Here is a 288,358-nt window from a genome sequence, read left to right as displayed (position 1 = left end):
AGGCAGAACAGAGGGAAACCGGACACAGTATGAACTTCAGTTAGTAATAAGTTATCAGTCTTGGTTCATTAACTGTGATGATTCTGGAAAAAATAGAAACAGAATAGAGATTCAAAGTCTAATAAGAGCAGGGCGCCTGGGTGAGTCAACAGGTTAAGCGTCCGACTCTTGATCTCAGCTAAGGTCTTGATTTGAGGGTCCTGAGTTTAAGCCCTGCATTGCCAATTTTACTTCAAATAACATTTTTAAAAATTCTAAAAATCAAATAAGAGAACACTGGAAGCCTAGAGGAAATGGGTAATTTCTAAATAAAAATGCACATAAATAAAATGGACCCTGATATAATGAAAATAGAAACAGACCAAGGAGCACGAAAAGGTCATGGTAAGGCTTAGGAATGTCCCATTGGAAAACTCCCCAGAAACAGATGGGTTCATAGTAAACACCTGAGTGTTCTGATTATCGTGTCAAAGCTTGCTATATTTATAGAGTTCATCTAATGGAGGATTCCAGTGAAATGTGCTGCCAATTCAACCGTGACTTTCTGAACAAAAGAAAAAAAATGGTTGATGAGTTTACTTCCATTAAAACCAGAAAAGTTAATTTTTAAACAATTCAGGTTTGGTGTAAATAATCTAATCAAACATAAATCACGTTGCCGTTTTAACACACCTACTTCTCCACGTGCATCGACCTGTCAACACAGAGCAGAGAGGACTTCTCATCGGGCCCAGGGTGGCCAGGCCACTGGCCCCACGCGCACCTGCTCCAGCCCCACGCACACTTACAGCCAGATGTTCTCGGTGCTTCTCCTCTTCGAGAAGCAGAATCTGTGAAAAGCACTATGGTGTGCCATGGTTGTGAAAGGCCAAAGCCCTGAGGAAGGGACACTTCTGTAAGATATGTCCTGCTGAAATGCTATAGGAGAAAGCAAAAATAAAGCTGTGAGAAAGTCGGACACCCAGGGTTCTGTGCTCGCCTCGGATGACACATCTCTGGGGAGCCTGCCATGGATCTCCCTCCTGCGGCCTGAGGACCATCTCTCTACTTTGTTCACACAACCCCAAATGGTCTGGAAGCCGCGGGCATCCCCGCCACCCACTCACAGTTTAGCTGTGGCCAGTTCACCTGCTCAGGAAAGGTCTGGGGAATCTCTGAAATTTAGAGTTCTGCATATCTAGTGTCATAATTTGGAAATTCCAACTGAAATGCAGCCCACCGCTCCTGTTCCTTGGTAGGAAAATGTAAAGAGGACAAAAAGCAAACTAGAAGGTAAATGTACACAAGTCAGTGGATATCAGGACGATGGTGTGAATGTTTGTGTTCCCCCCAATTCATGTGTTGGAATCCTCATGAAAAGTGGGATGGTGTTAGAACAGGTGATTGGGTCATGAGGGTGAGGTCTCCTTGTAAATGAGACCCCAGTGCCTTCCCTCCAAGTGAGGATAAAACAAGCAGTCTGCCACCAGAGACACCCTCATCTCAGACATGCACCCTCCAGAACTGTGAGAAATAGATTTCTACTGTTTATAAGCCACCTGGTCTGTGATATTTTGATAGCAGCCTCGGTGGACTGAGGTGATCAGCAATGATGTACAGGACAATCGGGATGTGAAATGAAAATAAAAACCACCGTACAAAAATGAAGGTTCTTAAGTATAAATCTAACAATACACATAAAATATTCACAAAACCTGAAAACACAGAGGAGAGAAATCAAACAACATATAGATAAATGTGCCTTTTGCCTCCGTGCATCCAAGAGAGCAGGGTGGGTCACCAGCAGCCTGGAGAAATGCGAGGAAATTTGGCCAGGGTTCCCTTCTTCTGCCTCTGCTCAAACCCACACAGTCTGATCTGGAAATACCTCAATAGGTGTTGCCCATGTTTCCGTCAGTCCTTGAAGGGTACTGACTTCAGTAAGTTGGATTAAGTGAACCTCCTTGAATAGGTCATCCAGGATACCTGCCTCAACTGCAGACGTCCAAGATGCCCACTTAATGCCAACTCACTGTACATAAAATAAAAATACTTCCATTAAGAAAAAAACCATAGATAAATGCAAAGACACTCCTTGTCCAGGAGCAATGCACTCAATATTGTTAAGATGGCAATTCTTTCTAACTTGATCTACATATTCAATGGAATCCCAGTCAAATTCCCATAAAAAATATTGACAAACTATTTCTAAACCAAGACTAGTTGACATAAAACTCAAGATCTCATATGTAGATCCAAAGACTTAGCATAGGGCACCTGGGTGGCTCTGTCGGTTCAGCAGCTGCCTTCAGCTCAGGTCATGATCCCACGGTCCTGGGATCGAGTCCCACATCAGGCTCCCTGCTCAAGGCGAGTCTGCTTCTCCCTCTGCCCCCTAACCCCACTCATGCTCTTTCGAGCTCTCTCTCTCCCTCTCTCACAAAAATAAATAAATAAAATCTTTGAAAAACACAAAGACAGCATAAAGTTGAGGTAATGAAGAGAATGTGGTCATGCTGAAGAGACAGATGAAAGGAACAGCACAGATGGCACAGAAATAGAGCCGCGCCAATAGAGTCACTTCATTCATCAAAGGGACAAGGCACCTTCATAATGAGAGGAAAGTCTGTTCCACAGAAGGTGATAGAACAATGAGAAAACATGTGGGGATAAAAGGGATGTGAACACAGACTTTACAACTTACACAAAAATTTACTCAAAATGGTCCACACACATAAATTTTTGAATGCAAAGCTGTGAACATTATAGCTCTACATGACCTTGGGAGGTGCACTTGGGCAGCTCATTCTGTTAAGTGCCCGACTCTTGATCTCAGCTCAGGTCTCGATCTCAGGCTTGCGAGTTCAAGCCCCTTGCTGGGCACAAAAAGAAAATAAGATAAAGAATAAAACATACCTGACCTTGGGTTTAGTGATGAGTTTTAAAATACCAAAGCCAGTCTGTGAAAGAAAAAGTTGCTGGTGTTTATTTTCGTACAAGGTAAAGTATCTACTCTGTGAAAGATCCACTAAGGAGAGCAGAAAGAAAAGCCATGGATGGGAAGAAAATGTTTGGAAAACACACCTGATAAAGGACTTGTATGCAAAACATACAAACAAACTCCAAAAGTGAAAAAGAGGACCAACAACCCCATTAAATATGAGGACAGACCTGCATACACACCTCACCAAACAAGATATACAGGTGACAAACAGGCATACAGAATAATGTTCCACATCACGGGTCACGAGGGAAAAGCAAAGTGAAACCAGGAGCGAGCACTGCATAGCTATACAGGTGCCTACGGTCTTCAGGAGAACAATCGCCAGAGCAGCAGGAGCTCGCACTCCTTGCTGGTGGCATGTAGAATGCTGTGGCCATTCTGTTAGACGCTTTAGCGATTCCTTCCAAGACTGCATGTGGTCTCACCATGTAAGCCAATAATAACATTCCCAGGAATTGAGACAACTGCTCTGAAAACGTGCATCCGAGCAAACACCAGCCCGCAGTTATGTACAGCATCTCCCTTCAAAATGGCCAAATACTGCTGAACAAATCGGGATATCCTTCCATAGGTGAGAGAATAACCAAGTGGGATGCACGCGTGCATGTGATGGAACACTACTCATCAACAGAGAGGAATGATCTATCGAGGCATGTCACCTGCTCTCCGACTCCTTCACTGCCCAGCGCTCTGCAACATCCTCATCCCAAGGTCTTCAAACCTGGCTCTGCTGCATAGCAGACCTCGACACACGGTTTCCAAGGGTCGTCTCATCTCAAAAGGGGGAAGCTGGCACTTCCTGGGCACGGAGCTGGGCAGGCGACTCGCTCGGGTGAACTCACAGCAGCACAAAGAGGCACTGTTGGTCCCACGGGCTAAAGGGGCAGGAGTGGCTCACCTGCCATCACACAGCTTCTGAGGGGCTGCACCCTCAAGCTCCAGCCCAAAGCCAGGTCTCTGGGTGCCACGAAGAGAAATCGTGTGACTCACAGGGACGGTGTCTCTGGCCACACAAAAGAGGCGTCCCAGCTGTGGGGGGTCACTGGTCACACACAGGTGGCCTCAGTTCCCCGTGAAGCCCCAGGAGCCACAGGATGCTGCTATAATACCCCAGCCCAGGGCTCCCTGGGGGGTGGGCTCCAGGAAGTGGACTCACACTATTTTTTTTAACCCTCGGTTAGCACTGAAGATGCCTGCACCTCAGCTCTGTCCATACCCCTCCCACGCTCTACATGCTAAAAATACATTCTGGGTCCTGCCTCACCCCTGCAGACCATGATCTGGCTCCACTGAGGCTCCCTACAAAACCCTGTGGAGAGGGGAGGGGGATGCCTGTCTGAGGCAGAGAGGGCCTTTGCCTTTGGGAGCCTGGGACACAAGTGCTTTTTTCTGTGCAGACCACAGGGGTCCCCAGAGCTCCACGGAGAGGCGCCCTTTCTGTCTGGGCACCCAGAGAGGGACCAGCCTCCATTTGATCCTCCCTTTCAAAATCAGCACCTTCCACTCCGAAAGCTCAAGAATAGACAGACCCCAGCCCCCTGCACCTGCTCTGGGCCCCTCTCCCAACCAGAAGCCAGTTCTTGTCACCTCCGTAGGAGAGGTAACCCCAGGAAGGCATGGAAAGAGGTCACAGCACCACCTCATCTGTGTCTGCTGGGAGCAAGCTGGCCCTTTAAGGGGGCGAGGGTAGAACAGGCTGTGGGGCTAACACCCCCTTCTCTGAGGGGCCCGGGATGGAGCCAGAGAGCAGGGAGGGAAGTGGTGGGCCAGGGAGTGGGGGCTGGGCAGTGGATTGCTGGGGGGAGGGGAGGGGAGGGGAGGCAGGAGGGGTCACCTGCCTGCCTGCCTCCATCCAGTCAGGATGTCTGTGCAGGGTCTCCATTCTCAGAGAACCTGCAGCTGGCCAAGTCAGGGTTCTAGATCCAACCCGGTGACAGCAAAGGGTAGGAGCGCAGGAAAGGCCCTGAGATCCTCACGGGATCCGTGCAGCGGTGTCCTGCCTCTCACTGTGACCGGCTCCCACAGGACTACTTCCTTGCCAGGCATCCAGGCTCTGCTGGTCCCAAGAAAGGTCACAGGCCAAAGCTGGGCTGGGCCCAGAGCTCCGTGTGTTTCCTGGGAAGGTGGAGGGGTCCACCCCCCGGGGCAGCCCAGGGCCCAGTAGTCACCACTGCTTCAATCTGAGCGTGGGGAAGCTGGCAGGTGGGGCTCACGGGGACCCAGACCTCCTGCGGCAGGTAGGCAGGTGGCTGCCCTCCCTGGACCACATGCCCCCCTAGCAGCACAGCCTCTGGGAGGCCGGCGCCAGGGCCCTCCAGCTCTTCCTCCAGGACCACTGACTGACAGGGATCCACTGGGTCCTAGGTCAGCCACGCAATTGCCTCCCGGACACTAGACTCCGAGGCTCCTCATGGGAAACCGGCGCAGTCCTGGCTCGGCAGCAGACCAGTTCTGTGGGCCCTTAGCCAGGTCTGGAACAGAGAGCATGGTGGGAGGGGGTGGGAAGGGCTCAGGCAGCATGTTCAAGACTCTCCCTGGAAGCAGCCTCCCTTCCTCCTCCAGGAAGCTCTCCTGACGTTCTCACCCAGAGTCCAAGCAACGACTGTGCTTGCAACCTTCTATCTTTCCCCCCATGTGCCAGCCCACCCTCAGCCCAGGACCCCGAGTCCCTTCAGGACCCTCAGCAATCCCCCACCTCCCTGCCCGGTGCTCACAGGAGCCTGAAACAGGGTATAGGTGCTGACAGGTGCCGAGGACAGAGAAAATCCCTGGTTGCTGCTCCACACACTCCCATCAGCTACAGAGACTGGGCAAACACACACACACACACACACACACACACACACGCACGCACGCACACACACACGCATGCATGCACGCACGCACCCTGGGAGATGCTGCTGGGAATGGCACTTTTGGGCTGAGGGCAGCAGACCTGGAACTCTCCGTGGAGCCACAGGAGGTCCCCACCTCCCAAAGGAAAGGATTTCCTAGGTGGGACCAGGAACCATGACCAAGTGGACAACACGTACCTCGTACCTCACCCCCTGTGTCTGCCCTGATCCCTGGAGAGCCAACCCATGGCTAACAGACCACCACCCAGGGGCTCTAAATAACCCGGCTGGTGATGTGGGTCTACAGAGGAGTGCTGGGTGCCTGAGGCCTCGATGACACACTCCAGGACAATCGCCTAGGGGTTCTGACAGTGACTGCCTGGGAGAAGGAGGTGGCCTCCACCAAGGACAAAATGCTCAGCTTTAAGCTTTGAGTTATACTTTTGGACAAAAATCTTGAAACCCAGGCTCCATTTTTCAATTTTTTTTTCTGGGCTCCCTTTTGAGACACCCAGGGGAGGCAGAGGGAAGCCCAGCAATGTTAGGGAGATCCGGGAAGGATCCCAGGAAGCATCCGGTCCCATCCTCCACCGGCAGTGGGGAACCCGAGACCGCCCGCTGGAGCTTCTCCCCACCCAGGGGGCAGGAGCCATCAGGCCAGTGGGAACGGGGGGCTCTGATGCAAAGACCCTCCAGGTGGTGCTCACCAGGGCACCACAAAGGCGGCAATGTGGACTGGGCTCAGAGGCCATAGGTGCCAGCATGCCACCCATGGGAACCAGGAGGGGCCAGACACTCCACAGTGGCCACCAGAACAGTAGCTCACAGACCATGGAGGGCCCTGAGGACAGCACAAGCACCAGACCCTCCCTACAGACACCCTCAGAGAAGAAGCTGGGACGCTGCAGACACCACTGTAGTTTGCACTATAACATGACCATTGACCTCACAGGGGCTGCTACCCCAAAACAAAAAGAAACCCGGCAGAGAGAATAAAGCTACTTGTTTTGATGCATTTGAGACACAGCGTGTCAAATTAAACCCACTACATACACCAAAAAAGCTCAAAGCACTGACAAAGGCCCCCATGATAGCCCCCAACTCTCACCCGAAGCCCACATCCTGGGCAGGCCAGACAGGTGGGAGACCCCAGCCCCGCCCCCAACCCCTGCCGCGGGCTGTGCATGCACCTGGCAGTCCCCATTGTGCACACTGTAGAGGGATGGGAAGAACGCCACTGGAGAGCGCACATTCTGGGAGAAGCTTCTCACCCTGAGGCCAGGAGAGGACAACTGGGGCCTCTGCACACCAAAGGAGGGGTCCTCAGAGGCCCAGCTCCAGGAAGCATGAGGTCCCTGTGGGAGCCTTATTTCCTTCCAGCCAGAGGCCACCCTGCCTCATCTGTGCTGCCTGCCTTCTTGCCTCTTGTTGGATCCAAACCTGTTCTCAGGGCAAAACCCAGCACCTGCCCCTGTGGCCTCCCGGGCTAATGATCCCATAGAACTCACTTACACTGAGACACGCGTCCTTTATGGGGTGAATTGCGATGGTAGGTTTAAGGCTACAGGGTGACCATTGTATCCTCATCGCACAGAGGGAGCTGGCGCCTCCGGGAACCACACCTGCACCACTGGCGGATGGGAGGCAGCTCCCCGCCCCACCTGACTCCTCCCTGAGCAACAGACCCACGGGCCCTCCCACGAGGATGTGGCCCAGGGCTCCAACACAATGGGTCCCAATCAGCTTCACCAGCTTCCCAAGGGGAGGAAGTGGCCCCTCCAGTTCCCCAGGTCCTACTTCATCTCCCCCTTGGCTTCTCTTCCTAAGGCCTGGCAGTTCCCTCCACTTGGCTCCCTCTCTGCTTCTACCGCCCACTCCAACCAAATCGCCACCCTCTGGACACCACCACTGGCCTCCTGGTGGGTCCTCCCCGTCCCCTCGTACCACCAAAATCTATCCTCCAAACACAAACCAGATCTTGTTGCACCCTGATTCACATGCTCTGTGTCAAGTGTGCCCACCATCTCCTCCCTCACCTCCCCACCCCTCCAAAATCCCCACCCACACCCTACCCCACTCTCTTGGTCCAACTTCCTCTCATCCTTTCTACTGCCAGTCCACACCTGGTCAGTATCCTCTGGGCCCCCTCCTACAACCTGACATGGGTAACGATTTACTCCAAATGGGCCCTGGGTCTGTTTTGTTCTCTGTGGCACTCACCGGGGTCCTGAGCACAGCAGAGACCCCAAACTATATTTTCACAGAAAGTGTTTAAAAATCAGCAAACCACAGAGCACCTCCAGAGGCAGGAGATGAGGATCTTGGGTGGCTTGGTCCCGGAGAATCTGGATCCCTCTGATCCTCTTTGGGGCCCTACTGCCCCCAACACACCTGACAACTGGGGAACTCTCCACAGGTCCAGGGAAGAGGCTTCAACCCCCCCCACCCCATCCAGGACCAGATGGTGGGGAGGGACGGCAGGTTTGGCCCAGGATACCGCACCTACCACACCCCCCCACACACACACACTAACACATTCACACAGAGGCACACTCACCCCTTGGCTACCGACCCGGGCGAAAGCTTGAACACGAGGTAGGTCAGGCTGGTCAGCAGCAGAAAGACAGGCACAGCCACAAGGTTGCTGCTGTCAGGCTGCCCCCGAGGTGAGAACAGGGATCCTGTGGGCAGGAAGGGCCCAGGGTTGTGAGCCTCCCTGGCACCAGGATGTTCTTCCAAATCCACATAGCGATGCCCCGCATTAGTGCCCTGGGCCACAGTGAAAATTTTCTCATAGGCCACAGGGATTGTGTCATGCCTGCTAAATGAGTCACCCACCCCTGGGCCTCACCTCCTCCATCCACAAGGTCATCAGGGTCAGTCACCCTTCCTAGCAGATCACAAGGGTCAGCCCAGCCCTCCCCAGGGAGGCGAGACCGTGTCCAGTCTCCAGAGATGGAAGCAGAGTCCCAGCATGCCACCCCGGGCCACACTCAATCCTAGTGACAAACAATTACTACAGGTTCCAAGAAGCCCAACGCTTGGCAAGTGTTTATTTCCTCCTCAAAAATCTCAGATCTCCAGGGGGAGGGAAAAGATGGTGGAGGAGTAGGGGTCCCCTTTTTCAGCCAGTCCCCTAAGTTGAGCTAGATATCTACCAGACCATCCTGAACACCCACAGAATCAGCCTGAGACACAGGAAGATACATCGGAATCTCTACAAACGAACATCTCCAGCGCTGAGTATTGAGGTACAAAGTGGGGAGCTGTGAATCCACGCACAGATATTGGAAGATAAACGGAAGGGGGAGGGAGCCTCTGCACTCGGGCGCCGGAAAGCAGTAGCCACCTGCACTGGGGAGCAGGCCGGACTCAAGGACCAGCACCCTCGAGAGAGCAGACTGAGACCGTGAGCCTGGGAACGCGCACGACCAGACTGAAAACCGGAGCACCAGAGCATACACTCGAACTAGACTGAAACCAGGAGCTCGGGAGCACTCATGCGACCAGACCGAAAACCAGAGCTCTGGAGTGCTCACTGGAACCGGACTGATACCAGGAACTCGGGAGCGCACATACGCAACCTGATTGGAAACCGGAGCTCCGGAGTGCGCGTGAACCACACTGAAACAGAGAGCTCAGGAGCGTGCGTGGGAACCGGGGGCAGTTTGCAGTGTTAGAAGCACAAAGGACAGAGACATGTGGGCCCTGGAAGTGAGGGCTGGACACTGGTTGTGGGGTGCACAACCCAGGACACTGTAGGGTTTTTGGCAGCACCGACAGAAACAGAGTTAAAGAGGCGAAGAAAGTTCAGTGGAGAGCGGACTACGATTTCTCTGTTCTGAGACAGAGGCTAGGATTCGGCCACTGCTGCTCTGATTCTCAGAAGAGTCACAGAAAACCACCAGGGAAAGCTGCCAGAGAACAAAAGCCCAGAAATACCAGCTCACAGTGTGCCCATCCCCATCCCCCCTTGCAGGGGACATGGAAATGCTACCCAAACAGGTTTGCCTGAGTATCAGCATGGCAGGCCCCTTCCCCAGAAGTTAGGCTGAAAAATCAAGAAGCCCACATCCCTAAGGTCCCTATAAAACAAGTGCACACTGCCTGGGTCCTGGTCAATAATTTGGGCTCTGGACAACCCCGCAACCTCTCCTCATCAGAATGACGAGAAGGAGAAATCCCCCCCCAGCAAAGAAAAGATAATGAATCTGTGGCCTCTGTCACAGAACTGATGGATATGGATATAACCAAGTTATCGGAAATGGAGTTCAGAGTAACAATGGTCAAGATGATGTGTGGACTTGAAAAAAACATTAACGAAAATATTAACGAGAATATAGAATCTCTAAGAGCGGAAATGAGAGCGAATCTGGCAGAAATTAAAAATGCTATGAATAGAATGCAGTCAAAACTAGATGCTCTGATGGCCAGGGTAAATTAGGGAGAAGAATGAATTAGTGAACTGGGGATGGGATGGTAGAAGAGAAAGTTAAAACAGAAACTTGGCTCAAAAAAATCCATTCTCAGGAATGTAGGTTATGGGAGATTACTGACTCAATGAAACGTTCCAATGTTAGAATCATCGGCATCCCCGAGGAGGTGGAGAAAGAGAGAGGTCTAGAAGAGATATTTGAACAAATTGTAGCTGAAAACCTCCCTAATCTAGCAAAGGAAATAAGCATTTGTGTCCAAGAGGCAGAGAGGACCCCTCCCAAGCTCAACCACAACAAACCTACGCCACATCACGTCATAGTGCATTTCGCAAATATTAGATCCAAGGACACAGTATTGAAAGCGGCAGGGTAGAGAAATTTCTCACATGCAGAGGCAAAAATATCAAAATTATGTCAGACCTGCCTACACAAACCTGGAATGAGAGGAAGGTTTGGCAGGATATTTTTAAAGCACTATCCGAGAAAAACATGCAGCCAAGTATCCTTTATCCAGCAAGGCTGTCATTCAGAATTGATGGAGAGATAAGGACCTTCCAGGATTGCCAGACACTGACCAATTATGTAACCATGAAACCAGCCCTACAGGAGATATTAAGGGGGGGTTCTATAAAAGTAAAAAGGCCCCAAGAGTGATACAGAACAGAAATTTACAATCTATAGAAACAAAGACTTTACAGGCAACATGACATCATTAAAATCATATCTCTCAATAATCACCCTCAGTGTGAAAGGCCTAAATGCTCCCATAAAACGCTACAGGGTTGCAGATTGGATAAAAAGACATGACCCATCCATTTGCTGTCTACAAGAGACTCATCTTGAACCTAAAGATACATCCAGACTGAAAGTAAAGGGATGAAAAACCATTTTTCACGCCAATGGACCTCAAAAGAAAGCTGGGGTAGCAATTCTCATATCAGACAGATTAGATTTTAAACTAAATACTGTAGTTAGAGATACAGAAGGACACTATATTAGTCTTAAAAGATGTATCCAAGAAGTGGATATGACAATTATAAATATCTATGCCCCCAACAGGGGAGCAGCAAGGTACACAAGCCAACTCTTTTTTTTTAATGATTTTATTTATTTATTTGACAGAGACAGCCAACGAGAGAGCAAACACAAGCAGGGGGAGTGGGAGAGGAAGAAGCAGGCTCCTAGCAGAGGAGCCTGATGTGGGGCTCGATCCCAGAACGCCGGGATCACGCCCTGAGCCAAAGGCAGATGCTTAATGACTGCGCCACCTAGGTGCCCCCACAAGCCAATTCATAACCAGAATAAAGAGACATATAGATAGTAGGAAGATCGGTAGGAGAAGAAAGGGATAAAGAAAGGTGGGATAATCAGAAGGGGTAATGAAGCATGAGAGACTATGGACTCTGAGAAATAAACTGAGTGCTTCAGAGGGGAGGGAGGTGGGGGAATGGGATAGGCTGGTGATGGGTAGTAAGGAGGGCACGTATTGCATGGTGCACTGGTTGTTATACGCAAGTAATGAATCATCAAACTTTACTTCAAAAACCAGGGATGTACTGTATGGTGACTAACATAACATAATAAAAAATATTATTATAAAAAAATACGTTAATAGTAGGGGACCTCAACACTCCACTATCAGCAATAGAGATCACCTAAGCAGAAAATCAAAAAAGAAACAAGAGCTTTGAATGACATACTAGACCAGATGGGCCTCATAGATATATACAGAACACTACACCCATTCTCATACTCATTCTTTTCGAATGCACATGGAACTTTCTCCAGAATAGACCATATACTGGGTCACAAAACAGGTCTCAACTCATACCAAAAGACTGAAATTATCCCATGCATATTCTCAGACCACAATGCTTTGAAATTGGAAATCAATCACAAGGAAAAATTTGGAAGAAACTCAAACACTTTGAAACTAAGAACCATCCTGCTCAAGAATGATTGGGTAAACCAGGAAATTAAAAATCAATTTAAACAATTTATGGAGACCAACGAGAATGAAAACACAATGGTCCAAAACCTATGGGACACTGCAAAGGCAGTCCTAAGGGGAAAATACATAGCCATCCAAGTGTCACTCAAAAGAATAGAAAAATCTAAAATGCAGTTTTTATATTCTCACCTCAAGAAGCTGGAGCTGGAATGGAAGAACAGGCCTAACCCACGCATGAGGAGGCAGTTGACCAAGATTAGAGCAGAAATCAATGAATTAGATACCAGGAGCACAGTAGAGCAGATCAACAGAACTAGAAGCTGGTTCACTGAAAGAATAAAAAAGATCAATAAGCCACTGGCAAGACTTATTCAGAAGAATAGAGAAAGGATCCAAATTCATAAAATTATGAATGAAAGGGGAGAAGTCACAACCAACACCAATGAAATAGGAAGGATCATTAGAAACTTTTATCAACAGGTTTATGCCAATAAACTAAGCAATCCGGAAGAGATGGAATCCTTCCTGGAAACCTATAAACTACCAAGATTGAAACAGGAAGAAATTGATTTTTTATTTATTTTTCTTTCTTTCTTTTTTCTTTCTTAATTTTTTAAATATTTTTTATTATATTATGTTAGTCACCATAGAGTACATCCCTAGTTTGTGATGTAAAGTTCCATGATTCATTACTTGCATATAACACCGAGTGCACCATGCAATACGTGCCTTCCTTACTACCCATCACCAGCCTATCCCATTCCCCCATCCCCCTCCCCTCTGAAGCCCTCAGTTTGTTTCCCACAGTCCATACTCTCTCATGGTTCATTCCCCCTTCTCTTTACCCCCCCTTTCTTCTTCCCTTTCGTCTCCTACTGATCTTCCAACTTCTTATGTTCTATAAATGAGTGAAACCATATGATAATTGTCTTTCTCTGCTTGACTTATTTCACTTAGCATTATCTCCTCCAGTGCCACCCATGTTGCAGCAAATGTTGAGAAATCGTTCTTTCTGATGGCTGAGTAATATTCCATTGTATATATGGACCACATCTTCTTAATCCAGTCATCTGTTGAAGGGCATCTCAGCTCCTTCCACGATTTAGCTATTGTGGACAGTGCTGCTATGAACATTGGGGTGCATATGGCCCTTCACTTCACTATGCCTGTATCTTTGGGGTAAATACCCAGTAGTGCAATTGCTGGATCATAGGGTAGCTCTATTTTTAACTTTTTAAGGGACCTCCACACTGTTTTCCAAAGTGGCTGTACCAACTTGCATTCCTACCAACAATATAGGAGGGATCCCTTTTCTCCACATCCTCTCCAGCATTTGTTGCTTCTTGTCTTGTCAATTTTTTCCATTCTAACTGGCGTGAGGTGGTATCTCAATGTGGTTTTCATTTGAATTTCCCTGATGGCTAATGATTTTGAACATTTTTTCATATGTCTGTTAGCCATTTGTATGTCTTCATTGGAAAAGTGTCTGTTCATATCTTCTGCCCATTTTTTGATTTGATTATTTGTTTCTCATGTACTGAGATTGAGAAGTTCTTTGTAGATCTTGGATACCAGTCTTTTACCTGTAGCGTCAATTGCAAATATCTTCTCCCATTTTGTGGGCTGCCTCTTAGTTTTTTTGACTGTTTCCTTGGCTGTGCAGAAGCTTTTGATCTTGATGAAGTCCCACAAGTTCATTTTTTCTTTTGTTTCTCTTGCCTTTGGAGATGTGTCATGAAAACAGTTGCTATGGTCGATGTCAAAGAGGTTGCTGCCTATGTTCTCCTCTAGGATTTTGATGGATTCCTGTCTCACATCGAGGTCTTTCATCCATTTGGAGTTTATCTTTGTGTATGGTGTGAGAGAGTGGTCAAGTTTCATTCTTTTGCATGTAGCTGTCCAATTGTCCCAGCACCATTTACTGAAGACACTGTCTTTTTTCCACTGGATGTTTTTTCCTGCTTTATCAAAGATTAGTTGCCCAAAGAGCCGAGGGTCCATTTCTGGGTTCTCTATTCTGTTCCATTGGTCTCTGTGTCTGTTTTTGTTCCAGTATCATGCTGTCTTTGTGATCACAGCTTTGTAGTAGAGCTTGAAATCCAGCAACGTGATGCCCCCAGCTTTGTTTTTCCTTTTCAAATATTCCTTGGCCTTTGGGGCCTTTTCTGGTTCCACACAAATTTAAGGGCTGTTTGTTCCAGTTCTTTGAAAAATGTCATTGGTATTTTGATCAGGATGGCATTGAAAGTTTAGACTGCTCTGGTTAGCATAGACATTTTAACTATGTTAATTCTTCCAATCCATGAGCATGGAATGTTTTCCCATCTTTTTGTGTCTTCTTAAATGTCTTTCAAGAGTGATTTGTAGTTTCTAGAATATAGAACCTTTACATCTCTGGTGAAGTTAGTTCTGAGATAATGTATGCTTTTTGGTGCTATTGTAAATGGAATGGATCCCCTAATTTCTCTTTCTTCAGTCAAAGAACTTCTCAAACTGAATACATGTGAAACAAATGATCAAATCAAAAAATGGGCAGAAGATATGAACAGACACTTTTCCAATGAAGACATACAAATGGCTAACAGATACATGAAAAAATGCTCAAAATCATTAGCCATCAGGGAAATTCAAATCAAAACCACGTTGAGATGCCACCTTACGCCAGTTAGAATGGCAAAAATTGACAAGGCAGGAAACAACAAATGTTGGAGAGGATGTGGAGAAAGGGAATCCCTTTTTATAGTGTTGGTGGGAATGCAAGTTGATACAGCCACTTTGAAAAACAGTGTGGAGGTCCCTTAAAAAGTTAAAAATTGAGCTACCCTATGACCCAGCCATTGCAATACTGGGTATTTACCCCAAAGATACAGGCGTAGTGAAGAGAATGGCCATATGCACCCCAGTGTTCATAGCAGCACTGTCCACAATAGCTAAATCGTGGAAGGAGCTGAGATGCCCTTCAACAGATGACTGGATTAAGAAGATGTGGTCCATATATACAATGGAATATTACTCAGCCATCAGAAAGAATGATTTCTCAATATTTGCTGCAACATGGACGGCACTGGAGGAGATAATGCTAAGTGAAATAAGTCAAGCAGAGAAAGACAATTATATGGTTTCACTCATTTATGGAACATAAGAAGTTGGAAGATCGGTAGGAGAAGCAAGGGGGGTAAACAGAAGGGGGAATGAACCATGAGAGAGTATGGACTGTGGGAAACAAACTGAGGGCTTCAGAGGGGAGGGAGGTGGGGGAATGGGATAGGCTCGTGATGGGTATTAAGGAGGGCACGTATTGCATGGTGCACTGGGTGTTATACACAAGTAATGAATCATTGAACTTTACATCGAGAACTGGGGATGTACTGTATGGTGACTAACATAATATAAGAAAAAAATATATTTAAAAAAATGAAATGAAAAGGAAGGGAAATAATATGAAAATTTTTAAGGAAAACTTTGAAAAACCACGGATAAGTAAAAAACCTATCTGAATAATACTATCAAACTATGTTAAAGATTTGGACAAATTAAAAGATATGCTCTGTTCCAAGAAAAACCTTTTAATATAACAAAAATACAAGTTCTCCAATGTTAACCTATAAATTTAATGTAAAATAAAATTTAAAAATTCCACATCTGGTACTAAAAATTGGACAAAATAAGACTAAAATTTATCTAGAGTATTCTTCTCATAATTCTAGAGAACGGTGTAAAAGGGAACGGGGGAGAGGAAAGCTTGACTTCACAGATCATAAGATAGACTATACGTTTACACAGTCCAGAAGAGACTCTGTTTAGATTGAAAGATGCCTCTAAGCTGAATGTGAAGAAACAAAAAAACATAGGTCACAAAAGTGGTCATCAGAAGAAACCAAATATGGCTACACTTACATCAGACAAAATAGACTTAAGTCAAAAACTGTCTCAATAGACAAAGAAGGCTGTTATATGACAGTGAAAGGGCCCATTCAATGGGAAAATGGAACTATTTTACATATATGTATATCCAACATCAGAGCACCTAAATATGTAAAGCAAATATTGACAGATCTGAAGGGAGAAATAGACAAAATACAATAATAGTAGGGGACTTCATGATCCCACTTTCAACAATGGATAAGCCACATAGACAGAAAATCAGTATGGAAAAACTGGACTTCAACTATACTTTAGATCGAATGGACTGACAGACACATGCAGAACATTCTCTCCAACAGAAAAAGAACACGCATTCTTCACCAATGTACATGGACTACTCCCCAGGATAGATTACATTTTAGTTCACAAAACCAGGGTTAACACATTTCAGAAGATTGAAATCATTTCAACTATGTTTCTCAAGACCTTGGAGTGAATTTAGAAATCAAAACAAACAAACCAGGAAGAAATAGAGAAAGAAAAAATTTGGACCATTATCTTAGAGAAAACAACTCAAAATGGATTAAAGACTTCTATGTAAGACCTGAAACCATAAAACTAGTAGAAGAAAACGGTGTGTGTGTGTGGGGGGGTGTTCCTTGACATTAGTCTTGGTAATGATTTCTTTGAATTTAACACCAACATCCCAGGTAACAAAAGCAAAAAATCACAAATGGGACTACATCAACTGAAGAAGCTTTTGCACACAAAATAATCCACAAAATGAAAAGGTTATCTATAGCATGGGAGAAAATATTTGCAAACCATTAACAGATAATGAGTTAATTTCCAAACTATATAAGGAACTCATACAACTTGATAACAATAAAACAAGCAACCTGATTTTAAAAGCAGGCATAGGATCTGAATAGACATTTTTCCCCCAGAGAGGACATACAAAGGCCAACAGGTGCATGAAAAGGTGCTAAACATCACAAACCATTAGGGAAATGCAAATCAAAAGCACATTGAGATGACACCTCACACCTGCTAGGATGGCTGTTATCCAAAAGACCAAAGGAACAAGTGTTGCTGAGGATGTGGAGCAAAGAAAACTTGTAGATCATTGGTGGGAATGTAAAGTTCTATGGCTATAATGGAAACTTTCTCAAAAATTAACAGAACTAACATGTAGAGAACTAGCCATCCCACTTCTGGATATATATCCCAACAAAATGAAAACAGGATCTCAAAGAGATATGTGCAGCCCCATGTTCATTGCAGCATTCTTCATAGTTGATAAGATATGGAAACAACCTACATGTCTTTGAACAGATGAATCTATACACATATATTTTTATATTGTATATAAGTGTATACTGTGTACGTACATATTATATATATTGTACCTATGTATGTGTGTTTATACAAAGGAATATTGTTCAGCCTTAAAAAAAAGGAAATCTTGCCATTTGTGACAAGATGGATGAACTTGGAGGACTTTATGCTAAGAAAAGTAAGTCAAATACAGAAAGACAAATACTGCATGATCTCATATATGAGGAGCCTAGAATAGTCTGAATCACAGAAGCAGAAAGTAGAACAGTGGTTGCCAGTGGCTGGGAGAAGGGAGAAATGGGGAGATGTTGGTCCACAGGAATGAAGTTTTAGTGATGCAAGCTGAATATATTCTGGAGGGCTAATGGACACCACTATAACTATAGCTAACCATATTGTATTGTATATTTGAAATTTACTAAGAGGGTAGAATTTAAGGACTCTTACCACAGGAAAGAAAAGATGCTAGTTATGGGCAGTAATGGATATGTGAACTAGCTTGATTTGGGGTGATTATTTCATAATTTGCATGTATATAAAATCATCAACCTAGACCCTTAAATATATACAATTTTGTGGTTTGATTATACTTCAAGATTCTAAAGGAAAAAAAACTATTTAAAAAAAGAAAACGTGAATTGTTACCCTTTTGGAAAAGGTACATATCTCTACTACAGCTAAAAATATATTCTTCAATTCCATTCCTGAGTATCAAATATAAAAATGAAAATATTTATACACAAAAATTTATATAGATATAGATAGATAGATAGATAGATAGATAGATAGATAGATAGATAGTTAGATATTTATGGAAGCATTATTTATAACAGGTAATAACTACTCATCGGTGACTAACCATCAATAGGGAAATGAAATCATTCCAAATAAAAAAATAAATATATATGTGCATACTTGTCCCAGTGACCCAGAAGGATTTCTATGCAGTGTCACTAAGGAAGAAAACCAAAACACAAAAAGTATATAAAACAACTTCATATTAGTGTTAAAAAAGAGCAACAAATTTGTGTGATGGGAGAGTGCACATAAAATGTATAAAAGAATACATGCAAGATTGTTCCCATGAATTGCTTCCATTGGAAAGAAAGTTGCTCTAGAGGGAGGTTGGGGAAGGGAAGTGCTATCAAAAAATAGATGGAAAAGAAACAACTTCATTTAAAATGTTTGTGGGGGGGGTGGTTGTCCCCATTTCTTTTTTTTTTTTTAATGTTTTTTTATTACATTATGTTAGTCACCATACAGTACGTCCCTGGTTTCTGATGCAAGGTTCGATGATTCATTAGCTGCATATACCACCCAGTGAACCATGCAATACGTGCCCTCCTTACTACCCATCACCAGCCTATCCCATTCCCCCACCCCCCTCCCCTCTGAAGCCCTCAGTTTGTTTCTCAGAGTCCATAGTCTCCCATGCTTCATTTCTGTATCAAAGATGTGCGTGTTCAGACTAATGTGTCAAAATAAAGAAAGAAAAGGTTCAAAAGGATTGTAGCATTTGAGCCTATAAAAGCAGAAACTGTAGCATAAAATAATTACACAACTAATATCAAATTTTTTATTCCATAAATAAACATAAATGGGCTGCACTCACCTACTGGAAGAAAGATTTCAGATGGGATCATCAACAAAACTCAGTTCTATGTTGAGAAGAGACAGACCTAAAACAAAGTGATTCATCAAGATCAGGAGATTTAAATGATCAAGTGTTCACTAGGCAAATAAAATAACCAAAATCATATATATATGTATATATATAATATGGAAGAACACTTCATCATGTTAGTGGATAAAATTTACAATGAATAGAGCAAATATAAATATCTATGTACCACATAAGAAGTACTGGCATTCATAAAGCCAAAAGCATAGGAGTTGCAGGGAGAAGTAAATACAGATTCATTAAGTAGCCATGTCTTTTAAGGCTATGAAAACGCAAAATAAAATCTACTTATGTAATTAATACTAGTAGTAGATCCAATGAGAAAATATATATGAGAAATGGAGGTCTGCTTTCTTCTGTGCGGGCTTTGCTGAAGCACTGGCCACCAAATGACAATAGTACCTCCAAAGAACAACTTTTGATTGGAAAGACATGGAGAGAGGGAGGAAGGAGATAAGGAAAGGAAGGCAGAAAAGAGTAAAGGGTAGAGTACTGCGTGGGATGACAAGTCAGCACAAGGAAGACAGCTATCCTAGTGGGTCATCTGTACCCACAGTGAATTCCCTGGGGCTAAAATGAAATTGTCCCATGCTAAGCTGCAAAGGTTAGGATTTGCTGCAATTGCAGCCCAGCCTAAACTGACTAAGATGCTCCAAACCTGAAATGGCAGGAAGAAGAGTGTGGAGTCTATGCAGCCCCCTCAGGCAACAGCAAGGAGGGCAACTCACAGGGACACATTTATCTCACATGTGCAGCAGAGTGTGGGGCCTCCAGAGACACACATTTTCTCCTGTTTGGATGAACCACTTAGAAAAAGTGTCAGGGGCGCCTGGGTGGCACAGCGGTTAAGCGTCTGCCTTCGGCTCAGGGCGTGATCCCAGCGTTCTGGGATCGAGCCCCACATCAGGCTTCTCCGCTATGAGCCTGCTTCTTCCTCTCCCACTCCCCCTGTTTGTGTTCCCTCTTTCGCTGGCTGTCTCTATCTCTGTCAAATAAATAAATAAAATCTTAAAAAAAAAAAAGAAAAAAAAAAAAAGAAAAAGTGTCAGCATGCATGACATTTTGCCCTTCAAGACTTCACTGTGATTCAGTGTCACATCAGAGGACTTTAACGTGGATACAATCCTATACAGACCGCATTCAACTTCTCAGGTGTTCCAAAAGTCTTTGAAAGCTGTTTTTTTTTTTCTTTGTTACCTAGGATCCATCAAGGATCTGGAATTCTGTATTATTGTCATGCTTTTTAGTCTTCTTCAATTTAGAACAGTATCCCCTCTGCCTTTGTCTTGTCCTTCAATACATTGGTAATTTCTTTTAAAGATTGATTGATTGATTGATTGCATAGCAGCAGGAACAGTGGTCAGCAGCAGCATGGGGCTGCTGTTCCTTGGGGGAATCCGACTACTGGACAGTGGCTTGTGGAGAACATGCTGCAAATCGGGAAAATCCCAGGTGTAGGATTGCTTGGGAATATGCCCGAGATGTAACAATATCTATCTGGATCTCTATAAGCAGAAAAGCCACTGCTTTTTGCAGGTGGTGGCTTCAGACCACTCTGGAATTTACTCCGGTGCATCTTGCTTGGGTTGTGGTTGATAGTTTGGACTCTGCTCATTCACTCAGCCATCCCTAGACAGAATAACTAGGAGGAGGAACTCTCAAGAAAGAAAAGAAACAGAGACAATGTCCTTCCTCTGCCACAGAACTAAGGGATATGGATCAAAGCAAGATGTCAGAGATACAATTCACAATAGCAATCTTAAAGTCAATAGCTAGGCCTGAAAAAAACATTACTGACAAGACAGAATCTCAAAGAACAGAAATGAGATCTAATCAGGCTGAACAGAAAATGCTATGAATGAGATGTAGTCTACACTGGATACTCTAACCGCCAGGGTAAATGAGGCAGAAGAGAGAATAAGTGATCTAGAAGATAAGATGATAAAAAGGAAGGAAGCTGAGGAAAACAAAGATAGGCTGCTAGTAGCACATGAAAAATGAATTGGAGAGATCCATGATACCATGAAACGTTCCAATGTCAGAATTATTGGGAGCCCCAAAGGGGTGGAGAGTGAGGGAGAGCTACAAGGTGTCTTTGAGCAAATCATAGTGAGAACTTGCCACATCTGTTGGAGGAAACAAGCATTCGAGTCCAAGAGGCAGGGAGGACTCCTAAAATCAATAGAAAGAGATCAACACCCTGACCTATACTAGTGAAGCTTGCAAAGTTTACAGCCAAGGAAAGAATCCTGAGAATAGCCAGGGAGAGGAGGTTCCTTCCATGTGGAGGGAGGAACATCAGAATCACATCAGACCTGTCCACAGAAACCTGGCAAGCCAGAAAGGGCTGGTAAGACATATTCAGGATACTAAATGAAAAGAACATGCAGCCAAGGATACTTTACCCTGGAAGGCCATCATTCAGAATGAAAGGAGAGATAAAAAGCTTCCAGGATAGGCAGAAACTGAGCAAGTATGTGACTACCAAGTCAACCCTGCAAGAAATATTCAGGCGGATGCTGTAAGCAAATAGTGACCCCAAGAGTCAGAAACCAAAAAATAAACAGAGAAAATCTCTAGAAACAGGGACTTTACAAGCAATACAATGGCACTAAATTCCTATGTTTCAATAATTACTCTGAATGTAAATGGGCTGAATGCGCTCATAAAAAGACACAGTGTTGCAGATTAGAGAAAATAGCAACACCCATCCATATTCTGTCTACAAGAGACTCATTCGGAGCATAAAGACACCTCCAGATGGAGAAGGTAGGGATGGAGAACCATCTACCACGCTCATGTGCCTCTCAAGAAAGCTGGGGTAGCAATCCTCATATCAAACAAATTAGATTTTCAAACAAAGACTGTAGTAAGGGACAAAAAGGGGCACAATATCATACCTACAGGGTCTATTCAGCAAGAAGATCTAACAATTGTAAATATCTATGACCCCAACTCGGGAGCAGCCAATAATAGAAAATAATTAATAACCAAAGCAAAGAAACCTATGGATAAGAATACATTAATAGTAGCAGACCTTAACTCTCCACTTATAGCAATGGACAGATCATCTAAGCAGAAGATCAACAAAGAAACAAGAGCCCTAGGTTGGGTTCTGAGAAGTCCATTCCCAGAGGCCTGGCTCCGAAGCAGCAGGGATTGGGCACATCTGAGGAATACCAGAGCACTCGGCCTGCCACCCAGAAGGAAACCATGCCATTTGGAACTCCTGAAAGGCTTCAGAGCAGGAGATATCTGAAAACCAACCTGAGCCAATCCCAGCAAACCCCCACATTCAGCAGCCCACTGGCTGCCAACCCTGATCTTCACACTCACCCTAACCCACACCCTCAATTCAGTCTTCTGGGAAGGTTGCCACACAGCAGGCAGATCAGACCTCCCATGCTCCTTGGCCCTAACCTTAACCCCAGGTTGGGTTCTGAGAGGTTCATTCCCATAGGCCTGGCTCCAAAGCCCCAGAGATTGGGGACACTTGAGAAATATCAGATACTCATTCTGCCCCACAGCAGGAAACCATGTGATTTCGGATTCCAGAAATGATTCAGAACAGGAGATACCTGAATGCCAACCTGAGACAATCCCAGTGAACCCCCACATTCAGCAGCCCTCTGGCCACAAACCCTGAGCCTGACAGTCAGCCTAACCCATGCCCTCAACTCATCCCTCCAGGAAGGTCGCCACACAGCCAGCAGATTGGACCTCGCATGCTCCTAGGTTATGACCATAATGCTACGTTTTGTTCTAAGAGGTCTATTTCCAGATGCCTGGATCCAAAGACCGAGTGTTTGGAGACACCTGAGCAACACCAGAGGACTCAGCCTGCCAAAGAAGAAAACTGTGCCATTTGGGACTCCAGAAAGGATTCATAAGAGGAGAAATCTGAATGCCTACCTGAGCCAATCACAGCCAAACCCCACATTCACTGACTCCCTGGCCAAAAACCCTGTGCCTGACACTGACTCCAACCCACACCCTCAACTCAGACCCACAGGAAGATTGCTATAAAGCTGGTATATCTGACATCCCATGCTCCTAGGCCCTAACCTTAACCCTGTGTTGGGTTCTGAGAGGTCCATTCCCAGAGGTCTGGCTCCATTGCCCCAGGGATTGGGAACACCTGAGTAATACCATATACTCAGCCTCACACACAAAAGGAAACCTTGATCTTTGGGACTCCAGAAAAGTTACAGAGCAGGAGAAATCTGAATGCCAACCTCATCCAATCTCAGCAAACTCCCACATTCAGCGGCATCCAAGCTGCAAACCCTGAGCCTGACATTCACCCTAACCCACGCTCTCAACTCAGTCATCCTGGGAGGTTGCCACATAGCTGCAGATCAGATGACCCATGCTCCTAGTGTGAACCCTAACCCTAGGTAGCGTTCTGAGTAGTCTGGGGCTCCAAAGCCCCAGAGATTCTGGACACCTGAGCATACCAGACAACTCAGCCTACCACACAGAAGGAAACCGTGCCTTTTGGGACTCCAGAAAGGATTCAGAGCAGGAAATCTGAATGCCAACCTGAGCCAATCCCAGCGAACACCCACTTTCACTGGGTCCCTGGTTGCAATCCCTGAGCCTGATACTCACCCTAATGCATGCCCTAAATTCAGCCCTCTTGGAATGTCAGCATACAGCCAGCAGATCAGACCTGCCACTCTTCTAGGCTCTAACCCTAATGCTAGGTTGTGTTCTGAGAGACGCATTTCCAGAGGCCTGGCTCTGAAACCCAGGGACTGGGGACACTTGAGCAATAGAAGAGGATTCAGCCTGCCATGCAGAAGGCTCCCATGCCACTTGGGACTCCAGAAAGGATTCAGACCAGGAGAAATCTGAATTCCAACCTGAAGGAATCCTGGCGGTCTGTCACATTTAGCAGCCCCCTAGCCAAAAACCCTGAGCCTGACACACTACCCCAAGCTCTAGACTTAGCCCTCTGGGAAGATTGCCAGACAGCCAGCTGATCGGTCCTCCCATTCTCTTAGGCCATAACCTTAATCCTAGGTTGGGTTCTGAGAGGTCCATTTCTGGAGGCCTGGCTCCAAAGCCCCAGTGATTGGGGACACAAGAGCAATACCAGAGGAATCAGCCTTCCATGCGGAAGGAAACCATGCCATTTGGGTATCCATAAAGGATTTAAAGCAGGAGAAATCTGAATGCCCACCTGAACCTGTCCCAGTGATCCCCCCCACTTTTAGTGGCCCCCTGGCCGCAAATCCTGAGCCTGACACTCACATTAACATACACCCTCAACTCATCCCTCTGGGAAGGTCACCCCAACCCTATCCATATGTTAGGTTCTGAGAGGTCCATTCCCAGAGGCCTGGCTCCAAAGCCCAAGTGACTGGGGACACCTGACCAATACCAGAGGACTCAGCCTGCCACCCAGAAGGTAACCGTGGCATTTGGGACTCCAGAGAGAATTCAGAACAGAAGTCAGACTGTCAACCTAAGCCAGTCCTAGTGAACCCCTACATTCAGTGGCTCCCACATCACAAACTCTGAGACTGACACTCACCTTAACCAACACCCTCAACTAAGGCTGCTGGGAAGGTGGACACAGAAGGCAGATTGGACCTGCCATACTACTAGGCCCTAACCCTCACCCTAGTTTTGGTCCTGAGAGGTCTATTTCCAGAGGCCTGGCTCCTAAACCCCTGGGATTGGGGGCACCTGAGCAACTCTAGAGGACTGACTACCACATGGAAGGAAACCCTTCCATTTGGGACTCCAGAAATGTTTCAGAGCAGGAGAAATGTGAATGCCAACCTGAGCCAATCCCATCAAAAATCCACATTCAGTGGCCCCCTAGCCAAAAACCCTGAGCCTGACACCATGACCCATGACCTCAACTTAGCCTTCTGGGAAAATTACCACACAGCTAGAAGATCATACTTGCCACATTCCCAGGCCCTAACCCTAACCTTAGGTTGGATTCTGAGAGGTCCCTTCCCAGAGAGTTGGCTCCAAAGGCCCGGGCTTTGGGGACGCCTGATCAATACCAGAGACTCAGGCTGCCACACGGAAGGAAACCATGCCATTTGAACTCCAGAAAGGATTCAGGGCAGGAGAAATCTGAATGCCAACCTGAACCAATCCCAATGAACCCCCATGTTCAGTGGCACCCTGGCAGCAAACCCTGAGCCTAACACTCACTCTACCCCACACTCTAGACTCAGCCCTCTGGGAAGGTCGCCACACAGCAGGCAGATCGGGCCTGCCATGCTCCTAGGCCCTATCCCTAAACCTAGGTTGGGTTCTGAGAGGTCCATTCCCAGAGGCCTGGCTCCAAAGCCCCAGGGGTTGGGGACACCTGAGCAAGACCAGAGGACTCAGCCTGCCACACAAAAGGAAAACGTGCCAGTTGAGAATCTAGAAAGGACTGAGAGCTTGAGAAATTTGAAGGCCATCCTGTGACAATCTCATTGAACCCCCACTTTTAGTGATCCTCTGGTCGCCAACCCTAAGCCTGACATTCAGCCTAACCCACACCCTCAACTTGCCCTCTGGGGAGGTCTCACACAGCAGGCAGATTGGACCTCCCATGCTCCTAGGCCCTAACCCTATTCCTAGTTGGGTCTGAGAGGTCCATTCCCAGAAGCTTGACCAGAACCCCATTGATTGGGGACACCTGAACAATACCAGAGGACTCATACTGCCACACAGAAGGAAACCATGCCATTTGGGGCTCCAAAAACTATTAAGAACAAGAGAAATCCATATGCCAACATGAATCAATCAGAGCGAACCCCCACTTTCAGCGGCACCCTGGCAGCAAACCCTGAGCCTCACATTCACCCTAAGACATGCCCTCAATTCAGCTCACCGGGTAGGTGGCCACATAGCCAGCAGATCGGATCTCCCATGCTCCTAGGCCCTAACACTACCCCTAGGCTGGGTTTTGAGATGTCCATTCCAAGAAGCCTGGCTCCAAAGCCCAAGCGAGTGGGGACACCTGAGTAATACCAGAGGACTCAGCTTGCCAAACAGAAGAGAACTGTGGCATTTGGGACACCAGAGAGGATTCAGAACAGGAGAATTCGGAATGCCAACCTGAGCCAATCCCAGTGAACTATTCAGAGGTCCCCTGGTCGCAAACCCTGAGCCTGACACTCACCTTAACTAATACCCTCAACTTGGCCCTCTGGGAATGTCGACACAGAGGACAGACTGGAGTGCCACGCTACTAGGCCCTAACCCTCACTCTAGTTTGGGGTCTGAAAGATCAAAGAGCCTGCAGATCAGATCTCCCATGCTCCTAGGCATTGACCCTAATGATAGGTTGTGTCCTAAAACGTCCATCCCTAGAGGCCTGGCTCCAAAGCCCCAGGGATGGAGGACACCTGAGCAAGACCAGAGGACTCAGCCTGCCACATGGAAGGAAAGCATGCCATTTGGGATTCCAGGAAGGATTCAGACCAGGAGAAATCTGAATGCCAACCTGAAGCAGTTCTAGTAAGCCCGCACATTCAGCTGATCTCTAGCCAAAAACCCTGAGCCTGACACCCTAATTCATGCCCTCAACTTAGTCCTCTGGGAAGGTCTGCCACAGCGGGTAGTTCAGACCTCCCATGCTCCTAGGCCCTAAATATAATCCTAGGATGGGTCTGAGAGGTCCATTCCCAGAGGCCTGGCTCCAAAGACAGAGTGTTTGGAGGCACCTGATCAATACCAGATACACAGACTGTAACACACAAAGAAACCATGCCATTTGGGACTCGGGAGAGGATTCAGAACAGGGAAATCTGAATGCCAACCCAAGCCAATCATAATGGACCCCCACATTCAACAGCCCCCCTAGCCACAAACACCGAGCCTGACACTCCTTCCAATGCACACCCTCAACTCAGTCCTCCAGAATGTCACCGAACAGCTGGCAGGTCAGACCTCTCATGCTCCTAGGCCATGACCCTAATGCTAGGTTGTGTTCTAAGATGTCCCTTCCAGAGGCCTGGCTCCAAAGGAGGAGTGTCTGGAAACACCAGAGTAACACAAGAGGACTCAGCCTGTGACACAGAAGGAAACTGTGCCATTTGGGACTCCAGAAAGAAATCAGAGCAGGAGAAATCCCAATGCCCACCTGAGCCAATCCCAGTGAACCCCCAAATTCAGCGGCCCCTTTGCCTCAAACCTTGAACCTGGCACCTTAACCCATGCCCTGAACTCAGCTCTCTGGGAAGGTGGCCACACAGCTGGAAGATGAGACCTCATAGGCTACTAGGCCCTACCCCTATGGCTTGGTTGGGTTATGAGAAGTTCATTTTCAGAGACCTGGTTCCATAACCCCAGAAACTGGGGACACCAGAACAATACCAGTGGACTCAGCCTGCCACATAGCAGGAAACCATGCCATTTGGTCTCCATAAAGGAGTCAAGGCAAGAGAAATCTGAATGCATACCTGAGCCATGCCAGGCAAACCCCCACTTTCAGCTGTCCCCTGCCCAAACACCCTGAACCTGACACTCACCCTACCCCATGCACTCAATTAGGCCCTCCGGGAAGGTGACCATACTGCTGGCAGATCGGACTTCCCATGCTCCTAGGCCCTAACCCTAATCCTAGTTTGGGTGTAAGAGGTCTATTCCCAGAGGACTGGCTCCAAAGCCCAAGTGAGTGGGGACACCTGAGCAATACCAGAGGACTCAGCTTGCCACATAGAAGGGAACCATGGCATTTGGGACTCCAGAGAGGATTCAGAACAGGAAAGATCTGAATACCAACCTGAGCATTAGTAGTGAACCCCCATATTCAGCAGCTCCCTAGCTGAGAACCCTGAGCCTGACACTCACCTTAACCCACGCCAACTCAGCCCTCCGGGAAGCTCAAAACACAGTTGACATGTTGGACCTGTCATGTTCCTAGGCCCTAACCCTAACCATATGTTAGGTTCTGAGAGGTCCATTCCCAGAAAGTTGGCTCCAAAGGCCAAGGTTTTTGGGACACCTAAGCAATACAAAGTGACTCAGCCTACCACAGAAGGAAACAATGCCATTCTGGACTCCAAAAAGGATTCAGACCAGGAGAAATCTAAAAGCCAACCTGAAGGAATCCCAGCAGTCTGCCACATTCTGCAGTCCCCTAGCCAAAAACCCTGAGCCTGACACTCACCCTACCCCACACTCTAGACTCAGCCCTCTGGGAAGACTGACACACAGCAGGCAGATCAGCCCTGCCATGCACCTAGGCCCTAACCCTAAACATAGCTTGGGTGTGAGAGGTCCATTCCCAAAGGCCTGGCTCCAAAGCCCCAGTGACTGGGGACACCAGAGCAACACCAGACGATTCAGCCTGACAATCAGAAGAGAACTGTGACATTTGGGACTCCAGAGGATTCAGAACTGGGAAATCTGAGGGGCGCCTGGGTGGCTCAGTCAGTTAAGTGTCTGTCTGCCTTTAGCTCAGGTCATGATCCCAGGGTCCTGGGATTGAGCCCCACGTCGGGCTCCCTGCTCAGTGGGAAACCTTCTTCTCCCTCTCCCTCTGCCTGCTTCTCCCCCTGCTTTGTGCTCTTTCTCTCTCTCTACCAAATTAAAAAAAAAAAGAACTGGGAAATCTGAATGCCCACCTGAGCCAATCGTAGCAGACCTCCACATTCAGCGGCCCCCTGGCCGCATACACTGAGCCTGACACTCAGCCTAACCCACGCCCTCAACTCATCCCTCCAGGAAAGTCGCCACATGGCTGGAAGATCAGACCTCCCATGCTACTAGGCCCAAACCCTATCCCTAAATTGGGTCCTGAGAAGTCCATTCCCAGAGGCCCAGGTCCAAAGCCCCAGGGATTCTGGACACTTGAGCAATACCAGAGAACTCAGTGTGCCACACAGAAGGAAACTGCCATTTGGGAACCCAAAAAGGATTCAGACATGAGATAGCTGAATGCCACCCAGAGCCAATCCCAATGAACTCACACTTTCAGTGGCCCTCTAGCAGCAAACCCTGAGCCTGACACTAACCCTAACACATGCTCTCAACCTCCCATTCTGCTAGGCCCTAGCTCAAATCTGAGTTTGGGTTTTGTGAGTTAAATTCCAAGAGGCCTGGATCCAAAGCCCAAGGGATTGTGGACACCTGAGCAAGATCAGAGGACTCAGCCTGCCACACAGAAGGAAACCGTGCCATTTGGGTCTCCAGAAAGGATTCATAAGAGGAGAAATCTGAATGCCCACTTGAGCTAATCACAGCCAAACCCCACATTCACTGGCTCCCTGGCCAAAAACCCTGAGTCCCATGCCCTCAACTTAGCCCTCTGGAAAGGTCAGCACAAACCAGTCAGATTGGACCTCCCATGCTCTTAAGCCCTAAACCTAATCCTAGGACAGATCTGAGAGGCCCATGCCCAGAGGCCTGGCTCCAAACCCCAGCGACTGGGGAAACCTGAGCAATACCAGAAACTCAGACTGCAACACAGAAGGAAACATGCCATTTGGGACTCCAGAAACAATTCAGAGCAGTAGAAATCTGAATGCCAACCTGAAGCAATCCCAGAGAACTGCACTTTCAGCAGCCTCCTGGCTGCAAACGCTGACTCTGACACTCACCCTATGCCAAACCCTCAACCAGCCCACCAGGAAAGTTGCCACATGGCCTGCAGATTGGACCTCCCCTGCTCATCAGCCCTAACCCTAATTCTAGGTTGTGTCTGAGAGGTCCATTCCCAGAGCCCTGGCGCTAAAACCCCTGGAATTGGGGGCACCTGAGCAAGTCTAGTGGACTCAGACTGCCACATGGAAGGAAACCCTTCCATTTGGGACTCCAGAAATGTTTCAGAGCAAGAGAAATGTGAATGCCAACCTGAGCCAATCCCAGCAAACCCCACAAAACTTGAACCTTATACTCACCCTAAAACTTGCCCTCAACTCAGACCTCATGAACTTCTCCACAATTCCAGCCAATCGCATTTTCCAGGCCTCAGGGCCTTAACCCAACTTAAGGGCTAGACATGGGTAAAAACATGAACAGACATTTCCCTGAAGATGACATACAAGTGACTAACAGACACATGTATAAATGCTCCATATACTTGGCTTTAGGGCCATACAAATCTAAACCACAATGAGATGCCCCATCACACCAGGCAGAATGGGAAAAATTAACAGACACGAAACAACAAATTTTGGTGAAGATGTGGAGAAAAGGGAACCCTCTTACACTCCTGGTGGGAAGGCAAACTGTTACAGCCAATCTGGAAAACAATACAGAGTTTCCTAAAGACATTTAAAATAAAGCTACCCTCTGACCCAGCAACTACACCGTTGGGTATTTACCACAAAGATACAGAGGTAGTGAAAAGAAGTGGTACCTGCACCCCAGTGTTCAGAGCAGCAATGTTCACAATAGCCAATCTGTGGAAAGAGCCCAGATGTCAATGGACAGATGAATGGATAAAGAAGATCTGTTTCATGATCCTTTTCTTCCCCTACCGATCTTCCTAGTTCTTATGTTCCATAGATGAGAGAAATCATATGATAATTGTCTTTCTCTGCTTGACTTATTTCACTTAGCATTATCTCCTCCAGTGCCGTCCATGTTGCAGCAAATGTTGAGAACTCGTTCTTTCTGATTGCTGAGTAATATTCCATTGTATATATGGACCACAGCTTCTTAATCCAGTCATCTGTTGGTTCCTTCCACGATTTAGCTATTGTGGACAATGCTGCTATGAACATTGGGGTGCATATGGCCCTTCTCTTCACTACGTCTGTATCTTTGGGGTAAATACCCAGTAGTGCAATGGCTGGGTCATAGGGTAGCTCAATTTTTAACTTTTTAAGGGACCTCCACACTGTTTCCAAGAGTGGCTGCACCAACCTGCATTCCCGCCAACAATGTAGGAAGGATCCCCTTTCTCCACATCCTCTCCAGCAAATGCTGTTTCCTGCCTTGTTAATTTTTGCCATTCTAACTGGCGTAAGGTGATATCTTAGTGTGGTTTTGATTTGAATTTCCTTGATGGCTAATGATTTTGAACATTTTTTTATGTGTCTGTTGGCCATTTGTATGTCCTCATTGGAAAAGTGTCTGTTCACATCTTCTGCCCATTTTATGATTTTTTTTTAAAGATTTTATTTATTTACGTGACAGAGAGACAGCCAGCGAGAGAGGGAAATCAGCAGGGGAGAGGGAGAGGAAGAAGCAGGCTCCCAGCCGAGGAACCCGATGTGGGACTCGATCCTGGAACGCCAGGATCATGCCCTGAGCTGAAGGCAGACGCTTAACAACTGCGCTACCCAGGCGCCCCGATTTTTTTATTTGTTTCTCGCATATTGAGTTTGAGAAGTTCTTTGTAGATCTTGGATACCAGTCTTTTATCTGTAGCATCATTTGCAAATATATTCTCCCATTCCGTGGGCTGCCTCTTAGTGTTTTTTTATGTTTTTTTTATTATATTATGTTAGTTACCATACAGTACATCCCTGGTTTCTGATGCAAAGTTAGATGATTCATTAGTTGTGTATAACACCCAGTGCACCATGCAATACGTGCCCTCCTTACTACCCATCTTCCTTGGCTGTGCAGAAGCTTTTGATCTTGATGTAGTCCCACATGTTCATTTTATCTTTTGTTTCTCTTGCCTTTGGAGATGTGTCATGAAAAAGGTTGCTGTGGCTGATGTCGTAGAGGTTGTTGCCTATGTTCTCCTCTAGGATTCTGATGGATTCCTGTCTCACATCGAGGTCTTTCATCCATTTGGAGTTTATCTTTGTGTACGGTGTGAGAGAGTGGTCAAGTTTCATTCTTTTGCATGTAGCTGTCCAATTTTCCCAGCACCATTTATTGAAGAGACTGTCTTTTTTCCACTGGATGTTTTTTCCTGCTTTATCAAATATTAGTTGCCCAAAGAGCTGAGGGTCCATTTCTGGGTTCTCTATTCTGTTCCATTGGTCTATGTGTCTGTGTTTGTGCTAGTACCATGCTGTCTTTGTGATCACAGCTTCGTAGTACAGCTCAAAATCCGGCATTGTGATGCCCCCAGCTTTGTTTTTCCTTTTCAACAGTTCCTTGGTGATTCGGGGCCTTTTCTGGTTCCATACAAAACATGAGAGACTATGGACTCTGGGAAACAAACTGAGGGCTTCAGAGGGGAGGGGGGTTGGGGAATGGGATAGACTGGTGATGGGTAGTAAGGAGGGCACGTATTGCATGGTGCACTGGGTGTTATACGCAACTAATGAATCATCAAACTTTGCATCAGAAACCGGGGATGGGGGCGCCTGGGTGGCACAGCGGTTAAAGCATCTGCCTTTGGCTCAGGGCGTGATCCTGGCGTTACGGGATCGAGCCCCACATCAGGCTCCTCCGCTATGAGCCTGTTTCTTCCTCTCCCACTCCCCCTGCTTGTGTTCCCTCTCTTGCTGGCTGTCTCTATCTCTGTCAAATAAATAAATAAAATCTTAAAAAAAAAAAAAAAGAAAGAAACCAGGGATGTACTGTATGGTGACTAACATAATATAATTAAAAAAACATTTAAAAAAAGATGTGCTTCATATATTCAATGGAATATTACTCAGCCATTAGAAAGGATGAATACTTATTATTACGTCGACCTGGATGGACCTGGAGGGCTTTATGCTGAGCGAAATATGTCAATGAGAGAAAGACAATTATCATATGGTTTCACTCACATGTGGGATATCAGAAACAGGACAGAGGACCATAGGGGAAGGGAGGGAAAACAGAATGGGAAGTCATCAGAGAGGGAGAAAAACCATGATGGACTCTTCACTATAGCAATAAACTGAGGGTTGCTGGAGAAGAGTTGGGTGGGGAGGGGTGGAGAGACTAGGTGAGGAGCATTAAGGAGGGCACATGATGCAATGAGCATGGGTGTTATACACAACTAATGATAATTTATTGAACACTACATCTGAAACTAATGATGCACTATAAGTTGGCTAATTGAATTTAAATTTAAAAAATTAACAAATTCAAACAATCCTAAAATTTCATATGGAACCACAAAAGATACTAAACATCCAATGCAATCTTGAGAAGAAAAACAAAGCTGGAGGAGTCACAGTTCCAGACTTCAAGTTATACTACAGAGTTGTAGTCATCCTAATAGTATGGTACTGGCACAAAAATAGACACAGCAACCAAGGGAATAGGATAGAAGCTCAGACATAAACCCACAATTATATGGCCAATTAACCTTCCACAAAGCAGGCACGAATATTGAAAGGGAAGAGGACAGTCTCTACAACAAATGGTATTGGGAAAAACTGGACAGCTACACACAAAAGAATGAAATTAGACCACTTTCGTTCACCACAGAGAGAAACTCAAAGGTGTTTCAAGACCTCAGTGTGAGACCTGAAACCATAAAAATCCTACAAGAGAGCTCAGATGGTAACTTTGCTGACATGGACCATACCAACATTTTTCTAGACTTGTCTCCTGAGGCAAAGGAAACAAAAGCAAAAAATTAACTACAGTGACTACATCAAAATAAAAGGATTCCACACAGCAGAAGAACAATGAAAATGTAATAATAGGAAGACAACTTACCAAATAAGAGAAGATATTTGCAAATTCCCTGTGCAATAAAGTGATAGTGTCCAAAATATATACAACTGTACAACTCAACACCCAAAAAACAAATAACCTGGTTAAAAAATAGGCAGAAGACATGAACAGACATTTCTCCAAAGAAGAAATACAAATGGCCAACAGTCACATGAAAAGTTGTTCACCACCACCCATCACCAGGAAAATGCAAATCAAAAGCACAATGAGATATTACCTCACGTCTGTCAGAATGGCTGTCATCAACAGCACAAGAAACAACTGGTGTTGGGAGGATGTGGATAAAGGGGAATCCTCGCAAACTATTGGTGGGAATGCAAACTGTTGTGGCCACCGTGGAAAACAGTATGAAGGTTCCTCAAAAAATTAAATATAGAACTACCCTAAGATCCAGCAATCACACTACTGGGTGTTTACCCAAAGAATATGAAAACAATAACTTAAAAGGATACATGAACTCCTATGTTTCTTACAACATTTACAATATCACAATATGGAAGCAACCCAAGTGTCTGTTAATAAATTGATAAATGAGATGATACATGTATACACACACACACACACACACACACACACACACACACACACAGTGGAATATTACTCAGCCATAAAAAAGAATGAAATCTTGCCATTTGCGGCCACATGGATGGAGCTAGAGCATATTATCCTAAGTGAAATCAGTCAGTCAGAGAAAGAAAATACCATATGATATCACTGTTAAGTGGAATTTAAGAAATAAACAAAAAAAGGAGAAAAAAGAGAAAAACCAAAATACAGACTCTTAATAATAGAGAACAAACTGATGGTTACCAGAGGAGAGGAGGATGGAGGGACAAGTGAAAGAGATGAAGGGCATTAAGGTTACACATTTTTTGATGAGCACTGAGTAGTATATTGAATCACTGAATCACTCTATTGTGCACCTGAAACTAATATAATACTGTAGGTTAACTCTACTGGAATTAAAATAAAAAAAATTTTAAAAAGACTTTTCATTCAGTAACTTATTTGAAAAACGTTTGCTATGCAATGTTCATAAGCCCTGCTTGGGAGTATTTACTCTACAATAATTACTCACTCTATGCCTCAAATTCAAATTTCACTGAGTTCTTATACTTTACCCGTTAATTGTAGCCCACAAGAGCCATGGTCCCTTTCTGTCCAGGCTCAGCACCTATGCATTCAAGATTGGAAGTAGAGATAGATGCCACTTCACAATCCAGAAAGCTATTATTGTTTCTCTTTTAGTGTGAGATAGTCACAGAGTGTGGGACAGGTTTCAGAGCACATTTGTTATGTATCCTGGATCTCTAATTCAATGGTCATTACCTGGATCCATTTGGCTAATAGGTTCTGTGTGGATGGGCTTGCTTCCAAGCACATACATGGAAGACTTAAAGGTGGATGGGCTCAGTGCAGGAGAGGAAGAGGACCAAGCACAGACAAGGGTATGACCCCTCCCCTGATCCAGGAACTGCTACGGGAACGGGTATGGGAGGTAGAATCCATGGGAAACTCCAAGGTTACTGCTGGACACAGGAGGCACAGGTCAAGGGATCTGGAGATGCAGGGCTTGGAGACTGCTCTGAGCTACCTCTGGGAGGGAGGAGGGTGAAGGAATAAGAAGGAGAAACTGCCTGCCCCTGGCCATGCCAGCCAGCCACCACTACTGGCACACATCCGTCTACACAGCTGACACAGAGCCTGGGCTCAGGATGGGCTGGCTCAGGTCCCTCAACCCTCAGTAGGACAGCTGGCTCCAGGGCTCAGGGACATGCTGAGGGAGGTGGGAGAAAAGGCTGCCCCTCCCAAGTCATTCCCTCTTTTGAGAAGACAGCCCTCCAGGACTGCTAAAAAGCCACTAATAGTTTTTGAAAGACATGCCATGGATGAACTAAGGCATTGAGAAATACATGACAATATTCATTTTTAAGTTCAGACCTGACAGCTCAGGAAGTGGGGAGAGCTTCCCTGAGGAAGACTGAGGGGACTGCAGGCCAGGCTTAAAAGGGAGGCCTGGCTCTCCTGATTGGGAATCTGCAGTCCCCCTCCGGGGCAGGGCATCATCCTTGCTTCACAGGGGATCCATGGAAGTGTTCCATCAGGGGACTGACAGGGGCCAGAGATGCCTCTCAAGAAGGCTACCCTGGCATCAGGTTGCACAGGGCCCTGGGGAGGAGGGCCAGGTGGAGGGAGGGCAATACCCTGGAGGCTGTGCGGCAAGAGCAGAGGCTCATGACCATGAAGATGATGAAAAGGAGGAGGTGGCAGCACAGGACCTGGCACGAAAGTGCCATGGGAACAGTGCCCACAGCTACACTGACTGGGTGCCTTCTGTGCCAGGTGTGGCTGACTTCAGTGGGCTCCAGACTAGTCCTGATCACAACCCTAGGAAGTGTGCACGACCACCTCCCTCCTCTCCCCATGCAGCTCGAGGGATCATGGTCACCAGACCCTGGTCAGTTTTCATGGAAACCAAGCAGTGGCTCCCACCACTCGCACACTGCCCCTCTGGTGGTGGTCCAGTGTGACTCTCATGCCTGGCCAGAGACTGCTGTCTACCTGTCTCCACACAATTCAACAGACAGGAGGGTGTCTCTGGAATTCCACAGGATCTGATGAGACAGTTCCACAGACCCCACTACCCTGCCAACAGCCAACACCCGGTGAGTCACTCGGTACCCTGGCTATTGTCATGAAGCTCACCATGCCCTATTTCTGTCACTTCCAACAGAAAGCCTGGTTCTGATCTCCCACAATACCATACATCCTGGTTGCTGACCTGGGGTCATGCCATGAACCCACATGGCACCTTTCTTTTAGAGAAGGTCAATCCTGCACCTCCTAGAAAATGTTTCTAATGAAGTACAAGTCCATCAGGACTATGCTGTGAACAGTGGTACACAGCCTGCATGGTAGTAGTCAGTAATTCTAACAAGGGTTGCCCCCCACCATCTCACAAAACCTTCCTCTGTCCCCATGGAACTCGTACTCTGCCCTCAGAAAAAAACCCAGGAAACAAAACTTTCACCTGATGCTCCCTTCACCTTCTGGTTCAAATCTTGCCCAAACACAATGATATGAAACTAGAAATCAGTCACAAGAAGAAAATGGGACAGCCAAAACTATGTGGAGATTTAACAACATGCTACTGAACAACCAACAGTTAAAGAAGAAATACAGAGAAACTTTAGAAGTACCTTGAGACAAATGAAAAAGAGAACCTACAAAAACATGGGATGCAGCAAAATAGCTCTAAGAGGGAAGTTCATAGAAATTTAGGTCCTCATCAATCCACATAATGCTCTCCAATAAACAACCTAATTTTATAAAGGAAAGAAGTAGGAAAAAAATAAAACAAGCAAATCCCCAAATTAGTAGAAATAAAGGAATAACAAAAAGGAATGACGAAGTAAATCCAATGGAGACTAAAAAGACAGAAGATCAATGAAAATAAGAGCTGCCTTTTCTGGAAGGATAAACAAAACTGACAAACTTTTAGCTAGACTCACCAAGAAAGAGAGAGGGCTCAAATACAAACAGGAAAGAAAGATGATTGATTCCTCTCTCACATCAAAATTATAGAGGAGAACACAGGCAGCAACCTCTTCAACCTTGCATACGACAACTTGCAAGTTAAGCCTCTGAAGGTAAGGGACCGATGTCAAAGAAGTTGCAGCCTATGTTCTCCTCTAGGATTTTGATGGATTCCTGTCTCACGTCGAGATCTTTCATCCATTTGGAGTTTATCTTTGTGTATGGTGTGAGAGAGTGGTCAAGTTTCATTCTTTTGCATGTAGGTGTCCAATTTTCCCAGCACCATTTATTGAAGAGACTGTCTTTTTTCCACGGGATGTTTTTTCCTTGCTTTGTCAAAGATTAGTTGCCCAAAGAGGCAACGGTCCATTTCTGGGTTCTCTATTCCTTTCCATTGGTCTATGTGTCTGTTTTTGTGCCAGTACTATGCTGTCTTGGTGATCACAGCTTTGAAGTATAGCTTAAAATCTGGCAATGTGATGCCCCAGCTTTGTTTTTCATTTTCAACAATTCCTTGGAGATTCGGGGCCTTTTCTGTTTTCATAAAAATTTAAGGGCTGTTTCTTCAATGTCATTGGTATTTTGATCGAGATGGTATTGAAAGTGTAGATTGCTCTGGGTAGCATGGACATTTTAACTATGTTAATTCTTCCAATCCATGAGCATGGAATATTCTTCCATCTTTTTGTGTCTTCTTCAATGTCTTTCAAGAGTGATCTGTAGTTTCTAGAATATAGATCCTTTACCTCTCTGATTAAGTTAATTCCGAGATAATGTATGATTTTTGGTGCTATTGTAAATGGAATCGATTCCCTAATTTCTCTTTCTTCAGTCTCATTGTTCGTGTATAGAAATGCAACTGATTTCTGAGCATTGATTTTTTATCCTGCCACATTACTGAATTGCTCTATAAGTTCTAGTAATTTGGGGGTGGAGTCTTTTGGGTATTCCATATAGAGTATCATGTCATCTGCGAAGAGAGACTGTTTGACTTCTTCCTTGCCAATTTGGATACCTTTTATCCATTTTTGTTGTCTGATTGCAGTTGCAAGGACTTCTAGTACTATGTTGAACAATAATGTTGAGAGTGGGCATCCTTGTCGTGTTCGTGATCTTAAGGGAAAGGCTGTCAGTTTTTCCCCATTGAGAATGATATTCACTGTAGGCTTTTCATAGATGGTTTTTACGAACTTGAGGAATGTACCCTCTATCCCTACACTCTGAAGGGTTTTAATCAGGAAAGGATGTTGTATTTTGTCAAATGCTTTTTCTGCATCAATTGAGAGGATCATATGGTTCTTGACTCTTTTCGTGTTGATATGATCTATCACACTGATCGATTTGCGAATGTTGAACCACCCTTGCATCCCAGGGATGAATTCCATTTGGTCTTGATGGATAATCCTTTTAATGTACTGTTGGATCCTATTAGCTAGGATCTTGTTGAGAATTTTGGCATCCATATTCATCAGGGATATCGGTCTGTGATTCTTTTTTTTTTATTTTTTATTTTTTTTAATATAATGATTTTTTATTATATTATGTTAGTCACCATACAGTACATCCCCGGTTTTCGATGTAAGGCTCGATAATTCATTAGTTGTGTATAACACCCAGTGCACCATGCAATATGGGCCCTCCTTACTACCCTTCACCGGTCTATCCCATTCCCCCACCCCCCTCCCCTCTGTAGCCCTCAGTTTGTTTCTCATAGTCCATAGTCTCTCATGTTTCATTCCCCCTTCTGATTACCCCCCCTTTCTTTATCCCTTTCTTCCCCTACTGATCATTCTAGTTCTTATGTTCCATAGATGAGAGAAATCATATGATAGTTGTCTTTCTCTGCTTGACTTATTTCACTTAACATTATCTCCTCCAGTGCCGTCCATGTTGTAGCAAATGTTGAGAACTCGTTCTTTCTGATTGCTGAGTAATATTCCATTGTATATATGGACCACAACTTCTTAATCCAGTCATCTGTTGAAGGGCATCTCGGCTCCTTCCATGATTTAGCTATTGTGGACAATGCTGCTATGAACATTGGGGTGCATATGGCCCTTCTCTTCACTACGTCTGTATCTTTGGGGTAAATACCCAGTAGTGCAATGGCTGGATCATAGGGTAGCTCAATTTTTAACTTTTTAAGGGACCTCCACACTGTTTTCCAGAGTGGCTGTACCAACTTGCATTCCCACCAACAATGTAGGAGGGATCCCCTTTCTCCACATCCTCTCCAACAATTGTTGTTTCTTGCCTTGTCTATTTTTGCCATTCTAACTGGCATAAGGTGGTATCTCAGTGTGGTTTTGATTTGAATTTCCTTGATGGCTAATGATTTTGAACATTTTTTCATGTGTCTGTTAGCCATTTGTATGTCTTCATTGGAAAAGTGTCTGTTCATATCTTCTGCCCATTTTTTGATTTGTTTATTTGTTTCTCGTGTATTGAGTTTGAGAAGTTCTTTGTAGATCTTGGATACCAGTCCTTTATCTGTAGTGTCATTTGCAAATATCTTCTCCCATTCCGTGGGCTGCCTCTTAGTTTTTCTGACTGTTTCCTTGGCTGTGCAGAAACTTTTAATCTTGATGAAGTCCCATAAATTCATTTTATCTTTTGTTTCTCTTGCCTTTGGGGATGTATCATGAAAAAGGTTGCTTTGGCCGATGTCGTAGAGGTTGCTGCCTATGTTCTCTTCTAGAATTTTGATGGATTCCTGTCTCACATCGAGGTCTTTCATCCATTTGGAGTTTATTTTTGTGTATGGTGTGAGATAGTGGTCAAGTTTCATTCTTTTGCATGTAGCTGTCCAATTTTCCCAGCTCCATTTATTGAAGAGACTGTCTTTTTCCCACCGGATGTTTTTTCCTGCTTTATCAAAGATTAGTTGCCCAAAGAGCTGAGGGTCCATTTCTGGGCTCTCTATTCTGTTCCATTGGTCTATGTGTCTGTTTTTGTGCCAGTACCATGCTGTCTTTGTGATCACAGCTTTGTAGTACAGCTCGAAATCCGGCATTGTGATGCCCCCAGCTTTGTTTTTCCTTTTCAACAGTTCCTTGGAGATTCGGGGCCTTTTCTGGTTCCATACAAATTTAAGGACTATTTGTTCCAGTTCTTTGAAAAACGTTCTCAGTATTTTGATCGGGATAGCATTGAAAGTGTAGATTCCTCTGGGTAGCATGGACATTTTAACTATGTTAATTCTTCCGATCCATGAGCATGGAATATCTTTCCATCTTTTTATGTCTTCCTCAATGTCTTTTAAGAGTGATTTATAGTTTCTAGAATAAAGGTCCTTTACGTCTCTGGTTAAGTTAATTCCAAGGTAACGTATGGTTTTTGGTGCTATTGTAAATGGGATGGATTCCCTAATTTCTCTTTCTTCATTCTCGTTATTCGTGTACAGAAATGCAACTGATTTCTGAGCATTGATTTTGTATCCCGCCATGTTACTGAATTGCTCTATAACTTCTAATAGTTTGGGAGTGGCTTCTTTTGGGTTTTCCATATAGAGTATCATGTCATCTGCGAAGAGAGACATTTTGACTTCTTCTTTGCCGATTTGAATACCTTTGATCCCTTTTTGTTGTCTGATTGCTGTTGCAAGGACTTCTAGTACTATGTTGAATAATAGTGGCGAGAGTGGGCATCCTTGTCGTGTTCCTGATCTTAAGGGAAAGGCTTCCAGCTTTTCCCCATTGAGAATAATATTTGCAGTAGGCTTTTCATAGATGGCTTTTATGAGATTGAGAAATATACCTTCTATTCCTACACTCTGAAGGGTTTTAATCAGGAAAGGATGCTGTATTTTGTCAAATGCTTTTTCGGCATCGATTGAGAGGATCATATGGTTCTTGAGTCTTTTCTTGTTGATATGATGTATCACGCTGATTGATTTGCGAATATTGAACCACGCTTGCATCCCAGGTATGAATCCCACTTGATCGTGGTGGATAATCCTTTTAATGAACTGTTGGATTCTATTAGCAAGTATCTTGTTGTGGATTTTGGCGTCCATATTCATTAGGGAAATCGGTCTGTAATTCTCCTTTTTGAGGGGGTCTTTGCCTGGTTTGGGGATCAAGGTAATATTGGCCTCATAGAATGAGTTTGGTAGCTTTCCTTCTGTTTCTATTTTTTGAAACAGCTTTAGGAGAATAGGTATTATTTCTTCTTTGAATGTTTGGTAGAATTGCCCAGGAAAACCATCCGGGCCTGGAGTTTTGTTATTTGGAAGGTTGTTTATCACTGACTCAATTTCTTCATAATTAATTGGCCTGTTTAAGAAATCAATTTCTTCCTGTTTCAATCTTGGTAGTTTATAGGTTTCCAGGAAGGATTCCATCTCTTCCAGATTGCTTAGTTTATTGGCATATAGCTGTTGATAAAAATTTCTAATAATCCTTCCAATTTCAATGGTGTTCGTCGTGACCTCTCCTTTTTCATTCATAATTTTAATAATCTGGGTCCTTTCTCTTTTCTTTTGGATAAGTCTTGCCAGTGGTCTGTCAATTTTATTGATTCTCTCCAAGAACCAGCTTCTAGTCCTGTTGATCTGCTCTACTGTACTTCTGGTTTCTGCTTGATTGATTTCAGCTTTAATTTTGGTCAACTGCTTCCTCGTGCGTGGATTAGGCCTGTCCCTCTGTTGCTGTTCCAGCTTCTTGAGGTGAGAATATAAAAACTGCATTTTAGATTTTTCTATTCTTTTGAGTGAGGCTTGGATGGCTATGTATTTCCCCCTTAGGACCGCCTTTGCAGTATCCCACAGGTTTTGGACTGTTGTATTTTCATTCTCATTGGTCTCCATAAATTGTTTAATTTGATTTTTGATTTCCTGGTTTATCGAGTCATTCCTGAGCAGGATGGTTCTTAGTCTCCAAGTGTTTGAGTTTCTTCCAAATTTTTCCTTGTGGTTGAGTTCCAATTTCAGAGCGTTGTGGTCTGAGAATATGCAGGGGATAATTTCAATCTTTTGGTATCGGCTGAGACCTGTTTTGTGTCCCAGAACATGGTCTATTCTTGAAAATGTTCCGTGGTCATTAGAATAGAATGAGTATTCTTTGGTTCTGGGGTGTAGTGTTCTATATATATCTAAGAGGTCCAACTCGTCGAGTATGGCATTCAAAGCCTTTGATTCTTTGCTTAGTTTTTGCCAGGGTGTCCTGTCTATTTCTGAGAGTGGAGTGTTGAGGTCCCCCACTATTAATGTATTTTTATTTATATGTCTCTTTATTCTGGTTAAGAGTTGGCTTGTGTATCTTGCTGCTCCCCTGTTGGGGGCATATATATTTATAATTGTCATATCCACTTGTTGAATGCTTCCTTTAAGAATAATATAGTGCCCTTCTGCGTCTCTAACTATAGTCTGTAGTTTAAAATCCAGTTTATCTGATATGAGAATTGCTACCCCAGCTTTCTTTTGAGGTCCATTTGCGTGAAAGATGGTACTCCATCCCCTTACTCTCAGTCTGAATGCATCTTTGGGATCGAAATGAGTCTCTTGTAGACAGCAAATGGATGGGTCATTTCTTTTTATCCAATCTGCAACCCTGTGGCGTTTTAAGCAAGAATTTAAACCATTAATGTTAAGACTGAGTACTGAGAGATATGCTTTTAATTCTGCCATGTTGTCAGTAAAGTCTTTGTTTGTATTGGCTGTGACTTTCTGTTTTGTATCACTCTTGGGGCCTTTTTACTTTTATAGAACCCCCCGTAATACCTCCTGTAGGGCTGGTTTCGTGGTTACGAAATTGGCTAGTGACTGTCGATTCTGAAATGTCTTTATTTCTCCATCAATTCTGAATGACAACCTTGCTGGATAAAGGATCCTTGGCTGCATGTCTTTCTCTGAAAGAGCTTTAAAAATGCTCCCCCAACCCTTTCTCTCATTCCAGGTCTGTGTAGACAGGTCTGACGTAATTCTGATGCCTTTGCCTTGGTACATGAGAAATTTCTTTGCCCTGGCCGCTTTCAATACTGTATCCTTGATTCTCATATTTGCGAATTGCACTATGACGTGACGTGGTGTAGGTCTGTCATGGTTGAGCTTGGGAGGGGTCCTCTCTGCCTCTTGGACACGAATTTTTGTTTCCCTTGCTAGATTAGGGAAGTTTTCAGCTACAATTTGTTCAAATATCTCTTCTAGACCTCTGTTTTTCTCCACCCCCTCGGGGATTCCGATGATTCTGACATTGGAACCTTTCATTGAGTCAGTAATCTCCCGTAGCCAACATTCATGGGCGTGGATTTTTTTAAGACCATCTTCTATTTTTATTTTTTCCTCTATTAACCCATCCTCCAATTCACTAACCCTTTCCTCTGCTTCCGTGACCCTGGCCGTCAGAGCCTCTAGTTTTGCCTGCATTTGGCTCATAGAATTTTTAATTTCTGTCAAATTCGCTCTCATTTCCGCCCTTAGGGATTCTATATTCTCAGTAACATTTTCCTTAATACTTTTTTCAAGTCTACTCATTATCTTGACCATTGTTACTCTGAATTCCATTTCTGATAATTTGGTTACATCCATATCCGTTACTTCTGTGGCAGAGGCCACAGACTCACTGTCTTTTCTTTGCTGGGGGGGGGCTTCTCCTTCTTGTCATTCTAATGAGGAGAGGTTGCGGGGTTGTCCAGAGCCCAAAATTATTGACTGGGTCCCAGGCCGTGCCCCTTGTTTTATAGGGATCTTAGAGATGTGGGCTTCTTCTTTAAAGATTTTATTTATTTACTTATCTGAGAGGGAGACAGACAGTCAGCAAGAACGGAACAGAAGCAGGGGAGTGAGAGAGGAAGAAGCAGGCTCCCAGCGAAGGAGCCCGATGAGGGACTCCTTTCCGGAACGCTGGGATCACGCCCTAAGCCAGAGACAGGTGCTCAATGACTGCGCCACCCAGGCACCTCGGGTTGTGGGCTTCTTGATTTTTCAGCCTGCCTTCTGTGTTCTGGGGGAGGGGCCTGCCGCGCCGATACTCAGGCAACCCTGTTTGGTTAGAGTCTCCGTGTCCCCTGCGAGGGGGGATGGGGATGGGCACTCTCTGAGCCGGTATTTCCAGGCTTTTGTTCTCTGGCGGCTTTCCCTGGCGGCCGGCTATGCCTCTTCTGAGGGTCAGAGCAGCAGAGGCTGCATTGTCACAGAACAGAGGGATTGCGGCCCGTTCTCCACTGATGTTCTGGCCACTTTAACTCTGTTACTGTTGGTGCTGCTCAACCCTGCAGCGTCCCGGGATGTGCGCACCAACTCGGCGTCCCTGCCCTCACTTCCAGGGCCGGCGCGTCTCTGTCCTTTGTGTTTCTAATGCCGCCAGCCACCGGCCGCCCCGCACACTCCCGGGTCTCCTGGTCTCAGTCTATGCCCGGTGAGCACACCTCGATTCCGGAGTTTCGTGAGAAGCCTGGTGGCGCGCGCACCCGGTTCAGGGTCTCAGTCTGCTGTTTCGCTGGTGCCGACCGCGAGTCCGCCCGCTCCCCCGTGCAGGTGGCCCGCCAGCCACCAGCCGCCCCGCGCGCGCTCCAGGAGCTCCCGGTCTCAGTCTGGATCCCATGAGCACACCGGGAATCCGGTGTTCCGGGAGATGCCTGGTGGCGTGTTCACGGCTCACCGGTCTCAGTCCGCTCTCTTGCCGGTGCCCTCTGTGAGTTCACCCGCTCCCCGGTGCAGGTGGCTGCCTCTTCCCGGCGCCCAAACGCGGCGGCTCCCTCCCCCTTCCGTTTATCTTCCAATATCTGTGCACGGTTTACAGCTCCCCTCTTCGTACCTCAATACTCAGCGCTGGAGATGTTCATTTGTAGAGATCCAGATGCATCATCCTGCGTCTCAGGCTGATTCCGTGGTTATTTAGGCTGGTCTGGTACCTATCCAGCTCCACTCAGGGGACCGGCTGAAAAAAGGGTCCCCTACTCCTCCGCCATCTTAACTCCCTCCACCTGTGATTCTCCTTTTTGATGGGTTTGGGGATCAAGGTAATACTGGCCTCATAGAGTGAGTTTGGTAGTTTTCCTTCTGTTTCTATTTTTTGAAACAGTTTCAGGAGAATAGGTATTATTTCTTCTTTTTTATATAATAATATTTTTATTATATTATGTTAGTCACCACACAGTACATCCCTGGTTTTTGATGTAAAGTTCCATGATTCATTATTTGTGTATAACACCCAGTGCACCATGCAATACGTGCCCTCCTTACTACCCATCACCAGCCTATCCCATTCCCCCAACCCCCTCCCCTCTGAAGCCCTCAGTTTGTTTCCCAGAGTCCACAGTCTCTCATGGTTCATTCCCCCTTCTGTTTACCCCCCTTTTCTTTATCCCTTTCTTCTACCAATCTTCCTACTTCTTATGTTCCATAGATGAGAGAAACCATATGATAATTGTCTTTCTCTGCTTGACTTATTTCACTTAGCATTATCTCCTCCAGTGCCGTCCATGTTGCAGCAAAGGTTGAGAAATCGTTCTTTCTGATAGCTGAGTAATATTCCATTGTACATATGGACCACAGCTTCTTAATCCAGTCATCTGTTGAAGGGCATCTCGGTTCCTTCCACGATTTAGCTATCGTGGACAATGCTGCTATGAACATTGGGGTGCATATGGCCCTTCTCTTCACTATGTCTGTATCTTTGGGGTAAATACCCAGTAGTGCAATGGCTGGGTCATAGGGTAGCTCAATTTTTAACTTTTTAAGGGACCTCCACCCTGTTTTCCAGAGTGGCTGTACCAACTTGCATTCCCACCAACAATGTAGGAGGGATCCACTTTCTCCACATCCTCTCCAGCAATTGTTGTTTCTTGCTTTGTCAATTTTTGCCATTCTAACTGGCGTAAGGTGATATCTTAGTGTGGTTTTGATTTGAAATTCCCTGATGGCTAATGATTTTGAACATTTATTTCTTCTTTGAATGCTTGGTAGAATTCCCTGGGGAATCCGTCAGGCCCTGGACTCTTGTTTTTGGGGAGGTTTTTGGTCACTGCTTCAATCTCTTTGTAATTAATCGGTCTGTTTAAATAATCAATTTCTTCCTGTTTCAGTCTTGGTAGTTTATAGGTTTCCAGGATGGCATCCATTTCTTCCAGGTTGTTTAATTTATTGGCATAAAGCTGTAGATAAAAGTTCCTAATGATCCTCCCTATTTCATTGGTGTTGATCATGATCTCTCCCCTTTCATTCGTAATTTTATTAATTTGGGTCCTTTCTCTATTCTTTTGAATAAGTCTTGCCAGTGGCTTATCGATCTTATTTATTCTTTCAAAGAACCAGCTTCTAGTTCTGTTGATCTGCTCTACTGTGCTCCTGGTTTCTAATTCATTGATCTCTGCTCTAATCTTGATCAACTGCCTTCTCGTGCGTGGGTTAGGCCTGCTCTTCTGTTCCAGCTCCAGCTTCTTGAGGTGAGAATATAAAAACTGCATTTTAGATTTTTTTTATTCTTTTGAGTGAGGCTTGGGTGGCTATGTATTTTCCCCTTAGGACTGCCTTTGCAGTGTCCCATAGGTTTTGGACTGATGTGTTTTCATTCTCAATCTGCCACAGCAAATTTTGTCATGACACATCTCCAAAGGCAAGAGAAACAAAAGAAAAAATGAACTTGTGGGACTTCATCAAGATCAAAAGCTTCTGCACAGCCAATGAAACAGTCAAAAAAACTAAAAGGCAGCCCACAGAATGGGAGAAGATATTTGCCAATGACACTACAGATAAAAGACTGATATCCAAGATCTACAGAGAACTTCTCAAACTCAATACATGAGAAACAAATAATCAAATAAAAAAATGGGCAGAAGATATGAACAGACACTTCTCCAAAGAAGACATACAAATGGCCAACAGACATGTGAAAAAATGTTCCACATCACTTGCCATCAGGAAAATACAAATCAAAACCACAATGAGATACTACCTCACACCAGTCAGAATAGCTAAAATCAACAAGACAGGGAACAACAAATATTGGCAAGGATGTGGAGAAAGGGGAACCCTCTTACACTATTGGTGGGAATGTAAGTTGGTACATCCACTCTGGAAAACAGTATGGAGGTTCCTCACGACATTAAAAATAGAGCTACCTTATGATCCAGCAATTGCACTACTTGGTATGTACCCCATAGACCCAGAGGTAGTGAAAAGAAGGGACACCTACATCCCAATGTTCACAGCAGTGATGTCCACAATAGCCAAACTGTGGAAGGAGCTGAGATGCCCTTCAACAGATGAATGGATAAAGAAGATGTGGTTCATACATACAATGGAATATTACTCAGTCATCAGAAAAGATGAATACCTACCATCTGCATCAACATGGGTGGAACTGGAGGGTGTTATGCTGGGTGAAATAAGTCAATCAGAGAAAGACAATTATCATATGGTTTCACACAAATGTGGACTATAAGGAATAGCACAGAGGATCATAGGGACAGGGAGGGGGAAACATGAATGGGAAGAAATCAGAGAGGGAGAGAAAACATATGAAACTCTTGACTCTGGGAAACAAACTGAGGGGTACAGAAAGGGAGGTGGGTGGGGAGATGAGGTAACTGGGTAATGGGCATTAAAGAGGGCACCTGTGGTGATGAGCACTGGGTATTATACTCAACTAATGAACTGTTGAACATTACATCAAAAACTAATGATGTACTATACCTTGACTAATTGAATTTAAATTTTAAAAATGTGAAAAAAAAATGGAAGGAAAGATGAGCCACGACAATGAATACCACAAAATACAAAGGATCGTAAGAGAGTACTATGAGCAAGTAGAGGCCAACACACTGGACAACCCAGAAGAAATGGATAAGTTCCTACCAACAACCTAGAAAGACTGAGTCGTGAAGGAAAAATATCTGAACAGACTGATCACTAGTAAAAAGATTGATCCGATAATCAAAAACCTCCCAAAAACCAAATGTTCAAGACCAGACAGTTTCACTATGGAGTTCAACCAGACAATAGAAGAAGAATTAATACCAACCCTTCTCAAACTCTTTAAAAAATAGGAGAGGAGGGCTTATGTCCAAAATAATTTCATGAAGCCAGCATTATGCTGCTACCAAAACAAGACAAGGACAGTACAAGAAAAGGAAAGGCCAATATCCCTCATGAACATAGATGCAAAGATCCTCAACAAATTATCAGCAAACTGAATTTAACAATACATCAGGAGAATCACAGAACACGATCAAGTGGGATCTATTTCAGGGATGCAAGGATGATTCTACATCTCGACATCAACCAATGGGATGCACAACCTTAACAAAATAAAAGATAAAAATCATATGATTGCTGCAATAGAGGCAGAAAGAGCACTTGACAAGATTCAATATGCATTTATGATAAAAACTCTAAACCATCTGGGTATAGAGGGAACCTTCCTCAACACAACAAAGGCCATATATAAAAAGCCCACAGCTGATATCATACTCAAGGGCGAAAAGCTGAAAACTTTTCCACTAAGATCCAGAACAAGACAAAGATGCCCATTTCATCACTTTCATTCACATAGTATTGAAAGGCCTAGCCAAAGCATTTAGACAAAAAAAAGGAAAGAAAGTTATGAAATCCAAATAGAAAAACTGTCACTGTTTGCCAATAACATGATACTACATATAGAAATCCCTAAAGATTCCACCAAAAAAAAAAAAAAAAAACCCTGTTAGAATAAACAAATTCAGTAAAGCTGTGGCAAACAAAGCCAATATACAAAGACCTATTGTAGGGGCGCCTGGGTGGCACAGCGGTTAAGCGTCTGCCTTCGGCTCGGCGTGATCCTGGCGTTATGGGATCCAGCCCCACATCAGGCTCCTCCACTATGAGCCTGCTTCTTCCTCTCCCACTCCCCCTGCTTGTGTTCCCTCTCTCGCTGGCTGTCTCTGTCTCTGTCGAATAAATAAATAAATAAATAAATAAATAAATAAATCTTTTAAAAAAAAAAGACCTGTTGTATTTCTCTTTTTTTTGAAGATTTTATTTATTTATTTATTTAACAGAGAAAGCACAAGCAGGGTGAGCAGCAGAGGGAGAGGGAGAAGCAGACTACCCACTGAACAGGGAGCCCAATGCAGGTCTTGATCCCAGGACCCTGGGATCCTGACCTGAGCCAAAGGCAGATGCTTAACTGACTGAGCCACCCAGGCACCCCAACTTGTTGCATTTCTGTATACTGATGACAAACTTTCACAAAGAGAAATTAAGAGAGCAATTCTATTTACAATTGCATCATGAAAAAACTCTAGGAATAAAAGTAACCAAGAATGAGAAAGACCTGCTACACTGAACACATGGTGGAAAAGAAAGGAAAAACATGTGTATGTTGGTGTGGGGGGGGGGTGTATGGGTCAAAGAAATGGAAGAAGACACAAATAAATGGAAGCATAAGCCACGTTCATTAACTGGAAGAGTTAATAATGTTAACATGTCCATAGTACACAAAGCAATCTACAGATGTGATGAAATGCCTATCTGAATCCAATGGCATTATTCAAAGAAATAGAAGACAGTCCTAAAATTCGTATGGAATCACAAAAGACCCAAAATACCCAAAGCAATTAGGACAAAGAAGAGAGCTGGAGTCACCACACTCCCAGATTTCAGGCTATATTACAAAAGGGTAGTCCTCAAAACAGTATGGTACTGACATAAAAACAGACACACAGGTCAATGGAATAGAATAGAAAGCTCAGAAACTGATAATCATAGCACTTTGGGCAAAGCTTATTCATTCGAGTCAGTACATTAGAGCTATATTTAAACTTAACTCTAATAGAATTATTGTTAACTCTGAATGGGAATTAATAATATTTATGTCCTGTTGCAACAGCTGATTACAATAAGTACATTTCTTTAAACATTTTTGTTTTATATAAATACATATTATAAAATAAGGATGATTTGGAATCCACACTTTAAAGAAAAATTAAATTACTTTCATAAGCCTATCATGTAAAAGGAAATAGAGGTATCAATCATCACAACTGAGAACATCACAAAAGAAGACAATCAGACATAATCTGGCATCTGATGGAAGGATATAATACTACTTAAGTAGTTCTGCCCAAATGTTAAACCTCTTGAAAGCTATAGATTCAGCTACTCATCTACAAAAACACAGATGTCAGAGAAATGCCCTAACAAAGAGTATAAACACATAAAGTCCACACTGCATATATTCCTACAAGAAAAAGATTTTCCTAACAAATAAACTGTAAGACAAAAAAGAAAAAAGAAAAAAAAAAGAAACTCAGAAACTAACCCACAGAAATATGGTCTTAACTTATGATATAGGAGCAGAGAATATACAATGGGGAAAGGACTGTCTTTTCAGTGAATGGGACTGGGAAAACTGGACACTAAAGGTAGAAGAATGTAATGGGATGACTTTCTTACACCACACACAAAATATTTCAGTGGATGAATGACTTGAACATAAGACCCAAATCCATATACTTCTGAGAAGAAAACACAGGTAATAAGTTTCTTGACATTTGTTTTGCTGAAGAGTCTTCAGATCGGACACCAAAAGCAAAGGCAACAAAAGCAAAAATAAACAAGTGGAACACCATCAAACTGAAATCTTCTGCATGGCAAAAGAAACCACCAAAAACTTAAAAGGCAACTGACCCAATGAGAAAAAATATCTGCAAATCATATGTGTGAGAAGAGGCTAATATCCAAAATACCCAAAACACTCATATAAAGCAAAACAACAACAACACCTGTTTTAAAAATGGGGAGAATATGTGAATAGATACTTTCCAAAGATGGTATACAGGTGGCCAACAGACAAAGAAAAAGTTGCTCAACATCACTAATCTTCGTCAGGGAAACATAAGTCAAAACCACAATCAGCTATCACCTCACAACTGTTGGAACAGCGATCATCCCAGAGACAGACACCAGGTGTGGTCAGGGGTGTGCAGACCAGAGGACCCTGAACACCGTTGGTGGGAATGAAAATTGGTGCAGCCACTGTAACAAATGGTATGGAGGTTCCTGAAAAAATAAATACAATTACCACATGACCCAGTAATGGCTCTACTGAGTATTGATTTGGAGAACACAAAACACTCCCTCAAAAAGATAGGTGCACTCCCATGTTCACTGCAGCATTATTCCCAATAAACAGACACAGAAACATAGACTTTGGGAGCATTATGCTGAGTAACTCAGACACAGAAAGACAATTACCAGATGCTCTGATAGACATTCCACAAGGAAAAAAAATACTGAACACATAGACACTGAGAACAGATTGGTGGTTGTCAGATTTGGGGATGGGGTGGTAGAAACGGGTGAAGGTGGTCAAATGTTTGAGTGATAAAATCTGTAAGTCAGGGAATGTTCTGTGCAGCATGGAGACTCAAGCTAACCCTGCAGGATGGGGTACAGGATTCTGCTCTATTTGAAAGTACAATGTTCCTAGGAAACCTTTCACAGCAGAAGTGGTGTAAACCAAACAAGGAATTACTAATAACTTATACAGAGAAATTACTGAGCATGCTCGGACTCCAAAAATTACTTCTCTTTGGCTTTAGGCCTTGGGACACAACCTCCTAATGGATGCCCAAAATAAATGGAGATGCTCACAGACACAATTCAAAGTGCTGGTGGCTGGACGCAGAGAGCGGTTTCCAGAAGGAGCTGTTTAGGGTGCACGCCACCTCTGTATTGTTTCCATGCAAAACAGATGCTGAATGAGACATTCACTTTTTGACTTTTTTCATGAGAGGGAAATCCTCTTCAGGTTCCTTCCTATTACTGAAGCCAGGTAATAAGGTAGATCTTTCCAAAAATTCAAGTGTCTTACCATGAACTTTTTAAAAAGTGGGGATACTCGTACTTGAAAGTTGCTGAGGGAGTAGATGTGAAATGTTCTCCTGGACACAAACATCAACAGAGGTACTGTGAAGGGCACCTTGCTCATCATGTGGAGCACTGACTAAACCCTACCCCCAGAAACCACCTCCTTCCCCTCACTCAGGACAACCCACAGCAGCTGGGAGTTATCCCAATTCCTCCTTTCTCCCATTCCCAATATCTAACCCATTGGCAAAGCCTGTGAGCTCCATCTTTAATACCTACCCAGAATCGGACTAACCACTCCATCCAAAGCCAAGTGTCTAGTCCACACTGGAGCCCGTCTCTTGCCTGAATTCCTGGAAAAGTTTCATAATTGACCTCCCTTGCCAATCCACAACCCTGTGTCATCTGTTCTCCACACTGTAGCCAGGATGGCCCAGTGAAATAGGGTCCCATGGGGTCACAGCCCTGCAATACCTTTCTGTCACACTCTGGCACCTCCCTGAGGTCATGTCCCAAGCTGTCTCCTGTGGCCACCGGCCCTTCTTGCTGCGCCTGGACATACTGGGTATGCTCCTGCCCTGGGGTGTTTGCCCATGCCTTCCCCTCCGTTTAGAATGCTCTTGATATGATATCACACACTTTCTTTCAATCTTGATTTAAGTATCACCTTCCTAGCAAAGTCCCACCTGGCCCCCATGTGAATAGCAAGCATCACCCTACGTCCCTTTTAACATCACAGCCCTGTCTCTTGCTGTACATTTCCATAGCAGTTATCACAGTCACCAGTCCACCTTGTCAGAAGAGAAACAGAGGCCTCCACTGATGGTTTCACCACTGACTCTCTCCAGTTTCCTGGTCCAAAGCCCCAGGGGAAAAGGTGCCCCAGGGCTCTTGCACAGCCAGCATGCCTGGGACAAGGGGGTCCACCTACTGCACCCTGAACACCATCAGGAAAATGAGCCATATGAGGAGTCCACCTGCACATGAAACCTGAAACCAGACACCTTCCTCGATGACAGGTGAGCACACACATTGCCTCCCCTTGCCGGAGGTGCCCATCTGAGAAAGCTGAACAGAGACGCATTCCTGGGTCCAAAGCTCTCTCTGGCCAAGGTCTTGGGAAACAGACCTCTCTCCTCCCTGCACCAACCACCTGTGATTGATGTCCAGAATCCTCCTGTGGTCAGGCAGAGCAGTGCACCTGTCCCTCTTTCCTGTGACATCCTCACAAACCAGGCTTTGCTGCACAGTTTTCAGGAAGGAGTCTGCAGCAGCGTCAACAGGCCACCCAGACTTGTCCTCAGTCTTGCACGACAGGCCCCATGAGGACTAGACCTTCATGGAGACTGGCATCCTGTGTGGCCTCAGAACCTAACGGCAGGAGTGGAGATTTCAGTTCCAAATGAAAAGTGACCTCTTCCACACAGCACAGGACCATGGAGAGAGGATTCTTGGGGGGAGGGGGGGTAGCTGTGGAGGAAGTGCTCCTGTTGGCTGAATTCACAGACACCAGGCAGAGGACATCTCTGTGCGTCCTCCGAGGAAGCAGGCGGCACACAGGACAAGAATTGATACTGTGGCCTGGGGGCTGCTTCCCACCAACCACCTTGCTGAGCCGAGGGCTGGAGAACCAAACAGGAAGCAACTGTGTTATCACATCTGCAGCTGTAGGACTGGCCAGGGAGCAGAGTCCAGACCCTGTCCCCATCCCTCTCCTTGGAACAAGCTGGCCTGCCCATCAAGAGTGACAGTCCATGACCATGACCTCACAACCTCCCAGCTATCTGATCTGACTACCCTGGCCAGGCTCAGACCTGCTCACATGGTAATTAAGAAGACCCAGTGACTTCTTTCCACTCCAGCTCAATCCTTCTCACAGAGAAGCAAACTCCAGCCTCACAAACATGTTCATCATTAGCTCTGGAATTCCCTGGGTTGTGTCTACACAGGGGTCCCATGCAGACCACCCCGCAAATGCCCTAGGGTTGCAAGCCACTTTCAAGCTGCCCTTAGAAAGGCAGAAACTGGCCCAATTAGGCAGACCAGCCAAGTGACTCGATGTGCTGCAAACTCGGACAACATCCTCCCTGAACACCAACACTTCCGAGTCCAAGCTTCCAACCTTCGCTCACTGGGCACTGAGCACCATGTCAGCATGAACACTGCTCTTTCCATTCACTGGCCTCCCAGGCCTTCCAATCAGAAGCGAAGCTCCAGTCACCACTCTATTTTCCCTTCAGAGAAAGAAGTCAAATGATGGAATAAAACACTCTCTGTGCACAGCACACCTCTATCCAAATAGAATTACTTGGTCTTTCTCATACGAGCAGCCCTACAAGACCCAGACTATGAGAGATACCACAAGTGCAATCATTATATGTATATTTGACCTTGTGGTTTTCCTTTTGATATTTGTATCTCGAAGTCAATGTCTATATTGCTTTCTTAAAATAGCAATAATAATAATGATGTGGTCACATAAGGGCCTGGATCTCCATAGCCAGGCAACATGGCTCGGGAGCACAATGAGCCACTCCCTGAGCTCCTAAGGAACCTATGGTACTTCTCCACTTGTCCTCCTCACAAAGTGCACTGCACCCTGTTACAGATTTGAGGCTGTGTTTTACTTTAAAAATAATTTCTAGGGGCGCTGGGTGCCTAAGTCGGTTAAGCCTCTGCCTTTGGCTCAGCTCATGATCCCAGGATCCTGGGATCGAGCCCCACGTTGGGCTCCCTGCTCAGCTGACAGCCTGCTTCTTCCTCTCTCTCCACCTTCCTTGCTCTCTCTCCACCACTCTTACTCTCTCTCACTTGCTCGCTCTCTCTCAAATAAATAAAATCTTTAAAAAATAATTTCAAAATGTGGTTCACAGAAGAGAAAAACAGGAACACCCACAAAGGATACTTTTAATATTTCAGAAGATTGTTTTCCCATTGTTTAATCAAAACAGGAAGTAAAAACACACAGATAACCCCTTCCACTAGCAGGACCGAGTCACTTCACTGATTGAAAGAAGAGCAGGATACAAAAGAGTAACAGTTGTTCTGATGACCCGTCATCACCATCATCTAAGTTTTCAAGCTTCACACAGATGCATAGAAAGAAGCACCAACAAATGTCTCAGCCTGGCAACTCTGAGAAGTCTGAATTGTAGTGACAGGGACAGACGATGAGGTTGTGTGTGTTGGGTAAGGCTGGTGACACAGAAGAGGGTGCTCTGCCAGCTCTCCACCTGTGCCTCTGTTTGTGCTCTAAGGTTGAGTCTGTTTCCTCATTTACCTCTCTCTTCCACCCTCCCCCACTACATTCATCTGTTTTCTTTCTTAAATTCCATAGGAGTGAAGTCATACGGTATTTGTCTGTCCTTACTGATTTTGCTTAGCTTAATACACTCTAGATCCATCCACATCCTTGCAAATAGTAAGACTTCATTCTTTTTGAAGCTGTGACATAGTCCATTGTATATATACTTCCCACATCTTCTTTATCCATTCATCAGTGCATGGATGTTGGGACTCTCCATAGTAGCTATTGTTGATAATGCTGCTATGAACATCATGATGCTTGTCCCCCTTTGAATCTGCATTTTGGTATCCTTTGGGTAAATACCTAGGAGTGCAATTGCTGGATCACATGGTTGTTTAATTTTTAGCTTTTGGAGGAACCTCCATACTATTTTCCAGAGTTGCTGCACCAGCCTGCATTCCCACCAACAGTGTGGGAAGGTTCTCCTTTAAGCAGAACATTACCTGCCAGCAATTTCATAAGAAGGAAACGGAAACTCGGTGGGATAACCTGACTCACCCAGTGTCAGGCAAGCAGTTCCAGAACTCAGCTCAGGGCTCCTGATGCCAAGCCCCTTGAAGCCACCAGCATGCCTCTCTGCAGGAGAACTCCCAAAGACTCTCCTTCTGACTCCACCACAAAAGAAAAATAGAGAGAATATGGCACGTCAAAATATCTAGAGGATAGTGCACCCCACAGCCGGTGTCCCAGCCCTCACTTCCAGGGCCAGCACTTCTCTGTCCTTCGTGTTTCTAACACTGCCAGCCGCCCCCGGTTCCCATGCACGCTCCTGAGTTCTCTGTTTCAGTGTGGTTTGCGCTCACTAAGGAGGACATGTATTGCATGGTGCACTGGGTGTTGTACACAAGTAATGAATCATGGAACTTTACATCAAAAACTAGGGATATACTGTATGGTGACAAATATAATATAATAAAAATATTAGAAAAAATCTAGAGCATACATTTAGTAAAACTAGAAAGTTAAGCTCAACTTTTAAATGGTAAAAGGCTACTTTGAATAATTTTGAATTTTCCCTCTGCCCTAATTGTACCTCTTTGGAGGAAAAGACTAATCAATGATGAAACGTCACCTTGGACAAATGACAAGACATCATCAAATTCTGTCTCTGATGACAAAAAGCCACCTAACTCTAGATGCTGGCCACTCAACCATACCCTAGGCCCAATTGAATAAACACTGTTAGATGAAGGACAAATTATATGTTAAAAATGCACACACAGAGTATATCTCATCTTCCCTTTCTAATAAAAGGGATTTCCTAGGAAACAGATGTGCAAAATACATTTGAAAGCAATAAATTAACAGAGAAAATGCGATCCCCTGCAATGTTCTACCTGCAGGGGAATTAAGTAACTCTTGCACCAAACCCAGAATGCTGACAACTACTTAAGTCTGACTTTACGGCTCAACTAGAGAAAAGAGAAAATCCCAGGAGGTTTTGGGTTAGTGAGAGGTTTTATCTCCAGTCCTGACATTGATATGACATTGTGCCAAATGTACCTGCCACTTTCTCTGAACGCTGATGTTCTGTGACAAGCTGCAGCACTGACTCAGATGTTTATGTTCAAACATCGGTTCTTGTGGAGCCAGAGCAGGGAAGTGTTGTCAGGTGCAGATAAGAAGGCACCTCTGACCTATAGCCTGCACACCTGCTTCAGTTTCTGGGAGAAAGGGAAACACATACTTTTTTCTTAAGTAGGAATTATCTTCATTCTAAAGTAGACCAATGACATCGCCTTTTTCGCAAAAGTGAAATTACTCTTCCAAATAAACGCTCAACTCTTCTGTTCCAAATGCAACTTGAGTGGGGTCAGGTTTACTCCAGCCTCTAGGCCCCTACCTGAAGGACATTCCAGCATGATTCTACAGCCCATTAGCACCAACCCTGGAGACATGGGGCACAATTCTGAGTTGGTGGACGGCTCTGTTGGTTGTTACCACCATACTTGTGCCTGGGGGAACAGAGACTACAGCTCAGCACTACCTCCTGTGGAAACAAGCTGCACTCGCACATCTTCCAGCATCTCTCACACCCCAGGGCACCACTGCCTCCGTGTGGCAGCAGGCTACGCTGTCATGACTTCCTGTTCTTCTGTGCAGTGCAGCTCACCACTGCCTCCAGTGGCAGCAAGCTGCACTGGCACATCTTCCAGCATCTCTCACACTGCAGCTAAACACTGCCTCTTGTTGTGGCAAGCTGCACTGTCTTGGCTTCCCATTTTATGGCTCCCTGGAGCTCACCACTGTCTCCAGTGGCAGCAAGCTGCACTGTTATGGCTTCCTGTTCTGTGGAGGACTGCAAGCTCACCATTGCCTGAGGTGGCAACAATTGCACGGCCACATCTCCCAGCGTCTCTCCCACTGCAGGTCACCACTGCATCCAGTGGTGGCAACTGCACTGTCATGCCATCCTGCGTCTTTCCAACTGGAGTGCAATCTCATTAGAACTCAGTACAAATCTTGTGAGATCTCTTCCAAATCTCATGAGTACTCAGCCCAAATGTCGTGAGAACTCAGTCCAAATCTCATACGATCTGTTCCAAATCTCACCAATCTCTGTCCAAATCTTGAGAGAACTCAACCAAATAATGTGAGATCTCATCCAAATCTCCTGAGATCTCACATACAACTGGTATGATTTATAGCCAAATCTCATGAGATCTCAGTCCATATATCATGAGAACTCAGTCCAAGTCTTGTGGGATCTCATTCGAAACTCGCCAGAACTCAGACCAAATCTCGTGAGATTTCACACACATCTGGTGGGATTTCTAGCCAAATCCCACGAGATCACAGTCCAAATCTGAGATCTCATCTACATCTCACCGGATCTCAGTTCAAGTCTTGAGTCATCACAGCATATTTTGTGAGATTTCAAATAAATCTCATGAGATCTTAGACCAAATCTTGTGAGATGTCATCCAAATCTCTCCAGATCTCAGTCCAAATCTCATGAGAACTCAGGTCCAATCTTATGAGATCTCAACCAAATCTTGATAAATCTCACCCAAATCTTGTGAGATCTCACAAAAGTTTCCCTAGATTTCTACCCAAATCTCGTGAGATCTTAGTCCAAACCTCGTGAGATCTTAAGCAAAGCTCTCCATATCTAAGTCCAAATCTCGTGAGAAATCAGCATATCTCATGAGATATCTAGCCAAGCCTCTTGAGATCGCAGTTAAAATCTCATAAGAACTCCTCTAAATCTCACCAGATCTCAGTCCAAATCTCGTGAGAACTCAGTTCGTATCTCGTGAGAACTCTGTCTAAACCTTGTAATAACTCAGGCCAAATCTTGTGAGATCTCAGCATATCTTGAAAGTTTTCTACCCAAATCTCATGATATCTCGGTGCAAATCTCCTGAGATCTCACCCAAATCTCGCCAGATCTCAGTCCAAATCTCGTGAGAGCTCACGTACATCTCACAAGATTAATAACCAAATCTCATGAGACCTCAGTCCATATATTGTGAGAACCTAGTCCAAATCTCATGACATCTTCCAAATCTCACCAAATTTCAGTCCAAATCTTGTGAGATCTCTGCATATCTCGTGGGATTTCTAGCCAAATTCCAGGAGATCACAGTCCAAATCTCCTGAGATCTCATCCAAATTTCACCAGATCTCAGTACAAATCTCATGAGATCTCAACATATCTCTTGAGAAATCTAGCCAAATCTCATGAGATCTCAGTACAAATCTCATGAGATATCATCCAAATCTTATGAGAACTCAGTCCAAATCTCATGTGATCTCTTTCAAATCTTGCCAATCTCTGTCCAAATCTCAAGAGAACTCATCCAAATCTCATGAGATCTCATCCAAATCTCCTGACATCTCTGTCCAAATCTTGCAAAAATGTATGCACATCTCATGAAATTTATAGCCAAATCTCATGAGATCTCATTCCAAATCTGGTGAGAACTCAGTCCAAATCTTGTGAGACCTTCTAAATCTCACCACATCTCAGTCCAAATCTTGTCAGAACTCAGGCACATCTCACGAGATTTCTACCCAAATCTCAGGAAATCTTAGTCCACATCTCATAAGATCTCATCCAAATCTCACCAGATCTCAGTCCATATCTCCAGCATATCTCTTGAGAAATCTAGCCAAATCTCATGAGATCTCATCCAAATCTTACCACATCTCAGTTCACATCTCAGGAGAACTCAGTCCAAATCTCATAAGAACTCAGTCCAAATCTTATATTATCTCTTTCATATCTCACCAATCTCTGTCCAAATCTCAAGAGAACTCATCCAAATCTCATGAGAGCTCAGTCCGAATCCCGTGAGATCTCACATACATCTCGCATGATTTCTACCCAAATCTCGTGAGATTTTAGAATAAATCTTGTGAGATCTCATCCAAATCTTGCCAGATCTCACATCTTCTTTCATGGAGTTAGAATTGTTTTCAAAAGTATGAGTGGCAGTATAAGGAAACTGCTTATAGACTTGACTCCTTCAAACAACACTGTGTGGGAAGCATCTTTCAACAGACATCAGGGTTCATGCAGATAGAAGTATTTTCACATGTATCTGTGGAAGCCTAAGGAAAGTGCAAAATACTCAACTCAATGAAACAGCACAGTGTAGAAAGCATCTTGCAAATGATATCTTCTTTCATGAAGATAATAGCATTTTCAAATATATGGGTTGACACATAAGGAAAGTGCCATATACTTGTATAGTATATGTGTATATACTACACAAGTATATTCTACAACATTATGTAGAAAGCATCTTTCAACTAACATCTTCTTTCATGAATGCTTCCAAATGTATGTGTGGAAACAGAAGGAAAGTGCTCTGTACTTACGTCAATGAAACAGCACCCTATGTACTATACCTTGGCTAATTGAATTTAAGTTTTAAAAAAAAAGGAAAGAAAGAGAAAGAGCACCCTGTCAAAAGCAACTTTCAACGAACATCCTCCTTCGTGAAGATGGAAGCATTTTTCAGTATATCTGTGGAAACAGAGAGAATGTGCCATTATTTCCCTCGTCCAAACATCACTGGGTAGAAAAGCATCTTACAACTAACACTTATCATGAAGATAGTAGTCTTATCAAATGTATGTGTGGTAGTGTAGCTAATGTGCCTTATACCTAACTCATTGAAACAACACTGTGTAGACAGCATCTTTCAAATAACATCTTTGTGCACAAAGGTTTAGGCCTATTGTAGCTCACAGCAGAAAGGGGTGGCTAGCTTTGGAAAACAGTGTGGCAGTCCTTCAAAAAGTTAAAAATAGAGCTACCCTATGATCCAGCAATTGCACTACTGGGTATTTACCCCAAAGATAGAGACGTAGTGAAGAGAAGGGCCATATACACCCCAATGCTCATAGCAGCATTGTCCACAATAGCTAAATTGTGGAAGGAGCCAAGATGCCCTTCAACAGATGAATGGATAAAGAAGATGTGGTCCATATACACAATGGAATATTACTCAGCCATCAGAAAGAATGATTACCCAGCATTTGCAGCAACATGGACAGGCCTGGAAGAGATTATGCTAAGTGAAATAAGTCAAGCAGAGAGACAATTATCATATGGTTTCACTCATTTATGGAACATAAGAAATGGCAGGGAGATTGGTAGGAGAAGGAAGGGAAGAATGAAGGGGGGTAAACAGAAGGGGGAATGAACCATGAGAGACTATGGACTCTGGGAAACAAACTGAGGGCTTCAGGGGGACATGGGGGATTGGGATAGGCCAGTGATGGGTATTAAGGAGGGCATGGATTTCATGGAGCTCTGGGTGTTCTATGCAAACAATGAATCATGGAACACTACATCAAAAACTAATGATGTACTGTATGGTGGCTAACATAACATAATAAAAAATTAGAAAAAAAAAAGGGGGTGGCCAGGTTATCCGCAATCTTCCCCAGTCTATGCATTCTGCTTAGTTCACCCCAGAGAAGTGGTCAAGGGGTGAGCACACAGAATTGTGAGCCCACTGTGGCTCACACTGAAAAGTGAAGAAGTTTCCTGCCCTCTAAGCACCCCTGCTTGACCCTACTGCTGAGCCCTGCTCAGTGACTCCCAGGCTGGCCTTTTGTCTTGGGTGAGGCTAAATACACACTTCCAGATGCCCTCCAGGAAGGGCAGCAATCTCTCCCTGAGTGACCCAAAGGATCTCCTCACCTCAGCTTATTGTGTGGTCACAACCCGCTGCACCCTTTCCAACTTGCTCCTTCTTCCTGACTGTTCTGTCAACCAGGCTTCCTCCCTGTCTGGGCTACATGGCTTCCCAATCCCCCAACTCAAGGCTCTGAACCTCACCTCTGCCTCCAACTATGCAGATTGTTTCCTTACTCCTCCAGGCCTCTTCCTAGTTGTTCAAAAGAGTTGAATGTTGATCTAGTTGTATTCAAAGGACATCGCAAGTTTTGGACCCCCCTACTACTCTGCCATCTTGGAAATGTAACATACACAAAATCTTGTGCCTTAATGAAATAAAGATATTACTTTAGGGACACTTTAAACAAATTGTGGTTTCAAGGAGTTTCCCTACTATGTATACAAGTAAGTTTAAAAACACTTACATCTTAGTGAAAAAGGCACATTACTTGATGGACGATTTAAGTAGTGTAGTTTCAAGTAGATAATCACATGCTTTTTCCTAATGCTTCCACACATAATTTTAAAAAAACCTATATATTCATGAAAGGAAGATGTTCCTTGATGAGTGGTTTAAACACTGTTTTTATGAGGAGTTCAACAAAAGGTTTTTAGTACTATTAGCCACATAAGATTAAAATGCTTATATTCTAAGGAAAAGAAGATGTTGCTTGGAGTATGGATAAAAAACAGTGTAGTGCTGAGAATGTATGCACAATGCCATTTCATTGTGTTAAAACTACAGGTGTGAAGGGGCGCCTGGGTGGCACAGCGGTTAAGCGTCTGCCTTCGGCTCAGGGCGTGATCCCGGCGTTATGGGATCGAGCCCCACATCAGGCTCCTATGCTATGAGCCTGCTTCTTCCTCTCCCACTCCCCCTGCTTGTGTTCCCTCTCTCGCTGGCTGTCTCTATCTCTGTCAAATAAATAAATAAATAAATAAATAAATAAATAAATAAATAAATAAATAAAAACTACAGGTGTGAAAACACTTCTTAACTTTGTGAAACTCTGGTGTTTCTTGAAGAGGTTTCAAAGACATCATAGTTTCAAGGAATGAAGTACAAGGCCAATTTCTAGGGCTTACACACATAAGTTCATGAACATATATGCGAAAAAGAAAATTGTTACCTAACCGATGCTTTAAGCACAGAGTAGTTTCAAGAAGCTAGGCACATTTTTTGTTGTTGTTTTTAATGTGTCTTCACATAAGGTTCAAATGAAAAGAAGATGTGAACTCAAGGACACTTTAAGCAGGAGTGCCTGGGTGGCTCAGTCATTAAGCGTCTGCCTTCGGCTCAGGGCATGATCCCAGAGTCCTGGGATCAAGCCCCACATCAGGCTCTCTGCTCCACTGGGAACCTGCTTCTTCCTCTCCCACTCCCCCTGCTTGTGTTCCCTCTCTCGCTGACTGTCTCTCTCTCTGTCAAATAAATAAATAAAATATATTTAAAAAAAAAAAAGGACACTTTAAGCAGAGTGTAGTTTCAAGGAGGTAAACACATGGATTTTTCCTAGTTGTTCTACACATGATATCACTTATATCACATTTCAACACTCATATCTTAATGAAGGGAATATGTTACTTGACACATAGTTTAAAGCAGAGTGCAGTTTCAACTAGATGCAAAGTCTAGGACTTCCAGTACTATGTTAAATAATATGCAAAGGAACGAAACTGGACTCTTTCTTACAACATACACAAAAAATGAACTGCAAATAGATGAACAACCTAAATGTGAGACAGAGATCCATCAAAATCCTAGAGGAGAACAGAGGCAGCAACTTCTTTGAGGCCACAGCAACCTCTTCCTAGACACAGCTCCAAGGCAAGCGAAACAAAAGCAGAAATGACCTACTGGGACTTCATCAGGATATGAAGCATTGGCACAGCAAAGGAAATAGTCAACCAAACTAAAGGGCAACATATGCAATGGAAGGAGATATTTGCAAATGACTTACCAGATAAAGGGCTAGTATCCAAAACCGGTAAAGAACTAATCAGACTCAACACCCAAAACCCAAAAACTCTGTTGAAGAAATGGGCAGAACACAGGAAAAGGCATTTCTCCAAAGAAGACATACAAATGGCCAACAGACACATGAAAAATGCTCAACATCACTTGGCATCAGGGAGCTGCAAATTAAAACCGCAATGAGATACCACCACACACCAGTCAGAATGGCTAAAATGAACAACTCAGGAACAACAGCTGTTGGCAAGGATGTGGAGAAAGGGGTATACTCCTACACTGTTGGTGGGAATGCAAACTGGTGCAGCCACTCTGGAAAACATCATAGACGTCCCTCAAAAACATAAAAATAAAACTAGTCTACAACAGAGTGATTGCACTACTAGGTATTTATCTGAAAGATACAAAAGTGCTGATTCAAAGAGCCACATATACCCTAGTGCTTAGATCAGGAATGTCTACAATAGCCAAACTATGGAAAGAGCCCAGATGTCCATCAACAGATGAATGGATAAAGAAATTGTGAGACACAAACACACACACACACACACACACACACACACACACACACACTGGAATACTACTCAGCCATAAAAAGGAATGACATCTTCCCATTTTATGCTAAGCAAAATAAGTCAGTTGGAGAAAGACAAATACATATGATTTCACTCATATGTGTAATTAAAGAAACAAAACAGATGAACATGGGGGAAGGGAATTAAAAATAAAATAAGATGAAAACAGTGAAGCAAACAGTAAGAGAACTGTACGAAACAAAGAGGGCTTGCCGGAAGGGAGGTGGGTGGGGGATGGGATAATTGGGTGATGGGTATTAAGGAGAGCACTTGATGTAGTGAGTTCTGGGTGTTATATGCAACTGAGGAATCACTAAATTCTACTCCTGAAACTAAATTGAACTAAACTAAACTAAACTAAACCAAACTAAAATCATAGAGGAGAACACAGGCAGTAACTTCTTTGTCTTTGGCTGTAGGAAAATCTTAATAAGTATGTCTCCTGAGGTAAGGGAAACAGATTAAAAATAAAGCATTTGGGCTTCATCACAAGGAAAATCTTCTGCACGTTGAAGGAAACAATCAATAAAACTAAAAGGTAACCTTTGGGATAGGAGAAGACATTTGCAAATGACCTATCCAGTAAAGGATAAGATCCAAAATATATATAAAGAACTTATAAAATGAACTCTCAAAAGACAAATAATCCAGTTTAAAAAATGGGCAAAAAAGCATGAATAGACTTCTTTCCAAAGAAGACATCCAGATGACCAACAGACCCATTGAAAGATGCTCAACACCACTCATCATCAGGAAAATACAAATCAAAAGTACAAGGGGATTTCACCTCTCTCCAGTCACAATGGCTAAAATTAACAACATAGGAAACCACAGGTGTTCGTGAGGATGCAGAGAAAGGGCAACTCACTTATATTGTTGGTGGGAATGAAAACTGGTGCAGTCACACTGGAAAACAGTGTGGAAATTTCTCAAACATTTAAAAATGGAACTACCCTACAACTCAGCAATTGCACCTCTAGGTACTTACCCAACGGATACAAAAATATAGACTCAAAGGGGCATATGCACCCCGATGTTTATAGCAGGCTTATCAACAATAGCCAAATGATAGAAAGAGATCAACTGTCCATCAACTGAGGAATGGAGAAAAGAGTTGTGACATATATAGACATATCTATAGAGTTGTGACATATGGAGCTTGAGTGTTGTGCTAATGAAATAAGTCAGTCAGAGAAAGACAAATAACATATGACGCAGAATTTAAGAAACAAAACAGATGAACATGTGGGAAAGAAAAAAAGGAGAGGGGGAAGCAAACCATGAGACACTCAACAATAGAGAACAAATGGGGTAGGTGGAGGGAGCTACATGGGGGATGGTCTAAATGGGTGATGGGTGAGCACTTGTCAGGATGAGCACAGGGTGCTGTAGGTAAGTGAAGAATCACTAAATTCTACTCCTGACAGGAATATTACACTAAATATTAACTAATTAGAATTTAAATAAAAATCTAAATAAACAGGGGTGCCTTGGTGGCACGGTTGTTAAGCGTCTGCCTTCGGCTCAGGGCGTGATCCCAGCATTTTGGGATCGAGCCCCGCATCAGGCTCCCTGCTCCCCTGGGAGCCTGCTTCTTCCTCTCCCACTCCCTCTGCTTGTGTTCCCTCTCACTGGCTGTCTCTCTGTCAAATAAATAAATAAAATCTTTTTTAAAAATCTAAATAAACAACAAGAAAGAAACTTGGGGGCCTGGTCATGCTGTTGTGAGCATGGGACAAGTTAGGCCACTGGACCACTCCAAATTTGGCTTGAGCACTATCTTGACATCAGGAGGCCTAGGGCATTTGACATTGCCCAGCAGAGAATGTTTGTGTGTAGGCTGGGCCATCCCTTTGGGAAAAGAGCTGCCCTCATCTCTGGGGCAAATGGACATGAAGACCTCTCCCTGATATTTCCCATTCCTCTTTGAAATGTAGAACTTCACTCTTTTTGTAGCCATTGCCATATTATTGTGTAATTTCTAACAAGGCCTCGTTCCCATTCAGGGGTGATGGGGCTCCCATACAGCCAGCACCCAAGGATTGGTGTCAAGTACCCACTCTGATCCAGTGGTAAGGGAGAGCAATCAGTGTCTGATATCCCAAAAGAACAATGGCATTTGTGTTCCTGAGCACTTGCTCGGCCGGCTGGTCTAAGCATAGTGCTCAATAAGCAGTTTGCTTCCCTCCCCTGGCTGACCCAGGTGCCTTCATTATGAAGAGCAGGTAAGTCGTGCATGTGTAGTATGCTCCAGGATCTAGTGAGTGCAGAAAATGCCCTTTCAAGGCATACTGCACCAAGGTCCCATTCTAAACACTTGAGAATCAGTGTCAAGCACACACATGGTATGGTTAAACCCCTGCTGTCTCTATGCACCCTTGAGATGGGTAGAGAAAACAGCCAAGTCCAGAAGCTTTCCCTCTCTTTCTGAGGGGACAATGTAGGTCTCTTGCTGACAGGGCTCCTATATGTAAACAATGGAGATTTCTCTCTGCTCAAGTTCACAGCTGTTAACTATTCTGGAGATGGACTACTTGCCAGGAGATGGTGCAGCTCCATTCACCACATTAGCCCATTCTCATCTCTCATAATGAACTTTAACCTTCTATGTATCCATTTTGACCCTTTGATTCTTTTTCAGGGTTTATTTATTTATTTGAGAGAGAGGGATAGAGTGCACAGGAGTTGTGGGAGGGCCGAATGAGAGAATCTTCAAGTAGACTCCCTGCTGAGCACAGAGCTGGACACAGGGCTCCATCCCCCAACCCATGAGATCGTGACCTCAGCTGTAACCAAGAGTCGGATGTTTAACCCAACTGAGCCAACTGGGTACCCCTACCGTTTTCTTTGTATCTGAAACTAGATTAACCCAAGGGACCATTCCAAGCCAGTGTCTCAGAGCAATATTCTCTGCTTGAAAGTGGAGACTCACGCTGAGTTCTTAGATTGTGGAATCTGTTGTGCCAAGGGGGCCCTAAAAATTGGGTTTCAGAACTATTTGGACATCAGGAAACTTCAGGTGTTTGAAAGGGCTCAGCAGAAAATGTTTGTGTGTAGGCCCAACTCTAGTGCTTGGGTGGGAGGTGGCCTCATTCCTGGGGCAAGGGGAAACAAAGTTAGTCCTCTCCTACCCAGGTTTTTTTCCCCCATTCCTGTGTGAAATGTAGAACATGGATCCTCTTAGTAGGCATTGCCATAATTTTCCGTATTTCTAACGAGGTCTTTGCTCACATTCAGGGGTGATGGAGTTCTCACACTGCCATCATCCAGAGATTTTGATGAGTTCTCACTTTGTTTCTGTGTTAAGTAGCATAATTGGTGTCTGATATCCCCCCAAACGATGGCCCTCCTGTCCCTGTACAGTTGCTGCTTAAAGTACTGTGGTCAGGAGGAAAAAAAGATGGTGGAGGAGTAGGGGACCTTTTTTCAGCTGGTCCCCTGAATCGAGCTGGATATCTACCAGACCATCCTGAACACCCACAAAATCAGCCCAAGACAGGAAGATGCATCTGGATCTCTACAAACGAACATTACCAGTGCTGAGTATTGAGGTACGAAGCGGGGAGCCATGAATCCGTGCACAGATATTGGAAGATAAATGGAAGGGGGAGGAAACTGCCGCACTCGGGGCGCCGGGAAGTGGTAGTCACCTGCACTGGGGAGCAGGCCAGTGACCACTCATGGACCGGCACCCGCAAGAGAGCCAACCGAGACCGTGAGCCCGGGAATTTGCGCATGACCAGACTGAAAACCGGAGCTCCGGAGTGCACATGAACCGCACTGAAAGAGGGAGCTCAGGAGCGCGCACGGGACCGGGGGCGGCTGGTGGTGTTAGAAACACAAAGGACAGAGACGTGCCATCCCTGGAAGTGAGGGCTGGGAGAGTGGCTGTGCGGTGCACAAACCAGGATGCTGCAGGGTTTTTAGCAGCACCAACAGAAACAGAGTTAAAGTGGTCAAGAGAGCTCAGTGGAGAGTGGACACCGATCTCTCTGCTCTGAGACAAAGGCTAGGATACGGCCACTGCTGCTCTGTCTCTCAGAAGAGCCACAGAAAACCACCAGGGAAAGCCACCAGAGAACAAAAGCCTGGAAATACCAGCTCACATTGTGCCCATCCCCATCACCCCTCGCGGGGGACAGGGCGACTCTACCCAAACAGGGTTGCCTGAATATCAGTGCGGCAGTCCCCTCCCCCAGAAGGCAGGTGAAAAATCAAGAAGCCCGTATCTCTAAGGTCCCTATAAAATGAGTGCACCTTGCTTGGGTCCTGGTCAATAATTTGGGCTCTGTACATCTCCGCAAGCACTCCTCATCAGAATGACAATGAGGAGGAACCGTCAATAACGGAAAGAAACAAAGACTGTGGCCTCTGCCACAGAACTGATGGATATGGATATAGCCAAATTGTCAGAAATGGAGTTCAGAGTAACAATGGTCAAGATGATGTGTAGGCTTGAAAAAAGTATTAATGAAAATATTAACGAGAATATAGAATCTGTAAGGGCAGAAATGAGAGCGAATCTGGCAGAAATTAAGAATGCCATGAATCAGGGGCGCCTGGGTGGCACAGCGGTTAAGCGCCTGCCTTTGGCTCAGGGCGTGATCCCAGCGTTATGGGATCAAGCCCCACATCAGGCTCCTCTGCTATGAGCCTGCTTCTTCCTCTCCCACTCCCCCTGCTTGTGTTCCTTCTCTCGCTGGCTGTCTCTATCTCTGTCAAATAAATAAATAAAATCTTTAAAAAAAAAAAAAGAATGCTATGAATCAAATGCAGTCTAAACTAGATGCTCTGATGGCCAGGGTAAATGAGGCAGAAGAACGAATTAGTGAGTTGGAAGATGAGATAATAGAAAAGAAGAAAAAAGTGGGAAATTGGCTTAAAAAACTCCAATTTCAAGAATGTAGAATACGGGAGATTACTGACTCAACGAAATGTTCCAATGTCAGAATCATTGGCATCCCCAAGCGGGTGGAGAAAGAGAGAGATCTAGAAGAGATATTTGAACAAATTGTAGCTGAGAACTTCCCTAATCTGGCAAAGGAAACAAGCATTCGTGTACAAGAGGCAGAGAGGACCCCTCCCAAAATCAATGAGAACAGACCAACACCATGTCACATAATAGTACAATTTGCAAATCTTAGATCCAAGGAAACAACCTTGAAAGTGGCCAGGGGGAAGAGAATCCTCACCTACAGAAGGAGGAACATCAGAATAATGTCAGACCTGTCTACAAGACACCTGGCAAGCCAGAAAAAGCTGGCAAGACATATTCTGAGCACTAAGTGAGAATAACATGTAGCCAAGGATCCTTTATCCAGCAAGTCTGTCCTTCAGAATGGATGGAAAGACAAGGACCTACCAAGACTGGCAGAAACTGAAGGAATTCGTAACCACCAAACTAGCCCTACAAGAAATATTAAGGGGGGGTTCTATAAAAGTAAAAAGGCCCCAAGAGTGATACAGAACAGAAATTTACAATCTATAGAAAGAAAGACTTCACAGGCAGCATGACATCATTAAAATCATATCTCTCAATAATCACTCTCAATGTGAATGGCCTAAACACTCTGATAAATGCCACAGGGTTGCAGATTGGTTAAATAGACATGACCCATCCATATGCTGTCTACAAGAGATTAATTTGAACCTAAAGATACATCCAGATTGAAAGTGAAGGGATGGAAAACCATTTTTCATGCCAATGGATCTCAAAAGAAAGCTGGGGTAGCAATTCTCATATCAGACAGATTAGATTTTAAACTAAAGACTGTAGTTAGAGATACAGAAGGACATTATATTATTCTTAAAGGGTGAATCCAAAAAGAAGATCTAACAATTATAAATATCTATGCCCCCAACAGGGGAGCAGCCACGTACACAAGCCAACTCTTAACCAGAATAAAGAGACATATAGATAATAATACGTTAATAGTAGGGGACCTCAACACTCCACTCTCAACAATAGACAGATCATCTAAGCAGAAAAATCAACAAAGAAACCAGAGCTTTGAATGACATACTGGACCAGATGGACCTCATAGATATATACAGAACACTACACCCATTCTCATACTCATTCTTTTTGAACGCACATGGAACTTTCTCCAGAATAGACCATATACTGGGTCACAAAACAGGTCTCAACCGATACCAAAAGACTGGGATTATTCCCTGCATATTCTCAGACCACAATGCTTTGAAATTGGAACCCAATCACAAGGAAAAATTTGGAAGAAACTCAAACACTTGGAAACTAAGAACCATCCTGCTCAAGAATGATTGGGTAAACCAGGAAATTAAAAATCAATTTAAACAATTTATGGAGACCAACGAGAATGAAAACACAATGGTCCAAAAACCCATGGGACACTGCAAAGGCAGTCCTAGGGGAAAATACAGAGCCATCCAAGCCTCACTAGAAGGAATAGAAAAATCTAAAATGCAGTCTTTATATTCTCACCTTAAGAAGCTGGAGCCGGAACAGAAGAACAGGCCTAACCCAGGCACAAGAAGGCAGTTGATCAAGATTAGAGCAGAGATCAATGAACTAGAAACCAGGAGCACAGTAGAGCAGATCAACAGAACTAGAAGCTGGTTCCTTGAAAGAATAAATAAGATCAGTAAGCCACGGGCAAGAATTATTCAAAAGATTAGAGAAAGGACCCAAATTAATAAAATTATGAATGAAAGGGGAGAGATCATGACCAACACCAAGGAAATAGAAACAATCATTAGAAACTATTATCAACAACTATATGCCAATGCCTTCCTGGAAACCTATAAACTACCAAGACTGAAACAGGAAGAAATTGATTATTTAAACAGATCGATTAATCATGAAGAGATTGAAGCAGTGACCTAAAACCTTCCCAAAAACAAGAGTCGAGGACCTGACGGACTGCCTGGGGGAATTCTACCTAACATTCAAAGAAGAAATAATACCTATCCTTCTGAAGCTGTTTCAAAAAATAGAAACAGAAGGAAAACTACCAAACTCAATCTATGAGGCCAGTATTACCTTGATCCCTAAACCAGGCAAAGACCCCATCAAAAAGGAGAATTACAGACCGATATCCCTGATGAATATGGATGCCAAAATTCTCAACAAGATCCTAGCTAATAGGATCCAACAGTACATTAAAAGGATTATCCATCAAGACCAAGTGGGATTCATCCCTGGGATGCAAGGGTGGTTCGACATTCACAAATCGATCAGTGTGATACATCATATCAACACGAAAAGAGTCAAAAACCATATGATCCTCTCAACTGATGCAGAAAAAGCATTTGACAAAATACGGCATCCTTTCCTGGTTAAAACCCTTCAGAGTGTAGGGATAGAAGGTACATTCCTCAAGTTCATAAAAACCATCTATGAAAAGCCTACAGTGAATATCATTCTCAATGGGGAAAAACTGACAGCCTTTCCCTTAAGATCAGGAACACGACAAGGATGCCCACTCTCAACATTATTGTTCAACATAGTACTAGAAGTCCTTGCAACAGCAATCAGACAACAAAAATGGATAAAACGTATCCAAATCGGCAAAGAATAAGTCAAACTGTCTCTCTTCGCAGATGACATGATACTCTATATGGAAAGCCCAAAAGACTCTACCCCAAAATTACTAGAACTTATAGAGCAATTCAGTAATGTGGCGGGATACAAAATCAGTGCTCAGAAATCAGTTGCATTTCTATACACGAACAATGAGACTGAAGAAAGAGAAATTAGGGAATCCATCCCATTTACAATAGCACCAAAAAGCATACGTTATCTCAGAACTAACTTCACCAGAGAGGTAAAGGATCTATACTCTAGAAACTATACAACACTGATGAAAGACATTGAAGAAGACACAAAAAGATGGAAAAACATTCCATGCTCATGGATAGGAAGAATAAACATAGTTAAAATGTCTATGCTACCCAGAGCAATCTACATGTTCAACGCCATCCCAATCAAAATACCAATGACATTTTTCAAAGAGCTGAAACAAATAATCCTACAATTTGTGTGGAACCAGAAAAGGCCCTGAATGGCCAAGGAAATGTTGAAAAAGAAAAACAAAGCTAGGGGCATCACGTTGCCTGATTTCAAGCTGTACTACAAAGCTGTGATCACAAAGACAGCATGGTGCTGGCACAAAAAAAGACACATAGACCAATGGAACAGAATAGAGACTCCAGAAATGGACCTTCAGCTCTATGGGCAACTATTCTTTGACAAAGCAGGAAAATACATCCAGTGGAAAAAAGACAGTCTCTTCAATAAATGGTGCTGGGAAAATTGGACAGCTATATGCAAAAGAATGAAACTTGACCACTCTCTCACACCATACACAAAGATAAACTCCAAGTGGATGAAAGACCTCAACGTGAGACAGGAATCCATCAAAATCCTAGAGGAGAACATAGGCAGCAACCTCTTTGACATCAGCCACAGCAACTTTTTTCATGACACATCTCCAAAGGCAAGAGAAACAAAAGAAAAAATGAACTTGTGGGACTTCATCAAGATCAAAAGCTTCTGGACAGCCAAGGAAATAGTCAAAAAAACTAAGAGGCAGCCCACGGAATGGGAGAAGATATTTGCAAATGACACTACAGATAAAAGACTGGTATCCAAGATCTACAAAGAACTTCTCAAACTCAATAGGTGAGAAACAAATAATCAAATCAAAAAATGGGCAGAAGAACAGACACTTTTCCAATGAAGACATACAAATGGCTAACAGACACATGAAAAAATGTTCAACATCATTAGCCATCAGGGAAATTCAAATCAAAACCACATTGAGATTACCACCTTACACCAGTTAGAATGGCAAAAATTGACAAGGCAAGAAACAACAATTGTTGGAGAGGATGTGGAGAAAGGGGATCCCTCCTACATTGTTGGTGGGAATGCAAGTCGGTACAGCCACTTTGGAAAACAGTGTGGAGGTCCCTTAAAAAGTTAAAAATTGAGCTACCCTATGATCCAGCCATTGCACTACTGGGTATTTACCCCAAAGATACTGACGTAGTGAAGAGAAGGGCCATATGCACCCCAATGTTCATAGCAGCATTGTCCACAATAGCTAAATCATGGAAGGTACTGAGATGCCCTTCAACAGATGACTGGATTAAGAAGATGTGGTCCATATATACAATGGACTATTACTCAGCCATCAAAGGAACGATTTCCAATATTTGCTGCAACATGGACGGGAATGGAGGAGATAATGCTAAGCAAAATAAGTCAAGCAGAGAAAGACAATTATCATATGGTTTCACTCATTTATGGAACATAAGAACTAGGATGATTGGTAGGAGAAGGAAGGTGGGGTAAACAGAAGGGGGAATGAACCACGAGAGACTATGGACTGTGGGAAACAAACTGAGGGCTTTGGGGGTGGGGGTTGGGATAGACCCATGATGGGTATTAAAGAGGGCATGTATTGCATGGTGCACTGGGTGTTATATGCAAGTAATGAATCACGGAACACGACATCAAAAACTAGGGATGTACTGTATGGTGACTAACATAACATAATAAAAAAATAAAAATAGAAAAGAAAGTACTGTGGTCAGTGCACTGACGGTTAGCTGTACAATCACCACACACATGCCACTCACACCTGCATATACCACATACAAATGCACACCCCACAGACCCCACAAAAACAACAGACACTGACATGCTTCCATCACACGCAAACAGTACAAACTACATACACATACACACCATGCCCAACACACAGACTGCAGACACAGTACCAACACATCACACATACATCACACACACCAAACACCTGCACACTTCACATAGAGCACACCCATACGAGACAAACACCATACACACACCACTCATACACAGAACACATACATAGACAGTGCACTCACACTTCAAACATAAAACACAAAGAATATACATACACCACACACACCACACCTACACCACACACACATAAACACATTACCACACAATCCCCACATACACAGTGCACATATGCAACACACACCACGCATGTGCCACACACAAACCTCTCATACAACACATGCAGCACACACATATAACAGAAATACAGAACACATACCAAATTCACTACACACACCCCATGCCACATGCATGCCACACACCTACTATACACACACCAGCCAAAAATCACACACAGCAGACATACACCACACATACACATTTCATTTACCTCCTACACAACACAGTCACACCAAAAATGCCTAATATATCGAACACATATACATCGCCTACACAGAACACAGACGTTACACACACAAGGCACACACAGCCCATATCCTACAGAAACTCACACACACCACAGACACCACACTCATACCTTATAAACGACACATTCACCACTCCCATACCACACAAATATATCACATACACCTCACACACATAACACATAGGTAACACACATACACACTGCCAGACCCCCACACACTGCCTACAGACATGCACGCTACAAATACTAAATACACACCACACATACCACACACAGAGACATCACATATGCACCACACAATGACACAAACACACAGAAACCCCACAAACACCACACAAATGCCTAACACACATCCCACAAAGAAATCCAGAAACGGAACACACATTACCCATAATAGTCACACCACACATACAACACCGACACATGTAAATAACACACAGACAGGTACCACACATATGCCACACTCACATTCACCATGAAAACACACGAACACCACACACAACACTCATAGTACACACACACCGAAAGGACACCAAACCTACACCACACCTCCATCACAGACACATCACACTTACATGACACCCATACAATGCAAACACACACTACACACCATACAAACAATACACAACGAAGACATCAAACACATCCTACATTGAAACCACTTGTAAAACACACACACAACAGATTCATACCACACATCATTGACCCATTTAACACATGTACATCAGAAACAACACAAACATGACATATACAACCACACACCTACCCTCATCATATACACCACACAAGCCACCCTGTACAACACATACACTACACATATTCCTCACATAACACATATCTCAAACACACACCACACATCTACAAAACACAAACCCACCACCACACCACAAATACACTACAAACACCTATACACAAATATGCCACATATTCCCCTCATGCACAAAACACATTCAACAAAAAATAACCACACATACTACAGCCACACACTCTGCATATACCGTCTACATGGCACAACTCTACCACTCACCCATGCCCCACATCACCACACACTTGCCACAGAAATTCAACATATTTATCTCACACACACACCAGACATACACCAAGTGCACACACAGAAACCACACAAAAACCAACATGCACATAAATACTTTATACAATATAATGCACATTGCACATGCAATATAAACTGTATGTACATACTACATATGCACAGGTCACATAACAACACACACCACTTATATACCAGAAACTCACAACACTTATTCCACAGAAAAGCACGCCAAACATACACAACACACACAACAAACACAGAGCATAATACACCACGCATACCACGCATCTCCCACCAACAGACCCCACATAGACCACATAAAAAGGCACTACACACACACACACACACACACACACACACCATGCACACACCATGGATACAACACACTCAGTACACAGATACCACCCAAAACTATACCACATGTGCACCAAGTACATAGCACACAGATAACACACACAACACATATACCACAAACACATATATCAGACACACACACCACACGTACCCCCACCCGTATACATCGTGCAATCACCAACCATACACCATACAAAACACATCTCCACCACACACAAACCGCACATACATCACATGAAACACACACCACATACACACCACTCAAGAACGGCACACACACACCACACCTCTACCACACAGCTACACCCACATATTCAACATACCTACAGATACCACACATACACCACACAAGCCAGAACACTGATCAGACCGTCATACTCAAACAACACCATCTACACACACACATACACCACACCACACACTACTCCTATAATGTACACAGACACACACACACACACACACACACACACACACACCTGCTTAGTCCTTGGTTGGCTGGTGTCAGCCTGCTGATACGTACCCAGCTTGTCTCCCTCCCCTGGCTGATTGACACGCCTTCATCACGAAGAGAAGGTGGTTCACCCATGCACAGAACTCTTCACGGCATGGCCCGCACAGAAAAAGCCCTTGCATAGAATAGATCACCGAGGCCCAGTTACAAACACTGGAAATTTGCCCCCAAAGCACCCCTGCTATCCCCAAGCCATTGCTACCTGTATTCACTGATGGGAAGGACAGGAAAAAGAGCCAAGGCCAGAAACTTTCTGTCTCTTTCAGCAGGAAGAATTTAGGCCTCTTGTTGACAGGGCTCCCAGGTGTAGCCAACAGAGGTTCCTTTTGCCCAAGCCCACAGGTGTTCCTTATTCCTGATAGGGTTAGCTCGCTAGGAAATTGTGCCAGTCACTTCATTTTCAACATTATCACATTCCCATTTCTGTTGAAGAACTCTGGCCCTCTGTATCCATTTCCATCCATAGGTTCTTTCTCCATACTAGGTTCTGCCTTGAGACCATTCAGATCCTGTGTCTCAGAGCAATATGCTCTCCTTTCAGCTGGGAGTCTGGCTGAGTCCTTGGGCCTGTGCATTAGGTTGGGCCACAGGATCACTTGCAATTTGGTCTCAGAAATATGTGGACATTGGGAGGGATAGGGTGTTTTAATATGCCAGCATAGGATGTTAGTGTGTAGGCTGGGCCAGAGGTTTTGAGAGGCAACTGGTCCCATTTCTGTAGCAAAAGGGAAACAAAGTGAAACTCTTGCCAGGTTTAGTTCATTCCCATTGGAATTCCCTTTGGCCCTCCTGGTAGCCATTCTTATAAGGTGGCTGTATTTCCAACTAGACCTTGGTTCCCATTCTTGGGATATGCAGATGTCCCTCACATGGCCCCCACTCAGTGCTTGGTGGCAAGTTTCCGTTCTGGTCCTGTCCTAGATGAGAGCAATCGGGATCTGCCATCGCCAAGGAAACTGGCGCTCTTTGTTCTCATCGCCGGCTGCTTCACTGGATGGGGAGTCCGCCGGCTCTGTTCTCGGACTGACTGAGATGCCTGGGCTCCGAAGACCAGATGGTGTGGGCAGGGGGAGCGCAGCAAGAGCACATTCGGTAACCGTTGGCTCAAGGCCCAGTTCCAAACACGTGAGCTTCAGATCTCACGTGATCTTGGGGCAGATCTCACGTGATCTCAGTCCAAATGTCGTGAGATGTCATTCAAGCCCCGTAAGACGTCGGACCAGGCAGCAAGATCTAGGGTCAAAACTCGTGAGGCGTTGGGCGGAGCTCTCAGGCCCTCAGAGGGAACTGGCACTCCCTAGCAGAGGCTGCTTTGTGCCCGTCAGGCAGGGAGGGATGGCCCGTGAAGCAGTGGCTCTTCCGATAATGAATCAAACACCTACCACGTGCTGATCATGAAAATGAAGCGATCGTTAGGCTTTTCTGTCAGTTTCAGTTTCGCGAAGCAGGACAAACCTGTCCTCGCTTAGAGCAAAACAGAATCTCTCGGGAGCAGGAATCTGGCGAGCCACGTGACGCAAAGTTTGCAGGGGTTGAATTTTAGAAATGTAAACCGGCAATAATTCTGGGGCTGGTGGAACTGCTGAGAGGTTTCGTCTAACAACTGACATCTACGAGTGTGCATAAGCGCAGCTGCTGTCACCCGGGGGCCATGCCTCCGTCAGCTGACTGCTCCTCCCCTGAGTGTGGACCTCCCAGGGGCCTGTGTTACTATCCCAGACGGAGCAGGCTGCGGTGGCTGTGTGGTTTCTAACTATCCTACCTTTCCATAGCTGGAATCAGCACAGAATAGGGTACCTGCCCGACCGAAGAGGACGGGGTGCTCATTCCCAGGAGAGGACCGGCAGGGATCTGTTGATCCAAACGAGCTCCTTACTGCCTTGGAAATCCTAGTCCTCTGGAGTGGAACACACATGCATTTTAGGGGGCCTGGTGCATGAGTGGGGTGTGGCAAAAGCCTGCAGGGTGGGCACGCTGTGGTCAGCAGGCCCCAGGCAGTTGCGCAGCTGGGGGATCCCGGATAGCTGCACCCTCAGCAGGGACAGGAAGTTCAGAGCTGGGAGAGATGCCTCATCGTCGTCGCACCTCAACAACAAGCCAAGGGGCAAAACAGATTTCCTTCCTTGGACTGCCTTCTCACACTTTATTTTTTATTTTTTTAAAGATTTCATTTATTTGACAGAGAGAGACAGCCAGCGAGAAAGGGAACACAAGCAGGGGGAGTGGGAGAGGAAGAAGCAGGCTCCCAGCGGAGGAGCCTGATGTGGGGCTCGATCCCAGAACCCCAGGATTACGCCCTGAGCCAAAGGCAGACGCTTAATGACTGAGCCACCCAGGCACCCTATTCTTCTCACACTTTAAATATTTGAAAGAATTTCTGAGGACAGCTGACAGATAATTTAAAAAAATAATAATTTCATGCAAATGTTTTATGTGTTTCCCCAAGAGCCAACTCTAAACTTTTAACCGTGTGCAGATAATGATCTGGGAAGGTCTATAACAACGCAGGAAGATCTCTGTCACCATGTTGGCCCTGCAGCATCCGATCTCCCTTCCCACATCGGGGAACTTCCTACTTTAGAAGATCCCACCATAAACACTGAAGATGCTAGACGCTTATGTTTCCAGCCACCACGGCTGCTAGGATGTGAGAACGTGGTCTAGGCTCTGCCAATCCGATGGCCTTGCCCCAGACTTTGAATTGGAAGTTCTTGACTCGAGAAGCATGAACTGCACCATCTTATTCCAGAGAGAGAGATTCCCTTGCCCAACGCCCTTTGCAACCCCTTTCCCTCGCCTGCCCTGCTATAGAGGCTGGTCATGCCAAATGTGCTTTCTCAGCTTTCTTCGCATCACTAGATGAGTGTATGGCACACTTCTGGCCAGGGGAATACAGGTGGTTTGTCTCGAGATCTCTGGGAACAACCTCTTGCCTTCCTGCTATGGGAGTCACCCTTTCCTTCTTCTCCTCATTTCTGCCTTGACCGCGAATGTCTTATCTAGGGCTGCAGCAGCATGTGGCACAACTCTGAAGAGTTGTTAGAGCCAATATGCTGAGGGTAGTAGAGCAGCTCAAACAGCCGCAGAGTCCTTGACAGATTTTTTGGACAGTGGAATCCATGTTTGGCAACAACTGACTTCTAGATACGTGGGAAAAAGAAGCATTTCTTTTTAACCTATTTATTAACCAGGCTTTCTGTTCTCTGCAACTGTTTCCATTCCCAGCTGATACAAGCAGTTCCAGCGTCCAGCGCTGGTGTCGTCTGTGATGCAAAGGACCAGGTCAGAGCTGGTGGTGGTAGCACTCGATTGTTCCACAGCATTGTTTGGGGCGTCATTCCTCTCTCTTAGCCTCCACATTCCTTCAGAAGTCCTGAAGATTTTGTAAGCTGCATAATGTGCCTTTTGATACATTCTTTTTCTGCTTACACTAGCCAACGGTTAATAACAAATAAAAAAGATGAGGTCTTAGCCTGGATCATAATCCAATATGACTGGCGTCCTCATAAAAGGAGGAAAATTGTACTGAGATGTCCATTATTTCTATTGCTTGCAATCAAGAACCCTGAGAAATACAGAAATTGACACCAGGAGGGTTGGCAACAACCCACTCTCAGGAAATGGGAGGAAATTTGAGCTTGATTATCTAGCCTGGCTGGATTTAATGACAATGAAAATCCAAGCAGTATTAAGATGGTTCTTGCACAAAAGATTACTTGTGGTCGCTTGTAGCAATCACCCTCTACAATGAAGGTCCCACTGACTTTAGGACATTGAGAAACCAAGCGATTTCTTCCAGAGCACAGCATGAAGGGCACAGAGAAGTCAAGAACTGTGGGGCGGAGTGGTGGATCCCAATGGCTGGAAAGATGAAGGAGTGAATGGTCGAGTCTTAAATGATAGTTCAAGGCACAGTCTGAAAACAAGGGGCTTTCAATGGCTACTGAAAGAATATCTTATCTTTTGCATGAGCAACTAAAACCAAAAGGCAGATTCTGTGGGTTCCTGATTCATATCTGTTAGATTCGCAACCTCCTCTCGTCTCTCGGTGGTGGTTAGGGGACTGACTGGAAAGAGTGAGAAATGGGACACACGGGAATGAGGATTCACAGTGCACAAAGCGTCCCTTGTTTTAGGAAGTAGCCCCTTCTCCCTGCTGTTCTGCACTTGCTTGAAGACCTATAATGTTCTTGCTAATAAAATTGCTTTGCAAGGTGGGGTCCAAGTCCCTTTATACCTCTCCTCTCCTCATTGTCTTCAGACCAAAACCAGAGCTAAATGCCAACATGTCCCTCATGTAATAAAGCCAAACCTAGATGGGGGAGACTTACACACCAAGGTAAATGCAAGAGTTTGCTCTTTATACTGGCAAAGGTCTTAGGGGTACATGTGGGAATCAATTCTGAGGGTGCTAAACCAGGGAGAGAAGAACAGGATATTACTTCCCAAGAGATTCTAGCTCGATGAGCTTCCTGGAGTGGGGGAGTGGTTCTGTTTGCTTACTTGCTTGGTTGAAAGAAACCTGGTGGCCCACACCGAGAGAAGCTGAAATGCATGAATTCCTTTGGCCTAATGGAGAAGCAGGACCCAAGGAAATAGGAATGCTGGTGTGGATTGTGTATGACCCATTCACCAATCCCCTAACTCTGTTCCCTGAGAGGGACCGGAAAGATGTTCCTTTCATCAAGGCATTGAGAAATCCATTGTTGAGGGAAATGCCACCATCTCTCAAAAGCACCGTCATGGCTGTTTCGTGTACATCAGGGATGCTGTCGAGAGCTGCTAGGGTTAAACAGACTCCCTCATATTCGCCAGGACTCCAGGTGCCAGAGGTCAGTGGTGGCACAACCACTGGGAGAGGCAAGGCCCTCTCAGTGGAAAGCATGCTGACTGTCACCATTCTCAGGGACTGTCTGGGAATCAGAATTGTCTGCACACCAGATATCTTTGGCAGAAACTAGTCGATCATGAGCCCTAGCACCAAAATAGACAGGCAGTTCTCTATGGCCCTGCATGATCCATATGATATAAGCAAATCAAAATGCTCCAGATCTGACAAGTCATCAACAGACAACTTATACCCATGTGCAATTCTGAGGCCTGACCTTGAATGCTACAGAAGTAGTAACTTCCTACAATGTCCACATTTAACTGTCCAGTTGATGCAGAAGATGAATGGGTCTTGGAGAGTGACAGTGGATATTATAAACTTAATAGGGTGGTAACTTTGTACAGCAAATCCATGCAGCCTAGGGAGGAAATGCTCTTTTCTCATTTCCCATTAAACAAAGAACTCCAAAGCCAATGTTGTCTCATTTGGCAAGGATGGCTTCCCATCTTGCTCCACTTATATCAACTCTGATTCCATGTCCCAGTCTGGTCTATAGAAATTGTAATCATCTCACCGTTCTTTAGGACATCACAGTGACTACAACATTGATGAGATCATGCTTGAGGACCTAAAGAGCATGCACTGTAGTTATTCTAGATATGTTAGTAAGAAACATGCAAATCATGGTGTGGGATATAAGTTTCATGAACCAACAGGGGCTTGTGACCTTAGGAGACAATTTTAGAGAGTCTAGTGATCTAGGTAGGTTAAAATAGCTTCTCCAAAGGAGGAGCTGTTGCACCTCGCACGATCTCCTACAGGAAAGACAGAGACAATGCTTCAAAGTCCTCTATGGAAGCAACATTTGTGATATTAGGTGTGCTTCTCTGACCTACTTACTGGGTGACTCAAAGGGTGCCAATTTTGAGGAATGACCCAGAGATAGAGAAGACTCTCCAGTATGTTCATGCCGCAGTGCAATCTGTTCTCCACCCAGTGGATCCGATGGTGCTCCAAGTGTCAATGGCGATTGGAAGCATGTGACAAACCCTATTAGGAGAATCACAGTGTCAACCGTCAGTGTTTTGGAGCAACCCCATACCTTCTTTCTGAAGTAACTAGTTTCCTCTTGAGAAAAAGACTTGGCCTGCTACTGGGCCATGGAGTACACTGAATGCCTTATCAGGAAAGTCAGTTTACCATGCAGTCCGAGCTGCCCGTCTTGAGCCTGATGTTATTTTGATCCATCAAGCCATCAAGTCAGGTCACCAAAAGACCCAGTGACACTAGAGACTCTCAGTATTCAAGAGGATAGGTTAACTTGTCCCATGGGTGTAAGCCAACTTCTCTCCCTAGCTAGCCTACTGCTTATTCAGTGGGTTCATGGACACAGTGACCAATTAGACAGAGACTGAAATTATCTAGGTTTTTGTTTTGTTTTGTTTTAACAATTTAGACTTCCCCTTCCAAGGCTGCTCTGGCTTCTTTCCTGCATCACCAACCAACTGTGAGTGTTCCAAAAGGTACCAGATTCAGAGGAGGTCCTACACAGCCACCTGGAAGCAGATTATATAGACTTCTGTCCTCATGGAGGGGATCAGTAATTTGTGCTCACTGGAATAGACAATGTTTCTGAACTTGGATTTACTTTCTTTGCCCACCATGCCTGTGCTATCATGCTCAGACTTTCTGACCGCCTTGTTCATCACCATGGTATTCCACACAATATTGCTTCTATGGACTTCACGTTACACCAAAAGAAGAAATGAGGTGGGCTAATATCTGTCCCTTAGTAGGAGCTGGCTTATAGAATAGTAGAATGATCAATTGTAGACTAAGTGCCTGCTGGAAGACACCTGTAAAGGCAACATGACTGCCCTGTATTCATAGGATATCTTCTGATCTCAAGGCCAATATATGGTGTTTCTCCTGCAGCCAGGATCCATGGGTACAGGATCCAAGAGGTTTACATCTCTATTGTGCCAAATGACCCATTTGCAAAGTTTTCATTTCTGTTCCCTTCTCCTTTGGGCTTTGCTAGTTTGAAGGTCACAGCAACCAAGGAGGAATTCTTCTAGCAGGGGACTCAAGCATAGTTCCTTTGAGATTGAAATGGAGACACTGGCTCTTTCAGACTCTTCATACCAGTGGTTGAGGTCGCAAAAAGGGGGAGTTAGTGTTGACTTTGATGACAGTGACGCTCAAGGGAACATAAGGTTGCAGTTATATTGGCAAGAGGAAGCCAATAGAATCTAGCGGTGATGGGCTCTCTTATACTGGTATGTCCAATGTGTTTTGTTAAAAAAAAAAATTAACATACACAGATCCCTCAGGCATGAGGGTTATCTCCTGATTAGCTGAGATGCTAAATAAAAGGGAGATTTTATAATATGCATTTAAGAGAGGAGTCATAAATTGGTATAATTTTATACCACTTATAGTCTTGTGACCACTTGCAAAAATAAGGACTCTAACTTCTACTTATATTTTCTTTCTTGCTGCGTCCTATGTATATTTATGTCTACTTTAATTGCTTTTTACTTTTAATTTTCTTCTGTTTATATAGGATAAATTAGTGATATATAACTTAATATAAGGATCAGAATATTGAGATGGGGTCGTGGCAGAATTAAAGGAGGAAGGACTATCACCCACAGGTCCTGGACTTCAAGCTGGACTCAGGAAATGATCCTTCAGTGTTACCCCTTTGTGGGGAGGAGTGAAGGTATTTTGCATGCGTACAAGGTATATTGCATTATATTAAGTGGAAGCATTTTTGTATGGTTTTTATTTTCAAAAATGTAAGAATAGTAAAAAGCACATCTGATGCTGGTAAAGAATGCTAGTTCCTCCCCAAATCCACTCTCCTCTTTGTCCATAATAACGGAACCTTGACTTTCAGCCATATGGAACAAAAACTACATTTCCTAATCTCTCTTGCAGTTGTCTCATTAAGGTAACCAAGTTCCAACAATGAGGTGAAAGTGGATGCATTCTGTGGTATTTCTGCCTCCATAAACAGGAAAGGACAAGTGCCCGCTAGTTCTGTCCTGTCCTTCCTAATGTCAGCCTGGGAGGCGGATGCAATGGTTGGAGAGCCAGTAGCCATCTTGGTCATAAGGTGGTCTTTTGAATAGAGGTCTTACACATGAGGAGAAATATCAGGGCCTGGGCCTCTGATGACAAATTACATTCTCTCAGTATAATAAAACATAAACAGATACTTTTTGAATGCCCAGGCAAGCACAGGGAAGACACTGGTAAACAAGGCATAGTTTGTAGCCTAAGGAAACTTAGAAACAAGTCCTGTGGCTGGCCAATTAGGCAAGGTTGCTCTGTGAACACGCAGGCGCTCTAACCTAATCCGGAGTAGATGGCGGGTGGTGTAACCTGGAAAAACTTTCTGGAGGAAGTAACCTCCTTATAGATGACTAGGATTTGGCTGGTTGTTGGAGGAAGGGGTGGAAAGAGTTTTCTAGGCGTAGGGGAGTTAAGAGGTGTTTAACAGTCTGTAACACCTCTTAAGAGAAAGAAGACAGGGAGGTAAGCTACGGTAGGAATGTGGACTTTATCCTCAGAACGATGAGGGGCAAGCGAAAGCTATGAAGCGTGGTAATGACATGGTCAGACTTACTCTTCAGAAAGATCACTCCAAAAATAAAAAATAAAAAAAAAGAAAAAGAAAGAAAAGAAAAGAAAGATCACTCCAGCTGCTTTGTGCAGAAGGGATAGAGGGGAACAAGATCTGAGGTGGAGGGATGTTTTCTCTTGGCGTGAGAAGAAAAAGAGGAACGAGAAAAGGAGATTGACACCAAGGGCACACTTGGTCTTGATGAAGCACCTGAAATGTATTGGGAAAGTGTAAACACTAATTTGGAGGAAAAACAGGACTGGATCCAGGCTCCACTTGGCCCGTTTTAGAAAAAACACACAGGCACGAAGCTGACTATAAAGATGAGAAAAGGAGTCAGAAGAAATTACTGGAGCCTCGGAGATTCGGGCCTCTTTCTTGCATATCCGAACTGCTTGTCCAAACTCGCCTCCAGAGGTCAGCCGGGCATCTCCTGTGCGCCCGGAGCGCTCTGCACCCTCCCCCGGGCACCCGGGGTAACGCTCCAGAGACGCCCTGCGGCGTCAACCAAGTCAAGTTTTCCGTCTGCGAGGAGCGACCCTCTCAGGCGCGGCAGAAGAGCAGTCTTGGGGTCTGGCGGACAGACCGCCCCCCTGGCTGGGCTGAATCCGAACGGGAGCCTGTATGCTCAGAGCGGTCACCCTTCGCTCTGGAGTCCTGTGGCCGCCGTGGCTCTGACCCCCTCCCCCAGCTCCTCGCGGTACTAACGCGGGGCTGGGACGTGAGGGGCGCAGCATGCACCGCGTGGATCTGCGGGAGAAAGATGTCCTGGTTACGGCCGAGCCGACGCAGTAGCCACAGGAACCATTTCTGTCCTCACTCTGAGTATACATGACCTCACAAACACAAACTCTGTCCTGGGCATTTCTGGGTTTAGCCATAAACAGCATCCCAGCCTGAGATTTCCAAGGAAAAACGCCGGCCACTTCATAGCCAGTTTTATTTTTAATGAAAAAAAAAAAAAAGGACTTACAAAGTTTGTTGTTTTGAAATAAAAGACTTAACTTCTGCAAAACAAGTAACTAATCCTCAGCAGACAGCGGGAGGCAGCGGGAAGCACCAAAGGAGGGCGGGCGGTTCCGGGGGCGTCAGGTGGTGCGCGGAGCGAGGTGTCTGACGTGGGGCAGTGCGGGGAGCGGGGATGACGCGGGGGGCGGGGCGGCGCCCGGACGCGCAGTGCGGGGGCGAGGCGGGGGCCGCGGGGCGGGTGGGCGAGCGGCGCGGGGCCGCGGGGTGGGTGCCCGCTGGCGCACCGGGCAGGGCAGGGGCGCGCGCGGCTGGCGGGCGCGCGGGGGCGGCGGGCGCGGCGCTGCCAATCGCAGACAAAGGCCGCCCCAGTGGATCATGTGGTGCCGGGGGAGGAAGTGCGGCTTGTTTTCTTTCCTCCAGTCGCAGGGCTCGGGCGGAGCGCGATGCCGGGAGACCCCCACGGGGGCGGCGGCGGCGGTGGCGGCCGCGAGCCCAGATGACGCGCCCCCGCCCCGCTGCAGCGCCCCCAGCCCGATGGAGGCTCCGCCGTGGGACCCCCTCCGCAACGACTCGCTGCCGCCCACGCTGACCCCGGCCGTGCCCCCCTACGTGAAGCTCGGCCTCACCATCGTCTACACCGTGTTCTACTCGCTGCTTTTCGTGTTCATCTACGTACAGCTCTGGCTGGTGCTGCGCTACCGCCACAAGAGGCTGAGCTACCAGAGCGTCTTCCTCTTCCTCTGCCTCTTCTGGGCCTCCCTGCGGACGGTCCTCTTCTCCTTCTACTTCAGAGATTTCGTGGCGGCCAACGCGCTCAGCCCCTTCGTCTTCTGGCTGCTCTACTGCTTCCCCGTGTGCCTGCAGTTCTTCACCCTCACGCTCATGAACTTGTATTTCACGCAGGTGAGTCGCGGGAGGCACCTGGGACGGCGCTCACCTGGCGGTGCGACCCCCGCCCTGCGCGCGGCGCCAGCTGTGGGGGCCAAGGCTGCTGGGGGCGGTCACGGAGCCACGCGGCCCAGAGTGTGGGCAGAAGGCTCTGGCTCTGGGGTCGCCCGATCCCTGTCCTGCCTGCAGCCCTTTCTGTGAGGTCACGCCCTCCCATTCCCAAAAGAGGCGAAAGAACGAGAAAGTGTGGGCCGGAGCCACCAGTCGGTCTCTGCCCGTGTAACTCCGCATTATCCGGTGGGTTTGGGGCCCTCCCTGTCCCGGCACAGCGGTAGCCTCCCGCACACAGCAGAACGGGTACTGCTGGGCGGTGTGCCCACCAGGGAGGCTCGAACTCTAGAACTTCTCCTCCGTCCCCTCATCCCAGAGCATCTGGTCTGAGCCTGGACAGGTCATCTGCACGATGGCTTCCAGATTTGGGTCAGACACCGATATTTTTGAGCGACGGTGGGGCGGGACTGTCCCGTTTTGGATGAGATGTTTTTAATCTCCTGCTTCAGAGCCCTGCCGAATGATCTAGAGCTCACGAATTCATTTCTCAGGGTTGCTAAACAGCAGTCTGCTGTAGCACCCAGCTGGGGCAGCAGGAGGTCAGGCTGGCTGTCTGAGCTGGTCTGAGAGGCCCCAAGAAAAAGCCATGAAGTTTACTGAGGCTCTTTCACGGGCCAGAGGAGCCAGTTTATGGGGCATATTGTTAATAAGTGAATGGGAGAACATGTGAATGGGCTCAGCTGCTGTGACTTAAGGAAAGGACAGTAATTGTAAAGTGCTTTGCAAATACCGTGTAAAGTATTGCAAAAAGGCTTAATTAGACAACGCCATCATCGTCATCTCTGATTCTCATTAGCTTTCCAAGCACTAAAATGTCCATTTTCAGCAGGAGTCTACCCATGTTACCGGGTGACGGTCATGTAAGAGCTCTCTCACGGAGAGAGGCATTCTGTGCAGCCAGGCATTCTGGTCCTTTTAGCAGTGTCCCTGTTTCTCTAAAGAATATGTCTTCAAAAAAGAAAGGCAAGAAGAGGTAGGAAATGGTTGCCCTGATGTGGTGGGAGCCCGGGACTGAGAATCTGCAGAACCATGGCTACAAAATAGCGTTATGTACAAGTTAGTGGCTGTTGTAGTCCTACAGAAACAGCTCTACACTGGTAGCCTTCTGATAAGTCTGCCGTATCCTCATGTTTTCCAGTCCACGAGTCATGGGTATTATCTGTCCAAATACCACTTTTGAGCCCAAAAGCTAGTCAGGCAGTCATCAGCTCCATTGCAGACCCTCCAGCTTTTTAATCAGATCGAGGGAGGTAGTTCTAGCGAGATACACAGGTCAGGTAGGTTGATGTTACTACAAGAACTGTGACAGTGAGCATATTTTGTGTTGCGGTCTTTGTGTCCCTTTTTAAGAAAAAAAAAGGGTGGGGTGGGGGAAGGAAGACAAAAACTGAGGCCAGTGCCATGGCTCTCTGCTAATCACATGCAAATTGTGCACTAGCTGGATTACGGGCAGGGCTGCACGTTTTCTGCACTGTCTGCTGGTTGGCAAGTAAATGCTGAGCGAGGGAAAGAGTGACCAGGCCGAGAGAGCCACTCCAGCCAAGCGGCCCCAAGCCCTTTGTATCTTCCAAGTCTTGTTTCCTGGGTGGCTGGCAGGAGAAGGTGGTACCTAAGTGCTGGCCTCCGAGACCCTGCAGGGCAAAGCCATGCCCTGGCTTCCTGACAAATACTCTGTTTCTGGGGGGGTTCTAGCGGGTCACCCCTTTGACTCTCAGCTCTGAGAGTTTCTCCTTTCCTCTCTCTCCCACGTGCCTTCTCTTAGACAAGGTTCTCAACCACTGGAATGGCCCGGGGAGCTTTATGGCCCCCCGCCCCCGGGCCCATCTCAGAACGAGTCCACCAGATTTGGGAGGGAGGGGGCAAGGCGCAAATCAGGAAGCACGCACTGGTGCTAGGCTCCGTCCTAATTGGTTTGTCCTGTTCTTCACAAGAGACCTCTGACGAGAGTGATGTGACGGTCCCCATTTTGTGGAGGGCCAGAGAGGTTCAGTGGCTCACTCAAGGTTACATGGTCAGGGCATGGAAGTGATGGGAGGCCCCCCACATCTCTGCGTCTGCGTGATGGCCCGTGCTCTGTGGTACAGTGTTCAGATGGGAAAGCAGTCTACGGTAGATGCAGCCCTGTCCTCTGGGAGCCGAATCCCCGGCTGGGGAGATAGGAACTGTATACGGCACAGCTAGGCGATAACTCAGGGCGCTTAGGGGTGTATGTTTAAGCTCTGAGAGGCTTGAGTGGGACCCGAGCCCTCAGAGAAGAGGCAGGTTTGTGGCAGCTCGGGAGGCCGGGTGGGAAGAAGGAGAGGGCAGAAGTTTGGGAGGAACTGGAAGGTGCTCCTGCAGCTGGGGGACATCGTACCGTCATTGTCCTGTGCTCGGCACCTGGCCCAGCGCCCGAGGCTGACCTACGTGTCTCTGTGGAGCCTCCCTGATAAGCGGGGAGAAGGGTGTTATCATCTCCCCGCGGAGGGGCGGGTTGGTGAGGAGCTTGTCCAGGCGCCTGCAGCCTCTGTGGCACCTCCCGGCCCGGCTCCTGGGGGCCATGTCCCGTCCCTGCAGGGCCTGGGGTGGAAGGGTGCCTCCTGTGCTCTCGGCCTCTCCTCCTCCATCCTGGGAATCCGGCTCTTCCGGGCCTGGCCCGAGGAGGGGCAGCGTTGTCCCAAGTGACACTCTGCCTGTTCGGGTCCAGCCTCTGGCTCTGTGGGTGACGCTGCCATGCAGCCGCATCTACATGGTGGACCCTACTTTATCCTGGCTCCCTCTGCCTGTCTGCCTTCTGTCCAACCCCTTCTTCAGGTGTGGCCACACAGGTCATGGGCTGGTGCCCCCCCGGGGTCTCCTCCCAGGTCCCCACCTGCCCCTTTCCTTCTCTGCTGCCTACAGAAACCCCAGGTGGAGACGGATACCGCCCCCCGAGGTCCGGGTGCCCTCAGACCTCCACTGCCCAGGTTGGCCTCTGCTGGGACTCTCCACAACCCACTTTGTTGTCCTGTCTACACCCCTTGGGTCTGAGCCTTCCCAGCTCAGCGAGCGCCTGTCCATGGAGTGGTGTGGTGAGGTCCCCTGCTTCCTAACCCCCCTGAGCAGTTCCCCTGGGGTTTTCTCCTCCGTGACCTGGGGTGAAGGTCGCACCTCCCACCACGCATGCTGCTCTCCTGCCAACAGGCTGATGTCTCCTCTTCTCCACTCTCTATCTTCTCAGACAGGCTGGAAGGTGGGGAGGAGGCTAGTGGTAGGACTGGTTCTGCTGACTCTTAGCAGGCCCTGTGTGAGGTGTGTGAACGGCTGTGTGAACGTCTGGCCCCAAATGTCTGGGGCTGTCTTTGGAACATGGAGTGTTGAGTACCTGCCGTTTCTGGCTCTGGTCCCCAGCATCAGTGCAGGGTACAGCCAAACTCCTGCTCAGTTCCTCGCTGTACCAGGAAGTGGTAGGGCCAAGGCTTGAACTGAGGTCTGTCCTCCTTGTGCATGGGGTGTTGGGGTGCCCTCCACCCCAGGCTGTGGGGTCGAGGTTCAGTAGCTGAGGCTGCCAGCATCTGTGTCAGGGCAGCCCCTGGGCGAGCAGGTCTATCTGTAGAGCTCCTGGTGTGGCCATGGGCTCAGCGGATACCTGGGCAGCCGTGCCTTCCAGCCATTTTCCCCTGAAATTACGGGTCTGGACCTCAGACTCTTGGGGCCCCCGAGTTGGGTGGGGTGGGGTGGAGTGGGGTCAACTTCTCACTGCTTCAGCTTTGTCTTGAGCCCGATGACAAATCCCTGCCATGACAGAAGGGCATTTTGAGGAAGGAAAAGGAGAAGTGAACTCCTGGGACGGCGGGGGGTAGGGGGGTGGGGGGACGTGGTGTGATTAATGGATGCTGACGCAGGAGCCGGGACTCCAGCACGTCTTAGAGGGCGGCCGGGAAGCTGCAGGACAGTTGCTTGGGGGGAAGGGGCAGAGCTGAGGCTCTGAGGGTGCTGGAGCATCTCGTGGGAGTCTGGGGGTCATGGGGTATGCGCAAAGGCCTATAGAGGAGGGGGCAACGCTGGGAATGGAAGGAGCAGGGCCTGTGTGGGCAAGACCGAGGTTGAATCCTGGCTTCACCCATAGTGCAGCTCCCTTGGCTGGTTACTGACCGTCCTCCCCAGGAAAGCACCAGCCACGGTGCTCCTTCCCCTCGTTGGAGCAGGTTAAAGGAGACACCGTCTGTGTTGTGACCCTTTGCACCTCAGTTAAGGTGCTCTTTCTACAGCTAACAGGAGGGACCCTGGCTCTTGCCCAGACACCAAACCGCAGTCTGGAAGGTCAGACCCCAGTACCGGCTCTGCCTTATCACCCCACCGTGTCATCAAAATGACTTTTACTGCCACATTGCACTTGGCCCGCCTTAGGGGGCGTGTGGAACTGAGTGGCTCCCCACGGCTCCCGCTCCTAAAGCCCAGAGCTGGGGGAGTGGGAGGTCCAGCGGCCCAGCCCTTCATTTTGCAGATGAGCGACCAAGGCCAGGAGAATTCTAGTGACTTGTCCAAGGTCACCCAGGCTGGTGTGAAGAGCCGGGTCAAGACCCAGCTCCTGTGACCCTGTGCTTGCCGCACACGCCACCCCTAATTTGAAATGCACCCCCGTCCTCATCCTTGCTGATGGGGAACCAGGAGGCCGCCAAAATCGAATCCAAGGACCCTCTCCCCACCCCTACCAGGAAAAGGGAGGTGCTGATCTTAGGAATAAGTGAGTCTTGCTGTGGTTCTTGGCCGTCTGTTAATCAAGACGTGTTTACCAAATACTGTTGTGTGTCAGGTCCTAATCCAGGAGGTGTGAGGAGGGGCGCTTCTAGGCCTGTTGGTGATTATGAAGAAGTAAGAAGCTTAGGAACGCGCAAGGCAAGCCTTTGACAGTCCCTAAGTACCTTATTTCAGAGCTGGGACCAAACAGTCACACCAGGGCAGGGAGTATGCTCGGCCTCACCTCTGTGCAGCACGCCCATGACCTCTTGGTCCCTGGCACTGGCTCCTTGTGGTCACTCAGTGGGCTCCCAGCCTCCAGACCTGTGTGTGTGTGTGTGTGTGTGTGTGTGTGTGTGTATACCTGTGTGTGCTTCTCTGCAAGGGCCTGCACACATGGAACCCAGGAGAAGTTCCCTTATTTGCCTTCAGTCTACCGTCCAGCCCCAGCCCCTCCCAGGAAGTAGCTTCCCCATCTCACTTCTAAAAATTTCCCTCAGCAAAGGCCTTCTGATTCTACAGCCCAGTTGCCCAAGATCGCTCCTCCACGCACAAGCTTTTAATTCTCTCTGCTGCCGTTATTATTGCTTCAGTGCCGACCTAAGGTGAACCACGTTTCGTGAATGCCCTCAGCACTCTCAGGAACGATTAGACTCTCACAGCGTGCCCGAAATCCAATGCCACTGACCACGAAGCCTTGATTTCCCAACAGCAGAAGCTGGGCTGAGCCTGCCGGCTGGGTCCTTGTGCACAGAGCACAGACCTGGGGCTCCTGTCCCCACCGGGAGCCTTGGTCTGGGTCCCACACACCGTGCCACCTATGGGGTTTTGTGGCATCTTTTAGTGCCCCCATCTTTCCCTGGGTCAGACAAGCAGGGACTAGTGGGGGCAGGGGGAGAGCACAGTCCCAGGGCTGGCTTATCCCCGGGGGGAGGGGGTTTACTCACAGCTGTGTCCAACACCACGTGCCCTCCCCAACCAGGGGGCCATCGTGCATCCCTCATCTTAGCCCCTAAAGGCCTCCACTGCCAGGGAGGGGACCATCTGGGAGGTGACGTCATCAGGGCGATGAGGGACGGCCTGACCAGAGAAGGACGTGGGCAGAATGGAAGGCTGCTCGTCCCTGAGACATCACTCACAGACTCTCAGGTTTTTGAGACAGCAAATCATGTGCTCTGCGGAGTGGCTCTGGTCAGGGGGTTCCTGTTTTCCTTGTAGCTGTAGCCAGAAGAGAGCAGTCTCTTCCTGCTGTATGGGTCTGTGTCGGGCCTGACATTCTGGCAGGTTGGTTTTCTCGGGACAGAAATGGCCTCAGCCAACAGTCCCGACGATACCCGCCACACTGGCACTCAGAGGTCTGCAGAGACTTGTCGATATTTTACTTTTTATTTATCCCAGGCCTAAAGTTTAGAGTCTGTTCACCAGTGAGGACAGATGAAGCCCGAGTGGACTTTCTCTACTGGTGGGTTGATTTCCCCAAATTTGCGTGTGGCGAGCCGCAAGAGAGGAAGGAGTATGCGTACCCATGTCAGTGTCTTAGGCCTTGTGAGCCCCATATGATCTCTGCTGTGTTTTCTTTTTTTTTTTCATATGTCTCTTTTAAAAGATAAAAACAGCTCTTAGCTCGCAGCCCGTTCAGAAACAGGCTGTGGGCTGGATTGGTCCTCGGGGGACCAGGTTAGAACAAACCCAGCATTTCTCACCAAGCTCCCACCCCATCTTTGTCCTATTATTTTTGCTGGGACGAGTTGGAAACAGGCTTGGGTTTTCATCTCCTGCTTGGAGAGTGTCATTGGTTTTGAACAAATCTTATTGATCACCTATGCAGGTGCCTAAGGCCAGAGGCAGTAAGTTGGGATTTCTTCCCTGAAGGGCCACTGACTATGGGGAAGGACAGACAAACAGCAACGGAGTGCCCTGAGTCACATGCCACCCATAGCACACAGAAAGAAACCTGCCTCCTGCCGGCTGGGGGAAACACAGGTGAGGGCCCTGCACTGACCTGATGTCCTGTGACATCATCAGCCCTCTGCTCCTTTTGTGGCAGACACACTTGCTAAGCGTGATACTCAGGGAGTAGTCCGCACACACAATGGCATCAGCTCCCCAGGCTGCCCCCTGCCCCCTGCTGCCCTCGCCGGTTTCCAGACCCAGGAACTGCCGGGGGCTCTGTTGCCCATCAGGCATCGTGTGTGGCCGGTGGCAGATGGAGCAGGGAGAGAAGTGCGCAGAATGTGAGCTCCATGGCTCCCCGTGGGCTTGGCCCCACGTCAGGGCTGCACGCCTGTCCCAGGGGACAGTACAAGTGTCCACACACAGCTTTCACACGGTGACACCAGTTTCCACCGCAGCCTAGAGAATCATTCGCTCGTTCAACAAGTATGTTTTTAAAATTTAGGTGAAATTCACACAACATAAAATTACCGTTGTGTTGGGTACAGTTTAGTGGTACGTGGGCCCTTCACGCTCTGCAGCTATCACGTCTGTGTAATTCTTGGACGTTTCCATCCCCCCAAGTCCCTTCCCCCTCTCACCAGTCCTGGGCAGCCACGAATGTGCTCTGTGTCTCCATGCGGTGAACTGTTCTGGATATTTCACATCAAAGGAATCACACTGTCCATGGCCTGCTGTGCCTGGCGTCTCTCACCAAGCGTGATGTCTTCGAGGCTCCTCCGGTTCATGGCAGGTGTCACGACATCATTTCTCCTTGAGGCTGGATGATAGTCCATGGGCATCTGCCACAGGTGGCCATCCTTTCCCCCATTGACGGACATTGAGGTGGTGCTCTCTTGTGTTTCTGAGAGCCTGTTACTCTCCAGATGCTGTGTAGACAGGGTTAAGGGCACACATGGCTCCTGCCTGGATGGCAGTTGGTGTTGAGTGGATAAACAGACAAACAGACTACATTGTTGCCGTTGGCTGACATTGCTTGGTGACTGTCCTTACACTGGTGACACAAAGTAGGATGTTTCCAATGGAAGGTTGGGGGCTTAGGTCACTCCTTCATCTCTACGATTCTCCCTCTAGGGTGCATGTTGCTTGTTTTTAAAAGAACCAGTGGCTTTTGTTACGATTTAAGTGTAAGGCAAATCCATTTGCTCTGGTGCGTGCCTGGCGACAACTTCCTGGGGTTCCGAGCATTGAGATGGAAAGTTGGTGCTTGGGGGAAGTCTGGTTAGCTCCCTTTCCGTTCAGAGCAGATATGGTCCCTCCTCCCAGGACAGCTCTTCACAGATGTGGTGGCTGATGGATCCTCCCAGGTCCTGTCCGCATGGGGTGGGACATTCTCAGTTCCTTTCATTGTTTCTGATGGGATGTGGGTTTGTCCCTCACCATCCTGGTCCCTGTCCCTGGAGGCCCCACCCAGTGGCCTGCGGTGAGCCGGGGGCAGCTGCAGGAGCAGATGGAGGGCTCGCTGCTGGTGTCCCGCCACATTGCCTCCTCTCTGGGAAGGACCGAGGGCAGTTGCGTTGGCGGTGGATACAAGGAGTGTCGCCCATGCCGTCTTGGGCTGCGCGGGCTGCCGTAACACAATACCGTGGACTCTGTGGCTTCACGGCACGGGATTTCTCTTAGTTCCAGAGCTGGGAGTCTGAGATCAGGGTGTCACTACGGTTGGACTCCGGTGAGAGCCTCTTCCAGGTTGCAGATGGCAACTTCTCCTTGGGTCCCCACATGGCGGAGAGCAGAGAGCGCTCTCTGGGGCCCATTTTAGGAGGACACTGTTGCCCCTCTTCACCCTCCTGACCTGACTGCCTCCCGGAGGCCTCACCCGCTGACGCCATCACACTGAAGAGCAGGACTTCCGTGATTTGGGGGAACACCAGCAGCCGGTCCGTAGCAGGCACCACACTGCCCCCAGCCAGGGCACGTGTTCCCGGGAATGTCAGAGTTCTCCTCATTTCTGAGGCAGAAAAGGGCACGTATTGCATGGCGCACTGGGTGTTACACGCAAGTAATGAATCATGGAACATTACATCAAAAACTAGGGATGTGTACTGTATGGTGACTAACATAATATAATAAAAAATATTAGTATAAAAAAAAAAGTTATCTTGGGGGTGGTGAGGAAACACCGAGGCATTTTCACTGCTAACTTACACTGTAGTTCTGCGAAATTTGGTGCAAGGATCATTGCCGTGGTAAGACGTGGCCCTCTGTGGCCGCACGGGGCCTTCCTTCCTGGAGCCTTGGGGCCTGGCTGGCCGCTGACCCCCAAGCTAAGGTTCCTGTACTGGGGAAGGTCCGCTCCCTGCTGCGACGGTGTGGCTGTGTGTGTGTTGCTCGTCTGCAGCAGCTGCAGGCCGGGCCTTGACCAGCACATCGTGACCCGCGGTGGCCGTTGCCATAGGAGCGGCTCAGAAACATACGATCGTGGCACCTCGTGTGGTCAAGGTCCTTTCCACTCACGAGGCTGAAGAGAGAGAACCCTGCCGGGGCGATGATCTGCACGGTCAGTCTCCATCCGTCCCAGTGAGTCGGCAAGCACTTCTCCCGTGGCCTCTGCCCAGGGGAGTCAGTGGGCCTGGGGCGGGACTGGGCTGCTGTGACCCAGGTGTTGTGGGGGCTGCTGGGCCCACCTCCTTCTGCCCCCTGAGAAGAAGGCTGCAGCAGGACAGGTGGGGCTTCCCAGGGCAGAGGCCACAGGCCCTTCAGGTCCTAGAGTTTTAAAGGTAGAAGGCACCTGAATATTGGGACTAACCCTTTTGTCTCACCAGTAGATACCAAGGCCCGGAAAGGCGAAGAGAGGTCCTCAGGGCTGAGCCGAGCAGGTTCATGGCTGTCTGGCCAGCCACAGCCCTGAATCCAGACACTCAGGTGCCCGACGACGACGACGAGAAGCAAGGAAACTGAAGGCCAGGCTCCGTGTGTTGCTGGTTGAATGTGAGGGGCACTCTCGGGGGCACCACTGCCCCTCCTGGGCTGTCTGCTGGCCTAGAGCCTTCTGGGGCAGCCTGGATGGTGTGGGCACCGTCAGATGGAGCCCAGTTCTGTTGAGGAGGACAGGGAGATCCTCTGAGCCCCTGGAGGTGTGCAGGCAGGAGCAGAACTTGGCTGGACCGGTGGGAACTGGAAACAGGAGAGGACGGGAGGAAGCAAGTGCAGATGCCTCTTTCCTGTGAGGCCTTTTCTCTATTCCCCGAGGGAGCCCTGAGAGTCAGGGACAGTTTGGGCGTGCGGCCCAGCTCTTGCTCCTAGTCCCACTGTGCGGTGACACGGACACACACGTGCGCACCCACGTGCGGGCGCCTGGAAGGGCATCTCGGGTGCTGGCTCAGCCTGACGGGACAGCACAGCATACTCTCCGGACGGCTGCAGACAGCTCACAGCACTTGCAGGGAAGTTCAGAGGGGAGGCAACATCACCGTCTGTCCCGGGATCCCATGCGAAAGCAGCTTACGCCAGTGCTGGGGACTCTGTCTGTGTCCTCGGGGCAGCACGAGGCCAGGACATGAGCAGGACTAGCTCCTTGCACGGTGAGCTCGCCAAGTTCAAAGGCAGGACTGGAAATGGTGAAGACCTGACCCTGGAGGCCCTGCACACGTGGCCAGCCCAGGACCCAGACAGAGCACACCTTGGCTTCAGGCTGCTGCACCCCAGAATTCTATGGCACGAACAGCTTCCACCTTTTTCCTTCCTGGGGTTCCATGGCTTTAAATCCAAGGTCAGGCTCCGCGCACATGAAGACACCATGCTTGCCCTCTCTTTCGTAGAGGGCTGACCTGAGGGCTGACCCCCTAGAGGTGTCTGATGCTCGTGCTCCGGGACTCCTGCAGAAGGGGGGAAATGCCATCTTGGTCTCAGGGACTCTGGTTGTCGTCCCTCCCTGCTCTGGTGAGTGAGGGTGCTCAGAGTGGGGCAATGCAGAGGCAGCTGACCACCGACCGTCACCTGGGGAGACCAGGGCCTCAGGCTTGCATAATTTCCCCAGTATATCAGGAAGTGGGCAGCACGGAGGGACCGTAAGGGCGAACAGCGAATGTGTCTTGGTTCGTAAACTTTGTGAGTGTGAAAGTTCCTTTTATGGTCAAGGAGGTCTCTGTGGTCACGGTTTAGTAGTTGTGCATTTAGAATCGTGGTCCGAGAACGTGCAAGGACTAATAGCAGCAGCAGGGGTGGCGAACCGCGTGTGTCTGAGTGCTGCATGTGTGCTAATTCACCTAATCCTCACAGAAACCTACGAGGTGGGTACTAGGATTAATTTCATTTGACAGGTGAGGTACGTGAGGCACAGAGAGGTTAGGTATCTTTCTCAAGAGTCACACAGCTGACTACTGGTGGAGCCAGGATTCAAGTCCAGGTGAGTCAGCTTGAGTCCACACTCTTAACCATCTTTACATGTCTCTGTGCCTGAGAAGGACCCACAGCTGTGGCCTGTGGACAGTGGGACCCTGGGCCTTAGTGAGAATGTGTGTTTCAACCTTCAGATGTTGTGAACACATCATGATGGGTGGACAAACAAGTTGCACAAGGATGTGGAAAGTGTTAATATTGTTCAGATGAGCTGAAACACCGCACAAGCCAGTACTTGTATTTTTATATACAGTAGATTGATTTTCTGTGTGTTATTTGTGAACACACACATGCACAGTAGAAGTATAAGCCTTCCTGGGAAGGGTGAGGCTGGATTCAGAAAGTGATTACCTCTGCAGCGGACGGAGGGATTAGAACTGGGGAGACGGACGCCGGGGGCTTCAGTGATCTCGTTTTTATTGATTAAAAATAAAACAGAGCTGGAGCAAAGATGTCTGTGTTCGAGGTTGAACTGTGTGGGGGGCACATGAGTATGGGCTAGGTAATTTCTTTTTTTTTAGTTTTGTTTTTATTTGAGAGAAAGAGCACGCTTGCACACACACCTGCGAGGCAGGCAGAGGGAGATGCAGGCTCCCCACTGAGCTGGGAGCCTGACTGGGGACTCGATCCCAGGACTCCGGGATCATGACCTGAGCCGAAGGCAGACACGTAACCGATGAAGCCACCCAGGCGTCCCTGGGCTAGGTATTTTCTTTCTTTGGGTTATACGTGACATACTTTATAATGACACTTAAACCTACCATAAATTTGTAACATTTCCAAGTGAATTTGCGTACATACGTTTACAGAGAGTGCGTGTGTGAGCGAGAGAGACATTAACATTTCCAAGTGAATTTGCGTACATACGTTTACAGAGAGTGCGTGTGTGAGCGAGAGAGACATTAACATTTCCAAGTGAATTTGCGTACATACGTTTACAGAGAGTGCGTGTGTGAGCGAGAGAGACATACTGGTTTCCTTCGACTTCTCCTGCTTGGCGCGCACAGCCTCCGACCGCTCAGTTCCTGGGAGCATCTCCCGGGGCCTCAGCCCACGGCCGGACCTCGCACGGAGGTCGGGTGTGTGCAGCCTAGAGCCTGTGCGGGCTGGGACGGCTGGGGAGTGTCCGCTCGGCCTGTTCATTTCCAGGGAGCGGTGGCCCAGAAGGCAGGCCCAGAGAGCCGGGTGGTGTGGGGTGGGGGTTTCTAGAGCAGAATGGCTGCACACAGCGCCTCTGAATCAAGTGCGCGTCTGCAAGCACAGTGCTCCATTGAGTCCCCACAGACTGCCTCTGGGGACAGAGAGGTTACTTTTGTTTCGTTTTGCTGAATGCACAAGGGACACTGTCATACCCACAAAGAACAGCATGGGACATTTCTGCCAGAAGCAGCCAACATGACTTTAGGAAAAATGATCGTGAGGCAGCAAATGCCAGCTTGAGTCAGTAGGAGGGAAAACAGGCAGGCGGGAGTTCAGAGGGTAGAGCCGAGTTGGGGAGAAGGTCAGGGACTGTAATTTATGGGCAAAGGGAGGCCGAGGTCGGCAGCCGCTGTAGAGCCTCTCCGTCATCTGCTGGGCCCTCCTGCGTCATCTGAAAAGTGGTGCAAGGGGCCTGGGGTTACTGAGGGGACCCTGGGCAGGCCCACAGGTGGGGCAGGGGGTGGCTGACATTCCACCCCAGCCTCAGGGGTCAGCCTGGGCAGCTTCCAGCTCCACCTCATGCCTACCCAGAACTTGGTCTTAAATCAGAACCCAAGGAGCCAGGATCACTCACAGTGACGTCCACAACCCTGGATGACCTTGAGAAATCACCTAGCTTTCTTCCCGTGGTACCAGTTTTGGGCAGGACTTTTCGCCACAGTGGAAGTGATGCTGAGACCGCGGGCGTCTGCGATGGGAAATGTTGTATTTCTGGGAGACAGCAGCAGTTTCCAAGGGAAGTGGCTTTGCACTCCCACCTTGCCCTGCCCTCCAGCCCTGACAGCCACAGCAGCTCCTGAAAACCCTGGTGTTCTCACCAACTGTGTAGAGACCAAAGGGATGGCAGGGGAAGGAGAACTGAGCCCTTCGTTCGCCCTTCTGTTTCCCTAAGAAGCAGCTGGGACTCTCCCTTCCCGTGAGGGTTCCAGCCAGACCTCACAGTCCCCCAAGGCCATCTCTCCCTGCTGTCCCTGTGACCCCCTCTTGGGCCCTCCTTCCTGCCTCAGGTTCCCCACCGTCCGCCTCCCTCCAGGGACACCCTCCACCACGCCCTGCTGTCCAGCCTCTCCCTCCATCAGTCAGGGGCCCAGACCCCTTCTCTTTACGTCTGGGTCTCCCGATCTTAAAACCAAGGTCCCAGCCCTACTGAACGGCCCGGCCCCCCTTTTCATTTCCCAAAGGCACCCTCCCACCTACAGTTCCCCACCCCGGGCCTGACCCCACCCAGGCCTCTCTCTCCCTGGCCTCTGCTCACTTCCCTCCTGTTCCTGCACATTCGTGGGGACATAACCCGCCTGCCAGGCGGTGCCCCATCTCGGGGCCACTGTACGCCCACCTTGTGCGGCCATCCCCACCGCCAGCTTGAGAGTTTTCTCACCCCAAAGAAACCCTGTAGTCACTCCCGGTGTCTCCCCAAACGCCCCTGACCTGAGTCACTACTCACCTACCTTCTGTCTTTGATTTGCCTTTAAACACACGCCTGTTTTTCACCTCCCTGCTCACCCCACAGCAGCCCTTTGCTTGTGCTCACCCCTGTGCCCTCTGGAAGCACCGCTCTGACTGCTGACTGTGCCACCTCCAGCCCACGCCTCCTGCACGCAGCTGCCCATGGCCCGACAGGCCTTCCCCGCCTCAGGCGGCTGCCTCACGGCCCGGCCCTGCGGCTGTGACGCTGCCCTCCCCGCCAGGCAGTCGCCTCTCCTCACGCCTCCCCGCCTCCTGTCTCCCGTACCTTTTCACGCCTCCTCCTGCCGACCATGCCTCCTCACATTCCCTCACACCCCCCACACCTCCCATCTCACCCCTCCGCGCACCCCGTCACGCCCCCTCACACCTCCCTGCACCTCCCCACACCTCTGCACGCTCCCTCACATCTGTCCACATCTCCCCACACCCACTCACACCTCCTCAGATCACCTCACACCTCTCAACGCCTCTGCCCTCCTCACACCACTGGCATGTCTGTGTCTGGTTGTGAGTTTCTTGAGGTCAGAGACCAGCTCTTCCCCATTTTTACAGTTCTTGAGTCCAGTGTCAGTACACCATGTTGTTGACCTGATGTGAACCCCATCAGTCTGAATTGGGAATGATACGAATGTTTGGCCTCAAATTTTCCTTCACTTTTCACACGGTCTCTGTCTTCCTCCTCTCTGATTTTATGGGTCTGGTTTTGTACCGAGCAGGCAGAGCCCGTGCTGTCAGGAGCGCCATAAAATAGGAAAGGGTGATTAATCTTTTCTGCCTCCCCCACCAGAGCTGTCTCCTCCCAGCCGAGTTCCTGCTGAGGTCAGCGGGAGCCAGTGCAGACTGTAGGAGATGGGCAGCCAGATAAGGGATCCCTGGCAGGCCAGAGAGCAGGGCTTACCCAGGACATTTAGCTCCAGTTCTGGGCACGAATCAGCCTTTAATGACGTCTCTTGAAGCACAGATTGGGGTAGGACTGGATAGGAGAGTTTGGATTTATTTTGCTGGAAACTTGATCCAGACATTTATACACATTAATTAATGGAGGCAAAAATTTTGTTGTAAAAAATGTGCATATGTATGTCTACATGTGTGTGGGCATGTGTACATGTATCTGTGTGTGTGTGTGTGTGTGTGTGTGTACAATAACAATGTATATATTGCAGTTTAAAATGCCAGGACTTTAAATGCAACTTTAGGGAACTTAACCTTGAGAATTAACGTGAAGGGTAAAGGAAGATTTTCTCAGCACAGCTTGAATAGATCCAATTGTATGGAAGACATAGATGGGTCACAGATGATCAGCAGTGGGCCGAGTTTTTACAAATCATGGTCAAGGCTTGTATTTTGATGTGGTTATCACTTTGGCTTTTTTTTCTTTTTATTTATTTTTATAATAATTTTTTTATTATATTATGTTAGTCACCATACGGTACGTACCTGGTTTCTGATGTAAAGTTCGATGATTCATTAGTTGCGTATAACACCCAGTGCACCATGCAATACGTGCCCTCCTTACTACCCATCACCAGCCTATCCCATTCCCCACCCCCCTCCCCTCTGAAGCCCTCAGTTTGTTTCTCAGAGTCCATAGTCTCTCGTGGTTCATTCCCCCTTCTGATTACCCCCCCTTTCTTTATCCCTTTCTTCCCCTACCGATCATCCTAGTTCTTATGTTCCATAGATGAGAGAAATCATAGGATAATTGTCTTTCTCTGCTTGACTTATTTCACTTAGCATTATCTCCTCCAGGGCTGTCCATGTTGGCTTTGGCTTTTAGTTTAGAGAGAGTCAGATCATTTACTGAGGATCAGATCCTGCCTCTCCCTGGTGATGGCTTTTTCCCTCCAGGCAGGGATGAGTGTGAGCTCTGCGGGCTGGGGCCCGGGCCCCCCTCAGGGTGAGACACCTCACCCAGGGGCCCCTCAAGCTCTGTGAGCTGCGTGGCTGGTGTCCCTGCGTCAGGGGGGAAGTCAGTATCGTTTTAAAGTTATCCTTGTTTGTTGTGTTGTAATGACTGTGACTCTGACTCAGGCCATGGGGAACAGTGTCCATCCATGCTTGGCACATAGGGCAGCGTCTCCCGAATTGTTCCTCAGAACACTCAGAAGACCATAGGCGGCCAAATAAGTTTGGAAACTGCAGCAAGCTGTATGTTTTGCTTGAAGGTTTACAGCAGGTATTAGTCTTTTAAAGACTGGGAAATTCCTGCGGGGAAAAACGTTTAGCCTAGCAGTTTCTAAATTTATTTGATCATGTGACACTTATTTCCAGTAACATTTATTAGTTCTCAATTCTGTAGGAACACCTTGAGAAACCTGCTTCAGAATAAATTTGTAAGAGTGGAGCTATTGGGGCAAAGCACGGGATTGCTCCGAAGGCTTAAATACTAGACCAAATATTTGATGGTCACGGCTGGAAACCCCATCCTTCACCATGTTCCAGGAAGGGTGTTCTGGGTCCAGGCTGGCCTTGGACACCATCCTCCCATACCGGGCTCTGTCCAGCCCCCTCCCAACCGAACGTGTGCAGTGGAGCTGCAGAGGCTGGGGGCTGCGGGAAGTCCAGAAGGGTCTGTTGTTGGGTTTATAAAGAAGGTTGTGTTTCCTTCCTTGCTCAGCCATTGGGGGGGGGGGGGGTGTCTTTCATTCTGCGCATCCCGGCCCTGAAGACCCAGCACTGGCAGGTGGGGGGAGCAAGCAGGGAGCCTGATTCGCCGTGAGTCTACCCTGATCCACCCATACTCCTCCTTCCTGCCGTCTTCAGGTGACCAGGAGCTGCAAGTGTCAGAGTGTGGCAGTACGGGACTGAGGAGCAGAGGAGTCCCAGGTGCCCACCACGAGGTAGAGCCCGTGGCTTGCTTATTGGCTGGCTGCCTGAGCTAGGACCAGCTTGGGCTGGAGCCTTTCTGGTCGGTGTCCTGTCTTGTCTCCTCTAGGTCTCTCCTCTTCAGCTGTAGGCCTGTTGAAGGCAGGACTGCTCGTATTTTTCTACCCCATGGAGTGCCCTTGGGCCCTACCTGGGAGCACCGGGATAGGCCTGGTGTATATGAGTAAACTGAGTCACTGGGGCTAAAGTTACCTGCCACTGACCAAGCTTCATTAAGTGTGGCCCAGTATTTGTTTTTTTGCTGTTGTTTTATTTTTTTAATGTTCCATGATTCACTGTTTGCGTATAACACCCAGTGCACCATGCAATACGTGCCCTCCTTAATCCCATCACCAGCCTGTCCCAGTTCCTCACCCTCCTCCCCTCTGAAGCCCTCAGTTTGTTTCCCAGAGTCCATAGTCTCTCATGCTTCATTCCCTCTTCTGTTTACCCCCCTTCCTTCTTCCCTTTCTTCTCCTACCTATCTCCCCGCTATTTTTTATGTTCCATAAATGAGTGAAGCCATATGATAATTGTCTTTCTCTGCCTGACTTATTTCATTTAGCATAATCTCCTCCAGTCCCGTCCATGTTGCTGCAAATGTGTAATCATTCTTTCTGATGGCTGAGTAATATTGCATTGTATATATGGACCACAACTTCTTAATCCAGTCATCTGTTGAAGGGCATCTCGGTTCCTTCCACAGTTTAGCTATTGTGGACAATGCTGCTATGAACATTGGGGTGCATATAGCCCTTCTCTTCACTACATCTGTGTCTTTGGGGTAAATACCCAGTAGTGCAATGGCTGGATCATAGGGTAGCTCAATTTTTAACTTTTTAAGGGACCTCCACACTGTTTTCCAGAGTGGCTGTACCAACTTGCATTCCCACCAACAATGTAGGAGGGATCCCCTTTCTCCACATCCTCTCCAACAATTGTTGTTTCTTGCCTTGTCAATTTTTGCCATTCTAACTGGCGTAAGGTGGTATCTTAGTGTGGTTTTGATTTGAATTTCCCTGATGGCTAATGATTTTGAACATTTTTTTCTGTGTGTGTTAGCCATTTGTATGTCTTCATTGAAAAAGTTTCTATTCATATCTTCTGCCCATTTTTTGATTTGATTATTTGTTTCTCGTGTATTGAGTTTGAGAAGTTCTTTATAGATCTTGGATACCAGTCTTTTATCTGTGGTGTCATTTGCAAATATCTTCTCCCATTCCGTGGAGTATCTTTGTTTTGATGACTCTTTCCTTTGCTGTGCAGAAACTTTTTATCTTGATGAAGTCCCACATGTTCATTTTATCTTTTGTTTCTCTTGCCTTTGGAGGTGTGTCATGAAAGAAGTTGCTGTGGCCAATATCAAAGAGGTTGCTGCCTATGTTCTCCTCTAGGATTTTGATGGATTCCTGTCTCATGTCGAGGTCTTTCATCCACTTGGAGTTTCTCTTTGTGTATGGTGTGAGAGAGTGGTCAAGTTTCATTCTTTTGCATGTAGCTGTCCAATTTTCCCAGCACCATTTATTGAAGAGACTGTCTTTTTTCCACTGGATGTTTTTTCCTGCTTTGTCGAAGATTAGTTGCCCAAAGAGCCAAGGGTCCATTTCTGGGTTCTCTATTCTGTTCCATTGGTCTATGTGTCTGTTTTTGTGCCAGTACCATGCTGTCCTGGTGATCACAGCTTTGTAGTACAGCTCGAAATCCGGCTACATGATGCCCCCAGCTTTGTTTTTCTTTTTCAACATTTCCTTGGCGATTCGGGGTCTTTTCTGGTTCCACACAAATTGTAGGATTGTTTGTTCCAGTTCTTTGAAAAACGTCATTGGTATTTTGATCGGGATAGCATTGAAAGTGTGGATTGCTCTGGGTAGCATAGACATTTTAATTAACTATGTTTATTCTTCCGATCCATGAGCGTGGAATATTTTTCCATCTTTTTGTGTCTTCTTCAATGTCTTTCATTAGTGTTCTGTAGTTTCTAGAGTATAGATCCTTTACCTCTCCGGTTAAGTTTCTTCCAAGATAACATGATTTTTGGTGCTATTGTAAATGGGATCTATTCCCTAATTTCTCTTTCTTCAGTCTCATTTTTCATGTATAGAAATGATTTCTGAGCATTGATTTTGTATCCCGCCACATTACTGAATTGTTGTATGAGTTCTAGTAATTTGGGGGTGGAGTCTTTTGGGTTTTCCATATAAAGTATCATGTCATTTGCAAAGAGAGAGAGTTTGACTTCTTCTTTGCCAGTTTGAATACCTTTTATTCTTTTTTGTTGTCTGATTGCTGTTGCTGGGACTTCTAATACTATGTTGAATAATAATGGCGAGAGTGGGCATCCTTGTCGTGTTCCTGATCTTAAGGGAAAGGGGCTCAGCTTTTTCCCATTGAGAATGATATTGAAGTGTGGCCCAGTATTAAAAATATTTGTGTATTGACAAGGTCAAGCACTTTTTAAAAAAAATACTGTAGTTTCTTCTCTACCCTTTGATATCTGTGAATTCCTAATTAAGAATTATTAAAATATTAAAATAATTAAGAATTATTAAAAGCGAGGTCCCAAGTACTATTTAAGGAGCATTTCCTCAAAATCGTTGTTCTATGTTTGGTGAATCAGTCACATTTTGTAGCAAAATTTTGGAGTCATGTATTAATCTGTTCCTTAATCTGAAGAGAGGTTGTTTTGTAGTATTTCTCCTTATGGGCTGCAGAGAGACACCGAAGGGCTCGAAAAAAGTGTTTAAGGAAGGGAGGTTGTAGATTTGCTTCCTGTAAGTCTGTGGGAATCCCTGCGCTTCCCCCTCCCCCAGATAGGAAGTCTGTTCCTGAGACATGGGAGGGAGGGCAGGGGTGTGTGTGTCTGGGGGGCTGTCTGTAGACCTCCAGCATCCCCTGACCTCTGTTCTTTGCATCATGCCCTGCCCTGACTCTCAGTGTGGTCTGATTATTTTGATCGCCTCTTTCAGCGTGTTCTAAATGAGTGATTGCAAAGCCCTTCAAGAGGAGCCTGTGTCTCAGGAGGCGGTCCTTGGACTAGCTGAGTCACAATCACCTGGGCTGGGAGCTCTTTAGCATACAGATTCCTGCGCCCCTCCCCAGACCCAGGAGGTCGGCCTCTCTGAAGGTGGGGCTGTGGGATTTGCATCTTAGCAAGTTCCCCAGGTGATTCGTTATTTTTTTCAATTGTAGCGTAATTCACACACAGTGTTATAATAGTTCCGGGTGTACAGCATAGTGGTTGGACACGTCTAGGTGTTACTCAGCTCTCACCATGATGAGTGAGGTCACCGTCTGTCACCATACCACGTTATGACAGTACTGAGTATCTTCCCTGTGCTGTACTTTTCATCCCTGTGACTTATTTACTGTATAACTGGAAGCTTGTACCTCTTCATCCCTTTCACCTGTTTTGCCCATCCCCCCAGCCACCTCTCCACTGGCCCCCACCAGTTTGCTGCATTTCGGAATCTGCTTGTTTGTTTTTGTTTGTTTTGTTTTTTTCAGATTCCCCATCAATGTGAAATCATATGGTAGTTGTCTTTCTCCGACTTATCTCACTTAGCACAATACCCCGTAGGTCCATCCATGTTGTTGCAAATGGCAACATCTCATTCTTTTTTAACCAAGTAATATTCCACTGTATGTACATACCCCGTCGTCTTTATCCATTCATCTATCGGGGGACACTTGGATGGCTTCCATATGTTGGCTGTCGGAAATAATGCTGCAGTAAACATAGGGGTGCAGATATCTTTCAAATTAGTGTTTTCGTTTTCTTTGGGTAAATACACCGTAAGGGAATTACTGGATTGTATGCTATTTCTCTTTTTTTTTTTTTTTTTAAGATTTTATTTTTTTATTTGTCAGAGAAAGAGAGAGAGCAAGAGAGCACAAGCAGGGGGAGCAGCAGGCAGATGGAGAGGGAGAAGCAGGCTCCCTGCTGAAAGAGGAGCCAGATGTAGGACTCGATCCCACGACCCTGAGATCATGACCTGAGCCAAAAGCAGAGACTTCACCAGCTGAGTCACCCAGGCGCCCCCGATATTTCTTTTTTTAATGTTTTGAAGGTTCTTCATATGGTTTTCCGCAGTGGGTCTTACGCACATGTAGTCTGAGAATTACCTACTGAAGGTCCTCAGGAGAATGCCTTTTAGAAGGCTCCCAGAGGAAAATGGCTTCTCTTGTTGCATATGTGTTCTGGGAACTGACCCATACAGTCCCCATGGAGGCTCCCTTGTGACATCTGCATCAGCACACTTAGCCACGAACTTGGGATCCGCTGTAGAATTTCCTGGGGTTACTTTCAGATATCCCTCTTGCACACGGATTTCTCACCGCGTCTTCCCCAGGCAAGGAGGCAATGATACTGTGTGGCCTCAGAGGCCCTGGAGCTGCCTGTTGTCTCCTCCCCTCCCCCAGGAACCATGCTCACGCTGCCCATCCCGTTCTGCCTTGTCCTTCACTCTGTCCAGCTCAGGCAACGTAACTGCCCCTTAGACACATATTTTCAGGGGCTGAGCAAAATCTGGGAGAAGCAACAAATGCAAAGGGAGCTGAGAAGCAGGAGAGTGTGCGAGGGGTTGGCGGGGAGAGGTGAGACCGCAGGCCAGGCTGAGGCTGGGAGCGTGCTTAGGCGCTCCGTGCAGAGGAGCTTGCCGGGCAGCAGGGGATGCAGGTCCCGACACCATCCACAGCAAGGGCGTCGCCCTTCTTGCAGTGTTGCCCCCTCCCCTGGACACCAGGGATCCGGGAGAGCACGGGCATGAGCACGTGTATTGCTGCTCTACCGTACCCCATCCCAGTTCCCTAGCCAGCCCCCCGACACCCTGTGGGCCACCTGCGCTCGCCTCAGAAGCCCCCGTGTGCACGTGGTGTGGGCACAGCAGTCAGTCACAGTTGGGGCTGGAGCGTGAGCTGCCACTTACCTTTTCTCTCCTCTTCGCCTTCTCAGAGGCTCTGCCAGGTCGGCCGCCGCACCCTGCGTGGACACGTTAGTAATTGTGCAGGATACAAAAGATATGGAGAAATTCCCACACACAACATTTCTCCTGTAGATAATGGTCGTTTGATGCTTCTATGGCTTGGAGACATTGCAGATGGGCCGCAAAATTTGAGGCCTGGGTGGATGGGCACTTACATAGTCAAACAACATGGATTTGGTGCCAGTGAGAATTCTAAGAAAGGGTGAGGGCAGACTGTTGATCTCTACAGGAAGTACGGGTTGACATACGAATCTTTTTTTTTAAGATTTTATTTATTTATCCGACAGAGATAGAGACAGCCAGCGAGAGAGGGAACACAAGCAGGGGGAGTGGGAGAGGAAGAAGCAGGCTCCTAGTGGAGAAGCCTGATGTGGGGCTCGATCCCAGAACGCTGGCATCATGCCCTGAGCCGAAGGCAGACGCTTAACGACTGAGCCACCCAGGCGCCCCTCTTTTTCCCCTTTTTTATCCGTTTTCATCATTTTTTAAATATCTTTACTTTTGAAATTGTGTGGATAGCTTGAAAAATCTTTAGCTTAACAAACATTCTCACCTAGCAGGCATCTGGGTTTCAGAACCTGGGCCCTGGCACCTGGGTATAAAGGGGAAGAGGAGTTCCAAGTGATGATGTTGGTTTGTTGATAACAGTATACTGTACCCCCAACCCCCGTGTTGTTCTGTCATTGCAGGTGATTTTCAAAGCCAAGTCAAAATATTCTCCAGAATTACTCAAATACCGGTAAGTACCCTGGGGGGGATTTCCATCCTCATTCGGCAAATATATTTTTGACTATTGAGGACTTGGTTAGGCACCCAGAGGCAGAAATGTAATCTGTGTCCTTGAGAAACAAACACTCTGTAAAGATGTCCTGAACAACACAAAAACTCACAGAATCCGGCAAAATAGCAGACGTTGGGGAGCATGAGCAATTTCTGCCCTGGGCTGCCGTGTGCTGTGCGAGTCACAGGAATTTTGTGGAAGAAGTCAGTCAGTGCTGGGCTGAAAGGAGAGGCTCGCAATCTGGAAGGGAATGCCTTAAATCACATGCCAAGTTTACATGACGAGGTGCATAGGCATGTTTTTCCTGTGGTGGAGAGGGTTCATCGATGTCCCCAAATTTTCAGAGGTCTGTGACCCCAGCACCCTTAAGAGCAAGGAACCAGTGGCTTAAAAAAGGGTCAGACTTGGTCAGAGGATGGGGAGACAAGGCATTCAGAAGATAAGGGGCAGATGCATGGTGTCCTGATGTCCCTGCCCAGGACAGCTCCAATTGGGCATGGCAGACATGCCATGGGCAGACATTTCTGGAAAGGCGATTTTGGCCACTTACCTTCTTGAATCAAAATGAAAATTTAATTATTTTGTGACTTTAAAAATATGTAATGATGTATACATATTGTATTTTATTTAAACATATAATTTTAAATTTATAAACAGTTTTTATTTAAAATTCTGAAAGTGTATTTTTCTCAAGATATAATTGACATATAAGATTATATTAGTTTCAGGTATACCACAGAATGATTTGATATTGGCGTATTGCAAAATGGTCACCTTAGTAAGTCCAGTCAGCATCCATCACCATCTATGGTCATAAAAACTGTTGTTTCTTGTGATGAGAAGTTTTAAGATCATGAAAATGTATATTTTGATCTCCATTTTCTGTCCAGGAAAACTGAAATTCAGAAGGTATACAACAGCACTCGGGCCAAGAGACAGGTCATGAGACTCATGGTGTCGGTATTTGTTTTTTTCACTGATCTTGAAGTCTTTGTTCACTACTTTTTGGGTAGTTGAGTTTTGGTTTCTACCAGAGCACTCAACTGGGACTTCAGGGTCCACCATGAAAAAGTATTGGTCCTAAGGAGAGCCCTTTAAAGGAGCAGTTCCAAGTACACAGTCCCCTCCCTTCTCTGGTAACAAAGTAGCGGCCTTTCCTCTGCACCCATGATCTCTGCCTCCATCCTCTTTTTTTTTTTTTTTTTCAAGATTTTATTTATTTATTCGACAGAGATAGAGACAGCCAGCGAGAGAGGGAACACAAGCAGGGGGAGTGGGAGAGGAAGAAGCAGGCTCATAGCGGAGGAGCCTGATGTGGGGCTCGATCCCATAACGCCGGGATCACGCCCTGAGCCGAAGGCAGACGCTTAACCGCTGTGCCACCCAGGCGCCCCATCTGCCTCCATCCTCTTGACTAAACATGTAGATCAGCCAGGGGAACTGGGGAGCCAAGAATGGGGGAAGACTGGGAGGAGGAAGAATATTCTGATTGGATCGTGGAGCTGATCTTATCTTGGAAGTGGTTGGTTGAGGCTGGGGTAATGAGGTCTCTTATAGAAGTGATATATGAAAGCACTGGTCAGAAAGGAAGGCTGTTTCAAAAGTTTTCAACCTCTGAGCCCTTGGGGGACAGGGTCTATGAGATGAGAAGCGGGGGGCAGTACTTGATCCTTGAATCAAAGTGCAAACAGCAGGATGGGATGATTTTAGTGGGAGGGGATTTGCAGAGTTGAAGGTAGAAGACCAGGGGAAATTCGGTTGGATGGGATGTTGGGGCTGGAGAAGATGGAAGAGTTTCTTGAAGACAAGAGGGTGAGGTTTCAACGGGAGAAGCCTGTTAACTCCGATGTAATAATAAACCCTCAGATTATTCAGGTTTACGCCCATCTTCTGTCTTCTCTGTTCAGTTCCCCATTTCTCTTAAGCCAGATGCTACTGCAGACATTTCAGGCCATGATTTATCCCTTGAGATGCTTCTGCATGTTGGCTTTTAAATAGACCGGCTTCCCTAACTGAACCACAACTCATTTGAAAACAAACACAAGCCATCAGTGTAGAACTAGTTGAAACTTCTCACCCCAAGCTCCTCCTGTAGCCGCTCAGTGTTTTTGAAGATGGTTTCTATTCAGCCCAACCAAGAACCACCCCATTTCCCAGTGCGGTCCCCCTGCTCCCTGACACACCTGCGAACTCTCGGCTTTGCTCTAGTTGGTGCCCCACTTGATTCAGTTTTTCTCTTAGCCTATATTGTTCCATCTTTGGCTTGGGAAGTTTGAATACTGGGCAGGGGAAGCTCAAGGACACCTTGATTTTAAGCATTTTTATCTGTTTTCCCTCTATCTTTGATTTTTTGGTGAGTAAAAGACATAACAAACCAGGCTTTGCTTTTCCTGTTCTGTAAGGAATCTAAGATCTCAGAAGGGAAATTTAAGCAACGCTCTACAAGCCATTGGTACCATCCCCTCACTGTAGGAGGCAGCAGAGCTCTTGCCTGTTGAGTGAGCTGGCAGCCCGCGGGCCTGGCACTTCTGTCCCCAGGCCGGTGGTCAGCTGCCTTGGAGTCTCCTCTCTGTGCCTGCGGACCAGCCAGAAGCCGATCCTTCTGGGCTCACAAGCAAAGTCATCTTCTCAGATGTGGAGTCCCATCGGTTTTCTTTTCCTTTGGTCTTGTTTTCTCATTATAGGCTGTTTATCCTGACCTTATGGTTTGAGCTGAGAAGAAGTAATTCTGGCACAGGGTGTCAAACACTGTTGCCATGGAAACGCACCCTTGCCATAGGATCGGTTCTGCACCCCCCCACCCCCACCCTGCAGGTTCTCTCTCTCTCCACACCTCCAAATCTCTCCCTTTCTTCCAGAGCCGCAGGCCCCGGGGGAAACGTTAAGTTTTGCAAGGTATTCTTTCTCATTATAAAAGTTCTATAAGCTCATTAGAAAAAGTTATAAAATAGAAAAAGGTTAGAAGCTTGTGAATATAGACATGTGGACAGCAAGAAACCAAATCTAGTGAACTCCCCCCTCCTGCCCCACAGAAACCCCCTCCAACTCTGAGGAGACACAGTGATGTTTTCTATTACAGGTTTTCACATATATCTCCCAGGACAGTTGTTTGCCACATTTGTGAATTTGCTTTCTGACTTTGACCTTAATGTTAGATGACAAATACTTTGCCCATGTTGTTTCAAGTCTCACAACACAGCCGATTTCTGTAAGATAATAGCAGGCAGTTCAGCTCAGGTCGTGATCTTGGGGTCCTGGGATCGAGCCCCATGTCGTCATCCTCGGGCTCCCTGCTCAGCGGGGAGCCTGCTTCTCCTTCTCTCTCTGCCCCTCCCCCGTTTGTGTGTGTGCACGCTCACGCGCGCTCTCTCTGTCAAATAAATAAATAAAATCTTTTAAAAAAAGACAATACCAGGCAGAATTCTGTTTAGCAGGGGTCCTAGAGGCTCACCGAGTAGGATAGGATAGAAGTGGAAGGGCAGGAAGGTTTTAGGCAGAAAGAGCAGCTTGTGTAAAGACAGGGAGGTGGGGACACCCGGATGGGCTTCGGGCCAGCACACAGACTGGCTTAATTAGCGTGTGGGGCGCCCATCGATCGGCCTGGCTCCGTAGACTGACTGGAAGTGCAGGGGACTGGAGGGTGCGAGGGTGAGGTTGAGGGTGGGGGTCGGTCTGGACACCATCATATTGGGTTTAGGCAGAAGCGTGAGGCTGTGTGGTTGGTGACAATGGGAAAGGGGGCCTACAACTAGCGGAGCAGGAATAAAGAATCTGTTGAATGTGACAGCTGGTTAAACTGGGGGTGAGATCGATGATCTTTACGGTGTAGGAGTCTGCAAAAAATTGTGCCTGTCAGAGAAATAGGAAGACCGAGAGGAGTGCTGGAGGAGGAACATCGCGAACTAGGCTTGGGCGTGGTCTGAGGTGACAGCCTTGGCGCAGGCTGTTTGGAACGTGAGTCTGAATGTGGGACAGCGGCTGTGGCTCAAGACGAGCTTCATGAACTTAGTCGTCCGAGGCTGTGACTGAAGCTGTGAGAGTAAAGGTGTTTCCCAGGGGGTAGAGGACAGAGCCAAGGGTGTCGTCACTTTGGGGGAGGAAGAGGAACCAGGGGCTATCCAGGGGCAGCTCAGAGGAATGGGAGGCAGGAGTAGGGCTGTGGTGCGATGGACAAGGGAGCTCCGGAAGGCAGGGAAAGATGGCGGCCAAGAGTTGACACCTTTCCATCTGGGAGTAGGTCATGGGGGCCTGGGAGAATGTGGGGTCGGCAGGGGAGTACCTGTGGAGGAAGGAAAGACGGGACAAGCTGAAGACTTTCTAGAAGTTGCTGTTAACCAAAGGAGAAGCTGGGGTGAGACCTTGAGGCTCCGTGGGGTGAGGACAGAGGAGTAACAAGACAAGAAGGCACAGGGCCCACTGGATTCTCACAGCGGCTCTTTGAGGCAGGATGGGAGTCCTCATCTCTCTCTTTTATAAATAAGGACACACAGCCCAGAGTGACCGAGAGTCTGGCCCGATGTCTCAGGTCTGTGTGTCTCTGGGTCACACCGGGCAGATGAGAGCAAGGGGGGGGAAGGAAGGAGGGTGGGACAGAGGCTTGGTTGCCATTGTGTGAAAATCCAAGATGGAAAGGCACGGCAGGGGGCCAATCATACTAGCTGTCGTGGGTGCTGCACGGTCCGTGTCAAGGTATGCCTGGCTTCGTCACCCTTGACTTCCATGTTCTCTTTCTCCCTGTGCTCCAACCCCCATGGGTCCTGTCAGTGACATGATGTCTGGAGCTGGGACTGTCATCCAGGAACCTTTTTTTTTTTTTTTTTAAGATTTTTGTTGGAGAGTGGGAGCACGAGCAGGGGGGAGGGGTAGAGGGAGAGGGAGAAGCAGAGGGGTAGAGGGAGAGGGAGAAGCAGAGTCCTTGCCGAGCAAGGAGCCCAATGTGGGACTTGATCCCCAGACCCTGAGATCATGACCTGAAGATCATGAGCTGAAGGCAGACGCTTCACAGACTGAGCCCCCCAGGCGCCCTGTCACCCAGGTTTCTATGTCCCGATCTGTTACAGCTTTGGAAGACAGTCTAGCTTCAAAACCGGTTTTAGTTGACAGTTTTCATATTTGGATTTACAAACGTAGGCAGCTTAGACCCAGTCTGTTTTTGAGCCAAGCAAATCTCTTCTTTATTTGCATGTTTATTGAAGGAAGTCAACAACATGGACAGTCCTGAAGAGAAGCTTGAGGCTGCCGACTTTAGTTTTAGTAAATCCAAGAAGTCTTTCTGTAGACCTTGCTCTACTCACTAAGGAAGTCTACAGGCTGAAAATGGCCTGGGACCCAGCCAGCCTGCGTCCGTTCAGCCTCGGGCAGGGGGCTGTGGCAGACGGCACCACCTCCCAGAGGCAGGAGACACGAGGCTCCCAGGGCACCTTCTGGAGGGCACCGTTCGTAGCTGATCTGTAATCTGGATCTGGGAACAGCTACCTCCAAAACGTGCACGCTTAGGTGTTAACGTTGGCACGTTCTGCTTCCAGCGCTTGCCCCAAAAATACTGCATTTCTCTGGTCCTTTCCAGGTTGCCCCTCTACCTGGCCTCACTCTTCATCAGCCTCGTTTTCCTGTTGGTGAATTTAACCTGTGCAGTGCTGGTGAAGACAGGAAATTGGGAGAGGAAGGTCATCGTCTCCGTGCGTGTGGCCATTAATGACACGCTCTTTGTGCTGTGTGCCGTCTCCCTCTCCATCTGTCTCTACAAAATCTCTAAGATGTCCTTGGCCAACATTTACTTGGAGTCAAAGGTAGGTGGGAATGCGGTCAGGATCCCTTATTAAACTGACTCTGAAAATAGTTTCCTGGTTGCAAACAGGACTCAGCACATACCTCTCACACCTGACCTCCTACAAATGATTCGCCATACTGCGCTTGCCAAAACACAGAGCTATGTAGTTTGTTGAACTTTGTACGCAAGAAGACTTCCATTCGAGGTGGCTCCGAGGGTACTAGAGTGTGCAGAATTACGGGCCGGGAGGTGACCTCTGGTTTATAGATACAGTGTTTAACCAACATTTTAAAGGACTTGCAGGATTGCTTGTGCTGATGATACTAGTAGAAAGACACACCCAGTGTCCCCTGTGTTCCAGGCACGTTGAGATCAGCATTCTGCATGCGTAAGCTCATGGAGTCCTCCCAAATCTCTGGGAGTAGGTATCACCCCCACTTGGGAGACCGGGAGACCGGGGCACAGAGGTCAGTAGCTTGCCCTGGGTTGCCCCACGCAGCCCGTGGATGGAGAGCCCGGCTTCGGACTCAGCAGTCTGGCTGCAGGCTCTGTCAGATTCGGATGGAGGCTCACCCCGGACGGACCGACGTGCCCATGAGAGGACAGTGGACATGCCATTGTGGGCACTGCCCCCTGGAGTTGAGGACAGCGATCGTCTCTTGCCGATGGGTCAGAGATGGAGCCAGACGGGACGAGAGGCAAGCTCGGTTTGCTGCTGTGCCACACAGCCCGGAATCTGGCTTCTCCTTCCCTTCCCCAGAGTTGTAGGGAAGTGCAGACACACTCATGGCCCCCGGTCGGCCTCATCCCAAGTCTCCCGTGGTTGGGAAGCCTGGGGAAGTGTGGAGGCCGCAGAGGGGCCTTGGTTTTCTCACTTAGGCAATGATTGAGAGATTTCTGTAGCTGCTCTGCGTCTCACCTCTGGAACCCACGCGGCCCATGTGGCTGTAATCAGTCTTGCACCTGGAGACCGTGAGGAGCTCTGTCTCCCACGATACTGTGTCTGAAATCTGGGCCTCTGACTTCAGGATCACAGAGCCTCAGCGAGGCATCCCGTGACCTGGCTGACCTCTGGCAAGGTCCCAAGAGACTTGACTAGGGCAGGAGTAGTTTTCTCGTTCATGAGTTTTGACAGATTTTAGACTTGATTGTCCCTTAACATTGTCTGTTGTTTATCTTATCTCCCATGTGCAGGAGATCCAAGGGTCTTGAAAACAGAATGGTGGCTTTACAGGAAGGGTTACTTTTCACTTACCAAATGACCATTTAGATCACCCCTCTGGCAAACAAGGTGTTAAACTGCTACTGGCAAAATAAAATATCTTGTTAATGAGTGACTTCCAAGTGCAAATCTCACAAATCACTTTCAGCTTTTTGGTCACGTTAACTCTGAGTTTCTAGCTAGGGGCCCTTTAACTGGCTGTAAATTGATAGCTTCATAGATGGGGGACGAGTCACCGATTGCCATGTAATTCTAAGTCTGGAGTGATACTGGGATTTCCAGCCTAGAAGATTCTAGAATTTGAGGACGCCCTCCCTGCCTGGATCCACGGTCTACTGGGATCCCAGCCGCCACCCTGGTGGGGTCAGTTGTCCCCAGGCCAGGGGCTGGGCAGTGGGCTCCTAAGTCGGGAGGTCGTCTTGGGAGATTGAAAAGCATAAGCCACCCGGCCTTCTCATTCTTACAAACCTGGGCTGTAGGCAAATGGCCCATGTTTTAAGGCATCTCCAAATCACCTCCCAGATTTTGAACCATCTATACGAAGATCATCTGAAATTTTAGGAGGGGGTGTGGTATTAGGTGAGGCTTGGGTGTGGGTTTACCGTCTGAGGGCAGACGCTGCAGTGCGTCCCCGAGGGCTGAAGGGTTTACGAGGTCTGAACCCAGGCCGGGTTCTGGGACAAGGCTGGTGTCTTGGACCTCCAATGGGCGCCCCCTTCATGGCTCCCTCTTTTCCAGGGCTCCTCTGTGTGTCAAGTGACAGCCATCGGTGTGACCGTCATCCTGCTTTACACCTCCCGAGCCTGCTACAACCTGTTCATCCTGTCGTTTTCCCAAAGCAAAAACGTCCATTCCTTTGACTACGACTGGTACAATGTATCAGACCAGGTCAGTGGCCGCCAGGGATGGGTCCCCTGAACGGCGAGTCTGCTTCACAGCACCCCACGCAGCAGAGAGGGGTGAGCTCCTTGCTTCTGCTGCTAGATTCCTGGGTGACCTTGACCGTCACTCACCTGTGTGGCGTCTGCATCCTCATCTGGAAAATGGGGTCATAGTATCTGCCTTGTTCCACCCCATGTCTTCTGAGAAAACTAGGGTCTGTGTGTACACACACACACACATACACATACACACACGCACAAACCTCTAGTTTCTGGGGCTCTGGACAAGCAGTACTTAAAAAGCTTTCAAGTGCTTCTGTATAAATGTAAGATGGTTTTAATAAGGGTGAAATTTTCCAAGGTAAAACAGATTATATACAGGTTTCAGAAAATACATATAATTGGCTTTTTTATTTTTAATTTTTTTAAGATTTTATTTATTTGTCAGAGAAAGAGAGCACAAGCAGGGGGTAGGAGGAGGGGCAGAGGAAGAAGCAGGCTCGCTGCTGAGCAGGGACCCCAAGGCAGGACTTGATCCCAGGATTCTGACATCATGACCTGAGCCGAAGGCAGACCCCTCACCGACTGAGCCTCCCAGGCGTCTCTAAAACTATGGCTTTTTAAAAATGGAGCATGGAGACAGGATTTGAGGAAATCGAGACAAAAATGACTAGGAGTTTAAAGGTGTTGGTAAAAGCTCCTTTACCCAATGGTCCCCCTATGACATTCTCTCCTACTTAATATATTCTAGAAACTCATGAACTATAAGTTATAAAGCAGTGAACAAAGGTAGTGACCTATCATCTGGCATTCTTGTTCACAAAAGCTGAAAATAAAAGCATGGGAATGAGTGGCATCCTCTCATTTGAGAAATACTGATTCTTTGTCACGCTGGACAGAGTGCTGGGGATACAAACACGCACAGACTGCGCCCTGCCCGCAGCCGGAGTTTATGTCCCCGAGGAAAACAGACACACAGATCAGCCCTTACAATAAACAGAACTTCTGTTTTATAATAGGAGTCTGCTGGATTGAATTGTAAAAGGCTCCTTAACTTTTCCTGGAAAAATGCTGAATACTCAACTATATATAAATGCACTTCTAAAATCCCAATAGTTCTTGCTCCCTGGACCGGATCAGCACTCGAGAAGAAGGCATTAAATGCCCCCGATAAGCATGTGAGGACAAGGTGAAATCCAGAGGGCCACGGGGAAGGTGTTAGAATTAGGAAGGATTAAAAGCACCACCATCACCCAAACCGATCCCACATACAGGATGGGAGAAATCTGGGCCAGGAGCTGCTGAAGGTGTGCCCTGTTTCGAGAAAATCAAATATATAAAAATTGAAACTTGAAACAATAAATTAGAGACTTATTCATAAGACCGAAGGATTTCCTTGCAGTAAAATATCCATCATACCTGCTGTCGTAACCACTTGCACGTGTATCGCGGCTCCCTGGCATTGGGCACGGTCCCCTTGCTGGGCAGCGTCACCGCCGTCCGTCCCAGAACTTGCTCTTCTCCCAACCTGAAACTCCGTACCCATCAAACAGTAGAGGTTAGGCTTTAACAAAATAATTAGTTCAGCTTTTATTTCAGGTAAGGGCTTATAATGATAACAAATTTTTTTTTTCAGATTTTATTTATTTGACAGAGAGAGAGGCAGCGAGAGAGGAACACAAGCAGGGGGAGTGGGAGAGGGAGAAGCAGGCTCCCAGTGGAGCAGGGAGCCCAATGCAGGCCTCCATCCCGGAACCCTGGGATCACACCCCGAGCCGAAGGCAGGTGCTTAACGACTGAGCCACCCAGGCGCCCCAATGATAACAAATTTATAATGCAAAATGATAATGCAATTTAAAAAATTCTGTTGTTTTTAGGGGGATATTTATTTATGAATATCTAGACCTGTTGTGTTGCAACCAAAATAACCTGGAGCAAACCCTACAGACGGCCACGCACAGCATGTTATCTGTGTAGGAGGGAGGAGGGGCAGCGTGGTCTGAGCTGAGTGAGAGACGGGATGCGAGGTGCAGAGCTGGGGAGGCGGTTCCTGCAGTGGCCAGGCGATGCACCTCGGACACAACACCCTGGAGGGGGCAGGAGGATCCACTTCGGCCATCAGCCCCTCGCGGCTTGGTTTTGGTGCACCTCGTCTGAAACGCTGCCCTTTGTGGCGAGCTGTGCAGACGCGACCGTGCACACGCGCCCCAGGCCCTGCGGGAGGGGGCCAGACTTCGCACCAGGCTGGTTCGGCCGTCTCACTGTCCTGACAAACATCCGGGACTCCGAACAGCTTTCTTTCAGACGATGTAGCCAGGAGCAAGCTTTAAAGGATAAAGAATAGGATATGAGGACTATGAAGAGAAGTTTGATGTGTTTATGCCAGGGATGAGACAGAGGGTCACGGTTATAGGCTGTTCTCAAAAATTTGGGAGGGAGTGACCTAACATCACCTTATGTGATTGTTGAAAGAAAGAAAATCAACTTAAACTTGAGAGACTTAACTTGGACCTAAGGAAGGTTTTGGAGGTGAAGTAATAGCATCAGAGATGGGCAGTCTCTGTCTTTGACTGTTTTGAAGATGAGAGTATCTGCCCTGTGTGGTTGGAGTAACTCCCCACCTGAGGTCCTGACCATGGGTAGTACTTGATACTTGATTTCAGTGTACACGTTGTAGGGAAGGAACCACACCCTATTAGACTTGGTCTCTGTTCCCATTAGGAAGAATCAAATCACACTGCTTTCCTCCCCTCGCTTCTCAACAGGCGGATCTGAAGAATCAGCTCGGAGATGCGGGATACGTGGTATTTGGAGTGGTCCTTTTCGTCTGGGAGCTCTTACCTACCACCTTAGTCGTTTACTTCTTCCGCGTTAGAAACCCTACAAAGGACCTTGTAAGTAACCCATCTTCTAGTTGCGGAAAGTATCTCCTGCTTCTCATCATAAAACATACAGTCGGGTTTTGTCCTCAGATTTTCAGGAGCGTGTCTCTTCCATGCTGTTGTGATGTAGAAAGTTCCCTTGTCTGTCTGAGACAGTCTTTTCCTTAACTCTTTGTGAGGGGAATTGTTTTTTTCAGCATCGGTTTTAGAGAAGAAATGAAAGTTGCATCTCAAGGCCTGGAGAGAGTGATTAACTGTTTTTCCTAATTCAACAACAGTCTCACTGGTATCTCATCCTTGACTTGGGGAAAACTATATAAGCTTTTATTTTAGGAAAGGGAAATAGAAAATGGCACTTGAGTTCTTCTGCCCCACGTTATGCTGGACAGTGAGTTGGGAACTCGGTGAGATGGAAATAAAAACATCATGAGGGATGCCAACCCCACTCCCGTGCTTCAGCCAGCTTTGCATAAATGTCCTATGAGGACAGGACAGAAAATGCACAACTTGGGAGAGTGAGGAAACTGCTGGGAACTTTTGCTCCGTAAATTATTCCAGCCACATTAACGAGTGGCGGAATTTTGAGTCACTGATCTGTGAAACCCACAGAAAAGTGTAGTGAGTAGTTTTTGGCCAGTGTGAGCCAAGTGTGGGTGGGCGGTAAGGAAAACACAGATATATAACCAACCTGATGTATTCCACCTGGTTTCTTCTTTCTTTTTTTTTTTCAGAGTTATATATTTTAGAGAGAATGCTAGCGGCAGGGAGGGGGAGAGGGAAAGAGAGAATCTCAAGCACACACCGGCTGAGTGTGGAGCCCAGTGTGGGACTTGATCTCATGACCCTGAGATCATGACCTGAGCCGGAATCAGGAGTTGGCCGCTGAACCGACAGAGCCATCTAGGCGCCCCTACCCTGTTTTCTTCTTATTCATCTCTGGATAGTCACTCATGAGCCAGAAACAGAAGAAATAAATAAATAAGGGCAAGCCTGGCCTGGGGCGGGTGGGGCAGCACAGCCCGACCGGGGGCCCTTGCAGGGAATGCGGTAGGCAGCATTTTCTAGATCTCAGGATCCGTTTCTTCCCTTCCATTATTTTGCGCTGTGGGACGGGGGCCCTGCACTTCATCTGACCTCTGCTTGTTTTGGGGACAGCTGGAGGCGTCTGTAAAGTCAGACCCTCAGCACTCTGGCCCAGTAGCGCAGAAGTGGGACAGATAGGCGGCGGGTTCCAGGCCGTGAGCCCGGGTGCCTTGTTTTCCTTCCTTCCCTGAAGTTTGCGGGCACCTCGCTGGGGCAGGGGATTGGGAGGGGGCGGACTCCCCCAGCTCTGCGTGCACCTTTCCGTCAGCTGTCAGCATGGGCTCCGGGAACCTAAGGCAGCCTGAAGGAGAGTAGATTTCCGCATTTAATGAGAAAGGCTCGTGTGATGCTGTTCAAAGTACTGTTTTACTGAACGAATACAGGATGATGGTTGTGCGCCCGCAGGTCTCATTGTCCAGGGAAACCTGTCCTCCCTAACGCACCCCGTGTAGATGCAGTCACTTCGTTCTTGTGCTTGAATAGACCTGCTGTTCTCAAGCTTTTATGTCTCAGGACACCTCCCAGCCATTGCTCTTTTGTACTGAGCTGTAACTGACGTGGTAGTTCCGGGCGTACGATGTCGTGATTGGGTATCTGCAGCTATTACGAAGCGATCCTGTAAGTCCAGCCGTCAGCCATCACTACACAGCCATGATTTTCTCTCTTGTGGTGAGAACTTTCAGGGTCTGCTCTCCTAGCTACTTTCAAATATGCAGAACACTATTATTAACTGCAGTCAGCATGCTGTACGTGACACCCCAGGACTTCGTCATTTTATAACCGGAAACTTGTACCTTTTTCCCCCTTCCACCCATTTCACCCAGTCCCCATCCCCCACCTCAGGCGACCACCCATCAGTTCTCTGTGCCCGTGCTGGGGTTTTCTCTGTTTGCTCTTCGATTCCACATAAGTGAGATCATACAGTATTTATCTTATTCTGTGTGACTTATTTCACTTAGCACAACGTCCTCAAGGTTTATCCATGTTGTGATAAAGGGCAGGATCTGGGTGGGGTGTTTTGTGGTTGAGTAGTGTTCCATTATAGACGTATTTTCTCTGCCCTCTCATCCATCCATGAACTCTCAGGTTGTCCCCACGTCTTGGCTCTTGTAAGTAACACTACAGTGAACATGAGGTTGCAGACATCTCGTCAGATTAATGCTTTCATTTTCTTCAGATAAATATGCAGAAGTGTGATTGCTGGATCATAACACAGTTCTACTTTTACTCTTTTGAGGAGCCCCATGCTGTTTTCCCCAGCGGCTGCACCCATGTACGTTCCCAGCCGCAGTGAGTGAACAAGGGCTCCCTTGTCTGCACATCCTCGCCAACACGTATTTGCCGTCCTGTTGAGGTCGGCCATCCTGACAGGTGCGAGGTATAGCTCAGGGCAGTTTTCATTCGCGTTTCCCTGATGATGAGTGACGTTGAGCATCTTTTCCTGTTACCTGTTGGCCGTCTGTAGGCCTTTGGGAAAATGTCTGTTCGGGTCCTTTGCCTATTTTTTGATTGGATTGTATTTTGCTGTCGGGTTGTAGGAGTTCTTCGTGTATTTTGGCTGTTGACCCCTGTCAGATACATGATTTGCGAACATCTATTCAGTCGGTTGCCTTTTCATTTTGTTGATGGTTTCCTTTGCTGTGTGGAACCGTTTTCCATTTGATGTGCCCCCCTTGTTTATTCTTGCTTTTGTTGCCTTTACTTTTGGTGTCAAATCCAAATCATCATCACCAGGTTTTCTTTTAGGGGTTTTATGGTTTCAGTTCTTACGTATTTAAGTATTTAATCCGTGTTGAATTAATTTTTGTGTGTGGTGTAAGACAGTCGTCCAATTTCACTCTTTTCCATGTGGCTGTCCAGTTTTTTCCAGACTGTTTATTGAACAGACTGTCATTTTTCCCATTGTGTATTCATAGCTGCTTTGTTGTAAAGAACTTGACCATATAAGTATGGGTTTCTTCTGGGCTCTCTATTCTGTTCCATTGATTTATGTGTCTGGTTTTATGCCACTATCATACTGTTTGGATTACTACAGCTTTGTGATATAGTTTGAGATCAGGGAGCGTGATGCCTCCAGCTTTGTTCTTCTTTTTCTAGACTCTTTGACTCTTCACAGTTACACTGATAAATTATTGAGCAGCTGCAAAAGCTCTTGTTTGGAGGGTGTGTGTGTGTGTGTGTGTGTGTAAAAATTTTTTTAGAAAAATTCAGTATACATAATAAATCCATTACATGTTGCCATAAAAATGTTTTCTGAGAAAGAACATTTTCCAAAACAAAATAGGAGAGTAGCATTGTTTTGAACTTTTCAGATTTTTTGTACCTGGTTTAGTAGAAGACCGCTGGGTTCTGTGTGCTTCTGCGTTCAACCTGTTGTGAGACATTGTTTTGGTTGAGTAAAGAATGTAAAGAAAATTCAGCCTCACAGAAATATATATTTGCAGGAAAGTGGAGTGATTTAATACCTTTTAACATAATTGTGGATATTTTTCTTTGATATCAAAAAGTGAACAAGTTGTGGTTTCTTAAAGGTTAGTTGCAATATGGAATCTAACACCACACCAGTAAACTCTTCACATTGTGTCAAACGTTAACATCCATCCGTTTATTGTGCACTTTGAATGGATCTTTTCCCCATGCGTGGCCTTTTTTATTGGTTACTTGGAAAAGACTGGTTTACTGAGTTACGCAGATCTTCCAAATGTTAAAATTTACTCATTAAATATCACCACTGATCATTTCAGGAAAATCTTTAAAGTATTGGGATGCCATCAAGCTCATGGTGGGGGATACCAGTTTTCTAAAGCTTTAATTTTTGCTTAAAAGCTCAAATTTGATCAATGATAAATGCTATCTCTCCATTTGACAGTTCAATTACTTTCAAGTAATGGTGTGTCTGCCAAACAGCCATGTCCGAAAAAGCGTGGTTTGTCTGAGATGTGAAGTTGCATGAAAAAAGGTAGCTGCCACTCAGACAGCTGTGCGGGTCTTTCCCTGAAACAGCTGTCTCACAGCAGATGTGCTGTGTGCTTGCTTCCCACTCTGTCACAGAACATATTAAAAAGACCCAAGGACTGAGATTTCATAAAACTAATAACTTTTACTGCTTTGTCACAGAGATTTTTTTTTTTTAAAGATTTTATTTATTTATTCGACAGAGATAGAAACAGCCAGAGAGAGAGGGAACACGAGCAGGGGGAGTGGGAGAGGAAGAAGCAGGCTCATAGCGGAGGAGCCTGATGTGGGGCTCGATCCCACAACGCCGGGATCACGCCCCGAGCTGAAGGCAAACGCTTAACCGCTGTGCCACCCAGGCACCCCGAGATTCTTTTTTTTTTTAAGATTTCTTTTTGACAGAGAGAGAGAAAGCAAGCAGGTGGTGGGCAGGAGCAGAGGGAGAGGGAGCGATAGTCCAGGCAGACTCCCTGCTGACCGTGGAGCCCAACGTGGGGCTCGATCTCATGACCCGGAGATCACGACCTCGGCCAAAACCAAGTCAGATGCTTAACTGACGGCTCCGCCCGGGTGCCCCTGTCAAAGCCATTCTTCAGTGAAGCGGATTGTAACTGGTTCGCAGTGGTGGTGACTACAGTGGCTGCCGGGTGTTGGTGCCGCTGCTTGAAAACCTGCCAGAGCAGGAGGCTTTCGCACAGTTAGTGCTGGTGTTGAGAGCGGGACAAGGCAAGTACATCTCAACACCAGTCGTGAAGTCATCACCGTGCAGATCCCTGAGAAGATCTCAGGGACCACACTGAGGACAAGCACTCATCAGCAGCACAGCCGTGAATTAAAATGATTCTTATGCCCTGAACAATGTTCTCTCCTAATTTACTACAAGGAAGTGGCTTCAGTAGGAAGGCTGCGTCATCCTAAATAGAAAAACATTTTCCCTTTTCTGCTCATGAAGGAACTCTCATTAGCAGAGAATGTGGGTGTCAGATTTGGCTTGGGAGACACCAGTGTTCGGAAAATATCCTCAGGCAAGACCGCCAGCGTTAATGCCGTCTGTGCATGCAGAATTCGGTAAACTCAGCCAAGCACCGTGTAGTGCTTACACGCACTAGGAGCTGTTCTCCACGGCACTTAAATACGTTCTGTTCTTGAATCCTCACACTAAGCCTCTGAGATAGAAACTGTTGTCACACTTAGATGAGGGGACAGGCTTCGGATCACGTGGCTTCCTGGCGACGGAGCTGGGATCAAACCAAGGCAGTCTGGCTCCCAAGGCCGTAACATTAATTACTGGGCTATGCTGTGGCTTTCCTTGGCATAAAGTTTGAAGACACTAAATTGCTAATATGTATGACTCAGTAATAATCTTATTGCTATCTGTAATTCCTATAAGTGCTCGGAGAAAAAAAATAGTCTGATACTCCTTTGCGTAAGTGGGGGGGAATTTATAACCCATCTCCTATTCATTGACTTTAAAAGAGCACATTGCAGCTGGGAATTTCTTTAAACTGTTATCTACCCTTTGGATCCATAATGTAATCGGCATAAACAAGCCTCTCCCTCCACCTGGCAGTGTAACTGTAGTCCAAGTGTGGCTCTCTGCCACCCAGCTCAGAACCCCGAGGGTACTTGGTGTCAGGACTGATTCCCAGATCAGAATCTCCAGGGAGGTTCTGGGAATCACATTTTAAATACTAAGCACCCCAGGCGATTTGAATGCAGTGTGAAGTTTGAGAATCTCCATGTTTTTGGTTGTTGTTGCTTAAACAGCTTTATTGGGCTACAACGCCCATACCATGCAACTCACCCATGTCCTGTGTGCAGCTCAGTGGTTTGGGGTGTACGCAGATATGGACAAGCATCACCCAGTTTGAGAACATTTTTTATCACCTCAAACAGAAACCCATACCCATTAGCTATCACTTCCCCTCCCCCAGCCCCTGAGCAACTATTCATCTGTGTCTGTCGATTTTCCATGCTGGAATTCCACAGGAATAGGACTGTCCAGCGTGTGGTTTTCTGTGACTGGCTTCTTTCACTTAACATACGGTTTTCAGGGTTCATCCGTGTTGTAGTGTGCATTAGTGCTTTATTCCTTTTTATGGCTGAATAATATTTCATTGTGTGGCTATGTCCCATCTTGTTCCCATTTCTTAGCTCTTATGAACAGTGCCGCTATGAACATCAGTGTATAGGTTTCTGTGTGAACAAGCCTTCAAAGGCGCCTGGGTGGCTCAGTTGGTTAAGCGTCTGACATGATCTCAGGGTCCCAGGATCGACCCCTGCCTCAGGCTCCCTGCTCAGCGTGGAGTCTACTTGAGATTGTCTCTCCTCCTCCCTCTGCCCCTTTCCCCTCCACAAGCATGCGCTCACTCGCTCGCTCTCTCTCAAATCTTTTTAGGAAGTCTCCATTTCTCTTAGGTATCTGTCTAGCAGTGCAGTTGCTAGGTCATATGGTAACTCTACGTTGAACATTTTTTTAAATTCTAGTGTAGTTAGCATACAGTGTTGTATTCGTTTCAGGTGTACGATATGGTGACTCAGCACTCGCGTGTGTGTCTCAGTGCTCATCAGGATAACCATGCTCCCAATTCTCTTCACCTACCTCCCCTCTGGTGACCCTCTCTCTGTTCTCTATACATGAAGAGTCTGTTTTTTGGGTTGTCATTCTTTTTTTTTTTTCCCCTTTGCTCATTTGTTTTGTTTCTTCAATTCTACATGAGTGAAATCACATGGTATTTGTCTTTCTCTGACTTATTTCGCTTAAGATTATACTCTCTAGCTCCATCCATGTCATTGCAAATGGCAAGATTTCCTTCTTTTTATGGCTGTGTAGTATTCCATTGTATGTGTACACCACTTCTTCTTTATCCATCCATCTATCAGTGGACACTGGAGCTCCTTCCATATCTTGGCTACTGTAAATAATGCTGCTATAAACATAGGGGTACGTGTATCCCTTCAAATTAGTGTTTCTGTATTAATTTGGTAAATGCCCAGTAGTGCAGTTACTGGATTTGTAGGGTAGCTCTATTTTTAACTTCTTGAGGACCCTCCATACTGTTTTCCACAGGGGCTGCACCAGTTTGCACTCCCATTAACAGTGCATGAGGGCTCCTTTTTCTCCACATCAACAGTTGTTGTTTCCTGTGTTGTTAGTTTTAGACATTCTGACAGGTGTGAGGTGATGTCTCACTGTGGTTTTGATTTGCATTTCCCTGATGATGAGTGATGTTGAGTATCTTTTCATGTGTCTGTTGGTCATCTGTATGTCTTCTTTGGAGAAATATCTGTTCATGTCTTCTGCCCATTTTTTAATTGGTTATTTGTTCTTTGGGATGTTGAGTTGTATAAATTCTTCATATATTTTAGGTAGTAGCCCTTTATTGGATGTGTCATTTGTGACTATCTTCTCCCAATCAGTAGGTTGTCTTTTAGTTTTGTTGATTTCCTTTGCTGTGCAGAAGCTTTTTATTTTGATGAAGTCCCTATAGTTTATTTTTGCTTTTCTTTCCCTTGCCAAAGGAGACCTATCTAGAAAAATGTTGCTGTGGTCAGTGTCAGAGAAAATACTGCCTGTGCTCTCTTCAAGGATTTTTATGGTTTCAGGTCTCACATTTAGGTCTTTAATCCGTTTTGAGCATTTAGTGTGTCGTATAAGAAAGTGGCCAGTTCTCCTAATACCATTTGTTGAAGAGACTTTTTCTCATTGCATATTCTTGCCTTCCTTGTTGGAGATTGATTTACCATATAATTGTGGGTTTGTTTCTGGATTTTCTGTTCTATTCCATTGACCTATGTGGTTTGTTTTGTTTTGTTGGTGGTGGTTTTTTCTTTTTTTTGAGAGAGAGAGAGAGAGAGAGAGAGAGAAGAGAGAGTAAGCAGATGTGAGCAGAGGGAGGAGCAGAAAGGGAAGGAGAGGAAGGGGGAAAGAATCTGAAGCAGACTCCACACTGAGCGCAGAGCCTGATGTGGGGCTTGATCCCACAACCCTGAGATCATGACCTGAGCTGAAACCAAGAGTGGTTGCTTAACCGACTGAGCCACGCAGAGCCCCAATCTATGTGTATTTTGCGCCAGTACCATAGTTTTGATTACTACAACTTTTGTTATAGAACTGTGGAATTGTGATACCTACGGTTTTTCTTTTTCAAGACTGCATTGACTATTTGGGGTCATTTGTGGTTCCATTCAAATTTTGGGATTGTTTGTATTCTTAGCCGCAGATTTTTCCCTTTCAGCACTTTGAATGTATCATGCCACTTTCTTCTGGCATGGCTTCTGCTGAAAAAGCAGCTGATAGCCTTAGGGGGTTTCTCTTATACATAACGGTCTTTTTTCTCTTGCTGTTTTTAAATTTTTTTTCTTGACCACTATTTTTTGCCATTTTAATTACTATGTATCATGGTGCAGATCACCTTGGGTTGATTTTTTCGAGGGATTTCTGTGCCTCCCGGATCTGGATATGTCTCTTTCCTCAGAGTAGGGAGGTTTCAGCTATTATTTCTTCAAATAAATTTTCTGCTCCCTTTTCTCTTTCTTCTTCTTCTGGGATCCCTATAGTGTAACGGTTCTTATGCTTGATGGAGTCACTGAGCATCAAAGTCTATTCTCATTTTGCATCATTTTTTCTCTCACCGGCTCAGATTGCTTTCCATGACGCTGCCCTCCAGGTCATGAATGCGTTCCTCTGCTTTGTCCTCTAGTCTGCTGTGTATTACATCTAGTGTATTTTAAATCCCAGTTATTATTTCTGACTGGTTCTTTTTCTCTCTGCGTTAAGGGTCTCACTGATGTCCTCCACTCTTTTCTCAAGTCCAGTGAGTACTTTATGATCATTACTTTGAATTCTCTGTCAGTCATGTTACTTTTGTTTCACTTTGGTCTTTTGTTGTGGTTTCGTCCTGTTCTTTCATTTGGGACATAGTCCTCTGTCTGCTTATTTTGCCTAACTCTCTGTTTCTGTTAGGAAAGTCCGCTACCTATCCAGCTCCTGAAAGTAGTAGGTGGGGTGCACACTTTTAACGAGGTGGCACTGGTTCTTTTACAGAGGGGTGGTGCCTGCACTGTTACGACCCGGGCCAGCCCGGAGTGCTCCACGAAGCGTGTGGGTGGGATGTGTGGTGCCGGCCAGTTCTGCGTGCCAGTCCTCTCGCACAGGTGACACAGCCTCGAGGAGACAGGTGGGCCAGGGCCACTCTGTAATGTGCAGGCAGGGCACGCAGTTTTAAGCGGCAGCGAGCAGAGCACCCTCCACAGGGGCGGCCCACTGCTGCTGCCAGGACTGAGGCCCCGCAATACTCACAGCAGGGACACACCGTGCTGGCAGGGTTTGCCAGGGGCCTCTGGGGAGGGGACCCACAGCACCAGGGCTGAGGCAGGCCCGGTGCCCCGTCAGCAAGTTATGTAATGAATGCTGGCACCTCCCTGGTTCTGCTGGGGGCCGGGCGGGGAAGCGGAGCCTGCCAGCACCTCTGTTCCTGGAGGGGTCTCCCAGTGAAATCGGTCCCCCTGGTACAGGCTCTGAGAGGTCAGTAACTCCCCCACATGCCCCAGGCATCTTTCAAACTGCCCTTCCGGCTGTGTCTCTGCAGGCAGCTTGTTGGGCTGTCTCTTTAAGAGACAGGTTTCCTCTCTCCCAGCAGTGTCCCCTGGAACTGAGCCTGCTGATTTTTAAAGTTCCAGCCTTTAAGTTGTAGCTGGTTGTAGGAACTCGGGAAATTTGGCCCCTTTGGTGTGCAGAGCCAAATGTTATGGGGATTCATGCCCTGCAGGCTCCCAGGTGTGAGGATCTGTTTATCTCTGCGCTCTGCAAGCTCTGGTCCTTCCGGCTGCAGGTGGCCAAGGCCGCCTCGTTTGCAACCATGTCTCCACTCTCCCTCCCCTCACTGAGGCAGCCTCTTCTCCACACTTAGTTGTGGAGTTTGTTCTGCCATCATCAGGTCGTTTTCCAGGCCATTCACACTCATGTGCTATCCAGGTGTATCCCTGCGATGAGGTGTGCGTAGGGCCCTCCTCTGGCATCGTCCCTGGAGTCAAGGTCGCACTACCTGCCAGACTGTTTCCACGGTGAGTGTGCCATTTGACGCACGCGCCAGGAGTGCGGGAGGGCTCTGCTCCCTCCACATCTTCCCAGCACTCATTACGGGTGTTTGGATTCCAGAGTCCTGGGTGGGTGTGCCTTTTGTCCTGATCACTAATGATGTCAAGCATCTTTTCATGTGCTTATTGGACATTTGTATCTTTTCCTGGAAGAAATGTCTATCCAGGTCTTTTGCACATTTTTAAATTGTCTTTTTGTTGAGTTTTAAGAGTGCTTTATATATTTTAGATCTAAGTCCCTTGTCCGATAGGTGATTTTGCAAATATTTTCTCCCATTTTTGTGGCTGTTCTTTCACTCTCTTGATGGTATCTGTTGAAGTTTTTAATTTTGATGAATTTTATGTTTTTCATTGCTCATGCTTTTGGCATCATATTTAAGAACCCTTTGCCAAATCCTGGGCCACAATCTGTCCCTATATTTTTCTTCTCAGAGTTTGATAGTTTTTATGCTTATGTTTAGGTCTTTATTTTGAGTTACTTTTTGTATAGGTGTGAGTTTAGGATCCAGCTTCATTCTTTTGCATAAACATTCTTGAACTGCTACAAATAATAAATTTTAAGGCATCCCACCTTATCTGGGTTTTACTTTATTTCCTGTATTTGGCTGGATTAGCCTTAGAAAAGGAGGAATTCACATATGAATACCCATGCTGCAGCAAGCAACCTCATTTCACCCTCTTAACATAGAGCACTGACCACAGGTACAAATTCTGGATTTTATGCTGGCCTTGGTTTGCCATATGATACAGTTCTGATCGTCTCCGTACCTGAAATCAGTCATTTGAAATTGTTTGTATGGTGAACTCAGCTTGAGGACAGAAACAGGAGGAAATGATCACAGAAGTGGGATATGGAAACTTATCATTATCACGATCATTTCATTATTTTAGCTTGTAAAGATCCACATTATTACACAGTTTTATATCAAATTTGGGACTATCTAATTTGGTTAATTTGGGCATTGCCTAGTGTTTCCATAAGGGATTAAAACAAGGATAATTCATTGCTGTCAGAACTCTGAAAGAAGATTTTGTCCATACTGAGAAAAAAGTTAACACCTCTTAAGTATAAAAGCAACTGGAACGAACCCTGCAGCTGAGCAAGTACCTCCTCCTTTCACACGAGTTACAGCACCTTCAGTCTCCGACGAGAGACATCATTTGTCTAGAGGAAGGCACAGTCTCAGAGTATACTGAACAATTAATTGTCTTTCTAGACCAACCCTGGAATGGTCCCCAGCCATGGATTCAGCCCCAGATCTTATTTTTTTGACAACCCTCGAAGATATGATAGTGATGATGACCTTGCCTGGAACATTGCCCCTCAGGGACTTCAGGGAAGGTAAGCCCCTACTTCATGGTTAGGAGACTGAGGACTGCACCAGTGGAATCCATTCAATCCCAGAGAAAATGCTTCCCTAGAAACCCTGGAGTCAGAGGGACTGTGAGGCACATAGGAAATGGAGAATGAGGGACAAAGTGTGGCCAGAGTAGAGCCCACTCCTGGGATTCTGCTTCCTTACCTGGGTGGCAGACAGAAGGGGTGGGAGCCTCTGGGGTTCCCTGCCCTCTTCTGTGATGCTTCAGCCCCCCTCCATGGCCCCGTTATCATCACGTCCCCTCTTTCTGCCTGTGAATCTGGGCCTTCAGGGCCAGCAGGGGTGAGAGAAGCAACAGGGCCGACCTAGTGTTACTGAGCCCCCGCCACTCTGTGCTTACGCTCCCAGGACCTGATGCAGGTCCTGTGAAAGGGAGGCTTTGGGCTGTGTTTCTTGGCAGTCAAAGCTTATTTTTTGTAATCCTTTGTACATTTAAAGGCAGTCATTAACAAAACTACCCCCAACCCTGGATGGAATGATAGAAGATAGGTTTTCCAGCTTTTCTACTCCTTATTCTGGACAATAAATGTCCTTGAAAAATGAAAAAGAAAAGAGCCCTTGTTTGGCAGCAAGAGAACGGAGGAGAAGCTGGGAGGATATACTGCTTTCTCAATGGACGAGGGAGCAAGGGAACCAGATAGAATAAAAGATGGTGTTGGGGAAGAGAAAATGCAGCACTCCACAAGCAATCCACCAAGCCAACAGATGTGAAGAACATAGAAGTCTTGAAGGGAGCCAATCAACAAGGACTTCCTGAGGTCCAGAGTTGTTCTCACCCTCACCCCTAACATTGCTGTCTTAGCCAGTTACCCCCTGCATGTCCCTCCAGAGCCCACGGGAGCAGCCCTGGCCCTGCACCTGCCAAAGGCAGCACAGAGCTGAGTGCCTCACTCCCTAAGTGGAGGGAGACCCCTCTTCCACTGCATACAGGAGGAGAATAAAATGTACATTAGTGAGTGCTTACTGTATATTAAGGTACTGTTCTAAGCACTGTTTGTAGGTATTAACTCACAGAAGCCCAACAAGGCAGTTACTGGTATCACTGGCATTCCACGGATGACAGCGTTGGTGCACAGAAGTTACCTGTCCAGAGGTTTCAGATACAATTTGCTGGCAAAATATTTTGTTACACATAATGATTGGTTTATGGTTCTAGTAATACTATGCTTCTGGGCTCTGGGGAGTTCAGGGTTTTTTGTTTTGTTTTTTTAGAGCAAGCAAGCAAGCCTGAGTGGGGGGAGGTGGGAGAGGGAGGGAGAATCTTAAGCAGGCTCCACACTCAGAGCCCAACGCAAGGCTTTATCTCACAGCTCTGAGACCAGGACTTGAGCTGAAAACCGACTGAGCCACCCGGGGGCCCCGAGTTCAGTCATTTTTGTGGGTGAACTTGTAGCCGCTGAACCTGGGCTTCAAGAAGCCACTTTAAAAACTGGGAATCTCTACAGTTTATACAAAATCCCAGTTCTGTCCATGTAAAATAGACATGTCATCAATAGGGAGTATGATGTTTCAAGTCACCAACTATCTCTTTTTTTCTTTTTAAGCTTTGCTCCAGACTATTATGATTGGGGACAACAAACTAACAGCTTCCTGGCACCAGTGGGAACTTTCCAGCCAGACTCAGTTTTGGACCCTGACAAACCAAGCCAGGGGTAGCATCAGTCAACAGTTTCATGGAAGATTCCTCAAGTGAAGAGCTTCAAAGAGACTAGCTTAATGACAGCTGAATTTTTAAGGCACTTTTCCTTAAGAAATAGGACTTGATTTTTAATTGTTACAGGTCTCTAATGGACTCTAGGACTAAGCAATAATCTAGATTGATAAAACTTATTTTAGTACTAAAAAGTGAGCCTGGCTGCCTATTTCAGTGGGTATAACTTAAACTTTAAAAGAAATTCTGTACCTTTATAAAGATGTATTTTATATAACTTAAATAATAATGCTAAAATATATAGTAGGATTTTTGGAGGATGTTACTGCACTATATGTTTGTAGTTTGCACGGACTTTTATGCATAATTCACTTTAAAAGTATACAGGACGTGGTCTGATGGTTGTCTCAGGCTTTTGGACTAAAGCATTCTTCAGATCCTTACCTCTTCAGGTCGTGCAGATGCTGGCAGTTGACATCTAGAAAGCGAGTTACGGCTCCAGTGTTACAATGTAGCAGAGGATCAACAGACCACATATGAGGTAACTGGTTCCTTCCTTCCAGTTCCTTAAGGTCCTGACAGTTGTTATCTCAAACAATCTCCTAAGTTTTGCCAAAAACGTGGTACTCCTTTCAGCAGGGCGCTGACGTATACACTTCAGTGTGTGCACTCAGTGGGAAGTGGCTGCGTTGAAAGCACGCATCGAGCCACCTTTGCTGCTAACCCTTCTCTGCTGTATTCAGAAACCCTGCAGAGATTTTTCAGCCCAGTGAGAGCTAGCATCTCTTACCTCAGTACCTCCCAAATCATGGACCAGTCATTACATTGAAGGAACAGAGGAGAGGTTCTCAAAAGGGGGTGAATAATAAATGCCCTTGATCCAGAAGACTGTATGGAGTCCTGACGGTCTTCCTGGATTTCCCACCATACTTAAAAGAAAGAATGCCTTGTATTTTTAAATAGCTCTGAAGGCAGGCTCGTGAGGCAGCAGCTTTAGAACCGGAGTAGTGTCACAGTATCCTGTGGCATCATTCCTGTCCCTTGCCACGTCAGGACGCATGGTCCAGACAAGCGTGGCTCCATCGTCTTTCGCTTCAATGAAATCAGCCAGCTCTCCAGCCACGCGTGCGACCCTGAAACTTCCCAGGTCTATGCAGGTAAAACTGGCTGTGATAGAAAACTGTCAGGGAGGACAAAAGCTCTTATTTTCTGTAAAACAGAGAGAAGGTACTAGAGGGAGGACCATCAGCAGAGATGCAGTATCTTCTCTGCCTAGAAAGTGTCAGCTCTCGGGACAGGAGGGGGAGGAGGGGCAGATGAAGAGACAGTGATGTTAGTAAATTCTGCCTTCATGATGAAACCCATTTCCAAGGTCTCCGATTTCCCGTTTTGGTCTTCAGAAAGGATTTATCTCTGGGCATTGATTTAACAGATGTCAAGTCTACTTTTCTTGATGTAATTAAGTTTTAAATGGCTTGTGATTGGGTTTTTCATTTGTACAGATCCCTTTATCCTACATAATCCCACATAACAGTGTTCTTGCCTCTCAGTATATGGAAGAATTGGGGTCACATATCATTGAAAATAGTTACTGTCAGGGACAATTCTAGACTGAAGCAAAATTTGCACAGATTATTTGGGTTGCCTTAAAATATTTTAAGTTGTTGTTATTCTAAATAGCTTTAAGAACACCCTACTTGTCATGTGATCTTTGTTACTAATACTTAGAAGAATTTAAACGCAGACCCAGCATACACTTAAAACTTTAAATCATGCTTTCAGAAAGTACTTCAATTAGGTCATTCAAGGGTAGATATATTTTTTAAAATACAGTAATAAAAAAAGATCACTAAAATCATCCAATTATATTCATGCTGTAGCAACACATTATTATCCTGTTATTACTGGCAGGAAAATTGAAATAACCAGCATTAAGTGATAAAAGCCATAATCTATTTTTATGATAAAGCTGCTACTATTTGAGCTTTTTTATTGGAAAGGATAAAAATGTTCTAAGACCCTATTTTTCTCTTCTTCCCCTTTTTAAAAAGTTTTGCTAAAGCACAAGTATTGTAAACACATCTAGAATATAAAAAATAGGATTGTATTAAATGGTCTTTCTCTCATAGTAAGTGACCACAGATACCCTGTGAAACATGATAGATATGGTAGATATGAAAAGGGAAATTAAAATTTCTTCAGTTTTCTAATTGTGTTGTGCTGTTCAATTAGGTACACTAACAAAGCTCCTTGGGTGAGATATTAAAGGCTCAAAGAAGGCAAAGAATGGGGATTACCAGTTATAAAATACCCAAATGTCCTTCTGTTTTAAGGCAACATAATGAAATTAAAACCCTGGGTATTTGAAAGTTAAAAATGTATGGGGAAGAGGGGCGCCTGGGTGGCACAGCGGTTAAGCGTCTGCCTTCGGCTCAGGGTGTGATCCCGGCGTTATGGGATCGAGCCCCACATCAGGCTCCTCTGCTATGAGCCTGCTTCTTCCTCTCCCACTCCCCCTGCTTGTGTTCCCTCTCTCGCTGGCTGTCTCTCTCTCTGTCAAATAAATAAATAAAATCTTTAAAAAAAAAAAATGTATGGGGAAGAGGCAGTGTCACTGAAAATTTTGTACTAAGTCTGATTCAACACTAGAGGCTGCACATGAGTGTTCTGGGCACCTAGTGGAAATATGCAGAAGAGGCATCTCCTTCTGCAGGTAACTAAAAATGCCAACCGATCTGTGTAGATAGCTTGCACTGGCTCTTTTTTCTACAAGTAACCCATTTAACTGAGCCACTGATGACAACGTCCAGGCGTATGTTACCCACGGAGCTGTGAACTGTAAGGAGTTTTTTGCCTCTTACAGTCTACACATCAGTGACAGTTATGCCAGGTCTGTCTGGGATGTAGCAGGCGTGTTGTTAAAACTATGCTGGTCACCAGATTTAGCGGTGTGCACTCAGTAGTGCGTCCCCAAATAGTCTCTTTTCCCAAAATCCAATAGAACTACTCTTTGTTAATTCCTTGAACACTTAATTCCTACTAAGAGGAAATAAGCATTAAAAAATCCCAGAGCATGAAAAGTACTTAGAGAAAAAGGTTCTCATTTATATTTACATAGTAGATATTACCAGAATATTTTTAATTTTTTAGAATTCTTTTTTAATCAAAGTAAACTTACCTTAAAATTAAATGTGTCTACGTATCTGAGTTTTTAAGATTTCCAAATGAAGAAACTTTGTTTTTTTTTTAAAAAACTTCACTTTGGAGTACTGTATGATAAAATCTAGACGAGTGTAGGTCTAATATGTCTTTCCATTTTTTGTCCCAGGGGAGAATTTTATTTAAAAAAAAAAAAAATCTATACATAATACTATTTAAGACTTCTCATGGTCCAAGGGAGCTGCTGGAAAGGGTCAGGCTAAAAAGTGGAATTCTCATCAAAAACTATAAAGTGATCAAAGTGAGGAAACATTTAAAAAGGAATGAAGGGAGCGGAGTTCAGTCAGTGTCTACTGAGTGCCTGTTACCTGCTAGACACTGGGACGACTAGCTGTTTGCCAGTCTGTGGGTCCAGTCTGTAAACTCAGCCACAGCCTCCTTTCACCCTACTCTAGGCCCCTACTAGGGATCTATGAAAAACCCTTGCACCAGTGGGTCCCAATGGCGGGATGCTAAAGCTGTCCCGTGAGGATTCCCCATACCTGTCGTGCAGCTCTCCAAGCCCAGGCACTGAGGTGGGTTCCTTCATGTGCAGTTCTGCCCGGGTCATCATCAAGTAGGGGGTCAACGTCCTCGGATTCAAATTCAGTGACTCAGCAGCTACAAAGCTGGATTCCTCTATTCCTGGACCTGGGGCTACACCTATCCTCTGTTTTCCCAGAAACGGTTATACCTTGCCAAGATTAATTCCGGTGTAGCCTCCAAACTGGTCTTCCCTTTTGCAACGTGGTTGCCCTTCCACTTAGAACATACTTCCTGCCTCTGAACTTCAGTGTAGTCAGAACGGGAGATCAGATGCCTCCCGGCCCTGGATTTGTAACCTCTTTCTCTTCAGTCCATGTGAGCCTCAAAATCCTTCCCTTTCTCTGAACCTCTATTTCCCACGCATCTTTCTAACCTACAACTGTCCCTCTGGTCCCTTTGCAGTCTCAAGTCATGGTGCTCCTTGAAGGCATTAATGAAGACATGAAGAGGCATGTTTAGGATAAACTAATGTTTTGCCAGGGCCATCCACTTTGTGTCGCTGAGTACCCTTGGCTGTCCCCTTGCTGAATTCACTAGCCCAGAGCCTAGGCATAGCTTGTAGACTTAATCCCTACCCAAGGGAGCAGAACACTTACCCATTAGAGGAAGGAAATCCGTATGGAAAGTGAAATAATGTATCCAAGTGCTGCCTGAGAATGCAGACCCCGCCCCAGGGGTGTTAGCTGGGTGATTTTACTCTGTGACAACCCGATGCCACCATCAAGTAGACACTAAGATTTGTTCACGCTGAGGGCATCATCCCCACTAGACAGGTTTCTATGGTAGCTGTTCTACTCCAACTGGTATATTCTCTCTCTGGGTGAATTCTCACTGCAAACTAGATACAGCCTAGTTAGGCTGTAGAATTCATAAGTTGCCTGATGTCAGGGAGAGCTGTGTTTTTGTTCACTGCTATGTTCCCAGCATCTTCAGTGGTGAATGGTCAAATCCTGTTCTTGTGGTAGACTTTGTCTTTAAAGGTAACTTCTTTTCACTTGCACTTTCGTCCACTGTGTATGGATTTGACAAATATAATACTCATGTGAGGACCTATCCCTGTTTTCTCAGATATCCAACTTTTGGGTAGAGAATTCATAGTGGAATAAAAAAGGAAAGAAGGATTTTACGTAAGGATAGTCTCCATGAATGATGTGAGAACTCAATCTTAGAAGCACGGAGATGAAATTCTGTCTACACAGGCATTACACGCCCTGTCTCTTTGCCCTCACGCGTGCAGGCACTGGCAAACAGAATACTGAAATGGGCACAGCGGGCAGTAAAACGTAGGTCTTTATCAGATAAAGTGTAAAATTAAAAGATTAGGGTTAAAAGTGGTTAAAAGTGCAACTCTCAAGAGAAAACACTGAACTGGGCAGGGTTTCAGCATGATCTGTATGTTAAAAGAATTTTTTTTAAGCTCATATGGAATAAACAAGCACAGCTAAAGAAAACTGTTTTTAAAAAGGGCGGGGGTTGGGGAGAAAAGGGGACAAACACACGAGGTATTAACACAGACCCTGAGTAATTAAAATAGCTGTGGTCCTGGTGTCTGAGTAAACAGACCAATGAAACACAAAGAGAACCCAGATATGGAGCTAACTCCATGTGTGATGTCAGGAATGATAAATGTAGCATCCCCAACTAGAGAGGGCAAGACACACCGTCCAGTCAATGGTACTGGAATAATGGGGTGATCACCCAGAAGAAATCAGGCTGGATCCATTCCTGATACCCTACACCAGGACACACTCCAATGATCAAAACTTAGATCTAAAAACCCACAAAAGCTCTAAACGAAAACTAGGTGAACTGCTGCCGTGCAAGCAAGAAGGTGTATGAACTATAACTCAAAGTCCGGAAACCACTGAGAAACTGAGAAATTTGAAAAAAACAAAAATTGCATGGTAAAACCACCATAAGCCAAGTCAAAAGACAGACACCAAATCAAAAAAAACTTTAGAGCTCATCACAAAGGATTGGTATCTGTAACCAAGCACTCCTAGAAACTGATAAAAGATCAACAATGCAGTAGAAAAATGGGCAACAGACACGAACCTGAGGAAATACAAGTGGATCTGAGACATGTTAAAGGGAGTCAAGCTCACTTGTAAGAAAAGTAGAAACTGAAACCTGTGGCCCTGTAGTTTTGTATCTATCAGAATGGCAAACGTCAAAGCCACAACTACACAGTTATGGCAGCGGGTGGCAGGCACGGTCTCACATGCTAGTGGTACGTGAGTCGGGTTACTGCCTGTACGTAGGGGGTATGCTACTGTCATGGTCTGTGACCCCAGAATTCCATTTTGGGGAATTTATTCTACAAGTACATATTTATGCCTGTGTGAAGTGGCACACACACAAGGTCTGGAGACAATCCAAATGCCCATAATAGGGGATTGCTTAAACACATGTACATTCATGTAATGGAATACCAAGCAGTGACTAAGAAAAAGACTTTAACGAGGAAGCTATCTAGGGATGTGAGAAGACTAACAAGAACAGTGAATACAAGCACATGGTATGGACAGGATGTGACTCTTTGGGTAAAAATGAGAGGAAAAATTAAGACTTTACATTTGTATTTGTTTGTATATGCCTGAAAAAAGTATGGATGGAAACATAAGCAACCAAGATCAGAGGTTATGGGATGAGGGGCAGGGGAGGATTTGCAGTACGGACAGGTGGGCCGAGGGCAGGTAGAAGACATTCCACTGTATAGCCTTGCATATGTTTTGGTTTTTGAACCATGTGAATGTATTACCTATTTGAAAAATAAAGATTTAAAAAGACTTATTGACTCGGTACAAGTCAGAAGACGCGAAAAGTCCCCAGTTTTTAGTTGAACAGTAATAAGCCAACTTAGGTAGTAACACAGACACACGACATGCTGAGCGAAGGATCTGGAGTCAGACTTTCTGATTTTAAACTCAAGCCGCACCACCTAGAATTTGTGACTATAGACGAGTTAGCCACTCCTATCCTCAGTTTTCTTATTTATAAAATGGGTAATTCCACCTAAGAGTTAATGCTGCTGTGAAGAGTAAGGAATCCATGGAAAGCCCTCAACACAGTGGCTGCCGATCTTGCCATTGTAAGAAACAAGCTCACGCTCCTTATGTATTCCACAAATTATAAACAAATCCTCAGCTCATAAAGGGAAACGTTTCAAAGGCGGGGGGAGGGGAACAAGAAAGAAAGATAGCAGAAACATTTATTTAACTCCTATTCGCTACAGTCTGGTGGGCACAACAACAAATTATTTGGAATGGTGTTCAGAATCGAAGCCGCACCTGTAGATATTAAACTAGAACACCTGTCCGCCTGTGTGTGCATCTGTGGGTGTTTGGTTTTACCAGATGACTGCCATGGTACCACGTAACCAGTCTGTGTGTTCGGTGAACAGCTGTGGTTTCTGCAGGTACTTGAGTTTGTAGACTGCTGAGATGTCTACTGTGAACTGTGCCCAAACTTCCAGCTGAAGGCAATGCTGATGAAGATGGAAATAACTGTCCTTTCTCATTTACACTGGCACCTAGGTAAAGCTGGAGAATACGGCAGTGTTTCACAGACACACAGAGACTACAAGTATCGAGTAAATTCACGGTGTTACAATGTCACAATGCTTGACTTAATCAAATTTCAAAACTGGGAAAACTATTAACTACTCTGATCCTCTTTATAATCTAAGAATCAACACAGGAGAAACATTCAAATTTTACCAATTTTAATATATAGTATATCTAACTTACATAGATGCCACTTAAGGGAAAAAAAATAAACTCATGCCATTGAAGGAAGGAATTCTTTTCCTTTTCTTCATTTTCATTACTTCATCAGCTGGTACAATCATTTCTGTCAGTTATATTATCAAGTGCTGCACTTTAAAATTAGGTGATGAGATAAAGACAAAACGAGAGAGGAATTACCAGCCAAGCGTTTTCACAAGGCAGTCAGTCCCCTAGTGACCCTGCACGACAAGGGGGCTGGGACTTGGAAAAACAGGTTATATCACAAATATCATACAGTATTACCAGGCTCACAAAACAAAGGTTCCTACACCTTATACAATCATTTATGAAATACACACAGACACAAAAATGTAGGCTGCTCCCTGCCCCCGGAATCCAATTTGTGATAAAATCAAGTTAAATAAATTTCAGCTTAAGAATACTTCATTTGTTTATTTTCTTGGTGGTGCAAAAATTCATTAAAACCTTGAAAAGAACTTTTTATACTAACCTTTTAGTTTCCTAGAACTCACTCTGAATATACAATCTTTCCCAAGCTTGAAACAAATCACAGTAAAGAAAAAAACAAAAAACACTGGAAATGACCAAGGATTTTCTCCAGTAAACAGAATTTAAATAATAGCTTTTAACTGAGAGAACAGTGAAGTAACACTACCAAAAAGATTTTTGAACTTACAGTAATAATAGACAAGGTGCAAAACTTTCACATTTTCTTAAACTCTGAATGAACACTAAGAATAATTCTTACTAATTTATCAAGAAGATTACTTACTCACTTTTTAGACAAGTTCACCTTAAGGTCCCCCTCTCCTACAATACTTACATCCCTAGAAATGAAAAGTGGAGAGGGCTCCAATCAAGCCGGCCTGTTTTATTTGACAACCAAAAAAAAAAAAAAAGTCACCACCATCAACAACAAAAAACCCCTGGGTCTATAAATGTTAAAATTGGGTAGGAAAATAATTAATTAGTGAGAACTTACTCCTTTCAACCATATCCCTCTCCTAGGGACGACCAAATATTTTTAAAAGAGGGGTGAGCCAACTAAATACAGTTTAAAATACGCCACTAAATCATCGATGAACACATTTCAGACTCTGGCAGGTAAGGTGTGGGTTTAAGAGCACTTACTTCATAAAAGACTGAAGAGTTGAAGGAGAAACTCTAGGTTTTGTACCCGTATTACTTCTACACAGATGCCTCCTTCCAAGTTAATCACATTCTATCTCTAACAGCTTTTAAAAGAATATTTTAAATATTGGAGGATATTTAAATCCCAGCTTTAGAAAATGAGCTTAGGACGTGAAGGTCATCTGTTGGTACAAGTCACACAAAGTACCATTTATATACAATGAACCGAAATGAAAGGAAAGGTAGGGAGAGGGAAGCTTCACAAGGCTCGAACTCACCTGCCTGTTTAAATAACCTACCGAAGAAATTCCGGTTGAGAGAGGATTGCATAGACTGTATTCTAAAATAATATCCTTTAAAAATGTTTAATTTGAAAGAGTAAATTTTGTGTGTATCGTTTTAAAGTGGCATTATAAATCCATATAATCCCAAATTCTATCAAAGTGAAACGTAAGTATTTATGCAAATTTTTCTTCTCAAAGTAAACAAAAATTTTCTAAAATTGGAGTAAAGACAAAGAAATGCAAAATCAAAAGAAACAGATACACAGGATAGGTTCTAAGTAGAGAATCCTCTGGAGCCAGCCCACGACACACGGGCAATCTGGCTGGGCAGCTAGCAGAGGGGACAGTACGCACTCACCTTTACTGAAGGCGGGCCTTTATACCAAAACAAAACAGCAACAACAACAGCAACTGAAAATCTTAAATAAAAACCAATGAAACTGAAGCTGAAGTCCTGGGGATGCTTCAGTCCCTTCTGTAACTATGCACTGAAAGGGCCGTTCATCACACTGACACTTCCCGGTTATAGAAAGTGACATCAGGTAAGACTAACAACACATTTGAAAAATTACTGATAAATTTTTATCACTGATCCTAGCCCAAAGCAGCAATGTTTGTTCTCTAGCTCTCCTTTTCTATAGCAGACTGCTAACAGTGTTTATTAGGATGGTCATTTAAGTCCGACAACTGGAAATAAAGAACAGAATAAGAAAAAAACCAATTCTAAACAGAATAGCAGAATATTCAACAGATGGAAACATACGAAATTAAACACAGAATTAGTATAACTTACATGTTTTAAAAGTATATACTTCATTTATAAATATCTCTAATTGACAATCTATTAAGAATCATAAATATTCAAGTGAACATTTGAATTTTCTCTTTAAGAGTTGAGAGTTCTTCCTTCAGGTCTTTGAAGATCAGCCCCCTTTCGCTGAACGTCCAAGACTGACAGGCTTCACACAGTCAGATTATGTCTCTAACTAGACATATAAAAGCCTTTATTACCTACTGTGTTGTAGTAAGACTTTAAAATTCTGTAACTCTCTTATACTTGTAGAAAGCCTACAGAAGAAAAAAAAGAACATATTAGTTCATATGTGCACATATTTCAAATTACTGATACCATTCCATGAGCTGTAATTTGAAAGCAAAATCCAAAATAAAAGAATATAAACACCACTGGCCAATGAGTTTGCTGTGATTACTTAGTAAAGACTGTGCTGTGCACAGCTACAGTTCTTCACTCTTCGGTCAGAAGGGGCAAAGGGAGCCAGTCACTTATTATCAACACATTCTGGATTAATGATGGCAACAGCAATATGAGTAACTCATTACAATAAAGAAACTCTAATGATTTACAACTGGTCTTATAAGTTCATTTTGCACATTCCTCTCCAAATGTCCACTCCTTCCTCGTTATTCCCCAAACACACTACAGATGACCCTTAAACATCAAGGCTTTGAACCGTGGGGGGGTCACATACACAGGTCTTTTTTTCAATAAAGATAGTTCTGTAAATGTATTTTCTCTTATGATTTTCTTGACGCTTTCTTTTCCCCAGCTTATGTTGTTGTATGAATGTGGTAAATGATACATGTGACATATGGAATATGTGCTAAATGACTGCTTATGTTATCGGTAAGGCTTTTACAATCAACAGTAAGCTATTAGACATTAAGTTATCGGGGAATCATAGTTACACATGGAGGTTTGACTACATGGGGGTAATGTTAGCTCCACACGGGTAACTATCGTTTACATACCTGTGCCCTACATCCACCACTATTTACGGCGTTCAAAAAGTAAGTAATTATTGAACGAGTGAATGAACGCATGCATGCTTCTGGGCCCAGGCCCAGAAGTAAAACTCTGGGATGGGAGCCACAAAAAAATAGTTCTATAAGCTCAGTTAGCCTTACATACAATTCAGGTTGGTATGATAAAAATCTAATGTTTTTCTTTCTATAAAATAAGATGATGTAGTATGCAGTATTAAGCTTCTTTCTTTACTCTAAATACTTAGTAAACAAGAACTTTTCTTATATTGAGAGCTTAGTATGCCAGGCAACGTCCTCAGCACATCACACACATATTCTCAGTCATTGTAAAAAAAAAATTCTCCAAGGTAGATAAAATTAACCCTGATGTTCCAATTTGAGGAAAACCGAGACTGACATAAATCAAGTAATTTTTCAGGGTCACCCAGCTAATAGATGGGTTCCAACCAGTTCATCATATCTCATGACTACATAACTTCTCAAAAAGTCCAAGCTCTCTAGAGTCTCAACATTTTTTTGTTACTCTTGCAAGTTGTGGGATTAGTAGAAAATGAATTCTTACTCTAATCCTCAGAATATTAAAGGACCGAAACAGTTTTTAATTATTAGGAAAAAAACAGAATATGATTATCAAATAAATGTGTAAAATCATATGCTGTACATTAAAGTACCTATTAAAAAAAAACCCCACAAACTTGTGTCAAATATGTACGAAGATACGGTGAAGAGACCATGGCCTGAAAGGAAAAGAAAGAGAGCCAAGCAAACAGCAGGTGTGCTCGGAACGAAAAAGCGCTAAGTCTGACTTAGACACGAAAGGGAGAGGGATCAGAGAACTCAAAGGTCACACACAAATTAACTACAGGTATGTCGCCCTTACCCAGAGACCCCACACTGACCGTCACTACTGGGACCGTGGGAGCACAGTCTCCGTGGAAACACGAGCCAGACCTCACAGCTGACCCCCCAACAGAGCAGTGGCAGGGGAAGGGGGGGGCCACTTGCCCTGACCTACTGCTTCTCTCTTAGAGGGGCACTGCGGGACACGGTCACATCTAACAGGGACAGCAATGCCGTATCTATTTGTATGCTGGAAAAGAAACCATTTCCTATGAATGCTGGAACTATCAGAAAATGGCTGTTCCTGTAGAAACAGGTAAAGAAGCCCCATGTTGCAGGATTCAGTGGCCAGAACTGCCCACTAGCATCAGGTGACAAAGCGACGTGGGGCTGGGTGCTCTTAGGTAAAACTGTATACAACAGGCCATCAGAGAAAATGACTAAAGACTAATTCACTGCAGAAAAGCTAATGCACGAACTCGCTGAGGTGTCACACAATAATTTTACGTGTTAATGCAGTCAGAGTCATTTACTACTTAAATGGACTGATAATCAGGTAGAAGATACAATGAAAAGATCCCATCAACAATTATTAAGAAAAACTCTAACAAAAAAACCTGTAACATTCTCTAAGGAAAAAGTAAATGTACAGAATCCACATAAATTAAAAAATCGGGCTCAACTAAGATTAAAAGGAGCGTGGCTACATAAATTGTGGTATGTCCTTGTAACAGAATATGGCATATATTGAAAAAAGAGTGAGGCAAACCAAGAAACAGACCCTTATCCACAGAGAACGCACTGATGGTCACTGGAGGGGCGGTGGGTGGGGGGAAGGGGGAAACGGGATGGGGATGAAGGCGGGCACTTGTCCCGATGAGCACAGGCGATGTACCGAACTGCTGAGTCACTAAGCTGTACAGCCGGATCTAATATTACACCGTATGTTAAATATACTGGAATTTAAAAACTTAAATAAAAAATAAAATGCTGCTTATGTATTTGGAAGTGGCTAAGAAAGTAAACGCTTATCACAAGGACAAGAATTCTGTAACTGGGTGGTGATGATGTTAACTAGTCTTACTGTGGCAAAAATTCTGCAATATATATACAAATATCAAATCATTATGTTGTGCACCTGAAACTAATATAATGTCACAGTTTCTTCTCAAAAAACAAAATAATCCTTATGAAAAAAATTTAATAATATCAAGACATGATTATAATACAATGCCAAGTAAAAAAGAACAGGAAAGTACACAAAAATACGCTTTCAACTCTGTTAACACATAGATAAACACACGCACACATGTAAATATTTTACTTACAAGTCGAGGAAAAATACACATTTTAAAAGTACATCGCATGTTGAAACAGTCCTGGGTAGTGGGGATAGCGGTGACTTTTAAATTTATTTTTAAAATTATACTTCCATGTTTTTCCAAATTTTTTACAATGACCACGAATTATTTTTATAATTGGGGGGGGCAGGGAAAGAGGATTATTTTAAGAGCTTTAATTAGCACATGGATAAACTGGTGTTTGTTTTTCTGTAGAGGGGGAAAAAGGAGATTAAATTAGGCTATACCCTTACTTGTGTAAGCATCCCACCCCAAGTGTCACTGCCCTCAGGAGAAGAACAGTTTCCACATCTAGTTTAGTCAGAAACAAAAAGACAGTTTTTGTCTACTGAAAAACAAGAGCACTAACCATCCATCGGTTTGTAAACCACCATCACTAGCACCAGCTGCCACGGAATCCCGGGAGCAGCTCAGTGTAGGAAGCGCAGTCACGTCTAAGCTCAGGTCACCTTCACGTTAGCTCTGGAGAAGGGTTTCTTTCTTTTTTTTTTTTTTTTTTTTAAGATTTTATTTATTTATTTATTTGAGAGAGATAGAGACAGCCAGCAAGAGAGGGAACACAAGCAGGGGGAGTGGGAGAGGAAGAAGCAGGCTCACAGCAGAGGAGCCTGATGTGGGGCTCGATCCCATAACGCTGGGATCACGCCCTGAGCTGAAGGCAGACGCCCAACCGCTGTGCCACCCAGGCGCCCCTGGAGAAGGGTTTCTATCAGCCGCACTTCACAGAGAAAGGAAGGAAGCTGAAGGAACCGGGTGAAGTGCCTGAGCTCATGCAGACAGGACCGCAGGCTCGGAATCCAGTTCTCTTCACAGAACAGTAAAGCAAATACCAGGCTCCAGACAGAGAACTGAAGCCGACAGGCCTGCCTTTATGATAGTCTCTGAGACTCAGAGACATTTTGAGGAGGTCAACATTCGTTTTCTTCTCAATTTTATTTGGATCTAAAATGTGTAAATTGTTTAAAATACTTTTCATTTAAATTTCACTGAAATACTCTAAATTTAATTCAGTTTCTCCTGTTTTATCTTATTTACGGGCCTCGTAAGTGGGTGAACTAAATTCTTCACGAAGTACTAATTCCTGATGGACATCCTATGTCTAGCTTATGCTTGAAACCCCAACCTACACAGTCATCTGTCAGTACATGGGAACAACAGGTGACATCTTCTAAGATGGGGAAGGAACAATTTATTTTTCTCTTAACTGCCCCCTTTTTAACTTAAAAATGCACGTTAAGAAAACATAAGAAATAATCTCTGTATCACCTGCCCCCCCCTTTTTATTTTAAACAGTTCTTCCTTGACTTTGTATTTTCCAGGGCAGCCCAGTTTTATTGTCTCTTATTTTCTAGGATTCTTTTCCTTCCACTCTGTATTCCTTAGTTGGTACCACACGTGGTACAAATTCTGTTTGAAACCACCTGTGGCATAAACCAAAAGCAAACTATAGGTCTATGCAGGGAAAAATGGGGTAAGAATGAATGGAGGGAAAATGCCTCCTCAGCTTAAGAAATAAAAAGCTGGGGCACCTGGGTGGTTCAGTGGGTTAAGCTTCCGACTCTTGGTTTTGGCTCAGGTCATAATGATCTCAGAGTCATAGGATAGAGACCCACATTGGGCTGGATGGAATCTGCTTCAGATTCTCGCTCTCCCTCCTCATCCACCCCTCCTCCCTGCTCCTACATGCACCTGCTCCGACTCTCTCAAATAAAATCTTAAAAAAAAAGAAAAAAGGCAGTGAGAAGGTTTAATCTCTTTTTCTTTCATCACATCTCAACCAAGCTCTCCTTTCCTTACTCCTGCTACTGTAGTTGACCAAGCTATAGCCAGCTGAATATTAGAATATTTTCCCCACAAAACTGAGAAGGCAAATAGAAACACTGCCAATCTGACCCTATTAATTTTTCCTGTGACCTGTTGAGACCCTGGCTTGTGAGTACAAATATGACAGTATATAATTCTTTCTCTTTGTTGACCAAACAAAGCAAAACAAAGTACTTAAGGAGAGAAGATGATCTTTGAAGTTTGCTGAAACCAGCAAAACCCAGCAAGTCTTCACTGTGAAAACCATTCTTACCTTCCGAAAGCATTTAAAAGAGCAACTATTTCCTGTCGAGTGAGTTGGAAGCCTTTAGATGGGCTGTTCTCTGGAAGTTTTTGGATTTCTTTTTCAGAGAATAGTATCTTCAGGGCAGTTCCTAAACCTTGAGTCTAAAGAAAATAGTCATACACGTAACAATTAAATTAATGTAATAACAATTACTATAAAGGTTGAAAGGAATATACAGTCACTGTGATGACAGTCAAGAAATTCACACAAACTGAACTTTTCACCAAAATGTTAAACTGCAAAATACAGTTTCTACTTCCTCACACATTATGCATATGATAAATTTACCTTAACTGTTAAGGAACCTGAATAGTTTAACATTTGTTGGACATAAATTACTAAAATGCTTTTTCTTAACCTAGAAAATATCACATTAGGATTACAATGTTCAATATGTAACCCTGAAAGCATTCTTTACAGACCCTAGCAATTCAAAACTTAGAAATTATTAGTGATAACTACACTTAAAAATTTATCAATTAGAACTAGAGAAAAAGAAACATCTGATTTCAGTGTAGTCTCCATTAAAATAATTGTCTCCTGATTTTCTGAATTATCATCTTTGTAAAAAAAAATAAATAAAATATCAAACCATCCTTTATATACTAAATATACAGAGAGAGAAATGGGCCTGCTTGGCAGAACCTTCTTTTTTGTGACTAGGTGGTCTTCTTTTGACCACTGAAACAAATTTAGTGAACAAAGTTTGATAATTAAGACTTTTTATATCTTATTTTTTATATGGGTCTACAAAATACTAATATACTATTTATAACCACCTTCAGAAATGAATCTCAGATTGTACCAACAGAAACAGATACAATAAAACCAAAATGAATGTTAATGAACATAGATTATAGGAAAAACATTCTTACACATATAACACAGATTTAATATATTCATCTTTTTCATCAATAAAGCAGAAAAGCCACACTTCAGATCTTCTGTTTCAATGAACAGTGAGGGTTACTGTAATAAAAACTTGCAACATTCCAGTAGGAAAATTTAAGGTTAGTAATAGTTTTAAAACAGAAGACAAAACACAAACCTGCAATTTCCCCCATAATCTGCATTTGTCACATCCAACACAGTCCATTATACGGGAAATATTCTTGAAATGTAAGCGGAATTCCTCCTAACATACAGAAAATATTTTTACTCTCATTAGAGGCTTGAAAACTAAACTGCGTTTGTATGAATTATAAGAAATAAAAGTTCTGAAGCTTATTAATGAATGGCTTGTGTTTTTCAACAGTGAAGAAGAAAACTGACGGGATTTGTATGGCATAACATGGCCCCTAAAACAACCATGGAAATTTATAAAATTCATTCCACATATTAATTCAGCCAACTTTTTATTGAGGTGCTACTCTATGCAAAGCACCAACACAGGCACTAAGGGAGAAACAGGTAAGTGATACATGGTTTTAAGTCTGAAGGAGCTTAACTGCTGCCTCCATCTCATACCCGCATATAGCCAGTGGTAAATGTGTCTATATTAGGCTTGGTTTATTTTTCATGTATTGCTTGTGTGAGTCCAAATCAGAAAGCCGGTCTTAGACCAACGATCAATTTTCATCTCTCCTCAGTGCCACAGGCTGCTTGTAATGGGTGCTCCATCAGCACCGATGCTCACAGGGCGGTAGGAAGGTGTGGCCTCGAGTCCCGCACCTGCCAGCCAGCTTCTCCAGGGATGCTTGCTAACTGAATCGCTGGGCTGCGCTGCAATTGCTTCCTACGCAGCAGGGATTCTTCTGCCTGTGAGCATCGGGCATGGCTGCTAGGACTCTAAGGCCAGGCTCATCTGAGGCTAACAGTAGCTACCAGAGTTTCCTCATCTTTTTCATGTGGCAAACACAGACAATAAGTTTCATTTTATTGTACTGAGGTGAACATTTTATTGCATGAAGCTAGAGGCAAGCAGCCTGAAAACTCCGGCCATGAGAAGCCCTGTCGGCTGCTTTCCAAAGGTTCCACCAAAGAAACAGCACCCTGGCTGAAAGACAAAATAAAGAACACCAAAGTCCTGTGCTCTCCGTTTCATGTAACTCATGTTCTTGGGAGGAGATGGAGAAACAGACTTGAGTTCTCCTTCATACACCTTTGAAAAACAGCAAAAAGAATTTCCAGCAATTCATAGATGACAGCTACTTCTTTTCTCACTCGCACCATCCTCCTCCACAAAAAGAACCACAGAGCCTCCCAAAAGTATACTACTTGTATAAATAGTTAAAAAATAGGAACACTACAAAAATAAATTAACATTATAGTAAACACCACAACAGCAATATGCCCTTAAAATAATCATAAAACAGGGGCGCCTGGGTGGCTCAGTGGTTAAGCGTCTGCCTTCGGCTCAGGTCATGATCTCAGGGTCCTGGGATCGAGCCCCACATCGGGCTCCCTGCTCAGCGGGAAGCCTGCTTCTTCCTCTCCCACTCCCCCTGCTTGTGTTCCCTCTGTCGCTGTGTCTCTCTCTGTCAAATAAATAAAATCTTAAATAATAATAATCATAAAATACAACAACCTTCCAAAACTAAGATACAGTTGTGACTAAGTCACTTCACCTGAGAAGCACCAAGAGACTCTTACTCGGTGCTCGCTTATCAGGGAGCATCTAGGGCGTCTCAGGGCCAAATGTGTTTCAGAATTCCAAATTCTCCACACTTTAGAAATGCAGTACATACATTATTTATCATGAAATACCCCCACCGGCATGTGTGGCAACACCTAGTAATCATATACATTCATGGTTCTGTAGCAAAATGTAAGAATATTTAAACAAAGCAAAATTTTTTAAAAGCACTACAAATATTCTTATGTCAGTACAGGTCAGGTTTTGCTAACAAATTAATTTGTACCAAACATAAGAAAAATGTTTCCGTTTTTGGAGCTTTCTGGATTTCTGAATTACATATAAAAGACTGTGGAGCAGCACTAGAAGACTGTTTGCCAGTCAATTTCAAATACTTTTATGAACATTTTAAGGGTACAATGTATTCCTTAATACGCTGTAGGCAAATGAAAACAAAGAGCTCTCAAGTTAGCTCCCTAAAATACATTCTCCGATATCATGGGGTAACAGGTAATTTTTGCCTTTTATGTTAGTCCATAAAGACAAATGTTCCAGAAACTGGAACTTTCCGTAAATATTCCATAAAACAAACTTTAGGAAAATATAGTATTTATTGCCTTCAGAGTGGCAAACAGTCATGATTTTTAAAATCAAAACAACAATACACACTGTGATTTTAAAGTAAGAAAACTTTCTCTCAAAATAAGACCTTTATAAAGGTGCCATATTCATCGGTCAGTTAACAGAGACTTCGCTAAGAGCTGACCAAGCCAGAAAGGAGAAAGGAACTGAAAAGTATGGAGAAGGGGCTTTCTGTGCCATTTCTAGTAAAATCCAGTCAGACCAACTTCAACAAGATGGAGGGCTGGGCAAGAAGAGTTTAGATGGAGGGGATTAAGACACAGCCCGTCATCTGCTCCCCCACCCTGTCCCCCAGTCAAGAACTTTTTACCTTTAATGACTTGGCCCCCTTTTTGTCACCTGCAAACATGGATTTCTCGTCAAAGTGCATGGGAAAGGACCTGATGAAATGACAACACTACAAGTTACAGACAAAACATTCACGTACTAGGTAGTAGAGCTCTGACAAAATTTTCTATCCCCACAAATATCTGTAATTTTTAATTTACTCATGTGTAAAGTTTAATAACACAGGAAGGTGGCAAATAACTCACATGTAAACTACTCAATAAAAGAGTAAAGCAACATAAGAATGGCTTTATAATTTACAAGACTAATGTTTTAAAGAAATTACATGATAAAAATCATCTAAAAATTGAACTTAAAAGCAATTTATGTGAAAAATGCGCAACACTCTATTACAGAGGTTTTGCATAATTTAAACACTTCTTAATCCAACTTTGGTTCATGCTCATGTTAACCACCAGTAAACTCAAATTTTATAGACCCAGCATTTTTTAAAAGAATTTATAGTCTAGAAGATAAAGCTAATGTTCCCTTATCTATCTACCTTCATGGGAGCACACTTATAGCACCAGAATTTAAACAGCAACTGGAAGAATATGAACTTGGTTAAAAAAAAAAAAGAAAAAGGAAAAAAACCGTGAAAATAGCGTTAAACTCTGGGGCACCTGGGCCGCGCATTTAGGTCAGCGTCCAGCTCTCGGGTTCGGCTCAGGTCATGATCTCAGGGTTGGGGGATCGAGCCTCGCAGAGTCGGGCTCTGCAGTCTGCCCAGAGTCTGCTTCGGGCTCTTTCTCTCCCTCTCCCCCATCCCTTCCCCCCACTTACTCTCTCTCTCTAAATAAATCTTTAAAATAAAATAGCATCAAACTTTGATACTACATAAAATGCAAAGTTCTGTTTGAAAACAGAGCCTGTTCTCAAGTGTGACTAGGCCGTCCTACTGACCACGTTCCTTCTCAGTTCTAATTCTCCCTCTTCCTAACTTGTAGGAGTCAGTTTCTGTTGTATTTCAAGGGCTACATCATTCATACAGTGTGGAATTTCAGATTACTGATACTCAATTCTTACTTTGTATCTTGAAAGATATTCAGTAAAAGGGTTTTTGTGTCAGCATCTTCTTCTACATTTCCAGTGTAAAGATCGACAATTGAGCGCTCAAAATATGGGGCCACCTTTGATAAAGCTCGAAGCTCAATTAAGTATAAAAAGTATAGATTCTTAAGCCTCCTTGGACCTTCTCCCTTAGTTTCCACAGGGTCAAAGCGCCGTTTAAATTCTTTCATATTAGGTCCCCAGCTAGGTTTACCCCAGGTTTCTAAAGAGAAAGAGAAATACATAATACAGCTTTAATAAATAGGATTTTTTTTCTCTATAGAGAATATATATTCCTCCCCCAATTTTTACACTAATAGAAGGCAAGATCTCTACATAAAAATGTGATTACCTTCTAAAAGATAATTTGCACATAGATGTAAATTGATACTAGCATGAAGTCCAGATATAAGCTTATAGAAGACTCTCTTCTCCAGACACAAGCCTATTCAGAAAAATATTGAAAAAGAAATCACATCCATTTAGATAACAGAAATATTGAATCAAGAAGATTCAGTACACAGGCTTAAAGTTAAGGCTCAAGGACATTAAAAATAATCAAGGAATAATATAAAATGATTAGATCAAGATTCTCTCACTAGAAGACAAAATAAGATTCTGACTTCAGAATGGAGTTATGAATATGATAACAATGCAGAATGAGGCAGAGAATGTTGGGTTCTGGAGGTCTAAGCACTATGGACGGACTTGGCAAGTTCCTGTGCTACCCAGAGGGCAACAGCACAGATTTTTCATGGTCAGGCTAAACTAAAGCAAATGTAATTCAGAGTCACTGCTTTGGCTTAACAATAGCGGTTTCTCCTTTTCTCTTCCCTAGGGATGTCCTTTCTTTGAACCTACTTTATCGTGGAGGAAGAAGAAACTGCATTCCATTTCTCGTCTTCCTCCAGATTCTTTAGTGTGTCTTACTAATCCTCTGCCCTAGAATTCTCCAGTTCTACTTAAATGGTGTGCTTGTAAGGAGCAAAACCTGCAAAACAGTCACTGAGGAATTTCAACCAATAAACAATGTACGTTGACTTTTTACTGTGTGACCAGAATCTTTATCAGATGGAGTGTAGGAATATGATGGAAAATTATTTTATGTAGCCATACAGTGTTAATTACTGTGTTACTTAACACTTTCGCCAACGTACACTGTTTATTGGTTGAAATTCCTGGATGACTCTTAAGTAACATCTGCAAAAGCTGATTTACAAAGGCAAAATCTACCAACTTCTATTTCTTTTTTTCCCCCTGATTAATAATATTTATTTTTATTATGTTAGTCACCATACAGTACATCATTAGTTTTTGATGTAGTGTTCTGTGATTATTAGCATATAGCACCCAGTGCTCATTGCAACACAGACCCTCCTTAATACCCATCACCGGAATAACCTGTCCCTCACCCCCCTCCCCTCCAAAACCCCCAGTTTGTTTCCTGGGGTCCATAGTTTCTCATGGTTCATCTCCCTCTGTGATTCCCAACCCCCTTCAGTTTTCCCTCCTTTCCCCTATGGTCCTCTGCTCTATTCTTTATGTTCCACATATGAGTGAAGCCATATGATAATTGTCTTTCTCTGCCTGACTTATTTTACTTAGCATAATCCCCTCCAGTTCCATCCATGTCGATGCATATGGTGGGTATTCATCCTTTCTGATGGCTGAGTAATATTCCATTGTATATATGGACCACAACATCTTTATCCATTCATCTGTTGAAGGGCATCTCGGCTCCTTCCACGATTTCGCTATTGTGATCAATGCTGCTATGAACACTGGGGTGCATATGGCCCTTCTCTTCACTACGTCTGTGCCTTTGGGGTAAATACCCAGTAGTACAATTGCTGGGTCATAGGGTAGCCCTATTTTTAACTTTTTGAGGGACCTCCATACTGTTTTCTAAAGTGGCTGTACCAACTTGCATTCCCACCAACAGTGTAAGAGTGTTTCCCCTTCTCCACATCCCCTCCAACACTTGCTGTTTTCTGTCTTGTTAATTTTTGCCACTCTAACTGGCGTAAGGTATCTCAATGTGGTTTGGATTTGTATTTCCCTGATGGTTAATGATGTTGAACATTTTTTCATGTGTCTGTTAGCCATTTGTATATCTTCTTTGGAGAAGTGTCTATTCATGTCCGCCCATTTTTTGACTGGATTGTTGTTTTTTGGGTGTTGAGTCTGAGAAGTTCTTTATATCGCCTTCTAACAATACAGAGCAAATTCAACTATCCAATTTAGAGAGTGGGTCTCTTGCTTTCGGATTTAATTTCATTCAAATTCACGTTCATCAAGTGACACTGTCTATAACTTCTTCTCTCATAATAGGGCCAGATTTACTGTAACAGGATTATGTGACACTTGGACACTGTTCGGTGATTTTCAAAGGCATTTTTACAGGCATCATCTATACTCACAGTATAGGTAAAATGGTTGGCTATTGCCAGTCTCATGACCCAGATGAGGAAACTGAATCTCAGAAAAGTTGAGTCAGTTGCCTATAAAAATAGGAGTGTTCTCTGAAACCATGTATCAATATTCAGGGGCTCCCATCAGTAGGGTACTACAAAAGTGGTTCATACAGACTACCCTAGATTTCAGTATTGCCCATACAGTTCACTCCCATCCTCTACTGTCAATATTCACAGTCTCTCACCACCTCTTTTAACTGAAATACTACTTTTCACAATTTGTATCTTTACAATACAGCTAATGAAGCAAAGTGAAGAATCATCTTCCACATAGGCCATTTATCAATATCATTCCTAATAGCATGGGCACATCAATAACGTTCACCTTAGTAATGGCCATTATACGTACACACTTCATTAAAAACAAAGAGAAATCATGTTCATAAGATAATATCACCGATTAGCAAACACAAAATAGAATTAAGTAGTTTTACTCTGTAGAGTTCCTATAAGGTTATGATCTCCTGTATCATTCAACTTGCTGATCTTTCATTAATACATCTTAATTTTTAATAAATGAATGGCAATTTGGCAAATTTTTTAAAAGCATCATATATCCAGTTTTTAAATAAGGCTGTTAAAATCCTAGAGTGTTTCAGCTTTCCACTAATAGCATTTATATTTTCAACACTAGAAAATATAAGAATGCAAAGTATCTACTGGGATCTATATTGCTTTATCCTTTAATTAGACAAGTTTAGGCTACAGAAACATGTGTAAACACTGCTTAAAATCTTCTGAAATCATGGGGGTGCCTGGGTGGCTCAGTGGTTAAGCTTCTGCCTTTGGCTCAGGTCATGATCCCAGGGTCCCGGGATCGAGCCCCGCATTGGGCTCCCTGCTCAGCAGGAAGCCTGCTTCTCCCTCTCCCACTCCCCCTGCTTGTGTTCCCTCTCTCACTGTCTCTCTGTCAAATAAATAAATAAAATCTTAAAAAAAAAATCTTCTGAAACCAAATTTACCTTCCCTCAATTTCATATATATGTATATAAAAAGTACTTCCTTCCAAAAAGAAGGTCTCTACTTACAAAGTAGTGTGGATAATGGTTACTAGAAAGCAGTCTGGATGAGTGGTACATACAGAATGAAAATAACACGGAGAAGCCAGTTACAAAAACCAGAGGCCAAAATCTGCCCTATTTCCCTAATGCTGATTATTCTTGGCTGACCAATAGCCTCAAAATTTTCAAATCATTGTATCCTAAAATACAGTGACTTAAAATGTTATTTTTTTTCAAACACTATAACAATTAGTTGTCTAGGTAATGAATGCTGAATTACAAAAATATATTAAATAAATCCATACATTTCTTACAAGAAACCAGTAAATTCAAAATGCAGACATATAAGTTTACCTTCCAGCCATGTGTAGAATGATTCACCTTTAAAAAACAAAACAAAACACAGACACACACACACACACACACACACACACACATACACACAGATTTGGGTTAAAATATTTTGAACAGTCATTTACAAATCAGAATAAATTAAGTATATAAAATATTTCCTATGACAGACTAAGGAATATCTCTAGAAATGGCCACTGCATCATGTGAAGTAGAGAAATAGGCATATGGTTCTAGAAAATAAAACCCCAAAGTAATTTAAGTAACTTTTGGACAATCTTCTCATAAATAATATTTAAGCAAAAAATTTTAAGAAAACATTTCAAAATATTATATAAAATATCTTATTCATTAGAAGGCTTAAACAAGTATAGAGGGTGAAAGAGCTTAAAAATCTTAAATTTGCTTTTGATAACCACCACAGAACTCCTTAAAAATTCTAGAAAAAACACTGAATTATAATACAAAAATCAAATTAGTAATTATTCCATTTTTTCCTGAGCAGTAAAGCTATGTATATCTCCTCAATTATCTAAGACTACTAAATTTCAAGGGGTAATTTTTAAATCCCTTAATTTTCAAGATAATTTTTCAGAAAAGTCAATGACTAGAATACAGAGGGACCTGACTTAACTATGTACTAATGTTAAAAGATCTATTTCTAGATCAGTACTGTTCTGAGCGGAACAAAAATGACGGTCAGTACAGATCAAAACAGTTAATGCACTTTGTGAGTTACTTATCTTTATTTTAATTAAGAAAAGCAAAGCCTAAGAAAAATGCAACACATAGATGAGCCGAGCCAGGAGTCTAGGGGATAAATGAGATGGTAGAGAATTGCTTTGTTTCCTGAGAGTCCTCACACTTTGCAGATCTACACAAACATCTTCCCACAGATTAATGCCTTCAAGATACTCTTCCTAAGGGCCATTCATCATGATCTCACTTGTTTACCTGAGAAACCCCAAATGCTATCAGGAAAAGTCGAGCTCCCAAGGCCTCAATAATCTGGCCTCCCATGTTTCTAACTTAAACCACTGCTATTTAAAGTCTTCCCTACTGCTAACGGGGTCTCCCCAAACATGCTTGATTCTTCCCTTTGCAACTCCTTGGTCCATGCCATCTTCTCCTAATAGCCCACAGGATCCAATCCTACCAGCCTACATCTGTCCCCTTACTCAAAACTCCTCTCCATCGCCACTTTCCGTAGTAAGCTCTGCAGACCCCTCCCGTGAGACAGGATCTGTCCACCACCTACTGCTCTAACTACGTATGTGCGGCACTTCCTATCACCACGTGCAGTGCTGATCCTTCTGCCATACACCGCCAGCTCCGGGAGCGAAGGCGTCGTGTTGTACACATATTTCTATCCCGCACAATGCCCATCACTGTATCCCTGAACACAGAGTAAGTAAACATCCATTTGAAATAACTATTTTGACTGTTTTGGGGCAATTTATTATGACTGATACTCATCTGGTAACCTGGAGTAACCAACTGTTGATAAATCACTATTCACCAGATTAAGTATTACAATAACTGAGGTTATAAATTACAAAGTCAGTAAGAAAATAAAGTCACAAGACAAATTATCTGGTAAAACTATCTTACCTTCTCTCCATTTCTTCACAACATATTTTAGTAGATTATAATAACCAGACAATGGGGAAGCTGGAATGTAATTCTGGTTTCTATGCTAAATATTTAAGTAAAAGGGAATTTATAGTTTTTTTTAAACATAGGGTAAATTTACATTATAAATCTCTTCTTTATTTTTTGTCACAAGTGATTGGTAGCTATTTCTGAAAAAAATAGGATAAACATTTTCTTTTGAATTAAACAGAGGAAAAATCAAATTTTGATCATTAAAAACATTTCCTCTGCACTGGCGGCATACCCAAACACAAGAGTTTTAACTCACCATCATCTTCTCCTGAAAAAAGAAAACAGTAAACAAGATTTTAGAAACCGTCCCCCACAGTTCAGATTCCAATTCTATTTACTTTAATATGGGATTAAAACTTACTGTGTGTTAAACTATTAATTATACCACGAACCTTGGTCAGGGTGATGAGGGAACAGAAGGCAAGCTGAGGACAGAGAAGAAGCTGACACCCCAAAACCCCCCACTCCAGATGGGATATATGTGACATTCCTCGGGCAATAGTTAACTTATGGAGATCACAATCCTGCAGGACCTGACTCTCCCTCAGTTTACAAAGGTCTTAGCAATCTACAAAAACAAAGCATTTCTATCAATAACCTAGCTTCCGGAAGGAAATGTAAATACAATTAAATGTCCTTACAACCGGCAGCCCATTGACAGATAATTGAAGCAGGACAAATATAATGCTCCTTCGGGAAACTCCCAACTATCTTCATGCTAATGCCTTGCTAGTGGGGGAAAGAACCTTAACCTGACAATGGCCAGGCCTTCAGTATCCTGTGAGTCTTCTTTAACATATGAAAATCCTTTTGAAACCTCCCTTTTTCCTTACCTCCACAAACTCCATAGTATATAATCAGCCACCCCTCACAACCCCGGGGCAGCAGCTCTTTCTGCTCACGGGTCCTGACCCTGTGCTTTAATAAACCACCATTTTGCACCAAAGACACCTCAAGAATTCTTTCTTGGTCGTGGGCTCTGGACTCCACCCCACTGAACCTCACCTGTATTCCAAAACCACACCAAGGGTGTTATCACCCTGCAAATGAGACTTCTCAGTAAGAATATAGGCCCAAAGTACAAGACCTTCATATGTTTTATACAGTACATAATAGCAGAAAGCATCTAAAAATACTCCTAAAGATCGCTAGTTTCAATAACTAACAAATGGACACAGGCACTCCTTTCATCGTTAAGTACACAACCCCCTCTTTCTTACTGCTCCTCGGCCTCTAAGGCACCTCAAGAAAGTACTTCCCAAACTGTGATCAGTGAAACCGTCAGTGGGGGACGCCACAGAGCTGCCCAGACCAGGCGAAGAAGCCAGAGGTCGGGCTCTAGGGAACCACAGCTGCTCTGCCTTTATCTGCTTTGTGTGTGCACTTCTGGATGCCAGGTTTCATTTCGGAAGAAAGGGTCTGTTGTTGGAAAGGTGCTGGAAAGCCAGCTCGGCAAGGGCGTGCGCGCGGCTGAGCTGAGGCTGCTGAGGAGCTGGGAGCCAATGCCAGCACCTCCAGCGGAGACAGCTTCTTCATTACCGCAACCAGGACCCCTGCTCTCCCCTCACCTGGTCCTCTGCCTCCCTTCTCTTAGTACGGTTTTCTTCTCCCCCCCCCTTCTGCCTCTGTCTTTTCCTACGTGGCACTCTCCTTCCTCCCATCTTTCCAGCGGTCTCACTCTCTAATTTGTCACAGCATGGACGTTAGGTATTTCTTAGGATGTGATGGTTTCATTAAATGAACCGTATTTTCTGCTTTCAAAGGAAGTGATATTATTCTGCCATAAAAAAGAAGGAAATTCTGCCACTGGCGACCACAGGGATGGACCCTGAGGACCTCAGGCTGAGGGCAGTCAGTCAGAGAAGGACACATACTGTAGGAGCCCATTTGCATGTGGAATCTGAAAACAAAACAAAAGTCCCCGAGCTCACAGATTCAGAGAACAGATGGGTGGTTGCCAGAGGCAGGGGCTGAGGAGTAGGCAAGACGCATAAAGGGCATCAAAAGGTACCAGCTTGTAAGTCCTGGGATTGTCATGTACAGCCTGTCAGCTACAGTTAATAACACTGTGATTTAAAGTTGGTACCAGAGTAGATCTTAAAAGTTCTCATCACAAGAATAAAAATTCTGTAATTATTATGGTCACAGATATTTAACTAGACTTACTGTGATCATTTTGCAATATACACAAATATCTAAACATCATATTGAACACCCAAAACTCATATAATGTTGTATGTCAATTATACCTCTATTTTAAAAAATATTTTAACTCCAATCCTAAAAAAAAAAAAGTGATCATAGAAAAGATCTGGAAAAATACCTACTGAACTCTGTACTATGGAACAGAGGTCTTCGTGAAGGCAGGTGGGTATGGGGGCAGGGAGGGGGGCTTTCTCTCTCTATTTTATGTAACTTGTGTTGTTTCCATTGTGTGTGTGTGGTTTCCATTTTTATAATAATAAGTTATAAGGGTAAAAGCAGCAAAAGAGACAAAGGAAAAGAAACCATGAACACCTTTTTCAGGACCCAATCCCTTTCCAGCAGTATCAGAATGAATTTAAGGAAGAACATCTGCCGCATCGTAAGACCGTGAGCATCTACAAGCAGTCCCTTTAGTAAACCTTTCTGTGTCTCTGGCTCTCAGAAATGCCTTAAAGGTACAAATCTAGACCAGGAAATTCAAGTTCTTAAATCAACCCTGGTCTAAAGAAAACATGAGAATGTCAAGTCAATTACAGGGCTGCTCCCAGGGTTTGGCTCCTTGCTGACAAGAGACTGAGGATGTGCCCAATGAGTTTTACGTTGATTAACCTCCGGAAATGCTGTACCACAGAAATATGCCAGCCACATATGTAATTTCAGATTTTTTCCTAACGGAAATTTCTAGGAAAGTTTTTTCTAGTATCCATGTTTTAAAAAGTGAAAAGTATACATGCGGTACAATGCAACAATGATACACTGTGTGAGGCCAGAGTAAAAACAGTCCTATCAAAAACAATAAAGTTCTGTTTAATGACAGAACTATATTACACTGCTTCAGTTCTTAAATTTAAACAAATTCAGTAAAGTTTGGTTCTGCACCAGCCGTATCTCATGTGCTCAACAGCCCGACGTGGCAAGCGGCGACCTTGCTGGACAAGGCACATTTACCGCAGCGCTCCAGGCAACCTGTCTTCAGCAAGGCTGCATCCTTAGCACTCAAACATGGTCGTGGATCAGCCAGCACGCTGGGCATCGCCTGGGAGCGCATGAGAATTCCGGGGCTCATGCAAGACCCACAGAATCAAAACCTGTATTTCCACAAGGCTCCGAGGTAATCTGTATGCACACTCAACTTTGAGAAGCCCGTTGTGAGCCAGTGGTTCTCAAACGTGCCTGCATACTGGAATCATCTGGACAGTTAAAAAAATGGCAACACTTGGCACTAATCCCACAGATTCTGACTTAATTAGTATGGGATAGGGCCTGGGCATCCAGATGTTTAAGAATTCCCCAGGTAACCTCTGCCATCTATGGATTACTCATGTATTTTCATTTATTTTCCATAGAACTCCTGTTTTATTTAGGGCCTGGCACATATCAGGCACTCAATCAATGCCGGTAATTATATAAAACACGAAGAAAACTTTAGACAACTATGAACTAACCTTACACTTTTAGATCATTCAAACTGAAGAAAATATAAAATAGTTGCAAATTCACTCAGATTTAGTTTAGTTACAAAGACATTTTGTAAATAATCTCTAAAAGCATGAAAATGTATGAAAAACCCACCTCGGCTAGGTGCCAGAGGATTTAAAGGACGATAAACAGATCGAGGCCTGAAAGAGCAAGTGCAAAACTCAAACATAAAATGGTTTGGCTTTTTTTACGTCATTTTCCCCCCCAACAGAATCCTACTCCTCTCCCTCCGCCCTCCCTTTGGCCATTCCTCCTCCTTCCCCGACCCCCTCCAGTTACTTGAAACAGTTTTCCTCGTAGATGCTGTTCCACACTCTCCACGCGGAAGACCCTTTATAGCCAGTGTAGCGCTCCGGGTTCAGCAGCAGGTCTACATACTGAGCCGCTGGTGATCGCTCATCTGAACAAGAAACAATTCATAAAAACCACCCACACGCCACCAGTTGTCTGAAATGGAACATTTTAATGCAAACATAACTACCAAAAGATCAGAGAAAGGCTGCACTTTTCAAGTAATCTCCAACTTAAAGGGTAGAGCGGTTAGCACACTGGGGACTGTGCTTGACCTGGGATAACTCACACTTTTGAGAGAGGAAAAAACAACTCCTCCCTTTCCTTTGGATGCTCAGTGCTCTCAAGTACACAACACCCCTCCCCTACTTAGGGGCATTCATCATTCTTAAATTTTAACCACACAGGATTGAAAAAACCTAACAGAATCATAACCTGTTCTAATGTTGGATTTGCTTTCTTCCCTATGCAGACACCTACCTAAACACATGCTTAGACACATTTTTGTTTAGCGTATACTGTACTAAAAAGAGATTTTTCTTCTATTCTCTACTTTGGACTTAAGAAATAAATGGCTCAGTAACTTCGTGATTCAGATTTGATCACAGAGTTACACAATGCTCTAATTTAAAAAAAAATACACATTACGGCTTTGTTTTGTTTTTTAAGATTTTATTTATTTATTTGACACAGAGACAGCCAGTGAGAGAGACAGCCAGTGAGAGAGAGACAAGCAGGGGGAGTGGGAGAGGAAGAAGCAGGCTCCCAGCGGAGGAGCCCCATGCGGGGCTCGATCCCAGAAGGCCTGGATCACGCCTGAGCCGAAGGAAGACGCTTAATGACTGAGCCACCCAGGCGCCCCTACGGTTTATTTTTATCGCTGTTAACATACAGAAGTGCTTTTTTCCCTCTCAAGCCAATATATAGCAGGCACACCTTCAGCAACTTGTTAAGACATTTAGAATTAAATAACCATTTCCTTTTTTTTTTTTTTTAAGATTTTATTTTAGGGAGAGAAAGAGAACACAAGCAGGGAGGGGTAAAGGGGGAGGGGGAGGGAGAAAGAATCTGAAGTAGACTCTCACTGAGCTCAGAGCCCCACGAGGGGCTCCACCCCCACGGCGGTGAGACCACCACCTGAGCGGGAACCAAGAGTTGGACGCTTAACCGAATGAGGCACCCAGGCACCCATAAATGACTATTTTCTGTGTTGAAATCCAAGCGAGTGTTTACCAGATCCCCACTATTTGGACATTGTATCTCTGAGGGATACAAAAGATAATGAAAATGTTCTTAATTATTAAGGCTTAAATTCTGGATAGGAAAGGCAAATAGTTTAAACCAATAGTATGCAGGCACCTGACTTAAAACAGTGGCCAAATATGGTCACTAAAATATGGTCCCTCTTTTTTTCTTTACTAATAGTATATTTTCCTGTCAACCAACAATATTCAAAGCCTAAAATATTTACTATCTGTCCATTTACAGAAGAAAACGTTTGTCAATCCCTGACCTACACCGACAAGAGTTTCATGGCATCAAGATGAGGAAGCGGGGGGGCGGGGGGGCATACACAGGTTGAGCCCCCCTGCAAACACACCGGTGCTGGTACCCCCATCCTTTCCCTGGGGCCACCTATCACATGATTTTAATTAATTTGCTCATAAACTACAAATTCTTTCCATTTGCATGACTAGCATTCATTTGGATAATGCTCTTTGGACCCCTAATACTTCCTCCTCCCCAAAAGCTTTCTCTTCTTCCTCCCTTTATAAAGCCCTTCTAAAGTTGTTCTATTTGACCATTCTAACCGTTACCTAAGGATTCAAAGAATTTTCACTGAATCAAAATACCTAATTCTGGGGATTCATCAATTTCAACTGTTTTTTCTTCAAGTATACCTTTTTTCCCCAACTGAATTTCCTTTTCACTGTCTTAACTGAATATTAGTGTTAGGTGGCTACACTGCATGTTCTAGAATGCGAGCCAGTCCTCCACACCTCCTAACCCAAATATCTCTTCAAACACAGCACAGACCAACTTAGCATGCAGGCTTTCTGTTTACAGATACACATAAAGAATATTGCTGTAGACTCAGGATTGAGCCTACAATCCTCCATCACCAACTCTATCCCCGATTGCTAGTAATGCATTATTAAAATAGAATTTACTCAGATGAGGAGAATCTATAGTTTATAAAGCTCCCAAGTAATTTTGATACTCAGCCAGGTTTAGAAACTACTGTTTTAAACAATATTTTAAATTTATTAATGAACATGTTTTAAGGGAAAATAGAAAAGTAAAAATCTGTCATACTATTTAGGTTATTTCTGGACCAACAACTTCATTCAGCAAACACTTACTGAGCAAGTACCATGTCAGGCACTGTTCTAGGCACTAGGGATAAAGCAGTGAACCAGAAAGACAAAGCCCGTACCCTCAGGTGGCTGACAACCCAGCTGGAGCAGACAGACACAAACAGATACACTAAAGAACCCATCCTGCACTCTGAGAGTTCTCGGTGCTGCGAGCAGGCAGCAGTGCCAACACACAGAGAGACAGTCATTGCTATTTTCTACAGGCAGGTGACAGCAGGCTTCTCTGATGACGTGACATTTGAGCAGAAACCTGAACCAAACGAAGCCACGCGTAAAGAACAGCAACAATGACAACAAAATAGGAGTAGGGAAAGCAGCTTACCTTAAACTGCTAAATTATTTAAAAATTATTTGATCTATAAGGATCACCTTCCTTTCAAATAAAGACAGAACAACAAAACAGAGAACAGGGGTGTACAGATATATTCCAATAAACTGGGGTGAACATTCTTTAGACTGTTTTAATCCAATGGTTTTAAATAACTGAAATAACTAAACAATGACTCTAAAGCTACTCTGATGTGTTTTTAAAAACTGTACATATAAATCATCAGCACACACATGAACATTACTACCCAGAGGAGTAGGTAAACCAGCTAGTAGAATGGTTTTAGATGTTTAAGGACTACACAAAATATAAAAATCACTAATTTTTTAAAATTATGAAATCCTAAAAATCTTATGGGATGATTTTATGTAAATTTTTATAGGACATCTTTTCCATTTTTACAATATAAGAAGCAAATGTTAAAAAATTAGTTAACACTGTACTGATGAGAGGTAACGGAGTACATCATTGATCATACTAAGTGATCTCTGTGATTGAGTAGCATTTTTTGTTAAATACCTATAAAATAAATATTTACATTTTTTCCTATAAGAGAAATATTCACAGAAATGGATTCAGAGGGGAGGGGGGTGGGGGAATGGGATAGACTGCTGATGGGTAGTAAGGAGGGCACGTATTGCATGGTGCACTGGGTGTTATACGCAACTAATGAATCATTGAACTTTACATCAAAAACCAGGGATGTACTGTATGGTGACTAACATAATAAAAAAATATTATTATAAAAAAAAATAATAAAAATCTGTTAACTAAGCACTACTAAAAAATTTTTATTTTAGTCAAAGAATAGGTAAAATGGTGAGTTGGCAAGAAGTGCCCATGAGTGTTGAACACTAAATATAACTAGAATGATAACCAAAGAGCAAATGAAAGAGTAAGCAGTGATGTCAATACGAAAGCTAGGTACAACAGCTTGCTTTGATGAAACCTTTGCCAATTCTAAATACCGTAACAGGAGTATTTAATTTCCATTATATACAGATACCCAAAGAAACTTTTTTTCAGATCTCTTAAAAATATCCTTGCTCTGGGGCACCTGGTGGCTCAGTCAGTTAAGCGTCTGCCTTCGGCTCAGGTCATGAGCCCAAGGTCCTGGAATCGAGCCCCGCGTCGGGCTCCCTGCTCAGCAGAGAGCCTGCTTCTCCCTCTCCCTCTGCTGCTCCCTCTGCTGTGTGCCCACCCTCTCTCTGTCAAATAAATAAAATCTAAAAAAAAAAAAAAAAAATCCTTGCTGGGGACACACGGGTGGCTCAGTGGGTTGAGCATCCGACCCTTGATTTTGGCTCAGGTCATGATCTCAGGGTGGTGAGATCGAGCCCTGAATCAGGCTCCATGCTCAGCCCTGAGACTGCTTAGGATTCTCTCTTTCCCTCTCCCTTTGCCTACGCCCCACACCCCACTCATGCTCTCTAAATAAATAAATAAAGTCTTGAAAAAACCAAAGCTACCCTTGCTGAAACCACATAAACTATGGTGACAACACCGCACCTCCTGGCATCTTCTCACCTTGCCGTACCACTGCAGCGGCTCACAGTGACTGATCCCGCTGTGCACCGGCTTAACAGCACAACAGCACAAGTGAACCTTCTAAAACCAGCCACGCAGGGCTGAGCCCCGAATTCTCTTCCACCACCCAAGATATAAACATAAAAAGTGAACAGAGGCCAAATGAATGATGTAAGCCTACTCAGCATAATTCTTGGGAATATTCTCCTTAGATCAAAAATTTTGTGTCACTTCCATTACCTTCTGAAGGAAGACTCACGGTAGTTACTGTTCCACAGCGCCCTCTCCTTGTACTATTCCAGGGGACTCTTGGATGGAGGGTTGTGGGGAAGTCAAATTAGAGTCCTCCCCAATACTGCAAGGTGTCTTTATGTTAGTTTGTTGGGGCCTCCAGAAAATTCCAGTGTGAACATGTTTATATGTTCACAGACCTAAACTAAGTGGCTTAAAATAGAGGTCCATAGGAGACGGTGTCATGATGGAAAAATACAGGTATGGGGTCCAGTCAGCTCTGGGGTTGAATCCTGCCTCAGCCTCTTGCTACTGTGTGATCCTGGGCAAGTCAGTCCTTTTGAGACTCTGTTTCCTCGGATATGAAATAATACATACTTATTAAAGTAACTGTAAAGATTAGAAATAACGTACTTAAGGCACTCAGCACAGAATCTAGAACATAAGCTCTCAATAAACACCATTATGAATAATAAGATCCACATAGCAACACCCAGTGTATCTGAGTTATAACTGATGATACTTTCCTTGATTTCAATTTCTTATAAAAGGATTAAGGCTAAAATAACTGAATTAAAATAGTCTATTTTATTACCATCAAGTTCACAAAAGTGATCCTGTGAATCATCATATCTTGCCCAGTCAATGAAAGCTTCTTTGCTTTGATTACTAGGGGAAGGAGGGAATAAAAAAGAAAAATGATTAAATCTGGAGTTGAAAATGTTTACATTGTATCTTCTATAATTAAAAATAGAACATCTGAGGTCATGTCTTTAATTTAGATAGTTCATAAATTCAATCAGTGGTTACCCGAAGGAATGATAACAAGTTATACGAAAAACACAGATATTAACTTCCGTGAAGGATTTCTACTTAATGATACTAAAACTATTATTAGCCCTAGTTCAATAATTTCTTTAACTAGAAAATTAATTCACAAACATATAGGAGGTGTAGTTAAAGGCAGAAGTCAAGCTAGCTTTTTCAATTGACTTAGAAATTGCAGGAATCATTTTTTTCTAAATAGGAATTAAATTTACATTCATAATTCCTTTAATTTAAATGGCTTCTTTATTTATAGGACAAAAATACCAAAAACTGCATTTGTAGGAACTCTCTTTCTACGTGGTATTCACTGGTAACACCAATGTCACTTTAATCATGGCATATCATTCGTTTTCCATACTACCTCACTTTTAATAAAATCTATGATCAAGAGCTCTACTCGGAGAATTGATAAAGGAACAGCTACAGTCATTCGAAAACTTTGACTTATATTTACTTTAACCAATATTCAGACCTTCTCCGTCTTAAATATATAATGGCAACACCTATAAGAGAACTATTCTTCTTCTTTATTTATGACACAGTAAGAAAAAAAGAAGGTAAATTATTTGTGTACCAAGTACAAATCACGTAGTTCCTAAATATGTTACCGTCATAGCCAAGAATTTATTCTGTATTTGAGAAACTGCTGCATGACGTAACCACTAGGAGAAGTAGGTAAGGCTGGCTGCACTACATCAACTTTATCAATAAATGTGTCCAATTTAACTCGTGGGGGGATTTTCTTTCTCCTATGGGAATATTTAATTTAATAATGCAATTTAATGGCAATACCTGTATCATAATTGGCTCAGCTGGAATACAGGACGCCGTAAAACAAGAATGCCTAAGTTCGAATTACAGCTAAGACAGTAACTAGTTATGTTTAGTTAGAAAGTCTTCTGTTGAAAATAGTCAACAACAAAGCAACTGTGACATAAATTCCTATCTTCTTGTTAACAATATGACTAACTTAGAGGAACTTTTTCTTTGTGCAATCTTGTGTGATGATGCTTTGCTGATTGTTTCATCCTAAACCCTGCCTGGAAGCCACGGTGGCAGAAAAGACAGGGAAGGCTAATCTAACGCTGACAGAGCTGGCCCAGTCTGGCTGACAAAGAAGTCAGAAGGAACCTAGTCCAGCTTTTCTACAAGCCAGTTTGAAGATGGATGCCAAGCTACTTAAATAAGAATTTCCGGGGCTTACCCCAGGGCTTCTTGTCAAGATGGCGCTGTGAGCTAAGGCAGTAGCCTTCGAAGTGGGAGATGCAGGGGCAGGAAAGAATGGGGTAGGGTGATTTCCAAAGGGCATGAGAAAACTTTTCAGGGTGGTAGACAGGATAACTATCTTGATTATGCTGATTTTCATGAGTGTACACTTGTCAAAACATCGAATGGTAGATTTAAATAGGTGCAGAATACTGCATGTCCATTAAACTTCAAGAGAACTATTTAAAAATTACAGTGCCAATTGTGGCAGAAGTTATGGAATGAGGAACACTTGTACGCTACTAGTGGCAATGTATTTTAGGAGTCATTTTGGAAAACCACTTGGCAGTATTACTTAATTCTACTTCTAGGTATATTCTACACACAAATCCATACCAAATGCACCTCCAAACGTCCACCACAATATTTTCTGAAATCGCTGCAAGTGGAAAACTCCAACTATCAAAGATAGGATGGAAACACTCTGGTACAGTCTTATCTATGGAGTACTATACCAATGAAAAAAGAATTAAATGCTACTACTAAGTTCAAGAACATGATGTTTAATAAAATAAGCCAGACACATAAAAATACGTTCCATATAATTTCATTTTTTATAGGTAGGCAAAATTAATCTCTGCTACTGTAATTCAAAATCATGGTTAACTTCAGACGGTGGTAATGACCAGGAAAGTACACACAGCCGTCTTCGTGGTAGCAAGTACGCTGTTCTGGATGGGCATGCAGAGTTGAGTTCACTCTGGAAAATTAAACTGACCTTTATGTTTAAGATTTGTAGACTTCATTACATTTGTGTTATATCTGAATTTAAAAGTTTAAAAACTAACTTCTGGTCAACAAAATATCTTTAAGCAAAATTAAAAGACAAGCCCTAATAACCCATATATCTGACAAAGAATTATTATCAGATTATATGAAGAATGCCTACTAATAATTTAAAAGTACACACCATCCCACCTCCACACCCCACCCCACCCCCATGGAGAAACAACAGCAAAGAATACAAATAGGCACTTTACCTTAAAATCTTATAATGACTTAATAAGGCCCAATCCCTGGATGACTTCTCTATAGTTATAGTCTTTCCTGGGTAATCTCATTCAGGCTTATGGTTCTTAAATACCATATATTCACCTATGACTCCCACATTTTCTCTCTCTCCTGAAACTGAGACTTGTGGGTCCAACTGCCTGCTCAACATCTCCAACTGGATGTCTTACAAGCAGCTCAAACGCAACAAGTCAAAGGTTGAACTATAATTTTCCATCAAACTCCTTCCTCCTGCAAGTACATCCAGTTTAGTAAATGGCAACTCCCGTTTTTCTAGTTCCAAATCTTGTAGTCATTCATACCTATCTTTTTTCATACCCCACATCAAATCCTTCAGCAAATCCCATCAGCTCTATCTTTAAGATCTATCCAGAATCTGACCACTTCTCATCATTTCTACTGCTATCACCCTAGTCTAAACTAAACTACCACCCTGTCTTATCTGGATTACTACAATAATCATATAACAAGGCTTCCACAACCTAACACCTGGCCCCCTCAATGCATTCTCTCAAAATCTTCCAATGACTTTTCATTCCACTCAGTTTAAAAGCAGTACTCGTAACTGTCTTCAAGATCTCCACCGTGCCACCCTACCCCTGCCCCCATCCCTAGCATCTTCTGACTCTGTCTTCTACTACTTTGCCCTTGACCACTGTATTCCAGCCACCCTGGCCTTCTTGTGATTCCTCAAATAATCTAGGCATGCTCCTGCCACAGGTCCTTTTTACTAACAATTATACATGCCTAGAATACTCCTCCCCCAGGCAGCCATATTATGACTTATTACTTACGCCTTCATGGGCATTTTGTTCAAATATCCCATTATCACTGTGGCTTTCTCTCGCCATTCAATTTAAAACAGTGCAACTCCCCCCAACCCCCAAGCCCCAACACGGCTAGCCCCCTGTCATTCTTCTCTGCTTTATTTTTCTCCTGGGCACTCATCATCACTTTACTTACTTCTTATTTACTGCATATCTCCAACAAGGATTAAGCTTCACAAGAAAAAGAATTTTGTCATGTACACTGCTATATGCTTAATACTCTAGAACAGTGCTTGACATATTGTAGGCATTCATTTATTAAGAAACATGAATATTCAATAAACAGATGAAAAATGCTCAAACTCACAAGAAATCAACAAAATATAAATTAAACCAAAGTGAGATGCTATTTCAATTTTTGGCACGGATGAGGAGAACAAAACAAGTTCTCAGCCCTGGAGGCAGTACACAGCCATACAAGTGCCTTGGAAAACCATCAGGCAATATCAAGAACAGGTAAATGTGGGCAATCCCTAAGACTCAGCAGCTTTACTAGTGTATGACAAATTTCCTAGTGTACACCAAAAAAATTATCAAAAGTGCTCAAAGTAGCATAATTTGTAGAAGTAAAAAATTTGAATAATTCAAATGTCTATCAGTAGGGGAACACATAAGTAAAATATGGTATAGTCATATGATAAAAACCATTCATCAGTTGAAAGAATGAGACAAATCTCCATGCTTTAATGTAGATAAATCTAGAAATCAAAATGTATAGTGTAAAAATGAAGTAGAAGAATGTTAAATATAGTATTATTTAATATAAGGGAAAAACAAAATCATATATAAAATAACCACCGTTATATATATTATAAAAACAAAAGCATACATGGATATACAGCAAATTCATGATAGTAGTTACCTCTAAGAAAGAAGGAAAGAAAATAGGATTGGGAAATAGGACATAGGGGATTTCAAATTTATCCTTGATATCTCTCTTAAAAACGTGAAGGAAAAAATTAACATCTATTCACTTGGAGTGAAGGATATGTATTTATTATACTATCTTCTCTAGTTTTCTATGTTAAAAATTTTCTTCAATAAATACTAAGACTGATAACTTTATTAAGTCTTTAACAATTATAGTATGCAAATGCTAACCTAAACAAACAGGGAAATTAAAAAGACTATTAGTAAAAAAGTATTCCCTACTCCCAACTGTAGACATGCTCAGTCATTTCAGAGTGCATAATCTGAGACCACTCACAAATTACGTTGGCCTTCACAAGCAGGTTTTTACTTAGAGCAAACAAGGAAAAGTCAATAGGAAAAAAAAATCTATGAAATTTAATAGTTACGGTAATAACTTCTCCTGTTCAAAATGTAACATACAGATTGAATTACTATTTACAAAAAACTTAGAGGTTCCAGTTCCTTTTACTATAATAACCAAGAAGAATGGATTCAACTGCTAGTTGAACAATCTTCTATATTTTTACATTTTTATAAAGTCACTATTGATGGTACATTCTAGAAATTTAAGAACAAATCCACTAAGAGGAGGAAGCAAAGCCCAATGGAATTTAGGATGAAGAATAACTTCTTCCTTTTAAGAATGACTTGAAACTTTACTGTTCCATCAAAATCACAAGAAACACATAAGATTTCTGATATACTAAATAAAAGTATTTTTTATACTACTAAATAAAACTTGCCTTAGTGTGCTGTTAACTGCTCCCAGTTTATTAGCTTGCTCACAATCTTCTAATTCTTTGGTACTGTTTGCCACTTTCAAGTACTGAAAGGAAGTTCACAGTAAGTTTAGTAATAACTATTACCTTTCCCTTTAAGTTCCACTGGCAATCTGTCAATGATGACACAGATACATCCTATTATCAAAATCTCTCACACATGTAAGAAATACAAATCAAAATGAGTCACAAATTCCCACCAACTAAATAAGACATTAAAAACAATGAGCACTGGTAGGCTGGTGATGATGTAAACTGAGAAAACCCTCTTGGGAAAGTAATTTGACAGTATTTATCTAGAGCTGTAAAAATGCATAAACCCTTGAACCAGCAGGCTTACAACCGAAACCATACCCAGAGCAATACTTGAAACCAAGAACAAGGTACGACCACTTTAGAAAGGTATTTGGTACTATCTCATCATGTTGAGATAGGCATAACCAACGGCCCAGCAACCTTACTTCCAAATATCAACCTAGGAAAATTCTTCCATGTGTACACAAAAATGCTGATGCATCACCGTTCTTAACAGCAAAAAACTCGTAACAGTTAAAATGTCCATCAACAGAGGAAGAGCTAACCAGTGATAGACAATCGAAAACTACACAACTATTAAAATGAACAAAGCCACATATATCAACAGACACAGAATTTCAAAAGCACAATGCGGAATAAAAAAATAACTGAAAAAATGTTTTTAAAATGAAAAAATTTAAAAATATATAATCTTAATGTTTTAAAACTTCCTATTAAAAATCTATACATTACTTGTGGACACATGTGCAATAGAAGTATAAAAGTAAGAAGTATCACAGAAGGACACACATCGATTTCAAAAAAGTGGCTATCTTCAGGGAGGGAGGAAACAGAATGGGATTGGGAAGGAGTCCAGAAGGGATGTCAAATGTCCCTAATACTCTTATTTTAGATCTGAAACAAAAATAAAAGAGAGTGAACACAAACAAAAAACCACACGAGAAAACTAAAAAAGAAGAAGGAGCGAGGAAGCAGAGGGAGAGGGTATGACGATCTTGATTATGCATACAGAAAACCTAGAAGTAAACTGTTATCTAAAAACATGCACAGCTAAGTAAATTATGGCATGCTTGTAAGAGGAAAAGGGTAATCTTTAACACAGTTATATTCTAACGCCATTTAAAAGTACTATGCTCAAAATATCTTGATAACTGTTTACACAATATAATCCTGAATACGACAGGCTGACTAGTTGGGACACAAGACTACAACTACACGCATGGTAAACACCTGCGCACAGGCCATGTGCCATGTGACACTGCAGTTACACTACTACAGCCATTCTAGAGAAAACAGAATGGAAGTATATCGCAAAAGCAGCTGTATAGTGTAACTGTAAAAACACACAAGCTCTGTCCCCGCTGCAAGAATTAGAAGTTGGGGTTGTGGGGCAAAACGTGCCCATTCCCAACGAACCCGAGTACAGTTCTCTTCCACAACCACTGTCAAGCAGCAAATGTAAGTGACAATGGAAAGCAAAAAGAGTCAAGGAAGAAAAGGGACTCACCTTAGTAGAACTCCCAGCTTTAATTCCGACTGGAATTTTGCTCTTAAAAGAATAACAACAAGAAAAATTTAGGAAAGATTTTTTTTTTAGATTTCTTAATTAGTAATGCCATTGCTCAAATACAAAGGCTATTTTATTCTATGATGAAAAAATGAACATCTATTCAAATTCTGTTTTCATACTACCTCTTTAAGATAAACAGTAAAGAATTATACCAATTACAGACTTGTAAATCATAGTTCAGCAAACTGAATGACATATACAAAATAAGAGTGTCATAATCAGCTATAATTTAAACTCTTCAATGCAATATTGAATAGTTTACCTAATTTTCAGGTTTAAAAAAAAACTTACCACAGAAACAGAAGCTTTGAAATTTTCAAAGATCTTTGGAATATTTTATGCTCAATCTTAATTTCTGCTCTAAATTGACATTTAAAGTGAAGGCAGTTTGGGATTAATACCAAAAGAATTAGTTCTTTGGTCCACAGGATTCACCTAGGGTTTACCAACCTAGGCAATCAGGGTTTACTAACAGAAAACCACACAGAGATCCAGCTTTCTTTTCTAAAAGCCAATAATTAGTTTTAGGCTTTAAAAAGCAAATCTAGAAATCATTACAACTGGTTTATCAAACACAATTTTAAGCAAAAAATCGTATCTGAAAGCAGAAAATCACAGGTTGATCCTCTCATCAATCCAGGGCACCGATTTCCAACATCTGAATCTATGGTATAGCAAATTACCTATTAAAATCCTTTCATGTTTCAAGATAAATTTAAACATAGGTAAATTTAACCAAATATTCAGAATAAATATCTTCCTGTCAGGTGGAAGAATATAAATAATAATGATGATGATAAGAGATATTTCCCTAACAAATAAAAAGATTAGCAGATTAAAATGTTACTTGCTGCCAATATTTTGATTTCAGCATTTGCTAAAACATCTAACAGAAGGCAGAAGAGAGAAGACTAAAACTCAAGCCAAATCTAGCAGCCACGCACCCTGAATTTAAAACGTGGAATAAATACTAACCAGAAGTGACTGCTGGCTGCAGTGTGTCCTCTGACTAGTATAGTATAATGTGCTAAAATCAAAATCTTTAGCAGCTTTTTTAAAGGTTTGATGCTAAATGCAGTAACCTGACTTACGCAAATCTTAGTAACAAGGCTTTTGGAAATACTGGGGTAGGCATCACAGAGGACTGTCATGGATAACACATAACAATCACAAAAGAGAATTATTAGAAGTAGTGATAAATATAAAACTAATAACTAAAATCAAGCATGAAATAAACCTAGCTGGGACTGAGGCAGGGAAGATGGCGGGGTAGGAGGACCCTAGGCTCACCTCATCCCATGGATACAACTAGATAACACAAACATCAGCACGAATAATCCAGAAAACAACCCAAAGACTGGCAGAACAAAAACTCCACAACTAAAGGTTGAGAAGACGCCACATTGAATTGGGTAGGAAGGGTAGAGATGCAGTGGAGAACGAAACAGGCCTTGACTGTCCAGTCAAGAGATGGAGGCACGGAGAAGGGTGAGAAACAGACTACATAACACCTGCACGGGGAAGACCAATCCCCATAACTTTCGGCTTTGAAAGCCAGAGGGTCCAAATCATGAGTTCCTACAACCAGTGGGACTTGAAGCCTGGAATTTTAAAAGTCAGCAGCTCCACTCTGGGAGAGCCTGAAAGGCATTAGGAAGTGGAGTTCCTGCCCTTAAAAAAGACAGTATGACACACAGCCCAGGTAGCTACAGCATAGAAGCAGCAATCTGAAAAAACGCCTAGGGCATAAGGGAGGGAGATTTACTTACTAATCTCAGAGCAGGTCCAGAGAGGCAGGGATCACAGGGAGGCCCTTCCAGAATAGAGGGGGCAGGCACCATTTCCCCCACCCCCACCCTCGACATAGACACATAGGCACCTGCAGGAACAGCACTATGCAACACTCCCCACCTAATTGCTTACACTGAGGCCCTACCCACCCACGCTTGGGCAGATCCCCTTTTCACCAGGTATGCCTCAGTTCTGGCTACGGATCCCCTCCCACAGAAGACCAGCATCAACATTGCCAACGCAGCTTCTCCTGACCCACACGTTTTGCAGGGCCTCAGTCCTGGCAGCTGTGGGCCCTGCAGAAGGTCAAGGCATACCCTGTTAAAAATGGTACCCCACCCACACAGCCTCCCATCCGCCAGTGCAGGCAACAGGTCTCGTTTCATAAACAGATCAGCACAGACCTTGTTAAAATGTGCCGCACCCCAGCAGGGGGCCAAACACAGCCCACAACGGGCTAAGAGAGCCTCTGCAGACAACTGGACTAAAGGAGAAAGTGGCCAGGATACACGAGCAGAGCATATGCAACACACGCAGGAGACAGTCCCTGAAGTGCCAGGTCCTGGAGAGCAGGGGACAACTGTACTGCAGGGCACTACAGGACCTCTTCTTCACAAGGCCACGACCCTCAAGAGGAGGATGCAGAGCTGACTTTCCTAACACACAGAAACAGATACAGAGAGTTAGACAAAATGAGGAGATAAGGATTATGTCCCAAATGAAAGTACAGGACAAAACCACAGCAAGAGACCAAAGTGAAATGGAGAAAATTAGTATGACTGATAGAGAATTCAAAGTAATGATCATAAACATACTCACTGGACTTGAGAAAAGAGTGGAGGACATCAGTGAGACCCTTAACACAGAGATAAAAAGAGAACACATCAGAGATGAAGAACACAATAAATGAAATTAAAATATACTAAACAGAATAAACAGTAGGCTAAAGGAAACAAGCAAATGAATTAACAACCTGGGAGACAGAGTAATGGAAAGTAATAAAGCTGAGCTTGTTATAGAAAAAAAAATTATACAAAATGAGAATAGACTTAGGGAACTCAGTGACTCCATTAAGCGTAATAATATTCAAATTACAGGGATCCTGGAAGTAGAAGAGAAAAGACAGCAGAAATTTTATTTGAAGAAATAATAGCTAAAAAACTTCCTGACTCTCGGGAAGGAAACAGATATTGAGATCCCAAAGGCACAGAGTCCCCTGACAAAATCAACCCAAGGTGATCCATACCATGACACATAGTAATTAAAAGGGCAAAAAGTAGTGATAAAAGAACAAATTTTATTTTTTTTTTAAAGATTTTATTTATTTATTTGACAGAGATAGAGACAGCCAGCGAGAGAGGGAACATAAGCAGGGGGAGTGGGAGAGGAAGAAGCAGGCTCATAGCGGAGGAGCCTGATGTGGGGCTTGATCCCATAACGCCGGGATCATGCCCTGAGCCGAAGGCAGACGCTTAACCACTGTGCCACCCAGGCGCCCCAAAAGAACAAATTTTAAAAACAGCAAGAGAAAAGAAAACCATTACATACAAGGGAAAGCCCCAAAAAGCTATCAGCTATTTTTTTTTAGCATAAACTTTTTCAGCCAGAAGAGAGTGGCATGATATATTCAAAGTGCTGAAAAGAAAAAATATGCAGCGAAGAATACTCTATCCAGCGAGGCTATCATTCATAATAGAAGAAAAGATAAAGAGTTTCTCAAACAAAAACTAAAGGACTTTATGACCACTACACCAGCCATACAAATGTTAAAGAGGACTCTTTGAGTGGAAAGAAAAAAACCACAAGTAAAAGTATGAAAAGTAGGAAACACAAAAGCAGTAAAAGTAAGTATATCTGTAAATATCAGTCAAGAGATTCACAAAGCATATGAAGTATGACACCATATACCTAAAACATTGGGCAGAAAGGAATAAGAAACGGGTTAAACTCAAGCGACCATCAACTTAACACAGACTGCTATATGCATAAGATGATATATACAAACTGAATGGTAACCACAAATCAAAAACCAGCAACTGATATGTAAGGAATAAAGAGAAAGGAATCCAAGTATATCACTAAAGAAAGCCAAAACACGGTGAAAGAGGGCAAGAGAAGAAAGAATCAGAGAAAAACTACAAAACAATCACAAAGCAAATAACAACTTGGTAATAAATTTTATCTATCAATAACTACTTTGAACGTAAATGGACTAGATGGTCTAATCCAAAGACATAGGGTGGTTGTCTTTAGATTACACAGAGTGGATAAAAACAAGACCCATCTATAATGTTACCTATAAGAGACTCATTTCAGACCTAAAAACAACTGCAGATTGAAGTGAGGCAATGAAGAAACATTTGTCATGCAAATGGATGTCAAAAGAAAGCCAGAGTATCAATACTTATATCAAACAAAATAGACTTTAAAACAGACTGTAGCAAGAGACAAGGAAACAGACTGAAGCAAGACACTATACAACAATGAAGGGGAGAATCCAACAAAAAGATATAACAATATCTATGTACCCAACATGGGAGCACCCAAATACACAAAACAGTTAACAACAAACATAAAAAAAAACTAATCGATAGGAATAGAATAACAGTAGGGGACTGTAACACCCCTCTTACATCAATGGACACATTGACGAACAGTGGCTTTGAATGACACACTGGACCAGATGGATTTAAGAGATATTTTCAGAACATTCCAACCTAAAACAGCAGATACATATTCTTTGCAACTGCACACAGAACATTCTCCAGAACAGATCACATACTAGCCCATAAAACAAGCCGCAACAAATTCAAGAAGATCGAAGTCATACCAAGCATCTTTTCTGACCACAACACTAAGAAACTAGAAGTCAACCACAAGAAAAAATCTGGTAAGAGCACAAATTCATCGAGGTTAAATATCATGCTACTAAACAATGAATGAGTCATCCAAGACATCAAAGAAGAAATAAAAAATTACATGGAAACAAATGAAAATGAAAACACAATAGTCCAAAATCTTGGTGATGCAGCAAAAGCAGTTCTAAGAGGGAAGTTTAGAGCAATACAGGCCTACCCCAAGAGGCAGGAAAAGTATCAAACAACCTAAACTTACACATAAAGAAGCTAGAAAAAGAATAACAAAACCCAAAACCAGCAGAAGGCAATAATAAAAATTAGAGTACAAATAAATGATATAGAAAACTTTTAAAAATGAAATAGATCTACGAAATCAGGAGCTAGTTCCTGGAAAAGATCAACAAAACCTCTAGCCAGGCTCATTTAAAAAAAGGGAGAAAAAGAGAGAAAGAGGGAGGACCCAAACAAAATTGCAAATGAATGGACACCACAGAAATACAAACAACTGTAGGAGAATATTATAAAAAATTATATATTAAAAAATTGGACAACCTAGAAGAAATGGACAAATTCCTAGAAACACATGATCTACCAAAACAGCAACAGGAAGAAAGAAAATTTGAACAGACTGATAACCAGCAATGAAATTGAATCAGTAATCAAAAAATTCCCAACAAACAAAACTCCAGGACCAGACGGCTTCACAGGTAAATTCTACCAAACATTCCAAGAAGAATTAACACCTAATCTTCTCAAACTATTTCAAAAAAAACAGAAGACGAAGGAAAATTTCCAAATTCAGTCTCTGAGGCCAGCATAATTCTGATATCGAAACCAGATAAAGACACCGCTAAAAAACATAACTAAAAAAAAAAAAAATAGTTACTTAAAAAGATTTTTTTAATTAAAAAAAAAAAGCAACTACGGGCCAATACCTCTGATGAACATAGACGCAAAAATCCTCTACAAAATATTAGCAAACCAAGTCCAACAATCCATTAAAAAAATAAAAATTATTCACCATGATCAAATGGGATTTACTCATGGGTTGCAAGGGTGGTTCCATATTTGCAAATCAATCAATGTGATTTTCATATCAATAAGAGAAAGGAAAAGAACCTTAGGATCATTTCAACAGATGCAGAAAAAGCATCCAATAAAATACAGCATCCAGGCATGATAAATAAACCTCAACAAAGTAGGTTTAGAGGAAACACACCTCAACTATAATAAAGGCCTTGTACAGAAAACATTATACTCAATGGGGAAAAACTGAGAGCTTTTCCCCTAATATTCAACATATTACTGGACGTCCTACTCACAGAGATCAGACAACAAAAAGGAATAAAAGGCAACCAAACTGGTAAGGAAGAAGTCAAACTTTCACTATTTGCAGATGACATGATAATCTATGTAGAAAACCCTAAAGCCTCCACCAAAAAACTATTAGACCTGAAAAATGAATTCAGTAAAGTTTCAGGACAGAAAACTAATGTACAAAAATCTGTTGCATTTCTATACACTAATAAGGAAGCAACGGAAAGAGAAATTAAGAAAACAATCCCATTTACAACTGCACCAAAAATAGTAAAACAGCCATGAATAAACTTGGCAAAGAGGTAAAAGACATGTACTGTGAAAACTATAAAACACTGATGGAAGAAGCTGAAGGTGATACAAAGAAATGGCAAGACTTTCCACGCTCATGGATTATGAGAACAAATATTGTTAAAATGCCTACACTACCCAAAGCAAGCTACACATTTAATGCAATCCATATCAAAACGCTAACAGCATTTTTCATAGAACTAGAAAAAACACATCCTAAAATTTGTATGGAACCACAAAAGACCCTGAATAGCCAAGGCAATCTTGAAAAAGAAAATCAAAACTGGAGAGAACATTATTCCAGACATCAAATTATATTACAAATCTGTAGTAATCAAATCGTATGGTACCAGCACAAAAATAGACACATAGATCAACAGAACAGAATACAAAGCACAGAAATAAACCCACAATGCTAATGTAAATTAATCTTTGACAAAGGAGGCAAGAATATTTAATATTTATATTTAATGTCTCTTCAACAAAGAGTAACTGTACGGCTACATGCAAAAGAATGAAACTGGAATTCTTACACTGTGCACAAAAACTCAAAATGGATTAGGGACCTAAATGTGAGACCTAACACCATAAAATTCTTAGAAGAGAGCACAGGCAGTAATTTCTCTGACACTGACCATAGCAATATCTTTCTAGGTATGTCTCCTGAGGCAAGTAAAACAAAAGCAAAAGTAAACTATTGAGATTACACTAAAATAAAAGGCTTCTGCACAGCAAAGGAAACAACCAATAAAACTAAAAGACAACCTACTAATTGGGAGAAGATATTTGCAAATGACATACCCAATTAAGGGTTACTATCCAAATTATATAAAGAACTTATACAACTCAACGCCAAAAAATCCCAAATAACCCAATTAAAAAATGGGCTGAAGACATACAGATGGCCAACAGACACATGACAAGATGCTCAACATCACTCATCATCAAGGAAATGCAAATCAAAAACACAATGAGCTATCACCTCACACCTGTTAGAATGACTAAACTCAAAAACTCAAGAAACAAGTGTTGGCGAGGATGTGGAGAAAAAGGAACACTCATGCACTGTTGGTGGGAATGCAAACTGGTGCAGCACTGTGGAAAACAGCATGCAGGTTCCTTGAAAAATTAAAAATACAGCTACCCTATGATCCAACAATTACAGTACTAGGTATTTACCCAAAGAACACAAAAACACTAATTCAAAGGGATACATGCACCCCTATGTTTATAGCAGCATTATTTATAATACACAAACCACGGAAGCTGTCCGAGTGTCCATCGATAGATGAACGGATAAAGAAGATGTGCTGTATACATTCACAATGGAATATTATTCAGCCATAAAGAAAGAGTGAAGTTCTGCCACTTGCAAAAACATGGATGGATCTAGAGAGTATAATGCTTAGGGAGCTAAACCAGTCAGAGAAAGATAATTACCACACGGTTTCACTCATATGTGGAATTTAAGAAGCAAAACAAACAAAAGAACAAAAGAGAGAGAGAGAGGGACAAACCAAATAACAAACTCTTAACCATAGAGAATGGTTCTCCATACAGAATATTCTCCATAGAGAATAAACAGATGGTCACCAGAGAGGAGGTGGGAGGGGGCGATGCTGAAACAGGCGAAGTGGATTAAGAGGACACTTACCTTGATGAGCTGAGTAATATATGGAACTACCGAGTCACTATTCTGTACACATGAAACGAATATAACACTATATTTTAACACTTTTCTTAAGCTATATAGTCCATTAAGTCATCTGAAAATATATGACTAAGTCTACAGATTAGATGTTAGTATTATAATTAATGTTAATTTCCTGATTTTGCTAATTACATTGTGGTGAGATAAGAGAATCATCTTGTTTTTAAGGAACCACACTCAAGTAATTAGGGGTAAAGTATCACCATGTTGGTAACTTACACCCAAATAGTTCAGAAAATATTAACATGTACATATACAGAGAATAATAAACCAAACGTGATAAACATTAGGGAATCTAAATAAAAAGTAAATGAGGACTGTTGGTATTATTCTCCCAATTTTTCTGTAGGTCTGAAATTATTTCAAACTAAAAAGTAAAAACAAAAACAAAACCATTTTATTCTTAAAGGAAAATGAAGAGAATTTTTTTAATTGTCCCTTTAGAAAGGGCAATGGTTAAGATGGGTTTTTCCCCCCATTTTTAAGGATAACAAACTAGAGTAACTGATTAAGAAAAGCAAAACGTTAAATAAAAACAGAGCTTATAATGAATTACTGTTCAAGAAAAATTAATTATGCTAGATGTCAAAAAACAAAATCTAAAATGTAAGTATAGCTTTTTTAAACGTAAGACCAAGTGAAGACCTCATACCAAGCCTGAAATTGCTCTATTTTACCTACTCTAATTCCCACTCTAAATGTAAAATTTAAGGTCCAGTAGCATCACTTTTCTTATGAAACAATATGCATATTCAATAAAGCATGAAATAAGAGCCAACTATAGATCCTGTGCCAGCACAGGCCCCCAATTTTCCATCTGTCTTAGAGTCATACTATACTTTCACAACCAATCAATATTACTGAATACAAAAGTGTCTTCAAACCCATTTTGGTGACAAGTATAAGTCTTCAATAATCCGGTTAAAAAAGAGCTGACAGCACATGAATTTGAGGACAAGTCAAACGGATTTACATCAACAGTGGCCTAAAATATAAATTCACACTTATCTAAGAGCCCAAGAGGAAGCAATGTTGTCCTTATTATTTTTTTAAATTTATTTTACCTCTGGACAGGGCTCCACGTGGCAGTCTTTTATAGAACAATGGCCATCTTCTGCCCAGAAAGGACATGGTCGCTTCAGATTGACCTTGAGAGAAAGATTGGATTAACATTAGTCCAGCTGTGGGCTGGTTCTGCAACACTCGCTCCGTGACCCTGTGCTCGGCACCAGGACGTGGTGGTGGGAAGAAGAGGAAGCTTCCTATCCTGTGGCATCGACTGAGTTCAGAATTTTAAACAACTGCAGTTTTTCAGACACCCAAATGTAATATTAATTTTTTAAAATAACTGTTATTAGTCCTCTGACACTTCAAAAAAGGAATGAAGTCCAAGTACACTGCTCATCTGCAGACCCTGGAAAGCACTTTACTTTAATGTCTGTCAGCACCTTACTGTCACCTTACTCATTAGAGTTCTCTCGCACACCCACCCACTTCAATGTGTACTGAGCACCCACTATCTATCTGCCTGGCAATGTGTAGGGTCTAGGGCAAAAGGAGACATAAAAAAGCACTTTCCCCCCTGGAACTCAGAGCCTACAGGAGGGAACAGAAATTATATGCCTGTATGTTTGTTTAAGCACAAACTGTGTTAAATGCTACAAAGGAATATCCAGAGTTCTGTGATGGAAAATAATGGGGCTGGTGGATGGTGGCCTCTGAGGAGGTATATTTTAGGATGGATGAATGTTGGGAAAAACATGCATTTGGATAAAGTGATAGAGCTTGAGCGGTTGTGAGAACTGAAAAAAACAAAAACCAATTTAGCTGAATTTTAGTGGGGGAATGACAGTAGACATAGGACGGGGAAAGACCCTTTTAACCATAGTTAAATACTCTGGATTTTCTTACTTTGAACTTGCCCAAGCCAAAACTCCTTTTCTATCTCCTGCAAACAATTCATTATCCACTTCGTCCCACCACCTCCACGGCCACAGCTCCCTTCCTGTCTAGACCCCGCCAAGTACCATCTGTGGTCCACACAGCAGCCACACTCATCTCCCTTCTGTCTCGGGGCCTTTACAGTGGCTCTGCTCTTTGCCCGTACCGTCGCACCCGATCTTATGACCCACTCCCTTCACCTCATTCAGGACTCTCTCAGACGGCACCTCAGCAGAGACCTGCCCTGACCAGACTCTCCAAAGCATGTTCAATATGCACCCCACACCCTGTTTTACATTCTTCTATAGCACTTAACACTGCCTGAATATTACTGGCTTATTTATCAATTGTCTGCATCCCCCACTGTCAGGATTGACATGTTGCCTTATTTATTCTTTTATCCCCAGTGCCTAGGACACATAATAGACACCTCAATAGGAACACCTGGGTGGCTCGGTCAGTTAAGCATCTAACTCTTGATTTCGGCTCAGGTCATGATCTCAGGGTTGTGAGACTGAGCCCCATGTTGGGCTCTGCACTGGGTGTGGAACCTGCTTGGGATTCTCTCTCTCCCTCTCTCTCTGCCCCTCCCTCTCTGACAGGCACGCTCGTGCTCTCTTAAAAAAAAAAAAGACATCTCAATAAATAGACACAAAATGAAATAAATAACACTACACTACAGAGGAAGAGGTACCATACGTAGAGACTGGCAACAGGAGGAGAGAGTGGTCCACTCTCACTATGGAGTTGTGAGGGAAGGCCTCCTATTGGTAACATGTAAAATGGGTAGGACTAGAAGTTTCCTAGAGAAGGAGATTTCCAGGCAGAGGGATAAGGATGTTTGTTTGGGAACTGGAGGTTTCTTGAACTCCTGGCTTGTATGTCCAACACCTCACTGATATCTCCATGGGACATTCTTACTGCCATCTCAGTAAATAGCAACTCCATTATTCTAGATCCTCAGGCCAAAATCCTGGCATCATCCTTGACTCCTTGCTCTCTCAGCCCACATACAATACCTCTGAAAATTCAGTCAGTTCAAAATCCAAGTCCCCGTAATGGCCAAGAATGCCTCCCATGGTCTGGCTCCTCTGCTCTCTACCTCTTCTTCCCTGGCCTCCATGTTGTTCTTCCAATACACGAGACACACTGCGATCTCAGGGCCTTTGTTCCTGCTGTTCACTCTGCCTGAAGTGTGCTTGTTCCAAATATAAACATGGCTTGCTTTCTTACTCCCTTTAGATCTTCCCCAAATGCCACCTTCTCAGTGTGCTGTTTTAAGTTGCTACATTTTAGGCTAATTTGTAATGCAGTGGTAGAAAACTAATACACAGTGCAAGGAGTGGACTGGAGTGGACACTGTACCGTGCTGCTCACATCACCCTTCAGGAATAAGGGTTTATTACCCCAGCTTCTGGAAACGTTAGCTTCTGAAATTCTGGAAATGAGGCAGCCAACCTCAGCTGAACACAGCCACTTTGCCCAAGGTCACACCACCCCTTCCAACGGTGGCCTTCATCAAATAACTGATGTAGGGCTGCAAGGCGCAGACCTCCCCTGCAAGTGGGGACAGTTCTGGAGTGCCATCCCATCTGAAGGACTCCCAGATGCTCACCTGACGTTTCCTCAGAAGCTGACTCACAGCTTTACCTCTCCCTCTGCTCTTTTCACTCCCTGGGCTGTCGGAGCCACAAGCAGTCCCTAATTAACCTCTTGTCCATTAACCATTGTCTCAGAATCTGCTTCCCAGAGAACTTCGGCTGTAGCAACTTGTCCAGCTCCAGCAGAAAACTGGTACTTTTATGAGGATCACATTAAATCTATACGTTAAGGTGGAGAGAGTTAACATCTTTATGCTACAAAGACATCCGTCCATTTCTTGAAGCCTCCTTTTGTGCCTCAGTACTGTTTTGAAGCTTTCCTCCTCTAGGTTGTGCAGATTTACTGATTCATTTACTCCTATATATTTCATCTTTTTTCACTGCTTAATGTAAAGGGGGATTTTGTTTCTGTCATACCTTCTTACTGTTCATATTTATGAAGATATGAATTTTTGTATATTAAGTTTATAGCCTGCTATCTTAATGCATTTTTTTATCACTTTTGTTCATTACTTGAGTTTTCTAGTATACTTTTTGTCATTTATAAACGAAGATAGTTTTACTTAGCTTACTCTTCAAAAATGTTTATGCCTCCAGTTGCTGCTTCTTGTTTGATACACTAATTAGTACTGCCAGCCCTAAAGAAGATAGTGGGTACCCTTGTCTTGGTCCCTCATCTAAGTGAGAATTCCTCTACTATTTCCCAACAAGCAAGATGGTGGCAATGCTAACGTCAGGATTAAAATTATCATGTTAAGGAAGTGTCCATCATTTCTATTAAATTTTTTAAAAATTAGGAATGTGTGCTGAATTGTGTTGAAGACCTAAAAGCCTTGTCCTTGCATTCTTAAAATAAGATTAACTTGGTCAGGATATATTTTTTTGTAATATGCTCAAAGCGCTGCATCATCTTTGACTTCATTCCTACTCTCACAGTTTACATTCACTCCACCAGATAAGTCTGCTGGTGTTACCTCTTACATACAATGCTCATTTGCTCACCTGTCACCTCTTCCAGCTCTACTGCCCTATCCCAAACCCCTACCACCTTCCATCTGGTCTCATGCAAAAACCTCCTCCATGGCTTCTCTATTTCCTGTCTCACACCCTGAGAGTTTATTTTGTACACATCCCACCAAAAGTTTATCGCACTAACATTAAAATCCAACATCTTTTTATGCTGAATAAGGCCCACTATAATTTTTTTTTAATCTGGCTCCTACCTATCTTTCCAACTCTCCATATCTCACTCACTTTGCTCCAGCTATATCCGTCTTCTTATTCCTCAAACACGCTAAACCTTTATGCCCGCATTCAAAACCTTTACACCTGTAATTCTACTCCCCTTCCCTGGAATGTTCTCTCTCCATGTCTTGTTATGGCTTTCACATTATGTAGGTCTTTACTCAAATGGCACAGCATGAATGCCTTCCTTTCCTGATCACCTTCTTTAAAAATAAACCTACCTACCCTCTCTACCCCATTAATTTACTCTTTAAATCTCCTACTTTTCCTCCATAGCACTTACTTTATAACCATACGAAATTATATTTTACTGTTTATTGCTTGCCTTCCTAATCAGAATAAAAGCTTCATGAAGTCAGTCTGTGTGTTATTCATTACTTTACCCAGAGCACTTAGAATAGCGCCTACTGCGGGACGCCTAGGGGGCTCAATCAGTGAAGCGTCTGCCTTCGGCTCAGGTCATGATCCCAGGGTCCTGGGATGGAGTCCCGTGTCAGCCTCCCTGCTCAGCGGGGAGCCTGCTTCTTCCTTCGCCTGCCACTCCCCCCCTGCTTGTGCTCTCTGACAAATAAATAAAATCTTTAAAAAAAAATAAAAATAGGAAAGTTCTTTAAAAAAAAAAAAAGAATAGTGCCTACTGCAAAGTAATCATTCAATAACTATTTGGTGAATAAAGGAATGGACAGTACAAGAGACTGTAAACTCCGGCTATAGCAGCCGACTGAGCAGTTAACAGGGGGACTGCTGCTCCTACCTGTGTGTCCTCGCTTGCCCCGTCATAAGTTTGTATGCACATGTTTAAAATTAACCTATTCTCTCTGCTTTCCTTTTCTGCCACTAGTGTGTGGAGGGTACACTGGTGGTGGTTAAATGTCCTTTTTGTTTGATTCACAGGTTGGCAGAACTAGAAAAGGAGTAGATGTCACCTGAATACCCTTGACTTGGAGACAAATGCATTAACTGGATCACAGCACTACCCTCCCCTGGCAGAGTAGGATACTCCCGTTACACACGGAGTAATTTCATTAAATTGGTTAGAACGTGTTCTTAGGACATTGTTATTTTTGCCTACCCAACTTTCATTTTTCCTTCTTCTGTAATATCCCCTAATATTCCTTTGAGAAACAATCACTCAGCCTTCTATTTATGCAAATCGGATTGTTAACCAAAATGTCTTTTCCTCTTTTGGTCAATTAGACCAATTAGATACCTGTATAAGTGTTTTTCCAGAAATCTGGGAGAAATTTCTCCCAGAAATTTGGCACCTGTATAAAGTATTGCAAAAATACAGGAAATGGCTGAGCCAAAATTTTGGTGGTGACATAAAAAGAATGGCCATTAGTTCCTGCTCTGATTTTTCTTATCCTCAGAAATATATAAAGACTAAGATAGCTATATAGAATCAGGATTAAAAAAGAAAATCATGCTCAATTTTTTAAATAAACTAAAAATGAAAATCAAAGAAATTATAAACCCAATTGAATACTGAGAGCAGTAGTACAGCAAAGCATAACAGCAGCATTTACCATATTGTTCTTAAACTTAAAATACTGCTCTTTTGAATATTGCGTTATTGTTGCTACCTTTAAACTGTCATTGGTTACTCTGTAAAGGTCTAGAGTAGAGGTCAGATTTAAGAACCAACTCTGCAGTATTACTCTGAAGGGTGTTCTGCTCTCTCCCCAGCCTGGTTTGGCAGCCCTTCCAGTGAGCTCCCCAGGAAATGTCTGCGGCTGTGGTACTTACACTGCGAACAGCACTAACACAGGACACGGCCGGCCGTCAGCACAACACAGAGCCCGGGTAGCAGTCTACACGGCAAAGCCTAACTTACAACCAAGGCTGACAAATAAGTCTGTGGCAATTTCAGCTTCTGTAAAAGGAGTCTCTGTCTCAAAACCAAAACTGAAAGATGAGGCATTCCCCAAACATAGGAAGAGGGTTCAGGTTCCTTGTGTTCAAAAAGACAATCAGGTTTCACTACAATACTTGATATGTTCCACAGATAAAAAACACATAGAGTGCTGAGAGTCAAAACGGGTTTTCAAAAGGGTCATACAGTCACATCTGTAGACAGCTATGTAAAAAACTTTTTCTACTAACAGAATCAAAAATTATAACTATACCTTGTAATAACGGAAGTAGTCTCGCTCTTGCAATTTTTTTATTTTGGGGAAGATTTTGAAGGTGTTAAAGTTATCAATGCTATCAATATCGCACAGGCAATCATCCAGGACTCCGGTGACCTAGGGGTGAAATACATATATATACAGATACATATAAAATTTAAAATATGTAAATTATAGCTATTTCAACCTTAACAAATCTGTACTATTATATAAAAAGATCATTCATTCATTCAAGGTAACTAGCCTTTGTTAAGATACGTAACATTAAAGGGGTGCCTGGGTGGCTCAGTTAGTTAAGCCTCTGCCTTCAGCTCGGGTGGTGATCCCAGGGTCCTGGGATTGAGCCCTGTGTCAGGCTCCCTGCTCAGTGGGGAGCCTGCTTCTCCCTCTCTCTCTGCTACTCTCTCATTCATTCTCTCTCTCTCAAATAAAATCCTTTAAAAAAAAAGATACATAACATTAAAGCAATCATTTACTTTTTACTATGGCCCATTAAGTAAAAAACAATAGAGGGATTAGATATACCTAATCTGAAGAACTAAGCATTATTGTTTAGAGGCTAGAGAAATATATTGAATGTTCCTTCCCGTCCCCAAACATACATAAAATCCAAGAAGTAGTTGCAATGCTAAAGCAATTTCTTCCAAGACTAACCTAAAAGTCATAGACTGTAATAATATTGCTGTGTAACCTATCTTTCTTTTCTATTGCCATTTATGGAACGCTTATGTGATAGGCATAGTGCTAAGAACATTTCATGTTACCTCATTTATTCTTTAAAAATTCTATGAAATAGGTATTATTATCCTCATTTTATACATAAGAAAATTAAGGCTGAGCATGGTTAAAATAATTTTTCCAAAGTAGAAATGAGACTTAGTCCCAAGTCAATCCCACTTAAAAATACATGCTGTATCCACTACTCAAGGTATACACTAACTAATATTTACAAAATGAGTTCAGAATCCAAAACTTCCATAAAACATTCTTTACGTAAATTAAAAAATGGGACTCACTGACATCCACATCTTGGATGAATCTTCAGGGAATCAGGCTGAGTGAAAAAAGCCAACCCCAAAAGGCTACATACTATGATTTCATTTATACAACATTTTTTAAGTGGAGAACAGTTTATTGGTTGCCAGGGCTTAAGGACTGGAGTAGATATAGGAATTGGAGACAGGGAGAAGGGTAGAAAGGAGGTAAGTGTGGTTATAAAAGGGCAAGAGGAGGAGAGCCTGGGTGGCTCAGTCTGTTGAGCTTCCGACTCTTGGTTTTGGCTCAAGTCGGGATCTCAGGGTTGTGAGACCAAGCCTCACAGTGAGCAACCTGCCCTGTGCTCAGTGGGGGGTCTGCCCGAGAGTCTCTCTCTCTCTCTCCCTATTCCTCTGCCCCTCCCCACTCCCTCTCTAAAAAATTAATTAAATGTCTTAATAAAGGGCAAGAGGAAGGACCCTTGTGGTGATAAAATTGTTCAGGATCTTGACTCTGGTGGTGGATACACAAACCTAAAGGTGGGATGAAAGGGAACCGCATACACACAGACACAAGTGAGACGAGGGGGGATCTGAGTAAGACCAGCAGTGCGTCAACGTCCTGGTGATGATACTGCACTATATGTGGGAAACCTAGACACAGTGTAGGTGGCATTTTTTTCTATTATTTCTTACAACTTAATGGAACCTACAATTATATCAATTAAAATTAAAATTAAAAAAATAAAATAAAAATAAAAACAAAAATGGGACCCAGGTTGTTAAAGATCATTCTTGTGATCCATTGGAGGGATCTATGCAAAGATGATCAGAAAACGGAACTTCCCAGTTGCTGCTTTGTCAAGCTTTTCCCCTAGGAATGCAAATGTGTCCCCACCTACAACAGAAAGAGTCAGAGGTATATTATCTTTGAAGAACAAAGGAAGTGTAGATTGCTCTGGGTAGCATGGACATTTTAACTATGTTAATTCTTCCAATCCATGATCATGGAATATTTTTCCATCTTTTTATGTCTTCCTCAATGTCTTTCAAGAATGATTTACAGTTTCTAGAATATAGGTCCTTTACATCTCTGGTTAAGTTAATTCCAAGGTAACTTATGGTTTTTGGTGCTATTGTAAATGGGATGGATTCCATAATTTCTCTTTCTTCAGTCTCATTATTCGTGTATAGAAATGCAACTGATTTCTGGGCATTGATTTTGTATCCCGCCACATTACTGAATTGCTCTATAACTTCTAATAGTTTGGGAGTGGATTCTTTTGGGTTTTCCATATAGAGTATCATGTCATCTGCGAAGAGAGACATTTTGACTTCTTCTTTGCTGATTTGGATACCTTCGATCCCTTTTCGTTGTCTGATTGCTGTTGCAAGGACTTCTAGTACTATGTTGAATAATAGTGGCGAGAGTGGGCATCCTTGTCGTGTTCCTGATCTTAAGGGAAAGACTTCCAGCTTTTCCCCATTGAGAATAATATTTGCTGTAGGCTTTTCATAGATGGCTTTTATGAGATTGAGAAATGTACCCTCTATCCCTACACTCTAAAGGGTTTTAATCAGGAAAGGATGCTGTATTTTGTCAAATGCTTTTTCAGCATCAATTGAGAGGATCATATGGTTCCTGAGTATTTTCTTGTTGATATAATGTATCACGCTGATTGATTTGTGAATATTGAACCACGCTTGCATCCCAGGTATGAATCCCACTTGATCATGATGGATAATCCTTTTAATGTACTGTTGGATTCTATTAGCAAGTATCTTGTTGAGGATTTTGGCGTCCATATTCATCAGGGAAATCGGTCTGTAATTCTCCTTTTTGATGGGGTCTTTGCCTGGTTTGGGGATCAAGGTAATATTGGCCTCATAGAATGAGTTTGGTAGCTTTCCTTCTGTTTCTATTTTTTGAAATAGCTTTAGGAGAATAGGTATTATTTCTTCTTTGAATGTTTGGTAGAATTCCCCAGGAAAACCGTCGGGCCTGGAGTTTTGTTATTTGGAAGGTTGTTTATCACTAACTCAATTTCTTCATAATTAATTGGCCTGTTTAAGAAATCAATTTCTTCCTGTTTCAGTCTTGGTAGTTTATAGGTTTCCAGGAAGGCCTCCATCTCTTCCAGATTGCTTAGTTTATTGGCATATAGCTGTTGATAAAAGTTTCTAATAATCCTTCCAATTTCAATGGTGTTGGTCATGACCTCTCCTTTTTCATTCATAATTTTAATAATTTGGGTCCTTTCTCTTTTCTTTTGATAAGTCTTGCCAGTGGTCTGTCAATTTTATTGATTCTCTCAAAGAACCAGTTTCTAGTCCTGTTGATCTGCTCTACTGTACTTCTGGTTTCTGATTCATTGATTTCAGCTCTAATTTTGGTCAACTGCTTCCTCGTGCGTGGATTAGGCCTGTCCCTCTGTTGCTGTTCCAGCTTCCTGAGGTGAGAATATAAAAACTGCATTTTAGATTTTTTTAGATTTTTCTATTCTTTTGAGTGAGGCTTGGATGGCTATGTATTTCCCCCTTAGGACTGCCTTTGCAGTATCCCATAGGTTTTGGACCTATGTGTTTTCATACTTGTTGGTCTCCATAAATTGTTTAAATTGAGTTTTGATTTCCTGGTTTATCGAGTCATTCCTGAGCAGGATGGTTCTTAGTCTCCAAGTGTTTGAGTTTCTTCCAAATTTTTCCTTGTGGTTGAGTTCCAATTTCAGAGCGTTGTGGTCTGAGAATATGCAGGGGATAATTTCAATCTTTTGGTATCGGTTGAGACCTGTTTTGTGCCCCAGAACATGGTCTATTCTTGAGAATGTTGCATGGGCATTAGAATAGAATGAGTATTCTTTGGTTCTGGGGTGTAGTGTTCTATATATATCTATGAGGTCCAACTCGTCGAGGTTGGCATTCAAAGCCTTTGATTCTTTGCTTAGTTTTTACCAGGGTGTTCTGTCTATTTCTGATAGTGGAGTGTTGAGGTCCCCTACTATTAATGTATTTTTATCTATATGTCTCTTTATTGTGGTTAAGAGTTGGCTTGTGTATCCTGCTGCTCCCCTGTTGGGGGCATAGATATTTATAATTGTCATATCCACTTGTTGAATACTTCCTTTAAGAATAATATAGTGCCCTTCTGCGTCTCTAACTATAGTCTCTAGTTTAAAATCCAGTTTATCTGATATGAGAATTGCTACCCCAGCTTTCTTTTGAGGTCCATTTGCAGGAAAGATGGTACTCCATCCCCTTACTCTCAGTCTGAATGCATCTTTGGGATCGAAATGAGTCTCTTGTAGACAGCAAATGGATGGGTCATGTCTTTTTATCCAATCTGCAACCCTGTGCCTTTATGGGAGCGTTTAAACCATTTACATTGGCACTAAGAACTGAAAGATAGAATTTTAATGATGCCATGTTGCCAGTAAAGTCTTTGTTTGTATCGGTTGTAACTTTCTTTTCTGTATCACTCTTGGGGCCTTTTTACCTTTATAGAACCCCCGTTAATATCTCCTGTAGGGCTGGTTTCGTGGTTACGAAATTGGTTAATGACTGGCGATTCTGAAATGTCTTTATTTCTCCATCAATTCTGAATGACAACCTTGCTGGATCAAAATACCAAGTTCAGGTCATGATCTCTAGGGAAGAAGCAGGCTCATAGCGGAGGAGCCTGATGTGGGGCTCGATCCCATAACGCCGGGATCACGCCCTGAGCTGAAGGCAGACGCTTAACCGCTGTGCCACCCAGGCGCCCCAAGATAAAAAGCTTCTGCACAGCCAAGGAAACAATCAAAAAAACTAAGAGGCAGCCCACGGAATGGTAGAATATATTTGCAAAGGACACTACAGATAAAGGACTGGTATCCAAGATCTACAAAGAACTTCTCAAACTCAATACACGAGAAACAAATAAACAAATCAAAAAATGGGCAGAAGATATGAACAGACACTTTTCCAATGAAGACATACAAATGGCCAACAGACACATGAAAAAAATGTTCAAAATCATTAGCCATCAGGGAAATTCAAATCAAAACCACACTGAGATACCACCTTACGCCAGTTAGAATGGCAAAAATAGACAAGGCAAGAAACAATAATTGTTGGAGAGGATGTGGAGAAAGGGGATCCCTCCTACATTGTTGGTGGGAATGCAAGTTAGTACAGCCACTCTGGAAAACAGTGTGGAGGTCCCTTAAAAAGTTAAAAATTGAGCTACCCTATGATCCAGCCATTGCACTACTGGGTGTTTACCCCAAAGATACAGATGTAGTGAAGAGAAGGGCCATATGCACCCCAATGTTCATAGCAGCATTGTCCACAATAGCTAAATCGTGGAAGGAGCCGAGATGCCCTTCAACAGACGAATGGATTAAGAAGCTATGGTCCAAATATACAATGGAGTATTACTCAGCTATCAGAAAGAACGAATTCTCAACATTTGCTGCAACATGGATGGCACTGGAGGAGATAATGCTAAGTGAAATAAGTCAAGCAGAGAAAGACAATTATCATATGATTTCTCTCATCTATGGAACATAAGAACTAGGATGATCGGTAGGGGAAGAAAGGGATAAAGAAGGGGGGGTAATCAGAAGGGGGAATGAAACATGAGAGACTATGGACTCTGAGAAACAAACTGAGGGCCTCAGCGGGGAGGGGGGTGGGGGACTGGGATAGACCGGTGATGGGTAGTAAGGAGGGCACGTATTGCATGGTGCACTGGGTGTTATACGCAACTAATGAAGCATCGAACTTCACATCGGAATCCGGGGATGTACTGTATGGTGACTAACACAATATAACAAAAAATCATTAAAAAAAAAAAAAGAACAAAGGATCGTTAACAACAATTTTGGCTCTAGAATTCCAGATGCTTTACTATCCTGGTTACTAAGATCCTGTCACTAACTCCACTGAATTTCATTCCATTTCTCTAGCTTACTATTTATAAAACTTCAAATTCTAAGTATTGCAGGGGGTAGGGGGAGCAGAAATACCAACTGACAACTTTCCAGGTTTTAAAAATATTTTATCCAGTGATTGCTCTTACAAATTTTTCTTAAATTCTTCCTTTTTAGTAAACCACCATATTCTGGGTTTTTTGTTTGGTTTTTTAAAATATCTTAATTGTGGTAGAGGCTGGGGTAAGGTATACAAAATTATCATGTATTTATGTCTAACTCTTAAAGACAACTACTAAGACAAAAACCTGCATATCACCAAAAATTTTTAAAAACATTAATAGAGGGGTACCTGGATGCCTCATAGGTTGAGCACCTGACTTGGTTTCAGTTCAGGTCATGATCTCAGGGTCCTGAGATGGAGGCTCAGGCTGTCCCTTCAGGCTTCCTGCTCAGCAGGGAACCTGCTTCTCTCCTTCTCCCCACCCTCCACCCCTTCTCTTTCTAAAATAAATAATCTTGAAAAAAAATAGAAATAGAATAGAAATAGAATAGAAAAAGAATTATCTTTTAAGTCCCTTTCTAAATACCCCCCCCCCGGAGGTAGAATATCTTATTTTTGTTAATTTCTTTACTCTTCCTTGCAATTTCATCACATATGCTATATCCCTAAACAATATAGAGGGTTTTTTTTTTAACTTTAATATTAATGGCATCTATTGTGTGAATTATATTGTGATGTGCTTCTTTTGCTAATATGTTGACAGCTACCCATCATGAGTTTTATGCTCATTCATTTTCCCTGCTATAAATGTTGCATTATATTAAAATATCACAATGTATTTGTTCTGTTGTTGACCTGGAAGGTAGGCAGAATAATGCCCCTCAAGGATATCCATGCCCTAGTTCCTGAAGCCCGTGAATATGTTACAGTACACAGCAAAAGTGACTGTGCAGACATGATTAAGGATCTTGAGATGTAAGATTACACTGGATTATTTAAGTGGACTCAACACTAAGACCCTTGTAAGAGGAAGACAAGAGTGTCAGAGTCAGACTGGAAGATGCTATACTACTGGCTTTTAAGACCGTGGAAAAGGACACATGGCAGAACACGGCAGCCTCTAGAAGCCTGCAAAAGGGAAGGAAGGATTGTCCACTAGAGCCTCCAGAAGAAATGCAGCCTTGCTGATTCCTTGATTTGATCCAGTAGAAACCGCTTGCAGACTTGTGGCCTATAGATCATGCGATCATAAACTTGTATTGTTTTAAGCCACAAATCTGTGGTAATTTGTTAGAGCAGCAATAGGAAACGGATGCAACCCATAGTCACGTTGTTTCCAGATTAAGTTAAAGAACAAGGCTACACAAACATATTTTTCATTATCTCCCTATATATGTAAGAGTTTCTCCAGCTTATATGCTTACAAGTGGAATTACTACAGCTCATTTCTGAAATAGGTATACCAGTTTACAATCCTACCAACCGCAGACAGAAGTTATGCTAAACCATATCCTTACCAATAGTTGATGCTTTTTTAATTTTTACCAACCTAGTAAGCATGAAAGGGTATCTAATTTTTGTACTAATGAAGTATAATATTTTATGGTCTATAAGACATTTGTATTTCTTCTTGTGTGAAATACCTGTCTTTCATTTTTCTACTGAGTTGTCTTTTTCATATTAACAGGCAGGAATCAATACTTTTTCCCTCTGCTGGTACATTCTTCCAGGAACTCCAACCAGACATATTATATTAAACCATGTCTCTTAATTAAGCTTTAAAATTTACTATCCCATTATCTCTCTGAGCTTCATTCTGAATAATTAATTTGCTTTTATTTTCCATTCATTCATTCATTCATTCATTCATTCAACATATTTGAGGATCTACCTAACGTAAGCCTTGCACTGTTCTAACTGCTGGGAGTGCAGAAGTGAAAGAAAAAAGAAAAGAAAAGAAAAAAGAAAAGAAAAGAAAAGAACACAAAAGAAAAGAAAAGAAAAAAACAGACAAAAATCTCTGCCCTCCATGAGCTTATATTCTCACAGGAAAGGGGGAAAAAAAAAAGAATGAGCCAAGTACAGAGTCTGTCAGAAGGTAATAAAGTAATAGGAAAACGAGGGAATGGAGACAGGCATTGCAGGACTGAGTTGTTACTGTTTGTTTTTGCCTTTTTGGGGTAAGATTTTATTTATTTATTTGATAGAGAGCACAAGAAGGCAGAATGGCAGACAGAGGGGCAGGGAGAGGGAGAGGAGAAGCAGGCTCCCCGCTGAGCAGAGGGCCCCTTGCCGTGAGGAGCTCGATCCCCAGCCAAAAGTGGATGCTTAACCAACTAAGCCACCCAGGTGCCCTGATACTATTTTCAAAAGGAGAGTTATAAAAGGTCTCAGTGAATTTTTGGCAATACTTAAAGGAGGAAAAGGAACAAGCCACCCAATTGGGGGGGGGGGGAGCATTCTAGATACCGGGAACACAAAATATAAATGCCCCAAGGCAGTCAGCTTGCCCAAAGTTTCTGAGGAACAATAAGGAGGACTATGTAGTAGGTGAAAAGGAGAAACAGGAGACGATTATAAGACTCCGGCTTTACTGGAACTTGGGGTTTTCTCACACCAACCAATTTTCCAACTCTCCAACACCAACTGGATGCCCAATTCAGTTCTGATACCACCTGGAGTTAGAGCAGACCTCACAGAATTAAAGGCTCAAATCATACAGACTGTCCTCACCTTAGATATCAGTCTCAATTTCCAAGCCACCTGTACTACTGACTGACCAGCTATAAATTGGGGCTTCCCACTACTCTCCAGCTCAGTAATTTGCAATGGCTTACAAAACCAGGAAAACACTTATGTTTAGTGGTTTACTGTGAAAAATACAACTCAGAAGGCCAAATAGAATAGACAGGGGCATAGGGTACTGGGAGGTGCAAGTACAGACCTTCCCTGCCTCCGAGCCACCCTCCCAGTAAGGGTCTGTATTTACCCACCCGGAAACTCATCAATCTTGTTTTAAGAGCTTTTACAGAGCTCAATCTCCAGCACCCCTCTCCCTATCCCAGGGGTCATCGGTGCAGCTGAAAGAGGAGAAATAAGCAAAGGATACCAGAAAGACTAGCCTGAAAGGATGAAAATCAAAAAAGTACAGCATCCTGCAAGCCCAAAGAAAAAAAGTATTTCAAGGAGAGTAATGGGGGAGGGGGGAAATGTGGGGAAAAAATGCTTCTATAGGTAAAGCTAAGGTTTAAAAACTAACTATTGGCTTTAATGACAAGAAAGACATTAGTGATCTTGACAAGAGCAGTTTCTGAGGAGCGGAAGGGGCAAAAGTCTGACTGGAGCAGGCTGAAGAGAGGACCAGAATGGAAGGAATAAGGATAATTCCTTTGAGGAGTTTTTCCTATGGAGGAGAACAGAAAAATGGAGCTGAGTCAGGAGAGATGAACGGGTCGAGAGAGACTGTAAATTAGAATTAACACTATGTTTTAGAATGACAGTTAACAGTCCATCAGACAAGGAAAAATTAAATGATCCAGGAGAGAAAGGGAAGATCTGCTTGAGCCATGTCCTTGAAAGAAGGAATGGAACCTAATATACAAGAGAGGGATTGGCCTTTGATAAGAGTTCAGTTCATCAACGATAATCCACTGAAAGTCATGATGCGTGGGTACAAAGACTAATAGGTAAACACATATGGATTACATTGATTACTCCAATTTTGTTAGTGAAGTATGAAGCTTAGAAAAGGGAAAGTATTGGAGGATTAAGTAGAAAAAGACATAAAATGGTTGCCTGATTCAGTAATCATTTCTTCTGCTGGATATAATCAGCTATCTAATCCATCCACTGAGTTTTTAATTTCAGCTCTAGAAATTCCATCACATTATGTTTTAATTTTTTTTATCATTCTTTAAAATCCTTTCAGGTCAGGGTCTTTCTGTCTCTGCCCCCCAGCCCTTGGTATTTAATGTGTTTAAACTGGGTCTGATAGTTTCAGAATCTAAGGTCATCACAGGTCTTTTTCCATAGTCTATATTTCTAGTACCTCATTCACGGTGCCTCATGTTTGGTGAATTTTTCAGGGCCTGGGTTGAAAATAAATTCCTCCAGAGGGGATGGATATTTACTTTTATCAGTAAACTGGGGGCATACCAACCTGGGTCTGCTGTAAATTAAATTTTCCACTAGAAGTTTTTCCCAGCATAGGTGCCATGAATTTGGCCTGTAAACCTTTGTAAGGGCTGGCTCGTGGTTATAGATTCTCAAGGGAGTCTCTTCCCCCTTCCCTAGCAAGTTTCTTACTTTTCCCTTATTACTGGTAGGATTCATATCCCACATTGAGAATGTAGGTCTTTGGAGTTCAAGCTTTATGGCGCAGTCTCCTTTTAGTTTCCTCTCTTTGGGCACACAAAGAGTGTTTTATTTCTTGTCTGTATCGCACCAAGGATCACAGCAGAAAGTCAAGATCTTCAGGGTTGGGGGGAAATCCTCAGGGTTATGGACTGGAACACACTTTTTGAGTCTCAAGATCAGCTTTCCATCGGGAATGGGGGGGGGGGCCTCTATGTATTCCCTGATTTCATAACACCTCAGATGCATTTAGAAAGACCTAAAAACACATCTGACTAAAATTACTTCTTTACAGGAAGATTAACTCATCATACCATTTGTATACACTAGGTCTTTCATTCGTAGTGCTTCCCAGACTACAAAGCACATTTGCATTTAATTTATAAGAAAACAGGGTATGAGAGATGCCTGGGTGGCTCAGTTGGTTAAGCATCTGACTTTGGCTCAGGTCATGGTCTCCAGGTCCTGGGATCAAGCCCCGAGTTGGTCTCGCTCTGCTTTCCCCCTACCCCTGCTCATGCTATATCACATAAATAAAATCTTAAAAAAAAAAAAAAAAGAAAAAGAAAAGGAAAGAAAAAAGAAAATGGGGTATGAGATATACAAATGCCTATCATTTTATGTGCTCAAAAATAACTTTATGCTTTCATTGCAAGGAGACATATTCAATATATTCCTCTTCTTAAATGATTTCTTATAAATACAGGTATTTAAAAAAAAACAAATTTTTCCCTTTATACTTTAGCGGAATTTTTTCTCCCCCCTCCCAATTTAGTATATGTAAGAGAAGTGAAAGAACTTATTTCCACTTTTTTGTTTTCCTGGATCTCCCTCTGCTTTATTTCGATACCCTAAAGAAGCAAGCATACGGAGATATACTGTACAGAAGAAAAAGGTGCCTACTAGGGCTCCAGTTTAATCTTGTTCACTTGAGAAGTGATATTAGTCATGTAAGCTGTCTCAACTTCAGTTACCTCAATAGCTCCACCTCTGGGAGGCAGATCCAATAAAATGAGATAATATATATTTAAACATGTTAGAAATTAAAATACTATTTATAATATGCTCCAACACTATATTAGAAAATACGACCGGAAACAAAAACCAAATGTATCCACTTCTGAGGATTGTTTGGCACCATGCTACTTTGAATATGCACAAATCTTTAATTTCTGAACTATATGTATTCATTTGGACATGATAAAATGACATATATTCATTTGGGTATAATAAAAGTAAACATGCAATTGTAAAACAGTAACATATGTAATTAGTAGATGAAAAAAACCTAAAGTTTCCAGATTGATGACAAAGTATACAATATGTACTATAAAAAGAAAAAAATGAGAAAAATCTCCTTTTAGAAAAATATCTACATGTATATTCCACCCAAAAACTATCACCCAACCAATAGCTAGAAAATAATTTTGCTAAAGACAATTTGGAAAATTTACTTTTTAGAAGATTTCCAGTTTTCCACTATTTCAGTGTTTTCTAAGCAGGGTTCAAAAGGTAGTTCAGAGGATAAATGCATTACAGTTACTTACAAACAAGTCTTGTTTAAAATTGCTGCCCCCTGGGTCACTTGCAGATCCACTACATCAGAACATGTGGCAGTGGGGCCAGAGAATCTGCATTTTTAACATGCTCACCAATACCAAAACCAAAACTCTGCCCCTTTTATTTTTATCAGATCATTTAAAAAATCATTTAAAAAATATTTTACACAAATAGCATACTCGGGCTTTCTGGGATTTAGTGCACAACACCATGCATGAAAAAAGTATGTGAATAAAGTCAGAAAAACATGTTTACTCATAGCTTCAGTTTTTCTCAGCAGTGAGCATTAATTGCTTCAAATGACATCTCCCCTCATTATCGCGCCACCTGAGACACTTCTCTCTCTCCCTCTCAGCAGTTTTGCCACTTTGCAGACAAGGCACAGCAGCACCTGGCAGGCTATTCCGATTCTTCTGTAGAAAGAAGCAAACAGGGCTCTCAAGGCAAAAAGCTCTGGTTTCCAAAACCCTCCATTTCCAGAGAAGTGAGAACACTTCTGCAATAAAGGTTTCACAGAGGCAGCCCCTAAATTCTAGTTTACTCTCCAGCCATCACCTCACTGAGAGGCCTTGTAAGGCCAGACACAGCCCTCCGCCCCCGTCCTGGAGATGCCACCTAGCAGACAGGGCACAAGTTGGGTAAAAAACAGCAGTCCCAAGCAAGGAAAGACGCTAGGGCAAGGGCAGAAGCCGAGGGGCTCTCTAGTCCAGAAGTTCAAGGAAGTCAAGTCTTGTCCCCCACCCGATCCACTCCACTTCTGCGGGGCGCGGGCATCCACCTGCACCTCCCCTCCCTCCCTGTTGAAGGGGAGGGTTTCACCATTTCTACGCGTGTTCTCCTCCCAAAACCGCTGAAGACGTTTTCATTCCCATCTCATCTCCCGCCACACTCCCAGCCGCTTAAAAAATCAGAAAGAAAACCGAAAACACCTCAGGGGACCGTCACCATCTTCCTCTTTTTACGGCCCCCACCCCACGAGCGTCGCCATCCCCGCTCACCACGCTAGGGGTTCGCAGACGTTTCCTGGACGTGGCGGTTCGGGTTCCAGCCCCCAGCCCTCTCCCCTCCCCAGAAGCCCCTCGTGGTCCGGCCCCGGCCCTCCCCGCGCCCCAGCTGCGGCCCGTTCGCCGCTACCGCCGCCGTTCGGCCGGGCGTCCCCGCCCCGCCATCACTCGGGCTCACCTGGGCCTCGACGACGCTCGGGAGGAAGCTCAGGGTGACCAGCAGCTGCACTGCGGCCGCCGCCCCCTGCCCAGCGCCGGCCCGCCGGGCCCCCCGGCTCATGCTGACCTCTCCCCCCACCGCGGCCGGCCGGGCCCCTCGGGGCCGGGCAACGGCGGGCGGCCCGAGCGACGACCCACGGGGACGGCTCCCGGCGGCTGAGAGACTCCAGGGTCAGAGGTCTGCACGCCCGTCCGGAGGCGGGGGCCGCTCTCCCCAGCTCCCGGCAGCTGCGAGTGAGGCTGAAGAGCCGAGCGCCCCCACCTCATCCCCTAGGCGGCCCCGCCTCCGGCTTCCCCTTCGCCCCGGCCACGCCCCCTCCGAGCACGGGGCCTTGTGGGAGTTGTGGTCCCGCGCAGCCGCGAGCCGGCCTCCTCCCGGAAGGCGGGGCCGGCGGCCGGGAAAACCCGGGAACTACAGCAGCGGAGGCTGCTCCGCCTCCCCGGGCCTCGGGCTCGAAGGCGGCCAATGAGGCAGGACCACGCGAGCCTCCAAAACAAGAGGCGGTGCGGGCCTTGCGGGCGGTGCGGGCGTGCGGACGGGGCTGTCTGCCCCTGCGCCGCCCGCAGTGCCGCGCCCCTCCCCCGGCAGTTGCTCCTGGAAACCGGGCGGGGTTTTTCCCTGTGTGGCAGTTCCCTGACACCGCACAGCCGGGAGGCTCCAGGATGCGCCGGGTGTGCGTTCTTTGTCTCGTTCAGTGTTCTGTAGCCTCCGATCTCCTGCAGGTACGTTAGTAAGCCCCCTGCGACCTGGGCAGGCGGCTCCGGCTCTTTCATTTCATACCCCGCAGAGGTGGACGTCATCCTCTTCCTCGTCCCACTCCCGCTCCTCTGCTGAGACAAACATAATGCACGTTGCAGAATGGGAACAAACCCAAACATTTATAATAATGTATGGGAATGGGGATAAACGCACAGAAGATCTTGGAGTGATACAGACTGGCTTCAGCTCCCACATCTAAAACATCCTAGTTTATTATGGGCTTCAGACTTACTGATGTTACTTAACCTCTGTGAGCCTTCATTTGTTCATCTGTAAGTGAATAATACCCACCTCGAACACTGTTTTAGGATTACAGAAGATTGTATACATAAAGGGCTTAGTATGGTGCCTAGCATAGAGGAAGTGTTCAATCAATGATAGCTGTTATTTATTAATAGCCTTGATTTCTGGAAAACTAGCAATACATCAGCTTACATATATGTAGTGTGTATTAGATTCCCATTGCTTCTATAACAAATTACCATAAATTTAGTGGCTTAAAACAAAACAAATCTATTATCTTAGAGTTCTGAAAATCAGAAGTCCAAATTAGATCAGCAGGGAGCATCTTCTAAAGGCTTTAGGTGATAATATGTTTCTTTGCCTTTCCCAGCTTCTAGAAGACACCTGCATTCCTTAACAGCTCGTAACTGTGTACCACATTGTCACATCTTCACTCCCTCACTTCTATTGTCACATGCCTTCTCTTGCTTACTCTAACCCTACTGCCTCCCTCTCATAAAGACCCCTGTGATTACATAGGGCCCACCCAGATAATCCAGAATCATCTCTCCACCTCAAAATTCTTAAGCACATCTGCAAACTCCTTTTTGCCATATAGGGTAACACACTGACAGGTTTTGGGGATGAGGGTGTGCACATCTTTGGGGGATAGTAATCAACCAACAAGTAGTGTGTTATACCTTTCTGAGCTTTTTTATAATTTGAGGGGCCTATGCAAAATGAAAATGCAGGGTCCTGTTTCAAAAGATGGTAAGAATTTCAAGACAGTGACAGCAGAGCATTAAACCAGGTGCGGGGCCTTTCTGAGCACAGAGCCCTGAGTGACCGCTCAGGCAGCATGCCCAGAAGCCAGTCACTTCAGTCTTCTTCCTCTTCTGCAGCTTAAAAACAAAAAGAATTTTTGCTTGACTCTTCCGGCGACTTTTCCAGGTTTCCTCTTCTTTGCCAAATCTCTATGTTCTATCCTCCCATTTCCTTCTGCCCCTCATGTAAATGTGCTCTATCCCCATCCTTCTGCTGAAGCTTTTCTCTTATCAAATCCAGTGGAATTTTGTTGTTTTTTTTTTCAAGATGCCTCATCTCTGCACTGTGTTTGATTTTATTGGCAACACATACTTTGTGGAATCATGTTATTTAAAAATTCTGGGAATTTTTTATAGTGGTTTAAAAAAAGACTAAGTGATAAATTTTCTTATAAAATCTCAGGTCCTTTAGCGGACCTTTTATCTCGGGTCCTCAGTGCTTGTGAAATCAAGGGCAGCAACCACGGTCTGTAGTTAGAGCCCTTCTAGATTTGTCCCTGCAGAACAATTTGTCCCTGCCATTCACCCATCAATGCTGATTGCTTTTAGTCCTTTGTCCTTCCTATCAAAATTCAAATTCCTTCTAGAATTTAGCTTGGAGGGAGGGAGCAAGCCCCTTGACTGACAACCCTACAAGTGTACAGGGAATGAGCAAGAGGTTACACAAATGAACAGTGAGTGTCACTGCCTTCAATCCTTAATAGAAAGGGAAGGGGGGTTGGGGCGCCTGGGTAGCGCAGTCGTTAAAGCGTCTGCCTTCGGCTCAGGGCGTGATCCCGGCTTACCGGGATCGAGTCCCACATCGGGCTCCCACATCGGGCTCCTCCGCTATGAGCCTGCTTCTTCCTCTCCCACTCCCCCTGCTGTGTTCCCTCTCTCGCTGGCTGTCTCTCTGTCACATAAATAAATAAAATCTTTAAAAAAAAAAAAAAAAGAAAAAAAGAAAGGGAAGGGGGGCGCTCTGGGTGGCTCAGTCAACTGAGCTCTGACTCTTGATCTCGACTCAGATCGTGATGTCAGGGTCATGAGATCAAGCCCGGCCTTGGCTCCACACTGTGTGGAGCCCGCTTGAGATTCTCTCTCTCCCGCTCCCTCTGCCCCTCCCCCTGCTCACGCAGGTGCCCTTCCCTTCAGGAAGAAGTGGTTGTATTGAGGTACTCCATTTGCACTTACATTTTTTTTTTTTTTTAGCTTCAGCTTGTATTCCCACATTAAGTCGTCACAGGTGTCCTGAGCATGGAACACCAAACCCACACATCTGGACACTGGCAGCCTGGAAATAGCAACAATTTGCCTTTTGTAGTTTATATAATTTATGATTTTCCAACCGCACCTGGATCAGGTGGACCTAATTGTCAGGAACGAAGGTATTTTAAAATTGACAACATTTTTCGAATGGAAGAATTTATGGGCCTCCCAGATCTATTAATCTGAGAAGGGTCAGGGCCAGCTACGAAGCCAGTCGGTACAATGCTCTCATGGCAAACAATGATCATTTATCATTGATGTGGTTGGGACGGATGATGGGAGGGGGGTTAGCCTGGAGGAACAATCTTAGCACAGATGGTAGTTCCACTAGGGCTAGCCACGACTTGATTTCCCGTGATTCTTAAGGGAGCCAAACAGAATCAGCCTATGTGTGCTGAGAACTACCTGTGTGCTTCAGATTTTCAATGAGTAGTGTCAAAATGAGCTTAAGGTTAATCTTATTCATATTCGAAATGTAGACACACTGACAACATGCACAAAAATTTATATTTGTTGCAGATTCTCTCCATTTATTCTCAAAAACAAATGATTTCCCATCCCTCTTTATCCCTTCATTTTCCTCCCCTCCTTTGCACTCCATACCTGTCCCTTGTCTGAGAGGATGGCCTAATTATCTTATCCCGTAATCTAGAGTGAGTCTTCTAGAGCCCTATTGCTGTTCCTACCCCTGACATTCATTTAGCGCTAACAGTCTGCTATTCTGTATTAGGAGTCAGCTTTTGCTGTGTAAATGCGTATTATAGACATCTAGAGTGTAAAGTTTCAGAAGACTCTGTCTTCTTATACCATATTCTCTTTACTGGTTATCTCAGTTCCCATGAACAGTAGTTGATAAATATTTGTTGATTGGTTAATATTCCTTACAATCTCAATTTATCTTAGAAGACATCTGTCTCAGAACCAATCCTGGATGGGGTACCCCTGAACGTTTTCTGTGGACAGCTGGGAAGTAGATTCATTGGACTGGAACATTCCTGAAGGCAGTAAGATGAAACTGACAGCCTTTCATTAAGGCAAGAGATTCTAGTTCCTTAAACAGAGGTGTATTTGGGCAGTATCAAAAAGACTGAAGACAGTAACAGACTTGTCAGAGGATTGGTTGAAACCAATTACTGGACATTCATTACTGTCAGCATTTTGGTTTTTTCTCAAACACTATTTGCAATGTCTATACCCACGGTTGTTGAAGCAATGGCGTGAGAATGGTCTTGAGCAGATTACTATAATGGTTAAGAGACTTTGCACTGAGTCTGTAGGTTTCCAAGATACCATCAAATGCATTGGGCTTGGTGAACTTGCAACTTCTAGTGAAGGAAATCATTGATGCATGGTTCCAAATAAAAGTCAAGGTAATGGGGTGGAAATTTAATAACATCAGTAATTTTCACTCCCGATAGCAAGCTGGATTGTGATTCATGAACCTCCCGAGCAGCGGCCATCTGTTGTGTTTAAACAAGTGTGTTTGCAGATAGTACTGGCGTGTTAACAACCTGCCGTGGCAATTTTTTTTAAAGTGAATTTCCACCTGTAACTTAGTTATAAAGGGAATTTTGCCTTGGTGATAGGATTTCTTGAATTTTACTGAGGAAATCTCTTCCCCTGTTCTTTTGACAAGGAATAGGGATTAAAAGTAACTAAGATGAAAGAACTTGGCTGGGCTGTGACTTGCTATTAGTTACCTACCTAAAGCATTCACTGTTTTTCTTTAATATTTACTCAGCTGTGACATGCCCACATATTTTCACTTAACAGCATTAAAGCTGATAAACTTGAGCAAGTTAGAATTATTTCTATTTCTAAAGGAGTTTACAGGGAGATATATGCAGTTTGCATAAAACCTTATTTTACATAACTAACATGGCATTGTGCTAGAAGTTAATATATGATGTGATCAGAGAGGAAATCTATTAAATGTGATTATTGGGAAAACTAGACTCATTATTTTGCCAGTTTCACCCTCCCACCTAATTTCTATAATGCAAAAGACTTCACATAGTCCCAAAGTTCTGTTTCACTTGCCTGCACATTGGGACTGTCTGACTTTGGTCCGGCTCCCGCTCCAGTCCACTCTGCACAGGATCCAGGGCACACCCCGTGAGCGCGCACACTGCGAATGTTCTTACCATGTGAAAATGCACATTACAGGAAGTAGAGAGGGGCAAGGTCATGGAGACAGTGAGGGCAGGTAGGTAAAGGCAGAGAAGGTTGTAGGTGGTCACCAGTGGCTACTGGAGGGGTTTCTGTGTTGGCACTGACTGAGTTCTTCCCTCCTGTCAATGTGTTCCCAGGCAGTCATTGGAACCTCAAGGAGTTTAGTTTTTTCCCAAATTCACTTGTTTTTCCCTGAGTTCAGTCTCATATGTATATTGAGTCCAGCCAGTTGCTTCCTCCTTGCTTTGTGCTGCTGCTTCTTTTCCAAGGGTCACATTCAGACTTCCTCCCCCACTGCTGCCCTGCTGGCTCCACTTCCCCATTCCCTACTGCCCTAGAGTCTGGTTTTTATTGGGTTGGATCCCTACTTCCTGGGCCTCATCCTCCCTCCTTGCCAACATCCTGATTCAGATTTGGATTCCATTTGGCCTTAACGGAATCACATACCTGCTGGTTTCCATTTTGTATTATTTTCTTTCTTCTGTTTAGGGACTTCTGAGAATCTCTCATAGACACAGACTTCAAGGGTCTTCTTTTACTTGAGCAGGATGTCCATCTTGCCTTTAGAATGTTACATACAACCCTGTGCTCTTCTCTGAAAGGAAAGAGGAGCATAGCATATACTCCATACAGCACTGTTAAGTGCATCTTACCTGACACCTCTTAGGGTTGGAATCCCAGTGGGATTCCCATTGTTTGTCACTGTCTACAGTCACCCACAGGAGCCAGATGAGTCACCATACTAAACTACATCCTTTGGACTCTTCTAGTCCCTTAAGAATACATGGGTCATTTATACGTCTCCTTTCTTCCATGATTCCAGGGATTCACTATTTTGCTATATAATAAAATGAACTGGGGCACCTGGGTGGCTCAGTCAGTTATGAGTCCTTCTCTTGATTTCAGCTCAGGTCATGATCTCAATGTCCTGGAATAGAGCCCTGCATCGGGTTCTGCACTCAGCATGGAGTCTGCTTGAGATTCTCTCTCCCTCTCCCTCTGCCCCCCCAGTAAATAAATAAATCATTAAAAAAAATAAATAAATAAAATCAACTACAATTTCTTAGAAAATACTACCAATTTTTACCAAGCTGCCATTGCCACTGGGCTATAAAACAATCAGAAAACAGAAAATATTCAGTTATTTTAAAGATAACTTTACAATTACTTGAGAGAATCTTTCCAATTTTCAGGTTCTGTTTTTAAAATGTCTTAAAATCTCATGCTCCTAGTCTGTGGTGCTTTTGTCAGACATCACTGTGTTTATCATACCACTAAATTAGCATGATTCTTCACTGTACAAAATTATTTATCAAAGAAGTCCTCTTATCAGATGACTTCATTGTACTATTTCAATTGCCATGAATAAATACTAATTTATTGAGAATGGCTCTAAGATTTTTAATGACAAGAGAACACTTTGGAAATTAGAAGTCCTGCTTCTTGAAGAACCTATGTTTACATCTGAAAGCTTTGTGAAATTATTTTTTAGGAATAGTTCTAGGTTCGCAGCACAAAGGAGTGGAAAATACAGTCCCCACATGCCCCTCCCACCAACCTGCAGGGCCTCCCGAATTATCAACATCCCACGCCCAGAATGGTACCTTTATTACAATAGGTGAATCAACACTGATACATTATTAACACCTAAAGCCCATAGTTTATATCAGGGTTTATTTTTTGGGTGTTACACAGTCTATGAGGTCTGACAAACGTGTAATGACATGTATCCACCCTTTTCGTAGCAGATGGAATCGTTTCACTGCCTTAAAAATCCCCCGTGCTCCACCTATTCGTTCCTCTCTCCTCAGTGAAATCACTTTTTTAATAATCTTTCCTGCCCTGAGGTTCCTGTCACAAACGGAAAAATCCCTATCAATCGGAATTAATTCTAACCTTCTAGAATAAAACAAAGCAAAACATCAAATTCATTAACCTGAAATGGTTTCTGTTCACTCTGCGTGATGTGATTTCAAGAGGAAAAAAAAAGATGCATAGGGGGCACCTGGGTGGCACAGTCGTTAAGCGTCTGCCTTTGGCTCAGGGCGTGATCCCGGAGTTCTGGGATCGAGCCCCACCCACATCAGGCTCCTCCGCGGGAAGCCTGTTTCTTCCTCTCCCACTCCCCCTACTTGTGTTCCCTCCCTCACTGGCTGTCTCTCTCTGTCAAATAAATAAATAAAATCTTTAAAAAAAAAAAAGATGCATAGTGATTTCCAGTTAGCTCACTAAACATTAATGATGACCAAGTCAGCCTTCTGACCACAACTATGAAGCAGGAGGTTGGGATTTTAAATGTAGCAATACGGACGTGCTAAGGCAGAGACAAGAGAAGTGTCTGTAGCACTGTTAAGGTTACGGACGAAAATGAAGATGCAGGACACCTGGGTGGCTAAGTCGGTGAAGCGTCTGCCTTTAGCTCAGGTCATGATCCCAGGGTCCTGGGATTGAGTCTTTGTGTCCCTCCCCCTTCTCAGTGGGTAGCCTGCTTCTCCCTCTGCCCCTCCCCCTGCTTGTTGCTCTCTCTCTCTTGCTGTCAAATGAATAAAATCAAAAGAAAAGAAAAGGAAAGAAAAGAAAAGAAAAGAAAAGAAAGGTAGGTGAAGATCCAGGCCACCTTCCCTTGGGACAACACCCAATAGCTCGGACTCCCGATACCCTTCTGTACTCTCACCTGTGAAAGGACTAGCGCTTCCTACTAGGATTAGCTGAGGATTCTCTGCATCTCAAACTGCATCCCATTTTGTATCTATGTAAAAAAGCCTAATTCTGATTTATATTTTTTGAGTAACAACTGGGAAATCTCTTGACCAGAAAAGTAGTTTTGAATAGAAAGCTCCTAATGTGTTTTTGTTGATGAATTTCTATGACTTAGAGCTTCCTGGCGCTGGAGCTAAGGACAGACCACCACTCAGCAGTGGGAGTTATAAGGGAGCCTAAGTGTCAAATGAATGATGAGACCAGGTGATTTTTGAGAGTTTTTCAATCCTGACTCTCGGTGATTCCACCTAAAACACAGAGCACTCGACCAGGCCTTTTTTCCCACCAGTGAACAAACAAAAAGACTTTTCCTAACATCGTTTAAACATTTTAGAATTATCCCTTCCAGTTTTCAGTACGAGCATCAGTATCAGCAATTCAGCAAATAGCCCATTATCCCATGTTCCCACATTTAATAGCTTGAACTTGAAAGTAGCTATAAATTGCAAATTGAATGAATGGGGCAATCAGCAGCCATATATTACCAACTTTTGGAATAGACTAGACTACACATACTAATGACCAGGAAGCAGGAATGTAGTACACTTTGAGAAAAAAAAAAGCAAGAAAAACTTTCTGACTCAAAGATCTAAATTAACAAACTAGCTGATGTTTAGATAAAAAGAACTAATTATTGTGGGGTTATTTTAATGGAGCTGATTGTTAAGGAAACACTAAAACTAAGACGTTTGGATGACGGTGTCGGAAAGAACTATTTGGGAGAAAAGCCACCAGGCTGTCTTGGGATATTAGTACACCATTGTCTCACTGTTCACGGCAACAGCATTAGCAACATTAGGACCTTTCAGATTATAAAGATACCCTTTTTATCCCAGAGTCACTACCTGAGTCATGTTTATTTTTGCGTTTAAAAAAGAAGCATGTTAACCAGAAATTTTATTTCATTTGCAAAAAGCATACAGAAACCAAAGTATAGCCACGTCTCCCACCCCTCACCTGCCCACCGACCTGCATCTGCCTTTCCTCCTTTGCCCTCACCCCTTCCATCCCAGCTCTGTTCCCTTTGCCAACTGAAGGGCATTGCTCTAACAATTCTCTCATTGTGTTCTGCATGATGGATTTCCCACTCTGCAGACAGATTGCTTCAATAAGTAAAAACATGTTGTAAGTACTCCCATCTTTTAAAAAACACTTTCTTGACCCTATTTCTGCCATGTCTTTCTTTTTACAGAACACTCCTTAAAGTAGTTATCTATATTTGCCGTGTCCAAGTCTGCTCCTCCTGTTCTCTCATTAACCCACTTTAATTGTTTGCCCCCACTGCCCCACCAAAACTGCTCTTACAGGAGCTCCCCACTGACTTCTATATGCTATATCCAAGGTCAGTTCTCAGTTCTCATTGACCTGACCTAAAGCAGCATTGGGCACTGCTGAGCACCTTCTCCTTGAAATACTTTCTTCACTTGACTTCCCCTGGTTTTGCTCCTACCCTTAGTTTCTTTCCTCTCAGTCTTTTTGCTGGTTTGTCCTCATTTCCATGGCCTCTAAATATGGCCTTCTTGGGACACCCGGGTGGCACAGTCGGTTAAGACTCCAACTCCTGATTTCAGCTCAGGTCATGATCTCAGGGTTGTGAGATCAAGCCTTCCATCAAGCTCTGTGCTCAACGGGGAACCTGCTTGAGATTCTCTCCCTCTCCCTCTGCCCTCTCTTTTTCCCCCCACTTACATGTGCTCCATCTTTCTCTTTCTCAAATGAATAAATAAATCTTTAAATAGGGCCTTCTCTTTTGTTATTTACTCTCACTCCCTTGGTGATTTCTTCCCATCACTTTGAAAGCTGTCATATGTTAGTGGCTCCCAAATTTCTATCTCTAGCTCCGACCTCTGCATTCAGTTGCAGACGCCTGTCCTCCTGCCCCCCTTCCCGACACATTTGCTCTGATGTCTAACAAGCATCCTGCTCCGAGGAGCTCCTCCTGACATCTTCCCCGTGTCAAGAAATGGCAGCTCCCCAGTGAGTGAGTCAGCCCCAAGTTCCTGATGTTTTATTATTCTTTCTTTCTTCCTCACCCCAGTCTGGTCCAATAGCAAATCCTGCTGCTCTTTCCTGGAAATACATCCAGAATCTGATCACTTCTCACCATTCCCACCACTGCCTCCCTAGTTCAAGCCACCATCATTTCTCATGTGGATTATTGCAACTAGTCCTCCTGCTTCTTTCCTTACCCACCTTTAATTTTTTTCTCAACCAAACACCATGGTACTCTTGTTAAAACATCCATCAGATCATGTCATTCCTCTGCCTATCACCCTTCAAAGGCTCCCCTCCTTGTTCCTCAAAAAATTCTTGAGCGTTTACAGCAACCTCCTGTGATCTGACCCTCATTATTCTCTAACCTCGTCTGTATTTACTTTCTCCTTGGGGAGTTCATCTTCAGCCGGATTTGTCTCTTTGCTGTTCTTCAAACATACTGAGCAAGCTTCCACCAACCTTTGTAGCTCCTGTTTTCTGCCTGGCATACCCTCCTTCAAACACCACAGACCTACATGGCCCGCTCTTCTGCCTCCGTCAGATACTCCCTTAGAGTTCAACTTCTCATGGAACCTTCCATGCCTACAATTATAATTCTCCCTGCCCTGGTACTTCCTCTCTTTTCTCTGCTCTATTTTCTCCTTAGCACTATTTTTAAATACTACCTATTTTACTTATCTTGTTTATTTCCTTTCTTTTCGACTAAAAAGTAAGATTCCTTGGCATACAGAATAGCACCTGACACATAGTAATCACTCAATAACTATTGTTGAACAGATGAGTTAACAGTGTAGACTTTATGCCAAGAGTTTCTAACCATAATACATACACGTCCTACAATCCTCATTTACAAAAAACAGGCTTGTGAGCAGTGAGTATAATACAATTGCCCTGGCCAAGGATGAGAGTAGGGTTCCCGTTTAGAAGAGCTGAAACAACACCTGGGAACAAATAGTGAAAGTAACCCATGAATGACTTTTCTGGTGCTCCAGGTCATGGGAGAGTACGGAGGGAAAGTGCGGTCCAAGATAGGTATTCTCTTGCTGGTTCAGACTCAGGAGGTAAGATGCAGAGTCACGACGTAAGGATAATTAACCCAGTGTTGTAGACTTTGTTATTTAATACATGACGAATGATTCCCTACTGCACTTTCCCAGTTCTCTCCGAATGGGGACTCACATGCTGGGCACACAGATGGAGTCAGGCAGAAAAAGAGGAGTTGTAAAAGTCCAATTGATCCATGAAGCATGGTGCCATTTGCCAAAGTCACCGCGCCTGTCGATGGTTTTTAGGTAGTGCGGAGTTGATCTGGACACAAATGTTTCCAGTGTTAATCTTCCTTCCAGCCTTCAGCAAACACGAAAACATTTCCTGTAGGCATACTTACCTATTCCAGTGTTGTGTCATAGTGCAAAATTCATAGAAATCTCCCAGAACAGGTTTAAGCAAGGAGGAGTGTATTACAAGGACACAGGAGGGACGTGTGGACCACAAGAGCAGCGAGGTTGCAGGAATAAACTGGAAATGGGGACCCCAAATTGCTCAGGAATCTCAGTGTTGCTCATCTCTCTGCCCTTTCCTAGCTGTCACCTCCTCTTTTTCACCACATAGCAGCTTTCTCCTCTTCTTATTGCATAAACACAAACCATGGCAGAAACCCTTTCTCTGAGATTTACTTCTTATCCTCTCTAGAACAAGATTATAATCTCTTGGTCCCAAGTCCAAGTTTCCAGGAGCTGCCCAAGCCCAGTACCCACCTCCGAATAACCACATTTGTATAAACATGGATACGTTTATTTGAACGGGTTGGACGACAGGGGACAGCTGCCAGAACGTTTGGGAATGGGCTGGGAGCAGACTGATTGAGGCAACCCAGCAGACATCACTCTATTTAGGGTTCATGGACATTCATGATAAAAATGTTCTCTTTGTAATACTACCTTTTCTCCTACCTCTCGGTTCATTTCTCGAAGAAGGCAGTATTTTATAATAAATAATAACATTTAAACCCCAGCAAGCTTAAATAAGGGAGAGAGTGAGGTTGTCAAAAAGAAGAGACAACTTTAAGCTCAGTGAGCACCAGGATGGACCATGCTGACTTGTTTACCACTGAATCTGCACTCATAGTATCAGCCCAGGATAAGGACTCTGTCCATGTTAGCTGTTACTATTACAATAAGGACTCCCCAAAACTCATTGAACACCGTGGATGTGGAGGGGAAACCCATATTCATAGTGCATTTACGTCCATATTCACGTGGTTGTGGAGGGGAATCTTCCTGACAATAGCCAAGACGCTTTAACATTACTAGGGCTCACTGCAACAGAACAAGAGAAATTAGGGGAGCCTGGGTGGCTTAGTCGTTAAGTGTCTGCCTTGGGCTCAGGGTGTGATCCTGGAGTTCTGGGATCGAGCCCCACATCAGGCTCCTCCGCTGGGAGCCTGATTCTTCCTCTCCCGCTTCCCCAGCCTGTGTTCCCTCTCTCACTGGCTGTCTCTCTCTCTGTCAAATAAATAAAATCTTAAAAAAAAAAAAAAGAACAAGAGAAATTAAACAAATCAATAGCTACATAAAGAGGTTCCATATGACATAAGCCAACAATCCCAACTAGACCTGGCAACCACCAGTCCCTTACATCCATTAAATCAGTCCATCCAGAGACGGCCAGGGTGTCAGTGTCTCTGATTCTCACAACCTGTGTTTGTAGTCTGGGATGGGATTTTCATCCATGGTAATCTTGTATGCATCCTTGTCACAATAAACAGACATCTGAAAGGAAGATCAGATATCACTAGTGGTTACTCTTGGCTTAATTTCCCTGTCATGTGTGACCCATTCACAGACACGGTAACAAAAACAACACACCCTTGTTTTACTTGGAGGAGAACAGGAGCTCCAACCAGGAACGAGCTCTCTACAAGGATTGCTGCTCTGTTGCTAGGACTCCTTTCCTCCTCCAGGGGAAAGGGAAAGTAGCCTCTCTTACCCCAAGGATGGAGAACGCTCCTCTCCTCTGGTCTTTAAAAAAAAAAAAAAAAAAAAAAAAAAAAAAAAAAAAAAGACAAAACAAAACAAGGTCATATACTGCAAGGAAGAGGAAGTGAAGTTATTCCAAACAATAGACTAGGAACCAAGGAAAATCTCTTAAAAGGGCTGGTGAGCTGAGAGCTGATTGTTGAGTAGAAAACAACGGAAATTGGTGCCTTCCCCTTGGGCAATTGTAGATAATATCACTATGATTAGTAGGCTGCAGGATGAGGTAGTTTCAGGCTACCCATTTAACCAAGATCATCATATCCAAGTAAAGTGATTTCACCTGCTTCTGGTAGATAAGCGACTCAAAAGCTCTCTTGAAGGAAAACAACTCCGATTTCGGCACTCCAGATTCCCACATGTTCACTTCAGTCAAATGGGAACTCACAATTTTGGGAAAAAATCACCAAACATATATGAATCATCGGCTATCGGTAAAAGTCAGCAGAAACAGGGGCGCCTGGGTGGCACAGCGGTTAAGCGTCTGCCTTCGGCTCAGGGCGTGATCCCGGCGTTATGGGATCGAGCCACACATCAGGTTCCTCCGCTATGAGCCTGCTTCTTCCTCTCCCACTCCCCCTGCTTGCGTTCCCTCTCTCGCTGGCTGTCTCTATCTCTGTCGGATAAATAAATAAAATCTTTAAAAAAAAAAAGTCAGCAGAAACAAACAAATAACAGATTTATGCCTCAAGACTCCAAGTGTGGGAAAGATCAGATTCTGAATACAAAATAGCTATGTAAGACATGTTTCCTGTATAATCAAATTAAATGAAGACCAAATTTTAAACATAAATGAACAGCAAGGGACAATTGAAATTGATATAAAAACAGTAACAACAACAAAAAAAAAACATGTAAAAATGCCAAATATAAGTGTTGCAGGATTTCTTTTCCTTTCGTGCCCCGGTTCTTGGTCACGCTGTGTCGAAGCATGAAGAGGTGGAGCAGACAAAGTGGTGGGCAGCAAAGCAAAGTTTGTTGAGTGCTAGTACAATTTCCCCAAGAAGGAGGGGACCCGAGAGGGTTCCTGCTTTGGCAGTTCCATCTGGGCATTTTTAGGGGCTTTGTGGTGTGGGTTGTTTTGATCTGATTAACCCTCTCTGCGCCTGTCACCCAAACAGGTTTTTGTCCACACGCTCAGACAGTTAGTTGTTCTCGTGGGAGAGGGTGGAGGGCTCCTTGCAGGGTGGTGGTTCGTAGCTTCCGGGATCAAGAGGGCAGTGGCCACCACTGCCCTAACGCTTGCCCCCCAGCCTCGGGTCACCGGATCAAGCTCTTTGTTTAGATATTCCACTGGCTGTTGAGCTGGCCCCAGACCTGGGTTAGGGCATCCAAGGCCATTCCCTTCCTTTCTGTCACATAAAAGTTGTTAAGTCCTTCTAATAGGAAGACTTAAAGCTGGGGCACTCAGTAAAGCCTCAAATAACAGGATGGATTTTTTTTTTTACTTTTAAGGGTAATTTTCCATTAGGACAGTGGCCCCTTGTCCCTCCCTGCCTTTCTTCTGACTATCCTCCATCATAAGCAGGGGTACTTCAAAGTCACGATAGATTAACAATTAAACTAGACACAGGTGAGAGAATTAGTTAACTGGAAGATAATTCTGAAAAAGTACCCAGATTTCAGTGTAGAAGCTAGAAGATGAAGAATCTAAGAAACAGGGTAAGAGACATGAAATCTACCATGAGGAGTTCCACAAGCACTGAATCAAAAATGTCAAGAGAAGAGAAAAGAGAAAAGGAAAGAAAGGGAATATTCAAGTGGATAGTGACCAAGAATTTTCTAGAAATGAAAAAATATACCTATGCACGAATTTAAGAACTTCAGTGACTCTCAAGCAAGATGAACAAAAAGAAACCCACATGCAGATGCTTTGTAGTGAAATTGCAGAACAGGAAATGAGAAAAAATCTCAAAAGCCATCACAGAGACAAGGCAGATCACTTCTGAAGGAGTAACGGACAAATATGCTGCAGCAGCAATGAGAGAGGGGAGTACAATGAACAACTGGAAAGCCTGAGGGAAGTAAGCGGCAACCTCGAATTATGAAGCCAAGGAGCAGCACATGCCGCTCCCGCACAGACACCTAGCGGGAGAAAGACCAAAGAGAGACCCAAACGCTCGGTCAGGGAATGATGGATATGATGTCAGTGGAACAACTCACTGGTTTCACTTGCTAGTGCCCCTGTAGGGCTCACGGCATACACTCAGGCAGTTATCAAAGGCATTACCTTCTCGACTAACAAGTATCTCAAAAGGCGGTGGTTCTTGGGTCAGAATTCCTGAGAAGCAGGAATGGTGTCCCTGGGCCAGTGTAAGGAGGGAAAATGGGATTTAACTCAGTTTGTAAACTTTCTCAGTTAAAGTTACTGTTAAATGAAATAGCTTTTTTTAAAAAAACATTTTATTTATTTATTTGAGAGAGAGAGAGCACAAGTGGGAGGAGGGGCAGAGGCAGACGGAGAAGCAGGCTCCCCACTGATCAGGGAGCCCGACACAAGGCTCGATCCCAGGACCCTGAGATCATGACCCAAGCCGGACGCAGACACTGACCAAGCCGCTCGGGTGCCCCTACATGAAATAGCTTTATACAAAATTAATGTAAGCTAGAGGAATGCCAAGATAAAACTCCGGGAAAGGAATTGGATGCATGCAGCTCTTCAAACCCCATGCGCTGCGTAAGGATGGGCCTTGGCTCTGGAACATCTCTTACCAAGAGACCAAAAGTCACCACATCCTCTGTTGAACTTGTCACTTTGTGTGGGAATATCTTTCTTTGTTTCAGACTCAGTGTGTGATCCTTTGTCCTGCTTAAGCATCATATGGCCCCTGGCCAACCCCACTGCTCTATCTGTCCCTGTGGGGAGGGGATGGGGTCCTTCTGCTGCTGTTCCAGAGGCGTGCAGGACAGCCAACTGCCCCGCATGGGTTGGAGGAAGGGTCTGCTGGCCATGGGAGACCAACACCCACCACTGAAGCTGATCTGACTAGTCCCTTGTCCCCGTGAGTGAAGGGGTAGTCCATCCAGGCTGAACTGTGCTGTGTTCTCCCCGGTGACTCCGATAGCAAGACACAGTGGGCAGAGGTGTTCAGACTTTTACTCCTGCTAATAAGCAACCAATGCTACTTGCTCAACAAAAACTTAAAGCGAATCCTAAGGCAAATACATAAATTAGAGACAAATTTAGAGACAAATTTGGAATTATGAATAGTGATCCCCAGACAGCTGAACGAAAAATACTGTTGCCCTAACGAATTGTTGCAAAATGAATTACGAACGAATGATGTACTATATGTTGGCTAACTGAACATAATTTTTAAGAATAATAATAACATAAAACTAGAAATGCTCTTGCCTAGAAATTCTGAACTATGGCTATTACTAGATTAGGAGTCATTCTTTTGTTATTGTCATGTTAGATGGACATCAGCCCCCTTCTTGAATCTAATATAAACAAAGACCAATATAAGAATACACTAAGCCTCAAGAGAGGCTTCACTCATTTGTCTCCATTCAACAGGAAACATCAAAGAAGAATCCTTCCATGGAGCCTGGGAGATACTTCCATAAAGTTGCCAGAGAGCAGAAGTGGGCACCATAACTGACAAATCCTAAGACCCTGGGCTGGGCTTAGTTCAGTGCCTCTCATACTCTAAGGAGCCTATCAGTCACTTGAGAATCTCATTAAGATGCTGATTCAGACTCCAGAGGTCTGTTGTGAGCCTCAGACTCTGCATTTCTAGCAAGCTGTAAGGTGCAGGCCGACCAGCTGCCGGTCTACACTGGCACTCTGAGTAGCAAGGTCCTAGTTCTTGGTTTATGTTCTAGTTCTTGGTTTTACCAGTTGTGTTTCTGAATGAGCTGAAGAGCTACAAAGAATCTCGGCATGTCACATTCAGTCTTTCTGAGGAGCAAATCTAAAATCAAGTGAATCTGGGTTGCCTCGGTGGCTCAGCTGGTGAAGCGTCTGTCTTCGGCTCAGGTCATGATTGCAGGGTCCTGGGATCGAGCCCGTGTCGGGCTCCACGCTCAGCGGGGAACCTGCTTCTCCCTTTCTCTTTGCCCCTCCGCCTGCTTGTTCTCTCTCTCTCTCTCTCTCAAATAAATAAATAAGATCTTAAAAATAAATAAATAAAATCAAGCGAATTTAAGACTACAGTGAGGGGGGCGCCTGGGTAGCGCAGTCGTTAAGGCGTCTGCCTTCGGCTCAGGGCGTGATCCCGGCGTTATGGGATCGAGCCCCACATCAGGCTCCTCTGCTGTGAGCCTGCTTCTTCCTCTCCCACTCCCCCTCCTGTGTTCCCTCTCTCGCTGGCTGTCTCTCTGTCACATAAACAAATAAAAAAAAAATCTTGAAAAAAAAAAAAAGACTACAGTGAGGGGCTGAGTTATATATAATGAGTGAGCTTAGAAGCCCCATCTTAAGGAGCCCCCACTCCCTTTGTTTGCTCAGCATGCTAGTATTTTGCAGCGAAGCTTTTAGACTTTGAAGCTTCAGGACCTATGCTTTGCCAGTGCCAAGCCAGCTGTATTTGTTTCTTGCATTTACATCTTATCTAAGCTTCTGGAAGGAAAGAATGGCCAACTGAAAGTAGAGAGATACTTCAGGCGAAGAAGACAGATTGTGAAGATATTAGCGCTCTGTGTTCAGGTATCTTTTCATGGTAAACATGACTTTTCCTATTAAAATGGCTATTCTCCGTCATGGAGCTACACAGGTAATTCATTACAAGACCACAAGTCTTCAAAAGTACATGTTCAGAGGTAAATAATATTAAGCTTTACTATAGTTGCCATTTTTATAAGATTGTTTTGTAAGAGAGCATTTAAATCAATCTTTCCTCTTTTTTTAAACTTTAGACTAGTTTTTAACGGGTCATTTATTTCTTCTCTTCCCCAAAGATTTTTATTTCTTGTTCCACTTGTACACAGAATCTCACCTCAAAGTACATCCCGTGCCTAAATGTTATCCCTCTGCTCCCTCTGACCCACAAAGGAAAGAAATTCTTACAAAACTTCATTCTTCAGTTGACGGTTCAACGATAGAGCAATGGTCTTTGATTTTCCTTGTTTTAGATCCATCCTAAATCTTTTAAGTGAATAAGATGAGTGTTTAAGTCAGCTAGGGTATTATTTTTTTTTAATGAAATTGAACCATGATTAAATACTACATAAGCATTTGTACACACATGGATAAGATCTGGACAGAAAATATGGACAAATGAAAGCAGTTCGATATACTTGCAAGAATGTAGGTACCTCAGTTCCCCATCTCTCTGCCCAGGGTCAGCTCAGCATAGCCTATGCCAAGGTCAGATTTTGCTCAAATTATAAAATGTGATCTTCCTCTTTCCTCTTTCTCATTTCCCTTTTTGGTTTCCAGAGGAAGAAACGTTTCCTCCAAAGCTCCAAACTATGTTTGTCTGGCTCCTGAGAGACAGAGAGAGACAGAGAACTTTTTACAAAATGACCCAGAAATGAAAAATTATAAACCATTATGAGGCAGTTCATTTGGCTCATCCTTTTACCATAAAACTCCATAACGTAGTAAACAGAAAGGATAGTCACTAGGCCCTGTAACCAGAACTGAATGAACCACGAACAGCAATTCATCCAGCAGACACTCTGACTTGCACCAAACTGCTGTCTACTAATTACCTATAAGGTTTGAAGAGCCAGTGATTTCCGTAACACTAGATAATACCTGGGCAATATATGACTATTCTGTATAATCTCCATCCACACTGTTCATGTCCACAATTACACAATCTGTAGGGTTCAAAGTCAAACATAAAGTATTGCTTAAGCAAACAGACATTAGGATATATTTTCCAAATTTCTCCCTGTTGGGCTACCTTCCATTTCAGGTAGAATATTGAGCACTGCATTCAGACCCTCATATGGGCAACTTTCTCAGTTTCTCCATGTAGACAACCTTGAAGACCACTCTTCATGTCCACATGACAAAGAGCTGTTGACTGTTCCTGTATTGACCTCTCGGCTCGGGGCTGAGCCTTCAGTTGGGATCAGTACAGACCCTGTTCCTGCCTTCACGGAGGTGAAAGCTTGTTGTCATTTGGTGGAAAGCTGTCATGAAGCTTCCTTCTGTAATTCTGAGAATCCAAAATATGGTTCTAGTTTGGCCCTTGTCTTTTTTATGCAGTTGGATCTGCTGACAAAGCTTGGACAAACCACTGAAATTAAAGGAAAGTACTTAGAAATAGCAAAGCGTCAGCACCACCAAATCCCATCTGTTACTTCCTTTTACTCTTGCAGGGGCCTTATCAGGCTTGAGGAAAGCAGCTGTATTTGTCCTCACGCTACAGATGAGGGTGCAAGGAGAGGTGCAGAGGTCACTAAAAGTTACTTGGTAGTAGAAAAAGGACTGAAATTTTGGTTTCATGCCAGGTGGGTTACCAGTAAGCGACATTGTTATTCTTTGCTCTTTTTGTGCAAAGTCTACTTTCTATTTCCCTCCAAAGTGCCCACGCTTGCCTGAAAAGAAAAATTCCCCAGTGGAAATCAAGCATGATCAGAATGAGCATTTCTTACAGCACCTTCACTCAGCTGTCTTACCAAATTCCCACTTCAAGAAATCTTTTCCAGAGACTTCCCGAGTTCTGAAAGTCTGAACTTAGGGCTGTTTCCTAGAGTTCGTAGTGAAGCTTCAAGAACAGAAAAGGGCATGTAGATAGTTAAAAGTTCACGATCTTCGGGGGCGCCTGGGGGGCTCAGTTGGTTGAGCATCCGGCTCTTGATTTCGGCTCAGGTCATGATCTTAGGGTCCTGAGATCCAGCCCTGCCCCTCCCCCAGCTTTCTCTCTCTCTCTTTCTCTCTCTCTAAAAATAAATAAACACTCCTCATGGAGTCTCCTTGAGATTCTCTCTCCCTCTCCCTCTGCCCCCCCCCACTTGCTCTCCCTCTCTCCCTCTCCAATAAATAAATAAATCTTAAAACAAATGTAATCTAAGGGCGTCTGCGTGGTGCAGTCAGTTGAGTGTCTGGCTCTTGGTTCCAGCTCTGGTCGTGATCTCAGGGCTGTGGGATCCCGCCCCTAATGGGCTCTGCGCTCAGCGTGGAGTCTGCTTGAGATCCCCTCTCCCTCTGCCCCTCCCCACTGAGCGTTCTCTCTCTAATAAATACATCTTTAAAAAACCCCGTAGTTTAAAAACTACAGTCCTTTTTTATATGCTATTACTTATATACCCCACAGGTAACAATACAGTTTCTTTCAGAGAATTAATTATTTGCCCTTGATATGGCCAGACAAGATTCTAATGGAAATACTGAAGGAAAGAGGGTAAAAATGTAAAGTTAATCTATTAGAAGCATTCTTCCTATTTTCTTACCCATTTTGCAGATGTGAAGATGGAGGTGGGGGAAACCATCCCAGGGGGAGGACCAGGCAAAACAGCCAAGCTGATTGGTTGGGAGACTGAAGCAAGGGTAGCCCAGTCACCTGGGTCCTCCTCTGTCCTCTTCTGGGGTGGGGGCACTAGGAGGGGAGGGGAATTGGCCTCTAGGCTGGAGTTGTGAGGGTGGGAAGCATACCCTGCCTCTCCCTTATTCTAATTAGAAATTGGGCAGCATTTGTCTGTGGTGCTCCCCAAGACTTTCACTCCCCATCTGAAATGGATGTACAAACAGAGGCCACAGACATTCTATAGAAGCTCAACCAGGAAGATAAGCCCATGATCTAAAATGACCAAATACTGGGGCTAGCTAACACTGTGGAACCGAGAAAATAAAGGGACTTATTTGCTTGGGAGAGAACACAGATAACAGAGCAAATAGGTCAGAACTTCATTTAAAAGTTTAATTAATGTCTTCAAACACTGGAGAGATCACATACATCTAAGTTATTATATATTACAGAATTTTTAGAGATCTTGGAAATGAAATATCTAGTTGCTTAAAATCACTTTGGGTCATCAGCAGATAAATGAAATGTGATATATACATATAATAGAATATTTTTCAGCCTGGAAAAGGTAGGGAATTCTGACATATGATGTAACATACACAAACCTTGAAGACATGCTGAGTGAAATAAGCCAGACACAAAAGAACAAATATTGTATGACTCCTCCTATCTGACGTACCGAGCATAGGCAAATACATAAAGGCAGAAAGTAGAATAGAGGTTCCAGGAGCTGGGGGAGACCAAGGAATGGAGACTCAGTGTTTAATGGATACAAAGTTTCAGTTTGCGATGGTGAAAATGTTCTGGAAATGACAAGTGATGAAGGCTGCCACAGCATTATGAATGCATTAATGCACTGAATTATACACTTAAAATGGTTACAATGGCAGGGGCACCTGGGTGGCTTTGTTGGTTAAGCATCTGCCTCTTGAGCTCAGCTTGGATCCTGATCTCAGTGTCGTGAGTTCAAGCCATGCGTTGGGCTCAGAGCCTCCTTTAAAAAAAAAAAAAAAAACAAAGGTTAACTTGGCAATTTTTATGTTCTGTACATTTTACCTCACACATGCAAAATCACACATGCAAAATTGAGTTATATAGGAGAACAAGTTTAGCAGGTGCTGAAGAACTTCATCCACAGGTAAGAGGCATGGCGGATACATTTGAAAGTTCTAGTACTGGGGCAATTGGGGGGCTCAGCTGGTTAAGCATCAGACTCTTGGTTTCAGCTCAGGTCATGATCTCCGGGTTGAGATTGAGCCCTGAGTCCGGGTCTTGCTCAGTGGGGAATCTGCCTGAGTTTCTCTCTCTCCTTCTCCCTCTGCCCCTCCCCCTGCTTTCTCTCTCTCTCTCTCTCTCTAAAAATAAGTAAACAAAATCTTCAAAAAAAATTAAAGTTCTAGTAGTGATTTGTATACATTTCATTGACTTTATTGTCATCATTCCTCATCACCGTCTCCACCAGCGAAATCACCGTAAGGGCCAGCTCAGTTCCCCCATCGAATAAGCCCCGGCTCCGTAGTCCCTCGGCAACCAGGGATGGACACCTCCATGGCCCGGCCTCTTCTCTTCTAGAGCACAGGTCTCAGAAGATGGGAGACTGCAGAAACCGTGTTTCAATCACTCAAAAGTGCCAGAAAAATCTTCCTCCGGTTCCAGTAGCCCCAGGTGAAAGCTGGAAAGTCCAGTGTCCTCACTTCGCCCTCTGCAAGCCCTGCCTTGTCCCCCTTCTTCCTCAGCCAGATTCCTCCAGGGTCATCGTTGGAGTCCCGTCTCAGTGTCACTAGATCCCCCAGCACAGCAGGGAGGAAGCAATCGTGTGGGTAGGAAGCAGGGGGAGCCCATGACCTGGGGCCCTCAGGGAAGAGAGCCAAGGGGCCTGCCCATGGGACACAGGGGAGGCTGAATGCTGCTCCTCTTGGCTGGGTTCTCCCCACTCAGCCTCCAGAAGGCGTAGCAGCACGTTCGCCCAGACGCGCTCGGGTTTCCATCCAGGCTGACCACCCCGCCGCCGAGACCCTATCTGGCCCCCGGAATTCACGGGCTTGGTGCCCCGGAGTGAACCTGTTCCGGGAGAAGCCTCGTCCCGGGCCTGGTGACACCAGCAGGTGCTGGCTGCCTGTGGCTTTACCGCTGTGAGCGGATGTGGGGGTGGGGATCAAAAGGTCTGGAAGTGCCTTCCTCTATGAGCCCAATAAAACGGTCCGTTCTAATCATTTACTCATTAAATGACTGATACGCGCGGTGCGGGGGAGCGCGCCCTGCGTGGGCAGCCCGTAAAGTCCGCAGCAGGCGCATCTGGGCGCTCCCCGCGCGATGGCTCCATGGCTGTGCTGTTTACGGAGCACGTCAGCCGAACAACCACGCGAGGCACGTGCGGCTCTTTCTCCTGTTTTTGAAATGAGGACATCGAAGCTCAGGAATAGTTCGTAATCCCCCAAAGTCGTAGAGGACACAAGAGGTGATGTCAGATTGGGCTCCGTGCGATCTGATTCCGGGGTCATGGTCCCAATGACTCCATCGTGTTCCTGGCGTCTGCTTTTCATTCTGCTTTGACTGGCTCTGTGACCCTGTGCAAGTCATTCATCTGTCCCGGCCTTGCTTTCCTTATCTGTGAGGGGTCATGAAGCTGCTTTTGCGCTGAGGTTTTATGACTGTGATTGGAGCACTTGCTAGGTAGAAGGCCTTTGCCGATAGGCGTGGAACTAATAAAAATGCTTTTAGTGTACATTAAGTTCCCAAGGCCATCGAGTTCAAGAGACCTCTTTTGACTTCTAGACTTTACAGCCTCGTTTGCTTCTCAACCCCAAATTGTTCTAGTACCTCCCCAAACAAGTACCAAGCGATAAGTTTTAGCCTTCTCCACATTTGGACAAAGCTTTTTATCTGGAGTCCACTGTTTCTGGAGAAGCTTTTTCTCCCCTGCACTTTGGGTTGTAAGACCTAGACCAGCTCTGCCTTGTGAATCTCCCCTTATTATTGCCTTGAAACTGTTTTCCTCTTGGAAGAGCTCAAACTATTATTCATAAGGCTGTTTGTTGCAATCAATTCCTATAATATACCGAATTCCAGTGCAGCCAGGATCCTCAGCAAAACCTGGTTATGTACAAATCACATATCTTAAGCAGTCAGACAAACCCAACATCACTATGAGAACATTTGGAAGTATTCTGGTAAATACACCAGAATACTGTATCTGGATTTACACTGGAGTTCAAATTTCGCACCTACTTTTTTTTTAAGTAATGTGACTTTGGGCAAGTCAAATAGCTTCTCTGAGGTCCAGTTTTCCTCAAATTTCCAAAATATCATTTTTCCTATAATAGCAAACAAGTGTATGGTGTGCTGGGTATTAACTTATTTAATCCTCACAACAACTTCACAAATAGGTATTTTATTATCCCCATTTTACAGACAGGGAAAGCTCAGACACGTACTAAGGCTGTGGTGGGGTCAGAATTCGAACCAGGCAGTTGGTGCCAGAGCTCAGCCTCCTTAACACAGCAGAACCTTGATGGGCTTAGTAGTGGGTATGTTACTCCAACTAGCAACTCCTGGGCCTGCTTTTTTCCTTTTTATTAAAGTATAATTAACGTACAATGTTATGTGAGTTTTCAGTACAACATATTGATTTGACAATTTTTTAAAAATATTTATTTAAGAGAGAGCATGCATGCATGCAAGCAGGGGGAGGGGCAGAGGGAGAGGGACAAGCAGACTCTGTGCCAAGCGCAGAGCCTGACGTGGGGCTCGATCCCAGGACCCTGAGATCATGAGCTTGAGCCGAAATCAAGAGTCCCATGCTTAACCGGCTAAGCCACCCAGGCGTCCCATTGATTCAACAATTCTATACATTATGACATGCTCACCATGGTAGGCGTAGTCCCCATCTGTCACCGTGCAACGTTATTGCAACATTATTCCCTGTGCTGTACTTTCCACCTCTGTGACTTATTTATTTTTTATTTTTTATTTATTTTTTTTTAAAGATTTTATTTATTTATTCGACAGAGATAGAGACAGCCAGCGATAGAGGGAACACAGGCAGGGGGAGTGGGAGAGGAAGAAGCAGGCTCATAGCGGAGGAGCCTGATGTGGGGCTTGATCCCATAACGCTGGGATCACGCCCTGAGCCGAAGGCAGACGCTTAACCGCTGTGCCACCCAGGCGCCCTGACTTATTTATTTTTTAACTGGAAGTTTTACCTCTTCATTCCCTTTACTGATTTTGCCTGTCCCCTCACCCCCCTCCCCTCTGGCCACCACCATATTTAAGTCTTTTTGGCTTGACTTTTATAACTCTAAGCTCTCAGTGACTTGTTATTGAAGAACCTAAGTACTCATCAGTGTGTGGAAGGGAAGTGGAGGAAGGGCAATACCCGTAACTTTCGTGCTCTTAGATCCCTGGCCGAAGTAGCTGCAGCATTTCCCGTGATTTTATTCAACTCAGAAGCTTTCCTTGTGATTTCTGGGAAAGGATGGGGCCTCTGCTTGTTCCGAAAATGGTGAGAGATTGAACATTAACTTTGAACTCCCTCTTCAGGGAAGGAGCTGGCCTAGCCCATGGAGACACTGTGCAAAGTTTAATCATGGGTAGTCCACAAAAAGCAGAAGGGAGAACTCCTGATGTCATGAGCCCTTCTTTCACTGAGAAGAGGCCAACATCTGTCCTCAGTATTCTTCAGCTTCCTTTGGGAGATGTTGTATGTGAAGGTTTCAAATTGGTGGTGTGTGGGCCTCATATGGCCCACAGAACTAACCTGTTTGGCTTGCAAACTGTTGACCTACAGATCATTTTAAAAATGTAATTAGATGTCAACATTTAGCAATAAGAGTTCATATTTATATCCGAGTTGCTGGCCTATTGAAAAACCTGAAGGTCTAACAACAGTCCCACCAGTCAACCATCAGCTGGAGCCCAGCACATGCTGCTGCCATTAGAAGGGGTACATGTACCACTTCCCTGGAGCCCTCTCACCAGCAGCAGCAGCTCAGCTCACTAATGGCCACACCGCCTGCACTCCTAATAGCCACTGACGTGGCCATCCTCATCCTAGCCTTTCAGGGTCTTCTGCTGACATTAGCCCTTTCACCAGATACTGTCCACTTCATTTACTCAATTAGGATGATTTCCAGGTTAAAAAAAAACTCTCAGCCTTGCTAAAATGCAAACATCTCCTTAGAAGACATTAAGGTAATAGTGTTAATAATAAAGATTCCAAGCATCCGGAAAATCCACTTTATCAAATGGCCTTTTGGCAGAACCTGCTTAATAATAAATCATCCTCAGAGCATAAAATATATACATTTTAAGACTACAGTTTCTTTAAGTTTTTATTTCACAAATGAACCTTTTGAAAGATGAGTAAGTCAAAATGCCAGAATTATATAGATAATATAAGCATATAGATAATATGTTCCAAATGCAATGCCTGCAGAAAACTATAATGATGATCAACATATAGCTAACTTACAAATTGACTGTTTTTTTTTCTTCAAAGATTTTATTTATTTATTTGAGAGAGAGCATGAGTGGGGGGAGGGGCAGAGGCAGAGGGAGAAGCAGACTCTCTGCTGGGGGCGGGGGGGAGGGTTCCATGTGGGGCTCCATCCCAGGACCTTAAAGATCATGACCTGAGCCGAAGGCAGATGCTTAACTGACTGAGCCACTCAGGTGCCCCAAATTGACTATTTCTTGAAAACCCCTGAAATAGTATGCACCTAAGTGAATAAGACAGAGTTCTTCACAGACAGAATTTTCTTCATGATAATTCTTCATGAGAAAATTTTCAAACCTCTAAATTGGTATATGTGGTCTTAGATTATATATATATAGATATATATAGATATATATATATCTATATATATATATATGATATTCCCTTAGAAAGTATCAAATTATACATATATATGAAATCCTAATCTGGATTACTTTTAGATATACTTCACCACTTATTTTTCTTGACAATAGTTCTACTATATCAAGATCTCTGGAAAATCTAGACCTACAGTCCCACACATAATGAAAATCCATTCATTTGTGGATATGAACCAAGATAGCACTATCACCCAAACCACAGTTGAGAATGTTCCTTCTCCCATCAGCTGTCAGATTTATGTTATACTTGGCATCTCTTAGAGCAGGTACTGTACAGCATAAGGAGCATAATAATTCATTATTTCTCCACCAAGAATGAGAAAGCAGGGCTGACAGGCAGGTGTGCCATCCAGGAAGAATAGGAAGTGCTAGATAAAATCACAAATGAGAGGAGAAATATCCACGAACACCACAGAGATACAAACAGTTATAAGAGACTATTATGAAAAACTATAGTCAACAAATTGGACAACGCAGAGAAATGGGTAAATTCCTAGAAACATACACACTACCAAAGCTGAAACAGAAAGAAATAGAAAACTTGAATAGACCAATAACCAGCAAAAGAAATTGAATCAGTAATCAAAAAACTTCCAACAAATGAAAGTCCACGACCAGATCACTTCACACTTAAAGAAGAGTTAATACTTATTCTTCTCAAACTATTCCAAAATACAGAAGAGAAAAGAAAACTTCCAAATTCATTCTATGAGGCCAACATTACCCTGATACCAAAACCTGATAAAGACACCACTAAAAAACAGAACTATAGGTCAATACATCTGATGAACACAGATGCAAAAATTTTCAATAAAATACTAGCAAACTGACAATACATTAAAAAAAAAATCATTCACCACGATCAAGTGGGATTTATTCTTGGTTTGCAAGGGTGGTTCAATATTCCCAAATCAATCAATGTGATATATCACATCAATAAGAGAATGGGAAAGAACCGTATGATCATCTCAATAGATGCAGAAAAAGCATTTGACCAAGTACAATATCCATTTATGATAAATAACCTTCAACAAAATAGGTTTAAAGGGAACATACCTCAACATAATAAAGGCCATGTATGAAAAACCCATAGCTAACATCATCCTAAATGGGAAAAAACTGAGAGCTTTTCTTCTACAGTCAGGAACAAGGCAGGGATGCCCACTCTCACCACTTTTATTCAACATGGTACTGGAAGTCCTAGACACACCAATCAGACAACAAAAAGGAATAAAAGGCATCCAAATTGGTAAGGAAGAAGTATAACTTTCACTATTTGCAGATGGCATGATACTCTATGTAAAACCTGAAAAACTCCATTAAAAAACTGCTAGAACTGGGGCGCCTGGGTGGCTCAGTTGGTGAAGCTTTGGCCTTCAGCTCAGGTCATGATCCTGGGGTCCTGGGATCAAACCCCACATTGGGCTCTATGCTCAGTGGGGAGCCTGCTTCTTCCTCTCCCTCTGTCATTCCCCCTGCTTATGCTCTCTCTCTCTCTCTCTTTCTCTCTCGCTCCTTCTCTGTCAAATAAATCAATAAAATCTTTTTTTAAAAAAACTGCTAGAACTGATAAACAAATTCAGTAAAGTCACAGGATACAAAATCAATGTACAGAAATCTGTTGCATTTCTATACACTAAAAGGAAGCAGGAGAATAAGAAATTAAGGAATCAGTCCTATTTACCATTGCACAAAAACCATAAGATACCTAGCAGTAAACCTAACCAAAGAAGTGAGAGACCTGTGTTCTGAAAACTATACAACATTGATGAAAGAAATTGAAGATGACGCAAGGAAATGGAAAAACATTCCATTTTTATGGATTAGAAGAACAAATATTGTTAATATGTCTATACTACCCAAAGCGGTCTACGTATTTAATGCCATTCCTATCAAAATACCAACATCATTTTTCACAGAGCTAGAACAAATCATCCTAAAATTTGTATGGAACCACAAATACCCTGAATAGGCAAAGCAACCTTGAAAAAGAAAAACAAAGCTTGGAACACCTGGGTAGCTCAGTCGGTTAAACACCTGACTCTTGATTTTGGCTCAGGTCATGAGCCCCACATCCAGCTCCACACTGGGCATGGAACCTGCTTACGATTCTCTCTCTCCCTCTCCTTCTGCCCACCACTCACAATCTCTCTCTCTCTTTAAAAAAAGAGAAAAGGAAAGGAAAGGAAAGGAAAAAAGAGAAACAAAGCTGGAGGCATCACAATTCCAGACTTCAAGTTATATTACAAAGCTGTAGTGATCAAGATAGTATAGTACTGGCACAAAAATAGACACATAGATTGAAAAGAATTAAAAACCCAGAAATGAACCCCAACTATATAGTCAATCTTCAATAAAGCAGGAAAGAGCATCCAATGGGAAAAAGGACAGTCTCTTCAACAAATAGTGTTGGGAAAACTGGACAGCAACATGCAAAAGAATGAAACTGGACACTCTGTTGCAGCACACACAAAAATAAATTAAAAATGGATTAAAGACCTAAAGGTGAGACCTGAAACCATAAAAATCCTAGAAAAGAACACAGGTAGTAATTTCTTTGACATTGGCCATAGCGACTTCTTTCTAGTTATGTCTCTTGAAGCAAGGGAAATGAAATTAAAAATGAACTATTGGGACTACATAAAAAAAAAAAAAAGCTTCTGCACAGCAGAGGAAACAATCAACAAAACTAAAAGACAATCCACTGAATGGCAGAAGATATTTGCAAATGACATATCCAATAAAGGTTTACTATCCAAAATATATAAAGAACTTATAAAATTCAACACCTCAAAAATGAATAATCCAATTTAAAAATGGGCAGAAGACGTGAATAGACATTTTTCCAAAGAAGACATGCAGATGGCCAACAGATACATGAAAAGTTCCTCAACATCACTGAGCATCAGGGAAATGCAAGTCAAAACCACAACGAGATATCACCTCACACCTACCAGAATGGCTAAAACCAAACGACACAAGAAACAACAGGTGCTGGTGAGGAGGTGCAGAAAGGGGAACCTCGTGCACTGTTGGTGGGAATGCAAACTGGTGTAGCCATTCTGGAAAACAGTATGGAGGGTCCTCAAAAAGTTAAAAATAGAACCAGCCTATGATCCAGCAGTTTCATTACTAGGTATTTACCCAAAGAATACAAAAATACTAATTCAAAGGGATACATGCACCCTGATGTTTATAGCAGAATTATCTATAGTGCCAAAGTGTCCATTGATTGATGAACAGATAAAAAAGTGAGATATATATATATATGTGTGTATATATATATATATATATATATATATATATATATAAAATGGAATATTACTCAACCATAAAAAGAATGAACTCTTGCCATTTGCAAAAACATGGATGGAGCTGGAGTGTATTATGCTAAGCCAGATAAGACAGCCAGAGAAAGACAAGTACCATATGATTTCATTCATATGTGGAATTTAAGAAAAAAAACAAACAGGCAAACGGGGAAAAGAGAGAGAGAGAGGGAAACCAAGAAACAGACTCTTGACTGTAGAGAACAAACGGATGGTTACCAGAGGGAGTTGGAGGGTGGATGGGTGAAATAGGTGTTGGGGATGAAGGAGGGCACATGTCGTGATGAACACAGGGTGATGAATGGAAGTGTTGAATCACTACATCGAACGCCTGAAACTCATATTGCACTGTATGTTAACTACCTGGAATTTAAATAAAAACTTAAAAAAAAGAGTAAGAAATGCCCAACATAGTTTGAAGTCAATCCTAGTCCTTGATGTACTACATTTGACACAATTAAAATTACTTTCTGTCCTTTGAATATCCAAAAATAACTCATGGTTTTGGTTTACCTTTAATTTTCACAAAACACTTTAACTGCAGCACATCGGAAAGAAAGATGGCAGCCATCAAATTATTATATTGTATAGGACGCCCAAAGCTCTCTGCCACTCAGCATCACTAGGCTTTGACAGTCCCCGAAATCACAGCTGTTAGAGACACACGGTGCTGCCAACAACATCTGCACCCTCTCTCACATTGGTGTCATCTCAACTCATAAATCCACATTTCTGCCAGCCTATCTGCAATCCCTGTCATCTTTAATTTACCCCATCTCCAGTAAGCAATAAAAATCTTTTATTGGTGTCTTCTTTATTCATTTTCTCCATCAGTTATATTATTACTATTGCTAGTATTTCCTATTCTATTTAGACCAGTAGTTTTCAAACATTTCTTTCTTTCTTTCTTTCTTTCTTTCTTTCTTTCTTTCTTTCTTTCTTTCTTTCTTTCTCTCTTTCTCTCTCTCTCTCTCTCTCTTTCTTTCTTTCTTTCTTTCTTTCCAGTAACAACCTTATTGAGATGTAATTTACATATCATCACCCATTTAAAGTGTCCAGTTCAATGTTGTTAGTATATTCACAAAATTGTGAAAACATCACCACAATCAATTTTGGACCATTTCCATCACCCCCAAAAGCAACTCCATACCCATTGGCATGCATCCCCCATTTCCCTCCAGCCCCTCAGCCCCTCACTGTGTCTCTATAGCATTGCCTATTCTGGATATTCTATATAAATGGAATCATACAATATGTAGTCTTCTGGGACTCACTTCTTTCCCTTAGCATAGTATTTTCAAGGTTCACCTGTGTTCTAGAATGTATGAGTACTTCATTTCATTTTACCGTTAAATAATATTTCATTTTATAAATATGCCACATTACAAATCTAAAGATACTAAGTACTTCAATGATGTGGGACAATGAGAAATTTGTATCCCTAAAGTAAATTCTTCAAACATTGTGAAGAGAAACTGGCAATACCACTATAGTTTAAAAAATGGGTACCCAAGGACACAGCAATTACAGTCCTAGGTATGAATTCTATAGAAATGTTTGCACAGGAGCACAAGACATGTACGTGCACTCTCAGCTTTGTAACTGCAAAAATTATAATCCTTCTTACTGTTCATGAAGAAGAGAATGAGTATACCATTCTCATGAACAGTATATTCATTCAATGGACTATTTCATAATGAACTACAGAGATGGATGAAATCTGAAACATATGCCAACAGAATAGCTTTCCAGAACACATGTAATGTGATATCATGTATGTAATTTTTAAGATTTTAAATAATACTAAATACCTACTTTTGTATTTCTCTAAAAGCATTTATTTATTTTCAAAAACTATCCCCCTCTCCCCTTCTCAGTTAAGGTTCTTTAAAGTTTATAAACAATAGAAAATAACTCTAAAAGTTTTCAAATCAAAGTGATAAATTAAGATTATACTGAACAGTCCATATAGTCAAAGAATGTGCTGAACCATAAAAATCTTGAAATGGAAATTATGGCAGCACCAAAGTCCTCAGCAACAGGAAATTCTCTATGGGTCCTGCCATTGTGACTTCGCTTCTGACCTTAAGTCTGTTGTGGGTTTTCTCCTTGGAAATGGAAATTCCTGAAAGGGTATATGTCGTTGACCCACTTAGTCTCGCTTCCCTTATGGTAGGAGTGTGTAGGCTGGCACGTTCCCCTCTCTGACTGATTGTGCAGGCAAGGGGAATGAGCCTCTCAGATCCCTGACTGCAGGGCCCTGATTTGTGAATCCGTGGCCAGGCTAGCTCAGAGCACACGCTTCCTCCAGGCTGCTCTCAGCCAATCTGTAGGCTCAGTGGGGGTATGTGGCAAGCCTGGGAGTATCCAGGTCTGACAGCTCTCCCACCCTCTCCCAGCTCCCTCCGCATTTTCTCTCATAGGCATTTCCCCCAGATAAATCTCTTTTAATCCCATCTTGCCATCGGATCTCAAAGGAACTGAGTTAACATATGAAGTACCATATGGAGTGGGTAAAGACAGCTCTCCAAAGGATGGGAGCTGAGAAGAAAAAACACACCTATATTCCAACAGCACCATATTCCAGTACTTAACTTCCCAGCACAAACACATATATACACTCTAAATCCTTCTTCTGAGCCTTTCCAAAAATGTTCCTGAGATCCTGCAAGTTTCCACATACAACTGTAAGCACTCTCATCCCCTTACCAGTGAAAGGCAGCCCAAGTCATGCCTACCTCTTGCATCTAGAAATAAAGACTTCGATGTTTTCTGAATTTACAAGCTCCCAATAATGTCCATTCCATTTCTGATTCCATCCCAATATTTTATTAATATTCTGAAGTCCATGGTGAATTTAACCATTGCCCAAACTCCTGCTAACAATGCAAGAGGTAAGCATAAAGAGAAGGAAAAATTTTTAAATAAATAGAAGACCAAAAAAAAAAATAAGGAAATAGAGACTGAAGTAAAGCATAGTCAAAGGATACAGCCAGTGCTCATCTCATCACTATCACATCTGTAGCTCTACTGGTCAGGGGTCTGTGCTCAGCAGGGTACCTGAATGCTTTATTCCCGAGGGTCTGAGACCATGATCCTTCTGCCCATGTAGGGTACTGGTAGTCCTCATGCACCTTTGCTATTAGGACTAGTGGTTAAGGAAGATCCCAGAGTGGACGTCAAGGTCTCACCATTCTCTTCAGGACCTCACTGTATTACAGTATATCCCTATATCAATTTTGAAAATCTCCATTTAAAACTGAATCAGAAACAATGAACTCTATTTTCTCAAGAACAGGAAGTCAGAAAGACATTAAGTTTCAGGAGCATTTTGGTCAGAGCTCCTGCTCAATTTCTGGAATCTTCTCTTTGGTCTTCCCTCCTTTGTGGGTCAGCTTTATCTATGCTACCAAGGGTGACAGGATGGGGGATTGGCTGCTGCCTTCCAGATACCTTGAATTAGTGACACATACAGTATTACTCTTCCCATAGAAGAATGCATGGATGCAGGAACCCAAGAGGAGAGCTGGGTGAGGGAGAGAAGAGGATTCTTCCCACAGTCGTAGGTCATGAACCACCTGTTTCCTTTCCCCCCAGACTCTTGGTTCTATGGGTCTAAAGGTTTTACTGATGTCTTCTCCCTCTCTCTACACCCTCCCCCCTGCCTAGGGCATAGTAAGATTTTTGCTGAAACAGAAGTTGCATTTGCCACTTGGCTATGTTTGGTTTTTTGCTCAACCAAGAAAACAGACAACAAGGAGGGAGTTAGAGTTACAATGTCGGCAAGTATGTGGCCCTGAGTCTCTCCACAAGGGAAAGAGAATTTGCTCCTTGTGGACACTCTTCCCTCAGCATCTGTCCCGCCCTTCCTCCTCTGCATCAGATCTCCAATTTTCATCCACCATTTATTTATACCCCTTATGATTCACGTGATTCCAGAGATGATAATCTCATTCCTACACACAGGGGTAGGTCCTGAATTGTCTAAGCCAAATAGGCTGATTCCATTGGCCTTCTAATATTAGAACCAGAAACCAAAATTAGAACCAGTTAACACATGACACTCCCAGACAATTATCATTGGTTCAAGGTGGGGGAAGTGACCAATGTCGGTCCAGTCAGACTTCTGGGAAGAGCTTTTAGTCTATGACCAGGATAGAGGTAAGTGAAGTGTTTTGTCTCACAAGCTCCTTGTCTGCAGCGTTGCTTCAATACTTAATAAAGTTAATTGGATTCACGTTTGCACAATTCATTTCTAATTAATTGTAAAAGCACATTGCTCAAAACAGATTGTTTTTCCAAATTAATCAAAAGAAAGTCAAAACTTCCTTCATTCCTTAATGTTTCAACTACTAAGCGAATGCCTGTTAAGTAATGCAACTGATCTCTTGCAATTTAATAATATTTCTTTTCCTTAAGTGACCAAGTTTTAGCCACAATAAAACAATTTTTAATCAGATTTAAAATCTTAAAAAAATCTTCTGATTTTTCTTTCTAATGTGTTCCACTGTGTTTTATAGTCCAAAATGGCTTGTCCCATTCCTTGATTCTCAATCACTTCCTGTTGCAAAAGAGAGTCCACACGTAATGATGCTGGGGAAGGCAGGGCAGACAGAAAGGGCAAAGCCAGATGCAGAATGTGTCTGTACAGGTGAAGGAAAAATTCCTGCCTTTTCCAAGAAGAATGAAGTCCAAGGTCACTGGCATACCACTAGGTAGCTGGCTGGTCATCTCAGGCCAGGGTGCCAGATGGGGGGTCAGGGTGAATGATGGTGGCCAGCAAATTAGGCAAATTAGGCATCGCATAGTGACAGGTTTGGCGATTCAAAGTCCCCATTACTGAACTTCCACATAACTTGAATCCCTGCCATCGCGCGTGATGGATTCACGAGCATGCTGGGGTGGCCGGGGAACCAGGACACTACCATCCAAAACCCAGGTTGTCTCATGTCCTTAATTCAAAAGCTCCTCTGCAAGGGATAAAAAAAATTTTCTTGTCCTTTTGGGAACATAGCAAGGGCATGAATGAGAATATTCATGTGGCTCAAAGCCGGTATTCTCAACATGCCGTCTTGGCATTCCTTCCTCTACATCAGGTTTCTCAACCTTGGCACTATAGTCGTTTGGGGCCAGTGAGTTCTTTGCTGTGTGTGGGGGGGTGCTGTCCTGCTCATGGTAGGATGTTTAATAGCACCTCTGACCTCTCTCCTGGAGCGCTCTCAGTGTGACAATCAAAAATATCTGTAGACAGCTAATTGTCTGAGAGCCACTGTACTATCTGCCAGTGGGTTTCTTATCTGTTTATATAATTTAACATGGGCACCATGAGGTCCAAGCTTGCAACAGGCAACCTAGAAAACCATCGAAATGTAACCATCTATTACGGTTAGCATACTGAATTCACACCGTGCTGATCACGCTGATGGTAATACTTTTATCTGGATTCAAAATTTGTCATGCTCTCGGTCTGGAGGCCCCAGGAGGCTCAGTCGGTTAAGGGTTTGCCTTCAGCTCAGGTCATGATCTCAGGGTCCTGCTGGGGGCGGCGGGGGCGGGGGGAGCCTGCTTCTCCCTTCCCTGCTGCTCGCCCTGCTTGTGCTCTCTCTCTCTGTCAAATGAATAAATAAAATATTTTTTACAAAATTATAATCCTCTCAGTCAAACACCTTTAAAATTCAAGTCCCACAAATATTCCCCCAATTTCTAAGGAATAAAGTGGTGAATTCTTAGAGTTTTTTGTTGTTTTTTTTTAATCCCTGTTCTGCAGTCCTGCAGACCCACCACACCAGGGCTACACTGAGCTTGGAACTGGCTTACTCGGTAAGCAAGTATTACTCTTACTACAGTAGCTGCCCCTCGGACGGTTACAGGGCAGGCATTGTGCTTTTCCCTTTACAGGTCTGCACTTATTTCACTCTCCCAACAACCCCAGGGGGTTGCTACTGAAATACCGAGAAGTTGTCCCACCACAAATCAGCAGCAATGCCGTGGGCGGGGAATCACTTGCTTTTCCTGGCCAGGAAGGCAACTCTGGCTAACAAAGGGGGACGGGATGAGAGGGGCTGCGCTCTCTTTCTCCTGAGTTTTCACCAAGGGAGGGACCGTGAAGAGCATCTGTGTATAGGCGGACACTTGTGTAATGCGTTCCTAAATTCTTTAATTGGGATATTTTATTTCTGGAACTCTGGATATTCTTTGTTCTGATCCTGACTAATAAAATCATGGCTCAGGTCTGAGACTGCGGATCTCTAGCCAGCAAATCTCTAGTTTATGAAATTTTCTGAGGTAAAATGATCAGTGACCCAAGTAGTGCCGGAAGGCAACATCTGAGCCGAGCTGCCACTTAAAAGATCGTTAAATATATGAAGGCTGAGAACTTTCTTTAAGGCTTGGCGATGGTAAGATCATAAATCCTCATGCACAGTGAAGCCAGGTATTGGATATGGGACAGGGGGTTGGCTTGAAAGTCTAGGATACAAGAGATTAAAGGTGAGGGAAGTCCTGGTATAGAGTCATTTCATTATTTTTTTTTAAGATTTTACTTATTTATAGTGCATGCATGCGAGCCGGGCCGGGGGCAGAGGGAGAGGAAAGGATAGAACCTTAAGCAGACTCCTGGCTGAGCACAGAGCGGGACTCTGGGCTCGATTCCAGGACCCTGAGATCATGACCTGAGCCGAAACTGAGAGTTGGACACAACCAATTGAGCCACCCAGGGCCCCTAAATTTAATTTTTTTAAAAAACTAGTATACTTCCTTGAGAGGATAAAATCAATGATGCAAGCCCTTTTGAGGACTCAACACTGACCTTGTCATTACTCTTGGGCAGAGAAAAAGGAGGAAAAATATTTACTTTATCGGTCAACATAATGACACAAAGAGAAAAGAACACTAGCCAAGTGGGGTTAAGGAAGGGCTGAATATAGTATGATTTTTAGCATGACGAAGTTGTTTCTGGATAATTTTTTCTCTGAAGGGTGAAATCTCCTCTAAAATCTATTTTTAAGTACAACAATTTTTCTCTCTCCTATGGAATTTAATCCTTAATCCTGAGTTTAGGGTTATAAGTTTGTTGTAAGATACTGTATTTATTATGTGTTTACTATAGGGAAATATAATTTTTAATTTCATGTGTTGTAGAAATTGAATTTACTCACTCACACCTTAATGTCTATGCCATCACGATGATGATTAGCTTATCATTGTTCTATAACTTCACCAGTATACATGTGACATGGATTCCCCTTCTAGGCAGACATTGTCTTGACATTCCTTTTCAAGACTTGTTTCAGAAAAACACATTTTATGATCTTAATAGACTTGCCTAAGTAAAATGTGAATCTTGTATCTCCAGTATCCTAAATATTTCTTAGATGCCTTGCGTATGGCATTTCTTGAAAAGGCAGTAAGATGAAAAGTGATCTTTCGGGGCACCTGGGTGGCTCAGTCGTTAAGCGTCTGCCTCCGGCTCAGGGTGTGATCCCAGCGTTCTGGGATCGAGCCTCACATCAGGCTCCTTGTTCTGCTGGGAGCCTGCTTCTTCCTCTCCCACACCCCCTGCTTGTGTTCCCTCTCTCTCTGGCTGTCTCTCTCTCTGTGTCAAATAAATAAATAAAATCTTAAAAAAAAAGAAAAAAGAAAAGTGATCTTTCATTAGCAAAGGATAGACCTTCTTCCAAAACGTTCATCGGAGAATCAAAATGTCTAAAGGATTATCGTATGCGTTGGCACTGTAACCAGACCCAAGTGTGCCAGCCTGATGGGCAGCAAAGACCATCCCTGAGACATCAAGCATGCAGCAGGGAAAGGGTCTACCCGAGCGGCAGCCAAAGGAGGGACGGAGGGAGAGCCTCAAATCGGCCTCACCTAAGGAACAGTAAGGGAAACCTAAAGGCGGACGAACAAGGCCTGAGTAAAAAGTCGTAGCTCTGCTTACTAGTCCCGTTAACCTTACCTGTTTTAGTACCAACACAAGAAATCCCACCAGCTCAAGCGCTCTGTTAAACGGCTAAGAATTAAATAATAATAATAATAATAATAACAAAGGCTTCAGGGCACGTGGGTGGCTCAGTCGGTGAGGTGTCTGCCTTCAGCTCAGGTCATGAACCTGGGGTCCTGGGATCTAGTCCTGCATGGATGGGCTCCCTGCTCAGCGGGGAGTCTGCCTCTCCCGCTCCCTCTGCCCCGCCCCCAGGCTCGTGTGCACCCTCGCACTCTCTCTCAAATAAGTAAATAAAATGTTTTTTAAAAATACCAAAGGCTTCAGGGCTCCTTGTTAGATTAACAGGGTGTTAAGAGGTTGTGTGGATTAAATCGCACTATTTGCATTTCCGTGACACTAGCAAATGTATTGCCACTGTACCGTGACCGTGTTCCGGTTGACTTGTCTTTTTAATGAAGGAGGAAACAGCTGACTGAACAGTTCTACTTCAACCTGAAGGTGTTGGGATGAAGATGTAATAACACGGTTTGTATTTTTAATGGCTAGATGAATTTGTAAGAGCGGACAAGCTGGATACTGGTGCCCACCAATACCGTCCTGCAAAGGGGATGCTGGCGACTTGTTTCTTGGATTTATATCTGCAACTTACATGAGCGACTTTTGGCGTGACATTAGGTTTTCTGGCCTTTTCTCAAGACACTCCTCTTTCTTTTAAAAAATAATAGGAATGAAAAGTAACCCAAGTGAAAGACCATGTTTCACCCCACAGTATTTCTTGAGTATTAAACTGCCTTCTATCAGACAACAGAGGAAAACATGAAATAATTCAGAATCATTAATAACTCTGAGTTTAAAGAGAAATGTCACATGAAGAAAGATCTTTTAATTTTATTTAAAGATTTTGTTTATTTATTTGATGGAGAGAGACAGAGTGAGCACAAGCAGGGGGAGGAGCAGAGGGAGAAGCAGACTCTCTGCTGAGCAGGGAACGGATGAAGGACTCCATCCCAGGACCCTGGGATCATGACCCGAGCCGAAGGCAGATGCTCAACTGACTGAGCCCCGCAGGCGCCCTGAACGTTTTCTTAACTCCTCCCACTTTCCTGCTCTGGCCCACTCCACCCGGGACCCTGCGGAAATCACAGTGAGGACAAGCACCACCACTGTTTGGACAGTGGGAAGTAAACATCGCCTGGTGGAGCCGGGACAAGGTCATGCAAACACTGACAGCAGACAGGGAGGGCTGATGGCACAGCCGTGCCGGTCTTAGGTGGCTGATGGAGGTGAGTTTGTGTTGGCACTGAGTTTTTCCCTCCCCAAGGCATTGAGAACCTCACAACACTGGGCTTTAACACTGGCCCCGGAACTCCTCAAGGTCAATGCCTTCCCCTGGTTCATTCAAAACCACATTGATCGTTTCCATGCGGTTGCTCCCTTTTGCTCTGTGCGGCTTCTTTCCGTCACGCCCTGAAGAGCCTGGTGCTTCCTGTGCAGGCTCAGTGGAGCAGGTCTCTGCTCCCAGCCATCTCAGCCTCCATCTCCACTCAGGGTTAGAGTCCCTCTGCCTGGTCGCTGTTCTCTGTCACTGGTTTCCACTCTCTGAATCCCTTCAAGGACTTCACCTTCTTAAGAAGACTGTAGCTTATGTTTCCAATGCTGTGCTCTTGTTTGGAAGAAAGACAACAGAGTACATGCTCTGCAAGTCTTTAAAACAGTCCTTTGAATTTGGTCCTTATGTGAGTACTTAAGAGGATTTTCATTTCGGGGTATCCCTAATGGGAGCGACTGCCAGGCTGAACCACATTCCTGGAATGCACATGTCCCCCAGTGTGAAAGAAGTCATTTGTGCCACCCCTTTCCTCCCAGACCCTCCGCAGACATCAGCTCTCCAGCACAATCAATGGATTTCTAATCTTACTATCTGGCTTTTTAGCATAGCCAAAGTATGGATATTTGAAATAAAAAATTTGAGTTCTTTTATAAAAGTTGCACAGAAAACCAAATATCATAAAATACAGGTTATGCCCATTATAATTTCTGTATATATAGTTAAATATTATAATTATATTATGTATGGTTATATGGATCATAGTTATATAGTTATATGAATTATATATATATATATATATATATATATATATATATATATACATAAATTAAAGTGAATGCTCTGTAATGCTTGTGACAAACAGCCTCTTGGAAAGTAAGTGCAGGATGAAGGACCTATGAGAAGTTGTTTTCGAGTTATTGCTAACATTGTGATTCAAAGAGCTCTCCCTTGGCGTTCCCATCCAACCCTGACCGGTTCTAGCGTGTGGAGCATCTCGTGCGGGGCGGGGAGGTGGTGTAAACGGCCCCTCGTACTCTGCTCTGGCACCGTGAGAACACAGCATCCCCTGGGCAATGGTAGCTCCCATGTATTCAGCATTCGCTCTGTCCCAGGCAGGCACTGTTCTTGTGGCTTACATGCACTGAACATCTTCAATACTCCCGGCCACCCTTTCCTTGGAAAAGTGTAGTAACTCACCCAAGGTTGCATTCCTATGAAGTTGTAGACCCAGGGTTTACACCAGTGAGTCCCTCTGCAGTGTCTCTGCTTTCACTTTTAGGCTGTCCTATCTCGATCATTATACCTTGTACCGGCTTTCACCTTTCTTCCAAAGTTCCAAGGGTTGAGCGTAGAAGGAGGAGAAGGCACCTCATTCCAAAATACTAATGACTCCTGGAATATAGTAGCACTGGCTTTGAAACAAGTCCTTCTAATTTTTGTTTTCTCTTCAGCTTTCATCAAACAGAAAAGTATTTTCTTTGAAATACGTGAGTCTGGTCTTAGCTCTTTCGTGTTCTGGTTGCTGAAGTGGGCTTATGCCAGTGGGGGCTTGGGGTGTCTCATCGCAGAAGCAAACTGGAAGTGGGCAACCAAACACTGCCAGGATCCCTCCCTCATAGCCCTGTTCCTCTCTGAACATCTCTCTTTTCTTCACCTTGCCCTGCAGACCTGCCCTTTCATACAGAAGGACATGGACAGCCCCAGCGACCAGGCTTCCCCTGCCTCCCTTCTCCAACCCAGCCAGTCTGTGCAGGAGTATCTCGGTAATCGGTCCGAATTCTTGGCTCAGGGTGGTCAGGTGTGAACTCTTGTGCGAGATCCTGGGCCTGCGGCAAGGCCGTGTTATCCTAATGTGTCTGCTCCCTTAGCCAACCTGTTAGGATCTGTTGGTATGAATGAGCACTTTTCTGAAAAGGGATGAAGGCTAGGGGTGGCAGTGAGAAGGATAAACAGACCATCTAGTAGGTACCTACTACATTTCGATTTCACTGAAACTCAACTGGGAAGTCGTTGTTAGACCCCCAATCTCTTCCTGAACCCATCGGGTCCGGCTTAGTTTTGTGAGTTTTCAGAATAAACAGCTGGTTATTTGAAAGGAGGATCTGAAGCCGTTTCCCCCTGTGGCATTTTAAGGAATGCCTTTGAAAAGCAAAATAGGACAGTCAGCAAGAAGAGCAAGCTTTCTTAGGTCTCCTTAAACGGAAGACCCGCAGCTCCTACAGCCAGCCCTGGCACAGAGCAGACATTGGGTAAATGATAGCTGTTGTTTTAATTCTTGGAGAAGGCGCGGAACAAGTAGTATCGGATGTTGTCAAAGTGGGGTTACTGAGATGGGTGCTGGCACCCGAACTCGCTTACTCTTCTCTAGACCAAGGCCCATCACAGAGCATCAGCTGACAGTCCTCAGGAAGACTTAACATGATAGGAGCGCCTGGGTGGCTCAGTCAGGTAAGCTTCCGAGTCTTGGTTTGGGCTCAGGTCATGACCTCAGGATTGTGAGACAGCCTGGCATTGGGCTCGCGCTCAGCGGGGAGTCTGCTGGAGATTCTCTCTCTGCCCTCCCCCCACGCGCATGCGTGTGTACTCAGGCACGCTCTCCCTTTCTCTAATGGTGGTCCCTTCTGCCCCGGACCGCTCAGGGATACTGGTCTGATCCTTCTTAGAACCCAGCATTGCACCACTCTTCCTCAGCAATGAACTCTGCTAAGGGGAAAAGACTTCTGGATGGGACGCCGGGGTGGCTCAGTCGTTCAGCGTCTACCTTCGGCTCAGGTCATGATCCTGAGGTCCTGGGATGCAGTCCCGCATTGGGCTGCCTGCTCAGCGGGAAGCCTGCTTCTCCTTCTCCCTCTGCCACTCCACCTGCTTGTGCTCTCTCTCTCTCTGTCAAATAAATAAATAAAATCTTAAAAAAACAATTCTGGGATCCTATCTTTTCTAAGTGAAGAAAGTCATGCCAACCGAGAGATGAGGAATCAGGGCATGTGGGCACTGGACGTGGCTGCCGTGAACTAATATCTCAAATCCTACAGGGGTTACGGAAATCAGGAATTATGGACAAACCAAGATCACACAAACAGAGGGTAAGACGGTACTCCTTAATTTATAGCACAGAACTTCTCAGGGTGCCAACTGGCTCCAAATGTCCTCTTTTTGGAGGGGGGCAAGATCAAACCATTTTATTGAGGGGCTTCAGGGAAAGGTCAAAGGGCTTGGAGGACAATGAGATCCATATCCTCAGTCTGGCCGGGATCTCCCCAGCTTCACAGTCACCAAAAAAAGTCCAAATGTGGTCTTAAGGCCCACATTCCATATTTTTTGGCACTTGGCCTTCTGGTAACTTAACTATTCACTTAAGAATCACCGTGTGGTGCCCGCAATGATCTGGCTTCCCATAGCATAGGGCTCCCAAACACCTCTACCCTGGTCACAGCCTTCATAGTTTTCCTTGCCTAAAATTCATATTTTCCAAACCAAATAACAGCAAGGTAGGCATTCTAGGTTTCAGATGGGGAAAAGTAGCATAGCTCAGATCTCAGGCCAGAGAAGGCTGTGCCCAACGGTTCCTGGCCTGCTGGATTCAGCCACCTCAGTCACCCCCCACGCCAGCGTCTTCTCCATCACAGTGGGGCCACTGTGCTATATTTCAGGTGCCTGCCCTGAAGTCAGGAAATTGCCACTAGACAGAGCACTGGGGCAATCGTAGGAGCCACTTCCTGGGTGTCCCTTCTCTTAGGGGCTGTAGTCGGTGTCACTTCGGCACGGTACCTGGAAACTCTGCCTCGTGCATGTCTGGTTTTATAGAAGTTCCTCTTTGTTGGAAGAGAAAAGGGTATTTCTAAAAAGGAAAATACTATGTTTTTAAAATCTTGGTGAAACTAGGGCACCTGGGGGGCTCAGTTGCTGAAGTGTCTACCTTCGGCTCAGGTCATGATCCCAGGGTCCTGGGATGGAGCCCGCATCAGGCTCCCTGCTCATCAGGAAGCCTGCTTCTCCCTCTGCCTGCCGCTCCCCCTGCTTGTGCTCCCTCTCTCCCTATGCCTGCCGCTCCCCCTGCTTGTGCTCCCTCTCTGTCTCTCAGTCAAATAAATAAATAAATAAAATCTTAAGAAAAAATTTAAAATCTTGATGAGTCTGATCCTACCCTTGGCATAATCCCATCGCAATTCTGGGGATACTAGAAAAGAAACCATGCATGCATTTGAAGGATAGTAAAAGAAAATAGAAATATTACATTCTAATCTTGTAAGTTCAAGCTTTTCCATAATACTAAACTTGAGCTATGGAGAGCAGTAGTTGCCCTTGGCTATCTACCTGAAGAATGCTGAAAAGCCCTCCCCAAGGAACATGGATAGACTGAAGCATTCTGAGCTCAACTTGAAACATTTCAAATTTTTTTTAATTATTTTTTTTTTTAGAAAGAGAGTGAGCACTCGTGGGAACAGGGGGTGGGGATGATCGGGATTGGGGGGTGTAGGGTGGGGGCAGAGGGAGAGACAGAATCTTTTTTTTTTAATTTTTTTTATTACATTATGTTAGTCACCATACAGTACATCCCTGGTTTCTGATGCAAGGTTCGATGATTCATTAGTTGCGTATAACACCCAGTGCACCATGCAATACGTGCCCTCCCTACTACCCATCACCAGCCTATCCCATTCCCCCCCTCTGAAGCCCTCAGTTTGTTTCTCAGAGTCCATAGTCTCCCATGCTTCACTCCCCCTTCTGATTGCCCCCCTTTCTTTATCCCTTTCTTTCCCTACCGATCTTCCTAGTTCATATGTTCCATAGATGAGAGAAACCATATGATAATTGTCTTTCTCTGCTTGACTTATTTCACTTAGCATTATCTCCTCCAGTGCCGTCCATGTTGCAGCAAATGTTGAGAAATCGTTCTTTTTGTTGGCTGAGTAATATTCCATTGTATATATGGACCACAGCTTCTTAATCCAGTCATCTGTTGAAGGGCATCTCGGTACCTTCCACAATTTAGCTATTGTGGATAATGCTGCTATGAACATTGGGGTACATATGGCCCTTCTCTTCACTACGTCTGTATCTTTGGGGTAAATACCCAGTAGTGCAATGGCTGGGTCATAGGGTAGCTCAATTTTTAACTTTTTAAGGGCCCTCCACACTGTTTTCCAGAGTGGCTGCACTAACCTGCATTCCCACCAACAATGTAGGAGGGATCCCCTTTGTCCACATCCTCTCCAGCAATTGCTGTTTCCTGTCTTGTTGATTTTTGCCCGAATCTTAAATACCTAAGGGATCAATCTTGTGACCCTGAGATCATGACCCTAGCTGAAATCAAGAGTCAGACGCTTCAGGCGCCTGGGTGGCCCAGTCAGTCAAGCGGCTCTCAGCTCAGGTCATGATCTCAGGGTCCTAGGATTGAGCCCTGTGTCAGGCTCCCTGCTCAGCAAAGAGTCTGATTCTCCTTCTGTCTCTCCCTCCTGCTCTCTCTCTCTCTCAAATAAATAAATAAAATCTTAAAAAAAAAAAACTCAGACGTTTAACTGACTGAGTCACTCAGGCACCTCAAAACATATTTCAATTTTATTTGGAGATTCATGGTTAATACCACGGTAGGATCTAAACTAACAATTCATTTAATCAGCATTCAGAGATTTTTGTTTGAAGGGTTGTTGTTCAAAAGCTTTAAGGAAAGATAGACAATCCTTTTGTTGCTAGTTTAAGTATCATTTGGGAACTAGAAAAGAATATTCTCTATGATTATCTGAAGCCTAATTTCATATCTACAAGCTGACTTAAAATAAATCAATTCTTTATATATTTGACAACATGAAGTATCTTTTTTGCATAGCAGTTTCTGTAAAAAAAAAAAAGTAACGTTTAATATGTTGTGTTTTTATTTGGCATTCTCATAATATATGCCCATTTATTTCTCAGTTATGAAGAGGCAATAAAAATACAAAATTTTTTGACACATCAGATAACCCTATCATCACCATGACATAAAGATGGGGAAAGTGACCCACAAAGGCTTCATGCCTCACTTTGAGCCAGGCAGCAGCACAGGGAGGGTCTGCCCTCAGGCTCGAGTTCCTCCCAGACCACCCTCTGCAGTGTGGCGAGTAAGACCCCAAGTTATCAGGGATGCTCAAGTCAGATTTGTTAATAACCAACGTTCACACACCTCTGAGGAAAAACCAGCATCATGGAAGAGAGATCACGATCTCTATAAACGGAGACTCTCTTGTAAAATAAGTACAGTTAATATTTTTAGTGGCTGAGAGACAACGGCACATGCAGAAAAGAGACAAGGTGTGGAGACAAGATCTTGCAAGGGGAAGATAGTTTTTGCAGTTAAAGAATTCACCAGATGGGCTGAACAGCAGGAAAGACACAGCTCAAGAGTAAATCAACGAACAGGAATATCAAGCCAAGAACTTCTTTGAGAACACAGTACAGAACAAGGGAAGATGGACAGAAAGTTGAGATATTAAGGACGAACCCTCAAGTTCCAACATCATCCCCTAGTTGTTCTATTTACGTTGCTGTCAGCTCCTTCCTAGCCAAAAAATACATCCCCTGAGCCAGCCTTTTCTCTTCCCAAGTTCCAGGCACTGTGAAGTCCACCATAGGGGCCAAGGGCACCACGGCGCCCGGTGAGCTGAGTCTCCATCTGGTGAATGCACAGCCCCAGCATTTTGCCCACGGATTTGCAAAACCCAGGGAGGCAGATTTCTTTTCTCTCTTTCTCTCTCTGTAGCCTCATACCAACCGGGAATTCTTAGAACTCTCTTCAGTGACTTCTGGGTGTAGCTTGGCCACCGTTTTCACTGAAAGCCCAGTTGAGCTTGACCACCACCATTCAAGCACACGTATGAGCAATTACGTTTTCTAAAAAACAACCAGCCAATGTGCACAAACCTTTGAGTAGCACAGGGCACACAAGTTGCTGGAGTCCCTACCTCGGGAAATAGCAACAGAAGCCGGGTTCAGTGACCCAGGACCCTGGACCTTTGGCAGTTTCTGTGGTTGCAAATCCAAACGTGCCAAATCCTGAGGGACAACCTACTAACTGTAAAAGAGCAAAAATGCATCAGGATTCAAAGAGTGGAAATCAATTTGTACTGAAAAACAAAGAAGCAGGCTTACTGTGAATCAGGCTGGGAGGACAGGCATAGATAAAGGCTGCTGTATGGGTCACAGGAACCATTGTGACCTAAGGTCATGCTATATCTTGTAAAATGCTATGAGGACCCCTTCTTGGGGAGCTTCTGCTTTCCTACCAATGATGCCCCCCAATCTGCTTTGCTAGTCCCATGGATTCCTGGAGATACCCAAGTTCGAAACTACCCTGTCCTCATGACAACACCTGTCAATGGACTGCATGTTTGTGTCTTCCCCAAACTCGGATATCGAAATCCTAACCCTCAATGTGATGCCATTGGGAGGTGTGGCCTTTGGGCGATGATTAGGTCATGAGATTGGAGCCCTCATGAATGAGGTTAATGCCCTTCTAAGAAAACACCCGAGAGCTCGTCCTCCCTACTGTCGGCCGTGCAAGGACACAACAGGAAGATGGATGTCTGTAGACAATGAAGCAAGCTCTTGGCGGATGTCAGATCTGCCAGGACCTTGATCTTGGACTTCCCAGCCTCTAGGACTGCAAGGAATAGTAAATGTTTGCTGTTTAAGCCACCCAGTCTATGGTCACTTGTTACAGCAGCCTGAACTGACTAAGGCAGCGCCCAAGTCCTGACTAAGCCCTGCTTCTACTAATTTCCCCAGAAAGAGCACACGATCCAGAACTGACCTCTGCTTTCCATACACCTGCTTCAGATTCCTTCAGTGGGAGCCCAAACTTTGCAAAAGATGCTTTCCTCCTCCCTCGTGGCAACCAGCACCCTATGTCTCCTGAGGAAGGTCCTCCCGCACTGTATTAAGTCAGTAAATCTGATTTTAACAGATCATAGGCTTGTTCTTGGTGGTCTTTGAAAGATTAGGCATTAACTCTTCCGAGAATGTTCCGAAATGGCTGCTTCGTGAAGAGGTGAACTGTGTCCCCAAAGCCTGTTTTGCCACCTTGCAATCACAGACACACAGCCGAGACAAACCCTCCCAGGTGCTGGTGTCTCAGAGCACTCAATGCTTTGGCTCAGATGTCCCTCATATGACGGGTCTGCTGTAATCAGTTCTTGACAAGACGGCCGATTGGCGGTGGGTACAAAGTGCACTGATAAGCAATGTTAATATTAGGGAACAATTTTTTGAGTGCCAAGTGTGTGTGTGTGTGTGTGCACACCCACGCATTCACGTGCTAAGCATTATGGTAAATGTCTGACAAGGACTAAAACATTGAAAAGTCAGAATAACCCATTAGCTGATATTGTCATTATCCTTACTTCCTGAATTATGAAACAGGGTCAAAGAACAAGAAATGGCAAAAAGAACCGAGATTTGAGGCAGCTCACTTCACAGCCAGGCTTGAGCCATAAGCACGTACACCTGGGTCAAGTTTCGGCTCTGTGTAACCTTGCCGTAACCTTGGATAAGCCGTTCGCCTCTAAGGTTCAGGCTCTTCATCTGCAAATGACGGACGTTTCAGGACCCATAACTCCCAGACCATTCCTGTGAACTCCACACTTGTAAATTCAGCTACCTACTTTACTTTTTATCAGGAACTGGGAAGGGTCTGAAACTTTTCTTGTGGCTAGCCTGCTACAGTGTCATGGACGCTGGCAAAAAAATGCAAGATTTAAGTCAGAAACAAAGGACTTGACTACTAATAGCACAGGAAGTAGCGTGAACGTCATGTTCACATTGGTTTGCTCATTCCCTGGGTACCATGCAGGAAATATGGGGCAGTCCAGGGGGATACTTTGCATGCTGACAAATCCTGAACATAGGGACCCCAGATCTTTCATAATGGGCAGTACGCCTGGCTGAACTTTCCTTTTTTTTTTTTTTAAGATTTTATGTACTTATTTTTGCACGCACACATGCCAAGGGAAAGAGAAAGAGAGAGAGCGTGTGTGCAGGAGCAGGGGGGAGAGGCAGAGGGAGACGCAGACTCCCCGCCGAGCAGGAAGCCCGATGTGAGACTCGATTCCAGGACCCCGGGATCATGACCCAAGCCAAAGGCAGACGCTTCACCAACTGAGCCACCCAGGTGCCCCCTGACTGAAATTCCCTTAGAGGGAGACATTATCATTATTACACGAGACAGGAAGAAAGCCTGCCATCTGCTCTGGAAAGAGATGCTCTTTCCATATTTCAAAGTTATTCACTATGTAAACATCCTTACAGAGCTAGTCTGGAACAAAGGCTCTCAGTGCCTCTGCGCACAAGATGTGCGGACATAAATCCGTGCAGAACTGTCTCCCACAATATCCACTCTGTATTTCTATACTGTCTTGGCCTCTTATGAATTTTCTCACAAGTGAGACAGTCTAATGACTCTGACCAATAGAGACTGGGACCAAATCTGTTAATTTGGTCTCATGCAGCATTTAAAGTTACTATCAATAGGACCTAAGCAGCAGGATGAAGCCAACCTGTGATGTTGACCTCAGTCATGCCCTCCAGGGTCCTGGACCCAACCAGCCGAACAAATCTAAGTCATCATTGTCATTAAGGTTCTGTACTGACCTTTCCACATGGTGCCAGGCATTAACCCAGGTGTAGCAAGATGCATTAGTGATTGCAGTCTCTGCCTTGGCCCTTCAGGAAGAATTCCAGGGCAATTCTGACACCCATAATAACCTCAGGCAGTGAGTTGAGGCTGGCCTGACTCTTTCCCATGGCCAAACTGGTGGTCACTTCATTAAAGTCAGGAACAATTTTGTACCACCTCTTCTAACTGGATGACTCTCATTGTAGGAAAAACTGTCTGCGATATGTGCATAAGTACTAAGTCGGTTATCCCTCTGGAAGATTCCCCTGAGTAACCAAGAGCAGCCTCATTTTAGGTAGAGCTCTGCCATCATATTAGGGCTATATGACATTCTGGTGGTGTTTCCTTAGGCTCACCCTTTAAGTACAAGTCCATGTCTTTTGAGAAGGAGGTAAATTAATGCCTCAATTCCACACTAGAGGTGCAGTGCCAGAGGTCCATGTGGGGCCTCTAGAAAGAAAGTGTTGTTGACAACTGTCGGAAACTCCCAAGGGAAGCCCACATTTGTGGAGGGACACAGGTTGAGTACCTCCAACGTGACTTCCTGGTAAGGCCTAGCGTTCCCAGTTTCAGTTTGAGTAATTACATCTTGACTCTTAATCATAGGAAACAAACTGAGGGTTCCTGGAGGGGAGGCGAGTGGATGGATGGGATAACTGGGTGTTGGGCATTAAGGAGGGCATGTGATGTAATGAGCACTGGGTGTTATATATAACTGATGAATCACTGACCTCTATGTCTGAAACTAATATTATATGTTAATTAATTGGATTTAAATTCTATTTTTTTAAAAATTAAAAAAATAAAATAAGTAGCAATCAAATCATGATCAGAGCTGTCTAGCAGGGAGTATCAGAGCCAGCAGTCAGTTACATTTAAGGAGCTTGCCAAAGTTTAGGACAGTCACACTAGGGCATTTTCCTGTGTGAGGAAGTCTTCAGGGGCATTTCCGAAGACAAAGATTATGAACATCTCTCCTTCCCCTATACCTCCTAGAGCCAAGGATGCTCCCTCTACCCACTCACCCCACTGGCCCTGTACGTGGGTGTTGTTTTCTCTCCATCGACCACAAAATCAGTAAGTAGCTATAACTTCACTTTTTCCAATATTCCTGCTCCCACCCGGACCTTTCATCTTTAATGGCCATGGGCAACAGGGACAAAGGCATCAGTTAAAAACTTACAGACTTCTATTATGCTCCACTACCTTGGTCCACATGGGCCACTGCAAAGGGACTCTGTGAACTGTGTACTCAGATGAGTGGTCATTTTCTTCAGAAAGGCAGGGACTATGACAGATACAGGAACCAAAGAAGCAAGAATTAATGGGCCATCAGAATAATGGAGCACCGACCCTTTTTCATCCTTGGTTTGATCCTCAAGGTCCAATTTCTCAACAGAATTTTCATTTTGGCCTCATCTGACTCACTTGGCTACCCCTGGGCCAGTTGGCAGTTCTACTAAGAACTGGAACTGAGGAGGGTGCTACCTTAGAGGAGGAAGAGAAGAATATTTGTCAGGTAAACCCAGGAAATGTCCCGTATAGGAAGTTATGCTTTTTGTCATAGTTCTCCATTAACACCTCCCCGACTGTTAAGGAAAAAAATTATTCGTGACACATGATAAAGACGGTAGGGAAGATTTTATTCAAGGGATGCTACTACAATGGGATTTTGTGGTATGGGAGAGAGATCTGCCTCAACTCTGAATACAGCAAGGACAAATGGAGATTTATAGCCAGAGAGGATGGCGGGGGTCATTAGACAGAAAATTAAGAGGAAACATCAGGGTTAAGGGTGGAGGGATTCTGCCTGAATCACCTGGACAGGAATATTGCTGAAGGAAGGCCAGGGTCATAAAATATTGAGAATGGGGGATAAGGAATTTTTTAAAAGATTTATTTATTTATTTATTTGGGGGGTTAGAGATAGAGGAAGAGGGAAATAGAATTCTCAGCAGACTTGCATTGAGCGTCGAGCCCAATGTGGGGCTTCCTCTCACGACCCTAAGATCACGACCTGAGCAGAAACCAAGAGTCGAACGTTCAACCAACTGCACCACCCAGGCACCCGGGAATAAGGAATTTGATCAGATATTAAGAGTGGTAAGATACCGGGGCACCTGGGTGGCTCAGTCGGTTAAGCGTCTGCCTTCGGCTCAGGTCATGATCCCAGGCTCCCAGCTCAGCGGGGAGTCTGCTTCTCCCTTTCCTAGTGCCCCTCCCCCTTGCTCATGCTCTCTCTCTCTCTCAAAATAAATAAATAAAATCTCAAAAAAAAAAGAGTGGTAAGATATTAAGGGTGAGAGATAAGGAATTTGATCAGATATCAAGGGTAGAGTAGGAGATTTCTGAAAAATTGACTCAGCAGGATTCTTGCTAAAACTGGACTAAATGAGCAGAGCCTGAGGTCAGGGCCTGGGCAGAAAGAGGACTCAGAGGAACCTGACTCAACTTTGGTCAAGGAGAAAGTCTTCCTCATGCATGACTCATTGTATTTTCTGCAGTCAAAAGAATTTGATAATTCTTTTATCAAACAGTCAGTGAACAAGAGATATTAAAACAACAGCAATAATAATAACAAATGTAAGCACTCTAGCAGAGACAAGGGCAGTGCAGGAATCTGCCTCATCAGGTTTAGAATATACATGACTCTATGATTGAGTTACTACCAGCACTTGACTTAATTGTTGAGATTAAGAAGTAGCACAGAGGATCACAGGCGAAGGGAGGGAAAAAACTGAATGGGGAGTCATCAGAGAGGGAGGCAAACCAGGAGACACTCTTAACCAGGAAACAAACTGAGGGTTGTTGGAGGGGAGGTGGGCGGGGGGAAGGGGAACAGGGTGGTGGGCATTAAGGAGGACATGTGATGTGATGAGCACTGGGTGTTACACGCAACCGATGAGTTACTGAACTCTACACCTGAAACTAACGATGTACTGTATGTTGGCTAACTGGATTTAAATATTTAAAAAAAGACACTAAAAAAAAAAAAAGATGTAGCTAACTCACAATATCTTTGAGTGGAAGAATGTGTGGACTTTCTACACCCATGCGGTCCAAATACCATGGCTAGCAGCCACATGTGGCTATTGACCACTTGAAAGGTGGCCAGTGCAAACGAAGAAATGCCGTAAATGTAAAATACACACTGGCTTTCAAAGACATGTTATGACCAAAAGTCAGAGAGTATTGCAACCCTAACACTGCAAACATTGCATGGCATCTACAACTAATGGGAGTGGGAGCCAACCTGAAAGGTCAACCTGAAAGACCATGATGTCAGAAAGAACATGGGGGAGAAATACTTACAAACCTGGAGTGAACGGGCTGAGGCCAGTCAGGTTGCCTTTTTTTGTGCGCAATTCTGTATATGGACAAAGAGAATTCACTGGAGATGACATGTGTGTGCCTCACATTTTCAAAGGGATATTATCAAAATGTGTACAGACCGACAGCCATACGTTAATTATGTTTGAAATGTATTCAGACCTACCCGAGTCCATTAAAGTGTATCCTTTCATGTTTAGCTTCTCAATTTTGCTCTTCAGCTCCTCCCATTCTTGAAATCCCAACACAAATCCCATCTCTTGCCTAAGGACCATGAACGACCTCACTATCAATGGCCATAGTGATTTGTTCAAAACAACTTAATCTGGAGTGATGTGTCAGGTGCTGTTCTAGGGACTGGTGACACGGTGAACAAAACAGGTAAAGATCGTGCTTTCATGGAGCCTATCTGGCCTTAAGGGGGAGAGCCCTTCTTTATCAACACGAATAGACTTGCTATGGATGTTGTTTAGAATTTCAGTTTTTTCTTGGAGATATTCAAGTGATCATCTTGGAGGTGGTTCTCCTGAAAATCCCCTTGGAGGACTGATTCGACCTTCTGAGTCAGGAACTTTCCTAAAGACAGCAGTAACAGGAAAGGTGACAACTGGCACTCTTGCATTAAGAAAAAGAACCACAGTGCTTGAAACACAGATATGCTGCTCAGCTGTCAAAGAGTCCACAAGGCTGCCGAATGTGTGTGGCCAACAGACACAGAGGTTATCATCCTAAAGAGCAATGGGAAATCCCTCTGGTTGATGACTCTCCTTGACAGAGGCTTGACAATGGCCTTGATTCACTTACTATGATGTTTAAGTAATTGTACACATTATGAAAAGTACACTGGGCACTTCCGTTTCCATGACACCATCAAGGATAGTGTCGTTCTATTAAAATTTTGCATGGAGAGCTGTAACGTATAGAGTAGTTAAATCGTTATGTGGTACAGGTGAAACTAATGCAATGTTGTGTGTCAGCTATAATTCCATAAAAAAGAAATTTTTTGTGGTTTCTGATCTAGGAATCAGCCAGTGAATAATTCTATATCAGTGTCCAGTTACCAGGATAAACATGTGATTTATTTGTACTCCTGAGAGTAAGCTGAATTGTGATCAACAAGCTAGCTGGGCAACTACTCATTTATCCTGCTTAATAGAGACATACGAAGGTAAAAGGCATCTGAGGAGACTGATGATTTATATATTGAATAACATCTTGACAGGTATAAATTGCAATTTGTGCTTGGTGATAAGATTTTTGATATTTACTTTCTCCTTCCCTTGGCAAGTCAAGAGGGTTAAAAAGTAACTAGTGTTGAGTCCATTGTTTTTCTTAAATGTTTACAGAGCTATAGAACTCTCAAGTTTTCTTTATTAGACAGGATTAGATATAAATTAGTGATAAGATTTAAAACGATTTATACTGCTAAAATGAGAACTGTCAGTTTGAAGAAAGCTCGTTTTTATAACCAAAGCATTGCTCGGGCTAGAGATTAATGAGTGCTGTGCTCGGGGTGACTGAAATGATCGCTTCAATGACCGGTCGAACTTGTTCTGGATTCTCCCGCCCCTCTGTTCCACAGACCATCTTCTTCAGTACACGGCACTTCCCATAATTGCCTTCAGAAAGTCAGTTAACAGAACTGGGCTATTAGTTTTGCTTGTAAACCCCAAGTCCCTCCGCACACCTTGCCTGCGTCCTCTGGTAACTGACCACATTCTTGGGATCTGCTTGTCACCCTAGAGTGGGAAGGAAGGGCGGACTGCTCTTTTCCTCCAGGATCTCAGGCTCGCTTTCTCCACTCTCATCTCACACCTAACAACGTGGCCATGCCGGATAATAGCACCAACTTTCAGCAACCAGAAACCATCCCCAGATGATAAAATCACCAGCAAATGGACAGAAGAAATGCCCTACCTCTTCTTCCACCATTCAGGGCAGAGTCAGCTTGATGAGCCCACTGAGGACAACGAAGTCCTTCTAAGGAACAGACATGTCCAACCCCGTCGGTGCTTGATGGTGTTACACAGTGGCTGGAGAAGACAGAATGGGAATGGCACAGGGAGAACAGTGGGTTTCAGCTTCTTGGAAACAGAGCCCACATCTATTTCTATGTTTACCTCGCCGCTATAAACCCAGGTCATAGCACAGTGCCTGGAGCAGAGCAGTGGAAGCTCTCCAGAACTGATAACTATTGCTATTTATACACTAAAATTCCTCCCACAAAGGGCCAAGTGTCACAGCTTCCCCCAGTTCCCCACACCAGGCTGCAGCCAGGCCCGCTGGGCTTAAAGCAATGAAGAATCAAACTATTGGATTAAAGATGGCGAGAGGCATTTAACAGGACCCAGGTTACAGGAGCCATATTGTCCTTCAGGACCTTGGGTCTTACCAGTGACTAGTTTTTCACTTCTCTGAAGAGACTGCTCCCCAGATCTCCCTTGAACCTATGTCTGGAGTCCAGCACCAGCACCTCATTTATAATCATATTGAATTTCTTACTATCACAGGAGAAATCTCATCAGAAACAAAAGTAAGCACTTATTGCCCATGGTTTTTTATTTTTTATTTGTTAGAGAGAGAATGAGAGAGCACAAGCAGGGGGAGCAGCAGAGGGGAAGCAGGGAGCCTGATGCAGGACTCCATCCCAGGAGCCTGGGATCATGACCTGAGGGCAGATCCTTAAAGGACTCAGCCATCCAGGAGCCCCTTATTGCCCTTGTTTAAAACTTAATGCATTCTCTCCCCCCACCTTCACTCATACACGCCCATTCACAGAGTCAAATACAAAAGCAGGTATTCCCCACTCTAATTCGCTAAGGCACTATGAGCTTAAGCTCAACCAAGTCACTTCGCCTGGGGCTGCTCTATTGCCCCCTACCTGCTTCTCTGTCCCCAAGCATGATCTGTGACTGAAGTGAAAGGGCGGTGGCACCTTCTGCCCTCCCTCCACAAGGCTGTCATCAGCACACTCTTCCCTGTGCCTCCACTCCCAGGCCCTGGCTGCATTGGCCCTCATGGTCTGCCCTCTCTTAGAGCCTTTCCACTCTCTCCAAGGGGAAGGGAGACCTTACTTCTCACCCGTGGCTGTCACGTGCCCTATGTATATTGTGATGTCAGCCCAATTAAGATCTTGGGAACCAAAGGACCTGCCTCTGGTTATGGATGAAACCAACTCTGGGGCTTGGGACACACGACACCAGCACAAGCTGGTAGATGGTAGATGGTTAAGGAATTACCTGAGTTTTCACATCTGGTTAACGGCAGAACAAAGAGGAGAGCCCGGATTTCCTATCTCCCAGGACGGTACTCTTTAAGTAACTTACAGCGCCATCCCTCTCGGGCTTTGGGAGTGGCACTGTTCCAACCGCAAAGTCTTGGTTCTGTGCAGCACTCTGGGCTCTGAGGATAGTCAGTCCAGAGTCACCCCCGGCTGGGAGCTGTGGTTGGCAGACGACTCCCAAATACCTTCCCGTCACAGTTACCCTGCGTCAGATGCGAATCTGTGGAACGCATGGGGCTTTCCTGTTGGCCTCTAGCACTGACGCCCGAATGGGCTTCAGAGTGATTTTTTACACCCACTTATCTTAACACATCACAGTGTGACTGCTCCAGAACTCACTCCAGGGTTTTCCTCCTGCGCTGACTGTTCCCCAAAAGTCATATGCAGAATTTCTAATCCCCAGTGTGACTGCATGTGGAGACAGGGCCTATAAGGAGGTAATAAAGGTTAAATGAGGTCATGAGGGTCCTGATCTGCTAGGACTGGTGTCCTCATAAGGGGGGTGAGATATGACAGCTCTCTCCCTGCCTCCCCACTGAGTGCCCACAGAGAAGAGGTCATCTGAGGGCACAGTTGAAAAGATAGCTATCTACAGGCCCGGAGGAAAAGGCTCACTGGAAACCAGCCTTGCTGGTGCCTGGATCTGGAGCTTCCGGCCTCCAGATCTGTGAGGAAACAAATTTCTGTCGCTTAAGCCACCCGGTCTGTGGCGTGTTGCTGTGGCAGCCTGAGCGGACAAAAATACACTGATAACGTTTCTTTCAAGCTCTGGGGAAACTTCTATACACTGTGCTCCATGCTTTGGGGTCGACCCTTCTCTCTATAGCTGTTGCTAATACTTGAGCCAGAGAAGTGCTAGGCACTAGGGATGTTGGAATTGGAGAGGATATCTATAACCATCCAGCTCAGCATCCCCAGCTATGAAGAATTCACACACAGTGCAAACGTGGTTATCCTGCTTAATTACCCTGGTGATTTCTTGATACCCAAACCCAAATGCCAGTTCCCCTGTGGAGTACTAACCTCACTACCTCCCTCCCTCACCCGCCTCCATGCAGACCTGGGGCCCTATCCTGCAACTCTTGCCAAGCCAACAACAACAGTTCATGATTCAGTTCCTGCCTCTCATGCTTTATTCATTGCCTCCTAAAGTCTGGTAACCCCACACTCCTCTTCTTTCCAAAAAAAATGCACCGCTCCCTTGGAACCTACCAGATGTTTTTTACCCCTACAATTTAGTGGACAACAAGGTACCAGAGCCTCTGAGTGACTATTAATGCCTATTTGTCACACTGTGTATGCTACAGGGTACCCTGTTCTGTGTTCTTAACAATCAGGGCTTTGACTTCTTGCAAGGCCTCTGAAGGCCCATCACCCACAGTAGTTTGTACGTAGCTGACGGTGGACTTTAACCAGAGTCTATTGCGCAAAGGCCAGAAGTGGTAAGTCCCTTGACCAGTGAATGAGGCATGCACACCTCCACACGTCTTGAGGTCCTCTCTTCAAATATACACATTCACTCTGAACAGTCATGCCCTCCCCGAGGGAAAGGATGACCACCCAAAATCAGTGCGTGACCTCAGAAAGTTGACGCTAGACTGTGCAGGCAGTGGTAACGTCCCCCAGTTCATTGGCCTCTCTCAGTGCTAAAAACCCCCTTTCTGTACACAAGCTTCCTCTCAAAATTCTAACCAATCAATAGAGGCAACTGGGTAATTTTCTATCTGCGTTACAAAAGTTCAGTGCTATGTATTTTGAAACAAATAATTTTGTACTCTATTGGGTTTGTTATTTTAGTAGAATTATCTGTAAGAGAGGCAGTTAGAAAGAGCTTTTGATGTACCAATTTAAATTTGAACTTATTCTGAATTAGTCATTTATTCTCTCCCCTCTCTCCAGTGAATTTCTTTCATGTCCTTAACAGAACTGAGAGTTCTTATATAGAATATGGATGATCACACTGACTCTATGATGCCTTGCTTGACCAAGATATTAAAGTATACAAACGTCAACTTTCAAAGGATTACCTCCAGCAAATTCTTATGTTTACCATAATGTTAATTTAAAAAATTTACTTGTTTAGATGCAGTACAAAGAATAGACGTTTGCCATTTCTGTAGCAAATTATTACTGGTTTTTCATTCATCTTTGAGAGTCCTAGTGAAGATGTTTGGTTCCCTTTCAAGTACTGAAAAGAAGATACTAAAAAATACTTGGAAGGACTCCTCTACCACTCTTTCCTACCATCCCCATTTGTACATGAGGAAACGGGGTGAAAACCTAGAGGAAGGAGGCCAGCAGAAAATGAAAGGGAAACAGGCTGAGAGACTAGAACTGAAGCTTCGCAAAAATATAGCCTTTCAGGAAGTAGAAAATGGGCTGTCTGCTTCCAGCTTGGAGATGAGAGTATGGAAGCTTGGGTAAAAGGAAGAAGCAAAATCCTGAAGATTATCAGGCTCAGGAGGAATGGGGTGGGGGTGGGGGGCACCCAGGTTACCAGTAAGTTACAAACCTTGACTCTTCCCATTTTCGTTAAAAAAAAAAAATTAAACCCTGCAGTTCCCTCCTCTTCATCCCCCTCCCTCCTGCAAAGAGAGTAAAAAACAGTGACTCTCAGGGTACCTAAAAATGAGTGAGACATAAACCAACAACCACAAACGTTTCAGAAAAACCAAACAATGAAAAAAACCCTTTAATATGTTTTATCGTTTTTTTTCAAAAGAGAATTTGCACCTAAGGGGTAAAAAAGTGATCAAGACATTAACATCAGTATAATTAAATTAATCATAGGGATATGCCAGAATATCATATCATGAAATGAGAGCAGGCAGTTATGAAAATTAACAGAGATCTTGGAAATACAAACAGCTATCGAAATAAAAAGAAACGTTTCAAGAGATGGGCTGAATAGCAGAATGGGCACTGCTCAAAACCGAACCAGGGAGCTGGAACATCAAGCTAAGGAATTCTCCCAGGAGGCAACACAAGAAATAAAAAGATAAAAGCTATGAATGACAGGTAGGGAATTATAGAATATAGATCTAAAAGTTTCAGCAAAGGTCCACAGACATCCATGGGTTTGACTGTCATCTTTCCTGCTTATCTTCTCAGCCAAAAGTGAAGCACCTGAGCCGTAGGGCTTTTTCCCAGAGTTACTGTTGGCTTCCGGCTCGGAGTCTCAAAGTGCCGGTTTGGGCCCTGGTTCTCCCTCGGGATTCGTCTACCAGCACCTGTAACTTCTTCAGACAGGCTCCCCAGGAAGCCCAGGCCCACCAGCGGCTTCAACGCCACCCAGTCGCCAGCACTGCGCCTCCCCAGCTAACACTGTGGCACACGCTGCCCAGCGAGAGCGGGTCCGAGGCGACGCTCCGGGACTTGAATGACTCCAGCGGACAGATGCCAGTCCAGCGGTGAGAAAGCTCCTGAGCTCCTGGAAGCCGCGTGGGGAGGCGGGGATGCTGAGACACCTGCTTCACGGCCCCGCCCCTCCACGCAGACCACGCCTCTTCGTCGGCCACGCCCCCTCCGAGCGCGGGGCCTTGTGGGAGTTGTGGTCCCGCGCGGCCGCGAGCTGGCCTCCTCCCGGAAGGCGGGGCCGGCGGCCGGGAGAACTCAGGAACTACAGCAGCGGAGGCCGCTCCGCCTCCCCGGGGCCTCGGGCTAGACGGCGGCCAATGAGGCAGGACCACGCGGGCCTCCAAAACAAGAGGCGGTGCGGGCCGTGCGGGCGGTGCGGGCGTGCGGACGGGGCTCCCTGCTCCTGCGCCCGCAGCCGCCCGCAGCCCTCCCGAGAGCCTCCCCGCAGGCTCCGGATTCAGCCCTTCTCCTGCCCTGCACCTGCACAGCCCCGGGGCCAGGATTCGGCCGGACGTCCCAGAAGTCGGGCTCTCCTCCTCCCGGTCGCCTTTCTGTGACCGCCTGCCCAGGCGGTTACCAGCTATGCCTCCACTGGCCTGAGAACTTTGTCCAGGTAGTGCGGTGAGCAGTCCAGGACTCACCAGCTTGCGTTTCTGTCTCAGAGGTCACCGCTCTTTGATGTAGAGATGCTTGAAAACCATCGTTTTCATCTCTCCTGTCTGTTTGGGGCTTGTTTCAGGCTGGACGAGGAATCGAATCCCTATGACTGTTTCTTTGCTGGAAGCAGAAACTAAGGGTGGCTTTTGTTTGTTCGTTTTTTAAGTACTGTCTTAAACATTTTATGAAATCAACAGATCTGGATTCCAGAAAAACAGAGCGCCCCGGAATTCATGCCTAGTGCCTGCTGATGAAATAATCCGTTTAACTGTTCGCTATATTCTCGCGACTGGGGCTGATAACATCTCACTTTATGCATAATACCGAACTCTACATACACACGGTAGCAGTATTTTTCAAAGCCTACTCTGGGACGTTTGGACTGCGATTTTTAGGCTTAATATTTAATAATAAATAGGAAGAGGCCTGCTCAGACACCACTCTACACATTTACTGATTCTGGTAGAAAAATGGAGAAAACAAAGGAGTTAAGACTCCTTCCGTAAAAATTGACGGTCCATTTGGTTTTAAAATTAAATACACTAAGATATTATTTTCTTTTTAGAGTCCTGTCCTTCACATCAAAGATCTTTCACTACAGAATCAGGGTTACTTTTGTATTACTGAAGCACATACTCTTAAGAAATAAAAAAAGAAGAAAAAAAAAGCTGTCTCCCACTGGGTGTGAGCTGATGACTCTTCCGGCTGCTCAAGTGATACCAAAAATCGGTCCGGCTGGGCTCCTACTTCCCCAGGAAGATTCACTGCCTTTGATGGGGAACGACAAGGTGGTTCTGGAGGTGGAATGCCTGGCGATGGTTCCTCACTGCTCTGTCAAGCTTCAAACAGGGAAAGAACTCGTTACTGTAAGACGCCAGCTTTCACCACTGTTCCAGCTGCTTTCCTTGTAGCTTCTACGCAAGTTTTGGATCTTCCTCCTTCACCGACTTCTCCCTCCTTCACCGACTTCTCCCTCCAACCCAATTCTCAAGAGTTATAGGTTGCTCAGCTCCCTTGCAACTCCCCGGTGCCAGCATCAAGCTGGGGTCCCTCAAGCAAAGGCCTGAGTGCCTCTCAGCACGCACTGCTCTCCTCTCCCAGTGGTCTCTCCAGGAGGTGGGCACTCCCACCTGCACCTCTTGCCAGACCAACACTTACCTGTCCTGCAGGGTCACACCAGCCCGGCTTTTTATGTGTTCTCTTCCCAGTGGATAGCTTGTCGTCAGCGCTGTGCCTTGCTTCTGTCAGGATTTACCCTGGACATCAAAACCCTTTTTCTTGTGCCAGTGAAGCCTAAGAAACATTCCTGACGAGTGAACCAGGAACTCGAATAGATCATATTTATCCTGAATGTTCTGTCCAAAATGAAAAATATTTACATTTCTGAGGAGCCTCAAGATCTCTGACAAGGGAAAGTTCATCGACTCTATCACGTAGTGGCGTATATAAATGTCAACCCCGATTCTGTGTCAGTTTTCCTGCTTTCCCAGCTAGTAATTCTCTACCTCAGAAAGCCCACTCTCAGCCCTTTCTTCCCTGAAAGGCCATTGCTCTTAGAGTCTGCACATGGTACGTGGGGCCTGATGGTCCTGGCCGCCCTCTGTACCTTGAGTCTAACTGCTGGGTATGCAGCACGTCTCTTGTTCTAAGATTTGAGATAGTTTGGGGCACTTAGTCAACAATAATCACTTTTTTGTTGATCCAAATGTTCACCCTTTCTTAATTATTCTATTACCATAATTGACTGGTTCTGATATTTGTTTCCCCCCCCAATTTAATATCTCTTAAGGTGGAATGCACCTTGCACGGGACAATACGTCATAGTGTAACTGACAGCATTTCTCTTTCTTAGCAGAACAGAAAACATAGTGCATCTTACCCTTGATAAAAGCTAAGATGCAATTAAATACTCTATTTCGATCATGATTCCGCTACTTTAAATCCTCTGCTGGCTCCCTGTGCCCCCACAGTGTAATATCTCAGCTCCTCAGCACAGTATACAAACCATCTCACCCCCAGTGTCGAGCTCTGGGCTCAGCTTCCATCCCCACCCTTCCCCCTCCCGCCCGATGCTGCCAGATCGGTTGTCTGTCCGTGAAGTTGCTCTGGTTTCCCAAATGCACCCTGCTGCCTCCTGCCACTTGGAAACCTGGCATCTTCATACTCATTCTCCCACGTTGCATTCACACCCCCTCCCCTGAGAATCTGTTGCTGAGTGGCTCCTGCCCAGCTCTAGGTGACCCTTGGCAGCCTTGTATCTCCCTCTAGTAAAGAGCCTGTCACGCTGCACTGTGGACATGCCCACCACCCCCCGAGAGGAGGAAGAAGCCTTGAGGGTGCCGAGCGTTTTCAGCTCCAGTGTGGAGCCCCATGCCTGGCTCGCAGGAAATGCCAGATCCTGAAGACAGATGGAGGTCATCTTCTGGCTGCAGCGGGCTCTGCTTTGCCCACCACAGGGTCTGGATCAATAAAATAGTAGCTGGTTATTACTGCTGTTGTCCTAGGGATTTTTCCCCATATATTTCCCAGGTCTTGACTCTTTTTACATCACTTTAATTCAGGCCTCAACCACTTCCTGATCAGATCAGGTGAAAGCATTTTCCTTCCTGTACCTTCTATGGATTCCATACCCAGTAATTTATAATCTACATGGATTTACTGCATCAAATAATTCCATCTTCTTCAAATATGATTTTGATCAAGTCACTTGCCCTTCTTAGAACCATGTCATAACTCCAGTAGCAAACTTGAAATCTTGGCCATTGGTTTTGATTTTTGTTTTGTTTTTGTTTAGGGGTTTTGTTTTGGTTTGGTTTGGTTTGGTTTTTGTAACTTTAAAAATCCCTTCAGCTCTCGGCTCTGTCTGACCTGATTGCTTTCATTGGTTTCTTCCACAAAATTGTACCGCTTCAAAAACTCTCCTTGTTGTCAGTGGTGCCCCCACCCCCCCGAATGCTTCATTAGGAGAAAGCTTTTTTTTTTTTTTTTTGCTCTGGTAAATTTGTAACAACAATGAGACATTTCAAAGAGGTGATTCACAGAAAAATTTCTCTAAGGGTGGGGTGAGGGTTACTCAAAAAGGAATTTTACAAGGTTTTTTTTTTAAGACACGGATAGTTATTACAACTTAACGTAACTCATGGGGACTGTGCTCTTAACTGGTCAAACGCTTCTTGGCATGCAAGAAAGAGTAACAGGGTTCTAGATGGTTCTCGAGGCATTCCAGCACGAGTCTCTTGAGGTGCGGATTCTAGTCCTGCGCTGTGCAAAGCATGAGGCCTGTCAGTGAATCTATTTCTTCCTGTCCTTTCCACCTGAATAAATAATGTGGTGATCCTCTCAATGAGTTATACTTTTGGTTAAACAGCCAACTGTCTTTTAAGAGGGCTGCAGTCATTTTTTTCAAAATCCCATATATTTACTCCGATCCTAGAACTTTGTCATTCTGACCCTCTCTGCTGATTAACATATTCTCTCCAAAACTTCAGTTATTTGCAGGTACTTGTGGTAGAAACAAAGATTCTTTACATATTAAAAAAAATCCATTCACAAGCTTCATTTACAGTGATAATACCAAGACTTCATAGTGAAAATCTCAGGAATCTAAAAGAGTACCATATGCTATTCATCAAATAGTTATGGAATCTCCACTAAGTTCCAGGGCTGCAGAGAATGTGAGCAGAGAGGGAGGTAGCATTTGTTCCACCTTATGCTACCATATTTATTTCTTTGTTACTCAGAGGGGCCTTCTTTGTAGAACACATTATCTGATGTTTTAAAAATCATAAAGGTGGACATGGGTTTGAAAGAATGGAGCCTAGAACAAGCAAAACTAATTGAAGCTATTACAAGCATCCAAGACCCAGCAAGCAAGAACCTGAGTAAGAATCCAAAAATTCAGGGAAAGGAGTTAAGATGGCAGAGGAGTAGGGGTCCTCTTTTTCAGCCGGTCCCCTGAGTCAAGCTGGATAGGTACCAGACCATCCTGAACACCCACAGAATCAGCCTGAGACACAGAAAGATACATCTGGATCTCTACAAATGAACATCTCCAGCGCTGAGTATTGAGGTACAAAGCGGGGAGCCATGGAACCGCGCACAGATATCGGAAGATAAACGGAAGGGGGGGGAGGGAGCCGCCACGTTCGGGCACCGGGAAGTGGTAGCCACCTGCACAGGGGAGCGGGCTGACTTGCGGACTGGCACCCGCGAGAGAGCAGACTGAGACCGTGAGCCGGGGAACGCATGCCACCAGACTTCTCACGGAACTCCGGTGTGCTCACTGGATCCAGACTGAGACTGGGAGCTCTGGGAGCACACAGGGGCGGCTGGCAGCTGGTGGTGTTAGAAACACAAAGGACAGAGAAGCGCCGGGCCGGGAAGTGAGGGCTGGGATGCCGGGTGTAGGGCGCACATCCCAGGATGCTGCAGGGTTGAGCAGCACCAACAGAATCAGAGTTAAAGTGGCCAGAACATCAGTGGAGAACAGGCCTCGATCCCTCTGATCTGAGACAGAGGCCGAGATTCGGCCACTGCTGCTCTGTCTCTCAGAAAAGGCACAGCAAACCGCCAGGGAAAGCCGCCAGAGAACAAAAGCCTGGAAACACCAGCTCACAGGGTGCCCATGCCCATCCCCCCTCGCAGGAGAAACAGAGACCCTACCCAAACAGGGTTGCCTGAGTATTGGCGTGGCAGGCCCCTCCCCCAGAAGGCAGGCTGAAAAATCAAGAAGTCCACATCCCTAAGATCCCTATAAAACAAGGGCGCACAGCCTGGGTCTTGGTCAATAATTTGGGCTCTGGACAACCCCGCAACCTCTCCTCATCAGAATGACGAGAAGGAGAAATCCCCCCCAGCAAAGAAAAGACAGTGAGTCTGTGGGCTCTGCCACAGAACTAATGGATATGGATGTAACCAAATTATCAGAAATGGAATTCAGAGTAACAATGGTCAAGATGATGTGTAGACTTGAAAAAAACATTAACAAAAATGTTAATGAGAATATAGAATCTCTAAGGGCAGAAATGAGAGTGAATCTGGCAGAAATTAAAAATTCTATAAGCCAAATGCAGTCAAAACTAGAGGCTCTGACGGACAGAGTAAATGAGGCAGAGGAACGTATCAGCGAATTGAAGGATGGGTTAGTAGAAGAAAAAACGAAAATAGAAACTGGACTTAAAAAAATCCACACCCACGAATGTAGGTTACGGGAGATCACGGACTCAATGAAATGATCCAATGTCAGAATCATCGGCATCCCCGAGGGGGTGGAGAAAAACAGAGGTCTAGAAGAGATATTTGAACAAGTTGTAGCTGAAAACTTCCCTAATCTAGCGAGGGAAACAAACATTCGTGTCCAAGAGGCAGAGAGGACCCCTCCCAAGCTCAACCACGGCAAACCTATGCCACGTCATGTCATAGTGCCATTCGCAAATATTAGATCCAAGAATACAGTATTGAAAGCGGCCAGGGCAAAGAAATTTCTCACGTACCAAGGCAAAGGCATCAGAATTACGTCAGACCTGTCTACACAGACCTGGAATGAGAGAAAGGGTTGGGGGGTCATTTTTAAAACTCTTTCAGAGTAAAACATGCAGCCAAGGATCCTTTATCCAGCAAGGCTGTCATTCAGAATTGATGGAGAAATAAAGACCTTCCAGAATCGCCAGTCACTGACCAATTTCGTAACCATGAAACCAGCCAGCCCTACAGGAGATGTTAACAGGGGTTCTATAAAGGTAAAAAGGCCCCAAAAGTGATACAGAACAGAAAGTCACAACCGATACAAACAAAGACTTTACAGGCAACATGGCATCATTAAAATCATATCTCTCAATAATCAGTCTCAATGTGAATAGCTTAAATGCTCCCATAAATGCCACCGGGTTGCAGATTGGATAAAAAGACATGACCCATCCATTTGCTGTCTATAAGAGACTCATTTTGAACCCAAAGATACATTCAGACTGAAAGTAAAGGGATGGAGTACCATCTTTCATGCCAATGGACCTCAAAAGAAAGCTGGGGTAGCAATTCTCATATCAGATAGATTGGATTTTAAACTAAAGGCTATAGTTAGAGACACAGAAGGGCAATATATTATTCTTAAAGGATGTATCCAACAAGTGGATATGACAATTATAAATATCTATGCCCCCAACAGGGGAGCAGCAAGATACACAAGCCAACTCTTAACCAGAATAAAGAGACATATAGATAAAAATACGTTAATAGTAGGGGACCTTAACACTCCCCTCAGCAATAGACAGAGCACCGGAGCAGAAAACCAACATAGAAACAAGAGCTTTGAATGCCATACTCGACGAGTTGGACCTCATAGATATATATAGAACACTACACCCCAGAACCAAAGAATACTCATTATATTCTAATGCCCATGCAACATTCTCAAGAATAGACCATGTTCTGGGACACAAAACAGTTCTCAACCGATACCAAAAGATTGAAATTATCCCCTGCATATTCTCAGACCACAACGCTCTGAAATTGGAACTCAACCACAAGGAAAAATTTGGAAGAAACTCAAACACTTGGAGACTAAGAACCATCCTGCTCAGGAATGACTCGATAAACCAGGAAATAAAAAATCAATTTAAACAATTTATGGAGACCAACAAGAATGAAAACACAATGGTCCAAAACCTATGGGATACTGCAAAGGCAGTCCTAAGGGGAAAATACACAACCATCCAAGCCTCACTCAAAAGAATAGAAAAATCTAAAATGCAGTTGTTATATTCTCACCTCAAGAAGCTGGAACAGCAACAGAGGGACAGGCCTAATCCACGCACGAGGAAGCAGTTGACCAAGATTAGAGCAGAAATCAATGAATCAGAAACCAGAAGTACAGTAGAGCAGATCAACAGGACTAGAAGCTGGTTCTTGGAGAGAATCAATAAAATTGACAGACCACTGGCAAGACTTATCCAAAAGAAAAGAGAAAGGACCCAAATTAATAAAATTATGAATGAAAAAGGAGAGGTCACGACCAACACCAATGAAATTGGAAGGATTATTAGAAACTTTTATCAACAGCTATATGCCAATAAATTTAGCAATCTGGAAGAGATGGAGGCCTTCCTGGAAACCTATAAACTACCAAGACTGAAACAGGAAGAAATTGATTTCTTAAACAGGCCAATTAATTATGAAGAGATTGAGTCAGTGAAAAACAACCTTCCAAAACACAAAACTCCAGGCCCGGATGGTTTTCCTGGGGAATTCTACCAAACATTCAAAGAAGAAATAATACCTATTCTCCTAAAGCTATTTCAAAAAATAGAAACAGAAGGAAAGCTACCAAACTCATTCTATGAGGCCAATATTACCTTGATCCCCAAACCAGGCAAAGACCCCCTCAAAAAGGAGAATTACAGACCGATTTCCCTGATGAATATGGACGCCAAAATCCTCAACAAGATCCTGGCTAATAGAATCCAACAGTACATTAAAAGGATTATCCATCATGACCAAGTGGGATTCATCCCTGGGATGCAAGGGTGGTTCAACATTCGCAAATCGATCAGCGTGATACATCATATCAACAAGAAAAGACTCAGGAACCATATGATCCTCTCAATTGATGCCGAAAAAGCATTTGACAAAATACAGCATCCTTTCCTGATTAAAACCCTTCAGAGTGTAGGGATAGAGGGTACATTTCTCAATCTCATAAAAGCCATCTATGAAAAGCCTACAGCAAATATTACTCTCAATGGGGAAAAGCTGGAAGCCTTTCCCTTAAGATCAGGAACATGACAAGGATGCCCACTCTCGCCACTATTATTCAACATCGTACTAGAAGTCCTGGCAACAGCAATCAGACAACAAAAAGGGATCAAAGGTATCCAAATCGGCAAAGAAGAAGTAAAACTGTCTCTCTTCACAGATGACATGATACTCTATATGGAAAACCCAAAAGAATCCACTCCCAAACTATTAGAAGTTATAGAGCAATTCCGTAATGTGGCGGGATACAAAAATCAATGCTCAGAAATCAGTTGCATTTCTATACACGAATAATGAGACTGAAGAAAGAGAAATTAGGGAATCCATCCCATATACAATAGCACCAAAAACCATATGTTACCTTGGAATTAACTTAATCAGAGACATAAAGGATCTATTTTCTAGAAACTATAAATCACTCTTGAAAGACATTGAAGAAGACACAAAAAGATGGGAAAACATTCCATGCTCATGGATCGGTAGAATTAACATCGTTAAAATGTCCATGCTACCCAGAGCAATCTACACTTTCAATGCTATCCCGATCAAAATACCAAGGACATTTTTCAAAGAACTGGAACAAATAGTCCTTAAATTTGTATGGAACCAGAAAAGTCCCCAAAACTCCAAGGAACTGTTGAAAAGGAAAAACAAAGCTGGGGGCATCACAATGCCGGATTTCGAGCTGTACTACAAAGCTGTGATCACAAAGACAGCATAGTACCGGCACAAAAACAGACACATAGACCAATGGAACAGAATAGAGAACCCAGAAATGGACCCTCGGCTCTTTGGGCAACTAATCTTTGATAAAGCAGGAAAAAACATCCGGTGGAAAAAAGACAGTCTCTTCAATAAATGGTGCTGGGAAAATTAGACAGCTACATGCAAAAGAATGAAACTTGACCACTCTCTCACACCATACACAAAAATAAACTCCAAATGGATGAAAGACCTCGATGTGAGACAGGAATCCATCAAAATCCTAGAGGAGAACATAGGCAGCAACCTCTACGACATCAGCCACAGCAACCTTTTTCATGACACATCTCCAAAGGCAAGAGAAACAAAAGATAAAATGAACTTGTGGGATTTCATCAAGATAAAAAGCTTCTGCACATCCAAGGAAACAGTCAAAAAAACTAAGAGGCAGCCCACGGAATGGGAGAAGATATTTGCAAATGACACTACAGATAAAAGACTGGTATCCAAGATCTACAAAGAACTTCTCAAACTCAATACACGAGAAACAAATAAACAAATCAAAAAATGGGCAGAAGATATGAACTGACACTTTTCCAATGAAGACATACAAATGGCTAACAGACACATGAAAAAATGTTCAACATCATTAGCCATCAGGGAAATTCAAATCAAAACCACACTGAGATACCACCTTACGCCAGTTAGAATGGCAAAAATAGGCAAGGCAAGAAACCACAATTGTTGGAGAGGATGTGGAGAAAGGGGATCCCTCCTACATTGTTGGTGGGAATGCAAGTTGGTACAGCTACTCTGGAAAACAGTGTGGAGGTCCCTTAAAAAGTTAAAAATTGAGCTACCCTATGATCCAGCCATTGCACTACTGGGTATTTACCCCAAAGATACAGACGTAGTGAAGAGAAGGGCCATATGCACCCCATTGTTCATAGCAGCATTGTCCACAATAGCCAAAGCATGGAAGGAACCGAGATGCCCTTCAACAGATGACTGGATTAAGAAGCTGTGGCCCCTATATACAATGGAATATTACTCAGCTATCAGAAAGAACGAGTTCTCAACATTTGCTGCAACATGGACGGCACTGGAGGAGATAATGCTAAGTGAAATAAGTCAAGCAGAGAAAGACAATTATCATATGGTTTCTCTCATCTATGGAACATATGAACTAGGAAGATCGGTAGGGGAAGAAAGGGATAGAGAAGAGGGGGGTAATCAGAAGGGGGAATGAAGCATGAGAGACTATGGACTCTGAGAAACAAACTGAGGGCTTCAGAGGGGAGGGAGGTGGGGGAATGGGATAGGCTGGTGATGGGTAGTAAGGAGGGCACGTATTGCATGGTGCACTGGGTGTTATACGCAACTAACGAATCATCGAACTTTACATCGGAAACCGGGGATGTACTGTATGGTGACTAACATAATATAATAAAAAAACATTAAAAAAAAAGAATCCAAAAATTCAAAGATCTTTGAGAAATATCCAGGCCATCTACTTATGTATCACAAGATAGTGAAAGAATCAAACACTGAGTCATCAGGGATCCAATCATAGTTTAAATGACACAAATAAAAACCAGGTCATGTTTGGTTGGAAAGTTATCCATAAAGGATTTAATAGTAAAAAAAAAAAATCATAAAGCTGAATTTAAATTCTGTCCTTCATTTCCCACAACCTTTATAAAGCCAAGAAGTATTGGATGGAAAATAATTTTGCTCCATTTTTTAAGAGCCCATAGATGGCATTTTTTAATGTTATGTTTTTGAGTTTTCATCACTGTTTATTCACATTACTTCTGCTTTGGACAGATAAACAATTGCTAATGACAATGTGAACTTCCTCCAAATGTACAACCCAAAATCCCTAGGTACACCTTACTTAAGCTCTTTGTCCCCTCTAAACATTATTTCTCTCTTATTATGCATTCTTGTTTTGTATTGTCTTGCATTATAAAGTTTTTTTTAATAGACTTTATTTTTTAGAGCAGTTTGGGGATCACAGCAAAATTCCCTTTCCCCACATACACAGAGTTTTCCCCATTATCAACATCCTCTTCCACAGTGATAATTTGGCACATGCACTGACCCTACACTGACATATCATTATCACCCAAAGCCCATAGTTTACATTGGAGTCCACTCTTGGTATCGTACCTTCTATGCGCTTTGACAAGTGTGTGCTGATATGTATCTACTATTAAAGGATCACGCAGAATGATTTCACTGCCCTGAAAATCCTCCGTGCTCTGACTATTCATCCTTCTCCTCCCTAACTACTATAACACTGACTTTTTACCATCTGCATCGTTCTGCCTTTTCCAGAATGTCATAGAGTTGGAGTCCTACAGCATGTAGTTTTTTCAGGTTGACTTCTTTCACTTATTAATAGGAATTTTAAGTTTCTTCCATGTCTTTTCATTGTTTGATAGCCATTTCTTTTTATTGCCGACTCATATCCCATTGTCTAGATGTACCACAATTAATTTATCTGTTCTCCTACTGAAGGACATCTTGGTTGCTTCCAACATTTGGCAATTATGAGAAGAGCTGTGATAAACATCTGTATGAAGGTTTTTGTGTGCACACAGTTTTCAACTCTTTTGGATAAGTACCAAGGAGCACAGTTGCTGGATCATATGGTAAGAGTATGTTTAGTTTTGTAAGAAACTGCCCAGCTTGTCTTCCAAAGTAGCTGCACCATTTTCGTGTTCTCACCATAAATGAATGAGAGTGCTCTTGTTCCACATCATCAAGAACATTTTATGTTGTCAGTGTTTTGGATTTCAGCCATTCTAATACATGTGTAGTGATACATCATTGTTGTTTTAATTTACAGTTCCCTAATGATACATGGTGTGGGGCATCAGAGCATCTTTTCATACGCTTATTGCCATCGTCTTATCTTCTTCAGTGAGGTATCTCTTCAAGTCCTTTGCCAATTTTTAAATCACGTTGTTCATTTTCTTATGTTTGAGTTTTAATAGCTCTTTGTGTATTTTTAATAACAGTCCTCTCTCAGATATGTCTTTTGCAAATATTTTTCTCCCTGTTTGTGGCTTACCTTCTCTCTCTTGACAATGTCTTTTGTGAAGCAGAAGCTTTCAGTTTTAATGAAATCCAGCTTATCGATTATTTCTTTCATGGCTCATGCCTTTGGTGTGTATTTGAAAAGTCATTGCCATATCCAAGGTCATTTAGGTTTTCTCCAGTGTTGTCATCTGTTTTATAACTTTGCTTTATATTTTATATATATTTTATATAATATATAAAAATTTTATAATATATATTATATTATATATCATATATTTTTATATATTTGTATTTATATATTTATAAATTATATATTATAATTTTAAAGGGTGTAAGGTCTCTGTCTGGATTTTCTTTTTTTTGTATGTGGATGTCCAGTTGTTCCAGCACCATTTGTTGAAAAGAATATTTTTGCTCCTTTGTCAAAGATCAGTTAACTATATGACTATATTTATGCGGGTCTATTTATGGGCTCTTTATTCTGTTTCATTGATCTGTTTGTCTGTTTTTTGCCAATTGTACTGTCTTCATTGATGTAGTTTTATAGTAAGTCTTGAAGTTGATTTTTATCAGTCTGACTTTGCTGTTCTCCTTCAATATTGTGTTGGCTATTCTGAATCTTTGACATCTCCATATAAAATATAGAATCAGTTTGTTGATATCCACAAAATAACTTTTTGGAACTTTTATTAATAGGATTCTGTTGAATCTATAGATCAAGGCGAGAATAACTGACATCTTGACAATATTGAGTCTTCCTATCCATGAATATGGAATATCTCTTCATTTATTTAGTTGTTCTGATTTCTTTCCTTTGGGTTTTATAATTTTCCTCATATAGATGTTACAGATATTTTGTTAGATTTATAACTAAGTATTTCATTTTGGGGGGTGCTAATGTAAATGGTATTGTGTTTTTAATTTCAAATTCCATTTGTTCATTGCTAGTATACAGGAACATGATTGACTTTTGTATATTAACCTTGTATCTTGCAACCTTGCAATAATAGCTTATTAGTTCCAGGAATTTTTTGACAATTTTTTTTCTACATAAATGATCACGTCACCTGCAAAGATAGTTTTATTTCATCCTTCCCAATCAGTATATTTTTAATTCCTTTTCTTGTCTTATTGCATTACGTAAGACTTCCAATGTGATGTTGAAAAGGAGTGCTGAGAAGCGACATCCTTATCTTGTTCCTAATCTAACAGGAAAACTTACAGTTTCTCACCATTAAGTGTAATGTTAATTGTGGGGGGTTTTGTACATGTTCTTTATCAAGAATGTGTATTCTGCTGTGGTTGAATGAAATAGTTAACAGATGTTGATTATGTCCACTTGATTAATGGTGCTGTTGTGTTCAACTATGTCCTTACCGGTTTTCCACTGGATCTGCCCACTTCTGACAGGGGGTGTTGAATTCTCCAACTGTAATAATGAATTCATCTATTTCTCCCTGAAGTTCTAGCAATTTTTGCCTCGTGCATTTTGATGTCTGTTGTTAGACACATACATATTAAGAGTTGTGAAGTCTTCTTGGAAAATTGACTGCTTTATTATTATGTAATGCCCCTCTTTATCTCTGATAACTTTCTTTGCTCTGGAGTCTGCTCTGTCAGAAATTAATATAGCTACTCCTGTGTTCTTTTTATCAGTATTAACATGGTCTATATCTCTCTGTCCCTTTACTTTTAATCTATATATGTGCTTTTATATTTAAAATAAGTTTCTTTTTTTAAAGATTTTATTTATTTATTTGAGAGCAAGAGAGAGCATGAATGGGCGGAGGAGGCAGAGGGAAAGAGAGAAGCAGACTCCCCCTGAGCCGGGAGCCCAATGTGGGACTTGATCCCAGGACCCTGAGATCATGACCTGAGCTGAAGGCAGATGCTTCACCGACTGAGCCACCCAGTCGCCCCTAAAATAAGTTTCTTATAGGCAACATATAGTTGGATCTTGTTTTTTGGTCCACTCCAATAATCTCTGTCTTTTAGTTGGTGTATTTAGACAATTAACATTTAAAGCGATTATTGATATTGTTGAATTAATACCTACCATAATTGTGACGATTTTCTACTCCATGCCTTTGTTCTTTCTTCCTGTTTTTATCTTGCTCTGTCTTTTGTAGTTTTTTTTTTTTTTAAGATTTTATTTATTTGAGAGAGAGAGAGAGAACAAGGAGGGGGAGCTGCAGGCAGATGAAGAGGGAGAGACAGACTCCCTGCTGAGCAGGGAGCCCGATGTGGGACTTGATCCCAGGACCTGGGATCATGACCTGAGCTGAAGGCCGACGCTTAACGACTGAGCCACCCAGGCACTTGAGCATTTTATGTGATTCCATTTTGTCTTCTTTTGTGGGATATCAGTTATATTACTTTTTTAAAAAACTTTTTTAGTGGCTGTTCTAGACTTTGCAATATAATAACTAATACAAGCCACTTTCAAATAGTGAAAAAAATATATTATTATATATATAATAACAAAGTAATCCTAATTCCTCCCACATATCCCTTGTATCATTGCTGTCACTCATTTCACTTATATAATAAGCGTACATAAGCATATATGTACGTAAGCATAAATAATTGAATATATTATTGCTATTATTATTTTGAACAAATTATTATTTGTTAGATCAGTTAAAAATTTTAAAAGTAAAGTTTTTTTATTTTACCTTGACTTACTGCTTCCCTGATGGTCTTCCTTTCTTTATGTAGGTCTGAGTTTTTGACCTATATTTTTTCCTTCTAAGGAACTTCTCTTAACATTTCTTATAAGGTAGGCCCACTGGCAATTAATTCCCTCAATTTTTGTTAATTTGAAAAAATCTTTACTTCTCTTTCACTTTTGGAGGGTAAGTTTTCAGGGTGCAGAATTTTAGGTTAGCATTTTTTTTTTCAATCAACACTAAATATTTCACTCCACTGTCTTCTTGTTTGCACAGTTTCTGAGCAGAAGTTGGATATAATTCTTACCTTTATTCCTCTATAGGTAAGGTGTTTTTATTCTCTGGCTTATTTTTCCTTTGTCATTGCTTTTCTGAAGTTTGAATATAATATGCTTAGGTACAGTTTTTGTTTGTTTTGGTTTAGTTTTCATTTTTGTCATTTATCCTGCTTGGTGTTCTCTGAGATTCTTGGATCTGTGGGTTGGTCTCTGATATTAATTTAGGAAAATTCTCCATCATTATCACTTCAAATATTTCTTTTGTTCCTTTCCCTCTTTCTTCTCTTTCTGATATTCCCATTACATGTGTGTTAAAACTTCTGTGGCTACCTCTCAGTTGCTGAATATTCCAGTTTCTTTTTCTGTCTTCTTTCCCTTTTCTTTTCCATTTTGGAATTTTCTACTGTCTTATCCTGAAGCTCTGAGTTTTTCTCCTCAGCCATATCCCATCTGCTAATGGGCCCATCAAAGGCATTCTTTATTTCTGTTATTTCTGTGGGTTTTTTTTTTTTATTTCTAGCATTTAAAAAATTTTCTTCTGAGAATTTACATCTCCCTGCTTAAGTTGTCAATCTGTTCTTACACGCTGTCTACTTTATCTGTTAGAGCCCGTAACATATTGATCATAATTTTCAGTCCTCTGGCTGATAATTCCAACACCCTTGCCTTATCTGAGCCTGATTCTAGTGCTGTTTCTTCAGATTGTGTTGTTTGCCTTTTTAGCTTGCCTTGTAATTTTTTCTCGATAGGCAGACTTGAAGTACCAGGTAAAAGGAACTGCAGTATGTAGGCTTTCAGTACATAGGCCTTTAGTAATGTGGTGGTGAGTGTGGGGCAGAGGAAGCATTCTGTAGTCCTATTATCTGGTTTCAATCTTCTAGTGAGTCTGTGCCTCTGGACTACAAACTTCACAAATGATTCTCAGTCCAGTCTTGCCCCTAGATGAGACAAACTGCTAGAGTGGGTTGGAGTTGGCTCTTTCCTTTCCCGCATGGGGAAGGTTAGAGCCAGCTGAAGTTGGACATTTCCTTCCTCCAGGATGGTTAGGCTGTGATAAAACCCCAATAGTTTAGGTTTTGGTAGAATAGTTCCTCTGAAGGGGAGGCCTTTTTAAGAACAGAATGCTCTGAGTGTTTCAAGATGATTTTGTTTCTCCTCTTGTTGCCAATATTCACTGTGAGAACCTGGTCAAACTCCTGGAGGTAAAATTCATAAAAAGGTGTGGTCCCCTCTGGAGGGTTTTTTTTTTTTAATTGATATTTTTATTTTTTTTATTTTAATGGTTTTTTATTATATTGTGTTAGTCACCATACAGTACATCCCTGGTTTCTGATGTAAAGTTCGATGATTCATTAGTTGCGTATAACACCCAGTGCACCACGCAATATGTGCCCTCCTTACTACCCATCACCAGTCTATCCCATTCCCCCGCCCCCTCCCCTCTGAAGCCCTCAGTTTGTTTCTCAGAGTCCATAATCTCTCATGGTTCATTCCCCCTTCTGATTACCCCCCCTTTCTTTATCCCTTCCTTCTCCTACCGATCTTCCTAGTTCTTATGTTCCATAGCTGAGAGCCCTCTGGAGGTTTTATTTCTCAGAAATCCACGCTGAGCCTTCAGCCATTGACCAATCACAGTTCAGGGTTTCCTGCCTTAATACTAATTCCAGTGAAGGTGTCTGTTTATGGGTTTCTGTTCTGGTAGATTGTAGTCCTCTATACTGGCCTGTTGGTTTCTCCAGTCTTGAAAGCAGTGGTTTGCTCTGTGACCCCACTTCTCTGATGGACCTGAGGAGGGCTGTTGACTTTCTGGTTTGTTGAGCTTTTCACTTGTTGTCAGGGAGGAGTGATGATGACTTTAGGCTCCATGCTGGCCATTATATAGTTTTAAGTATTTGAAAGCAGAATACTGATTTTATTGTTGTATCAATATACTTTTGTGATTATCGTTAATGTATCATAATTCGACCACTCTATTATTATTGAACATTTAGGTGCTTCTACTGCTCCTTTATTTCTTAGTTATACTTCAGCTGAAATGATTATGTTTGTGCGCTTAAAATTATTCTTCTTTGGATTATTTTTTTCTTACATCCAAGTTCACACCCATAACCCTCAATCCCAAACTCTATTAAGAAAATGACTGTAATATTCATAATTGATCGGATGTTTTGGTTGGGAGAGGAGGATGGGGGAGGAGAGAGATGAAGATTAGTCCTCTTTCCACACTTTCAAATCTTTGCACTGACTGAAATGAAAAATGTCTGAGTATCATAAGGAGTTGCCCGTTGAAACAAGTTTAGTGACAATCCGTCCTCTCCACTAAAGGAATAAGTAGTCCTGAAACTGAGAAAGCTTTTATTGAAATGCTGCTGATGGGCGTTTCTAAAATGCAAGTTCTCAATGATCACAAAACAAAGGTCAATTTAATTCTGTTAGCCTACGAGAAATTATATCCTACAATGTGCAACTTAAACTTCCCCTTCTGTTTCAACTGAATTAAACTTCTCTCCGTGCTAATTGCGTCAACTGTAACTTACTGATAAAGAAGTACAAGTTACTGCCCCTGAGGCTGCTGTTGCCGATGCTGGTTTGAGCTAGTTCACCGCAGGTCCTCTTACTTGTATTTGCCTTTGGTGCCCTCTACCTTTCCTCTTGGTGCACTTCCTTGCTCCTCTTCATCATTTCCTCCCTTCCTAATGTTCCCCCATTACCCCGAGAAAACCTGATTGGATTAAAATAGTTGATAATAGCATGAAACTATTTGCATTTTAAAAGAGATCAAAACAGTGTGACACAAAGGAATGAAATGCTAATTGGTATATAATCTCAGATAGGAAAAGTTGCAAATCATCTCAAATATGCTAACCACCACTTATTGTGTAAAATGGATAAAAAATCAATTTTACTTTCATATTTATGTCATAGCCTGCAATATTGAAATTTCATAATCTGGAAAATGAGAAGAATGAAGGAAAATTTTTCAAGTGACTAATTCTTTGCAAACAGATCAGCCTGAAACAGTGTTTATTGGGGGGGGGCACAAGGTAGGTCGAGACTGATTTTTGTTAAGTAGGCACCTTTATGAAAACTATTTCCAAATTATCTATTTAAATTTTTAACTAAATAATATATACATAAATAAATATTTATGTCTAAAATTAGGACATTACAGAAAAAGCTAAAGTCTCTTGAAGCATTCATCTCTTCCTATCCTGGTTATCTTCCCTTGTTGCCCAGAGATAACCATTATTAGCCATTGTTATAAATTTGGCATGTATCCATCCTTACGAAAACAAGAAAAGCTTTATCGAGGTATAATTATCATACACCCAGCTACACATACTTAGACTGTACCCTTTGGTAAGCTCTGACATGCATGTACACCTATGAAAGCATTACCCCGAGCTCTATGTGCTGGACCTATCCATCCCCCAGGTTTACTCATTTCCCTTTGTCATCACACTTCCTTCCCAACCTCCATCCTAGACACCCACTGATCAGCTTTCTATCACTATAGATGAGTTTGCATTTCAGTAGGTTTATATAAATGGAGGCACACATTATGTACTCTTCCCTTTTTCTGGCCTCTCTCACTCAGAATAACTATTTGAAGATTCATCTGAGCTGTTATGTGTGCAAGAGTTAATTCCCTTTTTTTTTTAAAGATTTTATTTATTTATTCAACAGAGACAGAGACAGCCAGCGAGATAGGGAACACAAGCAGGGGGAGTGGGAGAGGAAGAAGCAGGCTCATAGTGGAGGAGCCTGATGTGGGGCTCGATCCCAGAACGCCAGGATCACGCCCTGAGCCGAAGGCAGACGTTCAACCGCTGTGCCACCCAGGCGCCCCAAGAGTTAATTCCCTTTATTACTGAGTAGTGTTCCACGCTAAAGGTATACCTCAATATTTTTACCCATTTACCTTTTGATGGACATCTGGGTTGTTTCCAGTTTGGAGTTATTACAAATAAAACTGCAGTGAACTGTGCACAAGTCTTTGTCTAGATGTGTGACTTTTTAAAACTTGGATAAATATGTAGAGTAGCAAGATCATGTTGTAGGTGCGTATTTAAATTTTCAAGAAAATGCCAAATGGTTTTCCAAGCAGGTTGTACTCAACATTGCAACCACTGGGTGGAGGATTCCAGTTCCTCCATATCCTTGTCAACATTCGGCATGATCAGTCTTAAATTTTAGCCTTCCTAACAGGTGTTAAAGTATCTCATTATGGTTTTAATTAGAATTTCCTAAAATGCTAGTGATGTAAGTGTTTATTTGCCATCTTCCTTGGTGAAGTGTTTCTTTGAATGTTTTGTCCATTTTCATTGGGTTGTTTGTTTCTTTATGTGTTGAGGGTTCTTTTCATATTTTGGGGAAAAGTCCTTTGTCAAACACATCATTTGCCAATATTGTCTCCCAGCAGTGGCTGGACTTTCCATTATTCTAAGTTTCTTTAGAAAAGGAAAATTTTAAAAATTTGATGAAGGCCAATATTTCAATATTTAAATAGGTATGTATTTTTGGTGTTGTACCTAAGAAATCCTAGCTGAACCCGAAGCCACAAGAATTTCTCCTCTGTTTTCTTCTTATAGTTTTAGGTTTTTATATTCATGCACATTGCTTTCAGACATGGTTTAATTGCTCTTGAGTGAATAAGGGTGGTAGGTACACATTTAATTTTTTTAAGAAACTGCCAAGTTGTATTATTTCTGGCTTCATTTTTTCCTTTATTGGCTTATTAACCATAACTCTTATTTTTTATTTTGGTGGTTGTTTTAGATTTTATTTATACATCTTTAACATATCACAGTACAGCTTTAAATGATATTTTAACAATTCCTGCATTAGAACCTTAGAAACATATACTTCCTTTTCTCTCCTCCAGGCTTTTGAGTCATTGTTGACATTAATTTCACTTCCACATATATTATAAACCCCACATATATTGTTACCATTTTGCTTTAAAAATCTATTAGCTTTTGGGACACCTGGGTGGCTCAGTTGGTTAAGCATCTGCTTTTGGCTCAGGTCATGATCCTGGACTCCTGGGATTGAGTCCCTGCGTCAGGCTCCTTTCTCAGCAGGGGAGTCTGCTTCTCCCTCTCCCTCTGCTCCTTCTCTCTTGCCCTCTCTCTCTCCCTCATTCACTCTCTCAAATAAATAAATAAAATTTTTTTTAAAAAACAAGTAGCTTTTAAATACACTGACCAAGAAAAAAATCCTTTTCTATGTAACAACATATTCATCATTTGTTCTTCATGCCTTTGTGAAGATCCAAATTTCCATCTGGTGTCATGTTCTTGTCTGCCTGAAGGTCTTCCCTTAACAATTCATTTAGTGCCAGTCTGACAAAGACAAACTCTTTCAACTTCTGTATGTCTAAAAAATACGTCATCTTTATTTTTGCAATACATTTCTACTGAGTGTACAATTCTCAGTTGACAGGTTTTTTTTTTTCTTTCAGTTCTTTAAAAACATTGCTCCACCATCTCCTGCATGGTTTCTGATGAGAAATATGCTGTAATTCTTCATTTTGTCCCTCTGTAATGTATCCTTTTTCCCTGTGGCTGCCTTACGACTGTCTTTGTCTATGGCTTTGAGCAAATTGATTATGTGAGGCTTGGTGAAGTTGTTTTCATGTTTCTAGTGCTTGGGGTTCACTGAGCTTTTTGGATCTGTGGGTTTAAGGTTTCCATCCAATTTGGAAACCTTTCAGCCATTACCTCTTCGAACAATTTTTGGTTCCCCTCCATCTTTCCATTTCAGGGTTTTCAGTTACATGTATGTTAGGTGGCTTGAAGTTGTCCCACAGTTCATTTTTGTTAAATTATTTTTTCTCTCTGAGGCTCATTTTCAATGCTTTCAATTGCTGTGTCGTAAAGTCACTAATCTTTTCTTCTGCAACATCTTATCTGTTGTTAATCCCATCCAATGTATTTTCCCCTCCTTAGGTGTTATAGTTTTAATCTCCAAAAGTTTTATTTTGGGTTTTTTATTTTATTTATTTTTTTAAAGATTTACTTATTTGTCAGAGAGAGAAAGAGAGAGCACAAGCAGGGGGAGTGGCAGGCAGAAGGTGAAGGGGACTCCCTGATGATCAAGGAGCCCAATGTGGGGCTTGATCTCAGGACCCTGGGATCAGGACCTGAGCTGAAGGCAGATGCTTAACTGACTGAGCCACCCAGACGTCCCCATTCTGGGTTTTTTAATAGTTTCTGTGTCTCTACTTAGCTCACCAAACCTATGGAATACAGTTACAATAAAAGCTGTAATGTCCTTCTCTGTTAAGTCTAACATTTGTGTTAGTTCTGGATTAGTCTCAATTACCTAGTTTTTCTCGTCATTATGAGCCTATGTTTTCCTACTTCTTGCAAGCCTAGTAATCTCTGTATCCCAGACCTGTGCATGTACCTTGTTGGGTACTGGATATTTTTGCATTTCTATATTTTGTATTTGTATTTATTGAGGTTTTCAGGATGCAGCTAAGTTACTTGAAAAGAGTTTGATACTTTTGGGTCTTGCTTTTAAGATTTGTTGGGTGGAACTGGGGAGGGCTTGATCAGTCCAGGCATAATTATTCTAATTATTCTGCACTACTGGGCAAGACTCTTCTGTGTACTCTACCAAATTCCCATGAAATAGAGGTTTTTCCAGTCTGGTTGGTAGGGCTAAGCACTATTCATGGCTCTGAGTGAGCACCAGGTATTGTCCCTTCTAATCCTCTAACATAGTCCCTCTAATCATCCTTTCTCCAACTGTGGGTGATTTCTAACATGAACGCTTCCATCAGGAAATGTCATGCTGAGTAGTCAAGAGGGGCAATCCATGGGTCTCTGAGGAACTTTCTGTGAAGTCTCTACAGCCTTCTGTCCCGTGACTTCTACCTACATCTCTTCCCATCAGGGAATCATAGGCCTTAGAAAGGTCTGTGTTCCCTTTCTCTGCACTGTAGCCTGGAAATTCCCTTAAGGCAACAAGCTGGGGCAATCATAGGAATCACCTTGCTTATATCCTGGCTCTTAGGAATCACTGACCTTTTTTGTCTGATGTGTAGTGCCTTAAAAACTGTTGTTTCATATATTTTACTTGGGTTTTTGTTGTTCTTGTTTCAGGCAGGAGGGTAAATCTGGTTCCTGTTACTCTACCGTGGTCAGAAGGCAAAGTTGATATGTATCCGTTTCTTAAAATTTTTACATGTAGTTATAGAAAACATAGATTGGCTTATGTCTACCCCTCATATCATTTTGCGACTTGTTTTTTCATTTAAAATGTTTTTTAGCTGGTTTTTGGCAGCTTCTGTAAAATACTGCATTGCATGACTATATTATGTATTTATTTATTCTCCTGTTGATTGGCATTTAGGTTGTTTCTAATATTGGCTGTTACGAACAAGGCTGCAACCAACATTCATATGCATGCCTCCTTGTATCACATGTAGGTGTTCCTTTAGGGAAATTTCAGGTCAATTTTAGCAAACTTAGCAGTTTTAGGTCAAACTGCTCTTCAATGTGACCATATCACTTTACATTCCTACACTGTATGAAGACCTCTTTCTTTGCAATCTTGCCCGTATTTGATATTGGCGAGCTTTTAAGTTTTTGCCAGTCTGCTAGCTCACTGTTGCTTTAATTTGTGTTTCTCTTATTTTTATAAGGTTGAGCGTCTTATCATATTTTTATTGATCATTTTGGTTTCTTCTAGGAATTTTCTAGTTAGTCTTTATCTAATCTTATATTATTTTTTAACATACTTTATTTAAATGAATGCTGACAGCTTCGGATGCTGATCGTTTATTTTATATATATATATAAATTATATATTATATACTGTTCTATTTTATAATTAGAAATACAAATATTTTATAATTAAATTTTATTTTATATTTTGTTATAGCTATAAAATAGAATATTATATATAATTTCTCTAAGTTTATCCCCATTTTATAATTTTCTATTGCCTTTATGGTGCAAAATTTGAATTTTTATCCAGTTAGGTTTATCAGGTTTTTCTTTTATGTCTGTTTCTTTTTTGGCCTTAAGAAAGCCTTTCCTGGGGTGCCTGGGTGGTGCAGTCAGTTAAGTGACTCGTCTTGCTTTCTGCTCAGGTCGTGATCTTAGGGTCAAGAGATCCAGCCCCAAGTTGGGCTCAGTGCTCAGCACAGAGTCTGCTTAAGACTCTCTCTCCCTGTCCCTCTGCCCCCCCACCCCCCCAAATAAATAAATATTTTTTTAAAAAGAAAGCCCTTCCTGCTACTGAAGTTATTAAGACATTCTCTCTTATAGTCTCTCTTAGTAATTTTAAAGTTAAATGCTTTAATATTAGATATTTCATCTATTTGAAGCTTACTTTTGTGTATAAGGTGAGGTAGGGATATAAATTACATTGTTTGCTATCTAAATAGCAAAATATCCCAATACTATTTTTGAACTGTCCATCTTCTCACCACTTACTTACTTTAAAAAAAAAAAGATTTATTTATTTATTTATTTATTTATTTGAGAGAGAGAGGGCACCTGCGTGTGTGTCAGTGGGAGAAGGTGCAGAGGAAGACAAACCCAAGCAGACTCCTCGCTGAGTGTGGAGGCTGAGGCAGGGCTCGCCACACAGACCCCTGCGATCATGACCTGAGCAGAAACCAAGAGCTGGATGCTTAACGGACTGAGCCACCCAGGCGCCCCTCACCATTTAAATGTCTCTTGTCATATAGCAAATTCCCAAAAGATACAAAAATCTGTGCTTGAATTTTTTCTGCCCCCATTAATCTTTTTTTTTTTTTTTACACCAACTCCTTTAATTACTGTTGCTTTATAATATCTTGCTATCTTGTAGGGCAAATCCCCCCACTTTGTTATTCCTTCTCAAAATTATCTTATTTATCCTTTCATATACATTTGCAACTAGTTTCATGTTCTAAGAAAATCTTATTAGCTTCATTGGGATTTATTAACTCCATAGATTAATTAGGGAATCATGAATATCTTTACAATATTGAAGCTTCTTCTTTTTTTTTAATTTTTATTTATTTATTTGAGAGAGAGAGAACGTGAGCTGGGGGCCCACCTTCCTGTCTTAGCTCAGAATGAATTCTAAATGACGAGTTGTTAAAATAATTTATCTAACAATGGATGATTCTGTAGATTTCTGAGTCACCAACTTGAGCCTGTGTTCCACATTCGGGGGGTGCACAACCCAGGAAACTAAGTTCTGGGGTGCTTACTATACAGGTTTTCGCTGGTCACTGATAACACCAGGTTTTCTTCTCATCTGTCCTCTTCTAACAGCAGAAACAACAAAATCTCCTCCAATTACTTAGGTTTCAGGGTTTAATGTGTAAAGCTCGTCCCTCTGAACAGATTTTTCTCTCAAAATCTGGAGCAAGAAATAAACTGTATTCACTAAGAAAGCAGCTGGAAGATGCTGAGCATGATGGCCCGTAAGATCAAGGCACCGGCACACACCTGTGAGTGGTCAGATCCCAAGGCTGGAGGAAGATTCTAGAATAAAGTGCTCATTAGCGAGCCATACCTTCTCTCCTGTCTCCTTACCCCTCTGCACCTCCCCCTTCCTATCCATGGCCTTTGAAATGTTTTAGCAACACACCATACTGAGAATCACCCACACTGTGCGACTCCGTGGAAAACCAAACACAGCACAAAAACGGGTTTTCTAGCTCATGCTTCTGGATGGTAAATAATTCAAAGCAAGCTGGAGGAGGAGGCAAGAGGGCATCTCCTAGACTCACGGCCTCACTCACCGATGTTCTGAAAGGCCAGTACGGGGTCACGTGCCAACTGCCAGAGTCAGGGTGAAGTTGCCACCGCCTAACCACGTGGACTGAAAGTGGAAATGGTGATTCTCTGGAAGAAACCTGGGGCATTACTATGAGAAGTCAGATGGCAAAACCGTACAGAGATGTAATCTTCTGTACGAAAAAGGGCTTTTCTATAAGTGAGTAGAGGAAGTTTAAGAATTATTCATGTTTAGGGGCGCCTGGGTAGTGCAGTCGTTAAGGCGTCTGCCTTCGGCTCAGGGCGTGATCCTGGCGATCCGGGATCGAGTCCCACATCAGGCTCCTCCGCTATGAGCCTGCTTCTTCCTCTCCCACTCCCCCCTGCTGTGTTCCCTCTCTCGCTGGCTGTCTCTCTGTCACATAAATAAATAAAATCTTTAAAAGAATTATTCATGTTTAAATATAGGCACCAGAATGCCATGTTCCTTGTCAGATAGGCTTCAAATCAGCAAAAATGATAATATTTTACTTACATAAGTTTTTTAGTCCCTCTGTTAACATTTTGGAATACATCATTTTAACGCACACCTGCAAATTTGTTAAGCAATCACTTCGTATGAGACAAGGAATGCTTAAAAAGGCAACAAAAGAACATTTACAATTTTCAGACATGAGCTTCCCTCACATTTGGATAAGGATGCAAATTCAACTCTGTAATAAATTACAGTGCATTGTAAAGATTAAATACACTCAAGGATTGCGTTCTCTCCTTCCTCCACCCTATCCTACACACAGCTGCCAGACTAATCCTCCAAAAACACCAATTTTCGTGTGCTGCTTTTCAAAACTAGCTTCCTGGCTTCCTGTTGCCTGGAAAATAGTCTCAAATGCTTTCGTCTGGCAGTCAAGGCTCTCTGTGATGTGCACCCTGGCAAACGTGTCCCTCTGCTTCTTTCTTCCACTGTGCACAAGTATGGTGATCTCAGGCTAGTTATTTAGAGACCCATCTCCCCACTGACCCAGCAACGGTACGTGCATCTCCTAGACTCACGGCCTCACTCACCGATGTTCTGAAAGGCCAGTATGGGGTCACATACCAACTGCCAGAGTCAGGGTGAAGTTGCCACCACCCAACCACGTGGACTGACAGTGGGAATGGTGATTCTCTGGAAGAAACCTGGGGCATTAGTATGAGAAGTCAAATGGCAAAACCGTCAAGGTCCCCTACGACTGCCTTAACACACTCCGGACAAAATTTAAGGAGACAAGCAAACGTATTAACTCCCACTTAGGCCTCGTCCATCACACACAATTCCACAAGGCTGAATCAAGCAAATGCAACTGAGGGAGGCATTGTCTCATTCTGGAACAAAAGGAGCCTCCCGTAGCCCCCAATCCATGCACTACCATTATAGCTCTAGCCACTTTTGTATACATCAGTCCCTGTCCGGGAGCCCAGTTCGCTGGGGTCATTTGTGTACAATGGACATATCCTCAAGAATATAACTTTTTATCTCAGATTGCATAATTTTAAATAACACTGAACAAAAATGGGGTAAAGTGAACAAAACAGCATATTCTGTGATGAATCAAATGAAATATATTTTGAGTTGCGGTTTTCCCCCATTTAAAGATAACATTTCTGATAACTGTCATTATCCGTGAAAAGACACAAGACCAACAGTTTTTTTGGGGGGGGGGGTTTGGTTTTTTGCATGTGTGTTTGTGTGTATTTTTCCACTTAAAGCTGTAGCCATATTGTCACGAATAAAGATCTCAAATTTGCCTGGAAGCTTTCATGGCAAATTGCCGGTTTGGGGATAGTCACCACCCAGCCAAATGACTTCATCCATCATTAGTGCCTTTCTTCCACACATACTCTCTTCCTGGCATAAACATTTGGTACCCTGGCTCTACAGGGAAACAGTGTCTGCAAATCTCTCTTGATCATAAACTCCTAAAAGTTGGGGACTCTCACTTTGGTTTCCCCAGGGCTTCACACTTTGTTTGGTGCTTGGGGGGCAATGGGCAGTTCAAAAGGTATGTTAATGCTCTCACTCAACTCATTGCTCGATGCTGGGCACCAACACTGTAATACGTATCAGTTTATTTCTTGTAACAAAGGCAGTAGGAACTTCTCCCAATCGACAAAATTCCAAGGACAGAATGAAGGCAGGAAGGGAGCTGGTGTATTTGTACCTACTATGTGAGAGACACTGGTTTAGGGATATAATATATATATATATATATATATATATATATATATATTCCACTGAACTGTCACAATCCTGCAAAATCTTACACGCTCAGACTTTATAACCCAGGCTCAGTGTCAGGCCCATGAGTCAAATCCAGCATGGTTGAGTCTGTGATGACCAAGTCCACTACCCATTTATCATGATTCTGAGATTCATGAGTGTGTATGTACTATTAGGAAATGTCAAAAATGCCCATTTTAAAGAGCGTTTTAAAACACTGGGTAGCAATAGAAGCAAAAGCAGAATGACATACTGTGATGACAGCAAATAGTTTGGGTGGGAACCCTTTGGGAACTCTGATGGATGAGAATTGTTTTTAAATTAGTTTTTTGTAAATTGCAAAAAAAGCGCTCCCATTTGTAGTGCACACTTTATAGTTCACAAAGCACGTGGCAACGATCAAGATAATGATGGGTTACAGTCGCAACTCATAGAAAAGGAGGTACAGGGAAATTGAATGCAAGGAAATAATAACCTACATCCACGGTCCATCTGCCTTGTAAAGAAAATCAGCCCGAAAGTGCATCCCTGCCGCCTCTCTCCTATCTGACATACTACAGAATGGCCGTGATACCAAGATGCAGCAGAGTTCAGGGTTTTGAAAAGCAGACCAGCTGCAGAGCAATGACCGAGCTTGCGCAGCTAACAGGATAGCTCAACTTGGTACGTGGTTCCCGACACCGACTTTCAGAAGTGATTCCATCTTCATGAGACGTCAGAAAGAACGACAAACCAAACCTCAAAATAGATTCGGAGAGAAAACACTCAAAAAAAACTTCCCTTCATGGGGTGCCTGGGTGGCACAGCGGTTAGGCAGACGCCTTCGGCTCAGGGTGTTATCCCGGCGTTGTGGGATCGAGCCCCGCATCAGGCTCTTCTGCTATGAGCCTGCTTCTTCCTCTCCCACTCCCCCTGCTTGTGTTCCCTCTCTCGCTGGCTGTCTCTATCTCTGTCGAATAAATAAATAAAATCTTTAAAAAAAATTTTTTTTCCCTTCTTATCAGAAGCAGATCAAAGGGAAGTTTATCCTCCCATTTGCTAAATTCCCCAGAAAGCTTCCTCTAGAAGGTTGTACGCTCTTCAGACGCCCAGCAGGACCCTCCTGAGGCTGGCACAGCTTCCACGGCATAGTCCGGAGAGTAAGACACTAACTTAGAGAGCGCCATGGGCCTCAGGGCTACAAAACAGATGATGATGAGAGGCATAAAGCAAGCCCCTGGTCACCGAGAGGGTATGTAGACGTTGCTGCTTTTCCGCGTTTTTCAAAGCTGAGTTTTTAGCTGGAGGCACCTGCTTTATGATAAATTGCTAAGACCGTACACTAAAAGCTATTAT

General features: G+C 43.7%; 2 protein-coding genes and 1 long non-coding RNA gene across 6 annotated transcripts; 1 reads left to right on the top strand and 2 right to left on the bottom strand.

Moving 5' to 3' along the window:
- Positions 1-85,860: 85,860 nt before the first annotated feature.
- On the top strand, positions 85,861-139,267 carry GPR137B (G protein-coupled receptor 137B). Its single transcript, XM_026504015.4, has 7 exons — positions 85,861-86,431; positions 108,723-108,772; positions 114,381-114,603; positions 116,545-116,694; positions 119,453-119,581; positions 130,924-131,048; positions 132,630-139,267. The coding sequence occupies exons 1-7, from the start codon at positions 85,904-85,906 to the stop codon at positions 132,739-132,741; spliced, it is 1,317 nt and encodes a 438-aa protein (XP_026359800.1). The 5' UTR covers positions 85,861-85,903; the 3' UTR covers positions 132,742-139,267.
- A 920-nt stretch (positions 139,268-140,187) lies between these two features.
- On the bottom strand, positions 140,188-201,693 carry ERO1B (endoplasmic reticulum oxidoreductase 1 beta). Of its 2 annotated transcripts, XM_026504016.4 has the most exons (16): positions 201,361-201,693; positions 188,375-188,494; positions 182,526-182,609; positions 173,431-173,472; positions 171,852-171,934; positions 166,860-166,933; positions 161,789-161,909; positions 161,603-161,649; positions 158,082-158,093; positions 156,164-156,190; positions 152,687-152,779; positions 152,311-152,557; positions 151,268-151,337; positions 148,789-148,875; positions 147,708-147,841; positions 140,188-142,712 (listed from the first exon to the last, which is right to left on the bottom strand). In XM_026504016.4, the coding sequence occupies exons 1-16, from the start codon at positions 201,460-201,462 to the stop codon at positions 142,652-142,654; spliced, it is 1,404 nt and encodes a 467-aa protein (XP_026359801.1). In that variant the 5' UTR covers positions 201,463-201,693; the 3' UTR covers positions 140,188-142,651. The 2 variants fall into 2 exon arrangements, with proteins under 2 accessions (XP_026359801.1, XP_044241919.1); XM_044385984.3 differs by lacking the exons at positions 156,164-156,190; positions 158,082-158,093; positions 161,603-161,649; positions 161,789-161,909.
- Positions 201,694-210,274: 8,581 nt separating this feature from the next.
- Positions 210,275-255,442, bottom strand: LOC125282768 (uncharacterized). 3 transcript variants are annotated; one of them, XR_007190023.2, is made up of 6 exons: positions 255,210-255,442; positions 222,738-222,835; positions 219,677-219,847; positions 214,701-215,033; positions 214,250-214,402; positions 210,275-214,153 (listed from the first exon to the last, which is right to left on the bottom strand). It is a non-coding gene; the product is annotated as an uncharacterized LOC125282768 (long non-coding RNA). The 3 variants fall into 3 exon arrangements; XR_008958038.1 differs by having other exon boundaries at positions 210,275-214,402; XR_007190024.2 differs by lacking the exon at positions 214,701-215,033.
- Between the last annotated feature and the right edge of the window lie 32,916 nt (positions 255,443-288,358).

The sequence above is a fragment of the Ursus arctos genome, unplaced genomic scaffold (genome assembly GCF_023065955.2).
Source record: "Ursus arctos isolate Adak ecotype North America unplaced genomic scaffold, UrsArc2.0 scaffold_7, whole genome shotgun sequence".
Lineage (NCBI taxonomy): Eukaryota > Metazoa > Chordata > Mammalia > Carnivora > Ursidae > Ursus > Ursus arctos.
This window is presented reverse-complemented; position numbering and strand designations above follow the sequence as displayed.

What these genes read in the sequence shown, in the direction of transcription:
- GPR137B (XM_026504015.4), top strand. Translation starts at nt 85,904, where the DNA reads ATGTGGTGCCGGGGGAGGAAGTGCGGCTTGTTTTCTTTCCTCCAGTCG. An exon ending in ACATTTACTTGGAGTCAAAG is followed by an intron (nt 114,604 to 116,544) that starts GTAGGTGGGAAT and finishes CCTCTTTTCCAG; the next exon opens with GGCTCCTCTGTGTGTCAAGT. An exon ending in GAAACCCTACAAAGGACCTT is followed by an intron (nt 119,582 to 130,923) that starts GTAAGTAACCCA and finishes TTGTCTTTCTAG; the next exon opens with ACCAACCCTGGAATGGTCCC.
- ERO1B (XM_026504016.4), bottom strand. Translation starts at nt 201,462, where the DNA reads ATGAGCCGGGGGGCCCGGCGGGCCGGCGCTGGGCAGGGGGCGGCGGCC. An exon ending in AATATCTTTCAAGATACAAA is followed by an intron (nt 151,338 to 152,310) that starts GTAAGAATTGAG and finishes TCATTTCATCAG; the next exon opens with GTCCTTTCCCATGCACTTTG. An exon ending in AGGGGGCCAAGTCATTAAAG is followed by an intron (nt 148,876 to 151,267) that starts GTAAAAAGTTCT and finishes TCTGTATGTTAG; the next exon opens with GAGGAATTCCGCTTACATTT.